Source organism: Homo sapiens, chromosome 1 (genome assembly GCF_000001405.40).
Source record: "Homo sapiens chromosome 1, GRCh38.p14 Primary Assembly".
Taxonomy (NCBI): Eukaryota; Metazoa; Chordata; class Mammalia; order Primates; family Hominidae; genus Homo; species Homo sapiens.
Window position 1 is genome coordinate 4,620,195 of NC_000001.11, and position 283,655 is coordinate 4,903,849.

At 49.0% G+C, this 283,655-nt stretch overlaps 1 protein-coding gene across 3 annotated transcripts, besides 24 other annotated features; it reads left to right on the top strand.

Moving 5' to 3' along the window:
* Positions 15,961-16,574: an enhancer, noted in NCBI's record as "H3K4me1 hESC enhancer chr1:4696215-4696828 (GRCh37/hg19 assembly coordinates)". NCBI's record gives its function as "activates a minimal SCP1, AML or CMV promoter by ChIP-STARR-seq in naive H9 embryonic stem cells {active_cell/tissue: H9 hESC(naive)}" and the evidence as "EXISTENCE:reporter gene assay evidence [ECO:0000049][PMID:30033119]".
* Positions 17,187-17,798: an enhancer, noted in NCBI's record as "H3K4me1 hESC enhancer chr1:4697441-4698052 (GRCh37/hg19 assembly coordinates)". NCBI's record gives its function as "activates a minimal SCP1, AML or CMV promoter by ChIP-STARR-seq in naive H9 embryonic stem cells {active_cell/tissue: H9 hESC(naive)}" and the evidence as "EXISTENCE:reporter gene assay evidence [ECO:0000049][PMID:30033119]".
* Positions 17,799-18,410: an enhancer, noted in NCBI's record as "H3K4me1 hESC enhancer chr1:4698053-4698664 (GRCh37/hg19 assembly coordinates)". NCBI's record gives its function as "activates a minimal SCP1, AML or CMV promoter by ChIP-STARR-seq in naive H9 embryonic stem cells {active_cell/tissue: H9 hESC(naive)}" and the evidence as "EXISTENCE:reporter gene assay evidence [ECO:0000049][PMID:30033119]".
* Positions 32,406-32,455: an enhancer, noted in NCBI's record as "active region_69". NCBI's record gives its function as "activates an Ori minimal core promoter by ATAC-STARR-seq in GM12878 lymphoblastoid cells {active_cell/tissue: GM12878}" and the evidence as "EXISTENCE:reporter gene assay evidence [ECO:0000049][PMID:35858748]".
* AJAP1 (adherens junctions associated protein 1) lies at positions 34,415-172,340 on the top strand. 3 transcript variants are annotated; one of them, XM_011541786.3, is made up of 7 exons: positions 34,415-35,260; positions 91,706-92,505; positions 149,659-149,746; positions 152,086-152,331; positions 154,233-154,364; positions 157,207-157,424; positions 162,351-172,340. In XM_011541786.3, exons 1-5 carry the CDS (start codon positions 35,232-35,234, stop codon positions 154,303-154,305), a joined length of 1,236 nt encoding a protein of 411 aa, XP_011540088.1. In that variant the 5' UTR covers positions 34,415-35,231; the 3' UTR covers positions 154,306-154,364; positions 157,207-157,424; positions 162,351-172,340. The 3 variants fall into 3 exon arrangements, with proteins under 3 accessions (XP_011540088.1, NP_061324.1, NP_001035943.1); NM_018836.4 differs by lacking the exon at positions 157,207-157,424; NM_001042478.2 differs by lacking the exon at positions 162,351-172,340 and having other exon boundaries at positions 157,207-157,601.
* Positions 70,530-71,481: an enhancer, noted in NCBI's record as "H3K4me1 hESC enhancer chr1:4750784-4751735 (GRCh37/hg19 assembly coordinates)". NCBI's record gives its function as "activates a minimal SCP1, AML or CMV promoter by ChIP-STARR-seq in primed H9 embryonic stem cells {active_cell/tissue: H9 hESC(primed)}" and the evidence as "EXISTENCE:reporter gene assay evidence [ECO:0000049][PMID:30033119]".
* Positions 73,420-73,920: an enhancer, noted in NCBI's record as "H3K4me1 hESC enhancer chr1:4753674-4754174 (GRCh37/hg19 assembly coordinates)". NCBI's record gives its function as "activates a minimal SCP1, AML or CMV promoter by ChIP-STARR-seq in naive H9 embryonic stem cells {active_cell/tissue: H9 hESC(naive)}" and the evidence as "EXISTENCE:reporter gene assay evidence [ECO:0000049][PMID:30033119]".
* Positions 73,921-74,421: an enhancer, noted in NCBI's record as "H3K4me1 hESC enhancer chr1:4754175-4754675 (GRCh37/hg19 assembly coordinates)". NCBI's record gives its function as "activates a minimal SCP1, AML or CMV promoter by ChIP-STARR-seq in naive H9 embryonic stem cells {active_cell/tissue: H9 hESC(naive)}" and the evidence as "EXISTENCE:reporter gene assay evidence [ECO:0000049][PMID:30033119]".
* Positions 81,334-82,250: an enhancer, noted in NCBI's record as "H3K27ac-H3K4me1 hESC enhancer chr1:4761588-4762504 (GRCh37/hg19 assembly coordinates)". NCBI's record gives its function as "activates a minimal SCP1, AML or CMV promoter by ChIP-STARR-seq in primed H9 embryonic stem cells {active_cell/tissue: H9 hESC(primed)}" and the evidence as "EXISTENCE:reporter gene assay evidence [ECO:0000049][PMID:30033119]".
* Positions 82,251-83,165: an enhancer, noted in NCBI's record as "H3K27ac-H3K4me1 hESC enhancer chr1:4762505-4763419 (GRCh37/hg19 assembly coordinates)". NCBI's record gives its function as "activates a minimal SCP1, AML or CMV promoter by ChIP-STARR-seq in primed H9 embryonic stem cells {active_cell/tissue: H9 hESC(primed)}" and the evidence as "EXISTENCE:reporter gene assay evidence [ECO:0000049][PMID:30033119]".
* Positions 83,206-83,717: an enhancer, noted in NCBI's record as "H3K4me1 hESC enhancer chr1:4763460-4763971 (GRCh37/hg19 assembly coordinates)". NCBI's record gives its function as "activates a minimal SCP1, AML or CMV promoter by ChIP-STARR-seq in primed H9 embryonic stem cells {active_cell/tissue: H9 hESC(primed)}" and the evidence as "EXISTENCE:reporter gene assay evidence [ECO:0000049][PMID:30033119]".
* Positions 85,759-85,953: a silencer, noted in NCBI's record as "fragment chr1:4766013-4766207 (GRCh37/hg19 assembly coordinates)". NCBI's record gives its function as "represses an EF-1alpha promoter that drives an FKBP-Casp9 reporter gene in an ReSE screen in K562 erythroleukemia cells {active_cell/tissue: K562}" and the evidence as "EXISTENCE:reporter gene assay evidence [ECO:0000049][PMID:32094911]".
* Positions 88,815-89,727: an enhancer, noted in NCBI's record as "H3K4me1 hESC enhancer chr1:4769069-4769981 (GRCh37/hg19 assembly coordinates)". NCBI's record gives its function as "activates a minimal SCP1, AML or CMV promoter by ChIP-STARR-seq in primed H9 embryonic stem cells {active_cell/tissue: H9 hESC(primed)}" and the evidence as "EXISTENCE:reporter gene assay evidence [ECO:0000049][PMID:30033119]".
* Positions 90,178-90,796: an enhancer, noted in NCBI's record as "H3K4me1 hESC enhancer chr1:4770432-4771050 (GRCh37/hg19 assembly coordinates)". NCBI's record gives its function as "activates a minimal SCP1, AML or CMV promoter by ChIP-STARR-seq in naive and primed H9 embryonic stem cells {active_cell/tissue: H9 hESC(naive and primed)}" and the evidence as "EXISTENCE:reporter gene assay evidence [ECO:0000049][PMID:30033119]".
* Positions 90,797-91,413: an enhancer, noted in NCBI's record as "H3K4me1 hESC enhancer chr1:4771051-4771667 (GRCh37/hg19 assembly coordinates)". NCBI's record gives its function as "activates a minimal SCP1, AML or CMV promoter by ChIP-STARR-seq in naive and primed H9 embryonic stem cells {active_cell/tissue: H9 hESC(naive and primed)}" and the evidence as "EXISTENCE:reporter gene assay evidence [ECO:0000049][PMID:30033119]".
* Positions 113,685-114,185: an enhancer, noted in NCBI's record as "H3K4me1 hESC enhancer chr1:4793939-4794439 (GRCh37/hg19 assembly coordinates)". NCBI's record gives its function as "activates a minimal SCP1, AML or CMV promoter by ChIP-STARR-seq in primed H9 embryonic stem cells {active_cell/tissue: H9 hESC(primed)}" and the evidence as "EXISTENCE:reporter gene assay evidence [ECO:0000049][PMID:30033119]".
* Positions 123,898-124,398: an enhancer, noted in NCBI's record as "H3K4me1 hESC enhancer chr1:4804152-4804652 (GRCh37/hg19 assembly coordinates)". NCBI's record gives its function as "activates a minimal SCP1, AML or CMV promoter by ChIP-STARR-seq in primed H9 embryonic stem cells {active_cell/tissue: H9 hESC(primed)}" and the evidence as "EXISTENCE:reporter gene assay evidence [ECO:0000049][PMID:30033119]".
* Positions 124,399-124,899: an enhancer, noted in NCBI's record as "H3K4me1 hESC enhancer chr1:4804653-4805153 (GRCh37/hg19 assembly coordinates)". NCBI's record gives its function as "activates a minimal SCP1, AML or CMV promoter by ChIP-STARR-seq in primed H9 embryonic stem cells {active_cell/tissue: H9 hESC(primed)}" and the evidence as "EXISTENCE:reporter gene assay evidence [ECO:0000049][PMID:30033119]".
* Positions 131,262-132,099: an enhancer, noted in NCBI's record as "H3K4me1 hESC enhancer chr1:4811516-4812353 (GRCh37/hg19 assembly coordinates)". NCBI's record gives its function as "activates a minimal SCP1, AML or CMV promoter by ChIP-STARR-seq in naive H9 embryonic stem cells {active_cell/tissue: H9 hESC(naive)}" and the evidence as "EXISTENCE:reporter gene assay evidence [ECO:0000049][PMID:30033119]".
* Positions 134,207-135,068: an enhancer, noted in NCBI's record as "OCT4-NANOG-H3K27ac-H3K4me1 hESC enhancer chr1:4814461-4815322 (GRCh37/hg19 assembly coordinates)". NCBI's record gives its function as "activates a minimal SCP1, AML or CMV promoter by ChIP-STARR-seq in primed H9 embryonic stem cells {active_cell/tissue: H9 hESC(primed)}" and the evidence as "EXISTENCE:reporter gene assay evidence [ECO:0000049][PMID:30033119]".
* Positions 142,269-142,769: an enhancer, noted in NCBI's record as "H3K4me1 hESC enhancer chr1:4822523-4823023 (GRCh37/hg19 assembly coordinates)". NCBI's record gives its function as "activates a minimal SCP1, AML or CMV promoter by ChIP-STARR-seq in naive H9 embryonic stem cells {active_cell/tissue: H9 hESC(naive)}" and the evidence as "EXISTENCE:reporter gene assay evidence [ECO:0000049][PMID:30033119]".
* Positions 161,979-162,497: an enhancer, noted in NCBI's record as "H3K27ac-H3K4me1 hESC enhancer chr1:4842233-4842751 (GRCh37/hg19 assembly coordinates)". NCBI's record gives its function as "activates a minimal SCP1, AML or CMV promoter by ChIP-STARR-seq in primed H9 embryonic stem cells {active_cell/tissue: H9 hESC(primed)}" and the evidence as "EXISTENCE:reporter gene assay evidence [ECO:0000049][PMID:30033119]".
* Positions 200,871-201,461: an enhancer, noted in NCBI's record as "OCT4-NANOG hESC enhancer chr1:4881125-4881715 (GRCh37/hg19 assembly coordinates)". NCBI's record gives its function as "activates a minimal SCP1, AML or CMV promoter by ChIP-STARR-seq in primed H9 embryonic stem cells {active_cell/tissue: H9 hESC(primed)}" and the evidence as "EXISTENCE:reporter gene assay evidence [ECO:0000049][PMID:30033119]".
* Positions 248,997-249,498: an enhancer, noted in NCBI's record as "H3K4me1 hESC enhancer chr1:4929251-4929752 (GRCh37/hg19 assembly coordinates)". NCBI's record gives its function as "activates a minimal SCP1, AML or CMV promoter by ChIP-STARR-seq in naive H9 embryonic stem cells {active_cell/tissue: H9 hESC(naive)}" and the evidence as "EXISTENCE:reporter gene assay evidence [ECO:0000049][PMID:30033119]".
* Positions 277,086-277,256: a silencer, noted in NCBI's record as "fragment chr1:4957340-4957510 (GRCh37/hg19 assembly coordinates)". NCBI's record gives its function as "represses an EF-1alpha promoter that drives an FKBP-Casp9 reporter gene in an ReSE screen in phorbol 12-myristate 13-acetate-treated (for megakaryocytic differentiation) K562 erythroleukemia cells {active_cell/tissue: K562(+PMA)}" and the evidence as "EXISTENCE:reporter gene assay evidence [ECO:0000049][PMID:32094911]".

Genomic DNA, 283,655 nt, shown 5'->3' on the forward strand with positions numbered 1-283,655 from the left:
AGCTGAAGTTTGTTGTCATTGCTCTATTTATCGAATTCATTAAATTATTTGGTGCAACCAAAATTTAGAGGATTCCTTTACAGAAGGTCTCACTGCAGTGTAGGACCCTTGGGTTGACTTACAAGGCAGCTTTCTATGGGCTTGGTTTATAGAATCACCCTCAGCATGGGCACAGGGAGAGGGCATAGCCGCACACTGAGATCTTTTTAAAATTAAAAATCAGCTTTGTGGCCAGGTGCGGTGGCTCACACCTGTAATCCTAGCACTTTGGGAGGCCAAGGGGGGCAGATCACCCGAGGTCAGGAGTTTGAGACCAGCCTGGCCAACATGGTGAAACTCTGTCTCTACTGAAAATACAAAAATGAGCCAGGTGTGGTGGTACATGGCTATAATCCCAACTACTCGGGAGACTGAGACAGGAGAATCACTCAAACCTGGGAGGCGGAGGTTGCAGTAAGACGAGATTGCGCCACCGCATGCCAGCCTGGGGGACAAGAGGAAAACTCCGTCTCAAAAAAAATAAAATAAAATAAAATAAAATAAAATAAAGACAAAATCAGCTTTGTCACAAAGTGTTGTAATTCGGCTACTCCAACTGTATGCATATAAATATTTGTAAGTTTGTGCAACTACGACTTATATTGTTCGATTGTTAGATTATCCCAACTTGTTGGACACAAGTTTGAATGAAGGTGCCCTATAACCCATGCGTGGTTCATATTTGCTCCGTAGGTATCTTCATATAATAAGAACATCACTTCTACCCAGAAACTGTTATCTAGTATGTCCATATGTGACCACTACAATGAAACAAGGAATTTCATATTGAGTGTGGAACCTTTCTTTTTTCTTTTTTTTTTGAGACGGAGTTTCGCTCTTGTTGCCCAGGCTGGAGTGCAATGGCACGATCTTGGCTCACTGCAACCTCTGCCTCCCAGGTTCAAGCAATTCTCCTGCCTCAGCCTCCCAAGTAGCTGAGATTACAGGCGTGCGCCACCAAGCCCAGCTAATTTTTGTATTTTTAGTAGAGACGGGGTTTCACCATGTTGGCCGGGCTGGTCTCGAGTTCCTGACCTCAGGCGATCCCGCCTGCCTCAGCCTCCCAAAGTGCTGGGATTACAGGCGTGAGCCACTGCTCCCAGCCTCAGTGTGGAACCTTTTAACTGAATTTGCAGTAGTCCTCATCAGAGTCTCAAATATCTCCCCTCAGACAGAATGAAATTTTTTTTTTTTTGGGAGACAGATTCTCAACTCCGTCACCTAGGCTGGAGTGCAATGGCTCAATCTCAGCTCACTGCAACCTCTGCCTCACGGGTTCAAGTAATTCTCGTGCCTCAGCCCCCCAAGTAGCTGGGGCTACAGGCGTGCACCACCACACCCAGCTAATGTTTGCATTTCTAGTAGAGATGGGGTTTCACCATGTTGGCCAGGCTTGTCTTGAACTCCCTGACCTCAGGTGATCCACCTTCCTCGGCCTCCCAAAATGCTGGGATTGCAGGCCAGAATGAAATTCTAAAAGTTGCTTTTTTAGTTCACAAATGTGATTGAAAACCAAGGGCCTATTCCTGGAATTCAGTGACTTCCTCTATGAAGTATCAGATGTTGTCATTCGAAACTGGCTTCAATGACTGTTTACTGAGTTTTTCTTCTGCTAGTGGTGCTGGCACATGAACAGTTAACTGCTTGACTTTACAGACACGCACAGGGAAGCTTAGCTGCCAAGTGTGAGCTGAGAGTAGAAGAGCAGCATTTGATCTAAATGAAAAACCATGCTCTGACCTTCTGGTGCCACACACTGCATGCCCTTGTCTTCAGCAAAGCCTTCGACCACCGTCTTTGGAAGTAGATGTGGCTGTTTCTCTAGCAGATGATGATTCTTTGGCTTTTCTGAGGTCAAAATAATGCCAATATGTATTTTGTGCAAGCTGCACCTTTGTCATCAATATTAATGGCCAGTGGAAATTCTGTGCTTTTTCGTTAAACACGTACTTCCATTATTTTAGCTCATTGCTATCAAATGAGTTTATTAAAAAATTTTAAAAGCATTAGCAAGCAAGAAAATAAATAACTTATTGTATGTTCATCCCACAAAACAATGATGATCACCTGTAGCAAGAGTGCGCAGCAGCTCCCTGTCTGTGTTTAGGGTTACCCAGCCTCTATTTCTTCATTGCATTTCACACGTTTGCCCTGTAATGTCCAACGGACCCCAAGACTGGTATCTGGTGGCTTTGACGTCTTTCAGGTGTGGCGTGGGCCATAGCAGAGTTGTCCACCCAGTGTTGGCCACAGTGGGCAGGGGGCAGTAACGTGGGACATTTCTGCCTTCTTGCTTGGGGCCAGAAAGAGGTAGTTCTACCTGGGTTGATGTCTGAGTAGCTTCCTCCGTGGTGCCCAGGTACAGTCCTGGATAGGGAGGCATGGCTGTTGGGTCTGGAAAGAGCTGAAAACAAGCTTAACTGGTCCTTGCCAGTGGTCTGGAACCACAGGTTAAATTAAAAACTGCTCACTCACATGTCTCATTCACTAGTGGACAAGATCATTGCCGAAACCAGGGGTCAAGGTAGAGTCTACCAGACCATGTCCTGCTTATTTTAATATGAATGTTCACAGTAAACTTGTTTAGAAAATGAAAAATCTGACACACATGCCAAACTGACCAGGTGCCGGGGCAACAGGTCACCAGATGATGGTCACCCTACAGGGATGACCGACTAACACTGCCCAGGGGTGTCCCATCTTCCATGAGCCCCAGGAACAGAGAGCTGACACTCCCCTCATCCAGCCACTCCATACGGGGTAGCTGACCCAGCACCACCTGGGGGCCGCCGCGACTGCACTTACAAACCATCTTCAGCCTGGGCCTCAACAGACATGCCTGAACCCTTACCAGACCCACTGAGTTAGAATCTGTCATGGCAGGAACTCATGAAGATGCATTCCAACAAGTGAGTCCCACGCAGGTGAGCAGCAAACCAGTGCTTCCAGACTCCAAAGCGGATTCTCCTTCCACCCGCCCTGTTCCGAGGGACACACATGCACAGTCACCTGGTTTGCTTTCCTCCCCACCTCCTGTCCCCAGCTTTGCCCCCACACCACCTATTTCTACAGAGACCATAGCTGTACATGGCTCCTCCAGATTCTGTGAGTGGCCCTGGCCCATGCGTCCTTCAGGAGAGCCTTTCAGCCCGGTCCTGGCAGAGATGCCCTCCCACAGTGGCTTTGCCTAGGGAGCCGGGCTGGACGCCGTGAGTAAGCGTCCTTCTGTCACTCTCACTTGCACGAATGCTGCTTCTCTAGGCCAATGGGAAAAGACAGGGAATAATGTCCATGAGAACCAACTCCTCATAGTGCTGCGAGCTTCACCTCCACCATCGGGGCAAATTTTCCCCATATCCCTGCAACAAGGTGCACCCACGAGGCAGAAAACCAAGCCAATCTCCCTAAAAAAAAAAAAGAGAGAGAAAATCCACCTGCCAGAGTGCCTGGTGGTCTGGGGTGCAGCCGGCCCCTGATAGGGGCCAAACCTCCTTGAGCCCAAACCCCACAGCCAGGGCTCTCCCTCTCGCTTGCCTCCTCTCCGTGGGATCTTCACTCTTCTCAGCCTCTGCATGGGCTGGCGAGATTGCCATAGGCAGGCCAGGATTGCCGTCTGCTCCCTGTGCCAGCTTTCCTCAGTTTAACCCCAAATCACAGAGACTTGACAAAATAGAGTTTATTTTCTGCTTGTGTCTGGTCCTGTCTAGGAGTTACTGTTCCAGGGTTTTCCAAGACATTGATCCATGGGCCCACACTCCTTCCATGTGTGGCTTTTCCCAAGGTCACCCAGAAGGCCATCTCCATCCCTGCCACCAAAACAGAAAAGCCCATGGGGGTGTCCTCTGAGAGGGTTTGGTTGGCCAGGCCCGGAGGTGGAATCCACTGCTTCTGCCCAGTGTCCAGCTGCTGGCAGATGCATGGCCATGGCTGATGGGAAGGGGGAGCAGGAAATCAGGAGGAAGGGGAAGAGGGCCACTGCACCTGTAGAAGCATCCCCCACAGCTCTCATCCTCAAGGTCTGTATCACAGCCAGAGACTCCGACAGGCCCTGCTTTGGTGACACCTCCTCCCTGCTGCAGGGGAGGGGCGGCTGTGAAGCAGATTCCCTGTGCACTGGTTACCGACGTGTCTGAGCCTGGTGAGATAGAACACTCACACAGGTTACATGAAGCAGCTCAACACCTCCTAGATGGGCATCGAGAGGCAGCAGAGCTGAAAGTTCATGGCCAGCTGGTTCCCCAAGGCTCACGAAAGCTGCCCAGCCTGGCTCGGGCCCCACCTGCACCGCAGCTGAAGGACCCTAGAAAGTAGCCCGCCCTGGGTTTCATACCTTAGGGCCACAGGCCCCACTGAGCTAAAGGACATCTCTTTCTGGGGGACGGTGGGCCTGGAATAGAGCCTGGGCTATTCCAGCCAGTTCATCCCTATCTCAGGGTGTTACTTTCTGGCACATTCTACAAGAGAGAACTACAAGTGAGAAATTGGGGAGGCTTCCCTGTGAGCCAGCCTGCAGCTGCCAGGGTGAAATGGGGCAGCTAATGGACACTCTTGCAAGAACCCACAGAGAGGAAGGCCATGGCTCTCGCAGGGAGGGACGCTGTACAAACACCATGCTTACCAGGGCAGGTAACATCCCCCCACTCCTACCCCTGACTCCCACGCCGTTTCTTGCAAATTGAAACCCAGAGGCCCTCACTAACTCAGCCCAGGCCACGCAGCTACTATGTGCAGAGTGGAGGCTGGAACCTGGATGTGTCTGACTCCAGAATCCACGTCCAGGTGACCACTGGGTGCCACCTGCATTTGCCTTCATGTGGCTCACTCTGAGGTGGCTCCAGGCCTGGGCTGGGCAGCAGAGACTGGGGCCTGGGGTATCTTTAAAGCTTTGCTGCAGCCCGTGGTCCTCCACAGTGAGTGGCATCTCCACCGCCTGTCTCATGCCTCCCGAGGAGTGACAGACAAGTCTGGGCTGCAGCTCCATCCAAGCTCTTTCCTGCACTCACAGAGTGCCCGAGTCTCCCTGGAGATGAAGGCTCTGGGTGTGAAATATCTCTGCTGCCTCCAGGAGAAGGCCATGTCCCCACATCTACAGGGAGCAGCCACCAACACGGTATTAACTCTCACTTATAACCAAAAATAAATCAATACCTCCCTGAGGCACATCACACACAGACACGCAGCGAGAGAGGATGTGGGGCAATTTGTCCAAATTATAAACAGGAAGGCTTTTCAGAGGATCTATCGCAATTAATGCCAATGCCTTAATTCCAAAGGTTTTCTGACAGGAGGAGCTGCAAACCCGGAGCAAACCTGCCCCTCCCTCCCCTCGACGGTGATTGGGTCTGTAACGAGCTGATAAATGGCACTGTCTTCCAGGAACCACCTGCATTCATTCCCCAATTATGCTTTTATTGAGCACCTACCGTGGCCCGTGGAGCTGAGCATGTGGTCAGTGTCTCCTGGGCCTGCCCAGGTGGATCCAAGAGTGAACAGAAGGGTAGGGCCTGACTCCAAGGAGCTGGGATCAAGCAGCGCTTCTGGGGTTTTCCACCAATGGGCTCCCACTCCCCTGAAGCCGTGTTTGCAGCCTGGGCAGATTCCATTCTTTCATTCGGCCAAGGTTCCCTCAACCCTTGTGTTCTAGGCACTGTGCTTCTTGGTGCATGTTTTGAAGTCTGAATGAGACCTCAGACTTGCCACTCATGCAGAGGGACCACAGCAGATAATTATAACATGAAGTGCCGAGAACATGCTGAGATCTGTGCAGGGCTGGGGGATCCTTAACCTGGCCAAGAGGTGGCTGGCCAAGGAGAGATTCCTGGAGCAAGAGACGGCACACCTGTGCTGAGGCAGCTGGGAGCTGGGGCCAGGCGGAGGGCTGGGTGCAGGCAAGTAGGAGCCGCAGGTTCTATGCTGCCGGGGCCCGAGGAGGAGGTGGGAGGTGGAAGGGGCGGGTGGGCAAGGTGAGCCCTTGGACCTGGGGATGGCAGTCCCAGCATGCATCACCAAGGTGGGCAATGTTTGTGGAGTGCGAAGAGCCTGGCCTGTAGATGCAAGCACGATGGAGCAGATGTGGGCCCTGCCCTGCCCTCTGGGAGGAAGTGTCCAGAAGAGACAAAACAGACATGAGCACAGCAACCCAGCTCCTTGGTGTGGACAACTTGCGGTACGTGCCGTGGTGGTCAGGAGCCGGTGTGGGCAGGCACACTAGAGCCGATTGTTGGGTGTTCAGGAATTTTGTGAACAGGTTGTTACACAGATAGTGGCTTAAATTGGCCCAGCTGGGAGCATTTACACCATGAGGATTGGCAGAGACTCCGTATCAGATTTTTTTTTTCCTGTAAGTAGGCTTGCAGTGCACTAAGACAAGGAAGGGCAGGCCAGGTGTGGAGTGCAGCAGCCAGGTGCAGTTTGCTCAGCAAGTCTCAGGGTGAGGGCAGGGGATGGACAGGGGACTGGGCATGGAGAGGCTGGCCTGGACAGCTCCTGGGGGAGCAGCAGCCTCCGCCTCGCCTTTGCCAGCGGCCCCAGGTGCAGGGCTGCAGGGACCGAGGTACAGGCAAACTGCAGGCTGCTGGGATACAGCTGGGAGCAGCTCCCTCTGGGGTTTCCTCTGTGGGAACAGAGGGCGAGTGACCCCACAGAGGAGCCCAGGGCTGTGCTGGGGGACAGCTGAGCTCTGACAGGTGTCTCAACTCCAAATGTAAAGACCAGACCTTCTCACCACCCACAAAGACATAAAAACAGTCCAAAACTGACTGAAAAACAGAGCAGCTCTTTGTCTCCAACTTCTAAGCACAGAGTTTGAGATGTTCCAGTGCAGGGGACTGGCCAGCTGTCCCAAGCCAGGAGACTCTTGGCATGGGCTCTACAGAAACAAGTGACCCATGGCCAGAACTGGTCCCCACCCAAGGGCGGAGGCTTCCTTAACTACTGAGCAACAGGCTTCCAGGGATCCCTCAGCGCCTCCTTCCTGAGACTCCGAGCACCCAGAAGGGTTTTCTTTATTGTGCCCCTTTAAATTAAAATCTCTCCATTTTGTGGAATTGTCAGCTGCTGGAGGAAATAAAACTGTTCATCGGCTTAATCATTTACATATGACACTTTAATATGGGCGGTAACGTGCAAAGGAGGAAAAGCTGCCCCACTTCCAGCGCAGATGGATCACTGGAATCATTACCCCGAATAACTTTTAATTCGAGGGTTTCATGTACCAGGCCCGCTCTGCATTGATAAAAAGCAAAGGCAGAGAACAAGGGCTGCAGGTGTGGGGGTGAGGCCTTCCAAAAAGGACCAGCGGGGGCAGCCTCTGCAGGCAGGGAGCTGAGCCTGCACTACAGAGCGAGAGCCAGTGTGGACAACATCGGCAGGAAAGCCATCCCTGCAACAGCAAGGACCCGCTGTCTCGTCCGACTCATGCACAGGCATTCAGTTTGCCACCAGGCTGCCCAGGGCTGCTGCTGGAGGCCCTGCTCACCAGTGGAGCGAGGCAGAATGAGAGGTGGTGACAGGTCCCTATCACCAGGCAGATAGCAAACCAGAGGACCAGAGCCTGATGTCCGGCATCAGATGTAGACTCCGCTTCATTTTCTTGTGTCAGTTACTAGCTGTGTGACCCAGGTAGAGTGGCCGGATTTAGCAGATAGAGGCAGGTGCCCAGTTCCATCTGAATTGCAGATAAACGAGCTTGTGTTAGTGTAAGTATAGCCCTTGCTGTATTTGAGCTATTCTTCAGCTTACATTTATATTTATTCCCTCTGCCACCCCTGCCACTTGCTCTCCGGGACTCCCCCACACAGTCCTCTGCTCTCAGGTCCGTGCAGCTCCCCCAGGTCACCTACCTAGCCCAGGCTGGAATGATGGGTACGAGATAGGTTCTAGACTTCCTGTCTAGATAAAACGGGCAGACTAGACCTTGGAATCTAGAACCCATTATTCTGAGTTTCTGGACAGATTAGGAGACAGGCACCATTCATTCATTCATTCATCTGAAATTTAAATTACACTGGACATCCTGTATTTCATCTTGCAGCGCTAAGACCCGGGCAGGTCTTAACTTCTCGCAGCCTGAGTTTGCTCTTCCCTAAAATGAGAAACAATATCCACCCTGGGAGGCAAGATGATTCCGGATAAGTAGCGTGAGCACACGGCCCAGCACAGACCTTCCTCCTCTTGAGGTGAGCAAGTGTTGCTTGTCCTTTCCGGCCTCCCCAGATACACAGGAACCAAACAGAAAGTCCTGCCAGACGGCCGCCCAGGGCCAGGTACAGGATAGCGACGGGTGGTGTCCGTTTGCTAAGGCCATGGGGCCAGGCTGACCAGGACTCTGCTTTGGGAGGAAGGCGAAGGGCTAGATGTGAGCCACGCAGCAAAAATGCAGGTTCTGAAAGAAAGGTCGGGTCAAGGAACAGTCTAAAATCTGAGTCCGGAGAAGAAAAGGCTGCTGGTGGCCAGGATGGAAGTGGAGGAAGGGAGCTACATTTGGGATGGTTTTGCTTTCGGATGTGGAGTGGGGAGGAACAAGGCCCTGGGGGAGGGGGAGGGGCCTTCCAGGCAGAGAGGCAGCCTGGGTTGGGTGGGTGCCATGGGGGAGATGCACAGAGCTGAGAGCAGAGAACTGTGCGGGCAGTCCCGGGGCAGCTAGGGTTAGGGGTGGAGGAGGGGCCAGGCCAGGTAGCCTGGCCAAGGAGGACGTGGGGTTCACCCCATGGGAAGGAAAACTTCGTGTCCCAGGAGGCTGAGGATGGGCTGCCTTGTGGACGCTGCAGCGAGCAGAGTTCTCAGATGGCCCCGTGGGCATGTCCACCCTCACATACGTTTGGATCTGTGATTTGCTCCAAGCCAGTAGCCTATGGCAAAGGGGCAGGGCTTTTGTAAGCATCATTAAAGTCCCTAATCATTTGATGTTGAGTTCCTCCAAAAGGCTGTTCCCCTGGGTGGGCCCGCCCTAATCAGGTGAGGGCCCTCCGGGGCCAGAGTCCCAGGCTCTCTCTTCTGCTGGCCTTGAGGAAGGAAGCCACCATGAGCTCCACAGTGGCAAGGAACTTGATTCTGCCAGCAACCCTAGGAGCTTGGAAGAGGACCCTGAGCTCAGATGAGACCTCGGCCCCTGCTGACTCTTTGATGGACTCTGTGAGACCCACTTGAAGGACCCAGCCTGGCTCCTGACCCCCAGCAGCTGTGAGATAATGAATGGGTGTGGCTTAAGCCTCTAAATCTGTAGTGATTTGTTTCACACCATAGACAGCTGGCTCAGACACCCATGTCCTGTCCCTGCAGGAGCTCGGGGTGCCCATCCCACAGGTGTGCCGCACAGGGACTTCCTGTCTAGGTAAAAGGTCAGACTAGACCTTGGAATCTAGAAATCATTATTCGGAGTTTCTGAACAGATTAGGAGATGGGTATCATTCATTCATTCATTCATTCATTGCAACACATTTTGTGCAAGGCACAGGTTGAAGCAAAGCAGAGTTGGCGCCTGCCCACAGGAGCTGAGACGCAGGTGGACAAGGTCAGATATTCACACATTGACATGTGTCAGCCGGACTATGCTGCAAAACTGAGGCTTTTGGTGCAGGGAGACCACTTGGTGGCAATGCGGGGGACAGAGGGTTAGACCAGGCCAGGAAAGTGGAGGGCACCTTTCTGGAAACACAAGCTGGTTGAGAAATATCAGTGTCACCTCCAGGTGCTCATGATATTTGTAACCCACACAGATCCAAACTCAGGACCTAGGTTTGGTGTGCTGGCTCAGAAGGCACAGATGTGCACCTGCCCTCAGCGCAACCCAGGTGTGGACAGGTCTGGGCCTGGGCTTCCGAGCTCTCCCCTCGCCTCGACTGGGTGCACCTTGGCGGTGTGGCTTCCAGAGCCTTCCCAAAGGTCTCCTCTCACTTCTGCTCCCATGTGGGAGTTGGAGGCCCCACCCAGCACAACGGTTCTCACTGTGGGCTCAGATGAGAAAGGAAAGTGGAAGAGAATCAAGAAAGAAATTAGGGTGTGGAAGCGATTATCTTTCCCTCTGATTTAAAGGGGCTGCAGGGCTGGCCTGCTTGGCTGGCCACAGTGCCAGCATCTGTCTGTTTGTTTTTTAATAACAGTACAGACTAAGCTGGGGCCATGAGATGCATCTGAGGTCCCTTACCTAGAGCTGTGGCCACACCCTCGTCCTCTGTCCCAGAGAAGGACCTAATATCCATTTGGGGAAGAGGAAAGGTTCTCTTGCCATCCTGAGTTTTGTTCCTAAACAAGGTGCTGTACTTTCTTGCTCTCTGCACAGCAGGAAATTTGCATTTTTAATGCCCAGTGCGCATGTATTGACTGAAATTACACCAATTTGCATTTTTGAGGTGGTCAACCAGTGCAGCTGACTTTCTCACATTTGATAGAAAACTCAAAGCCATAACAACTAATAGCAAAGGACCCGGAACGTGAAAGCGGTTGTTCAGCTACCTCAGTTCTCGAGCCCTTCTTGGGGTGGGAGAGCTGAGGACAACCAGCACGGTCAGACCCAGCCAAGCAGGTCAGCACTTGGGGCCTGCAGTGAATTGCTGGGCCTGCGAGACCCCAGGGTTACCCCTCCAGGATGGAAAAGTCTACCCAGAGCTAGGCAAACTGCAAAGTTTAGGGGACCTGGTCTCATGCAGGTGACCATTAACTGCACTTCTGACATGGACTGCAAAGCGCAAAGCTTGGGGGATTTCCCCAAACATCCTGAGGTTTCCTAACTTGCTAGAAAGACTCAGTGTCCACTGAAAGCTGTTCTACTCATAGCCATGGTTTATCACAGGAAAGGACACAGATCAAGTCAACCCAAGGAGGAAACGGGGCTGGGGCCGGGGACTCCAGACCTGAGGCTGCCGGTGTCCTCTCCCTGTGGAGTCAGGATATGTCACATTCTTGGCATCGAGGTGTCACAAGAGGCATGGAGCACCACCAAGCTGGTGAGCTCCCCTGAGTCCCAGTGTCCGGGGCTTCATCGGGGCTCCATTCCGTGTGCAAGACTGATTGATGATTGAGCCACGGGGCTGGTCTTTCTGGCATGGTCAACCCCACCTGAAGATCTGGCACCGCCACAGTCTCAACAAAGCCCCTCCCAGAAGCCGAGGACAAGGGCAGACCTCTCTGCAGGCCAGGCCACATTCTTTACTACATGGGGAGCTCTGCTGGACCCCCCACTCCCAAGGCCAGACCATACCCTTGGAGCTCTCTCTCACCACCCAGGCTAGGAGGGGGTTGGGGCAATCCAAGAAAGAGCTTTGTGCAGTCAGGGGCGGGGCTCTGGGCTGGGGGTCATGGGATGACATCTGGTGCTGGACCATAAGAAGAACAAAAGCACCTGAACCAGGACAGGGGGTGGAGCCAGTCGCTCTGGGCACAGCCTCAGACTGTGCTGCTGACTGCACACTAGCCTTGGCTCTCGCTGACTTTTCAGACCTCCACGGCCCTGGGCTGGCCCCTCCTCACCCATCAAGCCTCTGCTCAGAGGTCACCCCCTCCAACCCAGTAAAGATTTTAAAGTATCCACGTGCACCCTCCTCTTCTGCTTGCTCTCCAGCTCATGACCCTGTTTTCTTTCATCCACAGACTGTTGGTGGGGGTCGGGGAATGAGGTATTTGTGTCCTATGACTGCTGTATCAAAATTGGGGTCTCCATAAACTTAGAGACTCAACATGGCACAAATGTATTCTTACATTTCTAGAGGCCAGAAGTCCCAGAATTCTGGTGTCAGCAGCACTGGCTCCTGGAGGGTCCAGAGGAGCCTCCTTCTCTTTACCTTTCCCAGCTGCCAGAGGCCGCCGGCAATCCTTGGCCCATGGCCCCCTCCTCCGTCTTCAAAGCCAGCAGTCCAGCATCTTTCCTTCTCTCCCTCACCGCTGCTTCCTCCTTCTGTCTCCCCCTCTGCCTCTGACCCTCCCGTCTGCCTCTTACAAAGACCTCTGTGATGGCATCACTCCCCACAACCCTGACTACTCCAGGATAAATCCACACCTCAAGATCCTTACATTAATCCCACCCAAAAAGGCCCTATGCCATGTGAGGCTCTGGGATGAGGACGTGGACATCTTTGGGGGACATTTTTCATGCTGCCACATGAGGAGATGATCTCTGTATGATCCGTAGCTATGCCAAACCCTACAATGCCTGCACTATGACTGAGTGTCTACGCGCCTGTTCTCACACCAGACCAGACATTTCCTGAAGGCAGGGACTCACTCATGCTGTGCCTCGGTTCCTAAGTGCCTGGCAAGCAGCCCACAGCCCATAGCATGCAGCCCACAGCCCCATGACCCATGGCCCACAGCCCACAGCACACAGGACACAGCACACAGGACACAGCCCACAGCCCACAGCACACAGGACACAGCACACAGCACACAGGACACAGCCCACAGCCCACAGCCCACAGCCCACAGGACACAGCACACAGGACACAGCCCACAGCCCACAGCACACAGCACACAGCACACAGCACACAGGACACAGCACACAGCCCACAGCCCACAGGACACAGCCCACAGCCCACAGCCCACAGCCCACAGCACACAGCACACAGCACACAGCACACAGCACACAGCCCACAGCACACAGCACACAGCACACAGCACACAGCACACAGCACACAGCACACAGCACACAGCACACAGCACACAGCACACAGCACACAGCACACAGCACACAGCACACAGCACACAGCACACAGCACACAGCACACAGCACACAGCACACACACAGGACACAGCCCATAGCCTACAGCCCACAGCACACAGCACACAGGACACAGCCCACAGCCCACAGCCCACAGGACACAGCACATAGGACACAGCCCACAGCCCACAGCACACAGCACACAGCACACAGCACACAGCCCACAGCCCACAGGACACAGCCCACAGCCCACAGCCCACAGCCCACAGGACACAGCCCACAGCCCACAGCCCACAGCACACAGCACACAGCACACAGCACACAGGACACAGCACACAGCACACAGGACACAGCACACAGCACACAGCCCACAGCCCACAGGACACAGCCCACAGCCCACAGGACACAGCACACAGGACACAGCCCACAGCCCACAGCACACAGCACACAGCACACAGGACACAGCCCACAGCCCACAGCACACAGCACACAGCACACAGGACACAGCACACAGCCCACAGCCCACAGCACACAGCACACAGGACACAGCACACAGCACACAGCCTACGGCCCACAGCAGGGGGTCCATCCTGATGCATGTGGTGAAGTAGTGGATTAATTCAGCTCACAGGGAGCTCACAGGCTGCATGCTGCCTGCCTGACCTGGAGAATGGTTCAGAGGGCAGGTGGGCTTGGGCCCCGGGTGCCCAGTGCGGCAGAGGGTGCAGAAGCATCCACACAGGAGCCCGCGCCGGGGGCCTGCACTTCGCTTGTCAGAGGCTGGACCTCAGTGCTGAGCAGTGCGGGCCAAGGAGTCCCATCTGTCAAAGAAACCCATGGTGGATGGTAGCTGAAGCGATAAAAACAGATGTTATTCAGGAACAATTACAATAGAAAGAGACCTAGGTATAGAACCGGGATCAACTCCAAACACGCCACAGGCAGTGGAGATTCACAGCCCAGGAGCAGGGCGGGGTCCACGGATGGAAAGTGACTAGGAGGAAACATCAGGGGCTGGGGGATTCAGGCTCGAGTCACCTAACAGGATTCTTGCTGAAGGTAGGCCGGGGTGGTCAGACTCCTCTGGGGGATGCTGGGGTATGAGGAACCTAATCAGATATTGGAGGTGGGGGTTTCAGGCCAAAACGACTTAGCAGGGCTCTTGGTAAAACTGGATTTCATAGGGAAGTGTGGGCATGGGCCTTGCTGGAGGCGGGGATCAGGAGCCTGCCTCAAGTTTGCTCAAGTGACGAATCTCTGTCATGTCAAAGTCCTGTTCGGAGTGGGAGGCTGCAGGAAGCCAGCAGTGCAGCCATGGAGCTGGTTCCCCACCTCTGTCCCTGCAGAGCTCTGCCTTCTCCCCAGCTCTCCTCCCACACGGATGCTGTCCCAGCTAGGAACCTGTGAACCACAAAGAACAACCAGCAACTTCCGATGCCGTCCACGGGTACCCGGGACCCTGGGATATGCTCAGGCCTTGGGGATGCCCAGCCCCTCGCCGCCTACTCACAGCAGGACTTGAGTGCCGCTACATTCAGGCAGCATTGGACGTTTGGGGGTGCCACCCCCTCCAATCCCACCAGCCTCCTCTCAGCTTCCAGAAGGTGTGGCTTCATTGTTCATCCCTCACCCACATGACCTGTGCTGGGAAGAACCGTGGACATCAGTGGATGAGCTTGTGTTAGCTCAAAATAAACAACTGTTGCCACCTGCTTCCTGCGGCAGAGTCCTCCCACTGGGAACCCTGTCTGTCTGCATCCTCGGTCTCTTCTTGCGTGGAAGGTGGGCCTGCTTTGCTTCTGAGTGAGTCAGACATCCAGAGCTATTGTGCTTTGTCTCTAATTTGTTTTTAAAAGTCTCCAGAGCCCAAAATAGCATAATCTTCTTCAGGCACATAAAGGCAATGTATGGGAACCTGCCTGTCTCTACAGTACCGACTTCAGAAAGGCTGAACCTCGTGAGATCCTGTCTGCAAGCCTGGGCCACTCCTCCCTGTTTGGACGTACAACACAGCCACTGCTGTGAATCCCCAACGTCCAAGATGAAAGGAAGCCCTTCCCCAAGAAGCGGAATGTGTCTTCTTGCTCACAAATACTAAACGGCACACTGGGGCTTCTGCACTGGGTGGACCTGGACAGACTATAAAGGGGTTAACTGGTCATTTGCATAAGACTGGATGCCAGGAGGGCCAGTGACCTGACAGTTGGCGTATTGCAGGCTGTCTTCCCAGCCTGGTGAGCGCCTTAGGTTTGCTCACCGGGGAAATGAGTTTGCAGGACTGGGTTGCGGCACAGCACAGTGATCACGTGCAGATGCTGTGTGACCTCAAGCTAGTGTCTAGGCTGCTCTGTGCCCTTGTGCCTCAACCTAGTGTTCAGTAACTGAAAACAGCAGTGGGACCAGGCAGTCTCCAGAGGACATGTGCAATCCCAAACCATGATTCTTTTACAGCTTTTCAGTATATGCCTATGTCTTTCCTCTTACATAGTTCATGTTTTCATATGACTGGGTGACCCCACGGCAGAGCTGAGGCGCAGTAGTTTTTATGAAAGAAATGAATTCATATGTCAGCTAATAAATGGATAATATGAAGAACAAAGACATCCTGCTGCTTCTTGACCTTTGAAGGTGACACCAGTGCACAGTCCTTACCCAATATCTTCCCTTGGTTTAAGCACCTTCTTGTTCTCAGCCGGGTAACCTCAAATGCAGTCAAGGGCCTGCTGTTGAGTACAATTCTTTTTTTTTTTTTTTTTTTTTCTGGAGACAGAGTCTCACTCTGTTGCCCAGGCTGGAGTGCAGTGTCGCAATCTCGGCTCACTGCAACCTCCACCTCCCAGGTTCAATTGACTCTCCTGCTTCAGTCTCCTGAGTAGCTGGGACTACAGGTGAGCACCACCATGTCTGGCTAAATTTTGTATTTTTAGTAGAGACATGTTGGCCAGGCTGGTCTGGAATTCCTGAACTCAAGTGATCCACTGGCTTCGGCCTCCCAAAGTGCTGGGATTACAGGCATGAATCACTGTGAACCACTATACAGTTTTTGTATGTAATATGTTTCCAGAATGAACTTGCTACTTACGATATTTAACTACAATGAAAAAAGCTGTCTACTCATTGGGGGTCTCCCTAGAAGTCACTATGTTTTCCGTTAATTTGTCGGAGGGTTTTATGATGACACGGGTGAATGAGTTTACCAGGTGACCAGGGGGCCTCGCCTGCAGGACAAAGAGGGATTTCAGCCTCAGCTGGAATGAACCGTGCTGCCCACCTGCACACACACCCATCCATTCACCTTCTCACACACCCATCCATCTGCTCCATAACCAGGGACTCAGCACCTCTGGTGAGCCAGGCAGCATGTGACTCCCCTGTGGTCTCTGCTCTGACCCCGAAAACACCCAATAGAAGGGAAAGAGCTTCCTTGACAAGTGTGGACATCACCTTGTTCTCAAACACCGAAGTATACGCTGAGGCTGCAGCACCCCTCGTGGAGCCGGGAGTGGCTTCCCAGGCAGCCTCTGGGCATCTGCAAGAACCAGGCACTGAGATGGCCAGAGGCAAGGCCTGCCCTGCTGGGAACGAGGGGTCCAGTGGGAGAAACAGAAAAAGAAGGAGGAGGAGAAAAAGAAAGATGACGGCAGAGGGGGAGGAGGAGACCCTGCCATGGGCTGTGGCACTGGAAGGGGATCCAGCTAATCGAAACAGGAAAGTCGGGAAACTTCTCAGGAGAGGTGACACTCACAGGAGTCCTGAAGGACTGGGGCAAGTTGGCCAAGGGACATGAGTACAAGGAGGAGCTCTCCAAGATGAAGTGCTGGCCGACGCAGGGGCCTAAGGGTGAGTGAGGTGGACAGAGGACTTCGGGGACGAGCACACGAGGCAATGGCAGCGCTGAGGAAGGAGCGGGCGATGTAATGGTGAGTACCAAGGAGCACGCCCGGAGGAAAGAGGAGCCAGGCCCTGGAGAGCCTCTGGTGCTGTGCGGAGGATCTGCGTCCTATCAGAGCAACAGGGAGCCCTTGTTGCATTTCAAGCCAGGGAGTGGCATCCCCACGGCGGAGGGCCCCCATCACTGTAACTTACTGAAAGCTTATTCTGTGCCCAATGCTGCTTCCAGGGCAGGGCCTATGATGACTCAGCTAACAGAACCACCAAGAGGTGGAAACTATCATTAGCCCCATTTTATGGAAGCAGCAATTGAAGCACAGAGCAGTTAAGTAACTTGCCCGAGGACATGCAGCTGGAATTTCAGATGCAAAGCCAGGGTTTGAGCCCAAGCCACCTGCCGGAACCTGTGGCTTAGCCATGCTGCTCTGCTGCCGGTGCGCCTGTGACTTTCGATCCTACAGCCCTTCAGAAGACGGTGACCATGGGAGGGGGCTGCAGAGAGTCTCAGAAGCTTGGACACCCGAGGTGCTGCTTCCTGGAGTGTTTCGGGAGCTCGCCTCTGACCTCATTGTCTGGACCCCACTCAACAGACACATTCATTCTCAGGAAAGCCCTTGTCTGGTTAATCACGCTGAGTGGAAATCAGAGGTTTTTTTTTTTTTTTTTTTTTCATCAAGAGTCTGAAAGCTCCATTTTCAAAGGATGCCTCTCGCTGAACAAATGAATAGCCATCTCCTTATAAAGCATTCTGCTTTGAAATTCTGGGATGAAAGGGCCAGAGCACAAATGATTGCAGTGCTGGTAATAATGGTAACAATAATCATGATGATCATACTGTACCGGGATTTTATTTTTGAAGTCAGGGGAGGGCTCATTCGTGCTCTCCGGCTTCAGGCTGAAAGCCTGAACCAGGCCCTTCTTAGAAGCCGGGATGCGATCAGGCTGAGAAAAGTTTCTCGTGCGGAAATAGGGCCTCGGGTAAAGCAGTGCTCTCATCTTGGGCTCTCCCCTCCCTTCCCGGGGCCTTCTGATAATCTGACAAAGGTGTTTTAGTCCCTGGCAGCAGCCGCTGGGACCACCAGGGACGAAAACGTGTTAAAATCCAGGACAAACATTCTGCAGCATCTCGGGGCCGGGCCACGTGTCTGTCCCGCACTGCAGCCTTGCGGGGTGGGAACGTCTGTTCTGCCCCAAATACGGGGAATCCCTCACCTTGGAGCAGGTCAGTGAGAACCTCAGACACTGGTGTGTGCGGAGACTCAGGAAGTGGCCCACACTGGCGTGGAGGAAAACGAGGGAAATGGATTTCTGTCCCCGCCCCAACAACCAGGCCAGTCCCCGCGCCATGTCCTTCTAATCCGCGCTGCGCTCCCTCCTCCGGCTGAAGGTCATCTTCCACTTCGTGCTGGGAGCACAGGAAGCTGCCAGGCAGGCTGCGCTGGGGGAGAAATCACAAGATGCTCACATCAGCGGACCGTCCTTGTTGAGCTGCAGAAAAATAAGAGTAATCGCGGGAGAAAGTAAAAGGAACAGAGCCTTTGGAGCTGGAATGTGCTCTCCAGCCAGGACACTTATTTTTGCACGCTCTCTGTGGGAAATGGCCTTGAAAAGACGGCCGTACGGTGTTCCCTTTGTGCGTTTCAAGATTCAGTTCCCTGGGTGTTCTCCCTTCCCCTGTCCTGTGCAGGGTCGGGGTGGAGGCCCTCCTGCAGGCCCTACAGCAAGCGACTTGGGGTTTCCCAGGCTCTCATGCGTCAGAGGCAAATGAGGAGGAAGTGACAGGATTATTTAAGGAAGTTGGGCAACTTTTGTAACGTGGCACTGTCGGGGGCAAACGGGGTAAGGTGAGTTTTCTGACTCCTCCATCCCAGTGGGAGGAAACAGAGCCCACCTTGCCCTCTAAACACAAGGGAACCCTCGGCTGAGTGAAGAGACCAGAGGCTATGGGAGGGTTTGGCTTAGAGAATTTTCTGGTTAACAGAGGATGAGGCAATGATTCCATCTTGATTCCTGACCTCACAGGAAACCCTTAGAAATCACTTCACTTCCTGGTCTCCATTGGGAACCTCAGTGCAGGGAAGAGAAGGTGACCCTTACCTGCTGGCCGAGGCTTATGGGGTCAGCACTGTTGCTGCTCAGGACGCAGACTGAGTGCAGGGAAGGAAGGACAGAGAACCCCCGGGGTGTCTTGCTTTTTGAATTCTTGTTTGTTTCCCTTCGCAGACTTTAGGTGCACATAATTTGAGGAATGCCACGCCTGGGTTCATGACTCGCCAGCCATGCCTGGCCCTCTTTTGCTATTATTATTACTATTTTTTTGAGACAGAGTCTAGCTCTGTTGCCCAGGCTGGAGTGCAGTAGCACTATCTTGGCTCACTGCAGCCTCTGCCTCCCAGGTTCAAGTGATTCTCATCCTCCTAAGTAGCTGGGATTACAGGCGCATGCCACCATTCCTGACTTTTTTTTTTTTTTTTTTTTTTTTTTTTTTTTGAGAGAGCGTTTCACCCAGGCTGGAGTGCAGTGGTGTGATCTCGGCTCGCTGCAACTTCTGCCTACCGGGGTTTAAGCAATTCTCCTCCCTCAGCCTCCCAAGTAGCTGGGATTACTGGCACCCGCCACCACGTCTGGCTAATTTTTTCTTTTTCTTTTTTTTTTAGTAGAGACAGGGTTTCGCCATGTTGGCCAGGCTGGCCTCGAACTCCTGACCTCAGGTGATCCACCCACCTCGCCTCCCAAAGTGCAGGGATTACAGGTGTGAGCCACCGCACCGGGCCTAATTTTGTATTTTTAGTAGAGGCGAGGTTTCGCCATGTTGGCCAGGCTGATCTTCAACTCCTGACCTCAAGTGATCTGCCTGCCTCGGCCTCCCAAAGTGCTGGGAATACAGGTGTAAACCACTGTGCCTAGTCTATTATTATTATTATCATCATTGTTGTTATTTTTAGTTTCTTTATTTTATTTATTTATTTTTTTGAGACAGGGTCTCACTCTATCACCAAGACTGGAGTACAGTGGGGTGATCTCGGCTTATTGCAGCTTTGACCTCCTGGCCTCAAGTGTACCTCCCACCTCAGGCTGCCAAGTAGCTGGGACCACAGGTGTGCACCACCACACCCAGCTAATTTTTGTATTTTTGTAGAGACGGGTTTCACCACGTTGTCCAGGCTGGTCTCAAACTTCTGGGCTCAAGCAATCCTCCTTCTCAGCCTCCCAAAATGTTGGGATTCAGGCATGAGCCACCAAACCAGGCCTAGTTTCTTTATTTTTAACAACACAAGGCACTCCCATGAATCCACCATGCCACCCAGGAACTAGCAAACTAACTTGCATGTGCCTATAAACTTCTACAGAAGTTAGTGCTGATCATTCCTTCTCTGAAAATAGCTGTGTTATATCTACATGGATGCCTCAGAGCATATTATTTATCTTATCTGATTTTCTAGCCTTTATTTTGAGAAAGAATATCATGCTGCATGTAGTCTTCCGGTACTTGCTTTTTTTCACTTAACCTAATTACTAATTAAGTTGGGTTTTTCTTCAAATGTTTATTGGCCAGCTATATTTTCTCTCTTGTGAAATGTCTGTTTCTATATTTTTGTTCACTTTCTGATTGGTGCATTTATCTTTGCATTAATGATGTCTGGTTTTAAATATGAAAATATACATACACACACACACATATATACACATTATATACGTACACATATATATATATAATTAATATTAATGTTTTTTCAATTACACATGTTGGAAATATCTTCTCCCAGTTTGTAGCTTGTCTTCATTTTCTTGAAGGAATTTTTGATAAACAGAAGTTCTTAATTTTAATGCAATCAGTGTATCGATCTTTTACGTAAGTGCTTTGTGTATTTTGTTTAAGAAATCCTGGGATCTCAGGAAAGCGTCTCACTCTGGCTCACGGTGGGCACTTCATATATCACTGAATGAAGGAATGAATGAATGAGTGAAAGGGCAAACGAGTGACTGAGTGGCCAGCACTTCAGTCACACTAAAAACATTAGGAACAGTAATTTATCCACCTCCCCAAGCCCCATGAGGAGAGCCTGTGTGTTAGCCGTAGCAGCAGACAGCTAACCTCCTGCCTCTTGTGCAGGTCACCCAGGGAGGAAAAAGCCAGCGCAGACCTCGGCCAGGGCTCCCGACTCTGGAACACGCACCGCAGACCTATCCCTGGGGCTGCCTCCTAGAGCTAGTAACGATTCTTACTTTCCAGGGCTGCTGTGGGGGTTAAATGGCTCAGATTGAGAAACCATTTGGCACATAGTAGCTAGTTTATTATATTAGCCAGTACTGATACCATCATCATCGTCATCATCATCATCACCTCATCACAGAGCGGGTGTTCAAAGATTATTTTTGAATGAGTGAATGAGCAGCTATGTCGGCTCGGGATGAACAGTGCTTGTTTTACAACTGAGGCCGGTAGACACAGCCACTGAGTCTCCGTCTCAAGCCTCATTCTTTTTTAAAAAAAATTATTATTGCTAATGTAAATAACATTTTGATTAAAAATACCATTTCCAAATTAAAAAGAAATTACATGAGGCAGCTGGATTCTTCTCTCTGTTTTTTTCATTCAATCTGTTGCAATACATTGTTTTGGTTGAAGAATAGGAAAAGAACCTGGCCTCATACTTCCAAGTAGTTTGAAAAGAGATGAGTGTCTTACTAGCCTTCTCAGGTAACACTGGGTATCTTGTTTGACATCACACTGAAATTTGACAAGTTGGGGTTTCTTTGATAAGTAGTGGTTGATTAATGATGGGTTGTAAGTGGAATTCCATACCCATGCATTTTGTACTCTATTACATTACAATGCGCTGGTTTATCTTACTTTGAGTGGACATTTTACCCATGCATGATTTATTTAAAAGGCTTTATTGAAATGTAATTCATATGCTATACAATTCAGCCACTTAAAGTATATAATTCAATAGTGTAAAGTGTGCATTTCAATTTAACTTGGTGGATTTTGGTGTATCTGCAGTGTGTGCAACCATCACCAATGTCAATTTTGGAACATACCATCACCTCAGAAAGAAACTGTGCCCTTTAGCTATCACTCTTCTATCCTCCTTCCACCCCCCCACTTAAGCAGCCACTTATCCATTCTCAGTCTCTTTAGAACATCCTATTCTGGACATTTCCTATCAATGAACAACACGTGGCCTTTCCTGTTTGGTTCTTACACTCAGCACCATGTTTTCAAAGGTTGTCCGTACACTCAGTGCCATGTAAATAACATTTTGATTAAAAATAACATTTGCAAGTTAAAAAGAAATTATATGAGGCGGCTGGATTCTTCTCTCTGTTTTTTCATTCAATCTGCTGCAATATGTTTTCAAAGGTCTTCCGTGTTGTGCCAAGTGTCAGCGTTCCCCTCCTGTTTCCGGCCACAGAATATGATGCCACTGTCTGGATAAATCACCTTGCATGTATCCATCATCCACTGATGGGCATTTGGGTGTGTCCACTGTTTGACTGTTGCGCATAATGCTGCTATTAACATGTGTGTACATGTGTGGACTTTCACTCCTCATTCTTAACACCCTGGGTGGGGTTACAGAGCCCAGGGGGGCTCTGTCTAATGCTGAAAGCCATTGGTGTGGCAGTACCTGGTGGATAGGGTCAGTGTGTTCTGGACAGAACTGTGGCCTCCAAAGACTCATATGCCAAAGCCCCAAACCTCCACTGAACATATTTGGAGACAGGGCCCTAAAGGAGGTAATTAAGGTTAAATGAGGCCATAAGAATGTGGTCCTAGTCCTATAGGACTGTTTTCTTATGAGCAGAGGAAGAGACATAAGGGTTGCACACACACACAGGGGGATGTTGGGGACACACGAGGACACAGCCAGAAGACAGCCACCTGCAAGCCAAGAAGAGAGGCCCAAGGAGAATCCAACCCTGACAGCACCTTGTTTTGGATTTTCAGGCTCCAGAACTGGGAGAAGATGAATTTCTGTCGTGTACCACCCCTAGTCTATGATCTTCTCTTATGGCAGCCCTAGGAATTGAAGATCGTCACTGCAGAACTGACTGTAGAATTTATTGTCCAAGCTAGGGTGCTTTGAGTGCAAAGGGGCCGCTGTGAACCCAAGGACCACAGCTCCAGGCAGACCAGAACATATGGGTCACCCTGCTGGCCAAGAGCCCCCCTCCCTCTGGGGAACTCACTTCTCCTAGATTGGCAATCACCTTCCTAAACACTACACAAAGAAAGCTACCTGCCCCCTCTTCCCATCTCAAGCCAGGGTTAATTAATATCTCCGATGTCCCAATCCCAGAACACTTAATAACTTTCTCATCTGTATCTTTGGGACTTGATATTTGATCAGAGGCATCTGGGCATGGAGAAAACCCAATCTCAGCAGACCCTCATCCCAAGTCCAGGTTTCAAAGGGATGCTTGTCTGGTCTATGTTTGCTGAAATTCAGTGGAACAAAATGGAAAATAATATGAGAGTAGAGACTTCATTTGTTGGATTCAGCCATCACAGAATAAATTTTGGCTAAATGAATTGAAGAATGACTGAATCTAAACTGCCAATTGCTCTATTCAAAGAGAAGGTAAGCCAAATATGTGTGGGTTATTATTTTTCTACCAAGTTTCTTAGAGGCACAGGCATCTCTGTATCCCGCATAGCATTTAGCAATACCTTGTGTACAGTCAGTCTTCTCTAAATTCCTACTGAACAAGTTATGACTATCATGAACATGTGTGGCTGTGGCACACACTTTCCTACATTCTGATTCTACTAACTGTCTTCTGGGACCCAGACACTACCATTTCGCAGTAATACATGGGATCATTTTGCTCCTACAGGCAAGGAAGTCTAGGGAATGTAGTTTGCAGGTTTCTAACCCCTGAGAACAGGAGAGAATTTGGAAGGGTGGTGATGGTGCCGAGAACCACAGAAAATAGCCAGTGACTTCGGAGATTTTCAATGAACAATTGTGCATTTATATCTTATGTATCTGTCTAGATTATGAACGGCTTGTGAGGGCAGGGACCAAGGGTGTTTAATTTACCGAAGCATACTTGGGACCTAGGATCATGTGCAATAAATGCTTGCTACATAAAGCTTAAGTTAATAGACACTTGATGGCTGTCCTCAGGTCTCAGATGTACACCAATTTCAATCAGTTTCACTGATAGTGGGCCTCATACCAACAATGGTGACTGTTCGAGAGTGCCCAATAGGACGGGTTTTCATAGTTCATCCTCAGCCTGGCCCCCAAGGCATGGTTCTTCCCCTCCCATTCTCTAGATGTGAAAATCACGGTCAGGGAGGTGATGTCAATGGTCTAAGATCATGCAGCTGGTAGGTGGTGGAGGTAGAACTTGAAATTATTTGTTTAATTCCCCAAAAAAAAAAACAAAAAAAACAACCAAAACCCAGAAACAAAAACAAAACAACAAAATTGTGTTCTTCTGAGTAACATGCTTCTTCTTGCTTGATACAAGTGTCTATACTGATTTCACGGACCTGTGTGTCCTGGGGGGCGGGGTGGGATGGCAGGGAGGGATGTGTCCTGGGGGGAGGCGTGGGATGGCAGGGAGGGACGTGTCCTGGGGGGGGTGTGGGATGGCAGGGAAGGATGTGTCCTGAGAAGGGGGGTGGGATGACAGGGAGGGACGTGTCCTTGTGGGGGAATGGGATGGGATGGCAGGGAGGGACGTGTCCTGGGAAGGGGGGTGGGATGGCAAGGAGGGATGTGTCCTGTGTGGTGGCAGGGAGGGACGTCTCCTGGGCGAGGGTGGGGGAATGGCAGGGAGGGACGTGTCCTGGCAGTGCTCCTTCCCAGTGCAGACCCTGGATTGCTATCGCCACTTTCTATGGCTTGGGAAAAAGAAACTCCTTGAGTTCATTTGGGAAGCCTTGGACCTGATTCAGCGTTTAAACATCTGCTCAGAAATGGAGATCCATGTTGCCCTCTCATGAGCCTTCTGTTGGTGCCTACAATAAAGAACCTTCATCAGAATGCACACCCAGAGCCAGGAGGAGTCAGCCTCCTGGGAGACTCAGCATTTACCTCTTCACTTAGTGAAAAGTCCAGCAGCACTGGAACAAAGGGATAACGAATTTCTTAGCTTCACCACTCCATCCCAATGCCAATCTCAGCCAATAATATAACTTTGAGCTTTGGTGAAATCGGTGTAGATAAAATTGTATAAGGGATAATGTGAAGGCTTAGCTTAAAACCCATGTGTTATGTTTCTGTTTAGCCCTTTGACTCTACATTTATCTCAGTCTTCCTCTTTGATTATGACTTTTTTTTTTTTGAGACAGAGTCTTGCTCTGTCGCCCAGGCTGGAGTGCAGTGGTGCGATCTTGGCTCACTGCCACCTCTGCCTCCTGGGTCAAGCTATTCTCCTGACTCAGCCTCCTGAGTAGGTGTGACTACAGGCATGCACCATCATGCCTGGCTAATTTTTGTATTTTTAGTAGAGATGGGGTTTCACCACGTTGGCCAGGCTGGTCTTGAACTCCTGACCTCAGGTGATCCACCTGCCTGGGCTTCCAAAGTGCTGAGATTACAGGCGTGAGTCACCATCCCTGGCCTACTATAACTTTTAGTAGCAGTAGTTAAGATTCTTCCCTAGAAAAAACTAAAACCCTGAAGAAATGAAGGCCTGTGTTTGAGTTTTAACTGCTTTGCAGTTAAGCACTTGCCCCCTTTGTCAATTTAGGGTTATATCTGGCCGAAAGTTATAGAAAACTGGAGTAAACTACAGCTTAAACTAATGAAAGATTTCCTTTTCTTGCCTGATAGCAAATCTGGAGACAGGTAATTTGGGGTTCAAATGGACATCTGTGATATCTCTGGGCCCTAGACTACTTGTATTATTTTTCCCTGGTATTATCAGAATGCAGCTTCTACCCTCAGACCTGTTACTGCCTGATGACAACATGGCTGCTCCACCTTTTGCATCTCATCTGCATCCCAGCCAGGACTAAGGACACGGAAAGGAAAAAGATATGTGGAAACAGGTCAGTCCTCTCCTTAAGAGCTTTGCCAGAAGTCACATCAAGCAACTTCTGCTTACACATCATTGGCCAGAGCTGTGTCACGATCAACTCTAGGTATAAGAGAGGCTTGCAAATATAAACTCTTGGCTTGGCACATTTGTTATACCCCCTCCCTCTCCTCACCACCACCACCGCAGTTTTGTTAGTAAGGAAGAAGAGGAGAATGAACATTGGGTGGTCAGTGGGCAGCATGTCACCTTCTTAGCAATTAGCCATGTTCCATCAAATAAAACAAAAGCAAACATTGCACATCAGCGCACTGTCAAAGGTGAGATTTAGGACCAGCATTGTACAGGGATCAGCTCTACTGTATGCAGGAAAATAACCATCAGGACAGCAATTCATAGCATTTGGATATCGCTGCCTTGAACACATGCTGCCTGCTAGGGGTCCTGCTGCACCGCACAGTCAGAGCATGGGAAATCAACGGGCTGAGCTGTGACTTTGTCTCAAGTGTCCTCCATGGGATGTACTAAAGGAGGCCTTGGCATCGGGCAGGTCAGGTCTGGGTCATTTGTCAGCACTTCCCAGCTGAAGGCTCCTCTGACATATGCACCCCTGATCAGGCAGCCATGCTGGATGTTGCAAAACTGAACAGTTGGGTCATAGCCTGGACCCCAGCCTGGAGCTTCTTCTCCTAGGAACCAGCTCTCTGTCTAAGGAAAAGCCAGTGATTGCCTGGCTCTCTCCGTGGCCAGCCTCCACTTCAGTGCCCGGGCTGCATGGGTGTTAGATTTTTAAAATAGTAGGCCTAGGTATGATAATGTTACCAACCCTTCTGGGTCTTTGTGGAGGTTAAATGAGATCACAAATGTGAAATGCATCCTGCCGAGGCTGATGCTTATAGACAGGGGTGAGTTTTAGTCCGAACTAGAGTGAACCAGCTGGGTCTCTGTTCTGCATCAGGCCACTCAATAAGTGAAATGTCTTCCTTCCTCCCCAGCATGTTCCAGAAGCTTCTTCAAGTCCAAGGACAGCAGCTCAGACAGGGAACTGCTGGAGGAAGTGGCTTTTCTGCTCAATTACCCTCTACCTTGGTGGTGGGTTGCCTGTATGCCACCAGAGCTGCTGCTTGGGGATGAGGTCCTGCAATGACTGCCCAAAAAGGGGGCCACAGGAGGGTCAGCTGCTTTTTCATGTTTTAAGAATGGGTATCTTGGCAGATACTGAATCCCAACAAAATTCTAAAAAAATAATAATGCCGATGGTTTGATGGTGATGGTGGTGGTGGTGGTGGTGATGATGGTGGCTGTGATGGTGATCGTTGTGATGGTGGTGGTGATGGTGGTGATGGTCATGGTTGTAGTAATGGTGGTGGTAATGGTGATGGTGGTGATAGCGATAGTGATGATGGTGGTTGTGATGGTGGTGATGGTTGTGATGGTGGTGGTCATGGTGGTGGCGATGATGATGGCGGTGGTGGTGATGATGATGGTGGTGGTGGTGATGATGGTGGTGGTGGTGGTGATGGTGGTGTTGGTGATGGTGGTGATGTTGGTGGTGATGGTGATGATGATGGTCTTGGTGATGGTGGTGATGATGATGGTGGTGATGTTGGTGATGGTGGTGGTGGTGATAATGATGGTGGTGTTGGTGATGGTGGTAGTGATGATGTTGATGATAGTGGTGATGGTGATTGTGGTGGTGGTGGTGATAGTGGTGGTGGTGCTGGTAATGATGGTAGTAGTGATGATGATGATGGGGGTGGTGGTGTTGATGGTGGTGATAATGGTGGTGGTGATGTTGGTGATGGTGGTGGTGATAATGACAGTGGTGGTGATGACGATGGCAGTGGTGTTGGTGATGATGGTGGTGGTGATAATGACAGTGGTGGTGATGATGATGGCACAGTGGTGGTGATGATGATGGCAGTGGTGGTGGTGATGATGGTGGTGGTGATGATGGTGGTGATGCTGGTGGTGATGAGGAGGAGGGTGGTGATGATGGAGATGATGATGATGATTTTTTATTGGTATATAATATTTGTACATAGTTTGAAGGTATGTGTGATATTTTGATTCATGTATATAATGCATAATGATCAAATCAGGGTAATTAGGATATCCATTCCCTTGACCATTTATCTTTTCTTCATGTTGGAAACTTCCCAATGCTTTTCTTCTAGCTATTTAAAAATGTACAATAAATTATTGTTGACTATAGTCACCATACTGTACTATTAAACATGCGTATTAACCAACCTCTTGAGGACTTTTATTGAACGACCACAGCTCTACCTTCTAGATAGAAGCACAACCCTGAAAGATGCATTATCTAGCCATCTTAGAATTAGAGGTGAACCCCATCACTCCTACAGCCCAGTGTTATTTACAAGTCCCCGCCTCTGGTGTCCACCTCATTGATCAAGGATCTATGTTGAGCTTTGGAGGCAGAAGAAGGGATGCAAACTCAGCATGCTTCATGGGAAACATGCTTCTTCTTTCTCACAAATTCTGACATTATCAAGTTTAGGGGCCTGAGAAAAACAAGACATACATTATCTTCTCGAGTTGTTGGTGCCCGTGAGTGTAGAAGATTGTATGACGGTGCAGTGTCCCGTATCCTCCCTGTGTGAGGTTTACACTTTCTCACTCCCCACCCAACATCAGCCTGGCCCTGTGACTTGCTTTGCCAATGAAATGTGAGTGGATGTGACATATGCCTCCTCCCAGCAGAAGCCACAAGGGCTATGGCATGGTTCTGCCTTGATTCCTTGCCCTGTGCTATGTGACTGGGATGTCCCAGGTAAGAGCAACTCCTTCAGGTTGGGTAACAGGATGAAGACAGCATGGAGCAGGGCAGATGCCTGCTGTTGGAGTTTGTAAGCATGAACAAGAAATTGACCTTTGTTGAGTTAAGCCAATTCTGGGGGTTGTTTGTTGTTGCAATATAATCTAGTGCAAGCTGGCTGATGTGGTTTATGAATTGACTTGGAAGAGGCATCGATAGCCCAGGCTCAAAGCTGGTGTCCAGCTTTGCCACTTCTGCATGGAGCTGATGGTCTCCAGAACCTGGTTGGCTGCTCCCAGGTCAGACCTCCAGCTCTACCTGCTTGCACGTCATCCATTTTGGGAGCTCCTCTTCCCAGGCCATGATTGTTCCCAGTGACCCTCATTCACTAGCACTTTCTTTACCCCCTTAAGGCTCAGTCAACATGATGAGTGCCTGTTCTTACCTCCTGTACTCAGGGCTCAGTCAGCAAGATGAGTATATACTCTCACCTCCCCTACTTAGGGCTCAGTCAACAAGATGAGTACATACCCTCGCCTCCTGTACTTAGGGCTCAGTCAACAAGATGAGTACATACTTCCACCTCCTGTACTCAGGGCTCAGTCAACAAGATGAGTACATGCTCTCACCTCCTCTACTCAGGACTCAGTCAACAAGATGAGTACATACTCCCACCTCCTGTACTCAGGCCTCAGTCAACAAGATGAGTACACACTCTCACCTCCTCTAATCAGGGTTCAGTCAACAAGATGAGTGCAGCTCTCACCTCTCATACTCAGGGCTCAGTCAACAAGATGAGTACATACTCCCACCTCCTGTACTCAGAGTTCAGCCAACAAGATGAATACATACTCTCACCTCCCATACTCAGGACTCAGTCAACAAGATGAGTGCAGCTCTCACCCCCTTTACTCAGGGCTCAGTCAACAAGATGAGTACATACTCTCACCTCTACTCAGGGCTCAGTCAGCAAGATGAGTACATACTCACACCTCCTGTACTGAGGGCTCAGTCAACAAGATGAGTACATACTTCCAACTCCTGTACTCAGGGCTCAGTCAACAAGATGAGTACATACTTCCAACTCCTGTACTCAGGGCTCAGTCAACAAGATGAGTACATACTCTCACCTCCTCTACTCAGGGCTCAGTCAACAAGATGAGTGAATACACACACCTCTCCTACTAGCAGAACCAGACCTTCAGGGCCAGTGATGTTATCTCTCGATGTTATGTGAAACCAAGTGCCTGACTCTTTCATGTCCCCATTTCCCCCCTTCCCTTAAATCCAAACTATTTATCTCAAGTCCCATCCTGAGGACTGTGTGAATTTCTGCATTTACTCCTGCTTGTCCCCTATCCAAGGTCCAGAATCCTCTATAATATGAGGAAGGAAGGTCCTATTTCCTAAGTTTCTTTCCAAGTTAGTCGGAGGGTCCCAAGTCTTCCTCTTGCTCCTCTGGCCACTACGGCCTTCCCCTCTGGCTGCCCTACAGTAGAGACACCTCTTCCATCACTCCTCCACACACCTGCAGCACAAGCCTGACTTCTGTGGAGGTTTTCTAGAAGAGGACAGAGCTGCAACACAGGACAGAAATCTGAGATTCTTGTCCCAGTCACAGTTATGAGAAAGCATAAGGGCTTCACTGGTCACCTTATGCCCCTGGCCCTCCCCTTTGGGGCTTCCCTGGTGTGGACCCTACTCTTGGACTCCCCTCTTCTCTCTAATTTCCCACCCCAGACCTTCCAATCCCAGCAATGCCAGGCAACTGCTTTCAAATTGTGTCACTTTACTTTGCAATGCAAATTAACCTTCTTTTTCTTCATCCCTCTCTATCTAAATAGAAGAGGCAAACTGATCAATACAGAAGATCCATAAAAGCCTTGAGATGAGAGTTTTTCTCCATTCTGGGCCAGATCAAATTCTTAGGTGGCCCTCTTTCCATCTGTACCCGGAGGCTATCACTTGCTCAGAGCAAGCCAAGGAATCCCGTCTTCCTCTCTCTGATGCATGGGTACACTTTCACAGGCAGTTCAGACCTGGCATTTTCTCTTGCCGGCCAGTGCTGGGCTGCAGGATGATTGTCTTGTGAGTCATTTTGTGGGTGGGAGTACAGCTTCTTGGCTCCCACCTCTGCCCCAAGGCTTGGTCTCTGCCTTGCGCTCAGCTATGCGTGTAGTGCAGCTGTGTGCAGCCTCACCCAGGAAACAGCTCAGGTGCCAGGGGGAGGAAACCCCAAATCTCCAGCATATAACCTCCCTGAGAAGGAAAAGCGACTTTGCGTCACTCCCCCTGCCCCCGACAACCATGAGCTTCCTGCAAGTTTTACTGGGAGGGGGGTAGCCAGGAAGATAGGAGAGTCAGGGAAGACACTCCTGTGAATGCTTTCAAGAAACTTATAATAATTTTAATCAGCATTTTCCCTTCCATTTAAAATCACAAACTTAGCTACTTAATCAAATGTCATGGTTAAGACACATTTACCTCCTTGGGAGAAAAATGAACAATGGCAGCTCAATTTGGCTTTGGATGGGTTTTAAAAATAGTCAAGTCTGTGAAGGCCATTAGATAAATGGCCTCAGAGAGCTTCAAAGAGGACCTCCTGCAGGGGCCTGCTGGCTCCTTTGTTGGGAAAATAGGGGAGGGGACTAGGTGAGGAGACCGCAGGGGTTCCCCAGGGTTCCAGGCTGTGGACTTCCCCCAGCGGGGAGAAAGGGCCAGAATTAGCAGGGTGACCGGAAGAACTTTCCACAGCATGAACATCTGAACAGTTCCCTTTTGTATCGCCGAAGCTGGGAGGCGTGTGTGTGTGTGTGTGCGCGCGCACACGCGTGTGTGTGTGTGTGTTGGGTGGGAGTGACATACACACAGCTTCCCAATCCCCAAGGGAAGAAAAATGAACCAGTTAGAAATATGAGAGCCATCAATGTATAGAAAACCAGTTCTAGAAATGCTGAAATGCAAGTTAAGGTTTTGTCGTTTTACAGTCTGTAAAAAAAAAAAAAGACAATGATTTTGTCATCGAAATAATAATAATAAGCTGGGCGCGGTGGTTCAGGCCTACAATCCCAGCACTTTGGGAGGCCAAGGTGGGTGGATAACCTGAGGTCAGGAGTTCGAGACCAGCCTGACCAACATGGTGAAACCTTGTCTCTATTAAAAATACAAAAATTAGCCGGGCGTGGTGGTGCACACCTGTAATCCCAGGTACTCGGGAGGCTGAGACAGGAGGCTGAGACAGGAGAACCTGGGAGGCAGAGGTTGCAGTGAGCTGAGATCATGCCATTGCACTCCAGCCCAGGTGACAGAGTGAGACTCCATCTCAATAATAATAATAATAATAATAATAATAATAATAATAGGTGGATTGCTCTTTTTGGAGAGAGGCAGACCTGAGTTACCCTAGAGAAAAAGGAAATCAGTGTACCCTGGTCCCAAATCCTAATTTTAAGCCTGGGTGAGGGCAGAGGGCATCCTCCGTCCCCATAGACTGAAGAAGCCCTCACTCACCCGGGGCAGCAGCTGTAGTCTTAAGGCTCTGACTTCGCCTGGAGACTTCTGCAGGGCTTGTTCCCATCTCGGTTGTCAGAAAACACTTCCTTCTACTATTTTCTTTGTCCAGAGATTCCCAGGGTACTTGGATAGAATTCAAAGGGTCTTTCAACTCGTATGGGGGAAAACTGGCATCTTTATTTAACCCTAACTGAGACTTGGCATTTCCTTTCATTATCAATGTCGGTGGCAGAGCTCAGTGCCTGTGACCGTCAAACATAGAAAGCACTGGCATTTCCATATCACACTGCCATGGCTGCAGTTACCTCAGGATATTATTGCTGCATATCTGGACTTCAAAAGGAACGTAATTTAGGATCTGTCAATTGCTTACTAAGTGTATTAATAAATAATATATACGGCTATATCAGAAATTTGTTTTTATTACTCTTTTGATAATGCATTTGCATAGAATTGGTTTCCTAATAATCCTGGGCTTTTTCATCTATGCACTTAGAAGCCATTCTGAGAGAGGTCAGCAGGTGTCCACAAGGCTGCCCAAGGGGTTCCTGGAGCCGACACGGTCCGGTCCGGAGCCCCTCCCTGCCCTGCTGGCTCCTAGTGTGCGAAGCCGGCCCCTTCCAGGCCCACTCCGGTTGCAGGAAGGGCCTCCCTGGTGCAGCACCGCCTCCTCACACCGCTAGGTGGCAGCACTGCCGGCGCCTCCTTCCCCGCCGGCCGCCATAGGCCCCGCTGGTTCCAGGACCTCCCTGCCTCCTTCGCCTCTTAATGGGATCCGCTCCCTCACACCCCTCAGGGAGAGGCTCTAGGGGACGATGACCCAGGGGCGGCCCGGCAGGGAAACTGCTGAGTCACCCTGCTGCCTCTCGGGTCCTCTGACCGGCTCACAGATCACCATAGCCACAGTGTGTGTAAGGCCTTCTCATGGAGCCCTGCAAACACCTCCCCGGGGAGGGGCTGTGGGACCCATCTTACAGATGAGGAGACCGAGGGTCGGAGAGGCCACACAACTCGGCCAGGACCCCGAGTTAGCAAGCGCTGGCCCCTGGTCCAGCCACGGCAAGGCTGGCCCTCCTGCCACCACACTTCCCTGCCTCTGGCCCTCTGCCGGGAGTCTTGGTGGGGAAGTCACTGTCTTCATCCTCCTGCCCGGGCAGAGTCCAATCCTGTGCCTGGCTCCTCAAGACCGTTGGCAAAGATCCTGGAGGCCTGGGGGTGAAAGGGCTGCTTGGGGGACTTAAGCCCCAAGCTATGGTTCGCCTGGGAGACTGAGCCCCAAGCCATGGTCCTCCTGGCTCTGCCCTTCCACCCCCTCACTGGCTGCCCCTCCCAGGGAGGCCTCACCTGTGAAGTGCTTCCCGCCCCTCTCACCCCCCACGGCTCTCACATGGCCTGGGGCGATTCCAGAGCTGGCCTGGGTCAAGCACCTGCACAGAGCACAGAGCGAAGGCTCGGCATGGTATATCCCCCGCCCCTTGCACCTTTCCCCAGTGAAGGGTGGCACCAGTGTCCTTTCCAAGGCCCGGATTCTGCACTGCCCTCAGCCTGTGGAGGATTAAAAGCAGGGTTTTGCCGTGGTTTCTCAAGGCGTCAGCGGGTCTGCAGAGGATTCCGCCCCATGTCACTTCTCTCAGTGAAAGGTCCCCGCCCAGCGTCTGTCCTCCTTTAAGTGCCCCCCATTTGTTTTTTGTTGTTGTTTTTGTTTGTTTTTTGCAAATACAGACTAACCAGGTAGGCACAGAGGAGTCCTGGCATGGGAAGGGAGCAGTGAAACGCCGGTGGAGAGTCCGGGAGGCCCAGATTCCCTGGAACTTTCCAGTGACTCCTCCGGAGCAAGGGCCTGGCCAGGCAGCAGCTGCGCTGGGCGATGAGGGACCGTTGGGTAATTGGGGGCATAGGACCGGGCTTCGCTGGGTTCGGGGCAGAAGCGCCGAAGCTCCGACCCGGAACGCGGTGACTTCATCAACGCAGAAGCCCGCGCAGCCGAGCAGAGGAGTCCCTCGTAGGCGACCCTCGGACAGACGCTCCTGCGCGGCCCGCGTGGCTCAGCTCCGCCCCAGGAAACTTTTCGCGCAGCCCCCGCTCCATGCGCCCCCACCCAGTCCTTCTTCGGGGCCGCCCCCTCCCCAAAGTAGCTCTCCGGGTCCACTGGGCGCCCCCGTAACCGGGTCGGAACCTCGAACGGCTTCGCGTGCCATCCGGTTACCCTGGCAACACCATCCGGCGGCGCCCGGCGGTCCAATCCTAGCCTGCGGCCTCTCTCGAGCCTTTCGCAAGGTGGGGACCGGGACGCGACCGGGGATGGGGAAGGGGGCTGCAGGAGGCCCCGCCTGCGCTGTCGCCCCTGCTGGGCACAGCGCCCCCCACCACCCGCGGCGACCCCGGCCCCCGCAAGGTGGGGCGGCGAGCAGGAGCCGGGGCCAGGCCAGGGGCTCGAGCTCCCGTTCGAGGGGCGGGGAAGGCGGGTGACGTGAGCCGGGCCGGGCGGGCGGAGTTGGGACCGGCTCCGGGAGGCGGGGGCGAGCGCGCGGAGAGGCAGACGCGAGGAGGGAGGCGGCTGAGCAGCGCGGGCGGCTCTGCGGCGGGCGCGGTGGGCGCGGGCGGCGGGGCCCCGGGATCCCCGCGCGCCTCCTCCGCGCGGCGCCGCCGCCGCGCGTCCCCACGCCCCGCGCTCCACGGCGCCCTCGCCCCGCGCGCCTCTCGTGCCCGCCTCCTGCCAGTCTCCGGGCCGCGGCCGTCTGCAGAGCGAGCGCTCAGACGGAGCCCCCGGGCAACTTGAGTGGCGCCGATCGGCGGCGGAGCCTCTGGCAGAGCCCCCCGACCCGGCAGCGCGGAGGGGACTCGCGTCCGTCCGCGTCGCGTCACCCCAAACCCTAAGCAGCGCCGCCCCATCGGCGCGGAGCTCCGGCTGGAGGCAAGAGCCGCGCGCCGGGAGACACGCACCGTGAGCGGCAGCGCCGCCGGCCTCCCTCCTCGCCGCCCCGGAGGGCGAAGCCGCGGCTCCCCAGCCCTTTGCTGCGCCGCGACAGCGCCGGAACACGCCCCGCCTCGCTGCCGCCTTCGCTGTGCCGCCGGCGGAGGGGGCCGCGAGCCCCGCGCCCCGGCCGGAGGATGTGCGCCCCCGCGGGCCGCCCAGCCTGAGCCATGCGCCCCAACGGCGGCGGCGCGCCGGCCGGCATGGAGCCCCGCGCGGCCGCGCTCTGACTCGCTGTGCGCCCCGCGGCCGGCGGGCGGCGGGAGGCGGCGGACCGAGAGCCGGAGACCGGCGCCGCGGGACGGAAGCGAGCGGGCGCGGGCGCCGCGCAGATGGCCTGGGCGAGCCAGGTCTGAGGCCCCGCTCCCCGAAACGTGACCATGTGGATTCAACAGCTTTTAGGACTCAGGTGAGCGACCCGGCCGGCGCCGGGTGCGTGTGGGCGCGTGGGTGCCAGGCTGGGCGGAAGCGGCGCTTTCCTCTATGTTGCAAATCAAGGGACCCCTCTTCGCTTCCCGCAAGCGGGCAACGGGGTGCACCGGTAGCCGGAAAGGGGCGCCCGCCCGGAGCCTGGAGCAGCACCGCGGCCCTGGCGGGGAGCGGCCGGGTCTCCAGGGTTCCGCGCGTCCGGGGTCGGGGCAGCGGCGCCCGCCCCAGCAACCCGGGAAGTGGGGCCGGCCAGGCGCGCCCGCAGCTCTAGGAGCCAGCAGCGCAGTGTCCTGGCCGGCTGCCCCGGCGCGCCTCCTCCCCGGGGCCCGGGGCGAGGCGCCGGCCGCTGGGCGCGGCGGGCGCGGGGGCCGGGGCTGCCGGGGAAAGCTAAAGCTCCGGGCTCCCAGCGAGAGCTTCGCAGGCGGAGTTGGAGGAAACCACAGCCAAACAGCCACTCCGCTCCCCCTTCTCCTTTCTCGGGGCCCCGGGGCTGAGCAGGGGCCTCCCAGGCTCCCAGCTGCCGACCCAGCTGTTTGCGGGTGACCTCCGGGCCCGACGGGCGCTCACAGCTGGCGGGCAGCTGGGGCGGGAGAGCTGGGGTTCTTGGGGAGCTCCGGCGGCCACCCCGCTGTAAACACACACGCACATACGCCCGCCGGCGCGCCCGGGGCTTGTCTGTGTCTGGGACTCCAGGGCCAGATGGAAGAGGGGGTTCGAGCCTAGAGCCCGTGGTGGGGGTGTCCAGAAAGACCCTTCTCGGCAAACTTTGCCAGCCCGCCGGGGTTCTCGGGCTTCTCTGGCTTCTGCCTGGGGTGGCCCAGGGCCCACCAGAGCACAGCTGTCGTTTTTGCTGGGCAGGCTGCCTCTGAGCCCTCGCCCTCCTGCCGGGGCATTCACCGAGCTCGTGCATTTGGGTCCCGGGTTGGAACCGCGAGCGGGGAGGACAGAGGTGGAGGCGGAGAGCAGCGTGCGGTTCTCGAGTTTGTCCACTGGGATGCACTGCGCTCCCGCGTTGGGGACGAAAAGGCCAGTAGTTGTTAGCCCGCTGCTTGAGCCGCCCCCACTCAGGGATGAAGCTGCGGGGGGAGTGAGGCGAAGGGAGGGAGGATCTAGTGCGTGTCCTGATTTTGAGAAATCGGAAGGGGACTGGGACGCCAAGTGTTTTCTAGCGACCCTTGATTTATGAGCCGATTCTGCTCCCAGAGGTGAATACTGTGTAACACATCTAGTGAACATTGTCAGATGTTATTATTAGCATCCCTTCTCTCAGTGGCCGATCTTGCTGTGGGCTTCAAAGGTTAATCATGGAGCCGATTGTGTTGGGTGTGGGATATTGGTCGGGCGTGAATCGATAAGTGTGCTTGGGCTAGATAAGGTTTAGGCTTGGACCGTTGTGGGATGTTGGCAAAATGGAGCGAGGACAGCTTTGCAGGAATGACCCTGATCCAGGTGCCCTGGAGGCCTGCCATCCCCTGCTCTGCCCCGGACTGTCCCAGGTCTCAGCAAGACCTTCCAAGGCTTTGTGAATGACCAGACGGGTCCCCACACTGGCCAGTGGCTGGTCTTCAGCTCCGACCTGCTTCCTGAGCTGCCACTTGATTCCTGATGGCAACTTATTTGAACAGACATTTTTTTTTATTGCTAAGTTGCTAGATTAAAAGATGAGTACATTTTGATAAAGGGAGAGAAGAGCAAATATCTTGGAAAGAAGCCTCTCTTTTGATTTGAAATTTACTAAAACAGTTCCTCTCAAGCATCCTCAAGCCGGATCTTGGGATTTTGCTTTAGGAAATAGTTCTGTTGGTTCTTTTGAAGTTTGACCTTTCGTTTTTCCCCCCTCGATGTCAGCACAGGAGATTTTCTGTAAGTGTGCCTTTAAGGACGAGCTGTCACCTATTTGGGATCCTGATGGGAGAGCTCTGTCTTGTTACTGCTGTCTCCTGGCCAGAGAAGGAGGCCTGTACCCAGAGGGTCTGGGTGGTTTTGCATCACAATGGGCACCTGGGGACTCTGAGCCAAAGGGTTGCAAGTTCAAGGTCTGGAAATGCACTTTTTCTTTCAAGACAGCCCTTCACCTTTGCTTGCAAGCCACTCCGCGGCTCCCTAGGTGAGCACTGGGCGTCTTGCTGCCAAGCTTGGAGCCTGGTTAGGACAGGTAGACACTGAGCCTCCAGCTGGGGTGGCAGAAGGCCTGGCTTGCTCCACCATGGGAGAGGTGCAGTGTAACTTGCTGGGCAGGGGGTGGGGGTGGGGGTGGGGTGGGCTTTCTTAGTTCCGGCCCCAGAGACGAAGTCTGGGCTTGGTTATTTACGTCTGTGTTGGAACTGAGCTGTATGTGGAGCTTTTTTTTTTTCTTTTCCCCCCAAGAGGGAGAAGCAGATTGAGACTTATTGAGCAGCTTTTGTGTCTTTTGCGGTGGCATTTAATAGTTGTAGCAGAGCTCCAAAGATACTTTCCATCAGCTGAGAGAGAGGGAGCCACGGAAGGAGACCCAGTGGCTTGACAAGCCCTGCCAGAGCTCACCCGTGGAGGAGGCGCGTATTCAGCAAGCAGCTCAGAGCTCACCCGTGGAGGGGGCGCGTACTCAGCAAGCAGCCCAGAGTTTGGAATTGGCTTCCTGGTTGTGAGTTGCTTCCCAGGCTGCAGACCTCAGATGCTGTGGCTTCCTCAGGGGCTCCGAGCGTCCACCTAATACGTTTGCTGGGTTGCGCTCAGGACTGTGATCCCTAGCAGAGTGCCACGAGCTCATTCCCAGCCCATGTCCCTGCGGCCATCCCATCTGTTCTCCCGCTCCAAGGTTCTGGGGCCCCTTTTGTTTGGGAGGCCCTGGGTGTGTGTGTTGACATAATTCACAGTTCCCCAAGCCCTCTCAGTGCGCGCTGTACCATGTCTGGGCCTCATGGCAGGGATCCATTGGCTTGGCTGTCACCATCCTCGCTGTAGAGTCCCCAGGCAGCTGGGGCTGTGCAGCCCAGCTTTAGCGGATGAAGTCAAACGCGCAGTCCACAAACATTGCGCTCCGGGTGAATCCTGGCTCGCGCCGATTTCCAGCTGCTGCTACTAAATTGATTGCAACTGGAATCTATCTAGTGTCAGCGGCTGTGCTACTCCTCGGGGACAATCATGCTTGACTAAACTGCAAATTTAGGAGGCAGCTCAAATCTTTGGGCAACATCGGTACATACCCCCCTTTCATGCTCACCCCCACCTTGGGGATACACTGGCCAAGTGGAGGAGCTGATGGCAGACTCCTCCCAGTGTGTCCCTGTTGTTTATTTACTTTGATCACCTGCTTCCTTTTCTTCCATGCATTGGAGAGGGGAGCAGGGCAACGCAGCTCAGGAATGGAGACAGCCCCACGCCTGCCGGGGACAGCTGTCTCTGGGTCCCTGGAGGCAGAGCAGCGCCGGCTTCTCCAAGGCATGCACCTGCGTCTTTCTAGCGGGGGTCGCTGGAGGTGCTTCTGGACCCCAACCCAGTCTCCACTTCCACAGCGCCAGTCCCTCTGACCCACACACAAATGGGGTGTTTGGCAGGTGGGGCCCTGTGTGCTCCTGGGTTCTGCATTTCCCTGAGCTTTTTGTGGGAAAGCCACAGGGTACCTGGAGTGTGACCCTGGGTTACAATGAAGTAGGTAAACACAAAACCCTGACTGGATTGCAAACAGCTGAGCCTTCAAGAGCCCAGGGGCTCCTCTCAGGGGTTATATAAGAGTCATCTGTTTTAAATACGTAGTTGCCAAGTTTTCTTCAAAGGGTTACAAGTCAGTAGAGACCAAATTGATGTAAAGATTAGCTTGGAAAGCCAAATATATCCTTGATCTAGATTTTACATTTGAAGTCTGGCTTGAGAGGGTTTCTCCTGCCTGATGCCAATCAGACACAAGGAGGAGACAGGAGCAGGGGCTTTCTGGGGCTAGAGCAGGCAAACGTGGTACAGTCGACTCCATTCTTTCTTCCTCTGAGACCCCTTCCAGGAATTCAAAGGGGCTGGTGAGTCATGAGGCCTCGGAGCAGGGAGTGGTGGTGGTTACATAATTCAGATTAACTCTCAGTTAATCTGCCTTGAATAGAGAGTCAGGCTGGAGGGTGTCCATGTCAGACCTCTGGTGGCCCTTGGGCGTGTCCCCAAGTACATCCGCCTCAGAGCTGGGATAAGATCAGGCACCAGGAGGAGAGAGGAGGACTGGCTACTCCTGGGTCAATCCCAAAAGGTTACTTACTATATGATGATTTCATAGCATTGAAATTGAGGTAGGAGATGGGACTTGACTCTGGAGGTGGGACTCAGACTGTGGACCAAATTGAGGACTAGCTAAAACAGGGACAGGATGGAAGCACCATTCCATAAGACATGCCCGTCAATGTGCCATGTCAGTTTACCATTGCCAGGGCAACACCCAGTAGTTACTGCCCTTTCCATGGCGATGACCTGATGACCCAAAAATCACTACCCCTTCCCTAGAAATTTCTGCATAAACCGCCCCTTAATCTCCGTGGAATTAAAAGTAGGTATAAATACAACTGCAAAGCTGCCCCGAGCTGCTACTCTCAGCACGCTGCCTATGGGGCAGCCCTGTTCTGCAGCGGCAGACACGGAGCTGTCACACTGCCGGACCGGTAACACCACCACACCACCAGAGCTGGAACACCTCCTCAATAAAGCTGTTTTTCTTCTACCACTGGCTTGCCCTTGAATTCTTTTCTGGGCAAAGCCGAGAACCCTCATGGTCTAAGCCTCACTTTGGGGCATGCCGGCCCTGCATCAAAATGACAAAATTATAGACGTGGTACAATACTCATACTACTACTGCTACAGATGAGTAGTTGCCAGGGGTCAAAGAAGGAGTGGGGAACGGAAGGAAAGAGGGTGTGGTTACAAAAGGGCAACATCAGGCCTCCTTGTTGTGATGGAAACGTTCTCTATCTTGACTATATCCGTGTCACAATCCTGTTATATTATTGTATTGTCGTTTTGCAAATGTTACCACTGGGGGAATCTCGGTGAGGGGTACACAGGGTCTCTCTGTATGATGTCTTACAATGCCTGCAATTCCACAGTTAAAATTAAAGGTTTAATTAAAAGAAACAAACTAACATTCTCTACTAATCTGTCAGAGATTAGTGCCTAACTGATCTGACTGGCAAGCATGGGCACACGTGTGTGTATGTGAGTATTTAGCTTTTTTAGGGGTCGTGTATTTGTATTTAACAGCAGTCAAAGGTGATGTGGAAATGGGGAAAGGGGTAAAAAAATTGTTTTACAAAACTTGCTCAGTTATGTCTCTACCACATATTTTAGAACGAAAAATTCAGCAGCATATGAACGTGCAGTGTTGCTAATGTTATGAGATCCATCATCGGTGACAGTAATAAATGACTTCAGGCATAATTATTGGATAAGAAGATCTGTCCACATCTTTACGTAAATTAGGTCAACTCTGAAGATAGAGCAGGTTTTCGGGGTCAGCCCCACTTTTCTACCCTGGCTTATAGGCTTCAAGACCATATTCTGAGGATTTTAAGTCAAACACAAAAACAGCTGGTTTCCTGTTTCTAGATCAGGGAAACATGAGCCTCAAGCTTGAGAAGGCAGACACTGGTTTGTGGCTTTGCTCTTATCACCTCATTTGGGGCTTTATGATAAAAGAACTGGGGGCTGGGGTGCTCTATGAGGACTTGTTGAATGAAACTGGGAGATACAATGGGCAGCTCTATCAGATTTGTCTGTGAACTTCTGAGATATCATGACCTACACCTGATACTCTTTCTCTTTTCACATCCAGATGGGAGGTGCTGGAACTAATACTGTAATACTGCTAGGCTTTTCCTAAGCCAGGCTTTGTGCTAAGTGATCTGATCCAACGGTGCTAAACTGTTCAGCCATTCTGCATTGTCCCACTCCACCCTCATGTTCCTCAGGGTGGCCCTGCAAGGCAGGTATTATTGCTCCCATTTCACACAGGAGAAAACTGGAGCACAGAGAGGTTAGGTAATTTGCTCAAGGTCACACAGCTAGCTCATGGGAGAGGTGGGATTTGAACCCAGGTTTCCAGGACTCGAAGGTCCATTCGTGCTCCTTATGCTGACCTCTGTGGCTTTCTTGTCTTATACAAAATCTACTTCTTACTCACTTTATTAAGTTACAGGTTGCCCTTTTGGGAAACACAAAACAAAATTTTCAAACAACAACAACAAAAAATAAAACAAGAAGGACCCAGCTGCTGTGATGCCAAGTCAGCACTTCATGGATTTAGCCGTGTGTTCAGCTGACTCTGAAATCACAAGTCTCTCTGGTACCCATGATTTTAAGTAAAAGGTTTATGGTCAAATGACAGATTATTTTGCAGCACAGAATTAATGAAACGTCATGGGGAGATGAAAACCTATCTGTGACACAGATACTGCTATTCAATCTATTTAATAATTAAAAATAAATATGTCACCAAATCCAAGGAGGCCTCTATCGAGAGCTTTCTTGAAATTAAAAACTGTGGAAATCAATGAATGATCACATTGAGAAAGTTGGGTTTAGCATAAGAAGTCTGAGTAAAAGGAATTGCCCTTTATATTTGTGTGTGTGTGTGTGTGTGTCTGTGTGTGTGTGCATTTTTTTTGAAGCACAATTTACATGCAATGAAATGTATCCATTGAAAGTATATGGTTCATTGATTTTTAGGAAATTGGCCGAGTTGCACAACTATTGCCATGGTCCAGTTTCAGCACGGTTGCTTCACCCCTGATAAGATCCCTTTTGCTGTTTGTAGCAATCCCCGTTCCTGCCTCCAGCCTTTGACGACCACTCCTCTGATTTGGCCTTGATGGATTTGCCCATCCTCACTATTCCTGTAAATGGAATCCTCCAGCATGTGGTCATCCTTTTTGTCTGCCTTCTTTAGTGTCATGTTCTGAGGTGTGTCTACGCAGTAGCTTGCCACGTCATTCCCTTTTTGTTCCTGAATGGTATCCTGATTTTCAGACATCCCGTTGGCTTGCCGGTTCACCTGCTGATGCACCGTTGGGTTGTTGGCATGTTGGGGCTGGGGGAGCAGCGCTGCCATGAACTTCGCGTGCACGCCTCGGGATGGATGTTGTTTTCATTTCTCTTGCCTCCACGTTATACTTTATAACCACAGACGTCAGTGCTCGGTGGGGCCGCAAGAAGCCCCTTATGTGTCGTTAGATGGATGGAAAATGTGCCGGGCTAGGCGCCCGTGGTCCAGCTCTGGGGTGGGATAGGCTCCTCCCTCTTGTTCTAAAGAGAACTCCCTACACACAAGCCATTGTTGATTCGAACATTTCGCATTCAATAAGCATTTATTGAGTGTCGAGTGCATTCTGCCACGGGGATGTGTTTTGGTTCGATGGAGAACAGGCATTTCCATTCTGCCTTGGTATAAAGGGGAATATTTTGAAGCATTAGAAGAAGTCCTATCTGGTCAGATGCCTGGAGGTGGAGGGGAGAGGGTCAGTGGTCTCTTGAAGGACCCAAACTGTGCCTACTCCCCTGCACGTGGAAAGTGTGGGCTTCAGGGGGCTTCCAGGGAATGTAAGGGAGGCAGCCGTGCCTCCCCCTTCCCAGGGGGGCAGTGGGGCCAGTTTGGGGAAACCATCCTCATGGAGCATCATCTAGTGAGGGCTGAAGGGCATCATTTTGTTTTTATTTTATTTATTTTTTTATACTTTGAATAGATTAGGTCTTGCTGTGTTGCCCAGGCTGGTCTCAAATGCCTGAGCTCAAGCGATCATCCCACCTCAGCCTCCTAGAGTGCTGGGATTCCAGGCATGAGTCTCTGCACCCAGCCAGGCATCATGTTTGATGGATGAGGCAGGGCCAGGGTCATAGGCACAGGGCAGACTGTGGAAAGCACCTCCAGAAAGCACGGGTGTTGGTGGGTGTTAGATGCTGCCACTCACAGAAGGGGCAGCCCTCAAGCAGGCCATGGATTCCAGGAATTCCATGATGGGGATTGTTCGGCACCAACCACAGACTTGGAAGAACCCAACTGCATAAGAGGGAGAAATTAAGAGAACATTTCCCATCCTGGGGTAGATGACAGCGAACCCATGGCGCCCAGGCACCTCAAATGCAGGCTGCAGGTGGGAGGAGGGTGGCGCCTGGAGGAGCTCCTGGCATCCCTCTTGTGCTGGCCCCATGAGTGTGGATGAGGGTCTCGGCTCAACTGGCCCCAGACGGTCTTTGTATTCAGCTGCCAAGTTGTTAGCTGCCCAGACCTAGGGGTGGGGAAAAGATCTCAACTCTTGCAACCGGTGTGGACTCTTCGGTAGTTGCTTCTTCGAGCTCTGTGTAGAGAAGGATTCTGAGTTCTTCTGGGGATTTAGAGAGAGAAAAGTGCCTACAGACTGTTTGCCGTGTCTGCATAGGACATGGGATGAAAGAAGGGTGACTCCAGTACTGCAAAACTGCCCTTTTCGGGAGGCCTGGGTGCGGGGCTTGCTCATAGCCGCAGGTTCTTTCTCATAAACACCCTCACTGAGGCCTGTGTATGCAACATATCAGTGAACAGTTGCATGACACTTACTATGTAGCAGGCACTGTTCTATGCCCGTGCCGTATCTTAACTCATTCCTACATTGCTATGGTAGGAGCACTTTAAGGATCTCCTGTGTGCAGAGAAGGCACAGAGAACCTGAATGAATTTCCCCAGGCCACACAGCAAGTAAATAGCAGAGCCCGCACTCAAACCCAGGCACTCAGCTCCAGCATCTGGCCTCTGAACCGTTACATCCTGTTCTTCCTAGTCTAGAAGAACACTTTGGATTGGATGTATTTAAGGAATACAGCATCCACCAGGCTGGGGCAGGCAGCCAAGTATGGGATTTGAGCCCAGCATCCAGGGCCAATTTCCTTGCTGCCTGGCACCGCACAGAACATACATGGATGCCCATGGTATGGAGGTGAAAAGGACATGCCTGGAGCTTCAAGCGTTCTGAGCCTGGTAGGGGGACAATGGTGGTGGAGTTGCCAGGTGACAGCAGCAGCCTGTCCGGGTGGTTGGGCCCAAGGGTCAGCCCTGCTTAGAGTACAGCAGGGACCACCTCTCACCAGCTGATCCCCACCATCAGCTGGGGGGCCCCGGTCATGCCCTTCTGCCGGGGTGTCATTTTTACACAGGTGAAGAAAGAGAATGGACCCAGGAGAGAGCTGGCGATTTTGCTCATTTCCTGGGCTGCCCTTTGGTGGCATCTGCCTGGCTCTCATTTGCTTCTACTTGGAGCATCTGAATGACTCAATGACAGAGTCCCGTAACCACCCTACCAGGCTGACTACAGCCCTGATCAGACAGAAGTCAGTATCCTGCTGTGGATTCAATTTCCCGAATGGTTGCAGAGAGCCATCTTAGGCAAGGGTGAAGCAATCACCCACGGATGGTGCCGGTAGACTTCCTAGGCATGCAGCTACGATATATATAAAAGATTCAGTTACTAGGCAGGGTCATTGTATTTGGCGTGTTAGCAAGGAACCTATCTGAACCACGATGTCAGCCTTTGTGGCAGAAGCCTCTGCCCCAGGACCAGCTGAGGATTGTGCTCTCTGGCTTGGAAAGGAGTGTGGTAAAATGCGGAAAAAGCCCCACGAGAGCTGGTTTTCAGTCGACGCCCCCACCCCCCTCTTTTTTGTCAAGAGAAAATTCAAGACTGTACCCAGATGCTGAAAAAAGCTGTGCTTCCTGCTGAGGGACACGGTGGCTTTCAGAAGGCAAGGATTCTTTAGGGAGCCAATTATGCGAGACAAGAGTAAGCATGTTTATTTTTATGACACTGCATTTCAAAATCCCAGAAAATGTTGATGGAATGGCCCCATTAGGCGCCTGGGTCTCCTGGATGCTGTGGCATTACACTGTGCAGGCTTCCAGGGGCATTTTGGGGACTCTTGATTAAGCCCCGGTACTGGGCTAATTTACTGCCCATTACTACCCTGGAGGGTCTCTTTGAACACTCACAGCTCCAGGTTCCTTCTTCCTTCAGCATTTTTTGGGCTAATTTGATTCTCTGCACAGAAGCCTGATGCTCTGGGAAGACCTGAGCCGCCACACTCACTCCAACAGCATCTGTTTCTCAGGCTCTCACCCCGACGGTCCCTGGGGAGCACTGGGCTGGGGTTTTGTGGCACCAGCCACGCAAGTGGTCCCCCGAGAGTCTGCTGGCCCCAGGTGAGAGCCAGGCAGCGTGACAGGTATGGTAGCCACTGAGGTTTGTCCTGGGACAGGCTGCCTATGGGCCTGACATCCAGACACTTTCATGCAGCAGACACGGATGAGTGGCCACCGCGTGCTGGGTGCTGTGCTGGGCACAGGGATGAAAAGACCCCTCTCCTGGTCCTACAGGAACTCCAAGTGGAGGAGAGGACAGAGGAGCAAATGGAATTGCAGGAGCCAAGAGGAAGAAGGAGATGGGGAAGGTTTCCCAGAGGTAGCAGCGTTTGACTCCCTTCTCAGAGGATGAGAGGAAGGAAGCCCATTGGGCCCGAGGAGGAAGGGACAGCCAGGCGGAGGGAATGGGGTGGCTGCCGTTTACGGAGCACTGGTGGTGAGTGTGCTGCACAGATGGGGATGTGGAGGCACCCCGCAGTGAAATAGCCCACTGAGGCTCCTCCGGCCCACCCAGGAGGGGCACCCCGCAGTGAAATAGCCCACTGAGGCTCCTCCGGCCCACCCAGGAGGGGCACCCCGCAGTGAAATAGCCCACTGAGGCTCCTCCGGCCCACCCAGGAGGGGCACCCCGCAGTGAAATAGCCCACTGAGGCTCCTCTGGCCCACCCAGGAGGAGGGCAGGGCAGGTGTATTTGGGTCAGCCCTTAGGAGTTGGGTCTGTGAAGCTGGAGAGGAAGGTGTATGTTGCGGGGGGAATGCTTGGAGGAGACTGGAAAGGCCAGCAGGCCCCAGGACTGGAGCCATCTAGGGCCAGGGTCCCAGGGAAAGTGTCATGCTCTCTGCCCGTGTGCGTTCAAGGGGAAAGCAAATGACAGACCCTGGGGAGTGAGGGGTGCAGAGAGGGGGCCCGTGACTCACAGGAGGGGTGCGGAGAGGGGCCCGTGAATCACGGGAGGGGTGCGGAGAGGGGCCCGTGAATCACGGGAGGGGTGCGGAGAGGGGCCCGTGAATCACGGGAGGGGTGCGGAGAGGTGCCTGTGAATCATGGGAGGGGTGCGGAGAGCGGGCCTGTGATTCACCAGAGGGTTGCAGAGAGAGGCCCAAGAATCGCGGGAGGGGTGCGGAGAGGGGCCTGTGAATCACGGGAGGGGTGCGGAGAGGGGCCCGTGAATCACGGGAGGGATGCGGAGAGGGGCCCGTGAATCACGGAAGGGTTGCGGAGAGGGGCCCATGAATCACGGAGGGGTTGCAGAGAGGAGCCTGTGAATCACAGGAGGGTGCAGAGAGGGGCCCATGAATCACGGGAGGGTTATGGAGAGGGACCCGTGAATCACGAGAGGGGTGCGGAGAGGGGCCCATGAATCACGGAGGGGTTGCAGAGAGGAGCCTGTGAATCACAGGAGGGTGCAGAGAGGGGCCCGTGAATCATGGGAGCTGCGTGGGATGGAACCTCTGTGTCCTGGTGGAGCAGCTTAGTTTTGTGGAAGGAGAGCCCTGGGGTAAGCAGAGGGAGGGAGAGGCAGCCCTCTGGGGCTGTGGTCTTAGGGAAGTCCCAGAGGACTCCCCAGGCGGGGAAGACAACTGGCCTGGCCCCAGGAAACACGTCTGCGGTCAGTTGCCATGATTCCCAGGCTCTGCTTTTACTCAGAATTAGTCTGAGGGAAAATGCCAGCCTAGACCACGTGGGCACAAAGGTGTGACAGGCCCTGACGACCCAACTTTCCTTTCCTGAGTCTCTTGCTGCTTCTCCACCCTTCCAGCCCCAACCAGCCACCTGCCCCTGCCCCTCCGTGGGGACCTTCTCACCTTACAACAGCAGTCCCCAACCTTTTTGGCACCAGGGACCAGTTTCATGGAAGACAATTTTTCCAGGGACAGAGCGGGTGGATGGTTTCTGGATAAAACTGTTCCACCTCAGATCATCAGGCATTAGATTCTCATAAGGAGTGCACAACCTAGATCCCTCACATACATGGTTCACAGTAGGGTTAGTGCCCCTGGAAGAATCTAATTCCACTGCTGATCTGACAGGAGGCGGAGCTCAGATGGTGATGCTGGCTCACCCACTGCTCACCTCCTGCTGTGAGGACAGTTCCTAACAGATGCTGGTACTGGTTCATGGCCCAGGGTTGGGGACCCCTTCCTTAGAGAACCGGACCCCCAGTCAGTTGCTGCTTGGGGTGAAGTCATCGTCCCACCCAAGCTGTGGGTCTGAATTTTGGGAAGAGCCCCTGAGACACAAGGCAATGAGCCCACAGCACTGAGTGAACATGGAGGTTTCAAGTGGGAAGGGGAAGACGTTTGGGGAAGTTGGATTCCTCCCTAAAGAATGCCGTTAGGGTAAGGCCAGGAGTGTTTGCTCATGCCTGTAATCTCAGCACTTTGGGAGGTAGAGGCGGGAGGAAAACTTGAGGTCAGGAGTTCAAGACCAGCCTGGCCAACATGATGAAACCCCATCTCTACTAAAAATACAAAAATTAGCCAGGCGTGGTGGTATATGCTTGTAGTCCCAGCTAGTCAGAGGCTGAGACAGGAGAATTGCTTGAACCTGCGAGGCAGAGGTTGCAGTGAGCTGAGATCGCACCACTGCACTGCAGCCTGGGTGACAGAGTGAAACTCTATCTCAAAAAAAAAAATGCCATTAGGGTGGCAACTTTCTTCCTCCTTGTGTGGGGCCAATCCTGTGTATTTGAAGCTAAAAGCCCTCTTCTTAAAGTAGCTTAGAGAGCAGTGCTGTGTGTGTGTGTGCGTGTGCGTGTGTGTGTGTGTGTGTCTGTGGGTGTCTGTGTGTTGTGAGGTTGTAGGTGTGAGGCATCAGTTGACTTTAAAATGCCCAAGTAATACATGTCTGCACTTTTTCCTTCATCAACTGAAAAGCTGTTTAAAAATGTAATTAACAAAATCTCTCAGCAGACCTTCAAGGTCAGGAAATATTATTAGCCTTATTTCACAGATGGGTAAACTGAGGCAGAGCAGGAGTAAGCAACTTTCCTAAGGTCATACAAAGGCAGCAGAGTGGTGCCTGAGGACTCCAAGAGGAGTGTGCCCGTAACTCAGGCTCTGGTGGCTCAGTCCTGGGACGGGGATTCCTGGGGAGTGTGGGGCTCATCCATCTCTGTTTCCGCAGGTTGTGCATATCCTGGAGCCGGGGTCCCCTGCCTGGGAGACGGGGCACATCCAGGGTTAATGCCCACGGGGTGGAGCCTTCACTGTCCAGGCTTTCTTGCCGGGCTCTGCCTGCCTTTTATTTTCCCTCATTTTCAGTGAGAGACTGAAGTCCATGACAATTCCTTACGTAGGAATTCTGGTGTTCCCAGTGAGTCACAAGTAGGTAGAATTTATGTCAGTTGCCACAGGGCAATTTGAATTTTACAGGAGATAGTCAGAGTCAGTCAATGAGAGGGACCTAGATTCAGACAACAGGAAGGAGTCAGACTCAGCCAACATTTTTTTAGCTTGCTTTTAAAATTGAAGTGAAATTCACATAACATAAAATGAGCTATTTTAAAGTGTAAACTTCAGTGACATTTCGTGTGTTCACAATGTTGTGCAACCATCACCATTCTTTAGTTCCAAGACCTTTTCATCACCCTAAAAGGAAACTCCATGTCTTTTAGCAGTCATTCCCCGTCCCCCTGGAAACCACTTACCTACTTCCTGTGTCTTCAGTATGGCCTGTTTTGGACATTTTATATAAATGAGATCATACAATTAATACATTCTTATACTGCTATGAAGAAATGCCCGAGACTGGGTAATTTATAAAGGAAGAGGTTTAATTGACTCACAGTTCCGCATGGCTGGGGAGGCCTCAGCAAACTTACAATCATGGCAGAAGGCAAAGGAGAAGCAGGCACCTTCACAGGGCGGCAGGATGAAGTGAGTGCAAGCAGGGGAAATTCCAGGCGCTTATAAAACCATCAGATCTCATGAGCACTCACTCACTATCACGAGAACAGCATGAGGGAAACCGCTCCCATGATCCAATGACCTCCACCTGGTCCCGCCCTTGATTGTGGGGATTATTACAATTCAAGGTGAGATTTGGATGGGGACACAGCCAAACCACATCATACAATATGTAACCTTTTGTGTCTGGCTTCTTTCACTTAGCATAATGTTTTTTAGTTCACCCACATTGTAGCGTGCATCAGTACTTCACTCCTTTTTATGATGAATTCTGTGCCACACTGCAGATAGGCTACGTGCTGTTTGCCTGTCCATCCACTGATGGACATTTGGGTTGTTTCCACCTTTTGGCTGCTGTGAACATTGCTGCTGTGAACATACATGTACAGGTGTCTGTTTCGGTCCCTGTTTTTGATCCTTTGAGGGACATACCTAGGCATCAACACTTCTTGGACACGGGCTTTATCCACAATTGCCTAGTTACGGCACTGCTACAGCATTTGTGTGATCTTTGGAAGTTCCCATGGTTTTTCTGAGCCTCAGTTTTCTCATCTGAAAAACGGGGATGTCACTCAGCCCTGCACAGGGCTGGAAGGATGGTGACCCCCTACCATTTACAGGTGGCTGCCCAGCAACAGAGCCAATGCAGGCTCCTTCCCCATCTCATCCTAGATTGCAGACAGGCCTCTCTATGCCTGTGCACCTTGTTCACAGCGCTGGGCCTGTGGCAGCCGGTCTGTCTTTACTCCTTACACATCCCCAGGGAGGAGGCTCAGTGAGAAGCAGCACTTTTTATCAGCTCTGCACTAAAGAGGAATTATGAACCATTTTGGGAGTGGATTAAAGCAATTGCCCCGGGATGAATCTTATTCTTGGTGCCTTTTCCTTTCCCCTTTTCCTGGACCTCAGAGCTGAGCCATGTGATCTACTGAAAAATACCCAAGTCGACATTGATCCTTTTAGTATGACATCAGCCCTGACCCACAGTAACAAGGAACTTGTGACCCACCCATGTACGGTGAACTGGGAGCTTCCCTGGCAGTGACCTGGTTTGTGAGCCTGTTACTTTTCACTGGAAGCAGCGTTCTTGCTGGCATGGAAGCATGCTGCCTAGGCTCCTGCTGGATCCCTGCAAACTGCCTGGTTTCCCCACTCCAGTGCCCAGGTTGTCGAGCCATGACGAGTGCAGGTCTCATCGCCCAGCCTCATTGGTCTCCAGTTTCCTATCCCAAGAATGCACTGGACAGCCTGTTCAGGAAAATGAGTGAAATTAAGCAAATTAACTGCAACACAGTTTTCCAGAGTGTTCCAGAATGTTCTTCCCTTTCCCTTCCGGAGGAGAGGGAACAGAGCAAATGACAACAAACATTTCTGTTTTTGGAAAGCATGTAAAAACAAAGTCTTCCATCACTGTAACAGACCCAAGACTTCAGTACCTGGCTGTGCCTGGGCTGTGGCCCTTCAAGGCCCTTCTAAGGGATTTGCTATCATGCAAGTCATTTAAGCTGTTATCCTGTGTTGTCTCATCATTTCTCCACATAGGTGATTGTAATAGGCGCATGTGTTGGTCTTTTAGAGTCTGCATCACAGGCCAGGCACGGTAGCTCATGCCTGCAGTCCCAGCTCTTTGGGAGGCCGAGGTGGGAAGATCACTTGAGGTCAGAAGTTCAAGACCAGCCTGGCCAACATGGTAAAACCCTGTCTCTACTAAAAATGCAAAAAATAGCAGGGCATGGTGGCAGGCGCCTGCAATCCCAGCTACTAGGGAGGCTGAGGCAGGAGAATTGTTTGGACCTGGGAGGAGGAGGTTGCAATGAGCTGAGATTGCGCCACTGCACTCCAGCCTGGGCAACAGAGCGAGACTCTGCCTCAAAAAAAAAAAAAAAAGAATGGCAGCTGATTGTCAGGAGGACATAGGACATGATGCTGTGGCATGTGCACTGCATCCATTACCTCCCTTTGTCCCCAGCCCACTTAGAGCCCAGGGCCCTGTGGTCTTTCTGTCTCAAAGGTATGGAGCCACAGGCCCCAGACAGCTCAGTTTTCCTGAGCACCACCAGGAGGAAATGCACCACCGGGAACAAATGCACCACCAGGAACAAATGCACCCACCAACTCTAGCAATTCTTCCTCACACACCTCTTCCAGTCCTGTGACTGCCATATCCCCATTCATCAAATGATGTGGACCTGTTGACGTGGAAACCTTGTTAGCCCTGCTTTTAATCTGAAAGGTATAGGCCCATTATTTTTCCTGCTTTTGTAAATCCAAAGACTGAGCAAAATGGAATCCCTGGGTAACCAGAAAATGTAATTAATGGAAACAAGGTGCTTCACGAGGAAGCTGGTCAGAGCCTGCTTTTATTGTCGTGGTTTAGCCAGGGACCTGCTGTGTAGGTGTCCCCACTGCTCTCAGGCGTTGCAGTAGGAGCAGACTTTCAAAAAGGAAAGCTGTGAGGCACACTGTTCTCCTTATCTCACAGGGCCCTGCAGACCCTCACCCACCATCCCGGGGCGCCTATCAGCCTGGGCGCAGTCGCGTCTGAGACTCACGGAGCTGCTTGTGAATCATGTCGTAACACACACATGTAAAGTAAGGAGGCTGCTGTCTCCCCGGGGTGTGTATTATTATCTGGGATTGTTGTGAATTGCTCAAGAATGGACTGGGAGGAGGGAGCGGTCGGGAGTCACTTGGGCCCTGTAGAGCTGGACTTTATTGCCACCAAATGTCACTGAAGTTATTGGACCCCAAATCACTGCACCATGAAGGAGCGCCAAGCATATCAGACAAAAATGAAACAACCATTCCGCTAGGAGCCCTGAAGGGCCACAGTCATGAATACGGAGACACAGCCAGGTACTTTCATCTTGGGTGCATTACAGTGATGGAAGACTGGTTTTGCATACACTGTGCCCACATGACATGCTGATATTTCCTATTTCTTTTCAAGCCCCTGTGTTTTGCTTCTATATAGATGGGGAAATTCTCAGCTTGGGGATCCCAGGACCACACTGTCTGGCATAAAGTCCTCAGGAGGCTCCCAGGCAGCTCTTTCCTGTGGACCAGAACCCAGGATAGAGGCCCTTCCATTGCACTCCTGAGCTGTCTGCAAAGTCACTTCCAGGGAATGGTGGCTGGGTCTGCCTGGTGCTCCACCGCCCTCCCAGTGTGTGCATCCAGGCTGTGTGAGTGAGAAGGTGGGATCCCAGGCAGATTCCATCCCTGTCCCCAGAGCTGTGAGCAGGATGTGAAACCACACCCCTTAATCCATAACCCCACACAGCAAAGGGGACTTGGCAGAGGTAGGGAAGATTTCTAATCTATTGACCCTTCCGTAGGGAGATCATCCTCAATTATTCCCAGTGGGTCCAGTGTCATCACCGGAGTCCTTGGGTGCAGAGGTGGAAGAGGAGATAGAGATGAGGGCAGGAGGGTGAGGGTGGTGGCCTGAGAGATCTGAAACTTAAAAAGGATCAACACAGCATCATGGCTGGCTTGAAGATGAAGGAGTGCTTCCAGTCGAGGTGGGACCTCTGTCCTACAGCCACAAGGAACTGGATTCTGCTGACAACCTGAATGAGCTTGGAAACAGATTCTTCCCCAAGATCTCCAGAAGGAGACACAGCCCCACCAATGCCTTCATGTCAGCCCAGTGAGATGACCCTGAGCAGAGAATCCAGCTAGTCTTCTCACCAATGGAACTGTGAGCTCATAGGTGGGGTTGGGGGGGTGTTTACACTCCTGTGTTTGGGGTAGTTTGTTATGCAGCAATAGCTAACTAATTCAATAGTTAGCTATCTAAGTACACAGGATGCATGAGTGAGGTGCCACTGACGGCCCAGTGTTCTCACACTTTCTCATTTCCTCTCTCTTTCCCGTCCCCTCCCCTGCCCTTCATCCCTCTTTCTCTGTTCTCTTTCTGTCTTTCTTCTAACAAGAGCTCATGCTTGTTTCCAAAATTAGTGTTGGGACAATTGTAAACAGGTGAGATGTGGGCAGGCCTTCAACCCAGTCCCACTAAAACTCTGGGGACCCGGTATGGTGCCCTCCACAGCTCTGCTCCAGCATGGGAGCCTCCACTGACTCATTCCTTCCTGCACTTTGTATTTGGAGGTGTGGAGGGAGCAGGGGTCATGAGGCTGCTTGTGTGCCGGGGCTGTGGACACAGACGCGGCCAGGCAGCCTTCCCAGGGCATGTCCTGGCTTTGTGTCTCTGGAATTGGCCAGATGAGGGCGAGTCCTGGCTCTGGCTCTGGCTTGGTCAATGAATAAATGAATTCATTCTCAGCGTTTTAGATGTGACTCTTCTTGTCCTCTGATCAAGGCTTTATACGAGTCATGGGCTCTGGAGAGGCTTTACTCCTGAGCCAGGAGCGAGAAGTCAGGGTCTCCGTGAAATGAATTGAACCTCATTACTCCCAAATAGGGCTGCCAGATAAAAGAAAACAGGATGCTTGGTTCTGTTTCAATTTCAGACAAACAAATGTATTTTAGTATAACTATGTTCCAGGTTTTGCATGAGATAGGCTTATCCCCCCCGCCACCAAAAAAAAAAAAAAAAAAAAAAAAGGAACAAAAAGGATTGTTTCTTTCAAATACAAATGTTACTGGGCATTCTATATTTTGGTTAAATCTGGCCACCCGATTTCCAGAGACTGCAAATCGGCCAAGAAGGCAGGGCAGTGGGCAGGAGAGGGCCCTGGAGAGGAGGCTTCACTGAGCTCTAGTTAAGCTTTAGTTGCTGTTCTCTAGGTCAGGGGTTGGCACACCACAGTCTGTGGCTGCCTGACTTTGTAAATAAAGTTTTATTGGCATCACAGCCCACGGCTGCCTGACTTTGTAAACAAAGTTTTATTGGCACCATGGCCCTTGGCTGCCTGACTTGGCAAATAAAGTTTTATTGGCACAGGGGCATGCCCACTGATTTTCATAAGGACAGAGTTGAGTGGTTGTGACAGAAAACGGCCTGCAAAGCCTAAAACATTTTCTGTCTGGGCCTTTTCAGACAAAGGTCAACGACCCCTGCTTTAGGTTCAGAGGTCAGTGCAGAAGCAGAAATACGGAGGGGGCTTTCATATTAGGAGGTCCCTGAGCCCCAGCAGCTGGGTAGGCACCAGGAGTGGCTGGCCAGGCCTTCAGGAGTGGCTGGTGCTGCGGCTGTCAGCTGCTGGTCTTGGGGCCTCCCTTTCCTGGGCTCTGGTTCAGTGGGAAGCTCTCAGAGCTCTAGTTCTCTGAGGGATCGGTCGGGGCCCAGGGCAGAGTGAGCAGGCAGCATTCTGCTCTGCCTGCTTGTCTCGTGTTTTGGATCTCTGGCAGAAAGTTCCATGCAAACGAAAGCCTTGCTTCATCTGCACGCGCCTATTTCTGTCTTGTTGCCTGCCTCTGCTCTTCCTTTTTGACATTCAGCGTTTTCAAACAGAGATTCTGCACAGGGCGTGAGTCACGTTGCCATGTGGCCATGGAGGAGTCGTCTCAGGCACTGGCTGAACCGTCGTCCTGCAGGCTTGAGAATGCTGTCCCTTTGCCATGAAGCCCAGGAGGGCAGTGGTCAGAGCCATCAGGGCTGGAGAGCGGTGGGGGGGAAACAGAGCAAAACCCGTGCCCTCCTCTCCTCCCTAGGCCAGCAATGGGTGTGGGCTTGTGTGAGGATAGAGGGAGTAGTCCACAAGACCACTCCCACTTTTGACACCAACTGCAGTGTTTAGGGGTCCCCAGGACCACCTTCAGCTGCAATAATTCACCAGAAGGACTTGAAGAATTCACCGAAAGCCGTCATACTCACAGTAATGGTTTATTAAAAGGAAAAGACACAGATGAAAGCCAGCCAAGGGAAGACACGCGTGGGGCAGAGGCCAGAAGGGATCCACGCATGGAGTTTCCGGCCATCCTCTCCCATTGAGGTCAGGATACATTGCTTTCTTGGCAACAGTGAGTGACAGTGCCCAGGGAGCATTGCCAGCCGGGGAAGCCCCTGGCCTTGGTGTCCCGAGCGTTTATTACTGGGGCCTCTTAACATAGACCTGGTTGAATGACCATGTGGCCTACCTCAGTGTCCTGCCCCTTGGGAAATGGAGCAGATACCATCTGACCCAAAGCCTCTAGCCTAAATCACATTGCTCGACTGTATGGTGGCCAAGGCCCCCAGGCAAACACAGAAATTCTTATCAGGCAGGACATTCCAGGGGCCCAGAGATGCCTTCCAGGAGCCCAGGGCAAAGGTCTGACCTCTCTTGGGCAAAGTTCTTTACTAAACAATCTGGTTTACACCAGCGACCAGGTGCCTCACATTATTCTACAGTTGATAATGGTGTAGCCCAGGCCAGTTAAACCTGCCCTGAAGATGGTGTGGGCGGAAATTTTAGGAGAGAAGATGGATGGTGAGTGGTTTCTCTCCCGCTAAGGAAGACATTCTGGAGGGTACGGTGGAGTTGCTGCAGAGAAGCTGCGTGGAGTCTGCTCGCCTTCCTGCAGGGGCTGGGACGCCCACGTTTAGGAGGAAGCCCGTCTTGTGGGCTCCCAGCTCTGTGTCCTCGTGCAGGGACGGCCTCTCTCTAGGTAGCTTGCTACTCGTTTTGTGCATCTCCTCTTTCCTGGTTCCTGGATGCTCCGTGTGTTTGGGAGAGGATCCCCGGCGAGTTCATGATGCCCACTGCTGCAGAGGCCAGTGTGCACCGGCCTTGCCTCCTCGTGTCATTTTTGGGGCTAGTGTCTTAGTCACGCTCCTCCGATTTCCTCATCTTCCATGTACTTGCGCATTCTTTATTTTTTTTAACCAGTTCCAAAAAAAGATGATTTGTGTGAAGGGAGTGAAAATTGAGTTTATTTACGACAAATCAGTAGAATCCAAACTTTGGCAAAGAAATCCAGAAGAGGCCACCCGCTTCTGAAACACATCTGGGTGCATCACAGAACGTGAAGCTTCCGGTCCAGCTGGCTTGGTTAGACTCTGACCCTAGCTCTCGTCGTCCTGGGGGCCTGAAGCCACCTGCATTACCCCTTCTCAGAAACAGTGAAACCAACGCTGCCTCAGGGACTCTGGGAAGTCAGCTTTGAAATCATGTGAGACTGAGAGAGAGGGGCCGTTCCTTGGGAAATCCAGCCCACAAAGTAATCAGGAGATGATGGGGGGACGGGAGTGAGGGAGACTGGATTGTCGGGTGCCCAGCTCATCTGTCATCTGGCCTTTGGGGACAACATACTCTCAAACAGATCTTTGCTCTCAGTATTTGCACCAAGGGGGACAGGTGGCACAGAATTAGCCACTTGAAGTTTTTAGCCTGTAGATGCCAAAAGGGGTATTGCATTCTCGAATTTGCCAAGAGTGGGAAGAACATGTGCAATGCTGTTGGCTACAGAGTTTCAAAGAGAAAATAAAATGGCCAGGGGCCGTGGCTCACGCCTGTAATCCCAGCACTTTGGGAGGCCGAGGCAGGTGGATCACCTGAGGTCTGGAGTTCGAGACCAGCCTGGTCAACATGGTGAAACCCCGTCTCTACTAAAAATACAAAAGTTAGCTGGGTGTGGTGGCGTGTGCCTGTAATCTCAGGTACTTGGGAGGCTGAGGCAGGAGAATTGCTTGAACCTGGGAGGCGGAGGTTGCGGTGAGCTGAGATCGTGCCACCGCACTTCAGCCTGGGCGACAAAAGTGAGAATCCGTCTCAAAAAATAAAAGAAAAGCAATGAACCCAAATGCCTCTAATGCGATGCTATGAATTTCACATGATCAGAGGTTGGTAAGTCTGGGTAAGTGACATGTGGCTGGGATGCTGCCAAGGGGGACCCGCCAGCAGACAGTCAGGGTGGGCTGCAGTTGCCTGCAAGTTCTCGCTTTGTAGGGCTCCTAAAGGTTGAGGATTCTGACCTCACACATCCCTGATTCCACGAATAGAGAGGCTGCCCTGTGTGTACAGCTGCCCGGCTAATTAATTGCTTTTATTTGTAGTAAATAAACTCTTCAAATGCAGGAGGGCTTCCACAGGAGCTGGCCAGCGGCTTTTCTCTCCTCTTTCCAGAGGGGATTCCACCTCTCTCTGGGTCCACTCTGTGACGCCAAGCAGATGACAGAGAAGGGATTAAGGAGGGAAGGAAGGATTAAAAAAAAATTTAACATCTGAAACCAAGGCTTGCCATTCAGCGGGCATAAAGCCAGGGTGTGCAGGAGAAACTCTTAAAAAGTCAGCCAGCGGGTATTCATATGGGGCAGATGATATTCCAGGTAATGCTCCGAATGAAAATGATGTGCATTCAAAAAAAAAAATCATGTGCCTATGTGTTGAGGTCATCAGAAGCCAGTAGCTAAATATATCTCATAGGTGATGAAAATGACACAGTTCCTTTCTCTGTCCATTGTGGTGCTGGAGCCAACTATTGCTTCCAGTTGGAATGCCAACTCACTAATTTTCGTAAAACATATAAATATCAGGTGAGGAGGAGTGCTTGTTATGTTCATGAGTAGCACATTTCCTGGTGGCTCGTAGAGGATGTCGATCAGCCCTGGTGCCGTCAGATGGTGGGTACAGCAGCCCCCAGTGGGGTGGGTTGATGCATTTCCCACATACAGCAGAGAAAGCCATGCCAGCAAGACTGCAGCAGGGTGTCCCTTTGGCCAGTGCTAGGGACTGTGTTGAATTACCATCTCCCTTGTGAATCTTTCCTGTGGCCTGAAATTCATAGCATTCCTTTGGGTGCAGTTGAAGAAGAACAAATATTTGTGAAGCAGTTAGAGTGGTGTTGGGTAGAAATGAGCACTTGAAATTGTATCACAAATATGAGTGAATCTGGTCTAGGAGTGTGCACTACTATCTATTGGTTACATACTGCTCATTCACAAATGACAACTCATACATATTATCTCACATGTTCCCTGGGTCAGGAGTCTGGGCACAACTTAGTTGGGCCCTGTGCAAGGCTGAAACCAGATGTTGGCCGGGTCTGTGATCTCATCAGAGGCTCAACTGGGGAAGGATTTACTGCCAAGCTCATGTGGTTGTTAGCAGCATGCATTTCCTTGAAGGCTGCCTGACAGAGGGCCTCTGTTTTCTGCTGGCTGTCAGTGCCTTGCCCTGCAGCCCTCTCCAAATGAGAACTCACAATAAGCCAGCAAGGGAGAGAGTACCCTAGCGAGATGGATGTTACAATCTCATGTACCGTTATCACAGAAGTAACATCATCACCTTTGCTGTATCCTGTTGGCTAGAAGTGAGTCATGGGTCCCACCCACACTCGAGGGAGTGCACCATCTAAGACTGAACACCAGGAGGTGGGGACCCTGCCTGCCTCCTTAGAGCATGTCCACCACTGCGGTCATTTGCTCTCTTTGGGCAGTTCCAAATAATCACTAACATTTATTGACTCAACAGGACTGTGAGCCAGATGCATCTCATTTAAAACATCTTATGTAATCCTCATAACAACCGAGTAGGTATGCTCCTATCCTAATCCTCATTGCACAGCTCAGAAAGACAATTCCCAGAGATGTTCAGTAACTTGCACAAGGCTACATAGCATGCATTCAAACTGCACAATCAGGTGCACCTGCCCTTAACTGCTTCATCCTAGAAGGCCAGGGGCAAGCTGCTGACCAAGACCTGGACTCTGGGAGACAGCTCAGTGCCATGCATTTGCCAGCTTTCTCAAGTTTGGAAGAGAACCATCCTATTTCAAACTGCAGCCTAACACTTGGGAAACCTGCTGCCTGACGTAGTAATTTCTCTTGACAGTACTCATCACCATGGGATCCACTGTGCACTTTACACATTGGATTCTCTCCTGCTTGTCTCCTCTCCTGGGACCTGAACTCCAGGAGGGCAGTGGGTTTTGTCCCATGTCCCCAGCTACTAGAACAAAGACCCACAAATAGCAGGCACAGGAGAAATATCTGAGTGATGAATGAATGAATGAATGAAAGTTATTTATATTCTGGAATCTTTATTAGGGGCCTCAGATCATAAGTGACCTGAGGACTTCAGGCTGTCTGCATTAGATTAATGTGGCCACCATAAAGTACTACAAACTGGATGGCTTAAAATGATAGAAATATATTACCTCATAGTTCTGGAGACTAGATGTCCAAAATCAAGGTGTTGGCAGGGCCATACTCCCTCTGAAATCTGTAGGGTAGAATCCTTCCTTGCCTCTTCCAGCTTCTGGTGGTTGCTGGCAGTCCTTGGTGTTTCTTGGCTTATAGATGCATCACTCAAATCTCTGCCTCCACTTCACATGGCCTTCTCCCATCCACATGTGTCCTTGCCTCTTCTTATAAAGACATCAGTTGTATTAATCAGGGTTCTGCTTAGAAACAGAACCAATAGGGTGTGTGTGTGTGTGTGTGTGTGTGTGTGTGTGTGTGTGTGTGTAGAGAGAGATACTTACAAGGAGTTGGCTCACATGATCAGGGAGGCTGAGAATCCCCAAGATCTGCAGCCAGCCAGCTGGAGACCCAGGAGAGCTGATGGTGTAAGCTCTCATTTAATACTGTAGAACTGAGAACCAGAAGAGCTAATGTTATAGTTCCAGTTCAGAAGCTGGCAAGCTTGAGACTCAAGAAGAGCTGATGTTTCCGTTTGAGTCTGAAGGCAGGAAAAGACCAATGTCCCAGCTCAAAGCAGTCAGGCAGAGAGTGTTCCCTCTCTGTCAGTCTTCTATCCAGGCCTTCATCTGATTGGATGAAGCCCACCCACATTACAAAGAGCAATCAGCTTTACTCAGTCCACTGATTCAGATGTTAATCCTATCCATGAACACCCTCACCCATACACCCAGAGTAATCTTTGACCACACATCTGGGCACCCCGTAGCCCAGTCAAGTTGACAAGTAAAATTAACCCTCTCACCAGTCATTGGATTTAGGGTCCATGGTGATCCAATATGACCTCATCTTAAATACATCTTCAAAGTCCCTATTTCAAAATAAGGTCACAGTCTGAGGTTCAAAGTGGACATGAACATGGGGGGACACAATTCCACCCAGTTACACCCTCCTATGGGAGACAGAGGCTGGGTAGGGGTTGGGTTATGGGTCAGCCGGCTTTCTTTCTTTTCTACCCTGTAGTGCTCAGAGCCTTGCCCCATAGATGTTTGTGAATGAATGACCATTACAAAGCTGGCCTCCATCCAGGCCACTGATGTCCACTTATCTCTCATGTAAAGCCACCCTTGAGTCTGGTACATATGCTGGGCATAAATGACTTCCCAGAAAAAGGGAATTAAAGCTGTGTTTTCAGGTGCACTGGAGTTTTTATATATAAATGTATAAAATTTGTTTCCATTCCAGTAAGAATGGTGAAGTTCAGTGTCGCATTGCTACTTATGATCTTTGATTCCATCCCAAACATCTTTCTAGTGGTGTTTTTTATATGGACTTTTGGCTGAAGTAGAGTAGAAATGGACTATTTCTGTGCGGGATTACATTTTAGTGTCTTATAACCTTGTACAATATATGAGCTAAATAATAGGGCTTTGGCATTCGAATTCAGGTGGATTTGGAAATATAGCAAAGATAAACTTCTGAGCAAGTTCTGTTTGAAATGGAGTGTTCTCTAGCACCCGTTATTGGTTTAAAATCCTGGGGGGAAGAGTTAAATAAATCAAAGAGACAGGTGCAGTTTTTAGATTAAACAGCCAAACCCATACAAAATCCCTTTGTCTAGACTGGACAAACATCAAGTGTTATTTCAGACAGTTTGATGAAATGCCCCACTGTTAACCCGCAGCCCGCTAAATGCCCGCAGTGTTTGGTAAAGCCCTTTGGAAGCCCGTGTTTTCAGCAGCACGGACAGTGTGCAAAATTGCCACAGACTGCAAGGGAGAGGAATGTCAACTGGGCCACACTGTTGGCGTCCCCCTTCGCCAGCCCCAGGCCAAGGAAAGGAGGCTGGGTGCTTGCCAGAGTGAGGCAGGGGCTGCCAGCCACACCCACCCTGGACGCAGGCCTCTGGGAAGACCCATGAGGCAGCCAGGGTTCTAGGAAAGGGCCCATAGGCAGTAATTTGTGTGCCTTTCTCGGGCTCTGGGCTTCTGGCCTGCAGAAGGGCTAGGTTCTGGCCATATTCCGGGCATTTCTGCTTACCTTGTTCAGACAGGTACAGCTGGGGCAGAGAGCACAGGCTTAGACAGAGGCCATGCCTGGAGGCAGAATATTTTTCCTTCTCATTCCGACCAAGCCTCACTCCCATCAGAGGTACTGGACAAAGCAAGGTCTCTCCAGAATAGTGCACCCTGGATTTGTCCCCCTCTGCTCTAAAGGAGAGGCAGACCACGTGCAGGAAGGCCACATGCTTGGGGTCAGACAGACCTGATGGGGCACGGTGGTGAGCTCTATGAACTTGGGCGATTCACTCATGATCTCTGCCTCGGTCTCCCCACCTGCAAAATGAAGGGGATGACAGCAGCCTCTGGGAAAGCTTCTCTGGAGCCTGCCAGTTCCAGGTGCTGCTCTGAGTTCTGGTCAATCCTCATAGCAATCCTATAATGATCTTCATTTTACAGATGAGGAAACTGAAGCATAGAGAGCACGAGGAACATAGTAAGGCCACATATCCAGGAAGTGCCAGGGCTGGGATCACTGTAGGGAGTCTGATGCAGAGTCCACCAATGATACTGTGGTCCACTGATGATGCTGAGAGGCCTTGAATTGGCCACACATCAAATTTCCCAACTTCAGAGCTGGTAAACTTGCAGGCTGCATGCATCTTAGAACCCATGAAATATGGAGGTGTGGATGTGGCAGGCTGTGCTGCCCATCGATGGTCTTCATATGGTGCCTGATCAGTGCTGTTGTAGTTGCTAAAATAATAGCTCCCTGATCTCAAGCCTCAGAGATGCTTTGTTCATTCCCAAGTGGAGCTTGGCCACCTTCCCCTATGCATCTCCCTCCCCACAACCATGCTTGGGCCCCACTTCCACCCAAGACTATGCCCAGAATGCCTTTTCTCTGAGCCCAGCCATGAGGCCCTATCAGCTCTTTCTGGCAGCTGAAGTCTCCACCAGCCCTGAGTTTTCATGTCCCCATCTGTGCTCTGTGGCTCCTGCATGGAGTTGGTCTGGTTTCTGCTCTTTCCTGAGTGGTGATCTCTACCCAAGACTGCATGGTGTGGTTCCTGTATCCTCCCTCCAACCCCTAATGGCCACCAGAGCTATGCTGAGCCCTTCGTAGGGTTTCAGACATGAATGTGATGATGGTGATGATGATGTTGGGGATGAGGATAGTGGTAATGATGATAATGATGATAGTGGTGATACTGGTGGTGTTGGTGGTGGTGATGATGGTGATTATGATGTTGGGGATGAGGATAGTGGTAATGATGATAATGATGATAGTGGTGATACTGGTGGTGTTGGTGATGGTGATGATGGTGATGGTGGTGATGGTGATTGTGATGATGATGTTGGTGATGGTGATGGTGATGATGCTGATGGTGATGATGGTGATAATGAGAATGATTGTGATTATTCCAAAAGGAGTAAGCCTGCACCATTTTCCAGCTATGTCAGTCCAGGCCCCAGTTGGCCCTTGGCCCCTTGGAGTCCAGCCACATACTGTGTAGGATCCAAGTGCCCTGCTCGCCAGAGATCCAGCACTCTTAATGGCAAGAGTCAGATGGTGGGGGTTCAAATTTGGACTCTTACCTGCTGTGTAATCTTGGTTGTAGTACTCCCCTTCTCTGTGCCTCACTCTCTCATCTGTAGAATGGGGTTAATAGCAACATCTGTCCTTCAGGGGCATGGGAAGAGTAAAATGATTAATGCCACAGTGTGCCTGGCACTGGGCCTGCCCAGAGTGCCCAGGGAAGATCAGCTGATAGTCTCACTTGACCCGCAGAGCTCAGAATCAGCATCCCTGGAAGCCTTGTTAAAATACAGCTTCCTTGGCCCGCCCTCACTGTTTCCCATTCAGTGGTCTGGGCTGGGTCTGAGCATAAGCGTTTCTTACCAGTTCCAGGTGACGCTGGTTCCACTGGCCTGGGGACCCAACTCTCAGGACCCTTGAGCCTGTCCATCCATTTCAGTGGGTCCACTGGGACGTTGATATATGGGAAAGGCAAATGTGACCTCAGACATTCAGGAAAGCAAAGAAATGTAGGCAAGGAATTTCTACGGGTTTTAGGAAAATGTTTCGTCCTGCACTGGGTACCCACAGTCTTTCCCCCGGGGACTCTTGCAAATATACTTGACTCAGATCTCCATGGGACTCACCTGGCTGAAAACAAGCTGTCACAGCACCTTCCTCTCACTTGTCCCACAGCCATTTGAGGGCACTCCCTGTGTGCCAGCTCCCGAGTACTGATGGGGCTCAGGGGGCAAGGAAAGAACATCACTGTCCCCAGAGAGGCCAGGGTGGGACTTGCACAGGTGCAGTGTTAGACGGTCAAGAAAGCCTGATGCTTAGGGCAGGGGGCACTGAGGAGGAGTATGCATGGTGAGGGGCTTCCTAGGGAGCATCAGATGCGTAGGCATTCATAAGACACAGACACACAGGGCAGGGTGAGAGGGAGGCATGAAGAATGGGGAGGAAGGAGATGGAGGAAGGAGGGGAGTGAGCAGAGGGCCCCGGGAATGGCCTGGAAAAGGCTGAGCCCTTGGATCCTCTGGGTTGGTGCATCTGGGCTCACCTCAATGGATTTGGAAGATTTAGTTTCATGCCTGTCTCTGAAGCTCCCAGGTTGAGCAAATGTTGCTGCTGTCTGCATGTGCAGGGCGGGAATGCATCCCCAGCTGTTTGGGGGGCAGCTGTTAACACGCTGATAATTTTACTCGGTGGAAACCATGTTCATTCCATTGGCTCCTGGCTCAGCACATCTCCAGGTTTAAGAGTTCACGGGGCAGGCGGGAGGAGGAGGCCATGAGGCTCACCTCCTGCCTGGGTCTAGGAAGCTGCACATCGGCCTTTATGAGTGTTCTGAGCGCCTGCTTTCTGAGTCATCACCATCATGGGCTACAGGAAGGAGAGACCAAGGAGCAAGGTCTAGGGCGGCCTTGTGGCCAGCCTGGCCACCTGGGGGAGGGGAAGGGAGTACCTTGAGCACATTCTCAGGGGGACCTTCTTTCCAGGAGCTGTTTCTCACCACTTCTTAGACATTCTCAAGCCATGGCCTTTCCTGGGTAGAATCTTGGGTTGAGAAGGTTTTTGCAGGCACTCGCAGCTTCTCACGTGCCTCCAAATGGACCTACATCATTCAAGACAGACATCTATCCATTTCACAGGTGGGAACCCTGAGGCACAAAGGTATCACTGTCTGGGCGCTGCTGGTAAAGGCAGAGCAGATCTAAAGCCCCCATCTCCATGCAATGGGATCGCCGTTGATTCCATTCAACTTGCCTCACCTCCCCCAGCCCCTTGCCTGTGCCAGCCTCCTCCACCAGAGCTGTCAAAGGGGCCACAAGGAACCAGCAGATCTCTTTCCTTGGGAAGCCAGGCCCATTGGCAGCCTCAGAGGATGGAGTCAGACCTGATCCCAAGCCATTGTCTTCTGCCTTTTGTCATAAGTCACTGTGGCAGGAGGAAAAAAGGCCCAACAACAAAGGCACCCTCCTGCTGCTGGAGTTTCCTCTCCCAGCAGGGCTTCTCTGGAGGATGCAGTCATGGCCCCGAACCCCCTCTGATCTGTCCAGCGTCCAGCATCTGTGTGACAGCCAGCTTTCTCAGCACCAGAAATGCAGCGATGGTGCATGGCTGTGTCCACAACCAGGAGCTGTGAAATGCTCCAAGTCCATAAATCACGGAAAACAAGGACATAACCTTGGTTCTGCACCATCAATACATTACCTAATTCAATCATAAAATGGAAGAGCAGTTCCATTTGTATAATTCCGTATGAAAAATCAGCAGATCTTTGCATTTTAAATGCCGCCTGCATAGCCTCTCCACAGCGCTGAGCACAGCCTCCCTTTGATGGAACAAGTGTCAAATAGAAAGGATATAAACAAGCTCCCATGTCACTACCTTCCTGAGGATGCTTATTTAGGGGGTCTTTTAATGCCTGGCTGTGATGGTTTATTTGCAAATGGTCTGCAAGCTGCTAACAATTTGTATTTCACAATTTGCTGGAGCCTGGCAGGAGCCATAATCCCATCCAATGGCATCGACAGATCACCCAGCGCAGTGTCTTGTTTTCCAGCTGCTGCTGGAGGAGCTCATTGCCGGGACCCAAGACCAAGACCCTGCCCCAGCGAAGGAGAGGCAAGCTCCACAAAGAAGGCTCCTTGGCGCCATGTTAGGGTGCACCGTTGGGGGGTCCATGGGGGACCTTCTTTCCAGGAGCTGTTTCTCACCACTTCTTAGACATTCTGAAGCCATGGCCTTTCCTGGGTAGAATCTCCCCTCTGCCTCCTTGGTGGGGTCAGGTGCCATCTGGTCATCCAGAGGCTGCAGGGCTGGGCTCTGCAAGGTCATTGCAGCCCATTGTCAGGATTGGGGATGGCAGGAAATGTCAGAGGACAGAGGGACCTGGGTGGCCATCAAATGCACCCCAAATTTGAAAGGACCCCTTCCTTTAGTGATCATCTCCTGTTTTCTGCAAGTAAATCCAAACTGCAGGCTTGAGGGCAGAGCTGTTTCTTCTCCTCGGAGGTTTTGCCTGTGTATCTGGCATGTGCCAGGCACGAGACAGCTGATGGTTGATAGTTGCTGACAAAATGACGTGGCCTCATCCTCACGTCTTCCTTGAAGCCAGTAGTGTCTCCTCACTGAGCAACTCCTTAACAAATAACCACAACTGCGTTAGATTCCTGGTGCAGTCATCACAAATTACCACGAATTGAGTGGCTTATAACAGCAGACATTTGTTGTCTCGGTCTGGCAGCTAGAAGTCCAAAATCAAGGTGGGATGAGCTGGGTTCAAGGTTCAAGTTCCTACCCTTGATTGCCCCGCCTTCCTCTGCCGCACTGCAGCTGGGTTGCAGAGGGCTGGGTTCAAGTTCTTTTTCTTCCCTGAGTGCGTGGGTAAGTCCATTAATTTCTTTGGGCTCCCAGAATAACCCCATCTCCAAAAGGAACACCCCATACATAGTTATTCGGCTTCAATAAGTAAATAAAATGATAAACCCCAGTCTTTATGGATAATACACTAATTCTGCGGGAGCGCATAAGCCCACGCCAGCCTTCCGCAGAGCTTTGCCGAGCAGGAGGCCTTCAATGGGAATTCATTTCTCACTGTTACTGTTCCGATCTCAACGCCATGAAATAAAAAGGAAGAGTCACTTAGATGCCCACGTGGATGGAGCTCTTCTAGAAAGGCTTGCTCTTCCCGGCTGAGGTCAGGAGGCCAGTGTGGCCCTGGCCTTTGGCTCTGGAGCGAGGTGAGCCCCCTTCAGCCTGCAAAAGCTGCATGCCCTCCAGTCTCTCAGTGTGGCCTCCGTTCTCTGATGCACTCACTTTTATTAGCCCTGCTTCTAGGATGTCAACCTCCAAGCAAAGGGAATCTCCACTTCTGCCGAGGGGTCAGAGCTGATGGAGTGCCCGTGAGGTTGGGCTGCCCACTTCCTGCCCAAGTTGACCAGGGCTGCCTCTGCCAGCTGCAGAGCACAACCAACCCCCTGCAAGGCCATGTCCTCACCACGGATGGGGACAGGAACCTGGAGCCCCATCCCTACTTCCAACCTCTGTGTAGGCCTTTTCCTCGCTCTTTCCTTTCCTCCTCTTTACAGAATCCATTCCATAGACATGGACAATAATTTAGTTTTAGAAATCATGATCACAGCCAGAATGCAGGCTTGAGGACCTGAACGCCTCTCGAAAGCCACCATGGGCACTCGCTATGTAGTGAGACCCTGGGAGAGTTTATTCTGGGAAGCCGTGGATGGGTTTCCACAATCTCCCATGACTGGTGCCTCAGCTGTTATTTGGAGATAACGTTCCCTTAAGCGGAGTGTAAAAATGTGTAGAAATGCTGGCACGCCCTCCATCAGCCTCAAAGCACTGATTCAGGTCATGCTCAGCGTGAGGTCAAGCCTTGGTCCGGGCAGCCTGGGGGCAGCCTCTGGGCTGGGACCAAGACCCCTGCGGTCCATGGGGAGGGCAAAGGTCAAATGTGACCAAATAAGACAGAGAAGGAACAAGGAGTTTCAGGGGAGGACAGTGGAAGGTTCTGCTGTCTGGTGGCTACGGCTGCTTTAGGAAAATAGGACATTGGCACCTGGATTGTGATGACTCGAGCCACAGCTGTTCAGTGCCAAACTGAATCGTAGAGTGAACGTCCCTGTCACTCTGAGAAGAACGAGAGCTCCGTGCTAAGGGAGTCAGCCCAGGCAGAACGCCCAGCCCAGGGAGGTGTCAAGGAAGGGCAGGGGCACCAGCTCCATCCATTCATCCATCCATCCATTCACTCATTCATTCATTCAGCCTCCTTCATCCGCCAGGCCTCTGTGTGGGAGGTGCTGGGGACACAGAGGTGAACTGAGACCCCAGATCACACAGGAGGCCAACGATGAACAAAGCCTTCACAGCTGAGGAAGGGGCTGCAGTTCTAAGTGGCCACTGGTGAAGAGCAGGGCCCACAGAACCTCTCCCTGGGGTCCAGCCTGTCCCAGTGAGCTGGAAGGCCTCCAGGGGAGGAGGTGTTTCTGCCGAGGCTGGAGGACGCAGCAGTGGGGAGCCAGGATGGGGAAGGGGGCAGCTGAGGCTGGGCTGTGCTGGACGAGGCTGGAGCGGTGGCCCCAGTGAGACGGGGGTCCCTCGGAGCGCCCCGTAGTCTTGGGAGGGAAGTGACACTTCGGAGGTTGGTGGCATGTTGCCCAGGGCATTGGCATGCGGGGGGAGTGGGGACATGTACTCACTGTGACCACACGGGGCTGGTGTCATCCAAGAGAGACAGTGAGAGAGGGAGAGAGAGACTGAAGTCCTCAGGTGAAATGCAACCTGTGAGAAACATAACTATTCCGGTTGACATTCAAACACGGTCTTATGTAGTGAAAACATTCAAGGTGTAGCTTCTCACTTAAAAACAAACAAGTGATTAACCTGAAAATAGACTTCTGGAAAAGAAAGGATCCTGATGGGGCCAGGTGCGGTGGCTCACACCTGTAATCCTGGCACTTTGGGAGGCCGAGGCAGGCGGATCACCTAAGGTCAGGAGTTCGAGACCAGCCTGGCCAATATGGTGAAACCCCATCTCTACTAAAATAAAAATATTAGCCGAGCGTGGTGGCGTGCACCTGCAATCCCAGCTACTCAGGAGGTTGAGACAGGAGAATTGCTTGAACCCGGGAGGCAGAGGTTGCCGTGAGCTGAGATCGTGCCACTGCACTCCAGCCTAGGTGACAGAGTGAGACTCCGTCTCAAAAAAAAAAAAAAAAAAAAAAGAAAGGATCGTGATGCCCTTCTTGTTTTCCTTGCCATGGCGATGACCCCATACTCGAACTGTATTAACTCAGGAAGTTCACAGGAGGACGCTGAGCCCATTATCTCCCTTCTACAGGTGGAGAAACTGAGGCAGGGAGGCATCTGGTGAGCCACCCTGCCCTGCTCACTCACAGCGGGTGCCCCTCCAGTACCCACCAGTGGGAAGAAAGCCTCTCACATACGTGCTCAGGCCAAGAGTCTGAGACCCCGCCTGCCCCCCTCACTCGCCTGTAGGGGGTGAGGGTTCTTTGGGGACCGTAGCCTGCGGCTTCGGTCTTCAGTTCCTGAGGTCATGTAGAGGGAATGGGTGTCCAGAACGGTCCCTGACAGAGTATAGGGAGAGAGAGAAACACACCGACGTCCTCGCCCCAAAAGAGGTTTCAGAGACAATTACCGATAAATCAGAACGACGCGCCTGGTATGAATTCAGCTGATTAAGGCGGTTAAATTGTTTTTCCCTTGCCAAAGGGTTGCCCGATTAACAACTAAACAAGCAATTTGTTGCACCTAAAATACCTATTTTCTGATTTATTGGCAAGGAGAGTGGAGCCTCGCGCAGCCCACCCACGAGGAGGCGGAGGGCCAGGAACGCAAGGCCCAGGAAGGCGGAGGCGGGGGGCGTTCCTGGCAGGATCATGCACAGGGCAGAGGGGCCAGAAGCCTCTGAGCCGATGGCCCCTGGGGCCCTGGCTGGAAGTGGTGGCAGGTGAAGGCCAGACAAGGTGCAGGATGGGGGTGCCTGGATGGCCTGGTCTTGGTTTCAGCTCCGTGGGTGAGAAGCACCATGACAGGATACTGGATTTGGAGGATCCGTTTCCTCCGCCTTGAAACACAGCTTTCGGGGTTGACTGTTGCTCCCAGGAGTCATGAGCATCCGGCATGAGCACGAGCGTGAACCCGCTTTCAAGCTGTAAAGCTCCCAGCACAGCTGAGCCTTGGAAAAATTCAGGAGAGGCAGAGAAATCCTGGCAGCTGGGAAACAGCCCCGCCAAGGCCGCCCCCTCTCGCGGATGCCCAGCAGCAGAGGGGATGAGAGCCTGGAGGGGCAGGTCAGGGGAGAGGCTGGTTCTCTTGCTTTCCTTCCAACGAGAAAAGGGGTGACTGTCCCTCAGCCAGGCTCCCTGGCCTGGGGCAGCATCCACATTTCATCACTGCCCCCGGTTGAGACCCCCCCAGCCCCGCTCCCTCCTGGCCCTGTAGAACTTGGTGCACACCTGGCCAACGATGGATGCATTTCCCACTCGCTGACAAAGACAAGACTCAGTGCCTGCCCTGGAGGGGTAGTGTGGAGCATGGGGCGACACCAGTGCCCAGGGCCAGGAAATGTCCCTAAACCCCCAGGAGGCCCGAGGAGGGGATGCGCCCATCCAGACCCTCCAGGAGGTTTGTGGCCTCTGAAGTCAGTCCGCTCCTTCACTGTCACCAGGGCCTGTTCCTGAGGCAGGGCTGCTGCCCACCCTCCCACCACCAAGAGGTCCCAGATGCTGAGCTGGGTCTGCAAAGTCCAGCCCTTCCCCACTTTCAGCTACTTGTGTGACCTCTTGTTTCAAGGATGGGAGCCCGTGGAATGGCCACTGGCAGCCCCCACAGCTACGCCCTCTCTTCGTCATGGAGCCACAACCAGGAGCTGTCACCAGGGGCGCGTGGAGGTGGCTGCAGTACGGGAGAGGGGACGTCGCGGCTGCTTTCTGCGCCTCTTGGCTGGTGGTTGCAGAGCACTGCCCCTGTCTGGGAGAAACACGGTGTCCCCCACTTTTATTGGGTGTCACTGTGCCTGAGTCCTGGATCCAGACAGACCTTATTTCATCTGATCCTCTCCACCAATCCCGGAGACAGGCATCTTAGTGTCCATTTTACAGATGGGGACACAAAGCATAAACAGCTGTCCCAGGCCACACGGTCCACAGAGAGAGAACTTCCCTGAGTTCTCTCCACACTCAGGTCCTGGGACCATTTCTGCCAGGAGGGAAGCCTCCACTCGGCCGCTGGTGCCTGAGCAAGGGGCGTCTATGCCTGAGTCCACCTGACTTCTTATCCAGGGAGCAGGGACCTTGGGGGTCAAGTGCGCACTGGGTCATTGGCCTGGGTCTGACTCCTATCCCCTGTGCTGGACTCAGCCTCACAGAAGGGCAGGCCATGTCTGCCTGGTCACTGTGTGGACTGGATAAGCCTGAAGCCAGGGGTGCCAGGCTGAGGCCTGGGGTGAGGAGGGCCACTGAGCGAGATTCCAAATCCAGGGTCAGAAACACAGGCTGATGCACTGTAGGTGACTCATGGCCGTGAGCTCACTGTGCTTATGGTCGTGACTAAGCTGGGACCAGAAGCCAGGAGCCCAGAGTCCCCATCAGGCTCCCGGAACAGACTCCATTCCTGTTTGGGAAAGAGCATCTGGGGCTGGGGTGTCCAGCCACCCTCGGGTGCTCCTCCCTCCCTCCTGGCCTTCCTGGGACCAGGCCACCTTCTCCCAGGTTGGCTGGAGCTGGGCAGCCAGGGTCAGGCCGGGCACACTGACCGCCTCCCTTTGTCCTCTCCAGGCCACAGAGTCTGTGGAGGCTGTGGACGAGGTGCCCTGTGCTTCTGTCGTCAGCAGGGCCAGTGCTTTAGGTGACAGGTATCTCTGCCGCCTGCTGGCCCTTTGGGCTGGGTACACAGTGGGGCTCGGGAATTGTGCTAGGCCCGGGAGTGGCTCCAGAGAGGAGCTTGGGCCTCCAGGTCCTGTGTGCCTCTTGACCAAAAGCCCTGGTGCTGGAGGAGAGTCGGAGCTAACTCCGGGCTCGGGGAACACCCGGGCAGACACTGGTGCTTGCCATCGGATGGCAAAAGCGACCCACCCGCTGACTCCAGGAGTCAGGGGGGCTTAGGAAGGAGGGCCAGGACCTGAAGGGAGGAGTAGGGCAGGCGCAAGTGGCAGAGAGAAAGGCACAAGGCAAGGTCTTTGAGGTCGGTGGTGAAAACGTGTGTGGGGGACAAGCGCTCAGAGGGGGCCCATGACCTGCAGACCCAGGACCGCCTGGCAGGGAGCCCTGCCTCTTCCCCTCCTGAGCCTGCGGGAAAATCAGTTTTCTCCTATTCCTGACTCAGGAGTGTCAGGGACCTGCAGAGGGACAAGGGTCTCCAGGGCTCAGAAGAGGGTGTAGGTCAGACGTGGGGTGGGGACGGGGTTGGAGGGAGCCAAGAACAGCCTTTGCCCCAGGCCGGGTGTCCCTGAGACTGGCCGAGGCCCTCAGCCCTGTGCTCCTTCCGGGAATGGCAGGTGGCATGGCGCCCGGCCGGCCCTGCGTGGATCTATTATCTCTGCATCGTTGCCGCCTTCTCGAGGGTTAGGAGTCAGCCCCGCTTAATAGGTGAGGAAACTTAGGCACAGAGGCACTCACTGTGCCAGGCAGGCTCCTGCTGCTGCCTCCCGCCGCTGCCTCCCGCCACCAGGACAGGGTTGTCAGGGCTTCTCGGGCTCCTCACCCCGCGCCCTGGGCTGCTCTCCTCTCTCCGTCTCTGGGCCCCTCATGCAGCCCTTTCCCTTCTGGCCTCTCAGCCTGCAGGAGAGGCTGGGGGGCACGTCTGAGGGTGCAGCAGAGGGATATAGCCTCCGTGGGACTCATCATTACGAGGACTTGTAATTGCTTTGCTGGCTGGGTCCCAAGGAAGCACCTGCCCCCAAATTCCCCACCCCAGGCATCCGGGAGGAACTTCCTGGGAAAAGAGAAAAATAGCTCAGCCCCAGCCTGGCCTCCGCAGGCCTCCTGACCATGGCGGGGCCTTCCCTAGTGGACCCCACAAATCAAGCCTCATCATTCCTTCTCTCCCTGCCTCCTGTCCCGGGTCAACTCCTACTTGGCATTGGAGACCCATCACTTCCTCCAAGCAGCCTTCCAGGCTCAGCCAAGCAGAGATGAAGCCACCCTGGCACTCTGCTGTCCTCCCTCCAGGTCTTGTCAGCTGAAATGCCTGTTCCCTCAGTGGACTGTGAACTCCCCATCTGGGTTCCTCTGTCTGTTGGCCCACGAACAGGCATTAAGTGCACATTTTTCCAAGCTCAGCCCTGTGCTCTGTGCTGGAACTGGACAGGGAAGGGACGAGGTGTGCCCCATTCTGGAACCCAGTGCTCATTGCAGCTGCTTTATTAGGTGGCTATCAAATAATTGTATAAAAATAAGCAGTTAATATTTCTATTACAGTGTAATTAATACTAAATAAGAATTGAGCTTCATAAATGCCCACCTCAGCTGTGCTTTACAGTTTCCTGGAAGCCACCCTTCCCTCACCATGGCCCAGGGAGGTTGACAGGGCTGGATTTTCTCCCAGTTTATGGGGAGAAACCGAGGAAACCTTGGAGAAGCCCCCATGAAGGCCCCATGCTGCCCAGGATTCAAAGGCCCACCCGAGTGGGGAGGCGCCCATGGGAACTTTAGACACCAGGCCACTCAACTGAGGGGAGAAGCAGCCCGTGGTCAGGGGACGTCAGGGGCATGTGCTGATGGAGAGGGACTCTCGGCTTCGGAGGGAAGAACCCCATGGGGGACTGGGAGTCATGGAGGGCTTCCTGGAGGCAGGGGGCGGGGGGAGGGATTGGAGGAGGCCTAAGCAGGAGCAGGTAGGGCTTCTGGGCTAAGACTGAGCGTCCAAGCCTTCCTTGGAGGCACCAGAGCCCAAACCCAGCTGGCTGCAGAATGGCCCTTCCTCCCCACGTGGGGCTGACAGCCTGTGTTTTGGGCATCAGGGGACTGGGAGCGGGAGGGGAGGAAGAGTTGCCAGCTCATGTCAGACTTGATTAGTGCCTGTCTTAGCCTGTTTTATGCGGCTCTAACAATATATGTGAGACTGGGCATTTTATAAAAAGCAGAGATTTATTTCTCACAGTTCTGGAGGCTGGGGCACCCAAGGTCAAGGGGCCCACGTCTCGCTGGGGCTTCTTGCTGTGTAATCCCGTGGTGGAAGCAGGAGGGCAAGAGAGCACATGGAGGGGAGGAAGGGGCCAAACGCGTCCTTTTATCAGGAACCCACTTGGGGGAGATAATGGCATTCAGCCATTCAAGGGGGCAGAGCCTTCAGGGCCCCCTCACCTCTTACAGGTCCCACCTCAGTGCTGTGGCACAGGGATTACATTTCCACAGAAGCTTCTGGGGACACTCCAGCCCACTGCAGTGCCGGGAAAAGTGAGGCCTCATTCACAAGGCAGGTGGGGTAGGGTGAGCAAAGGAGGGTAGACCCGTGTTGGGGCTGCCCCTGCACCTGCCCAGCACACCCCCAGGGCTGCTCCTGGTGGCCACTGGGCCCCGTAAAGCTGGGAGGGGCGGGGTGAGCCTCCCGTAGTCCATTACGACCAGCTCAGCCCAGGGGCACGGGTGCCAGTCTGCACCCACTTCATGCCCTCAGCTCCTTTGCCGGGGGGGGATGGCCCCTAAACGATCAGATGTCGTCATAATCCCAGCCCCCCACCCCACAGTGGTGGTCTTGTAATTGAGCAGAGTGGGTGCTTATGAAGCCTGGCTCTCAGCTCCTGAGCCCTGCACAGCAAGTATTATTTTCTCTCTGACACATGAAGGAAAGTGAGGCTTGGCGTGGCCATGTCACCTCACCATTCATTCATTCAGTCTCTCAACAAACATCTTTGGGAGACTCCTCTTCCCTGGGCCTGTTCTGCTCCTTGGGACGCCCTGGTCAGGGGGACAGACACCGTCCTTGTTCTCCTGGAGCATAAACTCCCGAGTGGTCCAGGCCCACAGCAGATGGAACATTACAAACTGTAAACTCTCAGAAACTAAATGACCAGACTGACAAGGAGATGAGCTCGTGGGTCACGCGAGGGGTCTCCCCTTGGTGGGCAGGTGGAGGTAAGGAGATAATGCTCAGCTGGGGTGAAGGATGAGAAGTGCTGGTGCCCCATGTGGCTGCAGAGAGCAGGTGCGCAGCTGGGGGTGGGACCTACAGCCAGCAGGTACCCGGGGAGCCGAGCATGGGTAGGGGCAGCCCTGGGAGCTTTAGGTTGTGAGCACAGTGGAAGCGAACAGAGGAGGCTGTGCAGGAAGGGAGGTCATGGTCAGGTTAGCCTCAGTATTGCTTTGGCAGCTGAGTGGACGGACACTGGATTATGGGGAGCCAGGATGGAAGCTGGAGGAGGGTCGGAGAAGGCCAGGAGTCAGATGGGACCATGGCTTGAGAAGGTGGTGGGGAGAGGAGTGGACGGACCCAAGGCTCTACACTGGGGGTACTTTGGCCGCCAGGGGACCTGTGGCCATGTCTGGAACATTTTTGGTTGTCACAACTTGGGAGAGGGTGCTGTGGGCATTGTGTGGATGGAGGCAGGGATGCTACCCTCCCTACAGGGAGTGGCCATGTAGGGACTGAGAGAGAGCTCCTGCAGGAGGGAGGATGGGCAGGGCCTATGAGCAAGTATTTTGGGACCATGAGGAAAGGGTGGGCTGCGATGGCTGGAGGCTTCCTGCTGCACTCCGTGGTGAGTGGTGGTGGCATTTGGGCACCTTGGTGAGCACACTGTGTAGAAGTGGTCAAAGGTTTTGCGGGGCCCATGCTGAGTTTCCACTGTGAGCTGCCCATGAGGGTCAGGAGGCCAACGGCTGGCCAGGCAAGGTGAGACCAAGGTGGGCCCGTGCTTGTGAGTGTTCCCTGCAAACACAGTACCTCGAGCCATGAGGCTCCAGGGGAGAGTGGAGATGGAGAGTGGGAACAGGTGCAGATTCAGGCTGGCCTGGCTGCTGTGAGAAAGTACCACAGACTGAGTGGTTTAAAGAAGAGAAATGTGTTTCCTCGTAGTTTCGAAGGTGGAAGTCCAGAATCAAGGTGTCTGCAGGGCTGGTTCCTGCTGAGGCCGCTCCTGGGCCTGTAGATGCTGCCTTTCCCCTGTATCTTCACATGGTCTTGGCTCTGTGTGTCTGTTCTCATCTCTTCTTTTAAGTCCCTATTGGATTAGGGCCCACCCTAATACCCTCGTATTCACTTAATTACCTCTGTAAAGACCCTTTCTCCGAATGCAGTCACACCAAGGTCTAGAGCTTCCACATATGAACTTGAGGAGACCCAAGTCGGCCCCTAACAGAGCCTCAGGGAGACAGGAGCGTGATCCTGTGGGATGACATTGCTGCACCCATTCTCAGTTCTCTCGTACTGGGGGGTTCATCAATACCTCCATGGCCATTTGTGTCTGGGGGGAGAACTTTCTAGATAATCACAGTAAACCCTGTCCTGAGTGGAGAATTGTGTGTGTCTGAAACCCATCTCTCCTTGGAAGCAGCCAGCAGGTGGTCAGGGAATGGCTCCTATAAAAAGCCAACCAGAACTTGAGACGCAGGGGTTTTGGGTTGAGGGGGGGAGCAGGGAGGCTCCCTGGCCCAGGCAGTGCTGGCTCCTGGTCATTCAGAAATGTAGGCTTTCCCAGGAAACTGTTTTTTCCCCCTTCAAGTCACAGCCACTGCTCAGAAGCACCAGGGCTTGCTGGAAAGGCTGCGACACATGCCAGACATTTTAACAGGTGTCAGGACAAGTGTCCTCCTGACACCTTCTCAGGAACAGCTTCCGGATGCGATGATCTCATTAGGGGGAGTTGGAAGTTCCAGCCCTAGGGGAGCCCTGTCCCTGGGCTGCCTGGCTGCCCTGGCTATGCTGTGTCCCTTTGGGAAGGAATTACCCAACCTACAGTGCTTCATCCCCATGCTGACGGGCAGCCGCCAGGGCAGCTGTATGCCGGGCTGCATCTGCTCTAGACACTCCACTTGGGAACCCAGGGAGACGGCTTATGCCCGGGGGGTGGCCAAGGCGGTGGGATTTCACAGCCAGGCTGCAGAGGGAACCTTGCAAGGACTTGGAAACCGCAGCCAGTGATTGTTGTGTGTGCATGTGCATCTGTGTACTGGCTGTGCCTGCATGGTGTGTTTGTGTGTGCACGCACCTGCGTTCTGTGTGTGCATATGACTGTGTGTGCATTCAGGCATATTCTGTGTGCATGTGTGTCTCTGCATGTGCACATGTGCATGTGTATATGTGTGCATGTTTTCTCTGTATGCACACAAGATGTGTTTGTGTGTATGCACCTGTGTTCCATGTGTGCATATGACTGTGTACATGCATGCATGTTCTGTGTGCGTGTGTGTCTCTGCATGTTCTGTGTGTATGTGTGTCTCTGTATGTGCACATGTGCATGTGTGTATGTGTGCATGCTTTCTCTACGCACACATGGTGTGTGTGTGTGCACCTGTGTTTGTGTGTGTATGTTAGTTTGTGCATGTGTGTCTATGTGCCTGTGTTTTCTGTATATGCATGTATCACTCAGGTTGCATGTACAGATGTGTGGCTGTATTCTGTGTGTGCATGCCTGACTGTATTAGTTTGTATGTGGCTGTATGTGTGCACCTGTGTTCTGTGCATGCCTGCATTTGTGTGTCTGTGTGTGTGCATTATGCACATGTGACCTGTATATGTGAGTGTGGCACAGGATTAGATTCGTCCTGGGTGCCCACAGCACAGGGCTGGCAATGGGAGTGGAGGAGAAATCAAAGGAAGCCATTTGTGGCTTCGCACAAGGAATGCTTTTCCAACAGAGGCCCTGGCCAGCATTTTTCAGTGGTTACTGTAGGTAATGAGTTCCCTGTCATGGTTTGTGTTCAAACAGAGGCTGGGAAAATGCTGATGGTGGCTGGTACTATAGTGACATCACCTCAGGACAACTCTTCCCAGTCCTCTTCTACTTCTGAGTGACCATGGCTGGACTTGCTCCCCTTCCTCTGTGCAGTTTCAAGGTGGGCACGTGAGTCCCACAGGCTGGTGCCAGGTCCATGTGGTGGCACCTACTAGCTAGTGACCTTGGGCAGGTGCGCCACCATCTCCAAAACGCCAGCCCCTCATGGGTAACATGGGGAGAGTAGCGTGTCTGTCCCTGAGGGTGTGCACACGTCTAACAAGATGGTCCCAGGACGACCTGGACAGGAGCTGAGCCGTGGCACAGCCACCTCAGCAAAGGCAGGGCCAAGATGCAGCGGCCACTAATGGGCTGGATCTGGACCTGCCTGGTCCTGGGCCTGTCCTCAGGGCAGCGTTCCAGTGGCCGGAGGAGAAGCAAGAGCCAAGGGGACCGCTAAGTCCGCGTTCTGTGCTCTTTTCCTCCAGCCAGCTTCACTCTGCACCAGCGTGGGGTGGTGGCGGGCAGCCGGCAGGAGATTAAGCTGTGCAGTCATCGCGGCATCTCCTGTGAGGCAGCAGAGCCTCGCTTCTTTTCATTTCCTCTCCTGATGAGAAAATGGGAACTTTCTATAGCTGAAGATGAGACAGAACCACGGCCTCCGTTGAGTGATTTACACGGATGATCTCACCTCTGGCCGTGCCAGCGTGTTTCCCCGTCACTATGTTCTTTGCTCGTCACCATGAATGTGGAATACTAGATGGGCCGCTAAGGGGCCTGAGGCCGGAGGACATGTTGCCCCCACGCCGCTGTCCCCTGAGAGCCTCTAGGGCTGTGCTTATTCTCAGGAGCCACATGCTCCCTGGAGGCCACCAAATGAGTCTTCATCTCACAGACCTTGGTCCCCTGCAAAGGCGTCATTTACATTCAGATATAAAGGACTGGGGATGGTGATGTTCACAGCAGGATATGGAGAAGGCTGTTTGAGGACTTCTGAGGTCTCCACATCACCTTAGGTGGGCTGTTGTACCTACCTTCAGCTGTGTGAGGCCAGGCCGGCCTTCCCCCTCCCGCCGAAATCCAGTGATCACAGACTCAGAAGAACCTTCAAGGTCATTGGCCCTCTCCCACCCTCAGTCAACCACAGGGCCTCCTCCCCTGGCCACCTGAGGAGTGGTCATCCTTCCTCGGTGTGACCGTCACACATGTGGGTGCCTCCCAGGAAACTCTGAGCTGCTCTAGCTCCTTCTGTAATTTCAGTTCTTTTATAAGGCCCACCCCTGGCCATGGCTCTGAGTTCTGAAACTCCTGATTCTGTCCTCCTCACTGTGTGCCCTCCGATGTGCCAGAACTCAAGGTGCCTTAGCCACACTGAGCCCCTCTCAGTGGTGCCCCTGGAATGGAAGCCCTTGGCTGCAGCTTGTACTAAGGATGGTCCAGCGGGGAGTGGCTTGGGCAGGGTTGCAGGCAGCTAAGGGGTCCTAGGTCCTGGCCTCTGCCTTGCTCCTGGTTCCCCGGTGCACCTGCAGCTGTGTACCCCCTCCATCACAGGGCACACTGCTGCCCTGGGGGCGTGGCCTCCTGTCGCCAGAGTCCAGAACCTCCTTCTCACTCCTAACAAGGGTAGCATCTGGTCATTGTCACACCCACCCTGGGGCCCAGTGAGGTGAAGGGGCTCGCCCCAGGGTGCGTGGTGAGTGGGCCCGCTGGGAAGCTGATGCTCTGCCCAAACCCACCTGACCCCAAGCTGCTTCTTGACCATCTTGCTCTCCTGGCCCCACGCTGCACCCTGCCCACCTCCACCAATGCCATTCTTTTCCTCTCTTCAAATTCTAGAAACCCACGGAACAGCCACGTACTTGTTTCCAGAGGCAGAGCCTTTGCTGTTCTCCTCCCATCCTTGGTTGGCTTCAAAAGCGCCTGGCATGCATACCGAGTTTCGTAAATACCAACATAACAATTGCAACGAAACCAAAATAGATATTTCCTATGAAGACAGAGGGGCTGCAGTGAGTGTTTTGGAAGCTGGCGATAACCTGACATTTATTCCTCTCAGTTCCCTTTTCAGGGACAAGACCATCAAGAATGAGCTATAGCGCTGTCACCGGGAAACAGTGTGGGTGATCTGTGGAATGCTCTCTGTGAGGAATGCATTTTCCCAATGTAGGAGAGATGATGGAGCTGTCTTGAAAATCTGAAGCCTTTGGAGGGACACATCCTTCCTAGAACCAACATCTCCCTGCAGCCGAAAACTTCCCTCCCTGAGCCCCACCTTCTTTGAGTTGTATTTTTAAGAGACTTCATTCCAGAGAAAGACACAGCTACTATTTCTGTGTTTTTCCTTCTTCTGCAAGAGGAGAGTCAATGCCAACTCTTCCCCTAGGGTTACTGTGAGAACGGCATGAGACAATTCCTGTGAGATGCTTAGCTCACTGCCTGGTATGTAGCTGTGGCTGAATCCCTGTGGGGTATTATTTTAGTATCCTACGCCGTCTTTTTCTCTCTGCGTGCCGTCCTCTTCAGTTTGGTTTTCTCTAGTTAAATATGCATCTGTGTGATGGTGCTTGTGTCTTTGCACGATTGCGTAGAGCTCTCCCCTGAGCGTCTTCCTGGCCTGGCAGCTCTGGCTGAGGCCCCGAGCTCCGGAAGGGGCCATGTCACGTGGTGCCAGGGCAGCTGTGTGCTCCTGATACACCTCCTTCTTTGCTGTTGAAGAGCCCTCATCACCGGGCCAGCCTGTGGCACCCTTCTTGCCCACCACCCACATGCTGTATCTCGGGTTGAAATGGCCATAAAGTAGGATCAAACCAGGTTTGAGGGAGGCCCTGGGGACACTCCTCAGCTCTTAACCCGGGATGTACCCTGGGGTCTTCCACAACATACCGATGCTGGGCCTCGCCCCCACAGGCGCCCATGAGTGGATCTGCCTGAGGCCTGGGCCTCAGCATTTTCTGAACTCCCTCCTCCCCCACCCCAGAGGATCCTCATGTGAGGCCCAGGCTGAGAACCTCTCCTTGGCTTTGCACAATAGACCTTGCCCTCCCAGAGCTCTTCTGAGCCACTTCCCTTTGAGCTGACCCCCAGGGGATGAGGTTCCCAGCCAGTGAGTTCTGATCCTGCCCCATTCGCGTCTTTTGCCAGTCTGTCCCTTTGCTCAGGGGGAGATGGAGAGGAGCTAGGGCTTGGCGCTGGGATGGGGTAGCTCGTGCTGGGGGCCCAGTCTGGGAACTTTGTCCGCACACGCAGGGGAAGCACAGGAGGTGGCCTGGGGTACTTGGCTAGGCTGCCCAGCAGCCGAGGCTGCACTGCTCACATCCTGAGTGCTGCCCAGAGAGCACAGATGTGATGGAGGAGCAGGCTGAACCAAGGGGACCTGTGGGGCCCTTCGTGGGGCAGCTGGTCTGGACTGGCCTCCCCTCTGTCTTCCTGTGGAATTGTCCTGCAGGAGGGACAGGGGAGCGGGGCCCAGCAGCAGAGGCTCAGCTAAGACACAGAGCCAGGTTTCCCCTCCCAGGGACTGAGAACACTGCCACCCACCGTCCTGCCCACACACTGCTTGTCACCACTTCACTCCTCCAGAATGCTCGCGGGCACGTTGCCCAGGCAACCAGAACGCCAGCGCCGTTGCTATCCTTCAGTCTCCTCCAAGCACCTGCGAAGGCTGTCGAGCAACATCCCCCGTGCCCCAAAGTTGCTGCAGACTCCGTGCTCCAGAGCTCCTGGGGAAAGGGGATGGGAGTGGAGGAGTGCTGGGTGCTCCCGTGAGCAGTCACAAAGAACCAGGCTTAAAATATGCACCGTCTAGTCTCCCGCACACCCCTGCCACTCGGTGGCAGGTGTACAGGTGGGAAAACTGAAGCATAGGTTGGTTACACGGGTTAGTTTTGCTTACGCAGCTGGCGGGTTGCAGTGCCAAGCACCAAAGCCGTCTCATGTCACCCCCACGCCATGCTGTTTTGGGAGCAGCTGTAGGTCAGCCATGGAGAGCTGCATGGCCTGCAAGCCTCTTTCCTCTTGGAGATGAGACCATCGTTCCTCCCTTACTGGGACTGGGAGGAGCAAGTGGTGCCCGTGCCATCAGGTTTCCCAGCCTCGGCCCTCTGGTCTTTTGTGGTGGAGTCTGTCTACACTGCAGGATGTGTTGAAGCATCCCTGGCTTCTGTCACTAAATGCCAGTAGCAAACCTGAATAGTGACAACCAAATATGTCTCCAGATATTGCCAAATGTCCCCTGAGGGGCAAAATCACCCTTAGATGAGAACTGGTGATGTGTCTAAATGGTCTGTGGTACCACAGGATGCCGTTTTTACCATCTTCTGCAAGGAGGGGCCACGTGGTTCACGGAGGCCTGATGTGCCGCTGGGCTGTGATGCTGCGTAGATGCAGGGTGGCACCTGCCAGGCGCAAGGTGTGCCCCATGTCCCTCCCCACAGGGCACAGCCACCTTCACCTCCCTTCCCTTTCCTCCCCCAACACCCCGCCATGCACAGCCATTCATAGATTGCCCAGGAAGTAGTCCCTGAAATTACAGGTCACAGGAGTTACTGATTTTGCCCTAGTTTTCTAGTATATCCTCAGTGTTCTGACATGTCCTCAGTGTTCTAACGTGTCCCCAGTGTTCTCATGTGTCCCCAGTATTCTAACGTGTCCCCAGTATTCCAACGTGTCCCCAGTGTTCTCATGTGTCCCCAGTATTCTAACATGTCCCCAATATTCCAGCGTGTCCCCAGTGTTCTAATGTGTCCCTGCTCCTACAGCTGCAGGGTTGTTGGGACCTCGTTCCTGAGCAGAGATCTCAGGTTCCCTGAGGCCTAGACTCTGAGTCCTGATCAGAGGCCAGCTCACTGTGACTTGAATCAGGCCACTCCATTTTGGGGTCTCACACTGGCATCATTCAGGTTTGGGTTAAGATTAGTGCTTTGTCACGTATGGCCTGCAAAGTACCGATCCACCGGTTCCCAAGATGTTCTGTGGAAAGGAGGTCAGTTAGAGAGTTTGGCTTTGCTTACTTAGCTCACTGCTTTGCCCAAGGGCTTGACCGTGGAACCCTTCGTGAAGGTTCACAACCCTTCCTGGGGTCCCAGGCATTATCAGCTTAAGGAAAATGCCTTGGAGTGGACTGGGCCAGACCGCTGTCATGGTCCCTTCCGTCTGGGGCGTCCTGGGGCTCCCGGTGAGGCCAGCGGGTGAGTTGCAGGGAGTGCTCCTCCCTGTAAGTGTGGCCCTTGGTGTGCTGGGGCAGGGAGGAGGCGATTTTGGCTCATGAGAGGAGCCTCCGCTGGGTACTCTCCTCTACACTATCCCGGGACCACCCCAGGTTCTGGGCCGCCTCCCAGAGCTGTCTGGGGAAGCTTCGTGGGCCTTGACCTCAGAGCAGGAGCTAGACCTGCTGTCCTGGGGATGGGGCATTGGGAGGCAAGCCCCCAGACAACCAGGGCTGATTTCCAAGCTCTGGGGGAGGAGAGTAGCCAGAGATTCCGCGATGGGATTCAGAAAGCCTTCTTGTGTTCTGGAGGTTTCTGTCCGACCCAAATGAGTCATCTTTACGCTACTGCTTCTCCGTGAGTCAAGTATCGCATGCGCGCTGGACGTGTCCGGGCCTGTGATGATGAAAGCCCCTAGGCACCCTGGAGCTCCCTTCCAAAAGGGAGGGATGTTTTCAATCATATTAAATCAAGAGGTAGAGCGCGGAGTGGCTCTGACAGGACATTACAATGACATCAGGCTGGGAATGCCGCGAAAGTGATTCACGGCTTAATGTGTTTTCATTAGAGAAATTGAACCAGGGACTGCAGAAGAAAGTGGGTGTTCCCTTCCTGCGCCAGGGCTGGGGACTGAGACTGGGGGATGGCCATGTCCCCTGAGTAGAGGGGGTTGGCCTCTGCTCTGAAATTTAGTGGGAAGCCATCTGCACCGTCCTGGTGGTGACTCGGGGGGACACAGAGCGAGCCTGCTCTTGAGTTGGGGGAGTCAGAGGTTCTTCTGTGAAGGGGAAAGGGATGGAAGTCTATCTGCTTTGGGAGACACTTTCCCTTTCTCTCAAGGGCAGAACCACCAGGGAACTTGGAATTAGAGGAGAGTTTAGGGATAACGAGGCCATTTTCACATCTGAGCTGAAATCTCGCATCCCACCTAACATCAAATTTCTCTTCCTGGTGGAACTCACATCTTATCAGCGAGCGGGAGGTTAGGATGCTGAGAAAGAGGCCCAAGGTACTTGAAGTTTTATCCTATCCAAAGATCAGGGGTTGGGTATGGCCAACACAGAACCCCAGTCACAGAGGGCTTGCCACCAGCTCCGGGGGACCCTGAGCCCACGCCCTTTGATCTCTTGTCTTTGCAAAGAGCAGAATATGCTGCCACATTCCAGGAGAAGATACATCTGAATGTCCCTGAGAACAAATCTCCAAGAAGGCTCCCCACTGCCTCCCCGAGCTCCCTGGGCTAGGAATGCCTGGCAGTGCAGGCTGTCTGCCCTCCGGATGGAGCCCGGGCAGCCTAGGGCCCTCTACCCTGCTTCTCCCCACAACGCCCTGTATGTTTCCAAAGCCCAGAAATGTTTGGAACATTGAAGGTAGGGGTTAAGCAAAGGAAAAATAGTGCCCTGTTCCCCATCCACTGTATTGTGGATAATTACCCCCTTACACTAGCCAGTCCTGCTCCCTCCTGTCTGTTCCAGCTGCCAAACGGGGAAGTTTTTTTTTTTTTTTATACTTTAAGTTTTAGGGTACATGTGCACAATGTGCAGGTTAGTTACATATGTATACATGTGCCATGCTGGTGTGCTGCACCCATTAACTCATCATTTAGCATTAGGTATATCTCCAAATGCTATCCTTCCCCCCTCCCCCCACCCCACAACGGTGCCCAGAGTGTGATGTTCCCCTTCCTGTGTCCATGTGTTCTCATTGTTCAATTCCCACCTATGAGTGAGAACATGCGGTGTTTGGTTTTTTGTCCTTGCGATAGTTACTGAGAATGATGATTTCCAATTTCATCCATGTCCTTACAAAGGACATGAACTCATCATTTTTTATGGCTGCATAGTATTCCATGGTGTATATGTGCCACATTTTCTTAATCTGGTCTATCATTGTTGGACATTTGGGTTAGTTCCAAGTCTTTGCTATTGTGAATAGTGCCACAATAAACATACGTGTGCATGTGTCTTTATAGCAGCATGATTTATAGTCCTTTGGGTATATACCCAGTCATGGGATGGCTGGGTCAAATGGTATTTCTAGTTCTAGATCCCTGAGGAATCACCACACTGACTTCCACGATGGTTAAACTAGTTTACAGTCCCACCAACAGTGTAAAAGTGTTCCTATTTCTCCACATCCTCTCCAGCACCTGTTGTTTCCTGACTTTTTAATGATCGCCATTCTAACTGGTGTGAGATGGTATCTCATTGTGGTTTTGATTTGCATTTCTCTGATGGCCAATGATGGTGAGCATTTGTTCATGTGTTTTTTGGCTGCATAGATGTCTTCTTTTGAGAAGTGTCTGTTCATGTCCTTCACCCACTTTTTGATGGGGTTGTTTGTTTTTTTCTTGTAAATTTGTTTGAGTTCATTGTAGATTCTGGATATTAGCCCTTTGTCAGATAAGTAGGTTGCGAAAATTTTCTCCCATTTTGTAGGTTGCCTGTTCACTCTGATGGTAGTTTCTTTTGCTGTGCAGAAGCTCTTTAGTTTAAGTAGATCCCATTTGCTAGCCATATGTAGAAAGCTGAAACTGGATCCCTTCCTTACACCTTATACAAAAATTAATTCAAGATGGATTAAAGACTTAAACGTTAGACCTAAAACCGTAAAAACCCTATAAGAAAACCTAGGCATTACCATTCAGGACATAGGCATGGGCAAGGACTTCATGTCTAAAACACCAAAAGCAATGGCAACAAAAGCCAAATGGGGAAGTTTTGAAGAGCTTTTTTTTTTTTTTTTTTTTTTTTTTTTTTTTTTAATGAGTACTCCTCCCCCTCCAAGAATGTGCATTGTGCTTAGTGACCTGCTTCCAAAGATTCTGGAAAGGAGCAGGACTGCCTTCCCAGTGACAGCACTGGGCAAACGTCCCTGGCAAATGCTATTCAAGGTCAGCTTCAGCAGGGAGGGGTCCTGTTGAGAGCAGGTGCCCTGGGTACCCTGTATGAGGCAGATACTTCCTCTCTGTGGGCATCCCCCAAAACACAGAAGGCCGGTCTCATCACGGGACACACTTCAGACCAATCAATCAATGAAGAGGAGCATTCTATGCAATCCCTGACCAGTCCTCCTTAGAACATCAAGGTCATCAGCCACAGAGAAAGCCTGAGAAACCATCACAGCCAAGAGGAGCCAAACGAGACACAACCATTTGATGCCACGTGGTATTCTGGATGGGTTCCTGGGACTGAAAACGGACGCTAAGCTAAGTGCAAACTGGAGAAGTCCAAGCCACGTGTGTAGTTCCTGGTTATGCACCATGACGCTGTGGCATGGTGACCTACGGTATCCCTTGAGGGGAAACTGGAGATGAGTTCCCAGCAACTCTCTGGGCTCTTTTGGAATTTTTTGGAATGTCTTAAACTATTCTAAAATAAAAAGCTTTTTTGAAGCAAACCAATAGAAGTAGGGTGGAAGTCAGGAAGCATCTGGACACGGGTCATTGGGGACCGAGGGGTAGACCCTGGGTCCTCGGGGAAGGGAGGTCCACTTCCTGGGTGGGGCCTTCCACAAAAGAGCATGGACTCACAAAAAGCCAACGGCACTGCTGTGTCATAGAACAAATATGTCTGTGTCTATTCTTTCTGCTTCCTGGAGATTGTTTCTAGCGGTGCCCTGTGAACTATTGATCGTAGAAGCACGGGTCTTCTTCAACGAGGAGGCGGAGACCTCAGAGCCCACCTGCCCCAACTTACTGGTATGAATGACAGAAAAACTGGGGCTTGCAGAGTGGGAAGCTACAAGCCCATGCCAAGCTAACTTCCCCATCAAATGCAGCATCCTTCTCCTGGGCCCCAGAGCCAGTAAACGACAGGACCTGGAGGAGTCACGGGAAGTGGGTGTCTTCGTGGAACGGCTGGGGTGGATTGGCCACAGGCACAGCTCCAAGGTCCTGTCCCACCCTGAAGATTCTGGGCTGTTCCCCGGTGGAACAATTCCAGGGCCTGGCCTGCTTCTCACTGCACCAGTGCTCCCACAAGGCAGACACCAGCTGCTCCCAGGAGGCTCACGCCGCACACTCCCGGCTCGGGGAAAGGTGCAACTTTAAGTGGAAGAGATGTCTTTGGCCCCTTAATTGACAGTGATTTTCTTCTGTGAAGAAAATATACAGAAGGTAGTGAATTGAATCTCAATTCACCAAATCTTATTAAACTGTTCTTCGGGAAAAAAGATTTCAATAAAAATTTAAAAGGAAGAGAAGCAAGAAAGCCACAAACTAGAAAATAAAGTGAGACGGAGCAGTTGTTCCCCATTTGGAAGCAGCTGGGGAGCAGGGGGTGGTGGCAAGGAGTTTATTCTTTCTTTGAAAATCATGGGCTCGAGGCTGCTGAGAGGGAGCTGTCCCTGCCTCTTCTCAAAGGGTGTGGATGTGGTCCTCAGGTGCTCAGGCAGGGACCCTGTCTCACGTTCAGGGTGTCCCAGTGAGGACTGGGTGGATGAACCCAAAGTCTCCATGGCTTCCTCCTGCCCATGTGCCTGCAGCTCTGGGGGCCGCTCTGCCTTCCACCCATCCGCCAGGGCCAGGATTAGGGTGCCACGCCATGCACTCCACATTGTCCCCACAACCCTTGCACACACCCCATTCTCTAGCATGTTCCTTTTGATTTGTATTGGGATATACATTGCACAAAACTCACCTATTACAAATGTACAGTTTAGTGGGTTTTGTATAGGCATAGAGTTGTGCAGCTACCCCCACACACAATTCCAGAATATTTCGTCACCCCATAAAGAAACCCCCTACCCCATTACCCCTTCCCCAAGCCTTGGGCAATTGCTCATCTTTCTGTCTCTGTGGATTTGGTCACTCTGTGCATTTCCTATAAACGGAACCGGGCACCGTGTAGCCTTGAGTGCCTGGCTTCTTTCCCTGCTCAGGGTTTTCAAGGTGCTTCCACATTGTAGCATAGATCAAGTAATCCTGCCTTCCTTTTAAAGGCTGAACGATACTCCATTGTAACATTATGCCAGATCCCCTTTATCCATTCCTCAGCTGACGGGCACGTGAGCTGAGTCAGCTTTGACTGTTGTGAGTTGTGAGTGTGGCCCTGGGCCTCCCAGTGCAGGTTTTCATGTGGACAGATGTCTGTGCCTAAGAGAGGGGCAGCAGGGTCCCTGGAACTCTGTCTTTAGGGTTCCAAGGAATTGCCAAACTGTTTTGCCCAGAGGCATTCTGGTTTTCATTCCCACCAACAGCATACTAGGTCTCTCATCTCCTCGTGTCCTCGCCAGCACTTCATGTTCTCTGTCTTTCTGCTTGTAGCTCTCTCTGTGGGTGTGATGTGGGCGGTACGTTTTTTTTTTGTTTTTTTTTTTTGAGACGCAGTCTCACTCCATCTCCAGCCTGGAGTGCAGTGGCATGATCTCGGCTCACTGCAACCTCCGCCTCCTGGGTTCAAGCGATTCTCCTGCCTCAGCCTCCCGAGTAGCTGGGACTACAGGTGTACGCCACCACACCTGGCTAATTTTTGTATTTTTAGTAGAGACAGGGTTTCACCATGTTGTGCAGGATGGTCTCGATCCCTTGACCTCGTGATCCTCCCACCTCGGCCTCCCAAAGTGCTGGGATTACAGGCGTGAGCCACCATGTCTGGCCGGGCGGTATGTTCTTAAGGGGCCTGTGGATGCTTGAGTTTCAGGGGAGCTGGTGCCACTTCTGCCTGCCCCACAGCCTCGCCTCCTGATGGTTGGTGCTGTGGTCGGCAGCCATGCCACAGGGCCTGCCTCCAGAGGAGGTGTGGGGTCGCCTGCCATCTTGGTGCATGTCTGACAGTGCCATGGATGCCCTATGGGGTGAGGCCCTCCCGAAATCTGTTCATCATGAAATGAGAGGTGCTCAGGGCCAAGCCCCAGGCTGAGCAGGATCAGTGAGAAGAGTATTCCCAGGCTCTGCCTCATCTCAGAGCCGCCCAAGGGATGAGGACAGAGATTGTTTGTACTGCTCACTGGTCCTTGGAGATAGAGCCAAGTCCTCCTGCTGCAGAGATGCAGCCTCTCACCAAGGGGTCCCCAAGAGTCTCAGGACCAGGTCCGGGCAGCACACCAAGCTCAGCCGTCTTGGTGGCAATGCAGAGCCTGGGGCCCTTGGCCTTGCACAGAAATGAGCAGTGGCCCCTACACGTCTTCCTATGGGAGGGGCTTTCCCCCTGCCCCCCACATTTCTTGGCTGCTGGGAGTGGGCTGGGGCCTCTGTCCTGGTTGCCCACCTGCCCTCTTTTTTTTCCTCTCTGAACAAATCAATCACTTTAAAAAGGAAGAAACCAGACTTGAAGAGGAAAAACAAATCGACCTCTCCCTGCCACTGTTGCAATTGGTTGGTTTTTCTGCATAACAGCTGGGTGTCTTAGAAATGAGGGGGTTTCTATAGTAACCAATTACAGCCATGATTGGTGAAAAATCACAGAAATATCCTGTGTGTGAAGTTATGCCAGCGAGGCAGGCACGGGCTTAGGTGCTATGGTTTTAATTTCCTGGGGCAATATTTCTCTAAGTACTGATGGCAGGCAGGTTTGCTTGTCATGGCTTTTGATTCAGCCTGCCTGGTGGGGGCTGGTGGGGGCTGGTGGGGCCTGGTGGGGGCCGGTGGGGCCTGATGGGGGCCGGTGGGGCCTGGTGGAGTGTAGTGGGGCCTGGTGAAGCCTGGTGGGGTCTAATCAGGGCCTGGTGGAGTATAGTGGGGACTGTTGGAGTCTGGTGCAGTCTGGTAAGGCCTGGTGAGCTTGGTGGAGTGTGGTGGGGCCTGGTGAGGCCTGGTGAGGTCTGGTGAGGCCTGGAAGACCATGGCAGAGTCTGGTGAGGCCTGGTGGAGCCTGAAGGGGCTTGGTGGGGCCTGGTGAGACCCTGCACCTGCTCAGAGCAGCATCTCATCTTCCTGGGGCTAGACTCCCACCCAGCTCTGCAGGTCATGGGAGAATTAGAGATTCTAAACCAGCTCCCATCCTCACTGGGTCACCTGCAGCCACAGAGGAGCTACCTTAGTGTGTATATGGGGGAATTTCACCCTAACCTAAATTCGTCCTTGTGGTGACAGTGGCCCTGGTCCCTGCCCCGAGCTTGGCTGCTAGTGCAGAGAAATTGCACACCAGCAGAAACACCGTGCTGAGGATTAGCATAATGTGGAGGTCCTCATTTCTGCAGCAAAGCACTTCTATTCTGATTGAAAAACTGAAGCCTTATTGTTTGGGGATTAGTCCTTTTTGGTAATTAGCACTCATTAGCAAGAGTTTCTCTCTCACCATCCTGATGACTGGGGGGCCATCTGTTCCCCAGATATCTGGGAGAGTCAGCACCAGACACAAGGGTCTCAGTACTGAACAGAGGGCGTGCCCCCAGGGATGCGTTCACACACAGCTACAACTAAACTCTCCTACACAGACACACACAGACACACTCACACATAGAGTCTCTCACACAGACACTCACAGATACACTCGCATGCTCACACAGGGACACACAGATACAGTTGCACACACAAATACACACACAGATACTCTCACACAGACACACTCACACAGGAACGCACAGATACACTCATACACACTGACACACACGAGCATAGATGCACTCACACACTTCTATGCTGACACACATGGACACAGTCACACAACAGTACACTCTCACACACGCACCAAATACACACAGACACCCTGGCCCTCACTCACGCACAGTCTCTCACACTCGTGGACACACCCCCAGATGCATCTTTACACTCATGTATGCTGGCTCACTCTCACACTGGCACACTCACACAGCTTGACCCACACGCACACACTCACACCCAGTCACACACGTACACACTCACATACGTGTGCTTGCCTACACGCACACACTCACACACTTGCGTGCACGCATTACAATGACACACACAGCTTCCTTCCTTTGTGAAGTCACTCACCGCCTTATAAAGAAAAACTCTACCCAACCTGCTTTCCAGGCCTGGCTTTGGGCGGCGTCAGGCTGGCGCTTGGCACCTGAACACCCTCGCGCCCCCCACCCGCTTCAGTCATTACAGTTTTGGGATTCATTTTAACTTTCAGACGTGAGGCTGGTGACGAGAACTGACTTTGAATGACACCTATAATCAGTCTTCAATTATCTGTGCTGGTGGAAGAGGGAGCGTGGGCCTGGCTCCTCTGAGCCCTTCCACGTGGCTCTCTGCCGCGCCCTGGTTTTCATGTGACACCAGAGAGTCCACTGGTCCAGAGGCGACCCCAGACCTGGTGACAAAGCCGCTCCATGTGAACTGGGGAGGGGCCGCCCCGCCAGCCCTGACTTCTCCCCTGCAGCCCCGCTGCGTGGAGAGGCAGCCCCGCCCTCCTCAGGGTTGCGCAGGATTTGCCCTTTCTGCAGCCCTCCGGGGAGCTGAGGAGGTGGATAACAGGGTTTCAAAGGGCACCGGCACTGCAGATAAACAGGGGGAGCGGAAATGTCAACAGAACAGACACTTCGCGTCAATAAACTTTAGGTTTATCCGGAGCAGATCTCATTTCCCTGAGTACGATCCAGAGGAGGCCAGAAGTAAGAAGCCTTCCCATGCAGAGCATTTAAAGCGATGCCTGTTTACGATATGCATGCCGGGCTCTGGGTGAGGGGCAGCGGGAGCGGCTGGTGTTTGCAAAGTGCAAGTGCCTGGCAGGTGTAGGTGCTGGGAAGCGCCTGCGCTCACGCTGCGAGGTTTCAAGCTTGAAACCTCCGCTCCTCCTAGACCTGGGGAGAGGCGCTTCCCCAGTGGGCGGGGGGTGGCCTGGGCTATGTAGAGGAAAGCGCCTGGCCCTGGGGTCCCAGGTGGAGGCCGGTGTCCGCTGCTGCCATCCTCTCACTTACGTCCTCTCGTCGTGTGATGGGCAAAAGGAAGGAGGGACTCACAGGTCTTTTCAGGTTATCTTGTCGAGGCTGCCCTGAAAGGCTGGGGGTTTCTGAGGCTCGGTTTTCGCTCGCGTGAAATGGACTATTCGGCGACCGGCCGGCTCTGTGCCTGGCAGGCGCCTCAGCCCCGCGGTGCCGGGAAGCAGCTCCCCGCACCCTCGCAGCGCGCGCTGTTCTTGCACGTGAGTGAGCCTTTGAAGGAAAGGAAGGAAGGGTTTCGGATTCCCTTTTGAAGTTAGGAGGAGCTCTTTCCAGAAGAAGAGAGCGTCCTTGTCACAGCGCGGGGTGGAGAGAGAGGGCCCCGGGGCCCAGTCCCCCTCCTGGGCTTCCACTGACCGCTCTTCTCTCCTTTCCCCCCCGCACAGCTCCATGTCCATCCGCTGGCCGGGCCGCCCCCTCGGAAGCCATGCCTGGATACTGATAGCCATGTTTCAGCTCGCCGTGGACCTGCCCGCCTGTGAGGCCCTGGGCCCGGGGCCGGAGTTCTGGCTCCTGCCGCGGTCGCCGCCCCGGCCGCCCCGGCTGTGGAGTTTTAGGAGTGGACAGCCAGCGCGGGTCCCGGCCCCGGTGTGGAGCCCCCGGCCGCCCCGAGTGGAGCGGATCCACGGGCAGATGCAGATGCCTCGAGCCAGACGGGCCCACAGGCCCCGGGACCAGGCGGCCGCCCTCGTGCCCAAGGCAGGACTGGCCAAGCCCCCAGCTGCTGCCAAATCCAGCCCTTCCCTCGCCTCTTCGTCCTCGTCCTCGTCCTCCGCGGTGGCCGGTGGGGCCCCGGAGCAGCAGGCCCTCCTGAGGAGGGGCAAGAGGCACCTGCAGGGGGACGGTCTCAGCAGCTTCGACTCCAGAGGCAGCCGGCCCACCACAGAGACTGAGTTCATCGCCTGGGGGCCCACGGGGGACGAGGAGGCCCTGGAGTCCAACACATTTCCGGGCGTTTACGGCCCCACCACGGTCTCCATCCTACAAACACGGAAGACAACTGTGGCCGCCACCACCACCACCACCACCACGGCCACCCCCATGACGCTGCAGACTAAGGGGTTCACCGAGTCCTTGGATCCCCGGAGAAGGATCCCAGGTGGGGTTAGCACAACGGAGCCTTCCACCAGTCCCAGCAACAACGGGGAAGTCACCCAGCCCCCAAGGATTCTGGGGGAGGCCTCAGGTACAGCCATCTCTCTTCTGGTTTGGGTTTGCTTGGGGTTGAGGGCTGGGAGCGTGACTCGGGAGAGATGCTTAGATGTCCCTGGGTGATGCTATGTGTGGAGGCTCCAGGAGATGCAGGCGTGATGTGTCCATGAGCTTGCACATGCCTGTAGACTGGCAAATACAGGCTGTGCCTTAGAGGAAGGGGGCGTGAGAAGGGAGAGTTTCCCTTTTTAGTATGTACCTAGAAGTGGGCGCTGCACCCCTTGTGCCTCTGTTAGGGACCAGCTGAATCCACCAGGTGCTGCAGCCCTGTTACAGACCGGTGGAATCCACCACACACAGCCACGCCTTCCAGAATCAGAGAATTTTGTCTCTGGGGCCGGCCCTTGAGCAAGATGCTTGCCCGTCTCGTGATACAATTAAGGATCCCCCCGCCCCAGAGTCTTCAAAAGCCTTCAAGGGTATGGGACCCATGGACGGGGGCATGGACGGGGGCAGGGTGCCTGCCAACTTGACCTCGGTAGAGGATTAGGAATGGCCTTAAATAGCAAGAAAGGCCGAGGCTGGGTAAAAGGAAGAACTTCCTGCGGTGTTAACAGAACCTTCGCAGACAGTGATTCAGGTGGCACCTTTCGGCTCCCTGGGGATGTGTCAGGAGGGTGTTTGGAGGACGGAGATCAGAACAAAGGGCTTTGGTTCTTCTGCTGCTGTTATCCTAGCTGCCTGTGGACACACACAGTTCACTGGCTTTGGAATATCTCCTTCTGTGCAGTTTTGTTGTTTTTTATTTTCCTCCTATACGCTGTCCTCCATTTGCTTTGAAAGGAGTAGCCCTTGGAAATCTCCCAAGCCAGGGCTTGTCCCTGAACTGGTAGCCTGCACTGATGTCACCAGGCTTCACAGCAGGCCTGCGGGGAGAGCGCAGAGCCCTGGGCACCCCGTCACCCTCACCTCCCTCCAGTTTTCTCTGCCTCTGTTAACAGGCACAGCCCGATGTGCCAGGTTGGCTCAGAAGTTCACAACCTAGATCTGTGCATACACATTCTAGACAAACAGCAACATTTGCTAACTTTAAAATCGGATGCAGATTTTAGGGCGTCAGTACAAAGTGGGCGGGGGCGCCCTGTGGCCTCCTCACAGCTTGCTTTCCACAACCTCCAGCTTGTGGGCTCGGTAGGCCCCACCCAGGCCTCTGCAGAATCAAGGGGAGGGAAGAGAACTGCTCTTCAGAGCTCATGTGCAGGCGGCCGGCATGGCATCCAGGCCCTCTGCGTCCTCACTAGACTGCGTCCTGGCCCTGGTTCCTCCTCATCTTGGGCAGGCAGGCACCGGGCAGTCCTTGGACAGGTTTTCATGGGGTGGGTGGCTTTTGTCCTTCAGCCGGTGACCTACTTTCTTCCTTCACCTGGACAAGAGAACCTGCGGTTTTTTTTCTGAGCTCCTCTTCCCTAGAGAGCAATGTCTCTATGGAAGCACAGCCTGGGCTCCCTGCGCATGCTGAGGGCCATGCCCAGAGATGGAGGCTGTGGGCTTGGGAGAGGCTCTGGAGGAAGAGGCTCCGGAGGAAGAGACTCTGGAGGTCCTGCATCGGCTTCCTCCCATGCAGCCTCTTTTGGGAATCCACGGACATGCGGGGTCTGCAGCTCATCCTGCACTGTCAGGCGCCTGCTAGCAGTTTACAGAGTGTTCATTTTTACCTCAGTAAACTCAGCAGCCATCATCATAGTAGGATTTCTTGCTACTCTCCCTTACTGTCACCTCCTCTGTATACGTCACTTACTATATAGACATGGATGAGGAAACAAGTTCCCATTTATTCCAAATTACATTTGTTATTACTAAAGTTAAACACCCGGGACAGCGTTGTAGGCTTAGCAAATTAATTCACAGTGCATTGGATGTTGCTAATCCATCTCGACAGATGCTTATCTTGGAAGCGATTTATGGTTCTTCATAATATAATCTGGTGCTAGATTAATTTGTTTAGCAAAACAAATCTAAAAAGAGGAAAATATGTGTGTTTGTTTCTAATGCAGAGAAATGTTAATTCTGGAACGCAATGCTGGGCCACAGGGAAGGGAACAGGTGGTTTACAGCAGCGCTCATCAGGGCTAGGCCACCATCCTGAGCTTCCCAGCCAAGGCAAAGGGAAGAGAGGAAATGCGGGGATGATTCCCCTAACTGGGTTCCTCATAGCCCAGTGGGTACCATGTAAATGAATTAGACCAGAGCAGGAACAATTTAGGTTACACACTGGGAAGTACTTGCTGGTGATGCAGGAGGTGAGATCTTTGCTTAGGCTACTGAGAACAGGCTGCATAATCTCCTTATCTGAAGTCCCAAGTAGAGGGGGATGGGGCAGGGGGAGGAAAACAACTGTTTAAGCTTCCCCAGATGGAAGGAGTGCTGGGACAGAGGGCTGAACTCCCTGGAACCCCCTTGCTTGGCAGTCATCAGATGCAGACCTGCGCCCCCAACATTTGGTGGAACGTGAACACTACTCACACTTCTCAGACATCTAAGGCAGCAGAAGTGGTCTTGGGGACTCCAGAGCTGCAATCTGGGAGGCCATGAATTGCTGCAGTTAGTTAGCAGGTGCCTTGAGGCTGAAGATCTGGGAGAGAATCTGGGCTCTGTTGCATGTCACTGTGTGACCCTGGAAAAGGTCTCTCCTCTCCTGATTTTCTTTTCTTCACCAGCAAAATTGAGGCTTAGAAATAGGCCGTGTGCAGTGGCTCACGCCTATAATCCCGACATTGGGAGGCTGAGGCGGATGGATCACCTGAGGTCAGGAGTTCGAGGCCAGCCTGACCAACATGGAGAAACCCTGTCTCTACTAAAAATACAAAAAATTAACCTGGTATGGTGGCACATGCCTGTAATCCTAGCTACTACGGAGGTTGAGGCAGGAGAATCACTTGAACCTGGGAGGTGGAGGTTGCGGTGAGCCAAGATCCTGCCATTGCACTCCAGCCTGGGCAATAAGAGTGAAACTTATTTCAAAAAAAAAAAGAAATATTTTTCCTAAACGGTTGCTGTGAGAGTTTAGTGGATGAACACTGAGCATAAAATAAGGCACCTGGCGCTGAACAATTCTCCATACTTATTCGTTGTTTTTATACCCAGCAAGAATGGCCTGAGGAAGAGAGGGTTGCCAGTGTCAGAGGCAGAGCAGGCTGCCAGGGACTTGGGAGTTTTATCATCTCAGACACAGCCAGCTTTGCCACATACTGGGGGGCACCCCAAAATTTGGAATTGGAGTTTTAGGAGGTGGATGAAACATCCATTAAGTGAGTTTTACCTGTCCAAAAAGGGATCTTTGGTATCACACTTGGGGATTTATAAATTTTATTTTTGTTTCTGCAGATAAATATTTAGAAGGGACATATCATATTTTTCTATCTGTCTATAGCACAGGTTGTTGCTGGGTGCAGAGAGGAAACGTGGCTGGTGATTTGGGGGCACTCTGAAATTTCTCTGGAAGTAACATTACTTGGGATAACTGCTGGAATGATTAAAGGGTCCCCTGTCAGGATTCACCATACATATGAAGTAACTGGGAAATCTTTTTGAGTTTCAGGGTAATGGTTAAGAGTCCCACTGCCTGTCTTCAAATTCCTGGCTTCAGCTCATGATTGCTGTGTACATTTGGGCAACTTGCTTGTCCTCTCTGTGCCAGTGGGTATGATAGAGTTAACCATCTCATAATGTTGTTGTAAAGATTCAGTGAGACAGAGTGTGCCAAGTACTCAGTGCCTGGCACATAACAGTTTTCAGTATGTGCCTGCTGCTGTTAGTGTAAGGGTGGTGATGGTGATGATGATGGTGACAGTGAGGATGATGGTGGTGATGGTGATGATGGGGATGATGATGAGGATGATGATGATGGAGATGATGGTGATGATGGTGTTGATGATGATGGTGATAATGATGGTAATGGTGGAAATGGTGATGATGATGGTGTTGATGATGGTGATGATAATGATGGTAATGGTGGAAATGGTGGTGATGATGGTGGTGATAGAGAGATGATGATGATGGTGATGATGGAGATGATGATGATAATAGAGATAGTGATGATAGTGATGATGATGCTGTTGATAGTGATGATGATGATGGTTACCATTGTGCTAATTTGCTGCCACTACCTTTACTGCTCTATTGAGGGGTCATTTGATGAGTTCCTGCAGCCATGTCCCTGACCTTGGCGCTCTGTACAGAAGTGTAGATGGCACTAGCCAAGAACCTCTTGGGATGGAAAATCACCTGGCACAGGTTCACAGAGGCATTGAGCTCCAGCCTCACGTGAGCACTGGCAGAGTGTGACCGTCAGATGGGTCAGAAGTTAGCTTGAGGTTGGGGAGGAGGCTCCCCACAGTGCAGCCCCAGCCTTCTATGACAGCTCTCTTGCTGGTCAGGTTTCGAATCTGGAATCACAGAGTCTCCTGGGAGAAAAACAGAAAGTCATTTTCTGAGCTTTTATCTTAAAACGTGTAAAGGAAACTTGTGGGGAATTCAAGCCAACTGATTTGGGTTTCTGAATATGCCCACTGTGGGAATACCTGGGGCAGGAGTGCTTGGTGTACAGTTAGTGCTCAATGAAGGTTTCCTGAACCTTACGTTCTTAGGCCGTGCATGCTGGCATCTGGCCCCAAGACTTTCCCGCCTGCTCAGGCCAATCCGCTGCTTTCCCCAGCTCATGTTCTGTCTCTCAGAAACCTCGCCACCCAGGAGGGGCCCTGAAATCCTCTAGGTTCCCATCATCATTCAGGGTTTACCTCTGTTCAATCAGTCACGTATTCGTGACATCCAGCAGCTCAAGGATGAGATGGCTCAGATGTCTTCCAAGTCTGGCCTGGAAATTTTTACATTGGAATTCACTCATGCATTTCTAAGGATGATTTCCAAGTTTGCTTTGTCCTTGTCACCGAGTGGGAGCGGGGAGGCCTTCCATGTCCTTTAGGTATGTCCCTCGGTAAGCACAGGTGACAAGCTGGTGTCATTTTCTCTGCACCCCAGCCGTCAGCTGACCTAAGCATCAATGCAAGCCAGCCAACCTCAGGAGCAAGCCTCATGATGGTGAACTATTTTCTAAACACCAGAGTTGGAGTGGAAGAAAATGAGAAGCAGATGTCACAGGGAGAGACATCCTCTTCCCCTTTGGTTGAAAGCTGTGATGGCCATTTAAATGCTGAGCCCATTTTAATTAAGTTGCTGGGTGTTTGCTACCAGGGAAGTGAATCTGTCCTTAATTTAAAGATATTTGAAGCAAATGACTCATGAACTTCAAAAGTTTTGAGTGGTTTAATTGGGATAAGAGAATCAAAGAACAAATCAGTGCTTGGAGCGCTGCAAAAGATCCTAAACTTTGTAGACAGCAAGGCTGGTCTTTAGGGTCTTAACTGGGATCTTCTGAATGGATGCAGCGTGGCAAATCCTGAGTGCCGTGGTTCTGGGTGGTGGCCTGTGGTCGAGGTTTTCTGTTGGCCGACAGCTCACTGGACCCAATCAGCCTGTTAGAGCACTCCCTCTGTTTTTGCTGAGCAAACTTGTGTTCATACCAAATGGATAAGTGTGCTCCAACTCATGAAAGTCCAGCCTCTGATTCTTCTGGACACGACTGTGTTGCAGGTCTTCTTGCATTTCCCTGTCAAATGTTCCTGGCTTCAACTTATTGCATTTAGTCCTTCTTAAGCTTCTTCATTCCCTTAGGCCCTCATTCTCCTTCTAAGGGCATGCTAGGGATGTGAAAGGTCTTTAATCCTTAAGAACTGAGATGTCCAGCCTAAGGCATTTTCTTTCTTTCCTTTTTTTTTTTTTTAGATGGAGTCTCGTTTTGTCACCAGGCTGGAGTGCAGTGGGGCACTTGGCTCACTGCAACCTCTGCCTCTCGGGTTCAAGCAATTCTCCTGCCTCAGCCTCCTAAGTAGCTGGGACTATAGGCACGTGCCACTAAGCTCAGCTAATTTTTGTATTTTTAGTAGAGACAGGGTTTCACTATGTTGGCCAGGATGGTCTCGATCTCTTGACCTCATGATCCACCTGCCTCAGCCTCCCAAAGTGCTGGGATTACAGGCATGAGCCACCACGCCCGGCCTCCTAAGGCACTTTCTGTGGGAGAGCTGCTGGGTTCAACTCTGTCTTCTTTCACCAGGCCTGGAGAGGTGCCTTTACTTGTTGACCTGTTCAGGAGTTTCCAGCAAGAAGAGGAAGGCCTTAATGAACACTCTCCTCTACCTGGAAACCAGTCTCCTTTAAGGGAACGGATGGGGTCACTGACTAGTGGGGTAGCCGGCGGCTGCACGAAACACACCCTTGTAGGATATGCCTTTCCTTACATCATGAATGTCACAAAACCCTGGACTGATAACAAATCTGTTTGATATATAGTGGGTTGAATTCATGATTGCCATCCGCTCACAGGGGAATGATTCTGAGTGTAGAGATTAAATGTTAGACAGAATACCATTTTTAGACTTTTTGTTTTACTGTGTTACAAGGACCAGTTTTAGAATGTCTGGCTTCTTAATCAATTATTCAATGAACCATCAGCTCTGTACTTAGTTGACAGTAAATGCCACACCTCGGGGTAGGAGCGGGATGAGGAGTTGCAAAACATGGCCCCTCCTCCTCTTTTCAAGGAGTTAAAAAATTCCAGTTGGGAAATCCAGACAGATAAAGACATATCCTTGCACAAGAGAGAAAAGACAGGTAAGGATGGTAGAGGAAATGTCACCAAGCCACAGCTTCATCAATCGCCCAATTGTTATTCTGGCAATACAGATTGGAAGGAAACAGGAGCCGTTGCAGGTTTCTTGGAGCCGAGCCCTGGGGTGGATAGGGGAGGCATAGGAAGAGCCCATCTCGGGGGCGTGTGGTGGGGCTGAGATAGAGTAGGCAGAGCTCCTGCAGGCCTGGATTGTGGAGGGAGCCAGGCCAGGCCTCCACCTCCCGGCAGCTCAGTTTCTTGGCCTCTGGAACAGATGCTGAATAAGACAACCTCCGAGGTCCCTCCTCTAGCTCCGAATTGCCCTAAGAATGGGCGAGTCCTGGTGTTCCCTCTGCAAGGAGCGGGAACGATGGTTTTGGAGGATCCCCTTCCCCGACTTGTCATCAGTGAAAGAAGAATGCTGGAGAGGTGCGCCCCTTCCCTCCCTGCCGGTGTCCACAGTTGGCTGTCCTTGGGGACCCAGCAGTGAGCTCAGTGGTCTATGTACACAGGCAAGCTGGGGGCCTGGTGGGACCATGGCTGTGGGCTCAATTTTAAGCTTCCATTTTGTGATGATGAGTCACTCTTCTCCTGGTGGAACCCTCTGCCCCACCTCTGCCCAGGAGTGGCCTGCATTGTGGATGTCTAGCTTAAAAGGCTGCCCTGTGAATCCTGCTGGTAGAAAAAACATCACCCGCATCTTTGCAGCAGATAAGTTCCAAGTGACGTTTGAGGGCTCCCCAGGTGGTCACTGACACTCAGTCCCGGAGACTCAGCCAAATTCAGAGGCAGACGAACGAGTAATGGACCCATGTGCCACGTGGTTAGACATGAAGACAGGCTTCGGGTCCCCGCTTTCGATGTGGTTCAACATGGTTCAGTGAATCTCACAACCGTCCGCCTTGCAGTCTGTGTAAGGACGTGATGATGCAAAATAAAGGGAAAAAGCCTCCCTTTCCAGAAGTTTCTTTCAGCACTGGGGAAGCCAAGTTTGTTGGAGGAACAGAGAGGCTGAAAATCTCCCTCCAGAGGTGACTGATAGGTGGGCCATGTCAGGGACAAAGCTGGTGCCAGCGGAGAGAGCGCCCACCTTGGCTCAGATGGACCCAGGCCATGGCTGCAGGTGTCCTTGGCTCCACCATGTGACCCCATGGTCCTCTGAATCTTTGCCTGCAAAATGGGGAAGCAATTTCTTTGTGACAAGGCTGTTCTGAGACTGGACCATGCCAGCACATGTGGGAAACTGAGCGCCATAGTGAGCATGCAGCCCCTAGAGTTGAGTCAGGTCTTAAAAGATGCACGAAGCCCACCTCACCGGTGGCTCTGCCAGGGTAATCGAATGGTGTTTGTGGTGGGAAAATGCCATTTGCTTTCTGTGACCTTCAGTATCCTCTTTTGAGGTCAGTTAGGTTGTGTGGCTGCATGCTCGGTGCTATTCTGTCCATATCATGATCTTTCCCTGCCCTGGAAGGCCTCAGTTCTCACTGTGGTGGTCAGACCTACCTCAGGAAGCCCTCAGCCTGGCTCCCTTAATGTGCCAGGTCAACACACCTGAGGCGTGGTTTGTGTGAGCCCCATGGAGAGGATGGGGGACAGGGATGGGGGCTGGAGCCAGCACCATTTCCTTTGCAAGGGGCACGACTCTCCCCTTTACATAGCTGGAATAGCACTTTACAGTTGCACACGCTCCTCCCTTTACGTAGCTGGAATAGCACTTCACAGTTTGCCCAGCAGATGTGCTGTTCTCCAAGCCACCCTGGGAAGGGGGTAGGAGGGGGATCTGCAGCTGGGAGAAGCCCAGGCATTTGTGAGTGGGGACTGGGGCAGAACCCAGCTCTCCTGACTCCAGGACTGTGGCACTTTCCATGATTCTAGGGGTGCTCTTTGGGGCTTGGGGACCCTCCCACCACATACCTCTTCCGCCTGAAGCATCAGGATGCCCTGAGTGTGGGTTCTAGATCCAGGTGGAAGTTCTTGGTCTGTGTGTAAAGGCCACTGATCAAAGAAGATTCCTGGTCTTCTTGACCCTTCTAGAAGCTCCAGAGGGTCCTGTCCATCAGCAAAGCCATGACAGGCTGGACGGAAGAGTCGGATGTCCCCACCATGTGATTTCAGAGACACACCCTGTGGTGCGTCCCTGGCCAAGATTTCATGGATGTGTCCTGAGACCAAGGCCAAGCTGCTGAGACCCACTTTGGGTCCTTGTCACTTATTCCCACCTCTGCAAGGAGAAAGTCAGTGCTGTCTATGGCAGGGAGGAAGAAGAGAGGATGTGTGGATAGGGGCTGCTGGGGAATCTTGGGTTGGGCAAAGATGGCTAAAGGGAGGAGAAAGAAAGGCCAGACTCTCCTAACCCTTGCAGAGCCAGTGCCCGAGTTTGTGATGGATTTTGTGACACTCCCTTTACACACTGCCAATGCACCTTGCAGAGAAAACATAATCTGTGTTTTAAAAGCTTGATATAGTGTCCTAACTGTGCTGAGGAAGACATGCAAAGGAGAGTAATTTAGGGTAAAACGCTGTATTTGTACATTTAAGCGCCCCAGCCCATCTTCACTGGAGGGGTCCGGTGCTTACGTGCATATATACAGCATTTTATCTGTATGTGTGCTGAGGTGGTCAAAGGCTGGCCTCTGCATAGGGTCACTGGGAACACGTCTGCCACACCAGCTGGGACAGTTGCATCACATTGAGGGCAGGTGACTTTCCAAAATGGTGAACAACTTTCAGAGATGTTTGGGACAAAAATGCACACAGTCTTCTTTTGATTTATTCGGTGGTTGCATGCGGGGGAACTTCAGCGTGTTCCAGCCAGGCACTGGAGAATTCCCTGGGTTCATCTGTGGCACAGAGGAGGCCCTCTGGGTTCCAAGCATGTGGGTTAGCAGCACCGAGCCGCGGGGCAGGTGCAAGTTCACAGCGCAGAGGCGATCCGTGGTTTGCACACTTGTCCTGTGCACGGCAGGACCTGTGGCGTCCATACCTGCCTCATTCTGTGACTGTTATGAATCTCTGCTCTAGTCCTAGACATTCCGAAAGCAGCCGTTCACCCAGCTGGAGCCTCGTCCTCTATGTTCACACGCATCTTGTGCATGGGAGGCCCAGCCTTCATCTGTGTGTGAGTCCTGGGGCTGCTGTAATGCATCACCACAGTCTGCATGGTTTAAACAGAAACCTATTCTCCAGCTGTTTTGGAGGCCGGAGTCTGAAGTCATGATACAAGCAGGGCTGTGGTCCCTCCGGAGGCCCTGGGTGAGGACCCTTCTCAGCATCTTCCAGCTCCTGGTGGCTCCAGGTGCTCCTTGGCTTGTGGCCGCATCACTCCAGTCTCTGGCTGCATCTCCACATGGCTGTCTCCCTGTGTCTGTCTTCTAAGGACACTTGTCATTGGATTTAGGGCCCACCTGGATCACCCAGAATGGTCACATCCAGGCCCAGTGTGCTGGGAAAGGCAGGTCATGGCGAGTTGGGTTGGGACAGGTCAGGGCATTGGGCTGGGGCAAGGTTCCAGGAGGCTTGGAGGCCGTCATGAGGATTTGGGGTTTATTCTGAGTATGCTGGGGCTCATGGGATACACTGAAGAGTGGTGTGATCTGAGCCGGAGGTACTGGCTGCTCTCTGAGGGCATTCTAGGGGGAAGACAGGAGGCAATGATACCAGATGGGACGTGATAACTTGTAGAGAGGTGGGACGCGAGCCCCAAGAGAGCATCGGCTGGGGAGTAAGGGAGAGAACCATCTAGAGGGTCCCTGAGGTTTTAGTCTGAGCAACTCTTTCTTCAGCTGAAAGGGGTGCATTTAATTGAGAGGCAGAAGCTGGGGAGCAGCAGATTGGAAGGAGCCCTTGGGACGGGACCTTCACTCTTGTGACATCCAGCCACCCTGGCGGCCGTCCAAGGGGAGCGCCTGTGGATACTCCTTGGATTCCTGAGTCTGCCACTCGGGGGCTGGTGCAGCCCGGAGTAGAAGCTCAGCGGAGCCTCGGGTGTGTGGAAGGTCTGGAAGGCCATGGAGACAGTGGGGACCACTTGGACAGAGCGGGGACTGCAAGAGGGGAGAATGAAGGGGCAATTGGGGGTGATAAGGAAGAGCCCACCGGGAGGAGGTGGCCAGGAGGCTGCAGGAGAAAGCTGTTCCCAGAGCATGGAGGGGTCCTCGTGGCGGAGCTCCCAGAGACATGAAAGAGGCCACTTTTGTGAGGTGGAGGCTGCTGGAGACGTGGTGAGGGGAGAGTCCTGCGAGGGCGATGGAAGGGAGACGGGAGGTGAGCCGCAGATGCAGTGGGTGGAGCTGAATATTTTGAGGAGCTTTGCTCTGCAGGGGTTTGGGGAAAGGGAAGCTGTAGTTGGAGGACTATGGAGGTGGACGAGGATTTTGGTTGTTCTGTTTCGTTTTGATTTTTTTTTTTATCGTGGGAGTATTCAGGCACGTCTTTCTGCCAACGTGAATGACCCAGTAGAGAATGGAAATGGACAATGTGGCAGGGACGGAGGAACGGGGACAATACAGAAGCCAAGTCCTTAAGGGATGAGAACCAGCCTGATGTGTGCTGTTGGCTGAGCTCGCTATAGAGACCTCAAGAGGTGTCCAAGAAAAGCCTGGTTTCCGAATTCTGTGTTTCTCCCCGAGGGCTGACCTTTTTCCTCTTTTCCTTGTGAGAGCCTGTGATAGTTGGAGGAATGAAATCCCATGGGTACTGCACCGACATGGCCCCTGCCATTGCTGGGTGGCCTCCCCAGGCTGGGGTGGACAAGGAGCAGGTGCACACAGAGGTCACGTGTGGTGGCCGCGGGCACCTGCGAATGCCAGGCGGAACCATGGGCGGTGGTGGTGATGGCGGCCGGGATGAGGAAGGCTCAAGGAGAGGGGGCACTTGAGCGAGGTCTGACATGAGAGGAGGTGGCCAAGGGAGGATTTCTGTCCCCTCTGGCCTTGGCGGCATACCTAGTCCCACCTATGGCCCCTCACCTGGTCATGAGCTGGACATCCTCATCTGCTCACAGAAGGGGTCACCACCCTGCATTCCCACCCCTCTTTTCTCTGAAGCCCCCACCTCTGGGCACCCCCTGGGTGGTTTGTCTCCATCGACTGGCATTTACCATGACGTCTCTCATATTATGGCCACTTGCACTTGCCCAGAGGTGGGCCTGCTCGCTCCTCCCCAGCCCCTCGCCAATATCAATAATTGCCAGTGTCATCTGCCTGCATGGTGCTTTCCACCGGCCGTCACCTAGCCCAGGACTCCTTGAGGGGCCGCAACAAAACTCACACCCCCAGATCCTGCACCTGCTGTGCCCCTGGCTCCCAGCACCCTGCCTGGCCCACAGCTAGCTCCATAGCCATTGTCTGAACAGTTTTTTAAAATGCAACTTCTGGGCTTAGAGACAGCTGCAGGGAACGGGTTCCTAAGTGCTGAAAGCCATGCAGATCTTGCAATCTTTAGGTGAAAGAGAAAGAGGAAATGAAAAGCCAGGGTGACAATGTGCCGTGCTTTTAAAAGTCACTGATGCCCACACTGGAGGGAGGTACAGTTCTCCACAAGCACCCTCCCCTCTTGCTGCAGACACAAAGCAAGGCTGCATATGCTGGCTTGGCCCAGGGCTAGCCTGCCCCAGCGCACACTGTCTGGCTCTGGACTGCCCACGCTTGTGCCCAGAGCGAGCAATGAAACTGCCTGCCAGCCCTCAGGGTCCAGGGAGCTGGAAGCACCTGGGGCGCCAGCTCAGCCAAGGCTTGCTGGTCCCTGGGTGTTGGGTGCAGACAGCGGCCTGCAGCAGGAACCTCTGACCCCGGCAGAGGAGTAGTAAAGGGACCTCCAGCCCCCAACAGGCAGGAAAGAAGGTTTCAAGTTCCCTGGAATAGGCAGATGTGCATCAGGTTAAGTGGCTGCTCCAGTGGGCACTCACTTCCCGTGTGTGGGGAAGGGATGTGAGTGGGGTGGGCCATCTGGGATACTTGGTGTAGAATCCCGCATCTTCTCGTGCACCATGGATGCCCCGTGGAGCTCACGGGCAGGGCTGTCGTCATGGTCCCCCTGGTGCCTGGCGAGGGCTTGCTTGTGACAGATGCTCAAAGTACACGTTTAATGAATAGGTAGACTCCCTGTTCACACCCACCTCCCCTTCGAGGGGGCTTGAGGTTAGGAGAGAACTCAGAATGTCCAGGATGTCACCCTAGAGGTCACCAGCTCCTTCCTTGGTGGCGGGAGTTGCTCGGCCAACGGAACCGGGGGCCTCCTGTGCCGGTGTCCTGGGCAGCTGCAGCAAAGCACTCCAGCCTGAGTGGCACAAACAATCAAAATATGTTCTCCACCGTCCTGGAGGCTAGAAGTCTGAGGTCAGGGTGTCGGGAGGGCCGGCTCCTCCCAAGGCCTCTCTCCTTGGCTTGTAGACCCTGTCTCCTCCCCGTGTCCTCACATGGTTGTCCCTCTGTGTGTCTGTGTCCTCGTCTCCTCCTCTATAAGGACACCAGTCAGCATGGATTAGAGTCCACCCTAATGACCTCATTTAACTTTAATTACTTCTTTAAAGGCTCTATCTCCAAATACAGTCACATTAGGGGGTGGAGCTTCAACATGCAAATTTTTGGAGGACATAGCTCAACCCATAACACCTCCCACCTCCAGGGGTCATGGCCCACCTGGGAGAGTGCCTCCCCTGGGATGAAGCAGAGGGCCCCAGGAGACCTGGAGTCCTTGCGGGATGGGGGAGGAAATGGAGCTCCATCGCCAGCCCCGCATAGAGTTGGAGAGAGCTGGGCACAGGGGCAGGCCCTGAATCCTGCAGAGAGCTGGGCACAGGGGCAGGCCCTGAATCCTAGAGAGAGCTGGGCACAGGGGCAGGCCCTGAATCTTTTAAGGCTGCCGTGCTTGTGCCAGGGTGTGGTGGAGGGTACCACCCTGGGGGGCAGTACTGGAAACTCACAGTGGCCAGGGTTTATGTGCATGCGGTATTCCAACATCGTCCTGTGTTTAGAGGGAGAACCCTTGAATAATGGCGTAATTTAGGGAAGTTGACCCCAGAGCCCAGTGGGGTGAGCAGAGTCTGCTTCCAGGAGTTGTGGGGAGTGGGAGGCTTCTGGGGTGGTGTGGGTGCTCCTGGGATGGCAGCAAGTCTGGGAGCCTAGAGGAGATCCGGTTGTGGGGTCTGGGCCGGAGGAAGAGGTCAGGTTCTGAACACCCAGAGAAGGTGAGTTTTGAAGCCTCAGCCCCCACTGTGTGGCCCTAGTGAGGGTGGGAGTCACCTGGGGAATTGGTTTTAAATGCACATTTCTGGTCTCCACTCTCCAGAAATCCTGATTCAGGCAGGAGGGGCCCAGGAAGCTGCCTTCAGAAGCCGTGTCTTCAGCATGTGGGTCTGGGAGGCAGAGAAACTGCAGCCGAGAGCCGGGGGCCTGCATTGCACGGCCGGCTGCTGAGCTCGGGCCTGGTCTCCTTCAGGGTCCCTGGGGGATGGGGCTGCCTTCGTGTCTGATGAAATAGGACAGAAAACAGGCACGGAAGAGCTTCCAAGAGGCAGAGGCTTGGCCCAGAGGGAAGCTGAGGGCCAGGCTTGTCCCCTCTGTGTCCTCACTGTGGCTTCTGGGGGATGCGGATCCCTGTGTGAGAGCCCCCGGGAGCCCAGCCCCCCGGCGTGGGCCACCCCCCGCAGCGAGCCACCTGTGGCAGCAGGTTGCCATTGCTTCGCAGTTTGGGTTACATCTGTTCCGCCGTGAGTCATCAGCTCGGAGCTGGGGCGCACACAGCTCTCACTGTGCCAGGCGGCCGTTCCCAGGCTCAGGTGGGTGAAGAGCAGGAGACGAACGCTGCATCTTTGCAGCCCAGCGGGCAGCAGGAGAGGCCAGGAGGAGCCTCACAGCCTCAGAATAGTGTGGCCTCTGGCCCCCTCTGTCCCCTCGGGATCCCAGGGAGTGTGGAGGGCTCCCGGCCCCACCTTCCCTGTGTTTCAGGGGTCCCAGCCCATTGCGTTTGCCTCCAGCCCTCTCCTGTGGGGGACAGTGCGGAGAAAGCTAATGTCTCCCTTAAATGGCGTTGACTGCACAGGCACGTGGACCAGGGCCTCTCCAGTTATGCTGCGCTGACCCCGTCTGTGTCTGTAGCACTTGGTCACTGATGTCCTCCACCTGCATGTCTGCCTCTACAACCATATTCTCACCCCTGGGCAGCAGAGGCGTGCTGCTGGGGACCACGTCCCTGACACAGGACCTGGGTGCCCGGAAGACCCTGAGGTGGACCTGGGGTGCCCACCTGCTGGCATCTGCACCTCTGTGGAATCCCTTCCCCTGGAGTGTGGATGGGGCCGTGACCTGCCCCTAACGCAAGGCTGTAGCAGCAGTGATGGGACTCTCCCATGTTTAGTAATTTAAGTCTCCATACTGCTGGCCTGGAGGGGCCCATGTAGTGGGGGCTAGCGGGTGTCCAGGAAGTGAGGGCGGCCCCTGTCCACAGCCATCAAGAGGCCTAGTGCTCGGTCCTTCAGCCGATCCTGCCAATGCCTGGAAGAAGCTTGAAAGTGGAAACTTCTCTAGTTGAGCTTGCAGGTGATTGCAGATGACAGCACAGCCCAGCCCCAGGTGGTACACGGAGCCTCTGAACAGCAGGGCCCTGGTCGCCTCCGTTCCCTGTGGGACCTTGAGCAGAGGACCTAACAAAGCCATAGCCAGACTCCAGAACAGAACTCGCCCACAGAACCAGAGATCACTGACAGGTGGTGTTCGAGCCTCTAAGTGTGTGGTCATTTGCTACTTGGCAAAGACAACTAGGAGAGCCTGGAACCAGGCGAGGGTCTGTGGGTGATGGGTGAATGCACAGGGAAATGAGGGTCGTGGGCAGGGGGTCTGAGTCTGGAAGCCAATGAGACATGGCCTTTGGCAGCTTGGAGAGGAGCCCTGGGCCCCAGCGGACCCTGGCTGAGCACGGGGCCCTTCCGATGGCATGCTGGAGGGTTTATTCCAAACTCCCTTTTTCCCTGGAGTCATTGTGTGGCTCGTGGTTTCCTTTTAGTCTAAGCATGAGGAATGCACTCACACTGCCACAGCCAAATGCACCTGCGTGTTCCCACCCAGCCCCGGGTTTGGGGTTTGGCATCTGAGTGACACCTGCTCCCAGTGGCTGCCCCGATGCTGTGTAGGGGTGTGAGCGGCCATCACAGCCTGCTCTTGCTGTCGCCGTGGGGGCCTGGCCTGCTCCAGAGTGGGCTGTGTCCGTGGGAGCAGCTCCTGAATAACCCTGTGCTCCGTGGAAAGGCAGAAAGAGCAGGACAGACCCTCAGGCACAACTGCAGAGCCCAGGGGTCCGTCTACAGCGAAAGGTCATTTTGCAACTTGCTGGAAACTTCTATCTTGGGCTGCTGATTGCTGGGCCCCAGCTCCTCAGAGGACACTGCACTGGCTTTTTTGGGTGGTCAGGTTTTCCCTCCACCCTGGGCCTGGGGCTCACTTAGTCTGGCCTCCCTGCCGATGGGCTCTCTGTCATTGCTCCCTATTGAAACCAGCGTCCTGTCACCGGGGACATGGGAGCTCTCCGGGGCTCCATCGGCCCTGGGCCCAGCTGCCAGACCACACATCCATGTTTCCATTATCCCCTGAGGCTCTGTAGGGCCTGCAGACCCCGAGGACGCTGCCCACTGCCCTCCTGCTCACTCCAGCCCTGGTGAGCTCAGGGCCGAGTCTTCTGATACATCCTGGAAAAAAAATCATTGAAATGAATTATACATCAACACCAAGAGACGGATCATTAATTAATAAACTCAGCCATCTCAACTTCCCACAGCCTACACAGCATCCATGGTGAATGAATAAGCGGGCCCAGCCTCACAGCCCGGGATGCAGATGAGTCTCCCTTTCTCGTGAGAAGGGTGCAGGTCGGAGTGAGGGGAGCACAGGGCAGGGCCCGAGTCTCGAGGGCGTCACTCCTCCTGCGAGTGCAGACCTGGGGCCTGGGGGTCCAGCTGGCCAGTGCGGGCTGCCCTGTGAGACTTGGAGCTGCTGCCCCACACACTCCTGTGCCCTGGCCCTTCCTGGTGAGCTAGGTTTTCGGCTCCTGGCCTCTGAGCTGTGCCTACAGGGTGACCTCGAGACTCACGGGGTGGGACTCTGCTGACAGTTGCTCGTTGAAGTATGGGGTCTTCCAGTCTGGAGGAAGGCATCAGAGACCAGGGCAGCAGCAGGGCTGGTTCCTTCTGGGGCTGTGAGAATCTGTCTCCACCCGAGCCTTCCCATTGTCTTTCCTCTGTGCGTGTCTGTGTCCAAAGTTCCCCTTTTGATGAGGACAGCCGTCCTATTGGATGAGGGCCCACCCCGATGGCCTCATTTTAACTTGATTACCTCTTTCAGGGCTCTATCTCCAAATAAGGTCACAGTTCACGGGTAGTGGAGGTTAGGACTTCAGCATATTCATTTGGGGGTGCATAATTCAACCCATTGCACTTGTTGTTGGATTTAGGGGCCACCCTGATCACCCAGGATGAGCTCCTTAGTCACATCTGCAAAGATCCTCTTCCAAATAAGGTGTCATTCTCAGGCACTTGCGTGAGGACGTTAGCATCTTTTGGAGGAAAAAAGTTCAGCCCCAAAAGTACCCTCCCTTCCTTCTACTCCCCATTGTGTAAGCAAAACATAGCTCTTAGAGCAATGACCCCCACGCAACCCCAGAAGAGAGAAGCCTTAAAGAAACAGGCGTTCAGTAAGAGGTCCACAGCGTCCGCAGAGGGCAGGGGACTCTGCCGGATATGTCGGTATTGCCTGTGCACCTCGCAGATTCCACCCCTACAAGAATGGAAGTTTCCGGAAGATTTCCATGATTGCTAATCGTTTATTTAACATCCTATTAGAGGAGGAGACAGGGAGCAAACAAGCTTGCTGCTGCGTTTGTAGCCAAGGTGTCTTGTAAACTTAGATTTTATTGTTAACTTTGGCTCCTGGGGAAACAAAATAGCACACAGACACTGACACAGAATTCCAGGCAGAGCAGCTCGGCACAGCTGTTCCAGAGCCAGGCTGAATCCGCAGCTCACCCAGCCTGGAGCCCAGAGAAGCGGGTGTTGGGAGAGCGCCTACCTTCCTCTTGATCCCTCTCATTTTTACAAATTTTCAAGAAAAGCAACAACACAAGCCGCTGCCTCTGCCGAAGCTGTTGCGTGTGTGATTGATTCCTGGAAGGCACACAGTGCCTACTGTTAACCCAGATATCAGGAACCTCTGCGGGGCTGCCCCTCTGCACCTAGCAAAGGCATTGTCCACCCCCAGGCCACCTTTCAGAAGCCAGAAGCCTGGGGAAAGGACCCGTGTTCCCAGGAGGAAAACACCAGCCATATCTGACCTTCCATGTTGAGCCACATCTGGGCCCTGCCTGGGCCAGCATTTCTTGAGCTGTGAGTGCAGCCTGGAGTTGGATACCCAGAGGGACTCAGAACAGACATCTCAAGCAATGCTCAGACCTGGCCCTTCCTGCACTTGGTGCTCCAGTGTTCTCATCCCCTGCTTGGCTGGATCAAACTCTGCCTGCAGCCCTTCTTTCCCCTAATCACAAAGTATGTCCCTGACCCTTTTGGGTATGTCCTCTTAGTCTCACTCGTAAACTCGACTCCTTGACTTAAAAGGAGATTGCAAATGTTTTCACCATAAGAACATTTGTTTTTTGTTTTGATTTTTTAATTTTATTTATTTTAGGTTTTAGGTTTTGTTTGTTTGTTGTGTTTTGTTCTGTTTTGAGACAGAGTCTTGCTCTGTCGCCCAGGCTAGAGTGCAATGGCACAATCTTGGCTCACTGCAACCTCCGCCTTCCGGGTTCAAGCGATTCTCTTGCCTCGGCCTCCTGAGTAGCTGGGATTACAGGCATGCACCACCATGCCCGGCTAATTTTTGTATTTTTAGTAGAGACGGAGTTTCACCATGTTGGCCAGGCTGGTCTCGAACTCTTGAACTCAGGTGATCCACCTGCCTCAGCCTCCCAAAGTGCTAGGATTACAGGCGTGAGCCACTGTGCCTGGCCTGATTGTGTTTTTTAAAGTAACTGAAGAGCTGACATTTGCTCAAACTCCTACAAGATGTTGTCACTGCCGGGCAGACCCAGGCAGATCCTCAGCTCTTTGCCTTTCTAGTGGTCCCCAGAGACTTCAGAAAGGTGTGAACATTTTGCGTGACAGGTAAGAAAGTCAAGGGCTTTGGGGCTTCCTCAGCCTGCAGGAGTTAAGGGAACAGCTTGAGAAGGAGGGAGAAGCAGGTGGTTTAGGGCCTGTGACCCAAAAGCTTAGCTGGTAACATACAGGGTCCCCAACAGAGCTGGCTCATTCCAAAGCAGGCTGGTCCAGAAAGGCCTGGGACCTGGGCTCCAGCCTGCCTGAGACAAAGGCTAGAGAAGCACACAGGGCCGCCACTGTTTTCTGGCTGTTTCTGGAGAAAAGTTCAGGCCAAACTCAGCTCCTGAAAGAATTGCCCCTACCCTTCCGCCCCTGTCCTTCAGCTCAGGTGGGTCCTGGGAGGCTGGGAGCCCTCCTGGAGAGGGGCTGGGCGTCACCTGTAGCCCTCTTCTCCATGCTGCCCTTCCATCGGACACCCCCTGGGTGGCCAGGAGGCCTCCCTTCCCGATAAAGGCAGCAGCCTTAGGGACAGAGTAGGGAGGCGGGAGCCTGTGCCCCACATGCAGGAGCCCCCTTTCTGAGTGCCAGCAGGATGTGCTCTTGGGGAGAGGCTGCATGGGGAGGTACAGGGCACACATTTCCTTAGGTCTCTGAATGTTCATACAGGGAACAGCTTTCAGCCAGCCCCTCTTGCCCGAAGGGCCCCATGATGTGGGGATGGGGCACAGCCAAATTCTCCTTTCCCTTCCCTAGAAGAGACTGAGAAGGGAGCAGCTGGTGCTAGGACCTTCCCTCCAGTCTACTGTGCTGATGAGGCCAGACAGGTTCCAGAGGCCCTAATGCCACCATCCTTCTAAGACCTGGCATGGCTGAGGTGTCACATGTGCCCACCTGGGCAAGGCCATGCCTATGTGAAAGGGAAAGGGAGAAATTGTATGTGGCTGCTGGAGAGGGGACCTCCAAGCTACCCTGCCCTGTGGCTTTGCCCTCCCACCTTGGGCCCCCTCCCTCACATGGCCTGCCAGCTGTCCCTCAGTTCTCTGAGCCCCAGAGGCCCAACTTGGGCTCCTTCGGGGGCCCCCAGAATTGCACTCTGCCTACAGACAGCCTCTCAGTGCTGTAACTTACTGTCAATGAGAGTGTCCCTTGTGCCAGGCCCCACTGTGCCTGTGCAGGCAGGTGAGAGCGGCTTCACAGCAACGCAGGAGTGAGGGAGTGAGGGTGAACCCCTGGCCCTTCCGCGAGACCTGGGGTGAGTCACAGAGTCCAGAGCCTCAGTGGGCTCCTTAATACAATGGAGATGATCTTCCACACCAGGCCTCAGTCAGTTCTCCAGACCAGAGAGGTGAGAGAAGGCTTAGTAAGTTACAGTCTGCTTCGAAAATTGGAGCTGTTTCTTTTCTTTCCCCTGACGCTCTTGGGAGATCCTTGGAGGAACTGCGTCTCCAAATAGACATCTTAGCTTGGACTTCTGGCTATGGCCTCTTGGGGTCCAAATTCCCCACAAATGAATGAAAATAGGATTTCTGGACTCTTCTTTGCCCAGCAGGGCATTTCAGAATCTGTTTGGATTGAGAAAAATTAAGAAGCTGTTAAAATGCTTATTTTTGCCTCAAGAAAATTTTGTGGGATTTCCTGCCCCGCCTCCAACAAAGTGGGCAGCCCCCACCCCAGACCCCCTTCTACTCTTAGAATTAGGGCTGGGAAGGTAGCAGAACCCCCAGGGCTTGGCTCAGGGTTTTCACGTGATTTTTAAAATGCAATGCCGCCTTCAGATGATCTGCATACCCAAGACGTCAGTGTCACGGGGAGCCGTGGGTCTGTGCTTCCCCAAGGCTGGATGGCCCCAAGAGTCATCACTTCCAAAGCCTGGGTTTAGAACCCAACAGAAGCAGGTCACAGGACAGCGAGAAGCTGCCCAACAGAATCTCATTCGCTTGTTCACCTGTTCAACCATTCATTCATTCATTCATTCATTCAGCTGACCAAAGTATCTCGTGTGCCCAGGGCTGTGCTGGGAGTGGGACCCTTCACAGGCAGCCAAATCAACTCAACCCCTGTCCTCACATGGCATGCAGTCCAGTGGGGAGCAAGTCCAATTGCACAGCCGTCTTCCTGTCCTCAGAGGCCCGCCCTCCTTGTTCTGGAAGAATGGGATGTGGAACACAGATCCTGCTCCGAGCGCGGGAAATCCCAGCGGGCCGGCCTTGGGAGGATTCGGTTCATCCTGACCCATCTCTGACCTGGTCCAGGACAGCCCACCCCTCCCCTTGTTCTCCTTGTGGGCAGGGATAGGAGAAGGCCACTGTGACTTGTGCTATTTCCCAGAGACCAGAGAAAATTCTGGCATTGTGAGCTGCCCACACGCCGTCGTCTGTGTCAGAGCCAGAAATAGAACGCAAAGAAGATTCTTGTTCTGATTTCTGTGCTCATAATTCTAGGGCAAGATGCCCTTATGAGATGTGGATCAAAGGAGGTGGGGGCGGGGGGAGCTGAATGGAGCGGTTCACGCGAGGTGTGTGCGTCGCGAGCAGGGCCCTTGCCGGAGCTCCAATTAGCGGCTTTTGTAAGCGATCACGTACCGAGTATTGACTTGGCTCAGCCCAGGAAAAGCGAGAGCGATTTGCAAAAGGCCCCTTCAATCATGACAATTAAAATCCAAATACAGACCTGCCAGGGCCCTGAACCCATGCACTTGTTCTGTGTGGAGGAAGAGAGGCACCCGCTCAGATGCTCCTTCTTAGATGAAAGGAGTGCCTCAGCTGAGCCCCGGAATAGGAAGGGCCTGCCCTACTGAGCCTCCTGCCTCACTATTAACAGCGCTGCGTCCATACTGGGAGCCAGGTTCTGACAGCTGACTTGAATTAAATCTCATAAGGCCCACAGGACACACGTCCTGGGAAGAAGGCATTCCTCTGATCTTAAATCAGCAGAGGCAGAGGCCCCGAGAGGTTAAGTGACTTGCCTGAGGTCACACAGCCTGAAGGGGGTGGAGTCAGGATTCAAACCTAGGTTCCAGGGATGGTGTGTTGACAGCCTGCACTCATCTGACTGTATCTCCTTCAGTCTTCTCCACCATCCCTTGGGCGTATGGTATTTTACAAAGTAGGAAGTGGAGACAGGGATTAAGGAGTCTGTCCAGGTCTGCCCATGAATGAATGTCAGGCCTCGTCACTGCAGGAGCTCGGACTGCACTGGATGGGGCTGGAGTGGCACCTGTGGGCGATGCTGAATATGATGCATGATCTGTCTTTCGGGTGTTCTTGGAAGGAAGGAGAAGGGCAGCACCCAAGAGGGGTCAGTGATGGTGGCAGGGCCAAGGCTCTCACCTTCCCCCGGACAAGGTTTCTAAGGCCCGGGAAGCATCTTCTGCTTCCGAGGCCCGAAACAGTGGCGTTTCCTCTTCCCCGAGCACTCAGCCTCCATCTGGCTTTCTGTCCACCGGCACAGATGGCAATGTTGTTTCTCGACTCCTCCGTCCATCGCCTGCAAGCTGAGCCGCGTGATGGAGCTCAGCCTGCAGCAGCCGTCTTCACCTCAACTTCCCTGGGAGCCGTCCTGCTTTGCTTACACGTATGAGCTCCGCGTGCTTGGCGACCCTTGAGGGTGATAGAGGGCCGGGTAGAGGGGCTTCTCTTCTACACCTGGGTGAGCTCCGCACCAGCGGCAGGAGCACACCCTTACAAAAGCCTGCCACAGCACGCAAGGCATGGTGGGACCAGGCCTCCTGGCTGCTAGAAGAAGACAAGAAAAGCATACTGGGCTGAAGTCACTTCAAAAGCTGGTCACAGCAGGTCTTTTCTTCCGTGACACTCACATAGGGGAGATGGGGAGAGAAGTCATCCCTGGAATTCCAGCCTGGAGCGTGTGGGAGGGAGGGTGCGATGTGCATCAGTGGGGTGAGAACGCCTATTGGGAGAGGGGACCAATTTGGGCCCCAGGTTTGGGACTCTCCTGGTTGAATGTCTCGCCCATCCAATTTTGCAGGAAAGGAGCCTGGTATGCAGGCTCAGCACCCACTGCACCGGGTGGGCAGCTTTATTCTGCCTGTGGCACTGGCCTAAGAGCTCAGAAAGGTTTAAAAAGATAAGACAGCCCACTGAATAGCCAGGGACATTCAGGAGGCTGCACACGGAGGTCTCTCCTCCCAGGCTGCCTGCTGTACAGTGGGCACCTCTGCCTGCTGTGTGAGGTGTGAGGTGAGCTCCTCCCTGCTCCTCTGCTCCCTGAAGCCCTACCCTGGCTTGACTCATGCAGTGCAGCCATCTGAGCCTCAGTAAGCCCCTCGACAAGCTGCCGCCTCCTCCGGGGTCCCATCTTCCTGAAAATGGGGCACAGCCCCTGTTACCCCTGCCTCTGGCCTCGGAGCTGGCTCCCCTTCCCTGTGTCACTGCAGCTCAGCCCTGGGGCCCGCCTCCTGAGGGTCTCCACGGTGATCTTCAGCCTTTGCCATTGCTGGTCAGATTGAGGGGAGCAGAGCTTAGAGGAAGAGGGTTGGCGCTGAGGTTCCTTAAGGCCCCAGATCAGCTCCCTACTTGCTACAGTGGCAAGCTGCCTTACCTGCGCCTTACTTTCCTCATTTGGAAAACAGGGGTAAGAAAAATGCCAACCTCCCAGGGTTGTCAGGAGAAAAAGTTAATGTTTGTAAAGGGCTTGGGATGTGCCCTGGCACATGGTAAAGGCTGCAGAGGTGTCCCTGAGACCGTTGACAGAAATAGTTTTCACATAGTTGCCCCATCAGTTCTCCTAAACCACAGCTCTGATGTTGCCCCTCGCCTGCTCAAGAACTGTCATTGGCTCCCCACTGCCTACCCCAAGAAAGTTCAAGCTCTCTCACCTCTTTTCCAGGCTGTGACCGCCTTCTCCCTTGGCCTCCTGTTGCCCGCTGCGCTGTGCGCAGCCCTCCCTTTCCCACGGTCTTGGCTCTGCCAGTCACATCTTACCCCCTCCCAGCTCACTCTGCTCCAAAAACACCAGCCACAAGTACTTCCCCTCCCACACATCTTCCTCTAATCCTCTGTGGCCAGCGATAATCTCTTCCTTCCTCAAATGTTCATGCTGCCTTCCTGGTTGTATTTATATGTATAAATAACTGCAAAATAGGATTAAAAGTGAGGCCCTGACTCCCCAGTGAACCTGCAAGCTCCTTCAGGCCCGAGCCTTGATGTGCTTTTTGATTCTTTTTATCCTCTGTATAGCACACGGCAGAGCAATTTGCACACGTAGGGAGTTCAATATGTATTTATTGAATAAGCAAATGAAAATTAAAGAATAAAGAAAAGGCCTTGTAGCTCAAACCCCTAGTTATCCCAGTGTATCTGTGGAGAACGTGCGGGGGCCGCTGGTAAACTTGGAGTGCACAGCTTGGGTGGGCTGGTTGGAAAGAGGGCTTCTACATGGACCTGCAGCCCTAGGACTCAGACATGGGTCTCCAGGGCTGACTACTGGGGGTGGATTGAGGCCTGAGAATTCTTCCCTGCGGGGGCTTATTTTCATGCCCAGGTCAAGCAAGGGCCCCGCTTAATCCAGCCATCATCTAGAGAAAAATGGTTGAATGAACTAGAGCAACTCTCTGAATGTACTGGAGTTGGCACACTTGCATTGGGCAAAGTGGGAATTATTACGCCTGTTTGCAGCATCGCGAGCAAAGTGGGATGCTGTGTGAGAGCGTCCTTTCCCTGCCTGCAGTTTACTATGGGGCTGTGGATGGGCACCCCTGGGATGGGAAGGTTCTCACCAAACCCAGGCTGGGAGGAGGCTGGGGCAGAGCAGAGAGTCGGGAAAAAGCATGAGCCTGAGCCTGAGCCTGAGCCTGCCCCCTGGCTCTGCCGAGTCCCTGGACAAGCCCCCGTCACCACCCACCCCTCGGCCCCTCACCTCTCTCAGGGAAATGCCATAGCACTGATTACCCGGCAAGGATGGGGACCTGTGGGGTGAGATTTTTTTTTCTGGGGCTCGTGTTGGATTTCCTGGTGCAGCAACAGGACGCAGTGCAAGTGCAAGCAGAGACGGGAGCCCCCCCGAGACGGAAGCCCCCCGAGATCTGCGAGCTCATCCTTTCCTTAGGCCTCTGCATAGGCAGGGCCAGGGTGCCCAGGTCCCAGACTCCTGAGGCCCTTGTTGTGGGTTTTAAAGAAATTCTAGGCCAAGTGCAGTGGTTCACAGTTATAATCCCAGCACTTTAGGAGGCCTAGGTGGGAGAATCACTTTAGCCCAGGAATCAAGACTAGCCTGGGCAACAGAGTGAGACCCCGTTTTCTACAAAAATAATTATTTAAAATATTAGCTGGATGTAGTGGTGCATGCACCTGTGGTCCCAGCTACTCGAGAGGCTGAGGCAGGTGGATCGCTTGAGCCCAGAAGATTGAGGCTGCCGTGAACCATGATTGCACTACTGCACTCCAGCCTGGGCGACAGAGCGAGACCCTCTTTCAAAAAAACCAAAACCAAAACCAAAACCAAAACCAGCTGCCTTTTGCACCCATGGTTCCATGTGGATTTTGAAGAAGCCCAGAACTCAGTTTCACAAGAGCTGGTTAAACTCCAAAGGTGTGCAAAGCACCTGCCTGGGGGAAACAGCTTCCCAGGCTTGATTTTACCTGGTACTGAGTACAAATTTTACTCATTCCAAATGTTACACTTCTTGTCTTGCTAATGTTTCAGAAGAGTAATGGGACCCAAAGCCCAGGCGTCCTTCAAGCATGCAGCCCCCAGCCACATGGCAGGCCACGGCCATGCATGATGAGGCATGATCAACACAACAGGGGCCCTGCTCTCATGGGGCTAGCAGGCCCACAAGGGTGATTGTCTGGAAATTCACTCAAATAAATGCGTAATTGTCAACCATGTTGAGCAGACTGAGTCAATACACAAGATAGCATAAGAGTCTCTGCAAGAAGAATGTGGATTGACTGGGGAGTTAGCATGCGTGAGGGGCCTCTCTCTGAACAAGGGGAGGGTGATTAGGGGGTAGCTGGTCTGGAGCTAAGAGAGAGCACTCTAGGCGGGAGGGAAGCCAGCCCTAGGGCAGGAGTGGAGGTTGTTGGCGAGAGCCACTGGCAGGCAGATTTGGTGGGAAGGATTAGCACAGAGCAGAAGGGAAGAGTAAGGAGAGGGGGTGGGAGCCAGGGCAGGCCCCCCAGGCCATGGCAGCACCGCGGGGGTGTGCAGAGACTAGGAGAAGCCGCTGGAGGGTTTGAGCTGGGAAGCAGGAAGATCTGAGCTCTGTTCTGGAAGGGTTCCCTGGGCTGCTGGATGTAGGAGAGGCTGTGGGAAGCGGGGAGCCCTGCTAGGGATTCCACTCCAGGGGGAAATGAAAGTGCCTAGGACATGCATGGACAAAATGTGGGCGGAGGCCACCACTTGACTTGGCTCTTCCATGAAGGGAGGCCCCATAGGAGCAGGAGAACTCAGAGGAGAGAACCGCTGGAAGACCTGGGGCCCTGGCAGCAGGGCAAGGTGACCACTTAGGAGGAGAAGGAGGTGGGAAGGGCGTGGGGGCACATCTGGGGGTTTGGACACCAAGTTCATGTTGGGAATTGAGATGTGGGGGAGGCAGGGCCACTGCTTCTCCTCTCTCCCGGGAGATTGCATTTTCCATGGGCACCGGAATTCTTGGTGAGACTCCTGGTACCTGGAGCTAAATGACGCAGAAAACTGGTGGATGTCCCACTCAAACACATGTGGGAGAGTCTTCTCGTCCTGGGGGTGCCCTTCCACAACCCCACAGTAAACTGCAGGCGGGGAAAGACGATCTCACACACAGCATCCCACTTTGCTCACAATGCTGCAAACCTGCGTAATAATTCCCACTTTGCCCAGTGCAAGTATCGGCAGGCTTTGGGGTCTGCCGGCCTTGGAAAGTGGGTCCGTCCAAGCACAGACATCTCCCGTCTGTCGGCAGCAATGGTCATGCGACAGGCCTGGGAAGCCCACTGTTGGCAATGCATTTGGAATGCAGTCCACCCCCTACCCTCGTGTTAACTCCAGGTCTCCTTGCCACCTTCTGAGCTTTCTGGGGAAATAAGTCAAAAAGTTAATTTGATTTTGAACAGATTCTTAAATCAGTTCCCAAGAGGCAGAGATCAATTTGCATTTCATCTTTTCTTAGTCATCTTGGCTGGTATTTCACACGAGCTGTTGGTATTTTTCGTGTTCTCTCACTGCACAGAAATGACCCTTGGAGCATATTTTTAAAAGGAGAAAAAACCATCTGAAGAGGGGGAGGAGGCAGCAGGTTCTGTTTTTGGTTGTTGTTTTTTTTTCTGTTTTCTTTTGTACTTGTGATTTCTGTTCTTCACCACACAGCATGGTTGTGGCGGCCCTCACTTCAACGTTGAATTGTGTTTGGTTCTTCTGCATCCCTCCTAAAGTCTGAGGTTCCTTCTTGTGCCTTTGGCATCAGAGTGTCTGATAAGGGGCAGAGCCCACCCCAGGCCTTACCCATCATCTACTGAGAGGGCTTCCGGGATGGCTTCCCACCATGGTGGCCACTCCCCGTCCAGCTCACGACACCTCTCATCTTGGAAGGAGAAAGGACCTGACGGGGTGTATCTAAAAGAATTTAAAGCGGAGTCTCAGAGAGATGTGCGCATACCCATGTTCACAGCAGCGTTATTTACAATATTCGAAGTCACACCTCCCAGGTGTCCATCTATGGATGAGCAGATAAACAAAATGTGGTCCATCCACACAATGAAATATCCCTCAGCCTTAAAACCAAAGGAAATTACAGCATATGATACAATGTGGCTGAACCTTGAGGACATTCTGCTAAGCGAAATAAACCGGCCACAAAAGGACAAACTCTGTCAGATTCTACTCATATGAGGTCCCTGGAGTCACCAAATGCATAGAGACAGAAAGTCAAATGGTGGGTGCCAGGGCCTGGGGGAGGGGGATGGGGAGTGAGTGTTGATGGGGACAGAGTTTCAGTTTTGGGAAAATGAAAAAGTTCTGGAGTTGGAGGGTGGTGGTGATTTCCTGACAATGTAAATGTGCTTAATGCTGCCAAACTGTACGCTTAAAAAGTGGCTGGCCGGGCACGGTGGCTCACGCCTGTCATCCCAGCACTTTGGGAGGCCGAGGCGGGCAGATCACAAGGTCAGGAGATCGAGACCATCCTGGCTAACATGGTGAAACCCCGTCTCTACTAAAAAATACAAAAAATTAGCCGGGTGTGGTGGCGGGCGCCTGTAGTCCCAGCTACTCCAGAGGCTGAGGCAGGAGAATGGCGGGAACCCGGGAGGAGGAGCTTACAGTGAGCCGAGATCGCACCACTGCACTCCAGCCTGGGCAACAGAGCAAGACTCCGTCTCAAAAAAAAAAAAAAAAAAAAGCGGGGGGGGCTAAGATGGTCAATTTTATCTTATGTGCATTTTATCACAATTTAAAAATTTTAAAAAGAGAAAGGATCTGCCAGAATAAGCTTCCTGCAGGGTGGGGTCCAGGTGTCTTGCGTCTGGCACCCACCTTCATCCTCACGAAGACTTGGGGCCAAGGACACTTCCTGAATGTTGTGCAGCAGAGGAGCTGTCCGACTCTGCAACTACAAAGTCTCGTTGAAAGCCTGGGGGCCATGGCCACTCAAGGAGGACATGAGAGCAGGGAGGGGCTGGCAGGGCTGGGAGGTCTGCCTCACGCAGGGGTTGGGTGGATGAACAAACAGAAAACGGGAGCTAGGTTTCTCTCTGGGAGAAGGAGTGAGAGTGAGCCCAGGGTCTTGGCTAGATTTGGAGGTCATCCGAGTGTCCTGGAGCTGCCGCAAGGAAGGACCACAGACCAGGTGACCTAACCCAGTAGAAAGGCATCCTCTCACAGGTCTGGAGCAGGAAGCCCAAATCAGAGTGTGTGCAGGGTCTTGCTCCCTCTGGAGGTTCCAGGGGAGGACCCTTCCCGGCCTCTTCCAGCTTCTGGGAGCTGCTGGCGTCCCTTGACTTGTGGCCACACCACTCTAATCTCTGCCTCTCTTTCCCTACGGCCCTGTGTGTGTCTGTGGGTCCTCTCTGTCTTACAAATATACCAGTCATGTGTGACCTCATCTTAATTCATTCTTGAAGTCCCTATTCCAAAAAACATCACATTCTGAGGTTCTGGGTAGACATGAACTTGGGGACACGTTTTTCATTTCAACACAGAGGTGTCAGTATAAACTCAGGGTTTCAAATGCGAGTGTTCATACATACATTTCTTGGCTCTCCAATTAAGAGGCGCTAGGCAGTGATGCTCCAGCAGAGATGGGCATACCCAGCACCCAGGCCTCAGTTTGCAGAATTTCTTGGAACCAGGGCTCATTGGGTAAATGGCTGATTCCAGGACTGGGGCAGGGAGAGCAGGAGTCAAGTCTGGAATATCTTGTTCCAGAAAGTAAGAAAGTACTCACGGAATGATGGGCACCTGTCTAAAAGACCCAGAGGCCAGCCCAAAGGGGCTCCCACTGGCCAAATCAGAGACAATTTCTGGTCTAACTCACATAATAAAGTGGAATCCCTGAGTGAATAAGACACGGAAAAGGACAATTCTTTATGGTAGAATGCCAGGTGATGCACGTGAAAGGAATGATGGAATTAGAACCATTGAAACCATCATAGTAATGATTAATTCAGGCAAGAGACATTAGTGAGTTTTAAAGAGTGGGTGAACGTTGGATGGCAAATGGGACATTCATCTCCAGTTATCTCCCATGAAATGCTGGCCACGCAAAGCCAGGGAGTGACTTTACCCTGAAGATCCTTTGCAGGCACCTCTGCCCCCTAGTGATCCAAGTCACCCCCTCTCCAGTAAAAGGACAGATCAGCTCCTGCGCTGCCTGATTGGAGTCGCTGAGAACACAGTACGGCTTCGTGATTTTCTTTCCCCAAATTCATAACCTGATCTGTTCATGAGGAAATGTCAGGCAAATCAAAATTGAGGGACATTCTACAAAATGACTGGTCTGTAATCTTCAAAATGCCAAGGTCATGAAAGTCTAGGAAGGGCTGGGAAACTGTTCCCAATTGGAAGACGAGAGACTCAAATGCAAGTTGGGAGCCTGAATGGGGTCTCTTTGCATGCTTGGGGCCCCTGGGGAATCAGGGTTGGGGGCTCTGGGGAAGGTCTAAGGGTGTCTTTGTCCTGTCCTTTCCTGTTTTCTCGAAGTTCGAAATTTTTTTTAACTATAGTGTAAAATAAATCAAATGATGCAATATAAAAGCTGACAGCCTTTTCAATTCCTCTCTTAAGTCACTCTCTGCAATCTCAGACACCTATACAGGAAGAAAAATGTGGGTTGGCTTCATGAAACACAACCGTTCCCCCACCCTAGCCCAGGTAGAAAATGGTTTAGGGTTAGTACTTTTACTTTTCCCCAAAAGCCCTGATACTGATTCAGAGGTTGCTGCACTATGAATGGTCTTCATGCTGTTTTCTTTGGGTGACCCCTCCTGGTGGGGTAAATGTGGGGATGATGGTGATGTTGACGACTGACCGACCCACTGGGTCAGATTTCAACGTCAAGTTGCCTGATGAGGTAGACACAAGTGTGCTAGCATGTTCTGGAGAATACCCCTCAGGTCCCCTGTCCCCGTCAGAACCTGTACGGATTCCACGGCTCCCTGGGGAATGACTTGGGGATCCTGGAACTTGTCCTGCACCCACAGATTACCCCTTGGTGGCTGCAGTGACATCCACCTGCCAACTGCTACCCTCAAAGGCTCTTGTTGAAATGGACATGTGTTCTCTGCTGGGGCCCCACAGAGTGATTTTGGCTCTTTCCTGTCACATTATAGGAATTTCATCAGGTCCCAAGGAGGAAATAGAACAAGAGACAGAGGTCACAAAAGCAAAGACCTCAGCACAAGAGCGCACATCTTAGCTGGGGATCAGCCTGTGGTAGTGAGGGCAGGGCCAGGGAAGGAGGGCAGAAAAGGGGCTCGAGACAGTGCACCTGGTTATGGAAAACTAAAAGGGAAGGGGCTTAGGATGGGTGGAGAAACAGGGAACTTATACTTTACAGGAAGTGCAGCTGCCACCCGCGCCTGCTCCCTGCATATTCGTTCATCCAGATATGTGTTAATGCGTATGTGTCCGCGTTCATTCATTCATCCATCCATCCATCCCTCCATCCGCCCGACAGCAGGCCTGCAAAGAAATGCTGAGACATTGCCAGGAGCTTGCAATCAATTGGCCAGAATGATTTTCTAATTTCTTCCCCTCTGCACCCTTCAACGAATTTATCTTTTACATACTGACCTGAACCCTTAAGTGCTCTGTGCAGCTGGGACAGATTTGCAAAATGAAGGTCAAACTGGATGAACTTCATCTATGGGGGGTCTCGCCGAGAACAATCCCTGACTTACCTGGTCAGAATCAATTGGGGAATAATTGGCCTCCTGACTTCAATGATGCCTGCATGCTGATTCAGTCTTGATGATATAATTACGGGAGAAGGTGGGGCCACGGCACCCTGGACCATCACTGAGAGAGCTCTCCAGGCTCTCCAGGCTCTCCAGGTTGGGATGCGGAGGTGAAGTGATGTGGTGTTTTTTATCTGGGAGAGAGCTGGGATCTCTGTGAACAGGGCTGAGGGGATAGTTAAAGGGGTCATGGGACGAGAGTGGGACGTGACCTCCAGGGACGTCTGAGTGTGTAGATCAAACGGGCCTTTGAGGGCCTGAGTCATTTTGTCAAGGGCAGCAAAGCCAGGCCCGAGCTGGTGCAGCCACGCATGTGTGGGTTGACCCAGAAGGAGCCTTGGCCACCACATGTTGATGGCAGGCGTGTCTCGTCTGGTGTGCAGCCGTTCCTGCTGTTCAGAAGCCTCACACGGAACCCTCCGTTTGTGTAAAGCTCTGTGATTTTTAAAGGACTCTCACGTATTTTTTCCTCTGGTAGATGAGTGGGCTGAGAACGTAAGTGATTTGTCCAAGGTCAATGAAGAAATCAGCAGAGCAATTATTAAACTGTATTAGAGAGCATGTTGCTGAGTGCTGTGGGGAGAGGCCTCGGGGGAGGATGTGGGCCTGGCTGGGCCTAGCCAGAAAGACAGGGCAGGATCCAGATGCAGACCTGCTCACGTGCACACACAGGGATGCACCCATGCATGCTTCCCTCACACCCAGCTGTGTGCACACAACATGAAGGGGCACACATGCACATGCACACATGCCCACATGCATATGCACACACACACACACACACACACACACATTCATGCCCAAGCACGCCCACCCTCATGTCTCACCATGTGCACATAACACACAGTCACATATACCCTGGCACACATGCCCACATGCAGACACGAAACACAGGCCCACGCTTGCATGCACACAGGTATGGGCACACATACCATGCACACATAAAGACAAATACCAGGCCAGACATGATTTGCCCCTGCTGGTGTCACTGTTAAGTGTGACAGACAAGCAGAGGACACACACCCACCTGGGACGCGGGGCTTCAGGAGAGAGGCAGACCTAATAGGGCCCGGATTCGGGGCTGGGAGGCTCCTGAGGGGCCACAGGGTCCAGACCTCTCCTATACCTCCCTGTCCTGGGGCCAGTGGTTAGGCCACTGCACCGAGGAAGGAAGCCCTCAGACAGAGCGTCCTTGGAAGGATTGAGTGAGCCCATCCTAGCAGAACCTCCAGCTGCTCTTCCCCTCCACAGCTAGAATTGAAATAATCAAAATAATCACATGCAATCATACTAAATAACAATGTGCAATGATAACAAATGGACGTCAGAGACACCCTCAAAGGCCTGGAGTTTGCTGGAGAGTCTAGGGCGACAATTTCCTAAATGAGTTGTTTTGGAGCCCTCCCACCTCTGCCAGCACCGAGAAGGCTGTTGTGGGTATGTGTGTCGAGGTGCACTGGGTTCCATCCTCAGAGGGAGGGGACAGGTCTCCAGGGCTCTGCCTTTCTCCCCCATTACCAGCCTTGCTTCTGTCCACACCTTTGGGAGGAATGTTGCCCTGCCCTCCATCCTGGAGGGCAGGCAGGGCTCTGCCAGGCTCTGATGAGGAAAGGATAAAGCTCCGCTCCACAGAAGGAGGGGGCCTGGGGTTTTAAGCCAGCCTCCATTTCCTCTCCTCCTTCCACCCAGACTGCCTTACCCTCCTCTGCTGTTCACAGTGCCCTTCTCAGACTAGCTGGTGCTTAGGAATGAATTATGCACACCTTGGGACTGCCAGAGCACAGAGGATGGGAGATGAAAGGCCTCCTCCAAGAGGTGTGAAACATACCTTGTGCATTTGGCTTTGAGTCAGAGTCAGCAGGTCACGTGGGGATGGTGGGTGGAGTCAAAGGAGGCTGCTGGGTCCTGGGCAGCGCTTCCTCTCCAAGGCCAGCGTCCTGATGTCCCTCTGTTGCTGGGGGCGAGTCGACTGCTTTCAGTCTTTGGCTAGGACTTGGGGACACGTGGTGGGAGCATGGTTTCTGGAATCAGGCTCTGCCACTGACCAGACTGCGGGTAAACTGCACTAGTGTCTCAGCCTCTCCCAGCCTCCCTTTCCTCTTTGCAAAATGAAAACAGTGAAGCCAATGGCATTGGTTTCCCGTGGCTGCTGTAACCAAGTTTCGCACATGGGTGATTTAAAACAACAGCAATTTATTCTTCCATAATTCTGGGGACCAGAAGTCTGAAAGAAAGGTGTCCTAGGACCATGCTCCCTCTGGAGGCTCCTGGGGAGGAGCCTTCCTCGCTGCTTCCAGCTTCTGGGGACTCCAGGCATTCCTCGGACGGTGGCTGCATCTCCCCAGTCTCTGCCTCCATCATCCCGTGGCTGCCTCCTCTATATCTCTATGTGTCTCAAATATCCCTCTCCTTTCCTTATAAGGACACTTGTCATTGGATTTAGGGTCCACCCTGAGTCCCAGGCAATTGAGATCCTTAGCTAATCACATCTGCACAACCCTGTCTCCAAATAAGGTCCCATGCTCAGGTACCTGAGCCAGGATGTGGCCATATCTTTTGGGGGAGGGAGCACCGTTCAACCCGCATCGCCCACCTTGTGAGATGATTACTGTAAACATGAGCAATAACGGGTGGGACGGGCCCAGCAGAGCACCTGGCATAGAGCAAGGCTCCCAACACATGGTAACCCCTTATCAGCATCTGTGCAGGGACCACAACTGTCCAACAATTGACCACTCCAGGTGCCTTCTAAGGCTAATTTTGTACCATGACCGAAAATACGTTTTAGGGCTTACAATGAAAAATTGTCCTACTTAGTACAAACAACTGCTATTGAATTCTATTCCTTGCAGCTCAGCAGGCAGCCTCTGGGGTGACAGAGGGGCATGGAGTGAACACCAGGTTTCGTGGTTTGCCCACACATTTGGGTGTCATAGATTGGCCTGTGTGCTCCCCAGCCTGGGAAATTGCCTCCCCACCACTGGGACTTTCATTGACAAGGCAGCTGGTGGTACGACACCTCCTAGGTGTTCACCACCAGCCTTGTGACCCCGCACTGCAGGGACTGTGGGTCTTGATAGGAGCGCCAAGGTAAAAGCACCAGATTAGTCTGCAGAGAAGAGATTCATTCACTCTGTAGTCCAGGCAGGACAAGACCGTGTTCACGTGAGGTCACCTGTGGGAGAACGCCACTGTCCCAGCCTCCATGTTGACACAAAACCAGACGTCAGCCAGAGCCAAAGGAGACAGATGTGGCATCAAAGGGAGAGAAGGAGAGGAAGAGGTCCCACAGAGGGGTCTGAGAGGTCTGTCCTTGCGGGCATTTGCTGTGCCGTCGTCAGCCTCACTCCCTCCAGGAGGGCTCTGTGCATGTCCTGACTTGGCTGCACTCTGGCCCTCTCCACTTGCCCACACTCCGATACACCCCTGACTGCTCCTGAGTTGTTCCCCGCTCCTCCAAATGCCATCCCCCCTCTCCACCTCACCCGGCCTCTGTTGCCTCTCCTGGGGGCCCTCATGTAGCTTCTGTCTCTTGCTGCTGTCTTGCAGACCGGGTTGGCCAGGGCCTCCTCCTCCTCCTTGGGCTTTCAGGCCTTTAGGCTTCTTTCAAAATCCCCATCCTCCAGCGCATGTGAGGTCTGGCTGTGCCGCCCCCTTCCCTCCTAGGCACTGAACCATCCTCCCACTTGTCCCTCTTGGGCCCCATTCTACCTGACGTGCAAAACCTCCACCTTGAGTGAGAGCAACTGCGTGCCATCCACACATATGCATGGAAGGAGTGGATAGATCACAGTTAGGCTGAGTCTAAGTCCACAATTGCCGACCTCAGATGAAAGCTTCCTTCGTTGGCCGGGCATGATGGCTCACCTGTAATCCCAGCACTTTGGGAGGCTGGGGCAGGCAGATCACCTGAGGTCAGGAGTTTAAGACCAGCCTGGTCAACATGGCGAAACCTTGTCTCTACTAAAAATACAAAAATGTGCCGGGCGTGGTGGCACACACCTGTAATCAATCCCAGCTACTTGGGAGGCTGAGGCACGAGAATCACTTGAGCCCTGGAGGCCAAGGTTTCAGTGAGCCAAGATCATGCCACTGCACACCAGCCTGGGTGACAGAGCCAGACTCTGTCTCAAAAAAAAAAAAACAAAGCAAAAAAACCCTCCTTTCCTTACTGTCCAACCCAAACCCCACCCACTGTGTCCCCGCACCCAGATTTTGCTGCCAGATGCAGCCCTACACAGTGTCAACCTGGCCATCCCCTCACCTGACCTTCAGAGCCACTGCCTCTGGCCTCATCCTCGCCCCTGCATCCTCCCCTCCCCGTCCATCAGCTACTCCCTCCCATTGACCCTCACCCTGGAAGAGCCTCCCATGGCCTCTGTCCCATCTCAGCGCTTCTGCTGTGTGGGGTGCATCACGTGCGTGATCACCCTGCTGTGCTGGGTGTGTTACATGCATGATCTCCTGTTACTCATGATGCCAGGGTGAGCTGAGTTGTTGTGTGTGTCTCCGGCCAGCACCTGCAAGGGGGAGGCACTGCCTAGGCGTCGGCCTCTGTGACTGGTAGTCACGACGTTGTGGTCCTCAAAAATGGAACAGGGCTCTGGCTGGGTGCGGTGTCTCACGCCTGTAATCCCAGCACTTTGGGAGGCTGAGGTGGACAGATCACCTGAGGTCAGGAGTTTGAAACCAGCCTGGCCAATATGGTAAAACCCTGTCTCTACTAAAAATGCAAAAATTAGCCAGGCATGATGGCGTGTGCCTGTAATCCCAGCAACTCAGGAGGCTGAGGCAGGAGAATCGCTTAAACTGGGGAGGCTGAGGTTGCAGTTAGCCTAGATTGTGCCACTGCACCCCAGCCTGGGTGACAGAGTGAGACTCTGTCTCAAAAAAAAAAAAAAAAAAAAAAAAAAAGAATGGAACCAGGGCTCTTACAAAAGAGGATGACAGGGCACCCTGGAGTCTTTTTGCCTTTCTGCCACTTGAGGATGCAGCAAAAGGCACCATCTTAGAAGCAGAGAGCAGCCCTTGCTAGACCCCAAACCTGCCAGCACCTTCATCTTGAACCTTCCAGCTTCTAGAACTGTGAGAAATAAGTCTGTGTTTATAAGTCACCCAATGTAAGGTGTGAGAACCGCAGGAGTGGACTGAGCCAGGACTTCAGCCTCTCATTTCTGGTGGACACGGTTCAACCAGCAACACTGTCCCCAGCATGCCAGGGCCCTGCAGTCCAGTTCGCAGTGCCCAGCTCGTTCCAGTCTTATCAACGTCATATTCTCTGCTGGGTTGTAAAGGGCCTTCCGTGAGCTCACACGGTGAGCAGAGTGTGTCCAGCTTAGGTCCCTTGGGACCTGCAGATGCTCTCAGGACAAAACCATATCAGGCGGACACACCTTCCACAGACATGGAGTCAGGCACTGCCTCCAAGTCTTGCTCTGCTCGAAGCTGAATACCTCCCCTTGCAGAAGTCACCTTGTCCCTGGAACCTCAGCCTTTACATCAGCAAAATCAAGACAGCGTTCCTTCCACTGACCCTGTCACCCATGGGGTTTCTGTAAAAAGCGAGACACGAGACGCTATGGCCCCAGATCTGTGGGATCCTCGCATGGATGCAGCTGCTGTCATGCGCTTATATGCCTCTGTCTTCTCCACTGCCGGCTTCCGGAGGATGGGCAACCCAGCCCTCCACGGACGTGGGGAGGCACACTGTGGAGGCCAGGGGGAGGCAAGAGTGGGGAGGACCAGGAAAAAACAAACCAGTGTATTTGGTGCATCTCCCTCATCACCGGGAGCTGTGCACAGAGGGACACAGTGACCCCAACTCCTTAGGGGCAGCGGCCCTGTGTACCAGAGGCCTTGCATCCAGGCAGGTGTTTCATGAAGGGTGTGTGGGTGTGTGTGTGGCACAGCTTGTGCCTTTAAGAGTGTGCCTGTGTTTGCATGCATGCAGTTCTTGTGTGTGTGCACTCGTGCACGCCTGTGTGTTTGTCCATGCCCGTGCGTCTGTGTTTTTGTGTCCCTGTTTGCAAATGTGTGTGTGTTGGGTTTTGTGCTCATATATGCTAGTGTTTTTGTGTATGCATGTGCCCATTCATGTGTGTGTATGTTTGTGTGTGAGTGGGCATAGGTATTTTCATGTCCATGTGTTTGTGTGTCTGTGTGTGCATGTGTTTGTGTGTGTGTGTGTGTTTGTATCTATATATGCCAGTGTGTCTGGTTGTGTTTGGGTCAGTATATGCTAGAGCATATGTGTTTGGCTGTGCATGTGTGTCTGGGGACATGTGTGTGCATTTGTCCCTGGCCATGTGTTTGTGTGTATGTGTGCATGCCCATGTTTGTGTGTGCGTGTGTGCATGTATTTGTGTGTGTTCATGCATTTGTGTGTGCATGTGCAGGACAGTGTGTGTGCACACACACACATGCACCTAAGGGGATGTGGAGGTGTGAACATACTTCTCGCTGCCAATGCTGGAAGAGCCTGGCTGTTCACTGCTCTGGAGACCTGTATGCTAAAAATAGAATGAGTTGGGAGGTGACACAGAGCCCTGCAGGACCACGTTGTCATCCTCATAACTGTTTTGAAAATGGCTTGTGAGCCTGAAGTGAAAAGTGCATGTGGCAGCCACAGCCTCTGCAGACAGAGCAGTGCCCTCTGCCAGGCTGGGATCAGTGGGTTCTCTAGGAGCAGGGCTGGAGGTGAGGTGTGCTGGGATGGGCACAGTTACAGACAGAGCAGTGCCCTCTGCCAGGCTGGGATGAGTGGGTTCCCTAGGAGCAGGGCTGGAGGTAGGGTGTGCTGGGATGGGCACAGTGAGCCTCAGAAATCTCCAGTGACACACCCTCCTCCTCCATCACTGTTAGAGGATGCTGCTGTCACCTTGGGAAGAAGACCAGGGATCCAAGTTGGTCTGATTGGACCAGAGAGGAAGGGATCTGACCTTCTGAGAAGAAGGAGGAGTGAGGTGGTTATTCTCCTCTCCAGCAACACGTTTATTGTCCCAGGGAGCTGGTGGCATACTAGATGGAACTGCCAGGAAGCAGGGAAAAGACCTCCAATCCCCTGACCTGGGCTGGGAGGGCCAGTGGAAAGGTCAGCTTCTCCCAATCCCCAGTGTAGAATCCGAGACTCTGAGTGGTCAGATGATCCCTTTTGGCAGGTCACCACTCGATAGTGACCAGGCCATGACGGGAACCATCTGCATGGCCCCAAGGCAGCCTCCTGCACAACCCCCAGTGCCTCTCGCTCCCCTGGCTGCCTTGGGAACCTACCTGGACAGGTGCTCCTCCTCCAGACCACCCATTTCTCCCCCTCTGTTTTGTCTGGAGATGACGGCACCATGTCTGGACCCGGCAGAGCCTTTTGTGACCTGGGAAGGATCCAGCCTTGGTCGCTGGACACCTTCGTCCAGCACAGCCTCTTCCCTGGTGGAGGTGGCCACTGACAAACGTTCGAATTCCGCTCAGTTCCAGAATGTAGCTGATGTGATGAACCTATTAGCTGATGCTTCCTGACTCAGCAGGGCATAGGAGCTAGCAGAGAGGTCCCAGCCCACAGCCAGGTGTGCCCCAGCAAGGAGAGTGCTGAAAAGAAAGGGAGGCACCTGGAACCAAGTCAGATGCCATCTTCACTCACTCGTTCAATCAGTCATTCATTTGCCAAGTATTTATGATGTGGCTGCTGCTTCTCTGGAGACACTGTCATGAACAAGAGAGACACCTGCCTCTGCCTGGAGCCCACGGTCTGGCAGCTCATCCTCCTGGCTGCGCACATTCTGTCTGGGAGTCGTCTTGTCCACAACTTTACCCAGGACCCAGCCACTGCATCCAAAGAGCACAGAGGCCTGGTGGCCACACCGATGATGGCAGTTTGTCCAGGAATACAGAGTGCAGTTGAAACACAAGCCAAGGGAGAAAGCACTCACGCTCTCTGCAAGGTGCGTTTCCACTATGTGTACAGTAAGATTGGGTCACGGGCACAGAAGCAGCCAACACAAAGGCAGGGCCGGAACAGAAGTTGAGTTCACAGGTGACTCTGGACACAGCAGCTGAGGAGTCAGACAGGGTGCACTGAGTCCCTGCCCACACCCCACAGCCTAATGCAACCAGACCTTCTTATGCCAGGCACCTGGCATCTGGCTGGATGGTAATAGTGGTGCCCACAGGAGTGAGTTAGCTGGGCAAGTGACTGCAAAGTATAGGGCTCAGGTGGGCGGAGGAAGTGCCATCTCAGACACATGAGAAAGGGAAGCAGTAAGGTCACAGCATGTCATTAAAGGAGGAACAGAGGGAGGGGAGGAGGAGGGAGGAGAGGAGGAGGAGGGAGGAGAGAGAGGAGGAGGGAGAGGAGGAGGAGGGACAGGGGGATGAGAAGACACTGGTGGCTTTGTTTCACCGAGATGAAGGAACAAGGAAAGAAACAGTTGTTTGTGTGGTTGAGGAGCTTGGAATTTCCCCAGGAAAGATGTCCAGTAGACAAGAGAATGCAGAAGGTGAGGGATCTGGGCAAGAGAGGACGTCATGATCAGTAATTGCTCTAGAGATGATAATGGCAGTGCCCAGAGCCGATGGGATGGCCCAGGAAGAATGCCCATACCTTCTCTGTGAGCCCCATTCGCAATCTTACGAGCTATGGGGACCGAGTGGTCCACCTGGCTCATAGCAGGCTCTGAATAAATAGTAGTATCATATTATGGAGTTTAAATTAAATCAGCAGGAGGGAGCCCAGCACAGCTTCCAGCATGCAGCTCTGATGAGGTCTGGCCTCCTTCCTTCCCTCACTTTGATGTCACTATTTGCTTCAGGGACCAGGACTGTCTTGCTCCCCTGCATCTCTTCTGCCACAAAGAAACAATCCTGGGCTCCCAAGCCCACCCCCATGCTCCAGTAACCCTATCATTTGAATAATTTATTCTTCCAAGAAGAGTTTGCTTCTTGAAAGACAACTATAGAACCAGGATCCAAGTGGAAGAATTCAAAGCATAAGACAAAGACTGGGTCCTCTAGGGAAAAGGAGGCCTTGCAGAGCCCCCAAAGACACAACCTGTTTTGCTCACACCTCCTCATGTTCTCTTCAAACTTCCCGCCAACCCTTCCTGGGGTGCTCCTTGGCCACATGCCTTTGTTCTGGACTGTCCAGTGGGTCCCCTTGTATGACCTTCTCTCCATCCGTACCATCCCTGCCTCTAAAGATGCCAACCAGAGAGCCTACCATGAATCTTCTCCTTCTTTTACGGCGTTTTATATCATTGCTGCTGGAAGGGCCCTGTGCACTAATCAGTCCTGAGATTTTCACAGTTCTTTTCAGCTAAATCTTTCATCCCCAACATGGAAAATAGGTTGAGGGGAGACAGCAGTGTATGGAGAGAGAGTGGGTGCCCTGCAGCTTCCTCTTTGATTCTTCTCCAGCCCCTGGAAGCTACATTAAGGCCCAAGAGAACACCTTGAGGCTTACTGATCTAGGCCCAGTTTCCTCTTACACAGATGGGAAAACCCACACCCAAAAAGGACGTGAAAATTTCCCAAGGCTGATTGCACAGGAATTAGCAGGAATTTACTCCATTTTCTTAAAAATATTCCTATGAATTATTCATATATAAATATGTAAATTATTCATATACATTATTTATATATAAGGTAGTAGTATTTATATGTGTCCCAGTTCCTCTTGAAATTCTCCATCTTGTAATCTATTTTCTTTAATATATTAATCGCTGTTTTTGTTTTTGTTTTGAGATGGAGTTTCGTTCTTGTCACCCGGGCTGGAGTGCAATGGCATGATCTCAGCTCACCGCAACCTCCGCCTCCTGGGTTCAAGGGATTCTCCTGCCTCAGCCTCCCATGTAGCTGGGATTACAGGCATGCACCACCACGCCCAGCTAATTTTGTATTTTTAGTAGAGACAGGGTTTCTCCATGTTGGAGAGGCTGGTCTCGAACTCCTGACCTCAGGTGATCCGCCCACCTCAGCCTTCCAAAGTGCTGGGATTACAGGCGTGAGCCACTACGCCTGGCCTAACTGCTGTTTTAAAGGTGGTGTCTGATAACTCCAATACTTACTTATTCTATGAGACTATGTCTTTTGTCTTTTGTTTTTTCTCTTTGGTTTTTGTTCGCTTGGTTCTGTCCCCTGGTGTGCCTGGTAATCTTGTGTTGAATGCTAGACATTGTGCATGAAAAGCTATAGAGATGATTCATGGCACTAAATCAGACATTGACCAGCTATAGTCCATGGACCAATCCTGCCTGGTTCCTGCGTTTGTACATCCTGGGAACGAAGAATGGTTTTGTCATGTTTAGAAGGTTGAAAAAAATTAAAAGGATAACGGTTTGCAACACATGAAAGTTATTTGAAATTCTATTTCTAGTGTCCACAATTAAAGACTTCCTGGCACATAGCACACTCATTTGTTTACATTTGTCTGTGGCTACACAGGCAGGGGTGTGTTGTTACTACCAAAGCTGTATGGTCTGTAAAACCTAAGCTATTGACTCTCTGGCCCTTTGCAGGAAAAGTTTGCCAATTCTTGCTCTCAAGGCAGTTTCTCCTGTAGCAGAGACTCCCTTTCCCTTCTGGCTACCCACTAGGTTGGGACTATGTGGAGAGAAAGTGAGTTTCCAGTCTCTCAGGCAGCCCATCCTCCTTGACAGTCCCAATCTCCATTCCAAGCTTCCCAGACCATGGATGGCTTCCTGGCCTCAAGCAGCTGCCACTTTGAGGATGAGAGGACAACATCTCACGTCTTCTAAACTCACAGGGAATTCCCAGCTTCTGATTTTCCAGACTGAAACTGAACATTTGTCTATTTGTTTGTTTCTGTTTGTTTTCGGTGACGGGGCCTCAGTCTTGTGCTTTGAAAGGCCTTCTTGGAAACATGGATTAAGACGTTGCTGGGACCCCAGCGCAAAGCAAGGAGTGGCCGTTTTCCTATGGCTTCCTTATTCCAAGCGAGCGAGCCTCCCTTGTGCTGCCTGCCCTTGGGTCCTCCTTCCTGCTCTCCCCTCATCTCAACCTGGGGCATTTGTGGGGACAGTGCTCACAGCCACCACTCCCTGGGCCTTTCATGTCCTGACTTGCAACAGCCCCAGTGGGCAAGATGCAGGGAGATCAGCCCTGCCTGGGCAGGAACCCCCAGCTGGCCCACCAGGTGTCTCTGCCTTGGAGCCAGGTGGTATGAGCACAGGGATTCTCACCATGTGCCCTCCCTGCAGCCCATGGAGCCGTGGTTGGGTGGCACTGCCCACTCCTGTCCTGGTGGGAGAAGGGGCACCAGGTGACTGTCCAAGAGCAACAGGGAGGGTAACTGGGGGCCTTTCGAGTGCATCTATTTATCTGTTTATTGTTTTTAATAAAATGGCTGTTGGTGTCATAAAGACAGCAGCTGTTACTGAATTTAACAATATTCTGCAGCAGGAAGCACTCAGAACCCCTGTGGGAAGTGGGTGCGGGGGACTCTCACATGTCCCCCTCCTCTCTCACACCACCCCCACACTTAAGATTGCATTGCAATTTCCCCACTCTCTGGCTGCATAGAGGTTTTAATGAAACAAGGGGATAACCGTCTCCCTCCTGCTGGCTCTGTTGACACTGCCAGTGGGTTTTGCAGGCAGAGCACCCTGCCTGGCCACGGGGCTCTGTTTGCAAGCTTCCGGCCTTGCTCCAGGGAGATTAAGCTGCCCCCACCCCCACCCCCTGCCTGCCCATGGACTCAGTCTAGTACCGGGGGTTTGACTCAGACCTCACTGGAAGGCATGTCTTGGATGTTAAAGGAAAAATTATTCAATGAGACTTGTTAGAGAGCAGTAAGGAATGCTTTACTTGTAAGGAATGCTTTACTTGGGGCCATCACAGCAAGTACAGGGACCACACAGTGGGATTTCGCAATGGGGGAGAGAGATTGGGCTCAACTTAGAACACAGCCTGGGCAAATGGGAATTTGCAGCCAAGGGGTAGGGCGGGGTGGTGGGGGGATTAAAAACGACTAGGAGGAAACACTGGAGTAAGGGGGGTTCTGGCTGTTAAACCCACCTAACAGGGTTCTTGCTGAAGGCAGGCCAGGTTGATCAGACGTCACCTGGGGAAGGGTGAAGGATGACAACGGATCAGAAATGGAGGGTGATCAGATATGGAGGGTGGGGGTTTTGGCTAAACTCACTTAGCAGGGTTCTTTGCTAAGCATAGACTTATGCTTAGCATATGCATAAGGAAGTGCCCAGACAAGCCTAGGAGAAGGTGCAGGAGCCTGATGAGAGTTTCGCCAGGCAGAGGATCTTTGTCACTGAGTTGGGTGGAGTTTGGCAGCTGCATCAGTGAGCAAGCACCTCTCAACACAGAAATAGAAGTGTGGTCCCCTTTTCACATCACGGGCCCCAAAACAGAAGCAGCCCACAGTGGTGAGGGGCTTGGCCCTGCCGAAAGCAGCTCAGGGAGGGCTGCAGGAGTGAAATGACTATGTCCGCACCGTGGCATCCCTGGCTGGGAGCCCAGGACCAGTGCTCAGGGTGCCTGGGCCAGGTGTGCGGTAGTCTCATGGCATGGCCTGACCTTTTCTGACCCAAACTCCTCAGCAGGGGCTTGTCTGGACCAAGATTCAGCAGCAAGTAATGCCCTCCTGGGTCAATGTCTCCCAAGCTAAGCTCTTTCTCTCCAACTCACAAATGTTTACGGAGGGTCTAGGGCAGAACAGAGATGGCTGGATTTGGAGGGCCTGCCGTGAGTGGAACCCAAGACAGAGAGGCTCCCTCCTGTCTCTGAGACTACATCCTGCTGAGTTCATGGAGGTTTTGTTTTCCTGGGATTCAGACGCTTAGGTTCTGTGCAAGAAGAGTGCAGATGCCAAATTTGTGAGATGCTGGGTTAAGCAAACCTTCTGAAACAAGTTTGCTTTCTGGAGGCCTCTCAAACCTGAGCTTTGTGACTCTCCAGGAGGGAACTAAGCTTCCTACAAAGAATTCCCACCTTGATTTGAGCAGAGAATCCTTGTGGGTTTTCCCAGAATGCTGAGAAGGGTCTTTGGGGAGGGTAGGGAGCCTGCAGTGCCCCCTCCAAGTGTGGAACCTCAGGCTGCCCCTAGCCCTCCCTAGCCTCATCTCTGTCATGCAGCCACACCTGCCTGCCCCCAGCCCTTTCCCCCATGCCTGTGGCAGAGCCGGGGGTTCCCTGGAATGAGATGAGAGCCTGACACAGAGGCTCACACATGAGTCGTTGTTTGGGGAGGTGATAAGGGAGCCCGAGCGAGGCTGGGAGGATTTCATGTGGCTCCTGGAGACATCTGATTCTCTGTGTCAGTGGAGGCCGCCTCACTTCTGGTCTTTCTCTCAGAAGATCCTTTCCTTTGCCTTCAGCACAGACCCCTCCCCTTTCCGCCTCCCCTGTCAGTGAGCTATGCCTTGAAATGCCACAAACAGCACCAGACCCAGGGGCATGCAGTGCTACCAGTGTATTGCTGGGGCTCACTCACATGCCCCCGGGTGGCCAGCTGTTCGCTGATCTGGGCTGGCTTCAGCTGGGGGCTAGGGCTGTCAGCTGTGGCCCATGGGTCTCTCAGTCTCCCGTGGGCTGGGCTGGGCATGTTCTCACTATGATGGCAAACGGACAAAATGGCCAGCCTCATGCACCACCTTGCTCCCAACACTGGCCCAGCCCACAGACAACTGCAAAGCATCCTGGCATGAGTGTGGCTGGAGGGGGTGAGGATTTGGGATCACCATGGAAACACATCACAGGTACCTGGGGAGTGGGTCTACTACAGACACTCATGGTACCTCCTGTTGTAGAAGCTCTTGTCACAGGTGCACTTGCATGAGTATTTGTGATTGGTTGGTTGGTGTCCTCATCACCCTGGTTTGTAGCCTGTTCTGGATGGGGACACTGCTTGCTTTTGTTCCCCTACTGCAGCCTTTGGGTCTAGCCCAGTGCCTGCACACAGTAGGTCCTGAATAAGCAGTTATTGAATGAGTGAAGAGTGCTTTTCTATAATATCTTGAGGCAAGGTGTGTGATATGCTTTTGCTGTGTCCCCACCCAAATCTCCTCTTGAATTGTAGTTCCTGTAATCCCTACCTGTTGTGGGAGGGACCCGTGGGAGGCAGAATTTAATCATGGAAGTGATCACCCTCATGCTGTTTCTGTGATAATGAGTGAGTTCTCATTCTCATGAGATCTGATGGTTTTATAAGGGGTTTTCTCCCTTTTGCTCTGCACTTGTCTTTCCTGCCGCCATGTGAAGAAGGACATGTTTGCCTCCCCTTCCTGAATGTAAGTTTCCTGAGGCCTCCCCAGTGATGTGTAACTGTGAGTCAGTTAGACATGTTTCCCTTATAAATTACCCAGTCTCAGTTATGTCTTTATCAGTGATGTGAGAACAGACTAATATAGTGTGTCACTCTTCAATCATGTCTCCTTGGGAGACTGTCAGATCCTATACGAGCATGAGAAAGAAGCATCAGGGGCTGGCATAGGAAGTGCATTAGTCCATTCTCACACTGCTGTAAAGAAATACCCGAGACTGGGTAATTTATAAAGAAAAGAGGTTTCATCAACTCACAGTTCTGCATGGCTGGGGTGGCCTCAGGAAACTTACAATCATGGCAGAAGTTGACGAGGAAGCAAGGCACCTTCTTCACAAGGTGGCAGGAAGGAGAAATGCCGAGTGAAGCGGGGAAAGAGCCCCTTATAAAACCATCAGGTCTCGTGAGAACTCACTACCATGAGAACAGCAAGGGGGAAACCACCCCAACCCCCATGATTCAATTACCCCCACTTGGTCTCTCCCTTGACAAGTGGGGATTATGGGGCTTACAATTCAAGATGAGATTTGGGTGGGGACACAAAACCTAACCATCTCAGGAGGTCCTATGGGCATAGCATGGAGACACGATCCCACCCAACCCTGTGCTGGAGAGTGTGGTGCATACGTCAGGCTGCTGCTCGATTGACAGCACAGCTCCCAGGACAGCCGGCGTGCAGAGGAGCTGAAGGCAGCTTCTCAGGGCTGAGTCCCAGACGCTGCTCTTCCCTCTACCCGAGATCCCAGGACAGAGCGGATCACTCTCTTGCCCCGAGCTGGATGCTGGGTTACAGGCTTTCTGTGCACTCTGCAAACTCCAGAGTACTTCTGAAGATGGCCAGCACCAGAGCTCAGGTCGGGATGCAGGTTGAACCAGCTCCAAACTTGGTCACGTTCATTATATTGGTCACTGACCCGTGACTGTTTCTGTCTGCAGCCACTGCAGGTAAGGAGCCTTCTTTTTGGCCTGCTGGCACACCCTCTGGTACTCAGCTGGTGTCTGAGAATCCCTTGCTCCTCCTTCTCGTGTGTTGACTCTGAAAGGTGTGCATAGACCTGCTCCTCTTAGATGGGGCCGCTGGATGGCACATCAGTCCTGCACCAGGGTCGGTGTTGAAACATCACTAAAACTAAGGCCATGATGAGAGCTTGAAACACAGGGAGGCAAATGTCTTATAGTCTGTTTAATTTGGTTAGGTGTCTGGGAGACAGGGAGCATATTTTGAAAGACGGTTCAAAATAAAAATATTGGAGGAATCTGGCCTCTGGGGCTGGAAGCTGGATGGACTGATGTTAGTCCCAATTTGCAGAATGTCTGCTCTGGACCACTGACTGCATTGGGTGTGCCCAGCCCCGTGTCTTCTGCTCCAGGGAGCTGGCTCAAGCCTCTGCATAGACTCTGCAGTGACCATAACCAGGGTGAGGCCACTGTTCTTTGAGGACCTTCTGTACGGGGGCCTCTGGACTGGGTGCCTTCCTTCCATGGCTTCTCCCACCTACACCAGGCACATGTCTGCTGAATGGAAACTGAAGTCACAGCACCATGCCTCCAAGAGCGAGGTGCAGGCAGGCTTTTTGGAGGGGGAGCCTTGCCATTTGTTTAGAGGTTTGATGTACTGACCATTTTATAAGCTAAACGTAGGCTCTGAAGACAGTGGGTGCGGTGGTGCTGGTGGCGCTGGGAGTTGTCAGAAGGGACTCTGCTGCTAACACGCAGGGCCCAGCCCCTCCCGCCAGGCTCCAGCTGTGGATGGAGCATCTCTGCAGCAGAAGGCCCCTCAGCTGGTTCAAAGCCTCCCTGGCCATAGGGTGTCTCTTCCCCAAACCCTGAACCTCTCCTTAGCATGCAGCGAGGCCGACTTCCTTCCCCCCAGCACTGGCCTTCAGAGCCATCATCTTTTGTGGAACTTCTCAAATGATAGCAGAAGTTCAGTGAAAGAAATGGGTCATTTCCCTAACGGCCACCAAGCTCAAAGTTGAGTATCAGTGGCTTCTGTTCTTACACAAGCCAAAAATTCAGGCCGTGTGTGAGTCTCTGTGAGTGAGCCTGTGTGTGTGTGCATGTGTGTGTGAATATGTAAGTGTGTGTGAGCATGTGTATGAGTGTGTGAGCATGTGTGTCCGTGTATGTGTGAGTGTGTGTGTGCATGTGCGGGCATGAGTGTGTATATGAGTGTGTGTGAACGTGTGTGAGTCTGTGTGTGTGTATGAGTGTGTGTGCATGTGTGTGTATGTGAGTGTGTTCATGCATGTGTGTTCATGCATGTGTTCATGCATGCTTTGGAAGCTGCCCTGGAACCACTGAATGCTCTCTCTGAGGGGGTTTCTGCTTCTTCCAGCACTGGACTTTCTGCTCCGGAGAAGGTGCTGCTGCCTGTCACGGAGCAGATCTGACTCCCCCGCCCCTGGGATGGCCCAGGGTCCATGGCTGGGGAGCCACATTTCCCGGCCACGATGCAGCATTCTGATCCCCTCCCATCTGTTGGGCCGCATTCTCTGAATGCAGGTCAGAAGGAGCAGATGGACAGGGCCTGGCTTCCTTCCGCCTGTAACCCATTTCATAGTCATTATATTCAATTCAGCAATGTGTCTAAGCGTTTCTGTTTGCCACAAGGGGCGAATATGCAGGCTTGGCCTTCGCCAAGGCGTGTGGCCACACCATGGAGGGGGCCCGTGAGCAGAGGCTGCCCATCTGTGCCCCCCTACAGTCATGCCATACATAAAGTGCCCACTCTGGGATTCTTGGGGTCCTGTAGGCCAGGAGTCACAAACTTTTCCTAAAGGACTAGATGTACATATTTGAGATTTACAGGTTGTGCAGTCTCCATGTGAAATGTGCATTGAGATCATGGCCCCGAAGGGTGCTGTTGGGTGATTCATGATCTTGCAAACGTGAAGTGAGGGCTCTGTGCCCCCTTGACCCTAACTGAACCCCCAGGGTGCCCGAACCTTTGGAAAGCCTTTTAACTCAGAGGGTAAATCTCACTGCCAGTGAATTCATTTCCCAAGCTCTCTACCCACCTCGTCCTCACCCCATTCCCGGTGCCCCTGCTGAGAATCCCAGATTTGAATGCAGCAGTGCTGAGATTTTGCCAAGAAGATGGCCCTGAGAAGGAAAGGTGGATTGATGCCTTGGTTTAGGCTTGCAGCTGGGTGGCATGGGGTCTTTCTAGCAAAGACTTGTCCCCTGGGCTCTCTCTGAGTCCCGTCTGTAACACTCTGTGTTCTCTAGTTCAGAGCAATCTCCAAATACAAAGAAACCCATGGGTGACATTGGTAGCCAGTCCTAGGGTCAGGGGACATGAGTACAACTTCAGGTCCCTTCTGGAGCCCACAGCCAGACAGATCTCCAAGTCTCCCTGGACCATGATGCCATGGCCATTGGCCATCGGCCATTTCTGTGCAGAGAACAATCAGAATCTGTATTAGTCAGGGTTCTCTAGAGGGACAGAACTAACAGGATTGATGTATATATAAGGGGAGTTTATTAAGGGGAATTGACTCGCACGTTCACAAGATGAGGTCCCACAATTCCCACAATAGGCCGTCTGCAAGCTGAGGAGCAAGGAAGCCAGTCTGAGTCCAAAAGCTGAAGAACTTGGAGTCCGATGTTTGAGGGCAGGAAGCATCCAACATGGGAGAAAGATGGAGGCCAGAAGACTAAACCCATCTAGTCTTCTCACATTCTTCTGCCTGCTTTTATTCTGGCTGTGCTAGCAGCTGATTAGATTGTGCCCACCCAGACTGAGGATGGGTCTGCCTTTCCTAGGCCATTGACTCAAATGTTAATCTCCTTTGGTGACACCCTCGCAGACCCATCAGAAACAACACTTTGCATCCTTCAGTCCAATCGACTTGACACTTAATATTAACCATCACAAGTCCACCCCTTGTCAACTTGAGCCCATACACATCTCCTGAAATTATACATAATCTTCAGATAAAGACAATAACAAGGTCTTAGTTATACCTAACATAATGCAACTATCCTTCATACAACCCTCCAAAACGCTGCGCAGGACAGCAGTGAGGGGCTGAAGCCTGGAGCAAGCCTGTTGAATTCTGTGTCTGCCATGTCTTAGCTGTGTGTGCAGTACAGGGTTAATTTTGCCCAAAGAAATGTCCTTGCCCCCAATTCCCTCAGGAATGTCCTCAGGAATGTCCTGCCTGAGAAGTGTCTTTTTTGCCTGGGGGCCTTGGGCCTGGCCAGATAATACAACGGTACAACTTATGGTGGGAACTAGGGCCGTGGGGTATTGTGGTATTAGCTTGACCTTCAGAGGGGCTGGAGACTGGGGTCAGCCATGCCAAGGGTCACCTGTGGCAGAGCCCAGCACAAACTCTGGGCGTCAAGGCCCAAGGGAGCTTCCCCGATATTTCATGCGTATTGTCACACATCATTGCTGGGATGAGACAGTGCTGTCTACATTTCTCCACTGCAAGATGACATCCGGAAGTGCCTGGTCTCCCCTGGACTCTGTCCCATGCCTGTCTTCCTGGTGCTCATCCTTGTGCTGTGATAAACTATAACCAAGAATATAATGGCTTTCTGAGTTCTGTGAGTCTCCCTGCTGAATTATTAAGCCTGAGGGTGATTGTGGGGACCCCAAATGGCACTGTGCAACCTTGGGAAAATCCCTTAACCTCCTTCTGGACTTGGGGAACATATTTGTGCCCACTTCATGGTGCTGTAGTGAGCTGTAAATGCGCTAATTCACTTGGCACGAGGCTTGGCACCCTCTACCAAGAAACTTGGGGTGACTCCATGTTATGGACCTCTACAGTGGCTCCAAGGTGTTAGCCCCATGACCTCTCTCCCTCCCTGGCTTTGTTATTGATAAGGAAAGCGTTGGAGGGAGAAGGGGTGTTAAAAGGAAACAACCAGGGATGGGCTCACACCTCACCCTCTGAGGCACACTGGGGGTGACCCTCCAACCCAAGGCTTCAGCTGCAGTGATATCTGTCCTGTGGGCTTGTCTTGTGCCTCAGAGGCCTCTGCCAGCATCTTTGGCCCTTACCCATTAGATGCAGAACCACTCCCACCCACAGCTGTGACCACCCAAAGTGTCTCCAGACATTCCAGATGTCCCTGGCTGAGGACCACTGCTCCACCTGCCTAGGCCCTTTGGGGCAATTCCCTGGGGACTGCCCTTCACTGTGTTGTTGTGACCAAGCCGAGTCCTGTGAGATGTCAGCAAAGCATTTCCTTAGGGGGAGTTCTGTTTCTGTAGCATGTGATCCTGTCCCAAGCCGGAAGGACTTCCGACGAGAGGAGACTTCATCTCCACGTAGTGTTGGCTTGAAGCACTTCCCTGAGCCAGGCCATCACCCACTGTGATGGTGAATTTTATGCACCAACTTGACTGAGCTGAGGAATGCCCAGAGAGCTGGTAAAGCATGGTTTCTGGGGGTGTCTGTGAAGGTGTTTCTGGAAGAGATTGGCACGTGAAATAATGGACTGAGTCTGGAAGATCCGCATTCAGCCATGTGGGTGGGCAGTATCCAATCTGTTGAGGGCCCAGGCAGAACCAAAAAGACAAAGAAAGGGCAAATTCTCTTCTCTCCCTCTCCCTCCCTCCTCTCCCTCTCTTTCTCTACGCCCTTTCTCCCTCTCCCTCTGTCTCTCTCTTCCTCCCTCTCTCCCTCATCTCTCTCCCTGCCTTTCTCCCTCTCCCCCTCCCCCTCTCTCCTCTTTGTCTCCCTCTTCTCCAACCTCCCCCTCCCTCCCTCTTTCTCCCCCACTTTCTCCCTCTCCGCCTCCCTCTCCTTCTCTCCCTCTCCCCACACCTTCCAAGGTTCCTGGTTCTTGGGCCTTTAGACTCTGGTACTTCCACCAGTGTCCCTGCCCACTGACCTGAACCCCCTGTGGTGTAGATGGAGCTGGGACATCCATCTTCTCCTGCCCTTGGCCTTGGACTGAGTGACACCACCAACTTTCCTGGTTCTCCAGCTTGTAGACAGAAGACCATGGGATTTTTCGGCCTTCATAATCACATGAGCCAATCCCATGATAAATCTCTTCTTATAGATCTCTCTATATTTCATTGGTTTTGTTTCTCTGGAGAACCCTGACGAATACATTCACCCCTTGGAAGACTCTGCGGGGTCACTCAGAAAACAGCACACTCCTTTGTGTCCCTGACATAAAAGCTGGTGGCCTTGTTCTGCTGTGAGCATCCCAGTTTTGGAAGATGCATTTTTTCTTAGCAGCCTGTTCCCAGGAGGTGAGCAACTGACTCAGACGAAGCCTAATCCCTGAGGTTCCTCCAACTCCAGCAAGCCAAGCTGCCTCTGATCTGTCCACCACTGGGCACTGTGAGCTTCACCCTAGTCAGGCCAACGTGTTCCCAGAGACTCTTTTTCAAGGACTGCTGTGAAATTTACATTTTGCAGGTCTCTGTGGAAAATGAATGGCTTTTTTGGGATGGAATTGGCACTTTGAGTCCCAATGTCACCTGTCACCTATCAAACTTACACTTGTTGCATGACAGACATTTTTGTGTCCAGTGACCATGGCTCTTTGTTTGCATAATTCAGACGCTCCCGATTTCTGCATTGTGAAATCAGCTGTGATACGCACAGCAATGTCATCTGTTTGCCTTGGCCAATTCCAGGACCATCACTCCCGCCATCATCCAAGTGTACCAGCCAAACGTGCCTCACGTCCTAGAAAGAAAGCACGTGATGGGTTTGTTTTTGCCATGGACAATGGCCCGTATTTGATTCAGCTTCATTTAATAAGACCTTGTTCAGACCCAGAGATGGATTACAAACTTCCACATCAATCTTCAGGGCCTGATCTTATTACAAACCACCACAAATATAACCATAAAAGCCCTATTGATTGATGCAGAGCTTGGTAATCCATCTGTCCCCATCCATTATTTTGGGGATAATTTTTCATCATCTGGATGGCAGCTGATTCCTCACGCATTAGTATACAGTGGCGATTAACAGAAGCAGAAAAAGCCCCCAAATTAGCAGAATAACACCTGTCAGGAAGGGGAAGCAAGAATTCCCACACAGCCTGCTTCTGAGCTCTGGGACCAGGTCTGAATTGCAAAGAGTTTGAAGATGTGATTCAGTGTTGACCTTGGAAGTGGAGAGGGAAAAGTTTGCTTGTTTGTTCCTTCCTTGGGGGCATAGAGAGTGTGCTCCCTTTAGGTGACATCATTGTCAATCTAGTCATAGCCCCTGGACAGCTGACATGGAAACTTTTCCAGGATTGCTCAGGGGCAGCAGGGTTTATGGGACAGGTGTTCCTGCCCGAGGTAGCTAATAGCCACCAGAGACTTGACCAGAGGGAATGTTATTTAAGGCGAGAGTATTGAGAGAGACATGAGTGAAGAAGGAGAGACATGAGTGAAGAAGGAGGAGAAAAGTCAAAGCCTCCTGAGAATGGTGCCATTTGCATAGTGTGGGAAAAGTCCTTTCCACAGACCAATAAGATATGGTCTCTCTCTACACAATGATTCCATAATCTGAACATTCTTGTGTTTGGCAAGATGCTATTTCTTTTAAACATGGAGAAAATGGAGATAGACATGGCTGAAATAGTTCTAAGAGCCATCGAAGGAATCAAACTGGTACATTTCTTTCTGAGTTTTGATTTCCAAAAATCAAAAATCCTGTGTAATTGACTTCTCAAGGGAAACCTTCATGCAAAGTGACTTATTATCAAGTGGCTTCATATGGACAAACCCAGCAGGGTGAGGCCACTGCTGCTGGGTGTTAAGACCCAGCCATAAACTAGAGGCTGTGGGTCTCTCTGAAACCACCTTGACAGTGACCAGTGAAGAGCCCAGCACACAGCAAAGCTTTGATGGTGGAGGAGCAAGGTTCTAATCCTTCAAACTAAAAGATTGCAGTTTGATTCCAAGCATTAACCGATCATCCAAAACTAAGAATATGCTTTTATTTAATCTATAAGCAGAGCCACCTTGAGCTACTCACCTAAATCACGTATCTGTAAACTGTGGTCCATGGGCCAAACATGGCCACTGCCTGTTTTTGGAAATGAAGTTTTATTGGAAAACAGCCCCATTTGCTTCTTTGCCCATTGTCTGTGGCTGCTTTTTTTGCTACAATGGTAGAGTTGAGTAGTTGTGACTGAGGCCATACTGCCTGTAAAGCCTAAAATATTTACTATCTGGTCCTTTAAGAAAAGGTTTGTCTACCTGGGATCCACATGAAGATTTACACATGGAAGGAAACTACTCCTGGCTCTTGGGGAGACTAAATGATGGGGCGGATGCTGTAAACACCACACGACTTCTCCCATGTTATTTTGCTTTATTCTAAGTGAGCAGCCTACCAAAGAGAGGAAATAATGAAGAACCCTTATGAATTTTCCATATTTCAGCCTGCTTCCTAGAAATATTATTGGGGCCACATGTCAGAAGTCCCAGTCCTTGTCCAACCATCATGAGGGTCTGTAGTTTATCCTCATAGTTGTAGCATCCTAAGCAGGAGCCCAGGAGCCCATTGAAACCCACACTCCAGGTTTTGAAGCACACGGCTGTTTACTTTGCAAGAAAAGTCTGTGCAGGGTTTGGTAAACTGTTGATCTTGAACTTATTTAACGACAGAATGTGCAGGTGTGTGGGATTTGGATTTAGATTTTGGTTTTCTTGGGGACACTGGAGCAGAGAATTGCGTTTGTCCAGGCTCTGCTTGCTGACCAGGGAAAGTCATTTTTCTTCTTTAGCATCAGGCACCCAGTTTGTCAGACAGGTTAAAAAAAATGTGGGGTGGAGATGGGTTACATCGATCCCAGGTGTGAAGGCTTAGCTAGGTGCATCGAGGGATCCTGTAGAAAGCATAGCTGTTGTATTGCGTGTGTGTGACTGCCCAGACCCTCTTAGCTGGTGATTAGCCCATAATGCACCCTTCACGTTTTAATGTGGGAAGTCTATGAAGAAAATTTACACAAAAGGCAGGAGAAGGGCCTCCAGGGCAAGGCCAACATCAGAAGTAGATCATTACCCTTCTTTCTGTTAACTTGGTTTCTGATTTTTTACCCCTTAGTTGTAAATTTAATGATACATCATGCAGCTAAGATCACATTATCATCAGCATCACCTTCACCATCATCACCATCACCATTATCATATCACTATCATCAACATCAGTATCACCATCATTATGATCATCATGTCACTATCACCGTCATCACCATCACTATCATTATTACCATCACCATCATTATCACCATCACCATTATTACCATCGTCACCATCACCACCACCATCATCATCGTTACCACCACCAACATCATCGTTACCATCACTATCATCATCACCATACCATTATCATCATTGCCATTATTATCACCATCTTCACCATTACCATCATTATCACCATCATCACCATCACCACCACCATCACCATTATCATCATCACCATCTTTATCATTACCATCATTATCACCATCATCACCATCACCACCATCACCATTATCATCATCACCATCTTTATCATTACCATCATCACCACATCACCATCACCACCATCATCATCACTATTATCATCACCATCATCATCACCATCACCATCATTATCATTACCATCATCACCACCATCACCATCACCATCAGCAGCAGCAGCAGCAACCTCCTTCTCATCACAAGAAGCACAGACACCGGATGAGCACATACGCTTTGTGACAGCATGGCTTTCTCTTGACTGGGCCAGAGGGAGTGTGTGGGTAGAGAGCAAGAGGAGACTGAACAGGCAACCCACCCTCCACAGCTGTCCATCCTTTTCAATCCTTCCTCTGCACATGAGGTCTGAGTTGGGTCTCAGGAAACTTGGCACATAGATAGGGATTACCAGAGCTGGTAGACACTCCATTGTTGGTGGGATTAGGGGTGGTCCCTGTTGCATAACTTAGCTTTCAACTCATTAGCAAACCAACTTGGCAGTCCCAGAGAAGGGACTTGCCCAGAGGTTTACAGCAGGTGCCACAGATGGGGCACAGGTTTATGGGAGGTCATTGGCCAGAACTGCAATGAATGCAGCACCTTTATTCAGGGGGCATCGGAGCAGCTGTTGCCTGTGGGTGAGCAGTACTAGTGCTGCAGGCGCACAGTAGGTGCACAACAAACAGTTCCTGAATCAGTGGATAGAAGAAGGCTTGGGAGAGACTCGCCATGCTCATGTGTTTCCTCCACTGTTTGCCGGATGCTGTTATTCTGTGGATCCTGGAGGAGAATCCCTCGTGAAAAACAAAAATTACCCCCAGAGAGGGGGAAACAGGAAGACAAAGCTTGTTTTCTGGCTGTGCCAATGTTTAATCATTTATGAACAATTTCCCCCATGAGGATCATATCCAGCAGAGAGGTAACATCTGTTTAAGAGACTGTCCTTGGGAGGCCGCCAGAAAAATCTTGACACTGAAACCCGCCATGCTGAAACACGCACATGCAGTGTTCTCACCCCAGCAGCCCAAGAGGTTGGTCAGGTGTGAGGGGCGGGTCTCTGCAAAGCAGACACCAAGATGGAGCCCCAGGCGGAGACAGGACAGTTGCTTGGATCTCAGGTGGAAGGACATGGGGAGATGAGTAGGAGGAGGTGCTGCCACCTGCGGGCTTGGCGGACTCCCTCACTGCCTTGATCTTCCAGCTTCTCAGGTGCTAAAGTGGACCTTCCGAGTAGCCCTGGCTGGTTGGTAATGTCCCCAGCATCCAGGTCCCAGGAAGGATGTGACAGATGTGTAGTCAGGAGAGAAGGTGGTCTGTGGTAGGGACCAGAGGCAGGAGCTGTTGCAGGCCTGCCCTCCTGTTTCCCCAGTCCTGTGTCTGTGGTTAGCGGCAAATGTTGCAGAAGGTTTTGGGACAGAGGTGGGGGACGGGAAAGAATCCCTGCTTTCTGCCATCGTGCATGTGGGTGTCAGCAAACAGCTCATGACCAGAGCTCTACCTGCCCCACTTCTGAAGTGGCTGGTCCTTCTGTCCCTGTCCTGCCGATTCCAGTGCCCCCCACCTCCCCATTCAGGTATTGGGGCCAGGGCAACAAGGCTAGACCATGGATTCTCCTTTGGGACTGTGGGAAGCATCCGCTGCTGGCCTGAAACTTTCATTCCTGGAACCTTGTGAAGCAGTGAACTTCTTAGCGAGGACTCTGGAAAGAGGAAGATTTCACCCCGTGATCTGGGTCTGTGAGGGTGTCATCCCATGTGCTCTTCTTTTTACCTCCCCAATATGTACTGGCCCATCCTGGCTCCCCCTGGGTCAGGCCAAACCCTGCTCCCACTCACAGGCCAGCACCCTGGAGCTAACCGTTCCAGAATAGAAGTGCGAGACTGGCCCAGGGTGTGAGGGGAGAAAGGGGCCATGGGGAATATCTCACCCAGAGCTGACCTGCCGCCAGGTAGAGGAGGCAGGTGAAGGGCTTGGCAGGTGCAAGAAAGAACACAGCCGCCCATGATCCAGGTCACGGCTTGGAGACTGACAGGGTGGTGGTGGAAGGAGAGAGCCCAGAGCTGGAGCTCCCCCTTCCTGGACCCCGGGTGAGAGCAGCCTCATGCCCGGGGCCTGCAGTCGAGGAGGAGAGAACTGAGCACCTGTCATGCTGCCCCGAGTTCCCCGCTGCGGATGGGACCTGGCATCCCCAGCTGGGTTGGGGGGATGCACCTCCACCTTTCCCGGCCCCCCTCGCCTCCTGAACCTGGTTTCACGGGTGCCCTCTTCCCTCTTTCCTTCTTTCCAGGTCTGGCTGTCCATCAGATCATCACCATCACCGTCTCCCTCATCATGGTCATAGCTGCTCTCATCACAACTCTTGTCTTAAAAAATTGGTAAGGCTCCTTGGGCCCTTCTGGCCCAGAAATGGGGGACTACCGGGGTCCCTGGGTGGTGAATACAGAAAGGCCCCTACTTTTCAAAGCCAGCCTGTTCTGCTGGCTTCTGCCCTGGGCAGTTCAGCTGCCACAGGCTGCTCACCGTCCAGCGCTGCCCTTTGGCCCGGCCCCTCTCCTGGTTTCCCTGCAGAAGGCCAGCGAGCCCAGCCTTTGTGACAGAGCTTCTCAGGGTGCGTGTGGTCCTGGGTTCCAGATTCTTTCTCTGGATCCAAGTGTCCCTTGGGATGTTGTCCACCCAGAGCACAGTCCCTATATCTTGTCTCCTCTGCCCCTTCCCTGGAAAGGTAGGGATGGGGCCCTTCTGCCAGCACCCAGCAGGGTCCCACGTCCCTCACTCAGGCTTGGTGGCCGGTTGCTGAACCAGCCCTGTTTGTATTCTTCGTTCCTCTCAAAGCCACTCTGTGTGCTGAACTAGGTTACCGCTTTGCTCTAGGCAGCCTGCCTTTGCCTATTTCCTCCTAGAAATTGGCCTACTTTGAGGCCAGCCTTGCTGGGTGTACACACCTGATAAGCCCCTGAGAAATCAGGGGACTGCTGGGAGGCCCTGCTGCTCGAAAGCGCCTTGGGGACCTCACCTGCCTGCAGCCACTCCTCCAGCAACTGTGTCTCCTTTCGGCATCCAGGCTTAAAACTCCCTCATAGAATAACAGACCCAAATGGTCCCCTTGCTGCCTGCACACAGCCATATGAATCAGACAAGGCTGATGGTGGAAACCGCATCAGAGCCTCAGAATCACAGGGGAACACAAGAAAGAGAGAGAAAAAGCCAGGCTCTGGGATCAGAGGAGGTGGGACTTCTTGACAGGCTGCAGGAGGGTGGGGGTAGCACAGCCCCACAACAGACCTCCCACTCGGCTAGCGAGGCCTCAAAGCCACCTCCTGATAGGTAGCAAACTGGGACCCCGGGCGTTTTCTGGAGACAGGGGATGAGAGAACAACACGGAGCTCACAGTGGGGCTTCTTAGGCAGGGGCTGGCCAGAGAAGGGACTTTGGACCCCTGGACTGTGTGGGCGTATGGAAGGACAAATCCCACTGGCCATCTCGGTGAAGGGCTTCATCTCCCCAGAGACAGGGGACTTTGTAGCCTGTTCTGTGACAAGTTGATGACAAGCCTTCATCTTGCTTTTCTCACACTCGAGCTTATAGCAGACCTTCAAAGAGCCCTTTGGGAGAACAGCCCGGGAGGATGGATGAGCAAGTCCTATGAACCTGACCTCCCTCTGAGGAAGACTTTGTGGGTGGGGCTGCCCCCTGCGTTTGGCATTCACCTTCTGACCTTGGTGTATGGGGTAGGGGGCTTCTTCTCCAGGAATCAGGATTCCTTTCATTGGGAAAACCAACGCAGGAAATAGCCAAGACTTAGAAGGAGACGGGCGCATCCCCCCTGCCCCTTGCCTTCGTGCAGCCCCTCCCTGTACACAGGCCCTGAGCGTGAAGGGGAAGGGGCGGGCAGGGGAAATGGCCCCCAATGCGGGGAGACGTCCTCAGCTCCCCATGCAGCAGGGGAGGGGCCTCCCAGCCAGCCCCCTTGTCCTTCCTGTGCTCTCATCATAGAAGTGGCATCCGGGGGCCTCGATTCTTGCTTCGTCGAGTCCCTGGACAGACGAGGGTAGGAGTCCCATGGTCACTATAAGTGGCCTCTGGAAACCCCTGTGGTTCAGAGGAACTAGACCATAACAGGCAGGCACGCAGGACACTTCCCTCTGCAGACTTGATCAGGGATGAAGGACAAGCCAGCTCGTCATTTCCAGCTTGTACACGTGCCCCTGGGTGAGGCTGAGGACAGGGGCTTTCTCACTCATCAGCTTTCCCCAAAGACAGGTCCATTGTCCATTCTGAGATGAAGGAACGGACCACCCCAACCTGTACCCAAAGGCTCCCACACACTCTAGGCCCCTCTGGCAGGAAGGACCCACCACAGCTTTTATCCCGTCGAGGCGTTCGTGGGGAAACTGAGTCAGCACCATGGTCTGACTGATGCTCTTTAGTTAAGCAGGTCCCTAGCTCTGCGATCACACAGCTCACTACTTACCCCTCATCCTCCCTGCTGTAATAGCCACATTTAAAATTCAAATTTCATTTTTTTTTTTTAAAAAAAAAGAGTTGATTGCTTGATTGTGGTTGATCTTTCTGAAGAGGCTGGGAATTACCGTTTAATATGAAATGATGCGTAGCTCACGCCTGCAAGCGAAAGACCCACAGTGGAAGTCTGGAGTTGTGTTTGTGGGTTTCCGGCCTCTGCCCGTCCCCCTACCCCAAACTCTTTCTCTTCCAGCTGTGCCCAAAGCGGGAACACTCGTCGGAACAGCCACCAGCGGAAGACCAACCAGCAGGAGGAGAGCTGCCAGAACCTCACGGACTTCCCCTCGGCCCGGGTGCCCAGCAGCCTGGACATATTCACGGCCTATAACGAGACCCTGCAGTGTTCTCACGAGTGCGTCAGGGCATCTGTGCCCGTGTACACCGATGAGACGCTGCACTCGACGACGGGGGAGTACAAATCCACATTTAATGGAAACCGGTAAGCTCGGGCTCTGCTAGACCCTGCAGCTGTGAAGCTCTTGGTGCTCCTGACCCCCGGGGGCCGGTGTGGCTGAGCTGAGAGCTGTTGGTCGGTTTAGGTCTTCCCTGAGGTCGCTTTGAGGGGCCCAGCCAAGGCGGACAGCTAATTTGGCAAAACGAAAGAGGCAGGGTTGATAGCAACAGGCGTTTAGCTGCTCCCAGAGAATACAGTGGCTGGAATTTCCTTCCAGACCCCTGGACGTGGGCAGTGGCGGGAAATGCATAGTCTCCCAGCCCTCGCTCTGAACCGTCATCCTTCGTGCCCCAGAGCCCAAAGGCCAGCCCCGTGGTTATTGGCCTCCTAAATATCAACAGATCACAACAGCCCCCCGACCGGAGTCAGCGTCTCTGAGCCCTGTCAATAAAATGTCAGCGGCAAATTTAGCAAAAATATCAGATACCCACCAGACTCCCAGACCGGAAGTACGTTACTAAATGCTCCTCCTTTTTTATTACTCATGTGTAATCCCTCAAAGAAAATGTACCCCACAGCCATCCCTGGGAATATTTAAAAAAACCCTTGAGTCAGCTTTCAAAGGTTTGTCCAGAATTAAATTAAAGTATCAATAAGCTTTTTTTTTAAGTGAGCATACATTTATGCATCATGTTGTAAATTAAAAAAACAGTCTCCAACAACTTGAAGAAAGGAGGAGGCTGGGATCCATTGTGAGCAATAGAATTAGCAGCCAGGGTAACACTGCCCCAGGCCCCCAGAAAGGGCTCCCCTGGAACCCAGGGCAAGGTGACTGGACTCGAGTTGTTTTAGAAAGGGCTGGCTGCATGCTCCCTTTCGTTCTGTTTGCTGATTTGTTCAGGGGCCCTGGAGAGGGAGGACTGCCGGGGCTGCCACATCCATAGTTAATGTGTCTTTGTCCTGTTGGCTAGAATGAGCAGATGTTCCTGAAATACCTTCTGGCCACGCCTCTTCTTGCATGTCCACGTTGCATTCTGCCATCTGTGATATTCTCTGTCTTAGACGTTCCCTTCCCTTCTGGAGGAGGACAGTGGCGCTCAGAACCTCAGAACTGTTGTTCTAAACCTCAGTGGTTTTACACTCAGACATTTGGGGAGCTCATGGGTGCCATTTCAGCCTTCCAGAAGGCTAAGTTCACAAATAACCGGCTAACAGATTTCCAAACTGTTTCACTGAATATGTGGATGTTGGCTTGGACGTGAATCTGGGCCAGCCAGTGCTTGGGCCGTGTGGGTAGAGGGCAGAGGGCCGTGGGCTGGCCTCTGTTGCTTCACTTTTCCCACCTTCTGTGCTTGTGTTATGCAGGGAGGTGGGGTGGGGGGCTGTCCAAGAGCAGAGTTCGCACAGCTGGTGCTCTCGTGCCCTGGCATGGAGGCATTGGATGGAACTAGTTCTTGCCTTTTGGCCCAAGGTCATGCTCTGTTGGGTTTCATTGGCCTTGGGAAATGGTAGCTTAGTCTCAAAGGTGACAAAATATGGGCGAGACATTTTGGGAGCCAGGTTCTATCCTTTCTGTCATGTGCAATAAAGTGGGTCAAATCTGCCATCAGAGGCAGAGACCCCAGGCTCTGGGCTAATCCTGCAAATTCAAAAACGAAAATGTGGAGACGGCACAGCCTTCCGGCCTGTGCAGCAAAGTGCTCGTGTGCCCAGATCCCTCAGTCTGTGTCTTCCAAAGCCTCCCAGGGTAGAAAGCATTCGTGTGTGAGGACTTCTCCCAGCCACAGGGAATGTGGGGGGTGGTCCCTTCCTGGCAAGGCCAGGAGTCCACATTAGTGCTTCCTTTCTCAAGAAGCCAGTCCCCACCACAGGCCTGCCCCGGCTTGCCTATCATGTGTCATGGTCAAGTACCAGCACGCCAAAGCCCATTTTTCTGTTCACCGCAGACCCTCCTCTTCTGATCGGCATCTTATTCCTGTGGCCTTCGTGTCTGAGAAATGGTTTGAAATCTCCTGCTGACTGGCCGAAGTCTTTTTTACCTCCTGGGGGCAGGGCAGACGCCGTGTGTCTGTTTCACGGTAGGTACCTCTCTTTGGACATTCCTGTTTTCGTTCCCTTTCCTCCCCTCCCCACTGCCCTCCCCTGCACTCTTTGGGATCACTGGGAGCTCTTTTAGACATGGCGGGTGGATTTCCAATGGCATCACTTCTCTGAACATGAGCCGGCGGGGGGGGCTGGGCTTTTGACCTTGATGTTGGATTTGTTAGAAGTGCCCTCCCCGTCCCAGGGGAGGATAGTAACAGACATTCATGCACCCTGATTCCACGTCCTCACTATTCTTATCAGTGCCACTCCTTCCCTCAGGAAGGCCACCACATGCGTGGCCTACGTGGCAGGGAAAGTCATTCCCTAAAACAAGCGACAATTACAGCTCTCATTTCCCACAACAGGAGGAGATTAGGACAGCGGCTAGGGAGGCAGGAATCGCACCTCCATCACATGTCTTTACATCGGGGGAGGGCGCAAGGCAGAATTAAAATACAATTTTGAAATATAAAAATAAGAGATAAGAAAGAAAATGATAAAGAAAGAAAGGGAAGAGTTGAGACATCTACTAATTTGAAGCCAGGAACCGGCACCAAAACAGGATGAATTTTCCACGCTCTGCTGGATGGGAACATTTGGTTTGCTTTTAGTGATATTAACTTTAATGCTAACGTTAAATTGCCTCCTTCTGTGCTGAGTCTTCAGAGCACTCGGGCTGCTGAGGGGAGAGAGCATTGCGCCCTCATGGCTGCACATCCCATGCATTCTATAAGCACAGCCCATGGGTGTGACCTGAGGTTTTCGTGTTGTTTTCATGGTTCTTTTCGACGCTGGGCTTTCTACGCATCCTCATCTTGCTTCCTTCCAAAGGTGACCTAAGATCCCTTCCATGAGTAGGGAGCCGTATTTCTAGGATAGAATACCAATATTTGAAAATATTTTTTTCTTACTTTTTGCCCACCATCTGATATGAGGGACAGAATGGACAAAGTCCTCAGGGGCCCGCGGACAGGGAAGGTCTGGAGGACTCAGCTGGCTGCACCTTGCTGGGGGCGGGGAACCAGCTGCAGTCAGAGAGGGGAGTGAATCGGTCAGTTCCTCATCCTGGCACTAATGAACTGCATGTTTGCTCCAAATCAAATCTCCAGCCCTCACTCCCTACCCCGAAGCCAACATGTTCTGCCAACTGGCAAAGAAACGTAATTAGATTAGAATATGGGAACCGAGCTGCCCTGCAAGGGCCTTTGCTGCAGCAGGTAAGAGGCGGGTTGCCCCCACCATTCAGTGGGGGGATGTGCAGCCTAGAGCATCCATCAGAAGCCAGTGCCTTTGTCTGCCTCACCGCAGCTCCCCTCATGAAGGGAGCCCCTACTGGAGTGCCAACCAAGCTAGCCGCAGGGAGCTGGCTTGCTAGCAGTGTAGTCCGCGACCCGCCTGGTAAAGCCTCTGTAGGGACTGGGTCCTGATGGTTGCCAGCATCTCTGTTATGATTTTTAAAATTTGTTAATGCACAATTCATTGACCTGGGAGATGCAAGGCCTTAGAGTCGAAGACCCTCACTCCCTTCCGCCAAGAGCCACAGACCCACAGAACTGGAGAGGTCAACTCGGGGGGACAGCCCCGTAATACGGATGTTTGCACGGCAGCTCGTGGAACACTTTTTACTTGCCCAGTCCTCCCAGCAATCTCATTTACAAGTGGGGAAACCGAGGCAGTGGGAGGTTAAATGACTTGGCCGAGGTCAGCTCCCTAGGGGAGAGGGGACAGCTTTCTAATGTTTGCACGGCAGCTCATGGAACACTTTTTACCTGCCCAGTCCTCCCAGCAATTCCTTTTACAAGTGGGGAAACTGAGGCAGTGGGAGGTTAAATGACTTGGCCGAGGTCAGCCAGGTTGTTAGTGGTGGGGCTGGATCACCCGATGGCTGCCTGGCTCCGGGACATCCCCTGCCTACTCCACAGGCCTGAGCCCAGGGATCCTTCTTTTCCATTAGAACAGGAGCCCGCAGCACTGACTTTAAAAAAAATAAAAAGATAAAATAGGGCAAAAAAAAGTGTTTTATTTACTCATCTGCCCCAGAAAACCTTCGTGTCTCATCAGCCTGGTCCTCCCCTTCCAGCAGCATGGGGCACTGAAGACCCCCCAGAAATACTGTTGGTGGGCTAGCCCTGTGCTGCAGCCCCAGGCAAAGGCAAGAGACATGGGCGCCCCCAGATGGGCCCCAGGTGGACCCCACTTCCCAACTGTGCCTGAGGAGCTGTTTCAGGACCACCGGCATTTACACAAGGAAACATCTCTGTGTCTAAAGAGCTGACCCCCTCCCTGTGGCTCTCAGGTAGGTCGTCCGCAGAGTTCAGAAGAGCCCGTGAGGCTTACTGAAGGCAGCTGCGCTCAGCCTGGGAATCTGCCGACACGAAGCCACGGCCCACTCCTGGTGGCCTCCTGAAGTAGCTGTGGACCAGGAGGGCTATGCACACAGCCTCGTTAGTCCTTGATAAATGCTTATAAGATTCTGTTGCCGATTGCGGGACAGACCGTTTACCACTCACTAGGATGAAAGCGTTGGGATTCTAAGTATCCCCTGAATCTTGCAATTAATGCCTGGACATGAGCGTCGGGTGCAGAATAGCCAGAAACATCTCTCAGATTTGCTGGGGTACTTATTGTCCCTAAATAAATAGCAATTAATACTAAAACATTTAATTAAGGTTTAAGAGCCAGTGGAGCTCTTTCTCTCTCACATAGCTGGGAAGCCTCTCCAAATGCATTTTTAATGACGATGCAGCCGTTTGTTACCACACCATTGTCTTTCTTCTCAGTCTAATCCGTGTGCACATTTGGGACCCAAAGTCAGCCAAGTTCGTTTTCTTGCAGGCGGTTGTCCGGAATGCCAGTGGCTCCTGGGCAGATGTGCACCCCAGATTCAGCCTTTGTGATAGATTCCAACACGTTCTGGCCTCAGACCACCTTTGTGGTGGGGCCAGACTGCTCTGGGCAAAGTGAAGCTGGCCTTTATGCTCCAAGGAAGGGGGCCTCGAGAGCAGGCCTGCATTGGCTCTCGGACTAATTCGCGATCATCTTTCATACAGCAGGTACACTTCAGCAAACCTCGTTAATGTTGATCTCTTTCCCTTTGCCAAGGCCGCTTCGTTCTGAACGGAGCCTGCAAAGTCATAAAAGCTCTTGAATCCGAAGCAAGTGAGAAATAAATCATGCACTATTATTATTTTCAAAAACACATTGATCACTAATAAAAAATAAGAAGTGTACCTGTGCCTTCCCACTTTGTTCTTCCAAAATATACATTAATAGAATATCAAACTTTTGTTATTCAAAGGAGCCTGTTTTTCAAAGCAACATCCATACCTTTCTGGAAGCTGTGCTTGCTGAGCTGAGAACAGTACCACGAAAACTTTGAGAGAAAGTAGCCACTTCAGATTGTCAAGAAATTCTGCTCTGCCCCGGGGACACCTGGCGGTAGCCTGTTTGCTCTTTATTTATGTATTTATTTTATGTATGTATGTATGTATTTATTTATTTTTTGCAAAAGCAGACAGTGGTCATTACACCCAGTGCGCCACTGCGTAGCATGCAGCCCAGTGGGGCCAGGCCAGCCGAGAATCTCCTTCCAGGCAGCAGAGGGCAGAATTTATCCCAGATCCCGATCTGGAAGATGGCTTTGCAAGATACATACAGCTTCCCTTTTTGCCCAGGGAATCTCAGGTGGACATTCACCTTCAGCCACGTTATTTTCCAGCCATGGGGTCCAGGCCCCACCTTATCTGTCTTTCCCAGCTGGCCTGGGATCCTCAGTCCTTCTCTGGGCTTAGTGCCAAGATGAGAGGCTCACGTGCTAAGTGTGGCGCAGAAAAACACAAGCAGCTGAAGTTTGAGCAACAGAGTTTTGGCAGAGCATGGACAACATGAGAGCCTCCTCCTGGGCCAGGGGCTGTGACCACACCTTGGTCTTGCAGGAAACCTCTCCACCCTCTACAAAGCCAGCATGGCTCTGGAAATGGTCATTCAAGGTGCAGGATTGGCGCCATCTCTCTCTCTCTCTCTCTCTCTCTCTCTCTCTCTCTCTCTCTTCTCTCTGTCTCTCCCCCTCTCCCTCTCTCTCTCTTTTCCATCCTGAGACACAGAGTAGAGAGAGATGCCTGTAGTCTTGGAAGAGACTCCCTTCCCTGCATAGCCGGGGATGTCTGGCATAGGCTGCCACCCACTCGTTGATCCTCCACGTCGTGTCTGTGGCTCCCTGCATCAGCATCTACCTGCAGGCAGTCCCCAGAGGTTGTTTCATGCCATTAGGGACGGGTCTTAGCGACTGAGGACAAAACTGCTTCACACCTCTGCCGCGTCTCTGAGCCTCATCCGGTGTTTTGATTCCCTACTCCGGGCCAGGCACAGAACTGGAACCTGCATGAACCAGTGGTGAATGGGCAGGAGACCCCCGTTCTCAGGAGGCTGTGCTGCCAGCAGGGGATGCCTTGCACATCTGCCCAGATAAAGCTCGATGCAGATGGTCCCATACCGAAGATGTCACCGAGCAAGTGCTGCAGGAGACAGAAGTAAAATAGGGGATGTGTGTAGGAAGGAATGGGGCATCCAAGAGGCCCTCCCCAGGGAGGTGTTCTTTCCAGCCAAAACCTGAAGGATTTGAGGCTTGAGATTTGCAACTTGAAATCAGGGAAGCTGGAACGTAGAGAGGAAGAAGAAGAGGAAGAGTGAGGTGGAAAGGTGGCCAGGACCCAGTGCAGAAGGATCTGATGAGCCAGCATGGGAAGTGCAGGAGGCTTTTTTTCTTTTTCTTTTTCTTTTTTTTTTTTTGAGACAGAGTCTCGCTCTGTCGCCCAGGCTGGAGTGCAGTGGCTCGATCTCAGCTCGCTGTAAGCTCCGCCTCCACCTTCACACGGGAGACTTTCACATGGGAAAGTGGCAGGATAAAGTCTACATGGGAACACCTCCGGAGCACAGCCAGACAGACGCAATGGTTGGAAGCTGCTCCTCCGGCCTTTATTCTCCTGTTTAAGGTCAGGATTAAGGATTGGAAAGCAGCCGGGGCCACAGTTCAGGCAGGAAACTATTCTTATTAAGGTGGCAGCCATATGACTTACGGTCCAACCCTGAACACATTCCAGAGCAAAAGGTTGGCCTTGTGAGTAATCAATGATCAGGGAACACAGGGACAGCAGCTTACAACCGGTGACAGTCCCAGGACACCGGGACCCAGTGTAGGGTCTCGAAGCCTAGCTTCTGGTGGCCCGAGGATTTTTATCTCCCTTTTAAGAAAAATTGTAATTGTAGTAAATATATGTAACATAAAATTTACCGTTTTAGGCCAGGCACGGTGGCTCACACCTGTAATCCCAGCACTTTGGGAGGCTGAGGCCGGCGGATCACCTGAAGTCAGGAGTTTGAGACCAGTCTGACCAACATGGCGAAACCCCATCTCTACTAAAAATACAAAAATTAGACGGGTGTGTGGTGTGCGCCTATAATCCCAGCCACCAGGGAGGCTGAGGCAGGAGAATCGCTTGAACCCAGGAGGCGGAGGTTGCAGTGAGCTGAGATTGTGCCACTGCACTCCAGCCTGGGTGACAGTCTCAAAAAAAAAAAAAAAAAAAAAAAAAATTACCATGTAACCATTTATGCGTGTCTAGTTCAATGGCATGAGTGCCTTTACCGTCCTGTGCAGGCATCTTCACAAGCCAGCTCTTCACCTCCTTCCGTCACCCCGTATTAAAACTCCGCACCCACTCAACACTCACTCCCCGTCTCCCCCCATCCCCTGGCCCCCAATTCTACTCTTCGTCTCTGTGGATTTGGTAGCTCTGGTACTTCCTGTAAGTAGAATCATACAGCATTCGTCTCTACATTTTTTAACTTTCAAAAAAATTACCAAGATGGACATATAAGAGGGATATTTCTCTCTGTGTTGTAATAATTACTTCATTTTTTAAGCCCCTCTTCCCCAAATCCGGGGAATGTGGAAGAGGTGGGCAGGGGTGGGGCACAGCTGGAGTAAGGCTACCAAGAGTGATCTGGCGCTAACCCAAAGGCACGTCCCCTTTCTTTTTTTTTTCTTTTTTCTTTTCTTTCTTTCTTTCTTTTTTTTTTTTTTGTGGGACACAGCCTCACTCTGTTGCCCAGGCTGGAGTGTAGTGGTGCCATCTCGGCTCACTGCAACCTCTGCCTCCCGGGTTCAAGTAATTCTCATGCCTCAACCTCCCAGGTAGCTGGGATTACAGGTGTGCGCCCCCATGCCTAATTTTTGTATTTTCACTAGAGATGGGGTTTCACCATGTTGGCCAGGATGTCTCCTTTCTTTACATGCAGTGAACCCTGTGCCCACAGCAGCTGGTCTTCCCACAGTAGCTGAGCGGACACTCCACTGTAGCCTCATGGAGTTGTCCACACGGATGTCATTTGGAGGCAGCAAGCAGGAAGGTGACGCCCAGGGCCCAGCCTCTTGTCCAGGTGCAGAGGGGTCCAGGGAAAGATCCAGCCCCTCACCTCTACCTTCAAATGAGTAGACTCTGGCACACTGAGTCTCCTGGAGATGATCAGAGACGCAGTGCTGATGATCAGGGACGCAGTGCTGTGCAGGAGGAGCTGTTCTGGGGCCTGCCAGCCTCGCTGTCCACTCCTGGGATGTGTCCCTCAGAAGGCAGGCATGTCCCACCTGGGGCCCCTCCTCCCCAGTCCCAACCAGAATCACTGCGGTGGGCTCAGTTGATTCAGGAGAGAGAAAGCCGCACCCTTGTCTTTGGGAAGAACTGGGGAATGGACCCAGGACTGGCAGTCACTGACCTCACCTGGGGAGCTCTGAAAACCCACGTTCACAAACACTACCCCGAGACCCTGATTCCAGGTCTCCAGAGGTGGGCCTGGGAATCTGTATTTCTGCTAAGCTCCAACGATGACGATGACGGAGCCGGTCTGGCCGCATGCTATGCATGCAGCTGCTGGAAAAATTCTAGAGCTCCCACTGGGTGTTTTTCCGACTTCATTTTTGGATCAGCGGGTACCCCCGCCCCATCCTACCACTTTCTGATATGTGTCATCTGCACAGATGAGGATGCGGTAGCATTTTCTTTCTACTGTTGAGGGTCCTGATTGCCTGTAGTTGAAAGGAGCTCTGAGTGACAGCAGAGGGACCCAGACAGCACCCCATCCCTGTGACGGAGATGCAGCTTTGGGCAGAAGGTCCCCAGATGGGACCGTGACGTGTTCCAGCTCACCTGGCCATGCCCGGGGTGACCGTCTGAGGGATGCTGACCTACTGGGGGCTCTCACTCAGCCAGGGAGACTGCATTTTCCATTTTCCGAGGCTCGGGCTGGCTGGGTGGGAGCCGCCCCGTCTCAGCCTGCCCGCTGAAGGTGGCAATCGCAGTCAGCACACCTGACCTGTGCCCAGGTGGGACTCGCCTTCTCTCTCTTTGGCAAGATCACCTCTGGGGAGATGTGGGAGGTGGATTTTCTGATGCAGTCCATTTATCTCTCCCGAATTCTGGCCTCGGGGATCCTGCAGCTGAGTAGTGGACAGAAACAGACTCCCATTCTTCCCGCAGCACAGGAGTGGAGCAGGCCCCACGCCACCCTCCATGGGAGGAAACTGGACAGAGAGTGAGAGCAGGGCTGCCACACGCAGGCCCCCTGACATGCACGCCTGGGACCGGATGCCCCGGCACCCCCACCATGAGTTAGCGGAGGGGGTGGTCCCAGCCCCTGGTAGCAAGCTCAGAGCTCTGTAGATGACCAGAATTCCACAAGGTTCAGGCTCCCACTTCATACCCTTGGGATTCCCAGTGTTTCTTCCAGTTCCTGCTGACCAGTTCTAGTGAGGCCTTGTCCACGTTCCAAGGACCCCTCCGTGTCAGTGAACCGATAAAGGGAGTGATCGGGCTCTGCATGCGGGGGTGCTGCGTGTGGGGGTCCCAGTCGACCGAGAACCCCACAGACTTGTCGCGCCCTCGGCGTGCTGCCATTTAATCTCTTCTTGTTTTCTTTCCACACAGGATTCCGTTGGTGAACCTGTAAAAACAAAACAAACAAAACAAAACAAAAAAGACAAAACCTAAAACTGAGCTATCTAAGGGGGAGGGTCCCCGCACCTACCACTTCTGTTTGCCGGTGGGAAACTCACAGAGCAGGACGCTCTAGGCCAAATCTATTTTTGTAAAAATGCTCATGCCTATGGGTGACTGCCTTCTCCCAGAGTTTTCTTTGGAGAACAGAAAGAAGAAAGGAAAGAAAGGAACCAGAGGCAGAGAGACGAGGATACCCAGCGAAAGGGACGGGAGGAAGCATCCGAAACCTAGGATTCGTCCTACGATTCTGAACCTGTGCCAATAATACCATTATGTGCCATGTACTGACCCGAAAGGCTCGGCCGCAGAGCCGGGGCCCAGCGAATCACGCAGAGAAATCTTACAGAAAACAGGGGTGGGAATCTCTTCCGATAGAGTCGCTATTTCTGGTTAATATACATATATAAATATATAAATACAAACACACACACACACTTTTTTTGTACTGTAGCAATTTTTGAAGATCTTAAATGTTCCTTTTTAAAAAAAAGAATTGTGTTATAGGTTACAAAATCTGATTTATTTAACATGCTTAGTATGAGCAGAATAAACCAGTGTTTTCTACTTTGGCAACTCACGTCACACACATATTACACACATGTGCGCATTACACACACACAATACACATACATGCATATAGACGCATCTATTGGAAATGCAGTTCCACAGGTGAGCATGTTCTTTCTGGTGACCTGGTATTCCATCACCATTCACCCCAGGGGACAGCCTCGACCGAGACAAGGAGGCCCTTAAATGACAGCCTGCATTTGCTAGACGGTTGGTGAGTGGCATCAAATGTGTGACTTACTATCTTGGGCCAGAACTAAGAATGCCAAGGTTTTATATATGTGTGTGTATATATATATATATATATATATATATATATATATATATGTTTGTGTGTGTATATATATATATATATATATATGTTTGTGTGTGTATATATATGTTTGTGTATATATATACACATATGCATACATATGATTTTTTTTTTTCATTTAAGTGTTGGAAGATGCTACCTAACAGCCACGTTCACATTTACGTAGCTGGTTGCTTACAAACGGGCCTGAGCCCCTGGTTGGGTGGGTGGTGGATTCTTGGACGTGTGTGTCATACAAGCATAGACTGGATTAAAGAAGTTTTCCAGTTCCAAAAATTAAAGGAATATATCCTTATGATGTGTGTGTGTAATATCAGGGCAGAACTTAGACATACGTGAAGGGCCCCGGTTGGTTTGAAAACGAAAAATAGTCATTCTGTGTGCAAACCACAAGGCTGCCCCAGTCAGGCAGCGCCCTGACCTGGCCTGTGCTGCATTGCCTTCCCTTGCGCAGGTGGGCAGGTGTGGCCCGCTTTTTCTAGGGCCCAAGGGTGACTTGGAATCTTGGGGGAAGCCTCGGCAAAGATGCCGTTCTCCCGTCAGCTTCCATTGGCCGATGGATGTTTCTGTTTTGTCACCGAGAATCCTACTATAAACTACCCAGTGGAAACAGGGGCCCCAGACCTGAGCCTCAGTACAGAGAATCCCAACCACACACACTTTATTAAAAATACTGCCATGCCGCCGGGCCTCCCTCACAAGCCTCACCTGAAACGGGCTCACTGGTGCCCCAGACTTGCTGTCAACAGCGGGTGCTGTAGGGATCTAGGGATGCATCTCATGGCCCACGCTGTGCCTCCTTAAAGGATGTTTCCTGTCCATGGGAGACGCCTAACATGGTGTGGGTCCCTGTCTCCAAAGACTATATTTCTCACGCGTGGCCCACGTGCAGCTTTAATTTCAGCAGTAGAGTGCATGAGCCAATTCAGTGAAATGTCACAGGCCAGGCAAAAAGGTTAAAGATCAGACAGACAGCTGACCTTACTGCCCTCAATGGCCAGGCTGATGACCTGATTCTTCCCTTGGGCTCAGTCTCCCTCTAAAACACCTTGTGATATGCTTCAGAAGTTCACTTTTGTATCTCCTGAAACATGTGAACCTAGAGTAAGGCCTCCGGAGGTGAAAGGATTGTTTTTGTGATGCAGCAGTGTTGAGATCTGTATCCATGGTATTGCTCACAAATTAGGAAAAGTTGTTCTTTAGTTTTTGTTCTGTCATTTATTTTCCCCCCAAGCTTTGGCACATCCTGAGACAATGCAAACATCCGCCACTGGCATTTGGCCGTCTCCAGGTTCCTGGCACTCACCTGCATGGCGCTCCAGCCTGCAGCTCTCTCTGCGCGCCATCCGGCCTCGTCCATCCCATTCTCCTTCAATCACTCCCTCCCGCTGAGGTGGGCCTCCTGACTCCAGGTGAGCACAGCGTGGTGCGAGTGCATGGTGAGGGCTGGCGGCGGCCAACAGGCAGTGGGGTGGCTGCTCTGGTCTCTGACATTCTGAGCTCCAGAGTGAGCCCAACTAAGGAGGAGGTGACGGCCGGGGGGCCCTGTTGGTTCGCTGATCATGAGAACCTAGGATTCCCGAGGGACTCCTGGTATCTGCTCTGTCAACTCCCAGCTGCTCAGCCCCCTTCTCTGACCATGTGCGGCACCCTGGATGCCCTGAACTCTTTCCTGGGTCCATAAGACATCGAGCCTTGGAAGGAAGCGTAATGCAACAACCCTCTTGTCCCCGATAAGAGCCACAGATTCAAGGCAGGGCTGTGAGACCCACACAGGCACAAACACCAGACAAGCAAGTGCATGCCCATTCCACACCCAAAAGTCTGGTTCTGTACCAACATGACATCCGTCAAGGTAAATCCACACAAAGGCTGCTATTTCTGGATGATTGAGGCAGTGTCTGTAGACGTGTTACTTTACTTTTTTAAATGGTTACCTGCTCTCCCAGACCCCTCACCTGGGATTGTCGTCTAGGTAAGAGGAGATAATGAGTGAAAGTGACTGGGCCTCGGAAATGCAGCCCCACCCACGGTGAAGTCTGCACCAGAGCACAGACTTGTCCTACTTCGGGCCATATGTATAGGTAATGCCCATGTACTTTGTGTGTCGGTGGCTGCTGATTTGGCCTGATCAGTCCTTCTGCAGCCTTGGGGCAGTGTTTCAAGCTAGTTGGTGTCCTCTTTCCTCTGCTTGACCCCTGGAATTCAGAGTCTAATAGTAGACACCTCCCATCCCCCACCCAAGGCCTGGTCCTTTCCTTTGCTTGAGCTTTTATTCCTCAAGAAAAGAACTCCAAGGAAGGGTGATGTGGTTTGTTAGGGTTCCCCAGTTTTCGTCCACTTCCATCTTATTCCTCGGAGATCCCGCAATTGCAAACCCCCTGGCAGCCTCCTGGCACCTGCATTTGCCTTTAAAGCTTAGAAACAGCTGGGAATGCACTCCTTGTACAGTCCAGTCCGTTTTCAGACAAAGTCGCTGCTAGTCTTCACACGCTTGATGTCACTTTGTCTGATTGGAATATGCGTGTCATTGCTCTTGTTTCCGAGTTTGGCGTGAGAAAGGCAGGGTTCTCCAGGCATGGTCAGGGAGCTTCCCCACCGTTTCCCATTGGGCTCAGATTCCAGCCATTACCGAGACAAATCCAAGCCTTCTCACGCAACGTGGAAGCGTGGTGACACCCTGGGGTGTGTGGAGGTGGCTGCTAGTGTTCCTATTTACTGCCCTCCTTGCACACAGAAGGGAGAGGCCACTTAGGGGACCTTGTCTTCTCCGTAGTATTTCTAGTCCTTGCCAATCTTGAACTTGAGTGGACTTCTCATATTACATTCAGCTCCCAGAAATTCACTCCAGTCCTTCCTGGAGCATTGTGAAATTAGAAACCTGAACTCATCAGCAAACCCCACCCACTCTTTGAATCGGGACACCAGGAAACCCGTTACTACTAATGTGATCTTACCATCTTAATCCTTTCTTTCAAAAATACGTGACTCTTTCACAGCCATATTTTAGCGTCAGGAAAAGCCATGCTTAGAGGGATTGGTCTTCAAAATTTTGTGTGTGATGCCCAATGTGTAGGCCATATTGAAAGGTGAACGCACCAAAGGATCGACCCTGTCACCTTGGATGGTCTCTATTTTGACCCTGTTGCCCATGGAGAGGTATTTTACCCTTTTGCTTCTTTGCTCAGGTGGTCCAGGGTTGTCTGTAGCCCAGGAAGCGGACTGACCCTGTATCTTGAAAGATAAGACCAGGAACCGGGAGTGAGGCTGGGACTCTCACTCAGCCTTTTCACGGTCAGTCTTGGTCTTCTCATACTTATTTCAAGATGGCACCAGGACACACCTTCTTTTGTCCACCTGTTGACACCATCACCCTCTTTCATCAAGGTGATCTCTTTCATCAGGGCATATATGAGACTTGGTGCTCCACCAGACTGTCTTCTCCCCTACCCCTGCCCCTTCCACAAAGCCATTTCTCAAGTCGCAGTGGGAAAAGATACCAAGACACCTGATTTCTTGAACCATTCTTGCTTCAGCATGTGAATTCTTTAAGACACTACTCACATATGCCATTGGAGAGAAACAACCCGTTCTGCATCACCATAATGAACCGATCAGTCATTCATCCTCTTATTCAACAAATACTTGTTCCACTTCTACCACACTGGCCATACAGTTGGAGGCAAGATGGGCACAGTTATGGCCTTGTGGGCTTTATATTCTACAGTGGGAGGAGGTGGATGGTTAATGTGAAAGCAAACCAAAATAATTTCCAGAGAGAGAAGAGGCAGGAAGAGAGCAGAGCAGAGTGATGGGGCTGGGGGCAGAGAAGGAGAGAGGGGAAGAGGGAGAGAGTGGGGGGCATTGAAGGGGAAGAAAGAGAGGCAGGGGTTGTCTACGTCTCCTCCTCCTGCGACCCATCACCTACTGGAAAATTACCACTTGCTGCTTGAGGGTTGGTCTGGTGTTGGATGGAGGAAGAAGGCCTTAGTCTTAGCTCTTGGATAAAATGCAGTGCAGCACTGAAGATAAGACATCGCAGTTGTTACGACGCCTGGTTCTCCACCAAATTCCTCTGTCATTCCAGCAAGAGTGGAAGCAGAGGGGCAGGGGCAGGGGCAGGATGAGGGCTGCTGCCCTGGTGATGAGCTTGCCCCATCCCTGGGCACTGGCTCTGCCCAGCCCCTCCCATGTTGGTCCCATCTGTCAGGTTGCCAGGCCAAGCAGGTCTCAGGTCAGCCAGGTCTCAAGGAGGATAAGGGGGTTCAACGTCAGCGACTTGGCCCACGGGGCACGGGCACCTTGGGGATGCCATTCTTCTTGGTGCCAGAAGGCAGCTGCATCTCCAGAAGCTCCCCCAGCACTGAGCTCACTTAGTGGCATCCTTCTTAAACAGCATCTGCTTTTAAGTAAGCAGCTATTCCAAAACATGCCGTGATTCATGTAATTTTTGAGTGGTTACTTTGGTGCAGTTTGTCAATTTGCTCTACCATACTGTTTTTTGATTATTTGTTTGTTTTCTAGTGTAAATAGCACAGCCCACATAAATGAGCGAAACTCATCATCTGAGGATCTTTGATTATTCTTCCCCACTTATTGTACATTGATGTGCCGCCTGCTAGGAAGATAAACTCCCTCTTTGCTCACTCTGAGCCAGGATCTCTGTGTTAGTTACACTCAGCCTTATCTGAGCATTCCAGGGAGGTCTTAAATGAATGTTTGGGGTTTTGAAACATGCTACCAGCCCTTCCTTCCAAAGAGCATGAAGCATGGCTCTGTGTGGTTTTGTGTGTCTAGGTTTAGAGCTTGTATTTGGATGTAAGGAGTGACTAAAAACAGGTCTAGGCAGAGAACTGCTATCTTTTAAACCACCCCAGCCCTCAGTCGAACAGAAAGAATGAGCGTCTTCTGATGTCAAATCATTCTAGAAAGGTCTTAGCTAGTGAGCACAAAGTAGCCAATCCCGGGAGTTTATATGGGCCTCCATGTGACCAAGCCATCCCTAGCTAGGAAACTTAACTCTTTGCACAACCTCCCTTTATGCTGAAGGGCCCTTGGGAACATGGGAACATTTGCACTTTGTCAGAGGAGTGGCCCCACCCTACTCTCTGCCTGAAACACAAAGCAGCTCCCCTCAGAACAGCCAGCCCGGTGCAGAAGCACTTGAACTTCTCATCTTCCATCTTATTTCACTTTGGTTGCAGGGAGTTAAATACATAGGCCACAGCAGACTAAGGGAGCGGTGTGCACAATGGCCCCCAGAATATCCAGTGACCCAAGTGATGTTAGTCTTAGGGTCCCTAAGGCAGTAGGGCATGGGGAGGAAAGTTCTCTCCATCGATTCCCAAACACACCAGCCACAAGTCCACACTCCACACCTGTAAACGCACAGCCCATGCCCCATTGTAAAGGTGACTGAAGAGAATGGTCAACTCGGTGGTGATGGGCCTGTTTTGGAGCTAAAAGCATAAAATGAATCCTCCCTGTAGCTCCATTGCCTTTTCCTCGTGAAGGATTCCCTGCTAAATGTTCTAAGAGTTACTGTACATAGAATCAAGAGAGCAGTTTTGAATGAGCCGTAAATCTGAGTCATATATAAGAGGCATAATATAAATTGGGCCAAGCTTGCCCATGTGGGACACACAGGTTTATAGAGATTAAACACTAGTGAGTAGCGGGGGAAGGGAACAGTGACTGTATAAATGGCCATATAAATGACCTACTTGTCTTCTCATGTAGGCTGGAATCAGAACCTACGTATGCTGTAGATAACAGTCAATTAAATGGGTTAATGTTCTAAGCCAAGAGAGTTCTAAGCCAAGACATGTGCTTGGGACTGGATTAACTCTTGTCAATATCTTGGATTCCATAGTAAAACATCTGTTAAGTAACATGCGGCAGGAAAGGATGCAGGGAGCATTGGACTGTAGGAAATTCTCCTTTATACAAGTTAATTAGTTTTGTCTCTGGTGGCTGTCTCTTAAAACAGAATCCCCTGGAGACCCGGGTTTTCATTTTGTAATTCAACACCCAAATATTTGCAACACTAAATAACAACTCCCTAAAGACTTCAGTCTTGCATGGGCATAAGCAACTCACACTGGTTAGCTTTTGTCAGATTTCGTCGTTTCCGCAGCAAAATTTCTTAGTGTTGATGTTGATAGCTTCTGGGTTGGCAAACTGGCAGTTCACTCTAGTCTTACTGGGTTGGGCAAGTCCTTGCCCCTAGAAAATTGGGGATAGCTTTGGCCATGGGAGGAGCAAGAACACTACGCAGTCGTAAGCTCTGTTTTTTGTTTTGTTTTGTTTTGTTTTGTTTTCGGCACCATTATGTACGATGAAGACTTACAGCCACTGCTAATACAGCATAGGGGACACTTTGAGGAGCCCTAGTATCATTGTTTGAAATCATTGTACAGGGAACTGCAGGGGTGAACACCATTGTACCAATCCCCGGGCCAGTGTCTCATTTCCTAACAGAATCATCCCATTCTTGTTCACTCTTCAGTCATCCCAAGCCAAAAGGGAAAATTCGAAACCCACTGTGACACCCCAACCCTAATTTCCAACCTTTGGAGGACTCACCTGGGGCAGAAGGGAGAAAGGGCTTTGCTGAAGTCTCAGGCTGCCGAGAGCCATGTATGGGCATAGGAGCAAGCTGATGGCATGGCTCTTGACAAGGTTTTCTATAGGGCAGCAGCTGCTGCTCCCAGGGGAACCCTCTCCTGTTGCCTCCGCAGTCTATTCTGGGGTGGAAACACCATTCTCTATTATTTCTCTCACATACATGTGGATTTCTAATATCAAGTTATGTGACTGCCTACCACTTAAGGCCTACAAAACCACATGGGAGTTTCTTTATTGCGTATGCAGCCAGTCAACATGAATGGGACCCTAGAAACTGTGAGGAGCAGGATTCTCTAAGGTGCTCTTAGATACGGTGTCACTTCCACATACAAGCACAATTCTCCCAGTTAAGGGGCTGGAAGACAAGCGGGGCAACTGGTTTTGAAAAGCCCGCTGGCGTGCCAGAGGGGGTGTTTGCCCACACCCTCCTTGAATTTAACTGCCACAATCTATCCGCAGATGTGTTTTGTTCTATTTCTTGTTTTTCACTAGCGTTTGCGTTGCTTCCTCTGAAGCCAGAGGGTGAAAGGCCCTAGCAAAGTTAGTTATCAGTCAACTGATGATAACTGTGATCCTTAAAGATGAATTCCCAGCCTGAGGTGACACACAGAGGTTCAGCAGACGTCTCAGGATCTGTCATATGTCATGTTGCTTGGTGTGAAGATGGAAGAACAAAGTCCACATCAGTTTCTGCTCCTTCAAACAGTGTGTCGATATGAAACATTGAGATTTGGCAGAAACATGTGCCTAGTTTGCAGCACCAAATACTGGTCTTCTCAGAAGTGTTTCTGTTTTTTTGTTTTTGTTTTTGTTTTTGTTTTTGTTTTTGTTTTGTTTAATTTCCTCTTCTGGCATCCCAATTTGGATCATTTCCTCTCTTTCTTTCCTGGAGAAACAGGATGGCAGGTGCTGGAGCCCAGAGAGGGGGTCACCCTCCAGCTAAAATGATTTAAATGGAAAGGAGAATGACAGCAAAGCCTCACGTGAACTTTAATGACCTTATCAATGACCTTTACTAACTGACTCTTGGTACCCGGATTGTTGAGAGGTGAGTGGGACTAAAAGCCAGGATCAAGATCAGGTTGCTCCACACATTTGCAGATCAGGAACCCCGGGAATATGAGTTAGACCCAGAAAGTATTGAACTGGACATTGAATGAAGCTTGAGGCCATGCATTGATAACATTTTTAGAGTCTGTTACATTATTTTCTCAAAAGGAACACATGTTTACTACAAACCATTTAGAAAATACCAATAACCAAACAGAAGGGAAATGTCTGGAACCTTCCAGTTGTTTAATTCTGTAGAAACTGTTCACGAAAGGCTGAATGAGTGGGGACAAGTCACAGAGATCTCGCCATGGTTAGCACCAGGGACAAGTCTGGCTCTAATGTATGTTTTATGAAGTCTGATTAGCTTTGAAATGCATCTTTGCCAGCTGAACTTGTCATGCACTAAACTTCCCATTGATCATTAGAGTGTCTACGATTAAGTGGAAAAGGTGGTCAACCATTTGGATGTTTGACTTTCACAACATCAAGCATTGGCCATTGGGCGTATCTGGGCATTGGTATGGAATAAACAGGATACTCAGTGAAACATCCAAACTATTGACTGGATTTTTCCCATGGGGCATCTGTCTAAGAGTCACAGATCTGAGAAATAGAAGGACCAGGTCCGTGTGGATGCTCCTAGTGCGTTCAAATAACCCTTGAATTCACCAGGTCTCATTGCATTTATTTAAAGATGGAGCCCATTGTCCCCCCTCCTCCTCAGCTCACCCATGGAACTAGAAATTCACAAACCTGAAGCTGAACCACAGGACAAGAAATTAAACAGCAACGGCCACATGGCCTCTTTTTTCACAGGTTTTGCATTGAATGTTTTAGAACTTTATTCCCCCGCCCCCTCACCCATGTATACCAAAACTGGTTTTATTTTCATTTTCCTAAATTATTTTCTGATACAATAAACTGTTAACTGTTTATTTATACTTTTACAAGGAGCACTTGTTATTTTTCAAAAGGAAAACAAAAGCCTCTCTGTTTTCATGTTCTCCGTATATCTATACCACAGCTGTCTCTATAGACGTATTTATATATCATCTTCTTGAGAGAGTTAACCTCCTGTAGTTTAATGTTGTGTTTCTTTTCTTTAAATGCATATCATAATCATGTTAATAAACAAAAATGACACAATATATGTGGGTGGGGGGCGGGGGGCAGGTGGCTGGGTGTGATTTCCGTACAGGTGAACTTTTATTCCAGATTTTTTTAAGTTGTTTCTGTATTTCAAAGCTATGTATTTGGAAAACATTGTAAATGAAACACCTATATTAACTTTCCTGTGTATATTTAGTACTCTGATGTTGCTATTAAAAAAAAAAACATAATATGAAAAAAAAAAAAAAGAAGAGAAAAAAGAATTACCATGAGTTCAGGCCATGACCTCATAAGGACTTTTTTTTATGTTACTTCTTTGTTTATTTTTTAACAATATTATCTGAGACCTCCTCTAAGAACATAGGCGTTGTTTCTATGCCTGTGGTTCACAGAGTCTAAGACTTCCTCCCTGAATCTTCATTATCTCCAAACCAATGCTTTGCCCAGTTAAACAACTCTGAAAACACTTTCAGGTCTCAGTGTCTGGGCCCTGGGGTTGGTTATTAACTGAGTCTGAGTTAACCAGTCAGGGTCTACCACATAGTACCTGATACCACAAACGCCTACAAGCTCAGGGTTGGGGGGTTCCAGTGGATCTTTTATGGGCAGTTGCAGGCCAGCAAATGTCTTGCAAAGATTCCTGCAGAGGAAACCGTGCCCTGGGGAAAGGGTCGGCCCAAGGCTTATAATTGTGTGCTGGTGCCAAGGCAAAACATTTCAAAGGGCCTCCAGTATCAGAGCCAGGAGATACCTCGCGCACTCACAGTATTTGCAGAGTGCAAAAGAGAGCTCTGTCCACTTCCAGACATGCTCGGATCAGGCAGAGTATGGGGGAGCAAGGCCCCTGCCTCTAGGCCAGCAGTTCTCAATGTGGGGTGATCCTCACCCCCACAACATCTGGCAATGTCTGGAGACATTTCTGGTTGTCACAACGGGGCTAGGGGTGCTACTGGCATCTAGTGTGAAGAGGCTAGCAGGCTGATAAGCACCCTACCCAGCACAGGGCAGCCCCCTAACACAGTCATCCAGCTCCAGAGGCTGAGGTTGAGAAACTCCCCTCTTAGAACTGGGTGGGATGCTGCACTTTGCTGTGCTCCCCATGGGAGGCAGGATGTTTTTTTGCCCTGATGTGGACTTAAAGGTGAAGCTCTCACATCAGCTGTCTCTGGGCCGGCTGGAGCTAAGCCTCAGGGTAAGAAAGCAAGGCTGGCGGGGCGACCTTGTGTTCTAGTGAACCCTGCTGCTCAGCCCCAGGTGTACTCTATACCTGCTAAGCACCTTTTAACCTGTCAATGTCTTTTCACATATTTGAAATTACCTGAACCTATCACCAAGGTCATATGCATCATCCATGTATGACTTTGCCCCACTTGCCAAATGGGGCAGACCAAGCGACACAAGGGCATGGCTGATAAAGGGTCCCTAGGCCAGGAGGGGGGTCCCAGTGGACCCAGACCTCATCTAACCCACCTCAGCTCCAACCACAGCCTCACACAACTCCAGATACATCTCCAGTGCATGGTTATCCTGCTGCTACATTTTCTGTCCTGCCTTTCTTTCTTTCGAGGCAGGGTCTTGCTCTGTCACCCAGGCTGGAGTGCATTGGCACAATCATAGCTCACTACAGCCTCAAACTCCTGGGCTCAAGCAATCCTCCTTCCTCGGCCTCCTGAGTAGCTGGGAATACAGGCGTAGGCACCATGCCCATCTAATTTTTAAATTTTTTTGTACGAACATGGTCTCATTCTGTTGCCCAGGCTAGTCTTGAACTCCTGGCCTGAAGCAATCCTCCTGCGTCAGCCTCCCAAAGCACTGGGTTAGCAGCATGAGCCACCACATCTGGTCTGGCCCTTCTTTCTTAATCAAAGCCATTGTCAAGGGCAAGGACCAGTCACAGAAAGATGACGGAGAGAGGTGAGTCAGAGGCACGGTCACAGTTTCAGTCAACACCAAGAGCTGATCTGCACGTAGGAAAAGGACACACACCAAAGGCCTGCAGAGCTAGAGATGCTCAGCCTCAGGCATCTCCAAGACATAGGAGTGCTGAGGCCTGACCACAGAGTGAAGAGCCTTCTTTACAGGCCTAGAAAAAGCAGCATTTCCCCCTAATTAGCTCTGAAGAGCAGGTGGTGCTCCTCCCCATTCCCCATCCCTCACCTGGCATAGAATCAATGGACAACTTACCCAGTGCCTCATCCAGCACCAGGCGCAGGGCACTCATGACAAAAGCACTTCCATTCCAACCTTCTCAGCATCCTGTGGTGCCTTTGTCTTCCTCCTTATCCCCACCCTGGGAGCTTCCACTTGTCTGTGAGGCCAGGGACTGGCACATGGCCGAGGTGACCACTGGCTCCCCAGGGCACTCTCTCCTGAGTCAGTGAGAGGCCTAATGTCCTCAGACACACTGATGAATGGGATACATAACTGTCTTTAACAAGCAGAAAAAAAGCAATACCACTTTGGTCATTTAACTGATTTAGACAAATCAACAGCCTGGATACCATTAAAGTAAACTCAATTTGCTCACCAGTGAGAGGGGGAAATTGGAATTCTAGTATCCATTTGCTAGTGCATAGAGCTCTTGCCTTTGAACTGAAGCCAAGACAATAAATACTGGGTCCCGATATGATTGACTAAGTTTGGCAGAGTTGCCTGTGATGGGCTTTTGAACACACAAGCACAACAGAAACCTTGCTCACTGAACAAGGCTGTGGGGACTTCCCTCCAGCGCAGTGAAGGCGGGCTGGGCATCAGGAGGAGCTGGTGCAACTATAGGTTCTCCCTAGCAACTGTCCCTACCAACTGTATGGGGCCACAGAAGGCAGGAAATATGATTTTGGGGAGCTAGGGGCTCCCCACATCCCTCAAGTGAAGACCATTCGATGGGCTAAGAGTCAAAGGTACACTTGAGGTCTTCCCCAAAAACCAACTGGAACCAACAACCCAGGCTGGTGCCAAGTTGAGAGGGACCGTAGGACTCTAGATCTTATTGTCTGCAGATGCTCTCTGCATTTGTTGTGACTCGTAATAAGTGCTTGTTCAAATCGATACATCTCCTCTGCTTTATTAACAGGCATTAACTTCAGAGCTGAGAAATGAAGTTCTAAGGTGTGAGGATAGGTTCCTTTAGAACAGCAGTTCTCAGGGGATGACATTCTTCCCAGAGAGATTTAGCACCGCCTGGTGACAGTTTGGGTTCTCATAACTAAGTAGTACAGCGGGCACTGACATCTAGAATTTGGAAGCCAGGGATGCCATCGAACACCCTGCTATGCACAGGACAGCCCCATGACAAAAACAATCCAGCCCCAAATGTCAACAGTGCTGACATTGACAGCAGTGTTCTGGGGGATGCTGAAGTCGACCTGCTTTATGCAGAGGGTCATCATATAAATCAACACTGCTCATCGGGTCTTCCTGAAGCCAGCAGCTTCCTTAGGGAACAACAGGGTTATCTCAGGAAGCAAAGGGTGAGCTCTCCTTTCCCAGATCTTTTTTAAAGCCTGGGTGTTTTGGTTTGCTATGGCTCCTGTAACAAAATAGCACAAACTGGATGTGGCTTCAAACCATGGAAATGTATTGCATCACAGTTCTGTAAGCCAGAAGGCTGAGATCCAGAGGGACAGAGCCAGGCACCCTCTGAAGGCACTAGGGCTGGGCACCCTCTGAAGGCACTAGGGAAAGGTCTGCTCCAGGCCTCTCTCCTGCTTCTGGTGAATACTTGGCATGTGGCAGCCTCACTCCATCCTTCACTTGGCATCTTCCCTGTGTGTGTGTCTGTGTCTAAATTTTCCCTTTTAATAAGGATACCAGTCATGCGGGTTTGGGGCCCACCTTTCTCCAGTAGGACCTCGTCCTAACAAATTGCATCTGCAATGGGCCTATTTCCAAATAAGGTCACATTCTGAGCTGCAGGGGGTTAGGACTGCAGCATATGCATTTGGTCAGGGGGCTTGACACAATTCAACCCATGACGCTGGGGAATCAGAGATGCCATCACTTGTATTGAAACCTGCCCCACTTTCCTTTGTTCTGCATCTATCCTGAGAAAACGTGAAGGGCCTCAGGCAGCGAGGGGCAGGGGGTACCCAGAAAGGAGGTTCAAGTTCCTTCTCCTCCCCCGACTGAAGCTGGGGGGCTCGTCCAGGAAACATTGCGGATGATAGTGGCCTCACCTTTTAAAACCAAGGCAGCTGGGTTTCTAGTTGGAGGTTCATCTGGGCTTCAAAAGGGGAAGCAGCTTCCTCTTAAAGTGACTGTCCCCAGAATAGTGTTTTTGTTTTGGTTTCAGGTTGCCAGATAAAGGTGAAGCAGCTGCCACGGTCATATGCTGTCATAAAACTTAGAAAAAAAGAGAGTGAGGGAAGCGGAATACATAACTCCTTGCACAGAGAACAGCTGCAAATGCAGAGCTTTGCCTCTTTTTTTTCTTCTTCTTTATTTGCATCTGTGATTTCTTATTTCTGTTTCACTTCTTCCCTGAATTTCTGAGCTTCCTATCTGGCTCCAGCACACTTCATCTGGCAGCACGGAGAGTGCCCCCCAGTTAGGATCTGCTGTACTGCAGGAGGGAAGGAGGCCGCCACTGCTAGAGAGACATTTGGCCACTTGCCTGTGACTCAGTGGGCTCTTCCCAGCATTTCTTCTCCCGCTCACCTTCAGCAAAATGGTCTGGGTTTGCAGAGGAACCTTGTTATCTGTCTAGACTCTGTTCTCTATGTGCTCTCTTCTCCAAAGCTCTCCCCATGTTTTCTAACTCTTCAGCCTTGAACTTGGCAGAAGTGATGCAGCAAAGTCTCGGCCCCGTGAGGCTGTGGTTCTCCAGACTGGCAGCCTTCCCAGGAGTGAGGCTGTGGGCACTAAAGCAAGAGGCAGGGTGGGATGGAGAGGAGTCAGCCTTAGCAGCGGGGCAGAGTCTGTGGTTGTCCTGCTCTGGTGCTTGCAGCTCCGCCCACAGACAGGTCCAGAAGGCTGTAGGTCCCCAGAGTGTCCTTGCTGCTGGAGATGGCTGGCTCAGTTCACTTGTTCTCTTTGGAACTCTTTAGAACGTGTAGACCTCCTGCTGATAGTTTTATAGACAATCACCCAGAGTGTAGCCGTTGAGAGCAACTCTATGCAAACCATTGCTTCTGCAAAGCTACAAAATAATGAGCTTTTGATAATGACACTGAATGAGCTGTGGACACAGACTAGACCTTCCTGGGACCACATACCACCTCCGATTGACGGATCCCATTAACACCAGCAGGCCTCTTGGGGCCTGCCATCACCAAAGGCAGCTGAGTGAGGAGAGCCTCCCCAGGCTTGAAAACACTTGGGCTTGATTTTGTTAAAGCTGCACATCGAGGCACTTCCCCCTGAGACCTGGGTTATCTCATATCCTCTCCAATTCGGCAAGGGCCCCCGTTATGCTGGATTGCTTTGGATCATGGAGGAAAAACAATAATGAAGCCATATTTTGGGCATCTGGCTGAGCTTTGTTCTTCCTTTGAGAAAGGAAGCCATACCACAGTTGCCCCAAAGATGAGGCAGACACCTAATTTCCTGAACCAGACCCTTGCTGGCTTGGACACTGTGGCCTGTGGCTGAGTAATGGTTGGGGAGTGAGTGTCTCTCAGTCCAAGACCGCATATATGATAAAATTATGCAGGAAAATAATGAGAACCATTGAAAGATGTTGCTCACTTTGGGATTGAATTACCACCTAAATGAAACTGACAGTGGGCAGGGGGCTTGTAGAATGAAATTAGGGAGGAAGCTGTATTTCAATTGGGAAATGCTGGGTGCTCTCCAGGAGAGCAAGGCTCCTCTAAATGAAATACAATCCTGAGCTCCCGTTTCATCCTCTGTGATTTATTGGAACCAAAGAGGGTTGTTTGAATGGTTCTGAATGTTATTTTCAAAAGCAAATGAACATCTCATTCTGGAATCAAGACACAGGAAACTGACTTTGGAGGATCTGGTACTGGGAGAGACAGGAAGCAATGCTGGGTTCTGTATGACGTCTTCTGTATTTAAGCCCCAGTTCAAGGCAGGCTGGAGGGACATGTGGAGGAGAGAGTCCCTCAGGTCTTGGTGGGGTGGGAGTGAAACCTAGGGCTTTTCCTTTGAGTGTTAATGGGCATTGGACTGGTCTCCTGTGGTCAGTGTGTGGTGGAAAGGTGGCCAGAGACTGAGGAGCAAGGGTGAGACACCCAGAGAAATGTGGGAGACACCAGCCAACTCAACCCCCGGCCTTCCCCAGGTGGGTCCCAGGCTACACTCAATGTTGGTCACCCCTTCCCCTCCTCTTCCTGCCTGTCCAATCCCAGGTGGCAGAACCTCCACTGTACAAATCAGAATCTTCCACTAGTTCTACTAAAAAGGAGGTAAAAGGTGATGTTGTTTCACTTTGATAAGGTTTGGCTCTGGGTCCCCACCCAAATCTCACCTTGAATTATAATCCCTACATGTTATGGGAGGGACCCAGTGGGAGGTAATTGAATCATAGGGGCTGGTTTTGCCCATGCTGTTCTCATGATAGTGAATAAGTCTCTCAAAATCTGATGGTTTTATAAAGGGAAGTTCATGGGCACACACTCTCTCTTGCCTGCTGCCATGTAAGACGTGCCTTTGACCTTCTGCCATGATTGTGAGGCCTCCCCAGCCATGTGGAACTGTGAGTCCATTAAACCTCTTTTTCCTTATAAATTACCCAGTCTCCAGTATGTCTTCATTAGTAGTGTGAGACAGACTAATACACAGTCCTATCTATTGCGGCTCTTTCTGAATGGTATGGTCAAGTTTCTGACAACATCTTCAAGGGCATTGCTCCTGTAGTGACAGCATCTTCCAGTAGTTCTCTGCAAAATTTTATCACCTTTAAGGACTGGGCTGGGAGACATTCACGCACCAACCATTGATCACTCACCTTTCATAGTCTCTAAGCCCTAAGCCCACCCTGGCAGCTTCCACACAGAACTCTTTGGAGAGGTGGCTGAGAGATATTTCCTCCAACCCAATTCACAAGATCATATTCAGCTTGCCTGGATATAAAAACTGATTAGCGACATAACTAGGTTGAACTCAAATGTGATGAAAACTGGTAGTGCGGCTCCTCTTCTGCAGGAAGGCTTGGAATATCTGTGCATTCCTAGGATACGTGACACAGGTTTTCTACCCGTGCAGGGCCATTGGGAGGCGCAGGAGGAAGATGAGGGCTGATCTGCTCCATGGACCACTTGTATCCGCAACCCGGGGGCTGGTGTGTCACCCCTTTTCCTCACCCTCTTCCCACACACCACCCTTTCTCTACTTTCTCTCTTCTCTTCTCCCTCTCCCCCGCCTACCGAAGGTCACCTTCTCTGGTTTGAATGGGGCCTGCCTTTTAGAGCTTTAGGAAGAAAGCCTCAACACCCCCTTGAGTGGAATCTTTCTGCTTCCCTTCTGGGCTTTGCTAAGAAAACAAAATCTACGCTGTTGGAGTAGCTGCTGGAGGTGAGGAGGGGAAGAGTGAACGCCTTGAAGCCAGAGATCCTGCAGCTTTGCAGGGAGACATGAGTTTTCTCCTCCTGCACCATGGTGGCATCACAAGAGGGTTCGAGCCCTTCCAGACGGCAGACCTAGCACCAAGCACGCGGCTTGCATTGCCTCATTTATTCCTCATGACCATGCTATGAAGTAGGCATTAGTGTCATCCAGCTTTATGAATGAAGAATCTGAGTCAGAGAGAGGTTGAGGAACTTGCTCTTGGTCACACAGCCTGACTTCAGCCAAAATAGTCCAACCTCAGTGCCCACATGCTTCCCCTCCCTGCTAAACTACCAGCCAAAGACCACACTAAATGACAAGAGGCTGATGGGGGCTGAGTGGCTTCTGGCCTAGTCCCCCAGAAGAGGTGTCTTCTCCCACCAGAATTCTTTGAGAACTTGCAAGTTCTGGGAAGAAGTATCATTGGGAGAGGGAGGGAAACAGAGTCACATACATAAACAATGCAAGACAGCATGTGATTTGTGCATGTACAAGTTACAGAGGACAGGGCCTGGGAGCCCCGAGAGGGGAAGGAGCCTACAGGCCAAGTGACCAGGGGCCCCATGGGAGGGGAGGATGCTGCGCCTTCCCTATTATATTTGCCTCCCTAGGACATGCCATGCAGGCATTCTACCGGTGCAGTTGATGCCTCTCCAGGAAGGTCCTCAGGCACCAGACTTGTCCATGAAATCCATAGAAGAGGATGGACTCTGGTGGAGAAATCCTCCTTGAGCTTCATCACGGCCTCCACGGTGGAGGTCAGGCCCCTGAACAAGCCGCTCACTGGGCTTCTCAAGCCACTATGTCTCCACCCTGCATCCAGACAAGGCTTCATTTGATGCCCCCACCTCCCATCTTCCACCCTCCTTGTCGCCTTAGCTGTGCGAGATGCCCCAAAACCTGTCTGGCTCTTACACACGTGCCTGTCTGCAAGGGCAGGCTGTGAGATGCAGCTACAGGCTGTGGGCAGACAGTGCATGGCCCACGCCTGTGGCTCACCCTGCACATCGTGCCTGGAAGCTCCCTCTGAAAACACAAGGCTCAGCTTCCCCAGAGGTGGCCACACTATGCCAGGTCATTTAAACTGAGGGGCAAACTTTGAGAGAAGGAAAGAAAGAAGGAGCTGTGTGGATAAATTCCTCTTCTTTCCTCTCCCTAATGGATTGCTCCAAAGAGGACATTGCTAGGTGGTTTCTCTGGAGAATTCCAGCCTGACCAAGCAAAGGTGATTGGGAGGCTGTGGCCAGCACAATAACTCACCACCAACTTGCATTTGTTTTCCTCCACCCCTTTTCTCTTCCTTTCCTCCAAACGGTCTCACTCCCAGAATTACACTCCCTGAATTACACTCCCTGCAATAAAGCATTAACACATAAGTCCTGTAGGGACTCATATTCAGACTAGGATGGGAAGGTATCCAGGGAAATCGTAGATGGTAGCAATGTTGGGAAACGAAGGAGACCCATCTGCCACAGAAGCTTGTCCAGGTACAATTTCCAGCAGGCTGTTGGGATGGGTCAAGGAAGGCTTTGATGCTGAGCTCAGACACTTTGACTTCATTCTGTAGACCAGCGGGGAACACACTGGGTCGCCTGGACAAGAGGCTCACTTTCGGATTAAATGGGTCTCATGTTAGAGGGTGTCCCAGGTGGCTCAGATGTGCCCGACTTGGGCAGAATCACATCTTCAGGAGTAGAGGAGCCCTTTGTGCTTTTGAGCAAAGAAGTGCTGTGAACAGGACCGAATTTGAAAAAAGAGATGCAGACAGAGGGTTGAGTGGGAAGCTAAACCAGAGCCAGCAGTCCAGAGAGGAGCCTTGAGAACAGGCAGCCAGACCAACAGGCCACTTGAGGAAGACCCGTGGCCGAGGGGGCGGACCTGCAGGAGGAGCAAAACACAGAGCTGTTTCCACGGCCAACTGGGGTACTCGCCAGGAAGCCAGATGTCTGTGCTGGAAAATGTCCACACACAGCTGCTCCGAACCCAAGCCAGGGCCTGGCGGTGATGTGTAAAAGCAACAAAGACAGTGGGGCTGGACAGGGGCAGAAGGTCTTATGGTGTGATCTGGGGAGGAAACAGACACCTGGATCCTGGCCAGGTCATGAGAGTTCTATTACCCCATACTCTCCTCCAGGGTGGCTCACCTCTTGCCCACCACCCACTGGACTCAATACAACAGTTGTCTCTGTCTCAAGCCTGCAGGAAGGTAGCCAGATAGGAAGAAGATGCATGTGCTGCTGAGTGAAGATGGAGGAGCCAGAGCAGAAGGTGGGAGCTCCCCAGTCCCGAAGAAGGCAAGGGGACCACCCAGGCATGAAGACACCATCCCTGCGGAGGCCAGCTCCCCACACGCATCAGTGATCCCCCATCAGAAACGGCTCTGAACCCTCCCCTGTCTCCATCTCTCCCGCATTGCTATGGGTTGAATGCTTTTGTCCTCTCCAAAAAGTTATGTTGAAACTTAATCCCCAGTGCAACACTGTTGGGAGATCTGGCCTTTTGAGAGGGTTTGGGCCATGAGGATCTTTCCTCATGAATGGATTAACGTTGCTCTGAAAAGGGCTTGCAGGGTGGGTGGGGAATTCACTCTTTTTGCTCTTCTGCTATGTGAGGGCACATTGCTCATTCCCACTTTCCCTCCCACTGACTATGTGAGGACACAGCAAGAAGGCCTTCACCAAGTACTGGATGCTTGTGCCTTGATCTTGGACTTCCCAGCCTCCGGAACTGTGAGAAATAAATTTTCTGTTTTTTATATATTACGTGGCCTGTGGTATTTTGTTGTAGCAGCACAAATGGACTAACACACATGCTGTTCTGATCAAGCCTCACTAACCTGCACCCAGTCTGTCTATACCACATCCTTATTGGGATGCTCACCTTCTCTCCTCTTCTTCCCACTGCCATTGCAAAAATGACATTCAATATTCTCTGCACAAAACTGTGCAGAGTGGCTCCCTATTGGTCCAAATGCCTTAACAGAACTCTAAACTCATTCATCTTCTGTCTTTGTGACAGTCCTGAGGAAAGGCTGGGGTTCATTTCACCCACTCACCCAGGAAATAGACACCATTGAAATCACTTTTTGCCAAAAAAAAGAGCAATCCCTTGGAAACTGACAACTGGTGGGGATGGGAGGGTATTTTATTCCGTCAAAGATAAAGACAATTATTTTAGGAGTATTTCCATTTTTCCCTTGATGGGGGATTCTCACATCTGTTTCATCCAGGCTTTCCAGGTCCAGTTCAGTTATGGTCAGGCAGCAGTTTTCTCCCAAAGCTATTCTCTGGGTGTCTTCTTCTGTCATCTATACATAGTTTTGGGAGCTCACCAAGGTGAAATGCACCACCAGAAGGGGATTTCTTTATTTCCCTTCTACTAAGGTTTTGCTCTGACTGGTGATGAGTGTAAGAATATCAAACATCACAGAAAGCACACACGCTGGCCCACAGAGGCATTGTGAGGCCCTTTGCTGGACACCTGGGAGGGGCAGCCTGTCTGTCTTCTGCTCTGCCCTTTCCTGCTGTGTTCTGGAAGCATAGGCAAGCATTCCACAGTATCCTGCCTGCAGCTGGGGATGCTGGGCTGAGCACACAAGGAGCCACAAGGAGAGTGCCCAGGCAAGACCTTAGAGTCTCAACTTCAAAAACTATGGTGGGGCAATGGCCAAATCAGGATCATATCTTTTACAGATGTAGCCCTCCTGTTAGCACCTGATAAATCCTCTGTTCACACCTGAGATAAAGTGGGAGGGCCATTGCTCTTGCTTTTGACACCCAAGTAAGATAAGCCACACAGGCTGAGACATCAGAGAAGAGTCAAAACAATAAGACTACAGAGCCTGGCTATTTTTCTGCCAATGAGAAGCTGCTTTCTTTTCTCAAAAGCCATCAGATTAGATGGGTTCCTCCCCACCTTTCCAGCCTTTTTGGCCCCCTTCCTCACACTCTTCAACCCAGGGACTAAAGCAATTGTCCCCAGTATAACTTACTCTTCAGGGTCCATGCTTGAGCTGTTTGCTCAGCATAAATTATCCTCCCAGGAAAGGTATTTCATATTCTCCAGGGTACAACTCACCTGACACTTTTCCTTCTTCCAGAACACTCCTATCTGTAACTTGGGTTTACTCAACTCCTGCCCTATCCTCCCACAATATTTGACTATGCCTGTCATACAGTGCCCATTGCTGTAACAGCAGTATTGGTGATAGTGGAGCAGCAACGACAGTACCATCTACTGAGCATTTACCCTGTGCACACCTAGTGTAGAGTCTGTCCTAACTTCAGCCTAAAGGGACAGTGCAAGATGTTAGTGGTCTGGTTTTCTGTTGCTGTGGGATAAGCCACTCACAACTTTGTTGTTTAAAACAAAAACAGTCATTTTATTTTTTATATCCAGCTAGTCTGAGAGTTGACTGGCTTCAGCTAGCTGGTTCTCCCTCAAGGTCTCTCCTATGGTTGCAGTGGATGGTGGCTGAGGCTGGAATCCTCTGACCACTCCCATACTCATGTGTGGAGCCTGGGCTGGGGAGACTCAAACAGCTGGGGCTCCTTGGGCATCTCTTTCTATCTCTCCATGGTCCTCTTGTGAGATTAAGTTTTCTCATCTCTAAAATAGTAGTGAAAATATGAAGTATCTCGGGGGATTGTTGTAAAATTCAAGCAAGCCGGTAAACACTTGAAAATATCAGCTGATACAATGACAGTTGTTATCATTATCCAGAAGACTTGGATGATGCAGAAAATCTTCAGATACTTAAGAGCTATGATGGGCATAAAGAACAACACATGTCTACGCTCCTTCCGAGAAGACTGAGACCAGTGGATAGAAATTATATGGTAGAAGATTCTGGTGCAATCTCTAACAATAAAATAGCTCCGAGATGGAACAGGATGCCATGACCCAAAATAAGTTCCCAGTTATTGAGTGTACTCAACACAGTCTGGCTGACTGTTGCTTAGGGAGTGGCAAAGGGGGCATCCACTCTAAATGGAGGATTACCTGTAGGTCTTTTCTAACTCTGACTTCCTATAAGTCTCTGAATATGTTTTGATTGCATTGATGGAACCAAGAACATACAGTGTATACATCACTCTATTTCTTCATCCAGGTATTCATTTATTCAAAAAATATTCCTTGATCATCTTGTGATAATCCATCTTGTGCCAGGTCCTGTGTTAGGCACTGTTGATAGGGTAGTAATTGTAGCAGCACCATGAATATATGAGCTACAGGAACCTCATCCTAAAATCTGGTGGAGGATACAATTTCAAAACTGTGCAATGAGAGAAATGGTCCACTGGGAAAGAAACCCAGGGGCCGCCCAACCCCAACTGTGAAAAGGAGGAAAGGGAAGCATTTCTAAAAGAAGGTATACAGTTGATCCTTAAATAACTTGGGTTTGAACTGCACAGGTGCATTTATACACAAATTTTCTTCCACTTCTGTCACCTCTGAGATAGAAAGACTAACCTCTTCTCTTCCCCCTCCTTAGCCTACTCAATGTGAAGATGACAAGGATGAAGACTGTTAAGATTATCCACTTTCACCTAATGAATAGTAAATATATTTTTTCTTCCTTATGATTTTCTGAATAACATTTTCCTTATTCTAGCTTATATTATTGTAAAAACAGCTTGTAATACATATAACATGCAAAATACGTGTTGACTGTTTATGTTAACAGTAAGACTTCTGGTCAAGAGTAGGTTACTAGCAGTTAAGTTCTGGGGGAGTCAAAAGTTATGCAGATTTTCAACTGTGTGTGTGGTGGGTCACCCCTAACTCTCATGTTGTTCAAGGGTCAACTGTATTTAATTTGAGAACTGAAGGATGAGTACAACTTATCCTCCCAACTGTGGTTGGGAGTGGAGAGGAGGGGTTGGAAAGAAGAGTGAGCCTAGAAGAGGGAATACTACATGGGATGATTCAGAATGAGAGAGAGCATGGTGGAGGGGATGAATATTGTTCTTTATGTGCTCAGGGCACAGGATATGAAGTGGGCAGGGCATGTTTGAAGCACCCTATTGATTATTCAGAGGTATTCTTGTGCCATTGGCATATATGCTTTCATCCAGCCTCCCCCTACTGCTTCCATTTAGAAAGTTATTATTGCATTGATGAGGCTTGTCCTAGTAAGGTTGCAATGGAAATGGAGAGAAGGGAATAGATTGAAAAGATCTTCAAGGAAGAATTGGCATGCCTTGAAACTGGAATTCATTAAAAATAGGAGGTGAGCAATTAAGTTAATGTTTAAAGATGACCAAGATTTTCAACTTGACAGACTCAGGGGAGCTGGAAAGAAGAGCTGATGAGAAATGAAAGATAAGGAATTCACTTTAGAACATGGTGACTCAGAGATAATGGCAGTGCAGGAAATGTCCTCTAGGTAATTACAGATTAGAAGCCAGACAATGAGTGACAGACTGGTCTGTATTTACTGACTCAAGAGTCGGTAGGAAGATAGAGCTACGTTTCCATCATGCCAGATAGAATCAGACTTGTACTCCCATCATAAGCAACTAGAAAGCTGGATTTTAAAAACTATGAAACACTGGACAACTGGCAGTATAAGACTGTTATCCCTAAGGAAAGGGAAACAAGTAAGGCAAATCCTTTCTCCCAGGCCATATTTTTCATACTGTGGCATAGAGAAGGGGAACCTAAGTAGACAACAGCAGCCTCAATGAGGTGAAGAGACAGAGTCTGGAGTTTGGGAAAACTGAGACTGGAAGTTCTGCGGTTTGATACTGAAGAAAAGAGAATCATGTTGAAATAAAGAGCTTCATAAATCTGCATAGAGATTCTCAGGAGTCAATTGCCGAATGCCGAGCAACAAATGCATAGTGTACAGCTCTATAAGACTTTGAAAGAACCACCAGGGAGCTTTAGGATAAATAATTCCTGGAATCCTGAGTTCTGATCAGCCAGAATAAAGACACTTTGTTTAACACTTGTGCCACTCAGGGGAGACTACAGAGTTATGCCTTATTAATAGGGCTAGAGATTAAAGGCTACTATAGACTTGTATTAAAATATATTAAAAATAGATCACAGAGGCTGGGCAGAGTGGCTCACACCTGTAATCCCAGCACTTTGGGAGGCCAAGGTGGGTTGAGCTCAGGAGTTTGAGACCAGCCTGGGCAACATAGTGGGGCCCTGTCTTTACAAAAAATACAAAAATTAGCTTGGTGTGATAGCATGCACCTATAGTCTCAGCTACTTGGGAGGCTGAAGTGGAAGAATCACTTGAGCCCAGGAGGTTGAGGCTGCAGTAAGCTGTGCTCATGCCACTGCACTCCAACATGTGCAACAGAGCAAGATGCTGTCTCAAAAAGGAAAACAAAACAAAACAAATAAAACCCAGATGTCAAAAGGATCCACAAGTAACTTAACTTTGGCCAGAGCAAAACTAAATGTGCTCTGAAGGATAAAAAAATGCAGACACTTAAAAATGTAATAATCAAAATGCCTATCATTAAATCAAAAATTAGTAGACATGAGAGAAAGAAAGGTAATGTGACCAACTATGCAAAGAAAACTTATTAAACAGAAGCAGACCCAGAAACCGCAAAGATGATGGAATTAACTGACATGGTCTTTAAAACAGTAACTATAGACATGCTCAAGGATTTAAAGAAAATTACCAAAATCATGAGATAAATAGAAGAATTAAAAAGCACCCAGTGGAATTACCAGACCTTAAAATATAAAGTATCTGAAATGAAAAATTCCCTAGATCAACTTAACAGCAGATTCAATGAGTAAAAAAAAAGATTGGTGAACTGGAAGATACATAAGTATAAATTACCCATTTGAGACCCAGAAAGAAAAAAGACTAAAAAAAAAAAAAAAAAAAAAAAAAGGACAAAGCCTTAGTGATTTTTAGAGCAAAATCAAGCAGTGTCACATATGTGTTATTGGAAGCCCAGAAAGGGAGGATGGAAAGGGGTCAGAGAAATATTTGAACGAATAGTGGGTGAAAACTTTTTCAGTCTGATGAAAATATAACCCAAAGATCTAAGAAGCCAAACAGATCCATCAGGAGCCTAATCCATCAGGATTAACATAAAGAAAACCACACAAAGACACATTATCACCAAATTGCTAAAAAACAGTGATAAAGAGAAAATCTTTAAAATCTTCAGGGTAAGAAGACAACTTTCATATAGGGCAACAAAGATAATACTTATTATAGACATGTCATTGAAAACAATTCAAGACAGAAGAAAAGGAAATTAGATCTCTGAAATTCTGAATTTAAATAAAAGAAAAACATTAAACCTGAAATTCTGTGCTCAGAAAAAATATTCTTCAAAAGAAAGGGGCAATAAGAACTTTCAGAGACAACAGAAGCTGAAAAAATTCATGATCTGCAAACCTGCACAAAGAAATACTCAAACTTTTGTGGTTGAAAGAAAATGACACCAAAAAGAAACTCATATTTTCTCAAAATAATGAAAAACATAAACGGTAAATATGTGGGTGATATGGTTTGGATCTGTGTCCCCCCACCCCAAATATCTGTTCAATTGTAATCCCCAGTGTTGGAGGTGGGGCCTAGTGGGAGGTGATTGGATCAGGGGGCAGGATTCTCATGAATGGTTTAGTACCATCCCCCCTTGGTACTGTATAGTGAGTGAGTTCTCACAAGATCTGGTTGTTTAAAAGTGTGTGGCACCTCCCCACACTGCCCCCTTGCTCCTGCTCTACCCATGTAAAATGAGCCTGCTTCCCCTTTGCTTTCTGCCATAATTGTAAGTTTCCTGAGGCCACCCCAGAAGCCAAGCATCATGCTTCCTGTACAGCCTGCAGAACTGTGACCCAATTAAACCTCTTTTCTTTGTAAATTACCCAGTCTCACGTATTTCTTTACAGCAGTGTGAGAACAGTGAGTAATATAATGAGTAAATATAAAACATTTTTATTGTGACTTTTTAAAAGATAATTTACTGTTTAAAGCAAAAAAATATACTTTTCTGCAGAGACTAAACAAATATTGAAGTAAAATATATGACAATATTAACACAAAGAATGGTAGGGAGAAATAGAAGTTCATTTTTGTAAACTTTTCATGTTACACATGAAATGGTATGAAATTAGTTGAATTCAGACAAGGATTAGTTGAAATAAATAACTAAATAAACTATGTAAATAACTAAAACATTAAAATAAAGAGGTATAGCTGAGATGGAAATAAAATGGAATACTAAAAGATACTCAGTTAATCCAAAGTATGGCAGAAAAAGATGGAAAATAAAAATTAAAAACACAGTTTCTAGTTCAGCCTAACAAAAGTAAAAAGCTGAACAAATGGAAAAAATCAGCAGCTCTTCTTAGATCCATAAAAAAGTGACATCACAAGCAAACCATTGTCCCCAAAATTGGAGAGACAGATGGTAGATACAGAAAATCACAACACATGAGAGCACAAACCTCTGCAGAAACCAGGGCCAAAGTAGAGTAATTGATTAACTGCTGAGGCCTCATAGTGACAAGTATGAAAGATTTTTTTTTTTTAAATCTAAGGTTTTCACTGGGCCCCCAAACTTTTGTGAATTTCAGCTCCTGGAGAGAAGGTCTTAGCTAATGCAATAAGGCAAGAAAAGAAAAGTACACGGATTGGGAAGGAGTAAATGAAACTGTCTTTGTTCACAAATAACATGTTTATCTATGTAGAAAATCCAAAAGAGTCACACACACACACACACATACACACACAAAAACACTGTTGGAAATAAGTGATTATAGCTGGGTTATAGAATATAAGATTAATATACAAAATTTAATCATTTTCCTATATGCCAGCAATGAACAACTGCAATTTGAAATTAAAAGTAAAATAACTTGCATTGGCACCCCCTCAAATAAAATACTTAGATAGAAACCTAACAAAATATGTACAAAATCTATATGAAGAAAACTACAGAACTCTGATGAAAGAAATTGAATAACCTAAATAATGGAGAACCAGTCCATGTTCATGGATAGAAAGACTCAATGTTGTCAAGATGTCAGTTCTCCCCAACTTGATCTATAGATTCAATGCAATTCCGATCAAAATTCCAGGAAGTTATTTTGAGGATATTGACAAACTGATTCTAAAGTCTATATGGAAAGGCAAAAGGCCACAAAGCGCCTCCACATTATTGAAGAAGAACGAAACTGAAAGAATGACACCACCCAACTTCAAGACTTACTGTAAAACTACAATAATCAAGACAATGTGGTATTGGTGAAAGAACTGACAAAAAGATCAGTGGACCACCTAGAGAGCCAGAAGTAGACTCACATAAATATAGTCAGCTGATCTTTGTCAGAGGCACAAAGAAAATACAGTGGAGAAAAGAGAGCCTTTTTAATAAATGATGCTGGAACAACTGGACATTCATAGGCAAAAATATAACTCTAGACACAAACCTTACATGTTTACAAAGGTTAACTCAAAATGTAGGATTTAAAACTATAAAATTCCTAGAAAACAGTATAGAAGAAAATCTATGTGACCTAGAGTTTGGTAATGATTTTTTTAGATACAATACCGCAGGCCTGATACATAAATGAAAGAACTCACAACCTGGATCTCCACCAAAATTAAAAATTTCTGCTCTGTGAAAGACACTGTCAAGAGAATAAAAAGATAAGCCACAAGCTGGGTGAAAATATTTGCAAAAGACACATCTGATAAAGGACTGTTATTCAAAATATACAAAGAAATCTTGAAACTCAACAATAAGAAAATAAACAACTCAATTTAAAAATGGGCCAAAGACTTTAGCAAACACCTCACCAATGAAGATATACAGATGGCAAATAGAATATGAAAGTATTCTCCACATCGTAAGCCATTAGGGAATGCAAACTAAAACAGTGAGATACCATTACACATCTAACAGAATGTCCAAAATCCAGAACGCTGACAACACCAAATGCTGATGAAGATGTGAAGCAATAGACACTCTCATTGACTGTTGTAAGAATGTAAAATAGCACAGTAGCTTTGAAGGACAGTTTCATGGTTTCATGCTGAACACATTCTTAACATAGAGTCAGTAATTGTGCTCCTTGGTATTGACCCAAAGAAGTTGAAAGCTTATGTTCACACAAAAACCTGCAAACAGACATTGATAGCAGCTGTATTCATAATTGCCATAACTTGGAAGCAAGCAAGATAATCTTCTAGTAGGCTAATGTGTAAATACTCTGTAGTACATTCAGACAATGGAATATTATTAGCACTAGAAAGAAATGAGCTATCAAGCCACAAAAAGACATGGATGAATTTGAAATGCATATTACTAAGTGAAAGAAGCCAATATGAAAAGGCTACATACATACTATGTAATTCCAACTATGTGACATTCCAAAAGGCAAAACTATGGAGACAGTACAATTATCGGTGGTTTCTAGGGGTTGAGGGGAGAAAGGGAGAGGTAGGCAGAGGATTTAGGGGGCAGTGAAACTATTCTGTATATATTGCAATGGTAGATATCTATCATTATAAGTTTATCCAAATTCATAGAATGTACCCTACCAAAAATCAACCCCATGTAAACTACGGACTTTGTGTGATAATGATGTTTCAATGTAGGTTCGTCAGTTCTAACAAATGTACCATGCTGGTGGATGATATTGATAATGGGGGAGGCTATGCATGTGTGGGGGCAGGGGATATTTGGGAAATCTCTGTACTTTCTGCTCAGTTGTTCTGTAAACCTAAAAGTGTTCCAAAAATAAAGTCTGTTTCTTTAAAACAGAAAGGTTGACACCTATGGAAAACAAATAATAGGATGATAGACTTAAACTTAACCATGTCAGTAATTACATTAAATGTAAAGAGTTGTGATATTCTATTTAAAGGCAGAGATCATAGAACAGAAAAACAAAACAAAACAAAACTAGCAGTCTGCTGCTAAATGTTTAACAACCAGCTCCCCAGAGAAATAAATGTCCTAATTTGTATCGATTGTGGGTTTTGTGGTGTAAAGACTTCCACTATGGTCAATGTCAAGGTACAAGGTGACGTCTACCAGCTTGCAAAATTCCTGAAGATGTAACAATTAGCTCTTGTGAGTCAGTATGTGCTGGCCCCAGCACATCACTAGTTAAAAACCCATCTATATACTGTTTACAAGAAACACAACATAAATATAAAGACACTGATAAGTTGCAACTATAAAAAATGGTAAAAGATGTACAATGTTACTAACAATCATAAGAAAATTTGAGTGGTTACATTAATTTCTGACATAGAAAATTTTGGTAAAAAGGATATTTTACGCTAATAAAGGGATCTACTTATGCAGAAGACATAGTTCTAAATATTTGTGCAACTAATGACAGAACTTCAAAAGACACTAAGGAAAAACTGACAGAACTGAAAGACAGATATACTTGGAATTATAGTTTCAACACTCCTTAGTATTGATAGGACAATTTGACAGGAAATCAGGGAGGATACAGAAGATTTGAACAACACTCTCGATAGCTTTGACCTTTTTGACATTTTTCAAAAATTACATCAAACAACAACATAATATGTATACTTAACAAGTACATATGCAACATTCACCAATATAAGCCATGTATTGGGCCATAAAACAAGTTTCAATAAATTTAAAATATTTTAAATCATACAGAGTATATACTCTGATCACAATAAAATTTTATTCAAAAGGAAAAACAAAACATGTTTGGATTGCATCTAAACGTTTAGGAATTAACACTCTCAAAAATTAGAAGGGATATTAGAAAATATTTTAAGCAGACTACAATGAAAACATAAAGAGGAAATCACAAGGAGAATTAGAACACATTTGGAACTGAATGAGGATAAAAATACAACATATGAAAATTTGAGTGAGGCAGCTAAAATAGTGCTTAGAGGAACAGTTAAAACTTTGAAAATTTATATTATAAAATAAGTTCTAAGAACAATGATCTAATTTTTCACTTTAAGAATCTAGAAAAAACAAGAAATTAACCCAAAATTAATATAAAAAATAATAAAAACAAGAGTGAAAATCAAGAAAATAAAATATTAATAAACAATACAAATCAATGAAACAAAAATGAGTTCTTTGTAAATATTTATAGAAACCATAAATTCTAGCTAAACAAATCATGAATAAAAACAGATAAGACAACATATCAGAGTAAAGATGGGACACAGATACTCCAAACATGAAAAAGGCAATAAGGATGTATTAGGAACAACTTTAGGCCAATAAGATGAACAATGTAGATGTAATGAACAAATTCCTTAACAGATACAAGTTACCAAAATTGATAAAATAAGAAAAAATTTGGATAGCTCTATAGCTATTAAGTCAGTTCACAACTAAAAACCTTCTACAGTGAAAAAGCCAGATCCAGATGGTTTCACACTGGTAAATAATAATAATGCCAGTCCTGAAGAAATAATACCAATCCCATACCTTTTTCACAAAATAAAAGAATATATACCTCCCCCCTCATTTATGCATTGGAGCCAAATGAGACTTTACCAAGGAAAACACACACACACACACACACACACACACACACACACACACCGTGTAGACCAATATCTCTCATTAACATAGATGCAAAAATCTTTAATACAAACTTACCATACCAAATTCAGGTATACATAAAAAGGGTATACCAACTAGGGTTTACTCAGGGATGAGGTAGGTCTAATGTTTCAATCAATTAATATATTTCATCATATTAACAGAAAAAAGCCCATAAGATCATTTCAGAAGCATCTGGCAAAATTCAACACCTATCATGTTGAAAACTCTTATCAAGGTAGAAGTCAGATGAAACATTATTAATTGATAAAGGGCGTTCAAAGCATAAACAAAAGCATATTGCTAAAAATCACACTGAATGGTGAAAACCTGACCATTTGTAGAAACATAACAAGGAGATGTCTATTCTCATTATTTCTATTCGCTATGTTGCTGGAGGTCATAGCCAGTGTAAAAATACAAGGAAAATATATGAAAGGCATACAAATTGAACAGGAAGCAGTGAAATTGTCTTTATTCACAGATGACATGACCATGAATGTAAAAAATGCTAAGGAATGTCTAAAAACATTACTAGAAAAAATAACTAAATTCAACAAGTTCTCTATAAACAAAGACAAAATATAAAAATCAAATTTGTCTCTATATAATGGCAGCAAAGAATGAAGAATGAGACATAAAACAGCATCATTTACAATGGCATCAAAAAAGTGAAATATTTAAGGATTCAATATAGTTGCATAATTATATAATGTATAACATATCAAATATATAAAATATGTAAATATTTGGGGATATATGTTTACATACATATGTATATTAAATGTACACTAAAAAATTACTGAACATTGCTAAAAGAAATTAAATCTCTACATACATGGAGAGAAATATCTTGTTCAAAGATTGAAAGACTCAATATTAAGATGTTAATTCCTCCCACATTGATCAAAAATTTGACATAACCCCATTCAAAATCCCAGCACACTTCTTAAAAAAATAACAAACTGATTCTAAAATTTACTGGAAATGCAAAGAAAACCTAGAATAGACAAAAAAAATTTTTTTAATAGAATAGCAACATAGGAGGCTTGCTGCTTCTTCATTTCAACACGAATTATAAAGCCACAGTAATCACGACAGTGTGGTATGGGCATAAGGATAGACACATAAGTCAATGGAACAGCACAGAGATCTACGAAATAAGTTCACACTTCAATGGTCAATTAATGTTCAGTAAAGGTGTCAAGGTAATTTAATGGGGAAATGATAGTCTTTCAAAAATGGTCCAGAGGTAATGAACACCCATATACAAAAAAAAAAGAACTTTCATTTTTATCTTACACCATATGTAAAAATTAACTTGGAATAGATCTTAGATTTAAATGTAAAAGCTAAAACTATAAACTTGTAGAATAAAATATAGAAGACATCTTCATGACCTTGAGGTAAGCAAAGATTTTATGGGATACAAAAAGAACAAAGCACAAAAGAAAAAATTATAAATTGGACTTCATTCAACATCAAAAACTTTGACTTTTCAAAAAAAAAATCAGTAAGAAAATAAAGCCAAATCATCACTGACTAGGGGAAAATATCCACAATATACATTCCGGACAAAGAACACGTATCCAGAATATTTAGAGAATCCAATAAAATTAGACAAACAACTCAATTTTTAAAATGTGCAGAACAATTGGATGCATCACAATGATGACAAATAAACACATGAAAAGGCACTCAGCATCCTCAGTCATCAGAACATACAAATAAAAGTGTGTAAAAAGAGATATCCCTTTGTACCTCTAAAATGGCTAAAATCTAAGTGAGAATACCGAATACCAAGTGTTCCAAGGAGGTGCATCACCTGGAATCTGCATGCCTTGCTGGTCATGAGCAACCACTGTGGAAAATGGTGTTGATAACTTCTTGTAAGTTAAACATACACTTACTGTGCAATCTAGCAATGCATTGCTAGACGTTTACCTAAGAGAAATGAAAATGCATGTCCACAGAGATGTGCTCACAGATGCTCAATGCCGCTTTATTCATGATAGCACAAACTGGGAAAGAGCCAGATGTTCATCCTCAGGTGAAATAATAAAACAGAAGATAGATCCACACACAGAAATACCAGTCAGGAACACAAGAGATCAGAATATGGATAGATGTGATGGTATGGAGGAGTAAAGCAAGGCAAACAAAAACAGAAGCACACACTGTAAGATTTTACTTATATGAAATTCTAAAATAGAATAAACTAGCCTTTGATGGCACAAAGCATATCAGAGTTTGCCTGGGGTCAAGGGTTGGGGGTGAGGAGGTTGATTGCTGAGTAACATAAGGCAACTTTTGGGGGTGGTAAAAATATTTTATATTTGGCAGTGATGGCTACACATTTGACAAAACTCAGCAAAAGTCTACACTTAAAATGAATAATTTTTATGGTTTTTAACTTACACATCTGTAAAGTTAATTTGTTTTTTTTTTTGAGACAGAGTGTTGCTCTGTCACCCAGGCTGAGTGCAATGGTGCAATCACAACTTCCTGCAGCCTTGAGTTCTTGGGCTCAAGCAGTGCTCCCACCTGAGCCACCTGGGTAGCTGGAACTACAGGCCAGTGCCACCACTCTTGGCTAATTTTTTTTTTAATAGAGGCCAGGGTCTTGCTATGTTGTCCAGGCTGGTCTCTAACTGCTGGGCTTAAGTGATCCATCCTCCTGCCTTGGCCTCCCAAAGTTCTGGCATTACAGGTGTGAGCCACCATACCCTGCCGAAAGCTGATATTTTAAAGTACAAAGGGTATTCCAGGAGCAAGCATGAAGAACTAGATGCAACAACACAGAAGCCTGCAGGGGCAACTGCAATCTGTCTAGCATTACAGTTCTACAATATGAAAAGGAAGACCCAGCAGAACCCACCGATGAGGGGAGAAAGGCCACCACCTATGGCCCTCAAGTGGTCGACTAAGAATTAGATGTATCTCATGTATGTTGACTAATGAAGGGTTTCAATCAGGGACTAACGTATTGAGTTTTGTTTCCCATACTCACATCTGGCACTCATGTGGATAATAAGTTGTAAGATTAAAACCACCTTTGCAAAATTATGACTGAGACAGCAAAAGAGATCTGACTTAATCAACTCCATCCTGCTTCTAACCTCCAAGCTGCCCTTGTTCATTCATGGGCATAGGCTGAAATAACTTTGAGAGAAACTTAGTTTATAGTTCATAGTTTAAAAAGGCAATAACAACCCTTTCCCAAAGCAGACCCCCTTCTTGCCTGGGGACTAGACTGCCTTTGTAGGACTAACATTAGCCACGAGATTAGAAATGATGGTTTAGGAGTCACGCAGCTGGAGGCTACAAGATTCTGACCCTCCCTAAACTGCTCCTAAGATCAGTGCTTGAGATATTTTTCAGACCCTGCACTTGATGGATCAGCTGGCACCACCCAGATCTATTAACTGGCTCATCTGATCTTGTGGCCCCCACCCAGGAACTGACTCAGCACAACAAGACAGCTTCCACTCCCTATGACTTCATTCTTGACCAATCAGCACTCCTGGCTCACTGGCTTCCCCCCACCCACCAAGTTGTCCTTAAAAATTCTGCTCCCTGAATGCTTCAGGGAGGCTGATTTGAGTAATAATAAAACTCCAGTCTCCCGCACAGCCGGCTGTACATGAATTACTCTTTCTCGTTTGCAATTACCCTGTCTTGATGAATGGGCTATGTCTAGATAGTGGGCAAGGTGAACCTCTTGGTCAGTAGCAAGAGGTTAGACAGGAGACTTAGGGATGAAGTTAGATATGCAAAAAGCAGAGGAAAATGAGCACAGCTGAGGAAAAGCATTTGAGACAAAAAGTGAAAGGATTTGGAAGTTGATTTGCTCAAGGGATGAGGGGCAGACAAGCCATTTGTGATGGTTAATACTGAATGTCTGCTTGATTGAAGGATGCGAAGTATTATTCCTGGGTGTGTCTGTGAGGGTGTTGCCAAAGGACATCATATTTGAGTCAGTGGACTCCGAGAGGCAGACCCACCCTCAATCTGGGTGGACACCAACTAACCAGCTGCCAGTGCAGCTAGAATAAAGCAGGCAGAAGAGTCTGGAAGAAATAGACTAGCTGAGTCTTCTGGCCTCCATCTTTCTCCCATGCTGGATGCTTCCTGCTCTGGAACATTGGACTCCAAGTTCTTCAGCTTTTGGACTCTTGGATTTACACCAGTTGTTTGCCAGGGGCTCTGGGGCCTTTGGCCACAGACTGAAGGCTGCACTGTTGGCTTCCCTACTTTGGAGGTTTTGGGACTCAAACTAGCTTCCTTGCTCCTCAGCTTGCAGACATCGTATTATGGGACTTCACCTTGTGATTGTATGAGTTAATTCTCTTTAATAAACTATCTTTCATATATACATTTATCCTATTAGTCCTGTCCCTCCAGATAATCCTGACTAGTACACCATTAAACAAGCAAATGTACAAATTAAAAAAAATTAAGGTGAGATAGCCCCATTAAAAAGAGCCAAACATGTTGAGTGGACACCTCAGAAGGAGTCTTGTTAAAGAAAAATTATTCAATGACATTTGTTAAGCACAGGAAGGAAGTCTCTATTCAGGACCATTGTGATGGGCATAAGGACCACTGCAAAGGGGTCTTGTGGTAGAAGAGAGAGATTGGGCTCAGCTCCAAATACAACACAGGAAGTAGGCATTTATAGCCAGATAACAGGGAGGAGTCAATTCATGGAACATGACTAAGAGGAAAGAAACGTCAGGAGTGAGGGGCATTCTGCTAACAAGATCACCTAATAGGATCCTTGCTGAAGTCAGGCCAAGGTGATCAGACCTCACCTGGGGGAGGGTGGAGGATGAGGAAACTGATCAGATTTCACTGAGGGTGATCAGCATGGTGTGTTCTGGCAAACTACTTTGCAGGGTTTTTTGCTAAAATATAATTTTGCAAGGAAGTGCACAGATGGGCCAAGGAGAAGGTTCAGGAGCCTGACTAAAGTTTGGTCAAGCAAAGAATCTTTCTTAGTATAAACCTATGGCCAATAAACACATAAAAAATGATCAGAGGAATGCAAATGAAATCCACTAGAATATATCACTTTGTACTATGTGATTGGCAAAAATTACAGTCTGACATCATCAAGTGTTGGTTGAGGATGCAGAGCAACAGAAACGCATGTTCATTGTTACAACCGTTCTGTGACACAGTGGAGCATTATCTACCAAAGTTGAATATACACATTTCCTATGACATATTGATTTCACTCCCAGGTATATACCCTGGTGCCTAAATGCACCTGGATATATATACAAGATTGTCCATAGCAACATTGATTATAATAGCCCTGTTAACCTTAAATAATGAGATTCAGGAAATATGATGAAGCAGAGAGTTTATTTGAGCACAAAGCTTGAGAACAGCCTCCCTGAAAATACAGACTCCAAAAGAATAGGTCAGCATTCCAAAGTGGGGAGGTTAGGGTTTCCCTATACAAGCTGTTGACAAGGTTGCAACATTTTCCACAGTACATATGTTATAGTGATTTGGTTGGTTACACCTCACTATATTCCATGGAAGATCACTTTAGCACTACACGAAGAGGGGCGATGATCTGAGGGTTCTTATCTCTGGTGCAACAAGACCTTTCCTATTCGTTTACAGGAAAAAGCAGAAGTTGTAGCTGTATGCTGTGTAACTCAGGCAGCATAGCCACTTTCTTCTCAAGGCTCAAAATAATTTAAAGTTTCAACAGCTTTATGTTTGAATTATTTACTTTCACAGCCCACACTGAAACAAGCCAGATTTCCATCACTGGTAGAATAGATACATGAATTGTGTATATGCTTATGAAAAAATACTTAAGCAGCAGTAAAATAAACGAACTACATCTACATGCATGGATGAGTCTCACAAATGTAATTTTGAATGAAAGAAGTCAGATGCAAAATAAGACATATTCTGTTAAGTTCCACAAAAGGCAAAGCTGATGTCTGGTATTTAGGGATACACACTTAGGTAGCATAACTATTGCAATAACAACAAAAGCAAGAAAACTGTCACCGTAAAAGTCAAGATGATGGTGTCAACCTAAAATTATCAAAAGGGTTAGAATCTAGTTTAAAGAGAGTTTATTCAAGCCCAAAGTTTGAAGACAGGCTGCTCAGGAAAGCACAGATGCCAAAGAGTGGAAGTCAGTCTTCCATTGACTTCCATTCAGTCTTCCGAAGCGCTGAACCGTGGGATTGTGTATATAGACAAATTTTGGGGAAGCTTAACAGAATGTCAACATCTTTCTATGTAAGGCTTAATGGATAGTTACAATAATCTGATTAATCAAGGTGGCCTTTTTCTTATGGGAAAGGTATATTAACCTTCTGCATCAAAGATGTAACAGTCATGGGGTCTTGGTGGCCATCTGGTCTGAGTTAGGTACAGGACAAGAAAGAGTCAATTAATCTATAATAAAGATCAATGATTGAAAGAAGGGAGATCTGGTCTCTGTCTCTCCTAGTCATTTACAGAACAAGAGCAATGAGGAAGACCGTTATGCTATAATCTAAGAAACAGAATTGGAAATATGCTACTGACTCAGTCTCCAGGGCTTAACTTCCCCCTTGGCATAATAAATTTAAGGAGTCCTAAAATTTTATTTTCTCTTACATTGGCCACCCCTGTTGAAGGAACCCTAAGGTCCTTCTGGGGTGCTAGTAATATTCCACGTCTTGATTCAAAGGATGGTTACATGGTCGTGTACTTTAGAACTATGTATTAATTTGAGCAGTGATGTGTTTCATGCACTGTTCTTTATGCAAATGAAAGTATTCAGAAAACACTACCCCAAACGTGCTGCTTTGTGTGCTGACTACTTCAAACTGAAGGCACTTGGGAAGCAGCAAATGCAGGGAGTGGCTTTCTTTGAGCTTCCTTGATCTGCCTAAAGACTGGATTATCCAAAAGGAGCTCTCTTGTAATGAATCATTTCCCCAGAAATTTTATCAACCAGGGAAGATTAACTCTCATCACAGGGGAGAAAACTGGAAGTTGACACCATGCCCAGACTATTACTACCTGAGCGACCTTTAATCTGCACAAGACCGCCTTTCTTCACTGTACATTTTCTCCTCTTGCCCTGCCGTAACCTGTGGTCCCCATCACCCCCCAGAACTCCAAGCTCCTGGTTGTTTTTTTTTTCATAGCTCAGTATGGTGTATAAGTTTTAATCATCTGACCCTTCTTGAAGTCTAATGTTTTGTGAGATTCCTGTGTGTATAAACACAATTAAATATAATTCTCCTCCTGCTAATCTGTCTTATGCCAATTTAATTTGTAGCCCAGCCAAGGAACCTAGAAGGGTAAAGTCATTTTTTGCTCCACTACACATATTATATTTCATGACTTAAAAATTTAAGCAATGTCAGCAAAATAGGGGTGGTCATTGAAAGCGTTAAACACACAGGGCCACCAGTGCACAGTGGCATGGGGAGCACATTGCACAATGCCAGTGGCATCACTTCCATGGACATCAATGATTCCAAAGGCAGGCAGCCAACCAGGGAAGTGCAGAGCCCATAAGAGACCCTGAAAAGCAGCTCCCAGAGAATGACCTTTCCTCTCTGTGGTCCTTGGCCAGGTCCCATAGCTCTCCCAAGCACACCTCCTGGATTTCCCATGGGAATGCCCAGATGCAGCTGGAATCAAAGCTACAGGTAGTCATTGCTCCAGGGCCCCTCCCAGGGAGAGAGCAAAGGATTTATAATGGACATGAGAGGCTTTGTCCTAAAAAAGACACTAAAATGAAGATGTAACCACAGGAGGGTCTTCTGTACTGGCCCTCTCCTTCTGCGGATGTGAAAACTGGAGGCGCAGAGACACATGTGGCCTCTTCTTGGTCAAGAGAGAGTTAATGTCCAGGCTTGAAGGAAGCCCTTCAAGGTTCTTCTCACATTGAAGTCAGGCTGTTCCCCTAGGATCCCTGTCCTCTTCATTTCTTATTCTAAATTTGTAGATTAACTCATGTTAATGATTCCTGATGGGTGGAAATGTTATTCTATTAACATATTTGCATAATGATAGGAACTTCAGTGCCTTAATGGGGGAAACTGAAGTCCCAGGGAGGGCCAGTGGAGCAGGAATTGGCGGCTCTTGGGGACTTTTGTACTTTTTGCTTATTTGAGAAAAGTCATGGATTCCCTCCCCAGAGAAGGTAACGTGAGCCCAAACTGTGGGCTATTTGAGGGGATTCACAGACCCCCTCCACCCTACCAACCCATCTAAGGCCCAGACTAATACCATGAGGGAAGCCAGACTCTTCCCCTCTGGCTTTAGCCCTGATGACTGCGTGCAGTGGTGACAAGGCACCCCATCATTTGATGGTGTTTGGGGAGACAGAAAGAGAAAGAGAGATTGAGAGAAAGATTATCTTCTGTAATTCATTAATAATAATGTTACCGAAGGTAGTTGGTCAGACATACGCAGGGCAGGAGAGAGCGCCCCTGGCCCCTACAACCCCAACCAGAAATATCAGGCAACAATCACTGATGGTCAAGCAGTGGTTAAACTGTTTCTCTAAAATAATAATTGGTTGCAGCCAGTGCCAGGGAAAAGCAGTATCCCCAATAGATAGAAACATCTGAAACTCATGATCAGCAGCTTCCGATAACATCTCAGGAGCTGGGCAAGTGGGTTCAAGCATGCACACTAAGAGGCAAAATGGTGGAGTTTAACTGGTCTATGACTCCTCCTAGGGACATCTGGTAAGAGAAGAATGCCTCAAGTGAGTATGTACACAACTCTAGTAAACACACAGCACATGTGGAACCCCCTCTCCCTGTAAGTGCTGGCAGCCACTGTGCATGCGGACAGCCCACCCCAAGGGAAGAATCAGGAGAGAAGGGACACGAGGCCCTGGAAGTATGCCAACATATAAAACCCTAAGTCAAAGGTCGAACTGTGCTCTTGAATCCCTCAAGTCACCCACTTGGCCCTCTTCCAAGTGTACTTTACTTCCTTTCATTCCTGCTCTAAAACTTTTTAATAAACTCACTCCTGCTCTAAAACTTGCCTCACTGTCTCCCTCTGCCTTATGCCCCTTAGCTGAATTCTTTCTTCTGAGGAGGCAAGAATTGAGGCTGCTGTAGACCCATGTGGATTTGCCACTGCTGAACAATAATACCAAGTAACAGCTGACCTTTCCTTGGTGCTCACTGGGAGCTGGGTATTATTTGAAGTACATAGCAGGAAAAGACTCACAACTCGAGGTTTGCAATTAGAAGCCTCCAAGGGCTCCCCCGAGCAGAGACCGTGGCATAACATGCCCACAGTCCTCAGGCCAGTGTTGAGAAAGGCCAAACCCTGTAAAATATTGTTAAATAGAACTAAATATGGCCTGAGAAAGCCTCCATACTTCCATACTTGAGTCCTTGAGGATGAACCGTAACCTAACTTAGTAAGCAGACGAGACTAGACACCTGATTTAGGAGGATGCTTCAGTGGCTGAGTCTCGGCCAATCTCAGCAGCCAGACTTTCACCACTCATAGGCTGCTGTTCAAACTGTGTTCAAATAAAAGCAAATGCCAAGTTGTAACCAATCCGGCTGCTTCTGAATCTCACTTCTGTTTTCTGTCCATCACTTTCCTTTTTTTAATCTATAAATTTGCTCTGACCAAGAGGCATCCCTGGAGTCTCTCTAAATCTGCTGTGATTCTGGAGGTTACCCGATTCAAGAATCATTCTTTTTTTTCTTTGCTCAATTAAACTCTGTTAAATTTAATTTGTCTAATGTTTTTCTATTAACAATGTTTAAAGAAGTTTATTCTGAGTCCAATATGAGTGACCATGGCTTGCACACAGTTTCAAGAAGTCCTGAGTACAAGTGCCTGAGGGGGTCGGGTTACAGCTTACATATATATATGTGTATATATATACGTATATATATTCTTCCCTTGGGGTGGGCTGTCCGCATGCACAGTGGCTGCCAGCACTTACAGGGAGAGGGGGTATCACATGTGCAGTGTGTTTACTACAGTTGTGTACATACTCACTTGAGGCATTCTTCTCTTACCAGATGTCCCTAGGAGGAGTCATAGACCAGTTAAACTCCACCATTTTGCCTCTTAGTGTGCATGCTTGAACCCACTTGCCCAGCTCCTGAGATGTTATATACGTATATACATATACACGTATATATACGTATATATACGTGTATGTATATATGTATATATACGTATATATACGTGTACATATATATACACACACACACACACACACACATATATATATGTGTGTGATGATGGGTCACTGCAACCTCTGCCTCCCAGGTTCAAGCTATTCTCCTGCCTCAGCCTCCTGAGTAGCTGGATTACAGGCATGCACCACCACACCTGTATAATATTTGTTTGGTTTGTTGTTGTTGTTGTTGAGATGGAGTTTCACTCCTGTTGCCCAGGCTGGAGTACAGTGATGTGATCTCGGTTTACTGCAACCTCCGCCCCCTGAGCTCAAGCAATTCTCCTGCCTCAGCCTCCCGAGTATTTGGGATTATAGGTGCCCACTACCACACCCAGCTAATTTTTGTACTTTTGGTAGAGATGGGGTTTCACCATGTCAGTTAGGCTGGTTTTGAACTCCTGACCTCAAGTGATCCACCTGCCTTTGCCTCCCAAAGTGCTGGGACTGCAGGCATGAGCCCCACATCCAGCCAATACATTTTAAGGATACAGAAGTTACAGGCAAAGACATAAATCAATATGCATAAGGTATACATTTGTTCAGCCTGGAAAGGTGGGACATCTTGAAGTGGGGCAGGGGTAGGGGATGGGGAGGGCTTATAGGTCATGGGTGGATTCAAAGATTTTCTGATCACCAGTTGGTTGAAAGAGTTAAGCTTTGCCTTAAGAGCTGAAGTCAGCAGAAAGAAAGGCTTGAGTTAAGGTAAAGGGGGCTGTGGAAGCCAAGGTTCTTATTATGTAGACCAGGCCTCTAAGTAGCAGGCTTCAGAGAGAATGGAGGGTAAATGTCTCCTTGGGGAACTTAAAAGGTGTTAGGCTGTAGTTAAATCTCTCCTAGATCAGGAAAAGACCTAGAAAAGGAAGAAAATTCTCTATTGAATGTAAATGTTCCCCACAAGAGACAGCTTTGCAGGGCCATTTCAAAATATGTCAAAGAAATATATTTTTGGTTAAAATACTTTGATTTCCTTCAGGGTCTGCTCTCTGTCAGGTGATGCTATACCAGAGTCAGGTTGAAATTTGGAATTTTATTGCCACAAAGAGTGTTTTGTCCATCTTATGATCTCTATTTTAATATTAGTTCTGGTCAGTTAGTTGTGCCTAAACTCCAAATGGAGGGGATGTAAGAAGTTGTGCCCTACTCCCTTCCTATCATGGCCTGACCTATTTTTTCAGGGTTCTGTGGGATCCTCTTGGCCAAGAGGGGGTGTCTATTCAGTTGGTTGGGGGCTTGGAATTTTGTTTGGTTTCTACCAGGAAGGGGCCTTACCACAATTCATAGGGGCCTAGAGGACACCTGGTTTATTATAAAAGCCAGGTAAAGAGCAAGAAACCGCAAACAATAACAAAACACCCTCATCAATAGCCATTATCTGAGTCTAACGATTGTTATTAAAGCAGGGAGGAGTGTCTGGGATATTTTAAGTGGCAGCTAACATATCATCTTGAGAAATGGAAAGCAGAATTCAGAAGCCTCAGGTTGCAGCCACCAGCAAGACACAGCAACATCTTTCATAAACAGCCCTCCAGCCCCTGCTCTGGGGCCTCCACTTCCTTTGATTCAGACTCAACATCAGATGCAAGTCCTTTCTGTGCGGGAAGCACAACACCAAACCAGGCTGTGTGCTGAGGCCCCAAAGCCATGTCTGAGTGAGCTAGAGGCTCACAAAGAGCCCCCTCCTTGCCCTCACCCCAGCCCACCTGCAGGCTGCTTGCCACATGATCTGACCTCTGGGGCCACAAGGGCCTGCACACCCGCACTCTGCAAGTGGTTGTACAATTACCCACGCCCACGCACACATGGATGTCAGAAGGCTTTGCACCAGAATGACTCCCTCTAGAACAGGTGAGATAGAAATCCACAGGCCTGGTTTGCAAGGTCACAAAGACCCTGCTGATAAAACCCGATGCAGTAAAGAAGCCAGCCAGAAACTGCCAAAACCATCCAAAACCAAGATGGCTGCAAAAGCAACCTCTGGTTATCCTCGCTGCTTATTATATGCTGAATATAATACATTAGCATGCTAAAAGACACACCTACCACAGCCAAGGCAGTTTACAGATGTCATGGCAATGTGGGGAGGCTACCCTACATGGTCTAAAGAGGGGAGAAGCCCTCAGTTCTGAGAATTCTCCACCCCTGTCCCAGAAAACTCATGAATAATCCACCCCTTATTTAGCCTACGATCAAGAAATAACCATCAAAATGGTCACCCTGCAGCCCTTGGGGCTGCTTTGCCACCCTTTTATTCCTTTACTTTCTTGAGAAACTTGCTTTCACTTTATTCTATTGGCTGGCCCTTGAATTTCTTCCTGTAGGAAAGCAAGAACCCACATGGCCTCCCAGGCTGAACCCAAATTTTGGGGTTCGCCCTGCAACACAGACACTCTCAACAGGGCTTTGCAGGTTCATGGGGATGCCCTCACCTCACCATACCTATCACACTCACTGTGCACTTGTGGTAACACACAACTCCTGATCCCAGCCATGCCCAGCCCCTGCCACCTGCCCACAGGCGTGCTCTGTATTAACTTAGGGGCCTGAAATGCCCAGGTCCACACAGGCCCCACCCCCACCCAGGAGCTAAGAGCCCTAAGGCCCTCTCCTTTTTCCCCCTGTTTCTGTTTCTTCCGTTAATACATCTCTCCCCTATAGGGGACTTGACTCCAAAGGGGCTGCTTGCCAGGCAGGAGCAGATAATATCTGCCTGACACCTACTGGCAATAAATGTCAATGCACAGACAGGTTGATGGGCTGAGATTGCTTCCTATTGATGGAGGATGATGAAGTTGTGGTTTGGAGTGTGATTTCTGGCGAAAAGCAAAGGGATGTTGCAAAAGGGTATCCCCCTCACCCCGAGCTGAGAGGGTGTGCCAAGAGTTTGTCCTGGCTGTGTGCAGGTGAGCCATATACACAGGGCGGTTACGTGTATCCCTGTGCTGCTGTCATGGAAGTGCGAGAGTGTGTGCGGAACTACGTGTGGAGAGTGTGTCTGGGAGTTCCGTCAGTGACCATGTGTTGGTGAGCATGTTACTGGGGCCACGGAATGTCTGTGTCTTCATCACTAATGGTGTGGGTATGTAGTGGTGGCCCTGTGAGGGTTGGTGTTCACCTGGGCGGGGGTGTTCATGGGGCCATGGAATGTCTGTGTCTCCATCACTAATGGTGTGGATATGTAGAGGTGGCCCTGTGAGGGTTGGTGTTCACCTTGTAAAAAGTAAAATAGAGGTTCCTCTTCAAAGACTTTCCTCCCTGTCTAATTAGGAATAAATAGTAACTTCTCTTAAAAGCAAAATTTATTCAAAGACCTGTGCTAACATTCTTAAATATCTGCTAGCCGTAATAAAGAAATCAATGTACTTTATGTTCTTAGCTCCCACAATTTAGCCTAAATATTTGCCCTGGCATGCTTATACTGGTCCAACAAGCATTAAGTCATAGCTTGTTCCTCTTCCTTATTTAAAAGTGTTTTTGTCTTTCTCAGCATTCCACAAGTTACTTTCTCCTTCCTTTGTTCTCCTCTACCTTTGCCTCTTTTAAAAAGTTCTAAATTGCTAGCCAATCAGGACAAATACAGAGTGAGGGGTCCCATTCCAGCCAATGGAAACCGTTCACAGCAGCAGGGTGGACGCGTCAGGTTACAAAATAACTTGACTCCGTTGTTCGGTGTACTCTGGTGGCAAAACTGCTGGTGGGTGTACCCTTTCTGCAGGAAGTAAAAATGGCCTTACTAAATAAATTAAATTTATGTTCAAGTGCTATTTTTTTATGGCACCGGAGAACAAGCATTTCAAACAACCTGGGCAGGGGTGTTCATGTGTGGGGTGTAGGGGTTGTCACAGCTCCAGTGCGGGATGTTGGAGAGGGTGTCTCTTCATTTCCACCCATAGGTTCCTTCTTAAACTTGAACTCTCTCCCAGCCAGAAAGGGTAGGAGCCTCTTCCAGCCAGAAGCGGGACTCGAAGCAGGATCAAAGGGCTGGGCAGTGTGGATGCCTTCACCTACAGACCAGCTTCCCTGACCTCTCGGGAAGCTTCATGTTCTAACCTAGAGAGAGAACAATATGTCTTGACTAAACACACACACACACACACACACTCTTGCACACTCTTGGACATGCAGGAAGGCAAAGCTCTACCACCCCATAGGGAAAAGTCCACAGGGAGGCAGAAGTAAACCCCTCGTCTACCTTCTCTGGGACGTCATGCTGCCAGGACGACAGCCGGGGCTCTGTGAGAGTGAGCCGTCCTCCTCTTAGCTCTGGTCCTGGGATTCAGGTGCTAACAGCTCCCATCAGCGTTTTCCCCAAACTGATGTTACTAGCAAATGTGCTGGTGGTGAAGACAGCGGTCATTTGTGAGCGCTTGCAGTGCGGCAGGCACCGTGCTGCTTGTTCGCGGGGATGGTCTCCTTTTACTCTGCGTGGCAACACTAGCAGTGCTGCTGTTTTCCTCGCTGGGGCTCAGGTGACAGAGCTCACCCTGGGTCACTTGGGGAAGACTGCTGGTCCTGTCTTCCCTTCTTTCAGTCCTGGCATCTTCCATGCCAGCTGGGCGGATGGCTGTGGCTGCCCATACGAAGCCTGCATTTCCTATGCGTTCTCACGTGTGTTGAGGTCATGTGAGCTCAGTCCAGGCCATGAGGTGCAGCTGAAAATGATGTGTGCTGGTTCCAGGGGTCTTCCCTTTGGGGTGTAGCTGTGCCCTCCCTGGTCCTTTTTCCTCCTCCTTGGGCTGGGCAACACCCAGGCCTGGTGCATCCCAGTGACCCTAGGAGGATGTTGGGAGCTAAGCAGTCACAGTTGCCCTTTGGGCCATGGCTGCTTACATCTGAGCTAGACCATGGGAGGGAAAGCTCTACTTTTGTTAGTCTGGGCCCTGTGCAGAGTGTTCTCTCGTTAGTACAGCAATGGGTACCAGAAATGGAACTGCCATACATAAACCAAAAGGATGCAGGGCTTGTCTGTCAGACAGCAGGCAGTGAGGACCCAGGCCTCACAAGCTGGAGGCTGGGGTGCTTCAGAGCATCCTCCATACAATCTTAGGATTGCTGGAATGCCAGTGACAGTCAGCCACAAGCTGGGGAAGAACTGGGTGGAAAGAGTCAGAAAATGGGTAGGTAGCTTCCTGTTGATTCTAGCGAAGTCCAGGAGACAAGAGCCAACTGCTTTGCTGGCAGAGAGAGAGAAGGACAGCTCTGCTCAGGGAAGGCCTCTCTGCTGGTGCCCACCCGCCAGGTGGACTGAGTGTTCAGAAATCTGGGCCTTGGTTTGAGAGCGTCACCTTTTGACCCACACACAATGGGATAGAAAGTGGGCACTTTGGCCTTGAGCAAGCATCTGCTATTAATACTTCCTGGTCCAACTGTAAAGCCAGGATAAAGGGAAAAGGGCAGATTGAGGGCCTTGTAACTCCCCACCCACGTCTATGGTTTCTGAAGGTCTCAAAGAAGCTGTCATTCAGAAGGGGATGAGCCTAGCACAGAGGCCTGAATGTGAAAGAGGAGATTCAGGCTTAAGCCTCATGTGAAAATGAGGCCTGTGCTTATGATTCTGTGGGCCTGAAACATAATGGAAACCTGTGAGAGTTTGGGAGAACTCATTTGACAAGTAGAATACAACCGTCACCTGCAAATTCTTAGACCGTGAAGAGTCTGGAAGTAAAGCCCTGTCTCCCTGAAACTTCAGCTCTTAAGAAGGGCATGCTGCAACACCTCCCTCAGATACACAAAGCAGGGTACACCTAAGAGGGGGAAGCGAGAGGCCACCGACTGTGGACAGCGAGCTCCTCCCACCTCCTCCAGAGCAGAACCAAAACTGGATAAATGCGTTCATCTGGGGGACAAAGATTCCTCAGGATCGTTACATTGGACTGGAAAAAGGTGTGGCTTAACACTTGCGGTTGCAATATCCTCTGTGGATTTTATGAAAACATACTGCAATGCAATCATCATAGAACTCGTCATTATTTAAGTAACGGAATATTAGAAGAGCTAGAAAATATTGGAGAAGGAGTCAAGATGGTTTGGGGCTTAAACTCCTGGTGACGTGGACTCTCAGAGGCAGTGGGGGGTGAGTGTGATTTTGGCTGGGGTTCCACCTCGTCCCCACTCATAAGTCCCAGGTAAGTCAGTTCCTTCCTTTTGTCTCTGTTTCCTAGCAAGTAAAACAAGGCAGTAAGAAAGTCAGCTCTTTGTACCTTCTCTGGCTGTCATGAAGATCAGACCACAGAACATTGCAGAAGGTGAATTATGCCATGTTCTAGGGAACTGAGCTGGGAATTATGCCATGTTCTAGGGAACTGAGCTGTCGCTGATATTGGCATGTTTGGGGAGAAAGGTGGAGATCAGCCTTTGCAGAGCCCATTCCAATTAATACAGATCAACCCTGAGGAAGACCTCGACACAAAGGGGTCAGCTGTTGGGGTCTTTCCATTGGCAAACTCCCTCGCTATTCTTGTATTGTTCATGGACTCAGAAGCACGTCTCCAGCCTGCTCAATGCCAGATTCCAGAGTCGCAGAGGTGAGAGGCCGGTGAAGTCCCTGCTTTCCTGACATTTGTATTTTAGTCATGGAAGTAAACACAGAAGTAGGTGGGACTACATTGAACCAGACCTTCTTCACTGCTTACCAGTCACGGCCTGGAGTCCATTCTTTTGGACCCAGATTCAAAGACATAACATGCCACAGTCATGGCTACGTCTGAGCAGCCCCTTCCTGATTTGCCGACCAGGACTCCTGTGGTTGACATCATTATGAGGTTGTTATGGTGGTATTACTGGTTAATATTATCACCACTGTAATTGCTGTTCATGTTTAGGCAATATCTGTGTTTCCAAGTACATCCAGGATGCCCCCCCTTTCCCAGATAACCACATTTACTTATTTTAATTATTGACAGGGAAGTTAATTGAAATATGGGACTTCCACAGACCCCAGAGTCTTCCAATGCTCTGATCCCAGACAATTTAAATAATTCTGCCAATAAAAATTCAACGAGATGCTATCAAACATTTTATGAGTCCGAACAGACAGGTCCCACTGTGTCTAAACATCTCTTTTTGGAACTCTCGTTGAGAGGAAACAAGCAAGTGTGAATGCCCAGCAGGATTTGTTCTCGAGTCCCCTTTTCTTAGAGTGCAAAACTCCTGAATCTCCCATTCCTTCTCCTATTTTTTTTTTCCATTATTTTATTTACTTGAAAATATCCTGCTAAGTGACTTCTAAGAGCAGCTCTGTTCCACATGGTATGGAGCTGGGCCTCTTTCTCATGAATGCCTTATTTACCAGCTCGCTAAGGTCTTAGGAAAATTGGCATCTTGGCCCTGAGAAAACAGGAGGTTGTTGCAATCCAGCTGCCAGCTGCTCGACCTCGGGGGTGGGGGAGTAATTACTGGGTTTCAGTTTCTTCGTTTATAACTTGGGGAGCATAACACCAACCCGCAGGGCTGTCCTGAAGAGTAAATGAGGTCGGAAGAGAAAGCTCCCAAAGCAAAGCCAGGCATGGACAGCAGCCCAGCTCTCCTGCAATAGCAAGAAAACAGAGAGCCCCCTTCTGCTGTGTCATCAGCAGCCTCCCTTACTCCATGTCAGCACGCCTTTCCCTTTCCCAAGGGGCAGGGGCCAGGGCATCCTGTGGGTACATGGGTGTTTTCTTCCTCCCATCCCCACAGCCTGCCTTGCATAGGAAAAGAAATTGGAAAACAACAATGATGATGACATGTACAACCACAACAAGACATTCCTTCCGGGGAAGAAGCCCATTTTCTGGTGGGGAAGCAGGGCAGACTTCATAATTTTCAGGGTCCAAAGCAAAAGGAAAATGTCGTTCTCCCTATTCATAAATTATTAAGAATTTCAAAATGATGACAGCAAGATATTAAAACTAGCATGAGCCTTTCTAAGCACAGGGCCCTGAGACCATGTTCAGGTCTCATGTCCGTGAAGCCATCACCAGGGAAAAGGATGTTCTTGTCACTTGTCACCTGTCCTACTCATGGCAAGCCTCTCTGGGCTTGATTTTATTCTTACTCTCTTAAGAATCCCAAGGGGTAGGTATTTTTATCCATAGTTTATGGATAAGGAAATGTGAGAGCTCGGAAAATTGAGAGATTTCCCGAGGGGACGTGTCTCCAACTGCCTGCTCTCCTGAGACATTGGGAGTCGGATTTTCTGCAGAACCCGACGTGGCTCTCCCAAGCTGTGCTATGGAGGAAGAGTGGCCAGCACCCAGTCATCCAGCCAAGCCCCAGGGCCTGGATCTGCCTTGGTTGTTAAGAGCACAGTCTCTAGATCCAGGCTGCACATCCCTTCTTGCTACTGAGTTTGCAACTCAGGTGGCCTCAATTTCTCCACTTGGAAAACAGAGAAAATTATGCCTCATGAAGCTGTAGAGAGGATTGGATGAGCTGGCAAGGCAATGCTTTCAGAGCTCTGCCTGGCATATTAGCAATCCTTGCATCCAGAGTGATGGCTGTGCTCTATAACAGCCATAACTCTAGGGTGGCTGTAGGGTGAAAAGCAAATGGAAGGGAGGGTTGCCTGAGTTGTTCCCATGTCAGCAATCATGAAGTCGAGAGAGAGCTGCAGTCGTCCGCTAGTGTCTGCCATGCTGCAATTGTCTGTTAATGTCTGCCAGAGGTGCACCTGGAAGGTGAGGGTGCTGGTGTTGGTGGAGGTGCTAACCTACTCAAAGTGAATCCACACCTTCCCTCGAATCAGTAGAATCCGCAGGACACAGCCAGGTACTCCAGAACATACCCCACATCTCACTTCTTGTTAAGCTCATGAGGACAGGAATAATGTATGTCTGTTGTGTTCACTGCTACTAGGTTGGTGCAGAAGTAAATTCGGTTTTGTCATTACTTTTAATGGGGAAATGTTAAAATATTTCCCCAGCACCTAGAACAGTGCCTGGTAGGTTCTCAATAAATATTTATTTGAATGTTGTGAGTAGGTGAACCAAGAAAGACGTTGACTCCAGCTGGATGCCTGGAGAGATGCAGAGTTGTTCTTTAGTTCTCCACGAGGCCCTGTGGCCCAGCCTAAGAGGCACTGGTACTGGAGTGATGATGCAGCCCTTTGTCCCCACATAGATGTATGTCCTATAATACACCGTTGCAACATACACACACTGCATGCAAGCTGGGTATATTTTTTTTCCTGGAATCTTAAAGAACAAAGAAACATTTCAATGATATCTCCCCAGTCCAAAAGCTGCATCTCAGGCCATGTGGGCAGCTACAACAGAAGACCATGGACTGGTGGCTTATAAATAACAGATATTTATTCCTCACAGTTCTGAGACTGGAAAGTCCAAGATTAGAAAACCAGCAGATTCAGTGTCTGGTGAGGGCCCATTTCTGGGTTCACAGACAGCTGTCCTGTCACAATGTCCTCACATGGTGGAAGGCGTGAGGGTACTCTTTGGGGCCTCTTTTATTTTGATTTGATTTGATTTTTTGAGACAGTCTTACTCTGTGACCCAAGCTGGAGTACAGTGGTGTGATCTCAGCTCACTGCAACCTCCACCTCCCAGGTTCAAGCAATTCTCCTGCCTCAGCCTCCTGAGTAGCTGGGATTACAGGCAGGCATTACCACACCCAGCTAATTTTTGTATTTTTTAGTAGAGATGGGGTTTTGCCATGCTGGCCAGGCTGGTCTCAAACTCCTGACCTTAGGTGATCCACCCATCTTGGCCTCCCAAATTGCTAAAATTCAAGGCATGAGCCACTGCACCCAGCCAAAGGGCCTCTTTTATAGGGGCACTAATCCTGTTCCTTAGGGCTCCACCCTCATAACATGGTCACCTCCCAAAGGTCCCGCCTCCTAATACCATCACCTTGAGGGTTAGAATTTCAACACAGAAACTGTGGGGTGACACAGACATTCAGGCCACAGCAGCTGTGCAGCCCCAGGCTTCTTGTCCATGATACGGGCAACATCTCTGACCAAGAGGTGTACCCTTAGCAAAGAATCTGCTATCTGCCTCAGTGGGTCACTGTATTAGTCTGTTCTCATGCTGCTAACAAAGATATACTTAAGACTGGGTAATTTATAAAATAAAGAGGTTTAATTGACTCACAGCTCCAAATGGCTGGGGAGGCCTCACAATCATGGTGGAAGGTGAAGGAGGAGCAAAGGCATGTCTTACATGGCAGCAGACAAGAAGAGCTTGTGCAGGGGAACTGCCTTTTATAAGACCATCAGATCTCATGAGACCTATCCACAACCATGAGAACAGCATGAGAAAAACTGGCCCCCATGATTCAATTATCTCCACCTGGCCCCACTCTTGACACATGGTGATTATTAGCATTCAAGGTGAGATTGTGGTGGGGACACGGCCAAACCACATCAGTCACAGATCAAAAGATTTGGATTATCAGAGATCATAGATAAATATTTAGTTATATTCTTATCGCCTTTCATCACATATATGTGTTTCCTTAGGCTCTGAACATCAGCATTAAATGTGGTTTTTATCTCTCTATTCCCAAGATTGAGGGCAAGGTATGGCTGATACCAGTGGAGCGCTTTGGAGGTGGAAGATGTCATGGGTTGAATTGTGTCCCCCAAAGATATATAAACATCTTAATTCCTAGTACCTGTAAATATAACTTTGATTGGAAATAGGGTCTTTACAGAGATAATCAAGATAAGATGAGGTCCTAGGATGGGCCCTAATCCCATATGACTGGTAGTCTTATAAAAAGGGGAAATTTGGACACAGAGACATGCATGCAGGCATACACACAGAAAGCCATGTGATGATGAGGACAGATACTGAGTGATGCTTCTACAAGTGAAGGAACACCAAAGGTTGTCAGCAGCCAGCAGAAGGTAGATGAGAGGCCTGAACAGCCCTCAGAAGGAAGGGCTTAACTCTGCCCACACCTTGATCTTGGGCTCTCAGCCCCCTGGAATGGTCGGACAACTGTGGGACAACATATTTCTGTTGTTTAAGCCCTCCAGCCTGGGCTGCTTTGTCACGGCAGCCTGAGCAAGCCAATACAGAGGTGTGGCAGATACTGGTGCTGGTCACCAGATATTTCTGGTTCTCCTTCTGGGCATATGGTGGGATCACCCAGATCCTACCTTCTTGGCCCATTCAAGTTGGGGATGGCCATAGCACTTGCTTTGAGTAGTGCAATGTGGGCAGAGATATGTGTGTGAATTCTAGATAGGAGCCTCCAAATTCAGTATGTGATTCACCACACTCCCTTCTGCCTGTTTCTATGACAGTGGGAGCATGTTCCCCATTTCCAAGAGGGAGCCTTGGCAGATTCCCTCCCTGAGGGATGACAGTTAGCTCAGGACCCTACCAACCTGCAATGGACCTTTAACGAATGGGGAACTGTATTAGTCAGGGTTCTCTAGAGGTACAGAACTAATGGAATATATATATATATATATGTACATAGAGTTAAAATAGTTAATTGTAAGCCTCCATTCACTCTCTCTCTCTCTCTCTCTCTCTCTCTATATATATATATATATATGAGGAGTTTATTAAGTATTTACTCACATGATCACAAGGTCCCACAATAGGCCGTCTGCAGGCTGAGGAGCAAGGAAAGCCAGTCCGAGTCCCCAAAACTGAAGAACTTGGAGTCCGATGTTCAAGGGCAGGAAGCACCCAGCACAGGAGAAAGATGTAGGCTGGGAGGCTAGACTGGCCTCTCTTTTCACATTTTTCTGCCTGCTTATATTCCAGCCTTGCTGGCAGGTGATTAGATGGTGCCCACCCAGACTGAGGGTGGGTCTGCCTTTTCCAGCCCACCGACTTGAATGTTAATCTCCTTTGGCAACACCCTCACAGGCACACCCAGGATCCATACTTTGCATCTTTCAATCCAATCAAGTTGACAGTCAGTATTAACCATCACAAGTCCACCCCTTGTCAACTTGAACCCATACACATTCTTGAGTTCATACATCATCTTCAAATAAAGACAATAATAAGGTCATAATTATGCCTAACATAATACAACCATCCTTCGTACAACCAGAAATGCACCAATCCCCAACCCAAATACTATTACATAAAATTAACAATACTTAAATGCTGATGTGAAGTCAATAAATCTTAAGTCACATGATAAAGGAGAAAGGAAATAATAAAGATATTTTCTTAGTACAAGTGTATACAAGTGTATACATGTATTACACATGTCCATGCATTGCCGCTTGTGTAGGTACACACGTGTGCAAGTGTGCACACAGGCATGTTGTGGTTTCAGCAATTTCCTCTGGAGACCTCTTTGAAAGTGGGCAGCCTACCTGTGCTCAGGGGACAGTGTGCCTTAGTTCAACCAAGTCTGAAACAGCTGAGTCCAAGACACCATGAGTGTCTGAAATGAGGCATCATCCTCCCCACTGGGACTCACGGAGCTGCTCACCTGGGACTGAGGTGAGCCCCACGTTAAGTGGCCGTGTTGAGAAAGGGCTGATGCCGAAGTGATTTGTTGCACTACGCCTTTCTCACCTGCAATCTCCCCAAGCACAGGTTAAAAACATGGTAGAATCTCACTTAAGGCAGAAGAATGAAAACAGACCCAGAGCTCAAGAAAACCAGCTACTTTGGACAAAATCAGTCTTCACCAGAACGAACCAATTAAAACAAAATGGGTGCCTTATTCTATGCAGGAGATTTGCATATTTTGCAAGTTCTTAACAACAGAGAAAAATCTCGAGGTGCCAGGACAGGAAACCTCAAGACAGCTCCCATTATCTTCAAAATAAACGAGAGGTGTCATTTTTAATGAAGGGAGGAAAAGGATGCCTTTAATCCCCTCTCCACACTCCCTCTCCCTCCCACAAGTTAGGAATCCTCTCCACAAGCTGCAGAGGAGAAAAAATATCAGTTAGCCAGGAAGTTTTGAGTGGGGTTTATTAGTCTTTTCAAATTCGTCAGCTGATTGTCTCCTAAACTTAAGCTTCTGTGGGACAGCAGCAGGTTGGACATTGATTCCACAGGCAGAGGCAGCTCCTGACCTCAGCAGGATTTTCAGGGAGCACGGAGGGTCTGCAGAGCTGCCTTATCACCAGGCTCTGTCTCTTTAAACAGGCAGCCAAACTGCAGGACAAGCTGAGCCTCCTCCAAGGAACATGGGGTGGGAGGATGGCAGGGGCACCCTGGGCACTTCCTGATGAGGAAGTTCTTTGTGAATCTTGCAGAAGGAGCAAAGCTTGGGGGCGTGGAGTGTGCATAGAACTGACCTTGCACATCTATCCAAGAGGATTGTGCAAGCTGTCATCTGCTGGAGTCAGCAGCTGAGGCCACTGTGGTGGGAGCAGCATGCCCTCCTGCAATCATTCTGGCTCCAAATGTCGGCCATTTCATCACTACCTACTCAGTGGCCTTCAGAATATAGCACTTTTAAAAAGAAATAGTTAATTGTAAGCCTCCATTCACTCAAGAAGCTTTTCTTTGCATGGGGGGTGGAGCTTTCTGACAGGAGGAATTGGAAGATGGCCTTTGAGATTCCCAGGCCCTGGCCTGCATGCCCTGTATATCCCCACCCCTTAAGTTTTGCAGGTGGGCCAGGCCTCATTAGGTGAGCCCTTTGAAAAGATTCTAAGGAACAGAGACAGAAGAAGACTGAGAGATCCAAAGCTGCAGAGACCCCCTCCTCTTGGCCTTGACAGAACAAACTGCACTGTTGTGAGTGCCACATGGCAAGGAACAGCAGATGCCTCTAGGAGCTGAGAGTGTCCCAGCTGCCAGCCATCAAGGAAGCCGGAGCCTCAGGCCCACACTGCAAGGAACTGAACTGTGTCCACAATGACATGGACTTGGAAGAGGATCCCAGGATCCAGAAAGGAATGCAGCACAACCAACACCTCAACTGCAGCCCTGTGAGGCCCTAAGGGGAGAATGCAGACAAGCCATGCCAGACTCCTGACCTAGAGAACCCAGGAGATAAACAGATGGTGTGTCGAGCCTGTGCTAGGGCTGTAGCCATTTGTTACATGACATAGATAGTCAACGTGTACTTTTTTTTTTTTGAGACAGGGTCTTCCTCTTTTGCGGACTGGAGTACAGTAATGCAATCACAGCTCACTGCAGCCTTGGACTCCTGGGCTCAAGCAATCTTCCTACGTCAGCCTCCCAGGTAGCTGGGACTACCCGCATGCACTACCACACCCTCCTAAATTTTTATGCTTTTCGTAGAGATGTGGTTTTATCCACCATGTTGCCCAGGCTGGTCTTGGACTCCTGGGCTCAAGTGATCTGCCTGGGATTACAGGCATGAGCCACTGTGCCTGGCCAGCCAACGTGTGCTTTAAACAGGAGGGGGCGAGTGCACGGCTGGCCCAGCAGGGAGGGTGGGCCAGCTATGCACCACACTCCCACATTCCTCTGCGGTACCACCCACCCACTGTCTCCATATCTGCGGAGTGTGTGACAGTTCCGAGACAGGCTTCCTGTGGTGCATGTCTGCACAAGCTCATGCTTTCCTGTTGGCATTTTTCAGCTGTATTTTTCTCCCCAGCATGGTGTGCGCAGCAGGTAGGTGGGGCCGTGTCTGCCCTTTCCACCTCTGCATTCAGCCTACTGTCTGGCAGCTTGGTAAGTACCATAAGACTGAATGAGTTTATAGTTCAGCAACAGCATGGTGGGCACCATAGGGACCTGGGTTGGGGGTGGTGGTGAGGGGGAACTTCCAAGCAGCCACTGCACTCTCCCTAATTTGTGGTAGCCTCAGTTTGGGTGGAGTTGATTCCACTCTCAACTCAGGGTTGGGAGTGGGCTCTGATCCTGCTCACTTTGCCATAGAGATGAGCTCAGAGACAGACAAAAACCCAGCCAGAGGCTAATCTTCACACAGAGTCTCCGTGGCCCCAGGGACTGGTTCATTGGAGGTATTGGTTCACTGGACTGATTCATTGATGAGGTATTCTGTGGCTTGATGTTTTGAGAAAGAGAAGCATCTGCCTACACTGAAGACAGCTGATGCACACACACACTTTTGCAGTCACCTGCCCACCATAAGATAAGTCAGCCTTTGCATGGAGAGGGAACAATAAAAAAACAGAATCACAGAGAAGTAGAGCTGGTTCCTTGACCAAACCATAATTGAAAATCATTTACTTCCAGATTATTCTTATTGTTATATTACCTGAGCTGGGATTTTTACTGCCCACAATGCAAAGCACCCCCAAATGAACTGTGCAGGGAGGGCAGATATTTATTTCATTTTAATAGATGAGCATGAAAGTTTCAAGTTCTTAACCAAATGGCACTGGAAACTGTATTAGTTCGTTTTCATGCTGCTGATAAAGATATACCCAAGACTGGGTAATTTACAAAGAAAAAGAGGTTTAATGGGCTCACAGTTCCAAGTGGCTGGGGAGACCTCATAATCATAGCAGAAGGTGAAAGGCACATCTTACACCATGACAAAAGAGAATAAGCACCAAGCGAAAGGGAAATCCCTTATAAAATCATCAGATCTTGTGAGACTTATTCACTACCATGAGAACAGTATGAGGGAAACTGCCCCTGTGATTCAATTATCTCCCACTGGGTCACTCCCACTACATGTGGGAATTATGGGAGCTAAAATTCAAGATGAGATTTGGGCAGGGACACAGCCAAACCATATCATTCTGACCCTGGCCTCTCCCAAATCTTACGTCCTCACATTTCAAAACAAATCATGCCTTCCCAACAGTCTTCCAAAGTCTTAATTCATTTCAGCAATAACTCAAAAGTCCACGGTGCCATTCCAAATGAGAGAAGTTGGCCAAAACAAAGGGGCTACAGGCCCCATGCAAGTCTGAAATCCAATGGGACAGTCAATGGGGCAGTCAAATCTTAAAGCTCCAAAATGATATCCTTTGATTCCATGTCTCACATCCAGGTCATGCTGCTGCAAAAGGTGGGTTCCCATGTCATGGGCAGCTCCACCCTCATGGCTTTGCAGGGTATAGCCTCCCTCCTGGATGCTTTCAAGGGCAGGTGTTGAGTGTCTGTGGTTTTTCTAGGCACACGGTGCAAGCTGTTGATGGATCTACCATTCTGAAATCTGAAGGACAGTGGCCCTCTTCTCATAGTTCCACTAGGCAGTGCCTCAGTGAGGACTCTATGTTCGGGACCCAACACCACATTTCCCTTCTGCACTGCCCTAGAAGAGATTCTTCATGAGGGACTCTCCCCTGCAGCAAACTTCTGCCTGGACATCCAGGCATTTCCATACATCTTCTGAAATCTACACAGAGGCTCCCTAACCTCAGTTCTTGACTTCTGTGTACCTATAGGCTCAACACAACATGGAAGCTGCCAAAGCTTGGTGCTTGCACCCTCTGAAGCCACAGCCCAAGCTGTAACTTGGACCCTTTTAGCCATGGCTGCAGTGACTGGGATGCAGGGCACTAAGTCTCTAGGCTGCACACAGCAGAGGGGACCTGGGCCCAGGCACGAAACCAATTTTTCCTCCTACATCTGTGGGCCTGTGATGGGAGGGGCTACCATAAAGGTCTCTGTCATGCCCTAGAGACATTTTCCCCATTGTCTTGGGGATTAACATTTGGCTCCTTGTTACTTATGCAAATTTCTGCACCTAGCTTGAATTTCTCCTTAGAAAATATTTTTTTTTCCTATTGCATAATCAGGCTGGAAATTTTTTGAACTGTTATGCTGTGTTTCTCTTTTAAAACTGAATGCCTTTAACAGCACTCAAGTCACCTCTCGAATGCTTTCCTGCTTAGAAACTTCTGCCAGATACCCTAAATCATCTCCCTCAAGTTCAAAGTTCCACAAGTCTCTAGGGCAGGGGCAAAATGCCACCAGTCTCTTTGCTAAAACTTAGCAAGAGTCACCTTTACTCCAGTTCCCAACACGTTCCTCATCTCTATCTGAGACCACCTCAGCCTGGATTTCATTGTCCTTATAATTATCAGCATTTTGGTCAAAGCCATTCAACAAGTCTCTAGGAGGTTCCAAACTTTCCCACATTGTCCTATCTTCTTCTGAGTGCTCCAAATTGTTCCAACCTCTGCCTATTACCAAGTTCCAAAGTTGCTTCCACATTTTTGGGTATCTTTACAAGAGCTCTCCACTCTATCAGTACCAATTTACTGTATTAGCCCATTTTCATGCTGCTGATAAAGATATACCTGAGACTGGGTAAGTTACAAAGAAAAAGAGGTTTAATGGACTCACAGTTCCACGTGGCTGGGGAGGCCTCACAATCCTGGCAGAAGGTGAGAGGCATGTCTTACGTGATGGCAGACAAGAGAGAATGCGAGCCAAGTAAAAAGGGGAAACCCCTTATAAAACCATTGGATCTCATGAGACTCATTCACTACCATGAGAACAATATAGGGGAAACTGCCCCCATGATTCAATTATCCCCCACTCTGTCCCTCCCACTACACGTGGGAATTATGGGAGCTACAATTCAAGATGATATTTGGATGGGGACACAGCCAAACCATACCAGAAACTATCAGAGATGGAAATCATCAAAGGTGTAGAACTGAAATTGATTTTTTTTCCTAATGGGTGGTAGGCAAAATTCTAACATGACCTCCACAATTGCCACCCCTTGTGTACATGGCCTGTACATCTCCCCTTGAATGTGACAAAATTTATGAATATGATGGGATGTCACTCCTGTGATTAGATGACACCATATGGCAAAAGTCAAGAAATTTTGTAGGTGTAGTTGAGGTTCAAACTAATTGATCTTGAGTTAATCAAAGGGAGTCTGCTCTTGATGTCATCTGGTGAACTCTTAAAAGAGACACAAAGTAGCAGATGTTCTCTTGCTGTCTGGGAAGGAAGTTCACTGTCATGATGTGGAAAGGGCTACTTAGCAGGGAACAACAGCCAGCTCCTAGGAGCTGAGGGCCTCAGTCAGTCATACATGCACCAGGAATGGAATTCTACCTGCTAGTGAGCATGGAAGAGGACCCTGAGCCTTAGGTGAGACTGCAGCCTCTGCTGTCACCTGGATTTCCTCCTAGTGAGACTACAGGCAGAGGCCCCACCTACCTGATGTTTAGACTCCCAACCCACAGAAATGGTGAGATGATAAATTTGTGTTGTGTTAAGCCACTAAGTTTGTGATAATTTGTTACGCAGCAACCGAAAGCTAATATAAAATATAACGCACCCCTCAATGGATGAGTTACGAGCTAAGATTAAAATATCTGCACCTGCATAATCAACCTATCTGTATCTATTGCAGGGACCAAAGGAAAACCTCCCCTTAGCCCTTTGATGTTTCACTCAAAGCCAACTGACAAAAGGCAGATTAATAAGAGAAAATGCATACAAAATGTATTTTAACATGTGTGGCATAGGGGAATAGCATGAAAATGATTACTTACTAACCCAGTGGGGTACAAGTGTTTATATGCCCTTCTTTATAGGCAAAGGGGAGATGGGGAAGTGTCTCAATTTGAGGGACAATAAATGATGTTTAGGGGGAAATGAATTAACTTGGAGAACTTATGATGGCCTGGGACAGTCTGTTGGGCCCGCAGAGCAGACAATGGCTGATAAATGATTCTCTTTGAAATTCTGAATGAAACCAAAATAGAACACAATGGTTTGCTACAAAAATTTGTCTAGGTATGTCGACAGACATCAGTCTTTCTTCCTGCAATATGAGTCAAGTTCATGAAAAGTCAGGGAAAATTATGTTCTTAGGCAGATCTGGCCTTTAGGCAGATAAAGGAACTTCAGAGAACAGCTTCCTCCTGTGCTTTCGGGAAAAAAAGAGGATCAAGAGACAAGGAGGAAGAGAAGATTAGAGAGACCTTAAACTGCTTCTTTAGTCTAGCATGTCAAAACACCATATTTTGGGGTACTCATTTCTGAACCCCAGTATTCCCCTGTCTGAAACTCCCCTAGAAACCTCACACACTGAAAGCTGAGTTGGGGACTGTGGAGAGAAAAATCAAGTTAGTACAAGAGTGGCAAGGCTCTCATTAAAACAGTCTGTTGTTTCTCAGAATAGGCCAGTCCAACTAAAAAATCAGGTTGCATTTCAGGAGATGATGTAGTAGATGGGTTCTCAAAGCTAGGCCTTTATATATGATGCCGGCAAACAGATTTTTAGCAAAAGGCATTTCTATGGAAACAGAAGAAAAACAACGATTAATGTCTACAGTAGTCTATAAACTAGTTTCTTCTAGAGTCTGAAGGGCATTGAGCTGAGAAGCCCAGTGGCTATCTGATGGATTTTCCTGGATTGCAGTATGTGTGTAAAGTTTGTCCAAATATAAACTGCTGCAGTGATTTTTCTTCAAAGCCGAGTTGATGGGCTATAGCTCCTAGGGCCTTAGGAAAAAGGCATTTTTAATTTTTAGTGATTTCAAGTCAGAAAGGTGAGAGAAAAATTAAAAATATTTGTCTGGAGAGTCACAGCCAGATATTGGAGGGAACTAAAAATCAGCCCAGATAATTAAAAAAAGAGAAACCTCAAAAACAATGGGCAGGGCTAGAATCTAATAACCAGTATACTATTGTTGTTTTTATTTCTGAAACAGTTTTTCTCTCTCTTTGGTGATCCATTGTTACCAAAGATATTTATGATAAAACTAATTTGTTCATAGAATAAATTTTGTTGCATTAACTTGGCCTCATTACTTGCATAAAGTGCAGCAAGAATGTATTTATCATACAGGCTCCTTTTAAGTTGGCTTTACTGGAACGTTTCATAAGAAATCTTCGACTGGACTTTAAAAGTCTCCAGAAGCAAGGAAGCCAGGCAAAAAATTTGACTTGCCCTGTGATTTTGTCTGCAATACTCATACATACTGGGTGAACTCCTCTCTTTTCAAGTTCTCCAAATATCTTGAGGTTTCTGGGTCTGTCAAAAAGTGGCATTCTTTACTCCACAAGGCATCCATGTGAACCATTATTTGAAGTATCAGGCTAGTTTTTCCAAGGATCTCTACCAGTTTTATAGTCTCAGCTTCAGTTCCTTAAAGCTGTCTGGTTATATCTGAAAACATGACATTCTATTCAGAGGCTTGCTAAAATAATCAGTGTCTCCAATTTTGTCCTGTTACAAAAGAAAACAGATATTTATCAAATTTATGCAAATAACTATATTACCATAAAATTAGAATACTAATGAATAGCTTTCAGATTTTGGAGGGAACAGGTAGAGAGAAAGGTAAATGCTTCAATTTTGCTTACAAAAGTATACTTTACCAAATTGTCATAAAGCTCTAAATTGCCTTAAAACATTTTCTTGACTCCAGAAAACAAAACATAAAAAGAATCTTTTTCAATATTTCAAACAAAAAAAGTCATAGAAATTACTTTAGTCCTCCATCAGTTCAACACCATGTAATTAATTCTTATTCTGCTTGATATAATGTTAGTAATTTCATGAGCCTATTTCTTTTTTAATTGAAGTTTACAAAATTCTTACCCAGTTCAAATTTCTGATGTCAAAGTTGTCAGAAACCTGTATTTTGGAGTACTTGTTGTAGTCTTTTTTTGTGAACCTCCTTGAAGCCACGACATTTCATAATTTGCAAAGAACTTTGAGGAAGAAAAGAATTAGCAGAAAGCAATTACCTGTGAACAAGAATTAAAATGGCCATGGTGAAAGGCACAACTGGCAAAGAAATTTGCTCATTTTTGTGTGGCCTAAAACAATTAAACATAATTATGACTGCCAACATATACTGAGACTTAACAGATTTTTAAAAATCTCATACAATTTAGACACTCATATTAATAACGTATTCATAAAAATATATTAATAATATAACTCAGAAAAAGATTACACATTATTTCTTATGATGTTTCCTGTATAATTTAACATATGAGATAAGTTTGTTTACTATCACTCTTTTGGATGCTTCAAGGGCTCTTTGGAACATCCCTGAGTTAGTTTGAGATTTAAAAGATTAATTTTAGATTTAAAATTTTGATTTAGGGAAGCCTGTCAAATATGTCAAAGGTTTAAAACACTTGATTAAAATAGGATCACAGGTTACTGCAAAATAATAGTCATTCATTTAGCCAAATGATAATTTGAATATTCAAAAAGCAAAAACCTTTACTCTTTGATAGAGATGAGATTCCATTTTCCAAATAATCAAATGACCCAATAATGATTGCATGGAGCACATAGAATCTGTTTCTCTCTCTCTCTTTTTTTCTTTTTTTTTAAATTTGTAATTTACTAAAAAGGTGAACCAAGTTTTTTACTATCTCTTAGTAATATTACAAAAAGTCTTGAAACAAGATTCTACCTTTGTATTAATATACTTTTAAAATCAGAACTGTTTTTAATAAAATCTTATAAACAAATCCTTTCAATCTCAGTCAGCTTTGACCACACAAGATTTTCATAAACCTTTTATAACTTTTTATCAATTTTTTCTCATTATTTCCCCAACTTTCTGTATCCATTTTGTCTTATCTATATCATCTTTTCCTCCATTCATTTATTCTAAAAAAAACCTGTCAGTAACCTCTTAATTTTGTAGATCAAAATTATTTCATAATCTTTAGAAAGTTATGTTTCCTCAATTGTTTTATGTTCATTAACAGATCTAGATGTATTTAGCTTTTCTATATCACAGAACAATAGGATGTCAAAGTGTGTAAACTTAAACCTATGCTTAATAATTGATATTTTGATTACTTACTTAGAAATCACTGAGATATTTTATGATGATCTGTTACCTAATTTGACATAACATGTCTTTAAGATTTCAAATTATTGAAACATTTTTGAAATGATGACAAGCTCATTTATAAATATTTGTCTCCCTTACATTTACCTACTTTACTTGTCTTTAACAATTACATTTGAATTGTTCATTGAAAACAATGTTAGCCATTTTTTTCTTTTAAAAAAGCAAAACTGGACAACAGCTGCATTGGCCAGCCTCATCTTAACCAAGGCCACTGAGATACTGAACACAAGTACGCTCCTTTATGTGTCCCCCAACTGTCCTGGGTCCCAAGTACCCACATGGTACCCAGAATGGTCACGAAAGAAAGGGCCCATCTGAGTCCTGGATTTACACAGAAGACTCAGAGCCCAGGAGAGAGGACAGAGCTGTGAGAAGGATGTCTGGAGGATCTGACCCCTCCAGCATGGTCAGGAGGCAACGCCGGTCCAGGGAGGATGGGGCCATATTGAGCTTGGCCCTGCCCTGTAGCTGGTGGCCCAGGCACTGTGGAACACATATTAATAACATATCCATGCCTATGTCCCTAGGCCTCACCATGACCATCTGTCTACAGCCTAGATTTCAGAGGCTCAGAACCAAAGACAAGCTCAAGCAAGTATCAACAATATCATAGAAACAACACTTTTATGACTTTAAAACACCTAGCAGAGACAGTGTAAATTTGTCTCACCAGCAGACCTAGAAAAAAATGTATGAGTTAAATGTTGAAGACATTTTATTTTATCAACAATTTTAAAGCTAGCTTTATTTACCAAACATTACTAAGGTCTTGTGAACTTGAAAAGCATTTGGGTTAATTTGCTTAATTTATGAGAACTCATTTATTTATAAGTCAACTTGGTACCATGTAGAATATATACAAATGCATGTACAGGCATATACATACATGTAGACATGACATACAGCACACATGTATGTATCCCAAAGTGAAAAATAACAGGGGGTTTAATGTAAAGGACACCAGAACTTTGCATCCAAGAGGAACCAGCCCAAGACTCTTGAGGCTTGGTGAGGAAGATGGAAACCCCACTCCCAATGAAAGGAGTCAGTGGTGCCTTTTTTCTGTACCTCATGAAGCCTCAGGGTTGCCAGAAGCCCTTTCTAGACCCTTTCAAGTGGTATTGCAGGTAGCAAAAGGAAGGGGAGGTGGAAGTACATGGAAGAACATTTTTATTATCATCATTATTATTATACTTTAAGTTCTGGGTTACATGTGCAGAACATGCAGTTTTGTTACACAGGTATACATGTGCCATGGTGGTTTGCTGCACCCATCAACCTGTCACCTACATTAGGCATTTCTCCTAATGTTATCCCTCCCCTAGCCCCCCACACCTGACAGGCCCTGGCGTATGATGTTCCCCTCCCTGTGTCCTTGTATACTCATTAAGAACATGTTTTAGAGGAGCCAATTTGGGAAGATTTTAAGCTTCCCCGAAAGGCCAATGAAGTTTTAGTTAGCAGGAGTTTGAAAAAAAGTAGGCCTAGTCAGCTAAGAAGTTCCCATGGGAGAAATAGAATGGAAAAAAGAACAGAGAGACAAAAAATAGTCTGAATATCAGCCTTTAACTAAGCTGACTTTTGATCATAGAGGTCTTTAAAAAAAAATCCTTTTACATTTCTTATTATTAGATTTTAGCCAGGAAAAATAGCAAATATTCCTGGCTTAAAAGACAAATCAAAACAACAACAACAAAACTTAAAGAAAAATGTGTCTACCAGTGACTCAGAACTAAACCAAAGATACACCTTTTATGACTTAACTAAGTACACACAACACATGGCCAAGGAGGTGCAAAGAAACAGTCCTCACAAGATCCAAAGCCGGCCTCAAAGACAGCTGGAAGAAAAAAAAAATAGACTAAGCAACCAGGAAAACAATAGCTGTTCATGGAGAGAAAAGCATCAATAACAAATAGGTACTCCAAAAAGTCAAGAGTCACACAAATATAAATTCCAAACAAATAATTCAAACTAGTTCTTATAAATGTTCCATTTTTCTCATTAAAGGAGTTAAAGGATTTATATGTCCAAGGGACAGATTCCCTGGTCAGAAATCCCTGCAGGGGCCAGGATGATGAAACGCAAAATCCTAGCCATTAGACCACAGCTTGGAGTGGCCTTTTGCAAATTCTGCAGGGAATCCAAAGCAGGCAGTCTGCATGTACAAATGATTTTACATCTGATTTCCGCCTTTTAAAAAATCTTGCCAATGGAGTTTGTAAGGCTATGTTTCTTTTGTGTCTTTTCATAGGTACCAGTAAGGTAGCCATTTAAATCAACAGTTGTACAAAAAATTTTCTTTTACTTATAGACAATTTATTTATTCCACACATGACTCAAGCCAATAAGCCTTTCTCATGGAAAGTCCCAGAGGTAGCTTTCCAGGTTTAGAATACCATGGATGTAAGTGGCATTTTTTAATTGGGTTCAGAAGATGCAAAGCCCTCTGATCTCCCCCAAAACTTCATTCTCAGGAGTAGAGAAAGCAAAAGAACTTTTGTTGCCATGGATGGGTAATGATGGTGTTTGTGTGTGTGGTGCCTCCAGCATTCCACAGATTTGTGGGGGTTGCTAGACACAGGTTCATCAGTCCATGACACCAGGCAAGCCCTCTTGGGATTGGACTTTCCCAAGACTAACCAGATAACAAGAGTTGTGGCAACAAAAGTTACTTACAGCTGGGACTCCTTAATAAGACAAATTCCCCTGAGAACTCGGCACACTCAGAACCGAGTGCTGCTTAATATCGTATGTGTCTCGGGGATCCCCGTCCTTTTAATCTGGCCACCAGATGTTGCCTGAAAATCATGAATCATGCCCTCTGGATGGTGAAGACCAAGAAACAGTGCTTCCTCTTGGTCACAGATCAAGGTCTCGTGGACATAAAACAAGACACGAGGGACAAGCAGCACAGAAAGACAGAAGCAAAAGAAACCCGGACCATTTCTGGGGGAAAAAGGAATCATATGATATGAGTATTTATTTATACCAAAAAATACATCAGGGTCGGTAAACCAAAGTCCTACTCATACAAATGCTTTTCTCCTATTAATCTTAAGTTTGGATAGGAAAAAGAGAGTGATTTTTACCATCTGCTTGACTGGATTCTAAAGGGAGAGAGCAGGACTCTGGTAAGAATTTCTCACTCTTTGCTGGCTTGTCAGGTCCCGGGGTTCCTTGACTGTGGCTTTCAGAAGAGCACAGTGGTTTTGGTTATCCTGCTCACAGAACCATAACCGTAGGGGCCAAAGGAAAACTTTCCCCTTGTCCTCAGAAGGTCTGCTGAAAAGAGACCGAAAAAAAAAGGCAGCTTAATAGGATAAAAGGCATACAAAATTTATTTTAATGTCCTTAGCATGGGGGATTAGCATGAAAATGATCAGTCTGCCAATCACCCAGTGGGATGCAGGTGTTCATGTATTCTTCTTCACAGGGAGAGGGGAGATGGGAGAAACGTGGCAATTTGAGGGTAGTAAATGATTTCGAGAGGAAATGACTGCACTTGGAGTACATACAATGACCTGGGACAAAGTCTGTTGGGCCCACAGAGCAGACAGTGGCTGGTAAATGATTCTCTTTGGAATTCTGAATGGGACCAAAATAGGGAACAATGATTTGGGACAAACCTCTGTCCAGGTGCACTGACAGACTTCATTCTTTCTTCTTGTGATATGAGTTAAGTTAATGAAAACTCAAGGAAGGAACAAGAGGGGATTGTGTTCTTCTTTGGCAGGTCTAGACTTCAGGCAGATAAGGGAACCTTAGGGAACAGCTTCCTCCTGTGCTTTGGGAAACAAAGAGGATTGAGATACAGGAAGCTGAGGAGAAGGTTAGAGAGACATTGAGACTGCTTCTTTAGTCCGGCATGTCAAAGCACCATATTTTCGTGTATCAGTTTCTGAGCCCCAACTCTATATCTATTCATATATCTTTCTCTCGTGCATGCGCTCTTTCTCTCTCCCCACCTGTGCATCCATCTGTCCATTCATCCATCCATCCATCCATCCACTGTCCATTTATCTATCTATCTCCCAGACGCACCCAGAATAATCTCCCTTTTGATTAACTAAAGCCGAGTGACTAGAGACCTTCTGTAACCATAGTAAATGAGCAGGTTGCTCTCTGTCTTGACTTTACTTTTCAAATTAACTTTTAAAATCTATCCTCACCGAGGAAAGGAATTGCCAAGCTACAATTGCACTGCACTTTCCTTCACCTTTGCCATCTAATGTGACCTAATTATAATCTCCCATCTCATTCATATTCATATTCACAAATCTTGAGTGCTTTCCCTACACCAGATTCTTCCAAACATATTAGTTCCCCAGTGTTCATAATGGCGTCATGAGCTGGACATTCTTGCCCTTGATCTACACTCAAGTTTAAGTGACTTGCCCAGTGGTAGCAGAATCAGATTCCACATTTGTGGCCTGGTGGCCTTGTATGCCAACCCTTCCCAACAGGGGAGAAGCCCATAGCACTGATGTGAGAAAACAAATGCAGGTTTGGATCCTGGCTTTGTGGTGGGATTTGGGCTGAGTGATAGCATCTTCTTGTGCCTCAGTCTCCTCCACAATAAGAAGGAAAGGTCTGTTGTAAGGATTAAATGTGATATGATGTAGAAAGTGCTCAGAATCTTGCCCGGCGTAATATCACAGGCTATGGTTACTATTTATTTTGATTAGCATTGCTATTGTTGTTGCCACTGTTAATACTACCCCATAGTAAGAATGTAACAACTTCAGTAGCAGAAGGAGAGGAGGAAAGTGATGCCCTCACAAACCGATGAACCTGGGTGGGAAGTAGGGTCTGCTTGGATCCAAATGTCCTATCTGGTATTATTTCTTATTCCCCAAATTTCTTCCAGATTCATGAACATCATCACAGGACTCAAGTGACTATAATTCAGTAAGTCCAAACCACTAACGTTATGTCTAATTAGCTAGTCTTAATCGACATTAAGATAAATAACTTTTCAAATTATTTTTCCTTGTGAAATTGAGACATGTTGGAGGGCAACCATCTATAATTTAAATCAATGAATTGAGACAAATGTAATTTAGTGGTTGCTGAGAAAAGAGAGAAAAATTTTTTAATGCGCTAATCAACTCACCAGTGTTGATAGTTAGGGGAAAATTCTGAAACACATTAATCAGCTGTGGGTGAAACAGCTCAGAGACAGTATCATGCTGTTAAGAGCATAAACAAGCAGTAATGGTTGAAGAACAAGCAGCACTTGGCCTTCTTGGTCTCCTGCCAGTAGAGATTCCTCATCACCATCATCTCATTTTCTCTCACTTACAGTTGAAAAGTCTAGCCTTCAAGCATAGTGCCCACTGTCTGTAAAGAACACAGCTTGACATTTATTTTTGCTACCTATTTCTCACCTGTCCCACCTCCTTTCTCATTTCAGGCTCCTGATGACATCAATTTCTGAAAGTTTAAAATGTATTCAAGTAAATTTTCCTCCAAATTTGATTGTGCAGTGATAAAGGAAGCCACAGATTTGAACTGGGGATGAGAGCATGTGGAATAGCCACCCACTTCCTGCATGTTGTGAGTTGGGGTGACCCAAAGCTGACAACAGAGGCAAAGGCATAGCACAAATCCAAGAGTTGGAGTCAGGGCAGCACAATCTGACTCTGTAGTTGTAGAGGTAGCCTTGAGATGCTAAACATAGCTTTTCTTTGTTTTCAGCTTCTGTAGTGATAAAAAAAGAAATGTCAACTTTAGATTTCACACTCTAAGTTGTGAAAAATGAGAGCATATTTAATCAGTTGTGATTCTTTCTATTGAAAGTGATAAAGCTTGACACAAACTGTCTTGAGCAAAAATGGGAATTTATTGGCTTATACAAGCAAAAATCTTGGGATGTATTCAGCTTAAGGCAGAATTAAAACCAAGAATTAAAACAAAGCTCTCAGAATTTTCATTGACAAGCTCTGCTTTCCCTCCATATGCTCTAGCCAGGGAGCTCTAACTCTCCCATCATGGTGACAGGTGGTGAGCCATCTCCAGCCTCACAGTCTTTCAATTAAGATGAGCAGGAAGCACATGAGAATCTTTTCTGTGGACCCCAGAGTACTGCCTTTACTAGTTCAACTGACCGGGGGGTACACACTGAAGTGTGGTAGTCAAGAGCTCAAGCTCTAAGTAATTTCCTGGTTTGCAGCCCAGCCCTGTGACCTGGGGAAACTTAGCAACCCTCTCTGAGCTTTATCTATAAAGAGGGCTGGTACCTGCTGCTTAGGGAAAGTATAAAACTCAGATAGGCTTATGCAGACCAAGAGCACAGGGCAGTGCGGATGGCACATGGCAAGAACTTGGTGAATGTTTGCTGCCGTCATCATACCCCCACCCTGAGTCAGTCACAGGGCCAGAGGAATGATCTGAACTGATTGCTTGGGCAATAATCTGAGATTCTGTGCCTGGGCAGACCACCCAGGCAGAGAAGAGGAAGCACAGACCTTCACACTAAATTTACATCATCCCCAGGGGAGACGATCCCATGTTATAAAGTGGGTGGGACACCTTATGACATGAGGAGGGGCATCTCACTTCTCCTTCTGCTCCTCAGCTGTGCTGGAGCTGTGCATGCTGCAGTGAGCGCCAGCTCCCTCCACCCTGGAATTCTGCTGATCTCAGCGGCATGGTTGGTTTGCTTCCTCTGGCTCTCACGCTAGTTGAAGTTGCAGACTCATCCATGTGTAAGAACTGTCCAAGGGGTGCTTGAAGGGCACTCTCAACATTGCATTGCATTGCATTGCCAAGCCACAAACACAGCTTTATGCTCCAAACTCTTCAAGATCAAGAGTATCAACAGCGCTCGGCCTGTTTCCATCGATGAGAAGCAGGCTTCCATCTATTCAGAATGAGAGCCACCACACCAGTTCAAAATGATGAAGCTAGAAGGGGAAACAATTTCCCCAATGTGAAGCTGACAGCTAGCCCCCTGCTTTGACCGACGTGGCTTCTGTGGGCACCCGGAGCAGGGCATGGTATGACTCACAGGGCTTCACCTCCTTGACAATGTGGGAAGTCAGGATGGAAGGAAGGAGGTGAGGCTGAGAGTGGGGGCACAGGCTCTTATCCTTAAAATTAGGAATTCTTGGAGGGAAGTCTCATGACATCGCTGAACCTCAGTTTCCTCGTCTGTGAAAGAGGAAAATAATCCCTGCCTCGCTGAACTGATGTAAGGACTGAATGAGGTGGTGTGTGCAAGTGGCCAGTGAACAGCAGGCCTTCGTACATTGTTAATATGCAGGATTTCATCATCGTTCTAAAGTTAAATTAGGAATAATCTTGATCTGTCCATTCATTTTTTCATTCATTCATTCTTCCATTAAGCATGACCCAGAGCCTTTGTCTTCCTGGAAACTGAAGCACTCCCAGGGAATGCGTCTTCCCTCCTTTCAGTTCTGTAACCGTAGTAAATGAGCAGGTTGCTCTCTGTCTTGACTTTACTTTTCAAATTAACTTTAAAAATCTATCCTCACCGAGGAAAGGAATGCTAATAAAACCTCCCACATTAGACCGGGTTGCAAAAGAAGTCATACACATAATCCTTTCCCAGGTTCACCAATTTTGCTACTTTGACATCCTGGTCCTAGGTGTGCCTAACAGCCACCAGTTTGATACATGGCCCTGAGTCACCTTGCCACATTAGACAAACCTACCCATTGATCCATAAGCAGTTCTCTGTTGTTCTTGATCCATTTGTGCCACTCCCGTGGGCAAGCCCTTGCTCTGCTCAGCATGGAGGGTCTATCTCTTGGCTGCTTTTAAGCCTAGTCTCAAAATATCTGTGGGGTTTTGGTAAGCTGGTTAAACTCTCCAGGCTTCAGTTTCCTCAGTCATAAAACAGGGAAGAAGTCAAAATCACCTCTCAGGGCTGTTAGTCTAACCGAGGCAAATAAGTGCTCTCAGTAAAACTGCAAAGTACTACACAGCTGGCAGCTGTACCAAGCTTGCCTTCCTCCTCCTCCTTTATCCTCCTCCCCCTGCTCCTGCTTGGCATGGCTTGGATCTGTGTCCCCACCCAAATCTCATGTGGAATTGTTATCCCCAGTGTTGGAGGTGGGGCCTTGTGGTAGGTGATTGGATCAGGGAGGCAGTTTCTAATGGTTTAACACCATCCTCATACTGCTGTCTCGTGATAGAGTTCTCGCAAGATCTGACTGTTTAAAAATGTGTAGCACCTCCTCACTCTTCTTTCTCCAGCCATGTAAGATGAGCCTGCTTTCCCTTTGCCTTCTTCCATGATTTTAAGTTTCCTGAGGGCTCCCCAGAAGCTGCTATGCTTCCTGTGCAGCCTGCAGAACCACGAGCCAATTAAACTTCTTTTCTTTATCAATTACCCAGTCTCAGGTATTTCTTTACAGCAATGTGAGAACGGCCTAATACACTGCTCTTCCTCTTTCTCTTCTCCTTTTTTTTAACCTATGGCAGATTTGAGGATAAAATTACATAATGCAAGTGAAAGATCTCTAAAAACTACAGCGTTCCATGATGTTTTATCTCCATCATCAATATTACATTCAACTGCTGCTTGATGATTAATGCACAACGAATTGTCTCTTCCAGGTACAATCAAACACGTAGAAGACCAGGTTGCAATCATGTTTCCCCAAGTTTGCTTTTCCTGACAGATGCTCTATTTTCCAATCTTTATATTTTCATTAAAAAAGTTCCACCCCAGAACCTCACTCCAACATTTTGAAAATATACTGAACATACCTGTGCTTTAGAAGCAGGGCCTGAATATGTATTTGTTTCCTGGTGAACCAACTGATGGAGTTATGCAATGCTGGCATAAATTCACAGCTCATTAAACCAGCCACATAAAACATTATGGGAGCAAACACCTCCCTGAGGAGTCTAGTGGAAAAGAATAAGGAAGCCACAGCCTACATCAAGCCAGATGCCTAATCAGAGCCAACGGTACACACAGAAAGTGCTGATGAAGAGCTTCAGTATGGTGCCGCGTTGGAGTAAATTATGTAATTGTTAATCAACGAGGCATTATCATCCTTGATATTTCATTCACTGCCTAGGTATCCGGAGACACTCACCTGTCTTCTTGTTATTACATATTTTGCAGGACAATGCACTGAGAGATTAGAGTTCATAGCAACCGCCATGTATTTTTATTCTTTCCTGGCTGTGTATGTTACCGAGAAACATAGAGCCTTAACAAGGCCTTTTAGATGTAAAATAATATACAGGGAAACTGTGCTTATTGTGGGGTTTCACAGAGAGTGATGACAATTAGGAATCCCTGTGCCCCTGATTAATGCGTGTTTATAAACACATGTGAAGTGCCTGCCACCCCGTGGTACAATGCAGGAGACAGAGCATGGTTCTGACGAAACGGCCTAGACACAGTATCTAAGCCAGGCATCTGAGAGAAGGCTGACCTCTCCTCTTAGGCTCAGGGGGGTTTGTCGTGGGGGCTGCCTGATCAGCAATGGGAAGACTGAGATAAACACAGGCCTCAACTTCCAGTATTGCCTGCGTGTGCAATGCTCAGTTGCTAACTCACAGAAGTCTAAGAGTTTTTTTTATCCAAGACACTTTTTCACCATCAGCAAGAGAAAAGTATCTCCAGGGTATGACCGTGATGAATCTTGAGGATCCGAAGGGGTCCCACTTCCCTCTTAACTTTCTGCCTTGGGGACAGCTTATTGGCGATGTTTGCTCATTTGAGAAATGTATCACTTAGGGTTCTACTAGAGAAAGAGAACCACTAGGAGATGTATATCTACATCTGTATCTATATCTCTATATCTATATCTATACCTATATCTCTACATGTATATCCATATTTATATGATACAGATGTAGAGATATGAACATGGATATGTTAGGTTGGTGCAAAACTACTTTTGTTTTGTTTTGTTTTGTTTTTCATTGAAAGTAATGGAAAATCCGGCCAGGCGCCGTGGCTCACGCCTGTAATCCTAGCACTTTGGGAGGCCACGGTGTGTGGATCGCTTGAGGTCTGGAGTTTAAGACCAGCCTGACCAACACGGAGAAACCCCATCTCTACTAAAAATACAAAATTAGCCAGGCATGGTGGCGCATGCCTGTAATCCCAGCTACTCAGGGGGCTGAGGCAGGAGAATCGCTGGAACTCAGGAGGCGGAGGTTGCAGTGAGCCAAGATCGTGCCATTGCACTCCAGCCTGGGCGACAAGGGCAAAACTGCATCTCAAAAAAAAAAAAAAAAAATGAAAGTAATGGAAAAACTACAATTACTTCTGTATCAACCTTAATAGACACATAGATAAATAAATCTCTATCTCTATGCATATGATAGATATATTGATATGGATATAGATATATCTACATCTATACCTAATCTCTAAACCTATATCCATGTGTATACAGATACCTATATTTATAGATCTATACCCATCTCTATATTCATATATCTTTATATCTGTATCTATACACTCTATAATTTAAATGTGCCCCCCAGCAAGCCTGTGTTGGGAACTTAATCCCCAATGCAACAGTGTTGACAGGTGGCACATTTGAGAAGTGATTAGGCCATGAGGGCTTTGCTCTCATGAATAGATTAATGCTGATTTAAAAAGGATCTGAGGCTGCCAGTTTGATCTCTTGCTGTCTCTCGCATGGGCTCTTTTCTCCTTCTGCCTTCCACCATGGGATGATGCAGTGAGAAGGCCCTCACCAGATGAGGCTGCTCAATTTTGAACTTCACAGCCTCCAGAATTATGAGCCAAATGCATTTCTGTTCACTATAAATTACTCAGTCTGTGGTATTGTGTTATAGCAGCACAAAACAGACTAAGGAAATATGTGTGTGTGTGTTTATGAAAAGAGAGCAGGAGAAGGAGAAAGAGAGAGATCTCTAAGATCTCTCTGTACAGGGAAATAGAATAGAGGGGTATCTATCTCTATAACCATATATATATTTGAATCTATCTATCTATCTATACAGGGATATTTATGGATAGATCTCTATCTCTGTATCTATATAACTATATATAGAGAGATGAATATGAATATGGACATAGAGACATGTGGATATAGAGACATAGATCTATAGATACACATATATTAAGAGATTTACTGCAAGGAATTGGCTTACATGATTGGGGAAGCTGTCCAGTGGGAAAGCGGGAGGGCAGGCAGGAAACTCTCCTGCAGGAGCTGACACTGCAATCCCCAGGTAGAGTTTCTTCTTCCTTGGGGAAACCTCCGTTTTGCTCTTAAAGCCTTTTAACTGATTGGATAAGGCTCACCCAGACTATTAAGGATAAGCTCCCTCTCTGAAAGCCAACTGCTTGCAGATGCCGACCACATCTGCCAAATACTTTCACTGAAGCGTGTAGGTTAGTGTCTGGTTGAGTCACTGGGTACATCAGCTTAGCCATGTTGACACATGGAGGTGTCCATCACAGGAAGTGAATGTGAGAATTCTTACCAGGTTTGAGAGCATAGTAGGAGTGCTGAGAAGTTAAATATGGGAAAATAATTTGGGGGAAGAATTTCTGTCAACTCTTCAAATTATTGGGTGTACCATGTATGTGTTAAACACCAGTCAGCCACAAACATACCCTTAACACTCTTTCAATAACTCATGGACTAGCTTATGCACTAGCTCATGCATGTACTAATGCTGTGCTCCACCCTGCATGGCTGTGTGAAGCAGGTTCACACTGCACTGGTATCAATCCCAGGGGAGAACTCTGAACACCTTATCCACTGTATCATGAGCTGGAACAATTTCTATCACATGTCTGAGTCTAGTGAGGCAGAACACCCACACACAAGACACGTGAAGCATGTTACTTACAGCAAGGAACAACAGAAGCCTAGGGTTCATGGTGAGCCAGTCCTCCAAGACTCAGGTAAGGTGTTCAGAGTGCATGGACCTTTTCTCCTTAATTCCTCTATAGCGGAGGGACTCTGGAACACAACCTACCCTCCGTTTTATATCCTGGGTGAAACATGACTTGTGGGCTAAAGCATTGTAGGACATTCTGTTCTACAAGGAACAACAACAGAGCCCAGGCTATTCCAGCCAGTTCATCCTTAGCTCAAGGTATTATATTCTCAGCATGTTCTATGGTTATTCTTGAGAACTACAAGTGAGTAAAGGAGGACAACTGGTTCAGTCCACAGCCAACTGGAGAACCGTCCTGCAGGCTGAATTACCAAACTGCCATATAACTCTAGAAGGATGATATGGTTTGGCTGTGTCCCACCCAAATCTCATCTTGAATTGTAGCTCCCATAATCTCCATGTGTCATGGGAGAGACCCTGTGGGAAGTAATTGAATCATAAGGGTGGGTTTTTCCCATCTGTTCTCATGAGAGTGAATAAGTCTCGTGAGATCTGATGGTTTAATAAATGGGAGTTCCCCTGTACATGCTCTCTTGCCTGCCACCATGTTAAACATAGTTTTGCTTCTCCTTTGCCTTCCACCATGATTGTAAGGCCTCCCCAGCCATGTGGAACTGTGAGTCCATTAAACCTCTCTTTCTTTATAAATTACCCAGTCTCTGGTATGTCTTTATTAGCAGCATGAGGACAGACTAATACAATAAATTGGTACCAGGTAGTAGGATGCTGCTGTAAAGATACCCAAAAATGTGGAAGCAACTTTGGAACTGGGTAACAGGCAGAGGTTGGAACTGTTTGGAGGGCTCAGAAGAAAACAGGAAGATGTGGGAAAGTTTAGAACTTCCTAGAGACTTGGAGGGCTCAGAAGACAGAGAGATGTGGGAAAGTTCAAAACTTCCTGAAGACTTGTTGAATGGCTTTGATCAAAATGCTGATAGTGGTATGAATGATAAAGTCCAGGCTGAAGTGGTCTCAGACGGTGATGAGAAACTTGTTGGGAACTGGAGTAAAAGTCACTCTTGCTATGCAAAGAGACTGGTGGCATTTTGTCCTTGCCCTAGAGACCTATGGAACTTTGAACTTGAGAGAGATGATTTAGGGTAACTGGTGGCAGAAATTTCTAAGCAGCAAAATGTTCAAGAGAAAGCAGAGCATAAAAACTTCACAAATTTGCAGCCAGGCAATGCAGTAGAAAAGAAAAACCCATTTTCTGGGGAGAAATTCAAGCCAGCTGCAGAAATTTGCATAAGTAATGAGAAGCCAAATGTTAATTGCCAGGACAATGGGGAAAGTGTCTCCAGGGTATGTCAGATACCTCTGTGGCAGCCCCTCCCATCACAGACCTGGAGGCCTAGAAGGAAAAAATGGTTTGTGGGCCAAGCCCAGGATGACCTTGCTGAATGCAGCCTAGGAACTTGGTGCCCTGCGTCCCAGCCACTCCAGCCATAGCTAAAAGGGGACAAGGTACAGCTCGGACTGTGGCTTCAGAGGGTGCAAGCCCCAAGCCTTGGCAGCTTCCACATGGTGTTGAGTCTGCAGGTGCATGGAAGTCAAGAATTGAGGTTTGGGAACCTCTGCCTAGATTTCAGAAGATGTATGGAAATGCCTGGATGTCCAGTTTGCTGCAGGGGTGGGACTCTCATGAAGAACCTCTACTAGGGCAGTGTGGAAAGCAAATGTGGGGTTGGAGCCCCCAAACAGAGTCCCCACTGGGACACTGCCTAGTGGAGCTGTGAGAAGAGGACTGCCATCCTCCAGGCCCCAGAATGGTAGATCCACTGACAGGTTGCACTGTGTGCCTGGAAAAGCCACAGACACTCAATGCCAGCCTGTGAAAGCAGCCTGCAGGGAGGCTGTACCCTGCAAAGCCACAAGAGCAGAGCTGCTCAAGGCTGTGGGAGCCCACCTCTTGCATCAGTGTGACCCAGATCCAAGACATGTGGTAAAAGGAGATCATTTTGGAGATTTAAGATTTGACTTCCCTACTGAATTTTGGACTTGTATGGGGCCTGCAGCCCCTTCAGTTTGGCCAATTTCTCCCATTTGGAATGGATGTATTTACCCAATGCCTGTACCCCCATTGTATCTAGGAAGTAACTAACTTGCTTTTGATTTCACAGGCTCATAGGCAGAAAGGACTTGCCTTGTCTCAGATGAGACTTTGGACTGTGGACTTTTGAGTTAATGCTGAAATGAGTTAAGACTTTGGGGGACTGTTGGGAAGGCATGATTGGTTTTGAAATGTGAAGACATGAGATTGAGGAGGAGCCAGGTGTGGAATCACATGATTTGGCTGGGTCTACACCCAAATCTCATCTTGAATTTTACTCCCATAATCTACCATGTCATAGGAGGGACCTGGTGGAAGGTAATTGAATCATGGGGCTGGTTTTTCCCATGCTGTTCTCATGATAGTGAATAGGTCTCATGATATCTGATGGTTTCATAAAGGGCAGTTCCCCTCACATTTCCTCTTGCCTGCTGCCATGTAAGATGTACCTTTGTTCCTCCTTCACCTTTTGCCATGATTATGAGGCTTCTCAAGCCATGAGGAACTGTGAGTTCATTAAACTTCTTCTTTTAAATAAATTACCCAGTCTCCAGTATGTCTGTATTAGTAGTGTGAGAACAGACTAATACAAAGGGAGACCCTAGTTTTTTTTTTTCTTATTTTATTATTATACTTTAGGTTTTAGGGTACATGTGCATAATGTGCAGGTTTATTAGATATGTATACATGTGCCATGTTGGTGTGCTGCACCCATTAACTCATCATTTTACATTAGGTATATCTCCTAATGCTATCTCTCCCCCGTCCCCCACCCCACAACAGGCCCCAGTGTGTGATGTTCCCCATCCTGTGTCCAAGTGTTCTCATTGTTCAATTCCCACCTATGAGTTAGAACATGCAGTGTTTGGTTTTCTGTCCTTGTGATAGTTTGCTGAGAATGATGGTTTCCAGCTTCATCCATGTTCCTACAAAGGACAAGAATTCATCCTTTTTTATGGCTGCATAGTATTCCATAGTGTATATGTGCCACATTTTCTTAATCCAGTCTATCGTTGTTGGACATTTGGGGTGGTTCCAAGTCTTTGCTATTGTGAATAGTGCCACAATAAACATACGTGTGCATGTGTCTTTATAGCAGCATGATTTATAGTCATTTGGGTATATACCCAGTAATGGTATGGCTGGGTCAAATGGTATTTCTAGTTCTAGATCCTTGAGGAATCGCCACACTGTCTTCCATAATGGTTGAACTAGTTTAGAGTCCCACCAACAGTGTAAAAGTGTTCCTATTTCTCCACATCCTCTCCAGCACCTGTTGTTTCCTGACATTTAATGATCGCCATTCTAATTGGTGTGAGATGGTATCCCATTGTGGTTTTGATTTGCATTTTTCTGATGGCCAGAGATGATGAGCATTTTTTCATGTGTCTGTCGGCTGCATAGATGTCTTCTTTTGAGAAGTGTCTGTTCATATCCCTTGCCCACATTTTGATGGGGTTGTTTGATTTTTTCTTGTACATTTGTTTGAGTTCTTTGTAGATTCTGGATATTAGCCTTTTGTCAGATGGGTAGATGGCAAAAATTTTCTCCCATTCTGTAGGTTGCCTATTCACTCTGATGCTAGTTTCTTTTTTAAAATTTATTTATTTTATTATTATTATACTTTAAGCTTTAGGGTACATGTGCACAACGTGCAGGTTTGTTACATATGTATACATGTGCCATGTTGGTGTGCTGCACCCATTAACTCATCATTTAGCATTAGGTATATCTCCAAATGCTATCCCTCCCCCCTCCCCCCACCCCACAATGGTCCCCGGAGTGTGATGTTCCCCTTCCTGTGTCCATGTGTTCTCATTGTTCAATTCCCACCTATGAGTGAGAACATGCGGTGTTTGGTTTTTTGTCCTTGCGATAGTTTGCTGAGAATGATGGTTTCCAGTTTCATCCATGTCCTTACAAAGGACATGAACTCATCATTTTTTATGGCTGCATAGTATTCCATGGTGTATATGTGCCACATTTTCTTAATCCAGTCTATCGTTGTTGGACATTTGGGTTGGTTCCAAGTCTGCTATTGTGAATAGTGCCGCAATAAACATACGTGTGCATGTGTCTTTATAGCAGCATGATTTATAATCCTTTGGGTATATACCCAGTAATGGGATGGCTGGATCAAATGGTATTTCTAGTTCTACATCCTTGAGGAATCGCCACACTGACTTCCACCATGGTTGAACTAGTTTACAGTCTGACCAACAGTGTAAAAGTGTTCCTATTTCTCCACATCCTCTCCAGCACCTGTTGTTTCCTGACTTTTTAATGATCGCCATTCTCACTGGTGTGAGATGGTATCTCATTGTGGTTTTGATTAGCATTTCTCTGATGACCAGTGATGATGAGCATTTTTTCATGTGTTTTTTGGCTGCATAAATGTCTTCTTTTGAGAAGTGTCTGTTCATATCCTTTGCCCACTTTTTGATGGGGTTGTTTGTTTTTTTCTTGTAAATTTGTTTGAGTTCATTGTAGATTCTGGATATTAGCCCTTTGTCAGATGAGTAGGTCGTGAAAATTTTCTCCCATTTTGTAGGTTGCCTGTTCACTCTGAAGGTAGTTTCTTTTGCTGTGCATAAGCTCTTTAGTTTAATTAGATCCCATTTGTCAATTTTGGCTTTTGTTGCCATTGCTTTTGGTGTTTCAGACATGAAGTCCTTGCCCATGCCTATGTCCTGAATGGTATTGCCTAAGTTTTCTTCTAGGGTTTTTATGGTTTTAGGTCTAACATATAAGTCTTTAATCCATCTTTAATTAATTTTTGTATAAGGTGTAAGGAACAGATCCAGTTTCAGCTTTCTACATATGGCTAGCCAGTTTTCCCAGCACCATTTATTAAATAGGGAATCCTTTCCCCATTGCTTGTTTTTCTCAGGTTTGTCAAAGATCAGATGGTTGTAGATATGCGGCATTATTTCTGAGGGCTCTGTTCTGTTCCATTGGTCTGTATCTCTGTTTTGGTACCAATACCATGCTGTTTTGGTGTCTGTAGCCTTGTAGTACAGTTTGAAGTCAGGTGGCGTGATGCCTCCAGCTATGTTCTTTTGGCTTAGGATTGTCTTGTCAATGCAGGCTCTTTTTTGATTCCATATGAACTTTAAAGTAGTTTTTTCCAATTCTGTGAAGAAACTCATTGGTAGCTTGATGGGGATGGCATTGAATCTATAAATTACCTTGGGCAGTATGGCCATTTTCATGATACTGATTCATCCTATCCATGAGCATGGAATGTTCTTCCATTTGTTTGTATCCTCTTTTATTTCCTTGAGCAGTGGTTTACAGTTCTCCTTGAAAAGATCCTTCACATTCCTTGTAAGTTGGATTCCTAGGTATTTTATTCTCTTTGAAGCAATTGTGAATGGGAGTTCACACATGATTTGGCTCTCTGTTTGTCTGTTATTGGTGTATAGGAAGGCTTGTGATTTTTGCACATTGATTTTGTATCCTGAGACTTTGCTGAAGTTGCTTATCAGCTTAAGGAGGTTTTGGGCTGAGACTATGGGGTTTTGTAAATATACAATCATGTCATCTGCAAACAGGGACAATTTGACTTCCTGTTTTCCTAATTGAATACCCTTTATTTCTTTCTCCTGCCTGATTGCCCTGGCCAAAACTTTCAGCACTATGTTGAATAGGAGTGGTGAGAGAGGGCATCCCTGTCTTGTGCCAGTTTTCAAAGGTAATGCTTCCAGTTTTTGCCCATTCAGTATGATATTGGCTGTGGATTTGTCATAAATAGCTCTTATTATTTTGAGATACATCCCATCAATACCTAATTTATTGAGTTTTTAGCATGGAGGGCTGTTGAATTTTATTGAAGGACTTTTCTGCATCTATTGGGATAATCATGTGGTTTTTGTCTTTAGTTCTGTTCATATGATGGATTACGTTTATTGATTTGCGTATGTTGAACCAGCCTTGCATCCCAGTGATGAAGCCCACTTGATCGTGGTGGATAAGCTTTTGGATGTGCTGCCGGATTTGGTTTGCCAGTATTTTATTGAGGATTTTTGCATCGACGTTCATCAGGGATATTGGTCTAAAATTATCTTTTTTTTGTTGTGTCTCTGCCAGACTTTGGTATCAGGATGATGCTTGCCTCAAAAAATGAATCAGGGAGAATTCCCTCTTTTTCTATTGATTAGAACAGTTTCGGAAGGAATGGTACCAGCTCCTCGTTGTACATCTGGTAGAATCTGGCTGTGAATCTGTCTGGTCCTGGACTTTTTTTGGTTGGTAGGCTATTAATTATTGCCCCAATTTCAGAGCCTGTTATTGGTCTGTTCAGGGATTCAACTTCTTCCTGGTTTAGTCTTGGGAGGGTGTATGTGTCCAGGAATTTATCCATTTCTTCTAGATTTTCTAGTTTATTTGCATAGAGGTGTTTATATTATTCTCTGATGGCAGTTTATATTTCTGTGGGATCAGTGGTGATATCCCCTTTATCATCTTTTATTGCATCTATTTGATTCTTCTCTCTTTTCTTCTGTATTAGTCTTGCTAGTGGTCTATCAATTTTGTTGATCTTTTCAAACAAACAGCTCCTGGATTCATTGATTTTTTGAAGGGTTTTTTGTGTCTCTATCTCCTTCAGTTCTGCTCTGATCTTAGTTATTTCTTGCTTTCTGCTAGCTTTTGAATGTGTTTGCTCTTGCTTCTCTAGTTCTTTTAATTGTGATGTTAGGGTGTCAATTTTAGATCTTTTCTGCTTTCTCTTGTGGGCATTTAGTGCTATAAATTTCCCCCCACATACTGCTTTAAATGTGTCCCAGAGATTCTGGTATGTTGTGTTTTTGTTCTCATTGGTTTCAAAGAACATCTTTATTTCTGCCTTCATTTCGTTATGTACCCAGTAGTCATTCAGGAGCAGGTTGTTCAGTTTCCATGTAGTTGAATGGTTTTGAGTGGGTTTCTTTTTTTTTTTTTTTTTTTTTTTGAGATGGAGTCTCGCTGTTTCGCCCAGGCCGGAGTGCAGTGGCGCTTATCTCGGCTCACTGCAAGCTCCACCTCCGGGGTTCACACCATTCTCCTTCCTCAGCTTCCCGAGTAGCTGGGACTACAGGCACCCACCACCGTGCCCAGCTAATTTTTTGTATTTTTAGTAGAGACGGGGTTTCACCATGTTAGCCAGGATGGTCTCGATCTCCTGACCTCGTGATCCGCCCATCTTGGCCTCCCAAAGTGCTGGGATTACAGGGGTGAGCCACCATGCCTGGCCTTGAGTGGGTTTCTTAATCCGGAGTTCTAGTTTGATTGCACTGTGGCCTAAGAGACAGTTTGTTATAATTTATGTTCTTTTACATTTGCTGAGGAGTGCTTTACTTGCAACTATGTGGTCAATTTTGGAATAAGTGTGATGTGGTGCTGAGAAGAATGTATAATCTGTTGATTTGGGGTGGAGAGTTCTGTAGATGTCTATTAGGTCTGCTTGGTGCAGAGCTGAGTTCAATTCCTGGATATCCTTGTTAACTTTCTGTCTTGTTGATGTGTCTAATGTTGACAGTGGGGTGTTAAAATCTCCCATTATTATTGTGCGGGAGTCGAAGTCTCTTTTTAGGTCTCTAAGGACTTGCTTTGTGAATCTGGGTGCTCCTGTATTGGGTGCATATATATTTAGGATAGTTAGCTCTTCTTGTTGAATTGATCCCTTTACCATTATGTAATGGCCTTCTTTGTCTCTTTTCATCTTTGTTGGTTTAAAGTCTGTTTATCAGAGACTAGGATTGCAACCCCTGCTTTTTTTTTGTTTTCCATTTGCTTAGTAGATCTTCCTCCATCCCTTTATTTTGAGCCTATGTGTGTCTCTGCACGTGAGATGGGTCTCCTGAAGACAGCACACTGATGGGTCTTGACTCTTTATCCAATTTGCCAGTCAGTGTCTTTTTTATTGGAACATTTAGCCCATTTACATTTAAGGTTAATATTGTTATGTGTGAATTTGATCCTGTCATTATGATGTTAGCTGGTTATTTTGCTCGTTAGTTGATGCAGTTTCTTCCTAGCATCGATGGTCTTTACAATTTGGCATGTTTTTGCAGTGGCTGGTACCAGTTGTTCCTTTCCATGTTTAGTGCTTCCTTCAGGAGCTCTTGTAAGGCACTCCTGGTGGTGACAAAATCCCTCAGCATTTGCTTGTCTGTAAAGTATTTTATTTCTCCTTCACTTATGAAGCTTAGTTTGGCTGGATGTGAAATTCTGGGTTAAAAATTCTTTTCTTTAAGAATGTTGAATATTGGTCCCCCCTCTCCTGCGGCTTGTGGAGTTTCTGCCAAGAGATCCGCTGTTAGTCTGATGGGCTTCCCTTTGTGGGTAACCTGACCTTTCTCTCTGGCTGCCTTTAACATTTTTTTCCTTCATTTCAACTTTGGTGAATCTGACAATTATTTGTCTTGGAGTTGCTCTTCTCGAGGAGTATCTTTGTGGCATTCTCTGTATTTCCTGAATTCGAATGTTGGCCTGCCTTTCTGGGTTGGGGAAGTCCTCCTGGATAATATCCTGAAGAGTGTTTTCCAACTTGGTTCCATTCTCCTCATCACTTTCAGGTCCACCAATCAGACGTAGATTTGGTCTTTTCACATAGTCCCATATTTCTTGGAGGCTTTGTTCATTTCTTTTTACTCTTTTTTCTCTAAACTTCTCTTCTTGCTTCATTTCATTCATTTCATCTTCAATCGCTGATACCCTTTCTTCTAGTTGATTGAATCAGCTACCGAAGCTTGTGCATGCATCACGTAGTTCTCGTGCCATGGTTTTCAGCTCCATCAGGTAATTTAAGGTCTTCTGTACATTGTTTATTCTAGTTAGCCATTCATCTAATCTTTTTTCAAGGTTTTTAGCTTCTTTGCGATGGGTTCGAACATCCTCCTTTAGCTCAGAGAAGTTTGTTATTACCGATCATCTGAAGCCTTCTTCTCTCAACTTGTCAGTCATTCTCTGTCCAACTTTGTTCCGTTGCTGGCAAGGAGCTGCATTCTTTTGGAGGAGAAGAGGAGCTCTGATTTTTAGAATTTTCAGCTTTTCTGCTCTGGTTTCTCCCCCATCTTTGTGGTTTTATCTACCTTTGGTCTTCGATGATGGTGACATACAGATGGGGTTTTGGTGTGGATGTCGTTTCTGTTCGTTAGTTTTCCTTCCAACAGGGCCCTCAGCTGCAAGTCTGTTGGAGTTTGCTGGAGGTGCACTCCAGACTCTGTTTGCCTGGGTATCACCAGCGGAGGCTGCAGAACAGCAAATATTGCAGAACGGCAAATGGTGCTGTCTGATCGTTCCTCTGGAAGCTTCATCTCAGAGGGGCTCCTGGCCGTATGAGGTGTCAGTCGGCCCCTACTGGGAGGTGCCTCCCAGATAGGCTACTCGGGGGTCAGGGACCCACTTAAGGAGGCAGTCTGTCCGTTCTCAGATCTCAAACTCCATGCTGGGAGAACCACTACTCTCTTCAAAGCTGTCACACAGGGACTTTTAAGTCTGCAGAAGTTTCTGCTGCCTTTTGTTCAACTATGCCCTGCCCCTAGAGGTGGAGTCTACAGAGGCAGGCAGGCCCTCTTGAGCTGTGGTGGGCTCCACCCAGTTCAAGCTTCCCGGCCACTCTGTTTACCTACTCAAGCCTCAGCAATGGTGGGCGCTCCTCCCCCAGCCTTGCTGCCACCTTGCAGTTGGATCTCAGACTGCTGTGCTAGCAGTGAGCAAGGCTCCATGGGCGTGGGACCCTCCGAGCCATGCATGGGATATAATCTCCTGGTGTGCCGTTTGCTAAGACCATTGGAAAAGCACAGTATTAGGGTGGGAGAGACACGATTTTCCAGGTGCCCTCTTTCATGGCTTCCCTTGGCTAGGGAAGGGAATTTCCTGACCCCTTGCACTTCCTGGGTGAGGTGATACTCCACCCTGCTTCGGCTCACACTCCGTGTGCTGCAGCCACTGTCCTTCACCCACTGTCCGACAAGCCCCAGTGAGATGAACCCAGTACTTCAGTTGGAAATGCAGAAATCACCCATCTTCTGCGTCACTTACACTGGGAGCTGTAGACTGGAGCTGCTCCTATTCGACCATCTTGGAACCTCTCCCCGGGAGACCCCAGTTTTATCCCCACTTTATTGATGATGAAGCACAGGTGCAGTCATGCAAGAAGCTCACAGCAGAGCTAGGATTTGAGCCCAAGAATCCTGTCACCTGTTTTTAATCTTTTTTTTTAAATAAGACTTCCAAATGATCTTTGTATTTTGAACCAATTCTGAATTATTCTGTTGAGGCTGATAGGAGTTAGCACTGATGATCCCAATCATTACCCATGAAGTTTTGGACAAGTCATTCTGCCTCTCTTGGTCTCCGTTTTACCACAGGTTAAATGGGGGTACACTCCCCCTTTTAGGCAGCCTCTTAGTTTTAAGATCGCTGACAAGTTTCGAAGGCATAAAGTGTGTGGATATGTTTTATAAATTGTAAGAACTGTGCATATGGGAAACATTCTTTTCCCTTAACTTCTTACATGCATAATTTTCCCAGCAACTACATCTGTGCTCAGCTTTGCTTAATGAATTGCCCTACACAACAGGCAGGAATAGCTCCATGGCACATGAGGTGCAATTTAAAACATGGCATCTCTAAAATGCATTTATTTCTAGCCCTTTTTCCATATGATTGAAGAGAAGTCTCATTTCTCTGTATCCTCCTTTTGCTCTCCTGTGTCTCCTAGAACCAGAGGCTCTAGGAGTCCTCAGGGCAAGGTCTCCATCCATGACAGATAGAAGCCTCTGAGACTCCCTGCCCAAGCTCATATCCCCATTGCGAGTAATCTCCTCTGTCCAAAGTTAGCCACCAGGCAACTTGCAGAGGCACCTAGGGACTCATGTTCAAAATCTTAGCCTCTACAAACACCTGTGGTTAGGGCCCTGTCCCTGGCACTTCCCAATTGCAAAGTTTGGGCCACTTTTCTCTTTTCTAACTGCAGACTCCAGTTCCTTCCTTCCAGGATAGTGCAACCCTGATGTGCTTCCCCCTTGAAAACAGCTCATGCCAGCCCTACACGCTGTCCTCCTTCATAGAATGGCAGCCCTGGTTTCAGAGGAGCCTGGGTCTTTGGGAAGAAAAGGCCATTGTCTCCTTGGCAAAAAGGTCAAAGGAGCTGTCTCCTCCTCCTTCTCCTCCTTTTTCTTCTCCTCTTCTTCTCCCTTCTCCTCCTCCTCTCTCTTCTCTTCCTTCCCTGCCTCCTCTTCATTTTCCCCTCTCCTGGTCCTCTTCCTCCTCCTCATCTCCCTACTCCTTCTCCTCCTCTTCTTCCTCATGTTTGTCCTCCTCTATCTCCTCCTCTGCCTTCTTTTTGCTTGTTTAGTCTGAAGCTGTGACTACAAACCACTTTTTTTTTGGTCAGTATCTCAACTCATCAGGTCTGTTTTCATAAGTAAACAGGCATGGGGTGAGTAGTTGCAGTGGTTGTAGGTGTTGGAGGTGCCAGTCCTCCCTCACACACAGCTCTCACCCAGTGTTTTGGGTGGAACCTGAAAGTGAGGATGGAGCCCATTTGTAGAGCTCTCCAAGGAAGCCTGTTGCTATGGAAACTTCAGCTTGGCACCGTATGCAAATACCTGTCTCCCTTGAAACTTGCCTGACAGTGATGCTGAGCAGAAAATATAGAACACGGTAAAATGGGTTTTAACTTTTATGTAGGGACTGTAAGAGCTGTGCCTTCTAATTAATTATGCACAAGCACTCCAAGAGGCAACCTGGTAGAAATGTCTGCAGGTAATGTCCTTTTGACAAATTCCCTTCAACTCTTAATTTTTTAAAGGGAACTTTTTTTCAGTAAATAGAATGAGAAAAGGAGAGTCAGTTCATTTTGAACAGGCTGCTGTGGACACCCATTAGCGGTGTGCTCACTGCACAAGCTTCACTTCTCCTCATTAGTGTGACATGAACACAACTGCCAAGGGCCCAGCATGGAGGCCATCAGTCCTGTCGCACATGCTCAGGGACAATCCCATGGGGGCTGTCTCAAATAAATGAAAAGCGTGGGAAGCCCCCCTGAAATAACCATAAGCTGCCCTCTCAGGGGGTGTCTGCCTTCTAAGACCACTCGGGTGATCCTGGCAGTGGATCCGGATTCCAGGTGCCAAGGGGACATTTTGCAGAGCTCAGAAAGAGAGAGGCATGGAATTTGGGTTCCCTGGGGCTCAGCCAGGTCCTGAGCTCTCCAAGGCTTCCAAGGAGGCAGAGAAGAAATACCTGGGCCTGGTGGAGCTCTGGGTGTTACGTTACCGAAGTTTATCATCGCCAGTACAAGAAGAGGCTAGCAAAGAGGGAAGTGGACACATTAAGGCCGAGGCTGGAAAATCAGCCAGGGATGATGGCACAAACAGGGGAAGAATTTAGCGGCTCCCGGTGCACATGAACCCCTGTGCTGAGTCACACTGTTTGTGCCTTTAGGACCCTGGATGGGCCCTGGTGAGGAAGCAGCCTCACGAGCCTTCCAGAAGCAAGCCCAGTAGCACTGGCCACTCGAGTCCACCCTGTAATGTCTGGGTCCTTCTCAGTGGGGTGGGCAGACTACAGAGGACAGAGGGAGCTGAGATGGTGCAACCCTGGGGCCCAAGAAGCAGACACGAAATAGGAGTCAGGCAGCAGAGGTGGAGGTGGAGGCAGATCTCCTGCAGTGGGGTGTAGGGGCATTGGCACAGGGACACAGCGGGCCTGATGGTGCAGGAGCTGCAGGTGCCCTGCTGAAGGCAGAATCTGCCTGGACCCCAGCAAGCAGATCCCACAGCAAAGTCACGTGGCCGCATTCCATCCACAGAATGACTCTCTGGAGTGGGTCCCACTTCCCGTTTATAGATGAGGAAACTGAGGCCCAGTGAGGTGCGAGAGACTTGGCCTGGGGCACAGTCCACCATCTGCTGAGGCGTCATGATTGGTCTCTAACTCACATCCACTCGAGGCTCCTCTATCGTGAACATATCACAGGAGAGGTGGGTTATGCTACAGTTGAGTTGTTCCCTCTCAAATATCTTATGTTGAAGTCCTACCCACCAGTAACTTAGAATGTGACCTTACTCGGAAATATGATCCTTGCGGTTGGAATTAGTTAAGTCAAAAATGAGGACATACTGGAGCAGGGTGGGCCCCTAATCAGTTGGACTGGTGTCCTTATAAAAAGGGGAGATGCAGGCTGAGGGGCACAGGTGCAGGGAGAAGGCCAGATAGAGATAAAGGCAGAAATCGAGGTGATGCATCTATAAGCCCAGAACTGCCAATGATTGCCAGCAACCACCAGCAGAGTGGTGTGGGGCAGGTTTTCCTTCACTGCCCCAGAAGAAAGCAACCCTTGATCTTAGACTTCTAACCTCCAGAACTGGGAGACAATAAGTTTCTGTTGTTTTAAGTACCCAGTCTGCAGCAAACGTCCCCCAGCCCTGCAGCTGCAGGAAGTGGCTCAGGTCAGACCACCGCTAAGGTACATTCCACGTGAGGGCTGGAGAGGGCCATCGGTGCCTTTACCAACAGTGTTGATGCCTCACCCTGGGCATCGGCCAGGCTGGCAGAAATGTGGCTGGGAGCGGCAGGGACCATGGAACCATCGTGGCCTGGGGTGAGGAAGGCGTTGAGCAATCATGCTTGGGGACGTTCAGCTCTGGGCTTTAGGATTCAATAGGACACCGTATTGATGTACAGTTGCTTGCGGTGGCCATGCTCGTTCCTGTAGATGAGCTCTTTTGATCCTAATGGCAATATAGCCAAGAAAACAGGCAAGTGTTCCTACAGGCCACATTCTCCCAGCTGCTGACTGGTGGAGGTGAGCTGCAAGGAGCTGCCCCCAGGCGCGACGGTGAGTGCCTCTCATCTTCCAAGCCACTGGCCCCAGGTCTCTATTCTGAGGCAACAGCCAGAAAGTCAGTAATATTTCTCTAGGGGAATTTCAACTGATGAATTGTTTAGTAGGTAAAATTCGCTTCCTCCATAATTGGAAATGTAAACAGAAGTGATTATACACTGATTTGTAGCAATTGGGCAAATGTAAGGAATGCACTATTCTGTTAGAATAGAGGGGAACGGTGGTACACCCCTCGCTGGCACTGCCAGCTCCTCTGGGGGGTCAGGGCAGATGTGGGGCAGAACCCAGGCCACCTCAAGAATGGGAGGTCAGCTCCTTCCTGAGAGGCCCTTTGCCACACAGCATGGCCCTAAGCCTGGGAGATGCTTCAAAACTTCAGACCCAAGGCTGTGGGTGCCACAGACACACAGAGGAACAGTCTTCAACCAGACTGAGACCAGGGCTTGTTTCTTGTACCTCCTTCTGCCCCAACACACACACATATCACATGCACGTGCACACACACACACCACACACACATACCACACACAACCTCCCATATACACACATACCCACACACACACCACACAATCCCCTGTACACACACATGCACACACACTACACACCATATACACACACACTGCACAACCTGCCATACACACACATGCATACCCCACACACACTCCTCTTTTGTAACCTCCTCTCTCACTCAGTGCTTTGAGGTTAGGGGTCTCTTATGCATTGGCAACAATGCAAAGATGCTGATCCACGATCCTCGGTTCACTGGTCAGTCCCTACATGCCAAGGGCTTTGCTCACACCTGCTCATTCTAGTCCCTTCTGCAGCCAGGCAGAGAAATCTGGGCTTTGGAGACACGGCTTGTCCATGCTGGGCATCTCCTTAGGCTGCAGAGCCAGAATCTGTGGTTCAGGTCAGAGGACCTGGAGTGGGTTCCCCCAGCACCTCGCCTGCTGTGTCCCCAGGCCCATCGCCTCCTACCTCCTCTTTCAGTTTCCCAGAGAACACCTGATGGAGAAACAGACCCCTTCCCTGGCCTGCTAGCTTCTCTCCTCAGTAATGGAGAATCCAGCTTGTGAAGGAAGAAGATGGGAGTCGAGGTATAGGCTCAGGGGCTGTCTGGGTGACCTTCTCTCCTTTAGAGGATAAGAGTCCCTTTACCCTAGCCCCACCCCTGACACTTAGGCGGGGCTGCTGAAGTTTTATGTGTCATTATCAGCTCCAATGGGTTCTGACAATACCATGATTTCTGCATCGTTTACAAGTTTGAAGCAAAGGCCAATGTTTAAACCCAAAGAACGAATCTTTCAGAGTAGAATTTTTCAGTGCTAAGAATATTTGGGTGCACTATGTTCCATTTAATGCCTGACCAGCTGCTGCTCGCACCTTCCCTCTTAGAACTGAGAATTCACACCTGTACCCCCATCTGCAGTCTCTGGAGACCCCCTGGGCTCAGCCTTTCATTTCCAGCCCACAAATGACAGTATTGAGCTGGATGCTCTTAGGGACCCTTCTGGAACTGGGTTCTGGGATGGAGACCCTCCCTTTAAAGAGTTCTCTACCGAGGCCTGCAAAACCAGCAGGCCTTCAAACAGTGCTGTCACCCCGCCCTCTCTGCACAGAGGCTCAAGATGGCATCCTCCAGCCAAAGGCTCCTTGTGGAGCCTGACCCTTTCTAAACCCAAGGACGCTGCCTAGAGTTAACCCTGCAGAGCTGAAACCCGGCTTGTCCCACGTTTAGGTAACAGTGTCAGCTAAAGCTGGCAAAGTGATTAAGAATAGTAAATTGAAGTCAAAATAATTTTTAAGCACTCTGGATTACCAAAGCCTAGGTCCTCTCCTGTCTACCCAGCTTCCCAGTTTTATCTCTAGCATATTTTATGCAAATAGTTCTCTCTCTTTCTCTTTCTCTCTCTTCTTCCCTCTTCCTCCCCACCCCCCAACTTTCTCTCTAATAGAAGAGCTTGGCTGGGCTTCCTCAGATTTTTTAAAGTAGAAATTTAAATACAATATCTAAAGCTTTTAGCCTTGCTTATGGCAACACAAAAAATCCAATTATCAATTAGAACTGATAATGTTTTATAGACTATTCTCTTTATTAGTGCCATATTGCAGCTAATTCTAGAGAACAATTTCTCAGAAATGTCCCTGGGTTATGATTTTGTTGACTCCATTTTGCAGAAGATTTAAGATGCCAGTGAGTGCCCGCCTGAGCCTGCCTAGGGCCCCCGATGCCATCCTTCAGGCTCCCTGGGTTGACGCAGCCCTGGGCTCTCTCCATGCTGGAAAGGCGACAACATTCACATGCCCTGCAGTGTTCAGTCTTCAGGTAGGAAATTCACAAATCCCTTGACATGTGGGTTTGGTTTGGATCTTTAATCACTACTAAACTCACCCCCAAAGTACCTCAAAAAGGTAGCAAGACCCAGGGTAGGCCACATCCTTCATCATTTTCCCGCCAGGATCTCTGCCGGGAGACAATAAGAGGCACCTGCTCTGCAGGGCTTGTCCCCAGAGCTCGCCAGCCCAGCCCCAGGAGCCCTCCAGAAGGCCCGCATTCACAGATTAAATCTCACCCAATTTGGTGCCTCTTCTGTCTTCCAGCACTTCACAGCCATGGCCCACCCTCCCACCAGCAATTTAAGCCAGCTCCAGAGCCAATGCCACCTGCCGTGCACAGGGTGATTTTTCCAAGCTGAAGCTGTGGGTAGAACTTTCAGTCTTCACCTCAAAATGCAGCCCTGCTGGGTGCATGGACGAAGCCAGAGTCGAAGGAGTCGGGGGTCACAGCCAACACCTTCCAATAAGACACTGTCCATGACCTTGTGTCACTGGATCCTTGGCCACACGCAACCAATATCGTCCTGGGTTTTCAGTGGCTCAGTAATTTACTTTGAGCTTCGGAACCGCAAAGAGGTGGAGCCAAGATTAAACCTGGTCCTTCTAGACATGGGTTCTGGATGCCTCCACCATGCCTTGATACTGAAGGGTCCCTACGTACACCCCTCTTATTTACGATGGAGTATTCTGGCTGTTACTCAGTCCCTTCATTCCAACTTCTCCTTGATTGTGCTACCCAGAACCACGTCTGCACATCTGCTAGAGTTGGTTGTTGATGGCATTGATCCCACTCTCGTTACATGACTGATCAGTAATTAGGCTGAGCTAAAATTAATTCACAGTCTCCAGAGCCCAGCCCAGAGGCTCCCCCTAGAGACATCTGGCTTATGCTTACTGGTTGGATGAGGTGGGTGCAAGGTGGATGAGTGTCTTTGTTTATTTGAGCTGCTATAACAAAGCTCCACTGACTGGGTGGCTTATCAATAAGACACGTATTTCTCCGTTTTGGAGGCTGGAAGTCTGAGATCAGGGTGTTGGCATGGCTGGGTGCTGGAGATGCCCACTTCCTTGTTGCAGACAACCAGCGTCTCATTGTATCCTCCCACGGTGGAAAAACAACAAGAGAGCTCTCTGGGGTCTTTTTTATAGGGGTCCTGTCCTAGTCTGTTTTGTGTTGCTATAAAGAAATACCTAAGACTGGGTAATTTATAAATAATAAAAAAGTTTATTTTTCTCGGATTCTGATGGTTGCAATGTTCATGATTGGGTGTCTGCTTCTGGTGAAGACCTCAGGCTATTCCACCCATGGAGAGGGTGAACAGGAGCTGGTGGGTGCAGAGACCACGTGGTGCAAGACAGAGGGGAGGTGCTAGGCTCTTCTTAACAACCAGCTCTCATGGGAACCAATAGAGCAAGAACTCATTCACTCCCGAGAGAGCAATAATCTATTCACAGGGTATCCAACCCCATGACCCAGACACCTCCCCCTAGACCCCAGCTCCCAATACCATCATGTTGGGAATCAAATTTCTTTCTCTTTTTTTTTTTATTATACTTTAAGTTCTAGGGTACACATGCACAATGTGCAGGTTTGATACATAGGTATACATGTGCCATGTTGGTTTGCTGCACTCATCAACTCATCATTTACATTAGGTATTTTTCCCAATGCTATCCCTCCCCCAGACCCCCACCCCACAACAGGCCCCAGTGTGTGATGTTTCCTGCCCTGTGTCCAAGTGATCTCATTGTTCAATTCACACCTATGAGTGAGAACATACAGTGTTTGGTTTTCTGTCTTTGTGATAGTTTGCTGAGAATGATGGTTTCCAGCTTCATCCATGTCCCTGCAAAGGACAGGAACTCATCCTTTTCTATGGCTGCATACTATTCCATGGTGTATATGTGCCACATTTTCTTTATCCAGTCTATCATTGATGGGCATTTGGGTTGGTTCCAAGTCTTTGTTATTGTGAATAGTGCTGCAATAAACGTATGTGTGCATGTCTTTATAGTAGCATGATTTGTAGTCCTTTGGGTATATACTCAGTAATGGGATTGCTGGGTTAAATGGTAATTCTAGCTCTAGATCCTTGAGGAATCACCACACTGTCTTTCACAATGGTTGAACTAATTTACACTCCCACCGACAGTGTAAAAGTGTTCCTATTTCTCCACATCCTCTCCAGAATCTGTTGTTTCCTGACTTTTAATGATCGCCATTCTAACTGGTGTGAGATGGTATCTCATTGTGGTTTTGATTAGCATTTCTCTGAAGACCAGTGATGATGAGCATTTTTTCACGTGTCTGTTGGCTGCATAAATGTCTTCTTGTGAGAAGTGTCTGTTCATATCCTTTGCCTACTTTTTGATGGGATTGTTTGTTTTTTTTCTTATAAATTTGTTTGAGTTCATTGTAGATTCTGGATATTAGCCTTTTGTCAGATGAGTAGTTTGCAAAAATTTTCTCCCATTCTGTAGGTTGCCTGTTCTCTCTGATGGTAGTTTCTTTTGCTGTGCAGAAGCTCTTTAGTTTAATTGGATCCCATTTGTCTATTTTGGCTTTTGTTGCCATTGCTTTTGGTGTTTTAGACATGAAGTCCTTGCCCATGCCTATGTCCTGAATGGTATTGCCTAGGTTTTCTTCTAGGGTTTTTATGGTTTTAGGTCTAACATTTAAGTCTTTAATCCATCTTGAATTAATTTTTGTATAAGGTGTAAGGAAGGGATCCAGTTTCAGCTTTCTACATACAGCTAGCCAGTTTGCTGGGAATCAAATTTCAACATGAGATGTGGTGAAAACAAACAAACCACAGCAAGCGCAAATCCCATTCTTAAAGGTTCCACCCTCACGACCTAATCACCTCCCAAAGGCCCCACCTCCTAACACCATCTCATTGGGGGTTGGGATCTCAACATATGAATTTTGTGGGGCCACATACTTTTAGTCCATACAGTCAGTGAGTCAGCCATTGAGTAGGGACAGAGAGCATCCTTCATTCATTCACTCATTCTTTTGTTTGATGTATTTTTATTGAGTGCTGGGCTGATGTATCCCCTGTCATTGGGACATGTAGAATGTAGCTACAGAGTTGTACTGTCATGGGGTAAATGAAGGGCTAAGGCCTTGTCTGGATTCTTGTCCCTCTCCACCTCTCATCCCACCAAGGAGGCAGCTCAATGGTGGTTTTCAACATGAGAGAAAATTCCTCACCTTTTGTAGAGAAAAGGTAAGTTGTTCAATTCATCCAATAGGATCTGGTGAGCTGAGATGTGTTGATGGTGAAGTCAAAGTCAAGAGTCCCCTGCTTTCCCAAGTGACTGGCTCAGGAGGAGTCCCTTGAAGCTTCTTTTTCAGCAAATACTGTGGCTGCCTGAGTCCAAGGGTGCTAACCTGGGAAGCCTGCCTGATGGGATTTCTGTTGATGAGATAGTAGAGAGATCCACGTCCCTAGCTGGGCACTTCCAAAGAGCCTCTGAGAGCCTGGGGTTGTGGTTCTGCAAGGCAGGAGTGTAGGCTTTCCATGCACCTGTTCCAAAGGCCCCTGTCTCAGTTGGTTGTGGTTCTCTCACTCTTCACTAAATGACCCAGGGGACATCCTGAGGGTATTGCTGGCAGTGGTCTTAGTCAGCAGAGGCAGGAGGAGCTTGTTATGCCATAAGAAGCTGCAGTCTTAGAAAAATCGCAAGGGATATAAGAGAGGGATAAAATAACTGAAAGTCTGAGTGACAAATTGAAGGACAGGAGGTGACCATTCAGGATAGAGACCCCCCACTTTATCACAGCCAGGACTGTTTACCTTCTCCGTGCTGCAGGTAGTGGGCCATTTTCCTTGGTGATAGGGTCAACTGAATCAATGAGGCCAAAGGGGAAACATCTATTTCCAATGTTGGCAAGCATGGAGAGACCACTTATTCCCTCACCAATACACTGGACACAGCCACACCCACAGATTTCTACAGAACAAGAAACCAATTAAGCCTTCTGCAGGTGGGGTGTGGGGCTCAAACCTAAGGGACAATTTGCTCTAAAGGACATTATGGGGTCATTTCTTTCAGCATCTGGAACCCTCTCAGGAAATGCAGAACAGATAGATGTCCAGTGTGAATTAGTTGGGTATATGAATGATACAGTTTGCTGTGTCTCCACCAAAATATCATCTTGAATTGTAACTCCCACAGTTCCTACATGTCATGGGAGATAACCAGTGGGAGGTAATTGACTCATGGGAGTAGGTCTTTCCCGTGCTGTTCTTGTCATAGTGAATACATCTCATGAGATCTGATGGTTTTATAAATGGAAGTTCCCCTGCACAAGCTCTCTCTTGCCTGGCACCATGTAAGACGTCTCTTGCTTTTCCACCATGATTGTGAGGTCTCCCCAGCCATGTGGAACTGTGAGTCAATTAAACCTCTTCCCTTTACAAATTACCCAGTCTCAGGTGTGTCTTTTTTAGCAGCATGAGAACAGACTAATACGAAGAGCTGTGGCAAACCAGCTGACTAAGTCAGTATCATGGAAGGAGCATGAACCTGACCTCGTTCAGTCAGGAGGTGCATACACCCTCCTACAGCTACAATGGCATTCTTCTGACTCTTCTACAAGTACCCCAGGCTAAACCCAGCTCTACTCCAGTGAATTTTCAGTAGAGAACCTCGGCTCCAAGAGGCCCGGAGGTCTCCAAACTGAGAGGACTTTGGGAACTTTCAGAAGACAAGTCACAGACCAAGCCCTGGTCTGCAAGAAATTGGGACTTCTCTCTCTGCTCAGCCTGGGAGTTTGGCCTGTGAGAAAATGAACAGAAAATAGAGACCATAAGTACCAATGCCTCTCTTTTGAGTAAACACACATCAACATAAAAGGAATGCCCAGAGCTGCAAGAGTGAATGGCCTTCAAGCAGCACAAAAGACTCAGGTGGCCCCTGGACACAGGTGTGGAGTGAAGAGGGGTCCTCCAGGAGCTGAGATGAAGGCAGCTTCCCAAGCCAGGTACCAGAAGTTGGGGAGAACCCACAGTCCAGAATCCAGAACAGGACCCACACATGACGGGGATGCAGACATAAGCGACTGATGGTTAATATTGAGTGTCAACTTGATTGGGTTGAAGGATGCAAAGTATTGTTTCTGGGTGTGTCTGTGAGGGTGTTGCCAAAGGAGATTAACATTTGAGTCAGTGGACTGGGAAAGGCAAATCCACTCTCAATCTGGGTGGGCACCATCTAATCAGCTGTTAGCACAGCCAGAATAAAAAGCAGGTAGAAGAAGATGGAAAGACTAGACTGTCTTAGTCTTCCAGCCTCCATCTTTCTCCCATGCTGGATGCTTCCTGCCCTCAAACATCAGACTCCAAGTTCTTCAGCTTTTGGACTCTTGGACCTTCCACCACAGACTGAAGGCTGCACTGCTGGCTCCCCTACTTTTGATGTTTGGGGACTCAGACTGGCTTCCTTGCTGCTTGGCTTGCAGATGGCCTATTGTGGGACCTCATCTTGGAATCATGTGAGTCAATTCTCCTAATAAACTCCCCTTCATATGTACATCTATCCTATTAGTTCTGTCCCTCTGGAAAACACTAATACAGGAGCCATCCTCAAAAGCCCGTTTCATAACTAAGGAGGCATCAACAACTCTCCCAGCAGCTGATGGAGGATGGAAACCACACAAGTGCGGAGATTTCAGGTGGGGACTTGGTGGGGGTCGTGTCAGCCCAGGGAGAGAGGACGGAAATTCAGCAAGGACGTAGAAGAGAGTGCTTCTACCTTAATCATCGCCCTGAGGACCCTGAGGCCAAAGACACCAGAGCTCCTCACTTTCATCTACAGTTTCAGAAGCCAGACTCTAACAGATGAGTTGGAAAGATGCCTTTGAAGGGCTCGGTAATGATGGCTCAATGAGGAGTTTTCATTTATAAATGTGACTCACTGTGGCCAGGCCACGGAGGGTCTGGAGCAGGGCAGACACAACAGCACCACCCTCCAATTAATGGATGTGCAAGAACCGCTGTGGGACTCAGATTTGGGCCAAGAACCCCAAATCATCTCCCGTGGCTCAGCCCTGAGAGCCACCCGGTACTCTCGGGGCAACAGGAAACTAATGAGCTCCTTTCTGTTCTGGTTGGTTTTGTTTTGTTATGTTCCCCAGCAACAGAAGGCATTTCTTTCTTTCCTTCAGGCGTGAGATGATTTAAAGTTTCCCTTGTTTGTCCCTATGTCCCTCCCTAAGGAGTTCTGAGGTGCTCCCTTTCAGGACAGGCATTGGGTCATTGACCTCCTTTCTCCGCGGAGGCATATTCCTGTGCAGAGCGTGGCCTCCTAGTGCTGGAACAGGAGGATCTTGGTGAGATGAATGCACTTGGGCTGTTGGAGACTCTTTCTCAGGTTGGCCTGAGAGCCTCCAGGAAGCACCGTGGGGAGGGAAGAGAACAGCGAGGCCCTTTTCCTAATTCCACTCTGAGGGTATCTGGCCCAGAGGAGGAATATGGAAGAACCAGGTGCATCCTGCCAGGTAGAGACCTTCCTGCGGGCTTTTTGGAGACACTAGTGCAAGTCAGTAGAGAGCTCTCAATGGCAAAGAGGAGACAGATTAGACAGATGCTGCCCCTTCAAGTGTCTCAGGGGAGAGGGGGCCTAAGCAAAGAAACCAGAAATTGGATGTGGGCCACTGGGTGAGCCTGGGGTTTCTGTGCCTCATGCTGGAGTTTCGGGCAAGTCCTACTCCTGCCAGCCGGGGGCCAGGTTCATTATGCACCATCATGGAGCTTGGCAGCTGAGATGCTTGCTCCTAGGGCAAATGGATAAATGGATTAGCCACGCTTTTCTTGTTCCTTTTATTTTGTTTTTTGGAAACATGCACTGAGTGTCTTTCCCCTTATCAGTTATTTATTCTAATAAGTCATTTTATTGGCATCTTCAAAGGCACAGAAGTGAGATCTGTTCTGCAGTGGGCATTGGCTGTCACTGTTTCTCAAGAAGTGGTACTAAGCTTCTTGTTCCATGAGCTGTGGCAACAGCACCCAGCCTGAGTGGCATCAGCACATGCTCAGAGCTGGGTGACTCGGGTTCATGTCCTGGCTCAACTGACTCAGCCAAGTGACTGTAGGCACGTGCCTTAATTTCTTTGTGCCTCCGGGATCCCATCTTCAACAGGGGGACAATAATAACCTTATCTTATGGGGCAGTGAGGAGTTACTGAATTAATATACACAAAGCACAGAAATCAGGGCCTGGTGAGGACTAATTTGGGATTCTTGATTGTTGCCCGGAATTGGTCAAAGCTTAATTAATTATTTTAGAAATAATTAAAGCAGTAGAAAGAAATCTGGACGGTTATGCTTCCGAACGCTTACTCTGCATCAGCTGCCTGCGGGGCTTGGTTCATTTTGCAGCTAATGACTCCTGAGCACCCACTGGGAGTGATCGCTGGCTGAGCTCACCTCCTTCACAGGCACTGGCCCTGGGAGGTGCTGAGTGATGGCTCTGTTGTTTTATAGCCTGTCCAGGAAGCTGAGGTCCGGAAAGGTTAATTAGCACTAGAAAGAACCCAGAACCAAGACTCTCAAGATCCCAGGCCTTGTGCTGGCTTGAAAATCTCATAGCCCAGCAGGTTTCTCCTCCTTTTGACCTTGTGAAATGAGAGGGCAAGTCTCCTACAACGCAGAGGGAAGCGTACAGAATCCCATCCTTTTGTTAAACTCCGGACTAAACCACATCCCTTGAACTTTGAGATTCTGCTAGTCTTTAATACATGAGTGTGTGCAGGGAGTGGGGTGTGGTACGCAGGATACCATAGAATTTTATTTTTGTGGGATCATCTCCTTACTAGTTTCCAAAAGAATGCCACTGGGAAATGTTTCCCCAGATGTTCATTAAGTAACAAAATATCTGTCATCTGCTAATTATCCATGACTGAGCAGCAACTTGCACTTAAGAAAATACATGGAAAGCAGAATAAAAAGGAATATCAGCCTTCCTTCCCCATAGATGGCACAGGGAGGGCAACGTAAACCACCCCCTTTCTTATTCTCTCATGTGTCTTTTCCTGTCTGGGTGAACAGTTGCCGCAAAGCCATTACTCGGTATCAGCGGGATGAGATTCGTTGTCGGTGGCATTTCAGCCTTTCTGCTGGACCTCTGCCTTCCAGTTTGAAAAATCAACTGGCATTAATTGTCAGAGGCTGTGTTTCCCTCTTATTCCCCCAAGCAAAAGAGAAGGGCTGCTGCCTTCACTTCGCTGCAACAGTTGTCAAAAAGAAAGACAGTTCTCCCCAAGAATGTCAATTCGGCTTCTCTGCTACTGTGAGTCTCCCATCTACAAGGACAGCTCTGAGCCATTGGGCAGCAGAGCGCCTGGGATCTCACCGAGAAAATCTGCTCAAGATTTGCTGGATGGAAAGAGGTTTATCATTTTGGCAGGGGCCCGATTATGGAAATCAGGAAGTTCTCGCCCTGTTCCCGGATGCCTGAAAGCCTTCCCAGCTATGTTGGAAGCAAGAGCCCGTGTACTATTCCCTACGCCGCTAAAGATTGACAGTGCCCTCAGAATGGGCCTCCACAACCCAGCTCGTGGACACAGCTCTTCTCCATCCACACTGGCCATCTGGATGTTTAGGTTTCTCAGATGAAAAGGTGCTTCCAGAAAGAGCAGGGGGCCGACAGCCAATGAACTCTTTCCTGTTCTATAGTTTTCCTTGGGAAACATTGGCTGTGTCTTACCAAACAATGGGCAAAACATGAGGGCCCTAATATCTAAATGGGCAAAAGACACAAGCAGGCAATTCACAAATGTAAAAATATGACTAGGAAGCAAATGAATGGGAGAATGTCCAACAACTGTAACACTTAGAAATTCAGATGAAACAATGAGACATAGTGTGTGTGTAATGTGTGTGTGTGTTTGCATATCAAGTTAGAAATGACTACACACTTTCCAGCAACCAGCTAGTGAAATGATGTCTTACTCATTGCTAGTGGCTATAGAAACTGATTTTTTTTTTTTGGTGAGGGGCACTATTTATCACAGATTTTGTAAAGCCTTTAAAAAAGAACAGTTAGCTTTTATCAGACATCAGGGCCAAATCTAAGTACTGTGGACTCATTGCTGTACACAACTCACAATGACCCTACCGGACAGGTATAGTATGATCTCCATCCTCCTCTTCTGGGTGGAGGCACCAAAGGAGAAGGAGTTCATATACTCAGCCTGAGGTGATGCAGCCAGTAGTGATGGAGATAGACTCTGAATGCAAGACCTCCAGCCCCAACCACCTCATTCTAGTGCCCTGCGGGTCCTCCTCATTTACTCCAGGGCTATGGAGGGGCCTAAATACACACCCACAAGAAATTTTTGACACTAAAATGATCAGCAGTTTGCTGAAAATTAACCAAATAACTTACAAGGCACTCAGTGAAATATGCTGTCATTTTAAGATGATACCTAGGATTTTAAGTTATTCATCTCAAAATGAATGCAAACATATTTATCTCCAGTCCCCACCTGAACCCTACTAAAAAGGAGAGTAAATGAAAAAAAATTTTAAACAACATATAATATTTCAAGATCAGTGAGAACAGGAGAGGAGACAATAACATTATTTTGGATGCTGAGAAGCAGGACAAGTGTTTACAGACTCAGCTGACCCAAGAAAGCAGAGTCCAATCAGCAGTACAGAAAACATGGCAGACTGACCAGCCCTGCAGAATCTCCCAAGGGCTTAGAACTTGGGGGCCCCTTACATTCTGGAAGCAAATGTGGAGGTACAGTAAAAACAGGAGGATGATTGGAGGTTGGTGTGGGAAGTAGATGGACCAATCCCTCACCTGACTTGTCTTCAAAATTCTGTGTGTGGAAGAACAACTTCCCCGACCTTGGCAGGAGACTAGGTTTATTCTCTGTAGAGGCTAAAACAGAGTCACTGAAGATGTGAGGATTAGAGCAATGATCAAATTGAAAACACGATGATTAAATGGAGGTTTCCCCCAGTTGGCTCTCAGAATCCTCAGACGTCTCCCTTCCAGACAGGAGATTGGAAGATTGTTTTCTGGAAAATCTGACTAGCCCAAATGAAAAGACCTAAAGATACTGACAGCAGAGCCTCCCCAGTGACATCCCAGGCAGATCATCCTACCACAAGACCAAAGTTGACGAGTGCTACTACCCACTTAGAGTTTCCAACCAGCCTTAAAGTTTCATATATTAAATATGAGCAGACTTTCAAGGATCTCCAAAATATTTGAGGAAGGTTTGTAACATGGACAGATACCAAACAAGCAAACTGAACCCCAGGGAGGAAACTGTTATGTAGAGAGATGAAAACCAAAGCCTAACAAACAAGAAAAATGCCAATAATACCCTTGGGTTGTAAGAGAAAATATCACATCCATGAAACAAGAAGAAGGTGTTGTTAAAAAGGAACATTTAGAAAACAAAGTAGTTCTTTAACATTAAAAAGATAAGGGCAAAAATTCAAGATTCAATAGAAAGTTTCTAAGATAAGCTGAAGAAACTTCCAAGAAAGTAACAAAATGACAAAGTGATATGCAAAATATAAGAAAATTAGATTACCCAAAAAGAAAAAAGTTAGATAAAGAAAGAGCAAACACAGTGAATGGGAATATATCACTAAAGAATAGCAGAAATACCTGGTGATATGTTGTAATTCTATGTGCTCATTGTTCCAAGCACTGCCCATATACTAACTCATTAAATCCTCATAACAAATCTTGAAGTAGGCACTATTTTTGTCCTATTTTACAAATGAGGACACCAAGCACAAAGATACTAAGACAGAGAGGTGAGGAGACTGACTACCCAAGATTACTCAGCTGGTAAATGACAGAGCTAGGATCTGAACCAGGCAGTCTGATTCCCATGTCCAAGTTCTTAACCACTATGCTAGACTTCCTCTCAGTAAAAGGGCTTCATAAAATTAAAGAAATAATTCAAGTTTTTTTCCCCAGACCTTATTGTCACAGGTTTCCAAATTGAAAGGGTCTTTTGAACATCTGACACAATGAAATAATAATCCCTACCAAGTCATAAAATCATAGCATCATGGACTGTCACACACTGGGAGCAAAGCAGAGATCCTAAAAGCTGAGAGAGAAAGGAGAGTTGTGGGGAGGAGAAGAAATTAACTCTAGAACTAAAAAAAAAAAAAACAGATTAGATGACACCTGACTTCTTTAGAGCAATACTGGAAACAAGGAGGAAATGGAGTATTATAATGCCTTCAAATTATGAGGCAAAAGTTGTGAAACTAGCAGGCTATGCTCACCAAATGGTCAGTCAAGTGTGGTGGTGGACTAACAACAATTTTAGACACAGTAGATCCATGCACCTTTTGTCTGAAACCTGCTGAAGAAGGTGCTCCATTAACATGAGGAAGTCAAACAGAGAGAGGAAGGCATGTCATCAGGAAATAGGGAGGACAACAAGAAAAGTGGATCCCTACGGTGATGGGGAAGGTGGTTCCAGGACGACAGTTGTACACCATAGAGTATAACAGTCCAGATTGGAGTAGGCTGAAAGACAGAGAGTGATGTCTCCAAGAAGATGAAATTCACTGGATGTGTTCGAATGAATGGAGAAGAGATTCTTGCAAGAGACAATTTCTACAAGAATATGGAAATGGAATATGGAATATAGAAAATGAGACAAAACAAGCCAAAAATGACATCCATGACAATGAACACCATTGAGAAAAAAACAACAGTAGTTGTTTAGGAAAAGAAAAATGATCTCATAGCATCCAGTGAATTGAATTCCCATATATCACCATTCACTTTGGGTTGGTCATGATAACATAAACACTGAATATCCATTTCAGCAGCATGGCAATGTAGCTATATTACCATGGTGGGATGATGGAGGAGTGGGAGCTCACATATGTAGGGGTGCAAAGGATGAAAGAGCACTAAACCTTTCTTGTTCTTAGTGGTAAGTTAATAAATAGCAACTGAGACTGGGTGGGGTGGCTCAAGCCTGTAATCCCAACACTTTGGGAGGCCAAGGCAGGCGGATCACGAGGTCAGGAGTTCGAGACCAGCCTGACATGGTGAAACCCTGTCTCTACTACAAATACAAAAAATAGACGAACATGGTTGCATGCACCTGTAATCCCAGCTACTTAGGAGGCTGAGGCAGGAGAATCACTTGAACCTGGAAGGCAGAGGTTGCAGTGAAATGAGTTCGCACCATTGCACTCCAGCCTGGGCGATAGAGTGAGACTCTGTCTCAAAAAAAAAAAAGAAGAAGAAGTAACTGAAGTGGAAACATCAACAGGTAGAAATGCAATGATTTATGGTATAAAATTTAGAAATATGTATGTAGCTCTGGAAAGAAAGGAAACTTCAGCTTTGCTGGCTCCAACTTCACAAAATTAGTTCTAGGGAAAGGAAATGTGTCAACCAAATTCTGATAATTCTCTTTTTACCCTTAATTTGGAAAGAAAAGGACTTAGGAAGTGGTTTTCTAATTTATTCTCTTTAGTCCTGGATGGAGTAGAAGTAGTTTTGTGAAGAGAGGGGCAAATGGGCAACCTTATCAACCAGCATTGACTGAGTCTGATGAAGCCTAAGTGCCAGAGCTCCATATGAAATAGCAGTAACCAAAGAGGCCTGCACTGAAGAGGACATACCTCCTCCAAGCCAAGCAAATAACGCTAAGAATGTCAACCTGAAATAATTGAATATTGAAGCAATGCCAAGTGTGAGCTTCTATTCCAATGCAAAAGGGCATATTTTTCTACCTACTTTAGAGTGTTTTATGTTCTAATAAAATTCTTTGGGCTTTGTGCTAGTAAGAAATGTAAGAAACCTGCACATCCTGCATATGTATCCCAAAACTTAAAGTAAAATAATAAAAAAAAAAAGAAATACCGATGAAAAATAAAAGAAATGTTATTCATAAACACGAAGGTAAATACCAAAAGAAACAGCTAAAAATTAGAAAGCAGTAACCTCTGGGATTGAAAAATCAGCAAAAAATTGATCAGGGATTATTGAGGTTCATAACAAATATTTTTAAGGGGTTATCTTTTTTTAATTTTTAAGTTCAGGGGTACATCTGCAGGTTAGTTACATAGGTAGACTTGTGTCATGGGGGTTTGTTGTACAGATTATTTTGTCACCCAGGTATTAAGCCTAGTACCCATTAGTTATTTTTCCTGATCCTCTCCCTCCTCCCACCCTCCACCCTCCGATAGACCCCAGAGTGTGTTGTTCCCCTCTATGTGTCCATGTGTTCTCATCATTTAGCTCCCACTTATAAGTAAGAACACACAGTATTCGTTTTTTTTGTTTCTACATTAGTTTGCTAAGGATAATGGCTTCCAGCTCTATTTGTGTTCCTGTAAAGAACACGATCTCAATTTTTTTAACGGCTGCGTAGTATTCCATGGGGTACATATGCCACATTTTCTTTACCCTATCTACCATTGATGGGCATTGAGGTTGATTCCATGTCTTTGCTATTGTGAATAGGGCTGTCATGAACATTGGCATGCATGGGTCTTTATGATAGAATGATTTATATTCCTTTAGATGTATACCCAGTAATGGGGTTGCTGGGTTGAATGGTAGTTCTGTTTTTAGGTCTTTGAGGAATTGTTACACAGTTTTCCACAATGATTGAACTAATTCCACTCCCACCAACAGTGTATAAGTGTTCTGTTTTCTCTGCAACCTTTCCAGCATCTGTTATTTTTTGACTTTTTAGTAATAGCCATTCTGACTGGTGTGAGATGGTATCTTACGGTAGTTTTGGTTTGCGTTTCTCTAATGATCAGTGATGTTGAGCTTTTTTTTTTCCTGTACTTGTTGGTCACATGTATTCACAACTAAAAGAACAAAAGAACCCAGAGCAAAACAGCCTCAAAGCTAGCAGAAGACAAGAAATAACCAAAATCAGAGGTGACCTGAAGGAGATTGAGACACGTTGATCAAAAGATCAATGAATTCAGGAGTTGGTTTCTTGAAAAAAATCAGTAAAATATATAGACTGTTAACTAGACTAATAAAGAAGAAAAGAGAGAAGATTCAAATAAACACAATCAGAAAAGACAAAGGAAATATTACCACTGACCCCACATAAATACAAATAAACATCAGAGAATATCATGAACACCTTTATGAGTAATAAATCTTATAGAATTAATTGACTCTGTAACTGTGTGCATGGGTAATTTTGATTGCAGGAAAAAATGGAATAGAAAAATAAATGAAAGAATGATGAATGTGAAGATGATGTAATGACTTGAAAAATGGGAATCCTATGGGGTAGAGTGAGAAGCAGGATCCTAAACAGTATAGGCAGTGTTGCCAAAACTGTGTGAAAGAGCACAGAAGAAAGACTGGAAGGAAATGCACCAAATACTAAAGATGGTTAGTCAGATAGTGTGATGTTTTAAAAATTCTTCTTTTAACTCTTTTCCACAGTGTTTATAAGCCCTTTATGAAGAGAAATGGAGCAGAAAAATAAGTGCCTCTTTAAAGCAATGGAGATTGCTCACTTGTAGCCTGGTAGGCATGGAGTAAACAAAGTCTCTGTGTTTTGCTTGGATCCACGGAAATAATTCTCTTTATAATAATCAGATAAATCTGATTATCTCCATGGGATCTGATTGGTTAAAGAACTCAGAAGACAAACATCAGGAAGGACAGTCAGTAGATAGAACTGAGGAGGGCTGACAAAGGGGAAAAAACTCATCTTAAAGAATAGAAAGACAATGGAATGGGGGCTATATAAGTGGTTGTTTTAGCTGGTAGCTGGCTTCTCATTTCCACCTCATCACCTTGGACCTTGAGAAGCAGAGGGCCATGAATGTCTCTTTTTTGTGGCTTCCAGGCACCTCTCCATCACTGTGGTGGGGCAGCTCAGTGTTCACAGGGGGCGCTCCTCTCCCATTCACCTATTTTGCTTTTCTTCCATAGGTGTTGTATTAGTCCATTTTCAACCTGCTGATAAAGACACACTGGATACTGGGCAATTTGCAAAAGAAAAAAAAAAAAAGAGGTTTAATGGACTCACAGTTCCATGTGGCTGGGGAGGCCTCACAATCATGGTGGAAGGTGAAAGGCATGTTTTACATGGTGGCAAACAAAAGTGAGAGCCAAGCAAAAGAGGCTTCCCTTTATAAAGCCATCAGATCTCATGAGACTTATCCACTACCATCAGAACAGTGTGGGGGAAACCACCTTCAAGATTCAATTATCTCACACTGGGTCCCTCCCATAACATGAAGGAATTATGGGAGCTACAATTGAAGATGAGATTTCGGTGGGGACACAGCCAAACTATATCAGGTGTGAAGGGTGAGGGTCTAAGAAGACACAATTTGGAGAGTCCAAGGAGCCCCACTCTCATTCCTACAGTGGAACATGCAAAATCCTCTTCCAGCTGTGATGTAATGCTGTCTCTACCTCCCCATGTCTTCTGTTACAATGTGAGTTTCCTGGAGGCACCTAGGTAATGTTATACTCACAGGGGATATCCAATAAAGAAACAAATCCTACCTCAGGGACAAGTAGGAGGTGGAGAGTCTCCCCAAACACTTCACCTTGAGAAACAGAATGCTCCCAGGGTGGCTAAGACCAGCTCACATTAGCTGGTGAGAACCCCTGACAAGCATCTCTTTCCAACTCTGTGTTGAGTGATGTTATGCCAGTAGCTTGGAATTAGCCATTGTGGGAGTATTCACACAAGGTAATCAAGTAAACACTACAAATAAGTCCCTATCCCCCCCAGAGAGCTGGTTACAAAACACTTATTACCACACTGCTGTAGACTTGTCTCCACTTCCTTGTTATCCCTGAGTGCTTTTCCTTGGAAGCAACCAATAGTACACTGATGCTGGAAAAGGCCACTGCTAACTTGAAGTGCATGGCAGAGATTGGACTTAGGTATCTACAAGGACTTTTCCAACTGGAGAGTGTTTATAGGTGAGAAGATGTGAAAGCTGGGGCTCTTTACCTTCCCTGACAATTCTGGTGCTCATCTCCAAGGCTTTCAGGGATCTCATAATCAGGGTGAGGGTAGGCAGGAGTGTGAGTTCCCAGTCATAGTCGAATTGAATGGCAAGACTGTGCAGACATTCCACAGCATACTTTAAAATGTCTAGAGAATGTGTTTAAGCATTGTAATATTTTACAATTTTTCGAGTGTGCCTGAAGGGAAGCCACAGATCACAAGTTATCCATCTTCGCACCCCATTACCTGGCTTAAAAATCAAAAATGTGGTAAATGAGTCTTGGGTGGATCTGTCAACAAGGCATAATAAAGATTGATGCTTTGTAGAGGTTTCATCTCAGAATGCAAATGTTGTCCTATGAATCCAAAGTATGATTATAGTGGGTAAAAAAAGAAAGAAAGAAAAAAAATCAATGCACAGTGCTAGATCGTCCAGGTAGCACCGGTCTCTGTGTCAGAAATCAAGAGGTTAGTCTATGGGGGTCTCTGAGATCCCCAGCAGGGCCAGTCCATGGGGCCTTTTGAGCCCCAAAACTGCTAGGGTAACGTGGTCTCTCAAATATTTCTGCTTCCTATTGACATGGGTTCTACTATAGTCACACTTTGCAATAAGCTGTAATTCATCTATTTTATTCAACAAATACTTATTGATCACCTACTCTTTGCCTACATCTTGTGCTGGCTGTTTCTATAGCAATGATCTTACTTAAAACATTAAACACCTCCATGAAGTGGGTTCCATTACACCCTTCTCAAGTCTATGAGACAGAGGCTTTGAGATCAGAAGGTGCTGATGACCTCCTTTCTCTCCCCACAACACTCTTGCTTCACACATCAGCTTCCAGCACACTTTTCCTTTTATACCCCCAAATACCTAGTTTCTTCCTGCCTCAGGACTTTGGGATGTGCTGTCCTTTCCTTGGAAGTCTTCTCTCCTTGGGATAACTGGCTCTGAGCAAAGCATTCACCTACTTCAGGTGACTCCATCCCATATTTGACATTCCCCATTGTACTTACTTCTTGAACCCGCCCTCCATAGCATGAACCCTCCCTGACTCTCCCCTGCAAAGGGGAGCTAACGAGACCACCTGTGACCCCGACAATTTCCACCATTCTCTCTATTTTATTTGTGTGCATTTTATCCTTATTACAGTGTTGTCACCGTACCATGAGTCTTTAACTGTTAGGGCAACTGGGAGTAGTTTCTGTCTCAGGATTACGAGGTCCTTGAGGCTGTTTAAATAAATTTATGATCTGTTTGATTTGCCTCACTTACATGTTACCATGGGTTTACCCTCCTTAACTGTTTATTCCTCTATAAGATCATGGGGGCCTGAGTCTATTCCCCTAAATCAAGTGACTACATACATTCTATTTCTACTAACAAACCCTAATAATTTACCTTCCCATCTAGGAAAATAGATTTTTCCTCTGATTAATATTGCCAGCTCAACAATGGGAAGATTTTCTCTTGGGGTCCCTAAGTTCTGTGATACTGTCCTCCCCTCCCCCTGGAAAACCGGCTGCTTCACTGAAGTTGTTGAGGCCCTAATGTCCAGTTTTCTTAGATGATGACCTCAGAATTGATGGGTAAAGAGTGAAAAATGGGAGTTGTCCTACATTTCAAGAATAGAAAGACACACAACCATAAAAAAAGACAGTTTATAAACAACAGAGGTTTATTTGGCTCATGGTTCTGAAGGCTGTGAAGTCCAAGATTGAGGGGCTTCATCTGCTGAGGGCCTTCTTGCTGTGTCATTATATGGCAGAAGGCATCACATAATTAGAGAGCATGTGCAAGAGAGAGGAAGAGGGGGATTCATTCACTTTTCTAACAAATCCAAACCATTTCTGTGATAACAAACTCACTTCTGTGATCGTGACCTTAATCCATTCATGGGTCATAGAGCCCTGATGACCTAATCATCCCTTAAAAGTCCCACCTCTCAATACTGCTGCATTGAGGATTAAGCTTCCAACACATGAACTTTGGGGGACATGTTCAAATCCTAGCAAGAGAAAACAGAAATGGAGGAAACTTGAATAGAGAGTTCACAGAAGATTGACAAATGGCACATAGGGACATGTAGAGGCACAATGTCATTAGTCATAAAAGATTCAAATTAAAGCCACAATGAAGTATTAAAACCATAAGGACACATACAAAATTAGCTTTTAAAACCCAGAAATACTAAATGTTGGCAAGAAACTGGATCACCCAGAACTCAGCTATGTTGGCTGCTGAGAAGGTAAAATGGTACAAGCACTTGGGAAAACTCTTAGGGTCTCCTAAAACTAATATACACCTACCCTATGATTCAGCAGTTCCCCTTCTGGTATGTATCTAAGGGAAATGAAAATATGTGTTTAAAAATTGCAACCTGTATATAAATGTTCACAGTAGCCTAATTCATAAGATTCTCAAACCGGAAAAAATCCAAATGCCCACCTACAAGAGAATGGACAAGTTACAAGTTTATGCAAAAGAATACTACTCAACACTGACAGGAATGAACTACTCATACATGCAACCTAGATGATTCTCACAGGTATTAAGCTGAGCAAAATGAAGATACCAGAGAATACATGCTCTGTGCTTCCCTGGCAGGGCTAATCAGGGTTTCTAGCTACTACTTTCTCTTAAGAATAATGTGTAAAATGCAGAAGACGCCATTGATTTGTAGAGAGCACATTATTTTAGTGCACTTTCTGTAGCCTAAACTATTGGCCCAATTCTTTACCTCTCTGCCTCTTGTGCCTTTTGGCTTTGCCATTTCTTCTATTAGGTTGGTGCAAAAGTAATTGTGGGTTTTAGCATTTAAAGTAATACCAAAAACCACAACTACTTTTGCACCAACCTAATAGTAAAAGCAGAGGATAATATTCCTTGTCTTTGGGTTTGTCATGTGACTCTCTTTGGCCATGGGAACATAGGCAAAAATGACTTGTGCCCCTTCTGAGCCCCGGCCTTGAGAGGTCTTCATGCTTGCATTTGCCACTGCAGTGAGAAGAGCTTTCCGTAGATAACTGCTGCCCCCACAGTCTGTGCCCCAGGATGAACACACACAAGGTGGACTGGATCCCAGTACAGCTAAGAGTCAAGGCCAAGGAAATGACCCCAGAGCTCAGCCTAGCTGACTTAGAAATGTGAGAGGAACCAGTGCTCATTGTTGTATACCTTTGGATTTTGTGAGTGCTTGTTACTCAGTAATAGCTGACTAATACAGTCTCCCTTCCATTCTACTACTCTTGAGTCTTCACCCCTAAGTCATTACCTAAGTAATATTCTTTCTTCCACTCTTTCCCAGTTATTATTAACATCATCATGTCCCAAATGGATCTGGTCACATCCCATACCATGAGACCACCTGAGTAACTGCACAACTTATATTCCTTACCCAATTAGAACCAGCCCAGGTGCTCCAACCTGACACTCAGAACTCCACCACAGCACTCCAACAGTTGACTTGTCATCCCTGTGTCCCAACCACATGGGATGATTCCCTGTCTCCTGTACTCACTCACACACCCTTCTGCACTCTTCTCACCCTGATGTCTTTCCCTACAGTGACGGCCAGTGCTCATCCACATATCTCACACATACCTTTTCTGCTGTGCACAGTTCAAGTGCCTCCTGTACCATACAAGTTTCTCTGATTTATCTCTGCTGAGCGATTTCTCTGGACACAATGACAGTATGACAAGATCATGGCAGCTACTCATTACAGAGCACCTACTACATATTAATACAATTTACGGCTGCCGGGCACGGTGGCTCACGCCTGTAATCTGAGCACTTTGGGAGGCTGAGGTGGGTGGATCACGAGGTCAGGAGATCGAGACCATCCTGGCTAACACAGTGAAACCCTGTCTCTACTAAAAAATACAAAAAATACAAAAATTGGTGGGTGCCTCTAGTCCCAGCTACTTGGGAGGCTGAGACAGGAGAATGGCGTGAACCCAGGAGTCAGAGCTTGCAGTGAGCGGAGATCGTGCCATTACACTCCAGCCTGGGCAACAGAGTGAGACTCCATCTGAAAAAAATACATAAATAAAATAAAAATAAATTTAAATTTAAAAAAAGTAATACAATTTACCAGCCATCTAGATAAAATTTTAATTTACTTCTCACGGGAGGGGAAAGTGCATTTCAAAAGCATTTACCTGAATACGCATCAAAAGGTTACCACCCACTCCCCACCTCCCCATCAATGAATGAATGGATAAAGGAATTGTGGAATATCAGTTCTGGGTTGAACTACAACAATACAATGGAATGTTATTTAGCCTTAAAAATAAAAAGAAATTCTGGCACATGCTATGATATGGATGAATCTCAGGGACATTTTGGCATGTGAAATGAGTCAATCACAAAAGAACAAACACCATATGATTCTGCTCATATGAAGGACCTAGAGTCATCAAATTCATACAGACAGTAAGATGCTGAGTGCCCTTAGGGAGAGAGAGAATGGGAGTTAGTGTTTATTGGATACAATGTTTCAGTTTAGGGAGACAAAAAATTTCTGGGAATGGATAGTGGTGATGGTTGCACAGCAATGTGAATGCACCCAATGCCATGAAATGGTCAACTTAAAAATGGTCAATATGGTACATTATATGTTATATACATTTTACCACAATAAAAGTAGGCATTTATTTTTCAAGATTTCACAGTCAGGCCGGGAGCAGTGGCTTGCACCTGTAATCCAGCACTTTGGGAGGCCAAGGTGGGCAGATCACTTGAGGTCAGGAGTTCGAGACCAGCCTGGCCAACACAGTGAAACCCCGTCTCTCCTAAAAATACAAAAATTAGCCTGGCATGGTGGTGTGCACCTGTAGTTTCAGCTACTTGGGAGGCTGAGGCAGGAGAATTGCTTGAACCCAGGAGGTAGAGGTTGCAGTGAGCTGAGATCGCACCACTGTACTCCAGACTGGGAGACAGAGCAAGACTCTGTCAAAAAAAAAAAAATATCTCACAGTCAGGCACTCAGGCATAGACCCAAACCTACCCAACTCTAAAGCCCTTGACTTTTTATGTTGTCCGTGTCTCCTGTTAGAATTCCTGTCACCCCTACTCAAGTGTAGCATCAGTGAGGTTAGGTGTACTTCTGATCCATCTTTGATGCTCCAAGTACCTTAGAGAAAATATGTGGGAAAAAGGAAAGGAGGAAGAAGGGAGGAAAGAAAGACTCCTTGTGTGATGGGCACAAAAGGGGGCATTCAAGGGCTTACTGTGGAGGTGGTGGCAGTGAGTGGGGTACACAGTGCTGTGAAGCTGGATTTGGGAAACAAGAGGAGCCATCTGGAATAGTGAGATTAAGAAGCAGAATCCAAAGGATTTTGTTTTGTTTCGCTTGTAAACAGTTCTGGGTTAAACTAAAACACCTGGCTGCTATGTCTCACTTCCCAGTCATGACCAGCAGCACTCTGCATACCCGCTTCCTCCTCCAGCAGCTAGCAAAAGCCGGAGCCTGTGATTTATAAGGACGTGGTGTTTAGTGAGGCTGGAGGTGCAGAAAGCTGCACTTGAACTATTCACAGAGAGAGGGAAAGCCCAGCAGTGGGGGGTAGAGATGGCAACCAGAGTTTTGGCCATCAATGTTAGTTAAATTTAATAGTGGGGTCTTATTGACTATAAGAGTCTTAATTATCAGGAAGAATGACCCTGTCTGTTAACAGCAGAAAAATGACCAAAACTGAAACCACATAAACTTAAATTGTTTGCTTGTCCTTTTATAAGTAAGATTAATTGGCTAAATGGGGCCTATAGGTTAGAGAGGATAAGTGGTAGACTTTTTCCGACAATTGCCTTCTTCACGCTGCCAGGCTATGCTCTGGAGGTTTGATGGGAGAACATTCATCAAACAGTGTTATTGTTATTATGTTTTTACGTGTCTCTTCTCCGAATTTCTCCCACCTCAGTACTTTTTCTGCAGGAGGTAGCAGGTCTGCAGGCTGTCAGAATTGAATGTGCTGAGGAGGTGGGTGCTAGCGAAGTCTCTCTAGGAAGACAGCACAGGCGTGCGCAGACACACACACACACACACACACTCCCACCCACATCGGCCACAATGACAGATGCTTGGGTGGACGTAACATCGCTAAGCCACCTTGCTTTGAATGTCTCAGTAAGTGAGGAAGAAGGCAAACTCATTTCACTGGCTGATTTCTTTTTAAAAGAAAGGCTGTTTTCCGCTGTTAATGACCTACCACTTAATTGCCTTTGTTCTTGAATGAGCTTTGTTGGTAGATGGATTTCCTGTTCCCAACTCCATTCCTTTTCCTGGTTTCAAACATATCTCCACCTATGCCCAGATTAGGGACATGGATGTGGAGTCTGTGTCTGCAAGCAGGCCCCCCGCCCAGAGCCTTGGCTCACAATAATCCTGCACATCTGGGACCACAGGCCATTCCTCCACCTCAGGAAGAACCTGCCAATGGCCACCATGCTGAGCAAGCGGCAGATAAAAAAACAGACAAACCGGAGAGCACGGCACTCAGAACGGAACAGGGGACTTTGCAGTCCCCAGGAGCTGGGGAGAAGCTGTCTCAGCGCTGCTGGCCAGTGACAGATTCATGTTTTCTGTTTCTGCTCTGCCCCACAGAACACCAGGTGTTAGGGCTGAATCGCACACCTTCCACTCCCCAACCAAATTCACATATTCAAGTCCTACCTCCGGTACCTAAAAATGTGGCTGTGTTTGAAGACAGTGCCTTTAAAGAGGTGGTTAAGTTAGAACGAGGCTGTTAGCGTGGGCCCTAATCCAATAGGACTGGTATCCTTATAAAAAGAGGAGTCTTAAGGCCAGGCACAGTGGCTTACACCTGTAATCCCAGCACTTTGAGAGGCCGAGGTGGGTGGATCATGAGGTCAGGAGTTCAAGAACAGCCTGGCCAAGATGGTGAAACCCAGACTCTACTAAAAATACAAAACTTAGCCAGGAGTGGCGGCGGGTGTCTGCAATCCCAGCTACTTGGGAGGCTGAGGCAGAGAATTGCTTGAACCGGGGAGGCAAATGTTGCAGTGAGCAGAAATCATGCCACTGTACTCCAGCCTAGGTGACAGAGCAAGACTCCATCTCAAAAAAAAAAAAAAAAAAGAGGAGTCTTAGATGTAGACATGAGATAGGAAGATGTGAAGACCCAGGGAGAAAATCTACCAGCCCAAGAGAGATGCCTCAGAGAGAACCACCCCTGCAGACACCTTGATCTCAGACTTCCACCCTCCAGAGCTGGGAGACAATGTGTTTCTGCTGTTTAAATGACCCAGTCTGCAGTATTTTGTTACGGGAGCCTAAGCTGACTAATATATCACATGTCTTCTGGTCTCTGCAGGTTTTGTAAACCATAGGTTCTGGGTCCAGGAATGGGGAGGACGCTGGTGGCTCCCACCTGGATTTCATGCCGCAAGGGCTTTCTGCTCTGGCCTTAACTCACATGGCATTTTTAAGGCATGGCAAATGTTCTTGCCTTTAAATGGCAGCATTATATTTCAAAGGAAAATGTAATAAAGCATGCTTTTGCAGCCTCATGGAAACGTGTGCTATGCAAACATGGACGATCCTCATCTGAAAGTAATTCTCTCCCAACTCCTCAGGCCACCAAGGGAATGAAATCAAAAGATGGGCAGCGGTTCCTAGCTCATCATTTGTCAAAGCGAGACGAAGCTCAAAGCTTCAGACTTTTGTGTCCTGCGCTAAATTTAGCTAATCGCACCTCTGCGTTCTGTTCGCCATCCAGGACCCCTGCCATCCCCGGGAAGGACTATCGGCAGTGACAGCAATAATGACACTTTGTGCTTTCGGTTCCTCGCCTTGGATGGCTTTCAAAGGCCTCTGCCACCCTGACGTTCCCCATGTCTGTGACACCCAGCCAAGCAGGCACAGGAGGAGGACTCTGTGCTGGCTTCACAGAAGCAGGAGGGAGAGGCGGGAAGAGGCACACTTGTCCACACACTAAACACACAGTGAGGACACAGGCTGTGCTCAGCACTGTCTTCCCTCCAGGCCACGCCATGGCCACAGGGCGAGCTGCCACCTTCATGGAGAAATGGTCTCTGTGTCCATCCACTTCCTCGGTCTCTGGTGACTCAGGACATTGCCTAAGTGTAGGCTTCTGTCCCATCACCAAAAGTCATGCAGGAGCAGAATGCAGGGGATGCCCAGGATCTCCAGTGATTCTGCCCTGTGGACATCTTCTGGGAGCACGTGCTTGGCTGGAACAGTTGACTGCAGAGACACAGAGGAAATGGAGCTGCCCTAAAACCCCAAATGGCTGTTTCTTGGCTGAGTGAAGTGAAGCAAAGTGACTGCTATGGCTTGGCTCTGTGTCCCCACCCAAGTCTCATCTTGAATTGTAATCCCCAGGTGTTAAGGGAGGGACCTGGTGGAGGTGATTGGACCATGGGGACAGTTTCTCCCATGCTGTTCTCATAATAGTGAGTGCATTCTCACAAGAGCTGATTGTTTTATAAATGGCAGTTTCCTCTGGGCTTCTCTCTCCTGCCATCTTGTGAAAACTGTCCTTGCTTCCTCTTTGCTTTCCACCATGACTGTAAGTTTCCTGAGGCCTCCCCAGCCATCCGGAACTGTGAGTCAATTACACCTCTTTTGCTTTATAAATTACCGAGTCTCAGGTAGTCTCTTTATAGCAGTGTGGGAACAGACTAATACAGTAACTCAAAGTAGTTACATTAGTTTTGGATGGGAGAGGGACAGGGTTCCCTTCTCTCCTGATTTTCCTTTCATGACAGTAACATCCAGGCCACTCTCCCCACCTCACTCTCTTCTCCCCTAGAGAGGTATGCAATACCCGAGCTATGCGTTGCGAAGGAGAAGCTGGGACAAGAGGGCAGACCCTTCTTCTCCCCCTCTTCTTCCTCTTGAGAGCACGCACTTTGCTCTGATCTGCTCCCCTGTGTCACAGATTTCCTGGGTCTGCACAGCCCCGGTTGCTCCATGAGGCTGAGCACGTGAAGCTGCTCCCTGCAGGTGGAAGTGACATTCTACAACATCAACTCTGTCTTGATCTCAACATCATTTTTTAATCCATTACTTTTTTTTATCATTTCTCAAATGGTTTATAACACAGGCAGAGGAGAAATATGATATTTTATGTCCCCCTCCCACCTTGCCCCCTGTGTGTCTCAACATCTATTAGGCAGAGTTAAATGTGGATCTGAGTTATGGTTCCAGATATGTTTAACTATTTGTGTGTTTGCAATAATTCTGCAAAGAAAGATTTTTACGGCATTGAAATATAAACCAAAGAGTGGAACTCTCCAGGGGGTTGTGGGGGTTGTGAGTTGAGGTCTCTGGGCTGCAGTTTGTCCCAGGCCCACACTGTAGGAACACACACAGAGAATGCCCTGTAAGGGGAGTGGTGCCATTTGCTCTCTGCTTGTGGGGTCTTGGGAAGAGGGGGAATACCTGAAAGGGCCTATGTTTCAATTCATCCATTGAGAGCTGTCTCTCCAGGGACCCTACCAGCTCCCAGCTCATGGAAAAGCTGAGGTGAGCTGGTCCTGGAGCCCAGGTGGTTAGCATGGCCTAGGGACTTCCAGCCCATCCTGCAGGTGTGCATTACAGAGGGGCAATTCTATCTGTCCACCCCCTCACTCCTTCTCTTGGCCTTCTGTGGGCCCATGAATGGTTCTGGGCATGTAAGGATGAATGAGGCCCTGTTTCCATCCTCAAGACACTCAGGGACTCCTGCAGGAGAGAAAATGCACATAAAACCAGTATGGTCGTTATTCTATAGCTGCCCAGAAGTTCTCAAAACACAGAACAGTTCCCAACCTGGCCTCTTCTGCTGTTCCTCCAGCACTCCCACTCTGGCCACACTGGTGTCCTCCACCCTACTCGGAAGAGGTCACATGTCCCGCCCCACAGATGGCCACCAGGCAGCTCCCTCCCCTTTGTCCGGTCTTTCACTGGATGCTCTCTTCTCAAAGACCAGTCATTGCATTAGTTGGCTTGGGTTGCTAGAATAAAGCACCACAGACTAAGTGCCTTCAACAGCTGGAATTGATTATCTCGTGGTTCTTCAGGCTGGAAGTCCAAGACCAAGGTGTAGGCAGAGTCAGTTTCTTCTGAGCCCTCCCTTCTTAGCTTGTAGATGCTTTCCTCTCCCTGCATCCTCCCATGATCATTCCTGTGTGTGTGTCTGTGTCCTCATTTCACCAGTTGGATTGGATTAGAATCCACACTAATGACCCCAATTGACTCTCAGAAGACTCTATTTCCAAATACAGTCACATTTGGGGTTTGGAGCTTCAGCATTTGAATTCAAGGGGGACACAATTCAGTGGAGAGCAACCACTCAGGAACAGATAAGGCAGCCCCGGCCCCAGCATCCCAGCCACTCACCCTCCTCACTCTGCCTCCCAGGTATCACCCCCTACCCGCACCCCCATGTAAGACCCTCTCATTTGTGTGGACTGTTCACTGTCTCTCTCCCCATACTGGTTTGTAAGCTCCAAGAGGGCAGAGGTTTCCAGCAGTTTTGTTTCAAGATTCCCTGAGACCATCAACAGGGCCTGGCAGATGGCTGGTGCTTAAGGAATGGGAGTAAAATGCATGGATCCTGCATGGACAGGGAGAGGCAGGGCTGGCCCGGTGGTAGCTCAGAAGACGGGTCTCAGGCTCCTAGTCCTCAGGTGCCCAGGAGACACTGGCAGGAAGGATTGTGAGCCTCCAGGCTGAGCCAATGGCCTGGCTGTGGGGCATGGGTGGCTGATGAGCTGGGGAATGGGGAAGGGGCTGGAGATGAGGCAGGGTCCTAGGAAGCTTGGGAGACAATCCCTCCTCCAACCACAAAAGCTACAGCTGCTCCCTCTCATGGAATTTCTTTTCAGTCTGAAATGAAGACCCCTTAGAAAGGATAAAGACAGGAGCAGGGGTGCAGAGGAGACACTTATGTGACAGACAGGCCTCACTTTGGAAGGTCCAAGGGCCATCCCCTGATCGCCCAAAGGCTGCAGATGCCAAATGTCATGGTCAGGCTTGGTCACTGAGCTCTGGTCTGACTCTCCTCCTGTAGAAGGTGGCATGTTACCAAGGAATGAACCCCTTCCTTCACAGCAGCCACAACAGCAATCTCGCTCTGCAAGCTTGCACTTTGCGAACACCAGTTCTTAATGCCTCTGCAGGCCTGGGGGCTGTTTGCTCCCAGGCTCCCCCTACCCCCGTCTCACATAGACTGGGCCCACGTTCCCGGCAGATGCACTATTACTTGTGCAGCTCTTAGTTCCATACCATTCCTCCTGTATCCCTCAGCATCCAGGGGAACTTTCTTGGTCAATGCTGCCTGCCTCTGACAGTTATTTCCCAAAGAGTGGGAGCTGAGGCATTGTGGAAATCTGGGTGAATTCCCTTCACTACCAAGTCCTGCTCATGCCATCAACTTTGGGTTTCCCTGCAGTGGTATCTTAACAGACACCATTGTCCCTTTGCAGAGAACAGCCAACCCGGATTTCACATCCTGAATTAACTGTGGTGTAATGAAAAGAAACAGAACAGGAGTCCAAAGGCCTGAGAGTAATCCTGCCACATAGTACAATACTTGCTAACTATGTTGTATTAGTCCATTTCCACGCTGCTGATAAAGACAGTCTTGCTGATACTGGGAAGATAAAGAAGTTTAATGGACTTACAGTTCTACATGGCTGGGGAGGCCTCACAGTCACAGTGGAAGGCAAGGAGGAGCATGTCACATCTTACATGGATAGCAGCAGGCAAAGAGAGAGAGCTTGTGCAGGGAAACTCCCATTTTTAAAACCATCAGATCTTGTGAGACTAATTCACTATCATGAGAACAGCACAGGAAAGACCCACCACCATAATTCAATCACCTTCCACTGGGTTCTTCCCATGACGTGTGGTAATTGTGGGAGTTATAATTCAAGATTAGATTTGGGTAAGGACACAGCCAAAATGTATCATTCCACCCCTGCCCCTCCAAAATCTCATGTCCTCACATGTCAAAACCAATCATGCCTTCTGAACAGTCCCCCAAAGTCTTAACTCATTTCAGCATTAACTCAAAAGTCCACAGTCCAATGTCTCCTCTCAGACAAGGCAAGTCCCTTCCACCTATGAGCCTGTAAAATCAAAAGCAAGTTAGTTACTTCCTAGATAGAATGGGGGTACAGGCATTGGGTAAATACAGCCATTACAAATGGGAGAAATTGGCCAAAACAAAGAAGCTACAGGCTCCCATGCAAGTACGAAATCCAGCGGGGCAGTCAAATCTTAAAGCTCCAAAATAATCCCCTTTGACTCCATGTCTCCCATCTGGGTCACACTAATGCAAGAGGTGGTTTCCCACAGCCTTGGGTAGCTCCACCTCTGTTGCTCTGCGGAGTACAACCTCCCTCCCGGCTGCTTTCACAGGCTGGTGTTGAGTGTCTGTGGCTTTTCCAGGCACACAGTGCAAGCTGTCAATGGATCTACCATTCTGGGGTCTGGAAGATGGTGGCCTTCTTCCCACAGCTCCACTAGGGAGTGCCCCAGTAGGGACTCTGTGTGGGGGCTCCAACCCCACAGTTCCCTCTGCCCTAGCAGAGGTTCTCCAAGAGAGCCTTGCTCCTGTAGCAAACATCTGCCTGGAAATCCAGGCATTTCCATACATCCTCTGAAATCTAGGCAGAGGTCTCTGAACCTCAATTCTTGACTTCTGTGCACATACAGGCTCAACATCACATAGAAGCTGCCAAGGCTTTGGGCTTGCACCCTCTGAAGTCATGGCCCAAGCTGTACCTTGGCCCTTTTTAGTCATGGCTGAAGCAGCTGGGATGCAGGACACTAAGTCCCTAAACTGCACACAGCAGAGGGACGCTGGGCCTGGCCCACAAAATATTTTTTCCTCCTAGCCCTCTGGGTCTGTGATGGAAGGGGCTGCCACAATGGTCTCTGACATGCCCTGGAGACATTTTCCTCATTGTCTTGGTGATTAACATTCTGCTCCTTGTTACGTATGCAAATTTCTGCAGCTGGCTTGAATTTATCCTCTGAAAATGTGAATTTCTTTTCTATTGCACTAGGAGGCTGCAACTTTTCAAACTTTTATGCTCTGTTTCCCTTTTAAAACTGAATGCCTTTAACAGCACCCAAGTCACCTTTTGAATGCTCTTCTGCTTAGAAATTTCTTCCACCAGATACCCTAAGTCATCTCCCTCAAGTTCAAAGTTCCCCAAATTGCTAGCGCAGGGGCAAAATGGCACCAATATCTTTGCTAAAACATAACAAGAGACACCATTGTTCCAGTTCCCAACAAGTTCCTTATCTCCACCTGAGACCACCTCAGCCTGGATTTCATTGTCCACATCATTATCAGCATTTTGGTCAAAGCCATTCAACAAATCTTTAGGGAGTTCCAAACTTTCCCACATTTTCCTGTCATCTTCTGAGCCCTCCAAATTGTTCCAACCTTTGCCTGTTACCCAGTTCCAAAGTCATTTCCACATTTTTGGGTATCTTTTCAGCAATGCCCCACTCTACTGGTATCAATTTGCTGTATTAGTCCATGTTCATGCTGCTCGTAAAGACATACTTGAGACTGGAAATAAAAAGAGATTTAATGGAGTTATAGTTCCACATGGCTGGAGAGGCCTCACAATCATGGCAGAAGGTAAGAAGAAGCGAGTCACATCTTACATGAATGGTGCAGGCAAAGAGAGCTTGTGCAGGGAAACTCCTGTTTTTAAAACCATCAGATCTTGTGAAACTCACTCAATATCATGAGAACAGTGCAGGAAAGACCCGCCCCCATAATTCAATCACCTCCCAAGTGTTCCTCCCATGACATGTGAGAATTGTGGGAGTTAAAATTCAAGATGAGATTTGATTGGGGACACAGCCAAATCATATGATAAGTAATCTTGCACAATTTAAGTCCTTTTGAATTTCAGTTTTCTTATCTTTAAAATGGGGATGCACTCCTACTGGCGGATTAGCTGTGATGTTTAAAAGGGGGAACATGTGAACAGTGCTGGCACTTGAGAGACACTCAATAAAACCAAGCATTCCTTCATTTGTTCATAACATCTGAGGCTGAGTCAATACCCCCATCAAGGAACCAAGCCACAGGAGGTAATGTAGAAGTCAGGGTGGCCCTGGCCTAGGTTAGGGTGGCAAATTGGGTGGGCCACTGTGGTTTCTAGAGAATGGTGACAGGAAATTAGTCAAGGATGGCACCTCATTGCCTCAGACCACAAATAATTGCTTCTAACATTCTCCAAACTTAGAATCACTTCAAGGGGTGAGAGTGGGCCACATTTGGAACAAATTGTTAACAATAGGTGATTCATTAAACACACACACACACATAATTAAAACCTATTTAACACACATTTTATGAATGACTCTATAGCCATTAAAATAATTTTGAATGGGAATTTTCTTTCTTCTTCATTTCTCTTAAAATTTCCTAGATGATATAGGGTTTTCTATTTTTCTTTTTGGTCTCCACTAGTTTTGGTCTCTACTTACTCTTCTACTTCTTTTTATTTTGTGTTTAGTGGTTACTTATTTTAAATTTTAACATGTTTATT

Excerpts from the sequence above, each read along its gene's own strand:
- AJAP1 (XM_011541786.3), top strand. The coding sequence starts at position 35,232 with ATGTGGATTCAACAGCTTTTAGGACTCAG. Across the intron at positions 35,261-91,705 it reads CAACAGCTTTTAGGACTCAG|CTCCATGTCCATCCGCTGGC; the intron begins GTGAGCGACCCG and ends CCCCCCGCACAG. Across the intron at positions 152,332-154,232 it reads TCCACATTTAATGGAAACCG|ACCCTCCTCTTCTGATCGGC; the intron begins GTAAGCTCGGGC and ends TGTTCACCGCAG.